Below are 267,423 nucleotides of genomic sequence, written 5' to 3'. Positions count from 1 at the left end.
ACCTGCTGTGCCCAGCCAGCAGGAGCAGGGTGTCTTGCCCAGGAGCTCCTACCTCGGTAAGCCTGGAGGAACCTCCCTCTGCCCCTCACTGTAATGCTGTTTCCAGACTAACTTGCTTCGAGTAGCACTTGGAGCCTTGAATGCCAGGAATAGTTTTTTTCTGGTCCCACAAGGAGCTATAGTGGGTCATGGAAGCACCACGGAAGGCCAGCCACTAGGTCTAACTGAGTTTGAGCATTTAGATTCACCTTCTTTGGTGGGTTTCTCGCCTGTACAGTAGCTTGGGCTTCCTTGAGGAAAGTTTCTTCCTACATAATCTGCAAAGCTTCCTCATAGCTTCCTCAGATGAGAAAAAATCTTCCTTTCCTGTGAGGTCAAAGGGCCAGCACCCGTGGAGCATCCTTTTGACTCAATTGGCCAAAGTTTAAAGAGACTCCATACACTACAATGTATAAAAAAGGAACGGGTGGTTGTAGCAGGCGGCCTTCAGGGGATTGTGCAGACAAAATGAGTCACCAAGGGAAACTCTGTATTAAAGCGAAAGTAGGTAGGAAGCTCGAGCCTGGAAGCGCAGACTAGCCGCAGCTCCTGTGAAGTTTGTTTGTGCATTCGTTAGCTTGAGCCTTGTGGGACTAGTTAGTTCTTTAGTGAATTTCCATTTCCTAAAGGTCTTTGAAACTTTCTGTAGTTGCGCTCATCCCTGAAAATTCAGGCTAGGCTTAATATTTAAAATGCGTTTATCATTTTTGAAGTGCAGAATATGGGAAGAGGGTGCTGACACCAACAGGGTACAGACAGAAAACAAAGCAAAATGATAATTTTCTAAACATATGCTTTCATTAAGAATGAATTACCAGATGGTTCTGGCAGCTTTAGTTATGGCCAGTGGTGCAATGCACTCATAAACTCAAAGGAGCGCCGCTATCTCCTGTGAGTAGGGGAACAGCTTAGTAGAGGAAATATTCTCAGAATAAATTCCACCAGTACGAAAGAAAAAAAAAGGGCTGTTCATTAGCTCCTAATAACACTAGAAAATAGGTGATTGTTTTAGAGAAAATAGAGTAGCCCTTGAAATTTGGCTGTTCCTAATGGGTATGGCCATACAAATGTTACAGGCTTTGCATATCTGGACACTGAGAAGTTGCCTCTTCAGGAGAGGTTCCCATCAAGTAAGCCAAACTGCTGGGATCTGTGTGGCTTTTGGGAAGGGCGCGGGAAGGCAGAGCGATGGGCGCAGGCAAACCGTGTCTTCTGGCTGCTTTCAGGAGCTTGGGACCCTTCAGCCGTGCCTGCCGGCACTTAGGAACATTATGCAGCTGTCCTCATTTCCCGCTGCCACATCGGCCACCTTCAGACGGTCTGAGTGTTCAGTAAAGGAGCCAACTGTCTACCTGGTATTATGGATATTTGGGGTTTTTAAGGGGTCTAGATGAATCATATTGCTAATCAGAACTATAATCGAGCCCTTTCCCCAGTCATACCTGGGATGGATAGCTTTTCATGGAGACATAGGTAATTTATTAACTAGTGTTCCTTAGGGTCTATAAAATGGTGCATGTAACAGTGATACTGCGATGGCATGTGTGAAAATGGCATTCATAAGCTGCTTCACGCCTATAATGTCACTCACCACTGTGGGAAGCAAGCTGTTACTAGAAAGCCTCAGCAGATGTTATTGCACTCTCCGGGGGAAGTGATGCCATTAGGCATTTCGGCTGGAGGAAAAGGCCATTATGCTTCAGAACTTATGCTTTTCCAGTCCCACAGAGGTTAATAATTCCCAACGATAATTTGGTTGATCTTGATCTAAGGATTTCAAGAAACCGCTAGGCTAAGAAACTCTCTCAAGATCACAGGAGAAATCATTGATAGACCAAGGAACTGCAAAGGAAAGAATCCAGACTCACAGGCTGGTAAAGACGAGTATGTTTTAATCACAGAGTACTTGTGCTTGTCTATAAAAATGAATCTTTATGGAAAAGGTTAGCTGAACAGTCCAGGATTAGATAGTTAGATTCCCTAGAAAAAAGAAAACTCCTCATTAGCTTTGGATAAAATCTTTTTTTGGTATATAAATTTTTCCACAAATAACATTAAATACATTATCAGCGACTGTGGGGGCAGCGTGTGTCTGTAATACCAGCATTTGTTTACAGAGAAATTCTTAGGGAAGGCTCTTCAACCGGTACATATTGAAGTAGCTCCAGTGGCTCCAATTGCATTAGGAGACTTACACCTGCCCAGTAAGTAAGTATATGTCTGTGATCAAGAAATATACTTAAATTGCTACTGAAAGTAACTGAAAAAAATCCTAATACAAATATAATGTTTTACTAATAAGATTAATAATATAAAATTGTCATGATTTTATAAGAAAGAGCACACAGTTATTTCATCGGGCACTTCTTAGTCTCCTGATCCTTGTTTGAAAGAGTCACTGCTAGTGTGGAGCAATTTCCACTGCTGTATTTAGCGATACACGGCAGTCATGTTAGTGCAATTAAACACACATTCACTCATGCATGCCCAGTGTAGGCACTAATAGCCACTTTAACTGAAGTCACTTTTAGCCATAATTTATATGCAGCCCTAGCGTAGCTCATTAGTTCTCTCTCATTGCTATTTATATACCCACGAGCTTTGTCAAAGAGCTGGGGCTTGTTTAGAGCTACCTTTGAAGCAGACGGCAAGCCGCGGGAGTGAGACCCAGAGCAAGGCGGGCAGCCTCCGGGGGGCAGCATCCTCTCACGTACCGCCGCCGCCCGCAGCTCCGGCGGCGTGCGCTCACCGCCCGCCGCAGCCAGCACAGAAGGGGCAGCAGTTACCGGGGCGGGGGAGAAAAGAAAAAAAGGAAAAGAAAATAAAAGGAAAAGAAAAAAAAAGGAAAAGAAGAAAAAGAAAAAGAGGAAAAAAAAGAAGAAAATGAAAAAAGGAAAAGAAAAAAGGAAAAGAAAATAAAAAGAAAAAAGAAAAAAAAGACGAAAAGGAAAAAGGAAAAGAAAAAAGGAAAAGAAAATGAAAAGAAAAAAGGAAGAGAAGAAAAAGAAAAAAGGAAAAAAGAAGAAAAGGAAAAGAAAATAAAAGAAAAAGAAAAAAGGAAAAGAAGAAAAGAAAGGAAAAAAGAAGAAAAGGAAAAAAGGAAAAGAAAAAAGGAAAAGGAAAAGAAAAAGGAAAAGGAAAAAGGAAAAGAAAGAAGGAAAAGAAAAAAGGAAAAGGAAAAAGGAAAAGAAAGAAGGAAAAGAAAAAAGGAAAAGGAAAATAAAAAACAAAGAAGAAGAAAGAAGAGAGAAGAGAGAAAAAATAAAAAAGAGGGAAAAAAGAGAAGAAAAGAAGAAAAATAAGAGGCTTGTTATACTAACAGGTTGGAGTTCTTAAATGTTATTCAGCAGAGCGGGTTAGGTGATGTTTCTCTAGGAAAAGAAAAATATGTATTTAATTTTTGTTTTAAAGCTCTGGAGGCCTTTAAACAATTAAAAAATATTAGACATTTGTTGGCATTTTAATGTAAATTTGACCACACACAATGTAAGGAGGAAAACATTTTGTATGGTTTACATCCTTATGTATGCACTCTGTATTTGAATATACTGATTTATTTTCCCTGTGTGTAATCTCCTTTAGTAAACAGGATTTAACTCAGAACTTACACTGAATAAGACTGCTTTGGTATTTTTTCTCCTGCAAAGGATTAATACACAAGAAAATACACAAGTGCTGGTCACATTTTGGCTCCCAGTTATTTATTTCAGTGCCTAGTATATGATATTTCAAAGAGAAGAAAAGCCTTCACTTGCACAAATGAACTTGTAGTACTGAAATATTGGGTTTGCGAACCCAGCCTGTGGGGTGCGACATGGAATGGGGGTGCTGTGCACTGCACGAGAATCTGAGAAACTGATTTCTGGAAAATGGTTCCCCAAAATAGGTGGTGTTGGTCTCAGGGAGTCCTTTCTTGACATCTGTGTACTGGAAACAAATTTGCAACGTGGAGAAGCTGCCCTGGTGCAGCGTACTCAGGGAGTTTCCATCCATTCCTCCTGCTGATCCTCATACCGAGAATTAAAAAACAAGCACAATTTAACGAAGAGAAAATAAAGACTGAAATCCTGAACATTTCTGTCAACTTCATACTTTTTTCTTAGATTTACCTTCTTCCCTTTCCGACCTTAGCCCACCAAATCCACCCCACCAAGGAGAAAAAGGCATTACCTGATGGGTTTTTTAAAAATACATGGTGTTTTTTTCAGCTGGACCACTCTAAGTTTCATTCAGTACAGCTGAGTAGAAGGGTAAAGGCGAAGCTGCCAGGGAGCAGCTCAACTCATTCCTTGAATTTCATTCCCTTAATGCTGTTAGAAACTCCCGTTCAGAGACAGGCGTGTCCTCTCTTGTCCTGCTGAAGCAAGGTCTGTCTGGATCTCCCAGTGGAAAACCAGAAGTGGTGAAGTTCCAGTTTGCCGTGGCCAGCTGCTCTCAGTCCCTGGCAAGCCCCTTCCTCGACCCTGACGTGCCCATTCTCCCCTCTTCAGCATGGACACCCCAGGGGCAGACAGAAAAGCAGCTGCTTCCACCAGCTGGATCTCAGTGTAGGCTGATTTTACAGAGAGGGAGGGGACCTCCACTATGGAGAAGCACCGAGTTAAAGTAATGGCAGAGGAACTCCTACAGGAACTTTCCGGTAGCAACAGATAAGGAAGCAGAACTATGCAATAACATTTGGGGCTTTTGCTCATTTTTTTGCTTTCAAATGCAAAAACTGAGTCCTGACCATGAGTCCCATGTGTGGATAACGTGCTTTTGTGCCAAGAGTGGCGCTTAGAGGCTGTGTGTTCACTGTGCTTTCAGTTTAACGTATTTTCCTCTGTCTCTGTCTGCAAGGGGCACTATTTTTTCCACAGAAGATCATAATCCAAAATGGAGGTTATCCTTATCCAGCATTCCCATCTTTGCCACAGACTTAAGTAGAAGCAGTGGCCTTAATTAAGAGAAGAAACGGGGTCCCTATGGGGGACCCATATGGGACCACATTTCACTGTGAAAGTAATCTCCGCAAGTTCTGTGTGCTGAAGTAAAGTAACTGGATTCAAAGTGTTTGTATTTTAGAGTCTTCTTCCTCTACTCAGCCACACAACGTGCGTTATCTCTGTTTTCATTAGGACAGACTAGTACTTAATCTGACTCACTGGACTGCAAAGCCATTTGTAAATAAAAGGAATTCAGACAGGATGCAACCATTACGCAGGAGTGATTCAGATGTTTGATTTTGCCTCTAAGGGAAATGATGTCTCATGGGCTATAAAAAAAAAAGAGGAAAGTTAGTGGTGCTCACATGTCCTATGCTCTCTCTCAGAGTCCTCGCAAGGCTTCCCTCCAGCACAACACAAACCAGAGATGATAGATTGAACGTGATTCTGCTTTGAGTATAGAAATAAGAGACCCTTCTGTATTTAACTGGATGGGAAAATATTTGTTGTTACACATTTTGCACCTCCACACTAGGAAGAGAAGATCCATTATTCTGATCATTCGAGTGTAAAGTTTTGAAGATTTGCCTAGGTTTGAGACTGAAGTATTTATTCTTCACTTTGTCATTGGTTTTGCTTTAATTCTGTCTAAGCAAATAACTGTGTACAAGTACTGGAGAGACAATCTAAGCCCAGGACACTGGCTGTTGAACAGGCAGGCTTACCCCTGCCCAGGTTACCTACACTTTTGGAAACATTTTGTGGGCAGAGCTCTTGCTACCATTCCTATACTGAAAAATGGTGTTTTTTCATGATGAAAAAAACAGATTCCAGATTTCCAGAAAAGGAATGGTATCGCTAATTTCATTGTTTACGCTATAACCTTCAGCAGATGCAAGCCTTTTGGTTTGGAGTCACACCTACTTGTACTTTTGACTGCTATGAGTTGAGTTTGAAGTAAGTCGAGTTAGCCTTACCATACCCATTCTTCTCCAGCTGGCAGACACAGTCCAGGATTTTGGTGGTATTTGGGTGAGAAACCCGGCGACAACCCTGAATAGTTGGTTGCCAGCTGACTCGTCTCTTGGCGTTAGTGCGCAGCCTTGTGTGAAGGCTGTGACTGGAAATGCATTTACCGAGCTCTGTCGTTGCAAAGGAATGTAACAGGATAACAGGTTATCGCTATATTTTTCTTTGGTCATCTTTGTCAGGGATTCTAGTATGTTTGCTGTCAGACTATTGCAAAATGGCATATGTTATTAATCTAAGTATATTAATATGAGAACATGTATTAGACACTACATCATTCCAAAGGAAGGCTTCCTACAAAGCTAGAATTTTGTGTGCTTCTGGCTTTTGCATCCCATTTCTGTTCTCTCCATCACCAGAAGCAAGATATACCACCTCTGATAAGATCTATTCTGGACTCTGTGAGCAGTTATAGTGCTTCTTTGACTGCTGAGAGTGAGAAATACTTCAGCTAAAAAGCTGAATACATTATTGGAATTAATACTTAAAAGGTAAATAAAAGAGACTTCAAGATCCCAGATATGCAGCAATGCATGTTCTGGAGAGTTTGCTTCAGTTGCTCAGAGTTTGCTAGATCTCTCTCATTTATTTGTCACAGTGTAAACCCAGGTAAACAGTAGGGTTTTTTGATTTACAGTAAAGCAAGACAGAGCAGCATCTGGCTAAGTGACTATTTTATTAATAGTAGTAGTAGCATAAATGTTAGAATATAATTCAGAAGTTACACAGCTCCTGAGAGAGAAAAAGCATTATTAAAAGCACATTCCTTGCCTACAAATGCAACATTCTGCTTCCATTCCGTAAGAGACTCTGGGTGTGTTTATACTGCTGCTCTTCAGACCCCTGCATAATACAGTAGATTTTCAAAATAACTAGTTCCTTTTCAAAACTTGCATAGACACATAGGTCAAGCCCTCATATCTAGGCGGAGGGATGTAGACTGGAATAAAATTTACCATGTATAAACTTGAGATTCCTGTATTTTGCAAGGTTTATTATTTTTTCTAAGTATGTTGTATTTATATATATACACACACACACATACACACATACGTGCAGATTGTTCTTATTCCTTAGGAGGGATTTTTATTCCTCACAGAGAAGCTGGGAGACCGACAAAACAGTATCTGGAGTCACCTCTTCTGGAATTCATGATTTTTATCTTTTGAGTGCAAGTCTGCTGCATGCTAGGCTGATGTCCAGTTGAGTATGTGCCTCTGAGTATGGATTGCACTTTCTTATAGAGTTAGAAAACCTGGCATACATGGTTTTCTTTGGAAAACACCAGTGTCTTCAGGCCAGATGAGAACAGCAAGAAGCCACATGCCATGCTAGCCTAAGGAGCCTCGTGATTAAAGTAAACTGCATGGTATGAAATATCAAACAGAAATTAAATTGGCTGACCACAGCTCGAACCCTCATGCTCCAAAGACCGTGCAATCTGAAGAGGTTATCTTTTTCCTTAACTGCTGCATCATCTACACCAGACTTCATGCGACATGCGGTCTGAGCCAGATCATCCAAACTAAGAGCATAGGTCCCCATTCAACCAGTGCATCTCAAACCCACTACCTGAAATCACACCTGAAGTGTGATCTAGAAGACCTAAATGACGAGCAGGAAGCTGTCTAAGCTTAACCAGTGGAAAATACAAGGCAGAAAAGCCTAACCCCCCTGCTTGTCTCTTTAGCTAAGGCATATTTCATGTACTCGTATATACTCACATTTCAACACTTCGCATACCACTTGTTCAAGAACTGAGGGAGCAGATTTCAAGTCCTCCTCTGAGTCTGTGTTACATAAATTCATGATTTAATGCACACAGTGTTTCCTTGATGATTTCACCCACTGCTCAAAATAATTTGTGACTGCGTAACATTTTATTTATACAATAATTACTGTGATTCTCATTAAGCTTGATTCATAACTGGATTGTTTCATTGTAGTTATTTTTCCTGAAGTTAGAGTAGTTTGGTTCAGATTTTAATTAACTTTGAATTACTGGCTTCATAATTTTTCAACAAAAAGCTTAAAATCCTGCAGAGTTGTTTTCTTTCAAGGCTGCAACATATGTTCACCAACCATGGATGGTATGAAGTAATGTCAGATGATAAACTTGAAAGTCGCTTTGTTCTCCTTCTGATCTGATAGTCTCTGGTCACTTTGCTCATGTTGCAGTGGGGAAAAAGACATCTACTGTCCTGGATCTCTGAGTATGTCTTCATCGACAGATGAAGAAAGTTGTTTTTTTAAGTGCCCAAGTCAAATTCAGAATGGAACAGTGTCCTAAGTCAGGGAAGATGTTTTGAAGATGTTATTTTCATTTCACTCAGTACTGATAAAATTTAAGCCCATAACTCATGCAGACATGCATACTCCTGCAGTAGAGCTGCATTTCCATCCAGCATGGTGGTCTAGCAGAGCTTCACCTTCTTGACTATCATTTTGGTGGCCTTGTTCTTGAGGTAACTTGCCAGCAGTGCTGCTACTGGAAAGTGCCAGGTTCAGCCAGGTAGGTCTTCTCCATGCAAAGCTTTGAGCTATACCAAAGTCTGGGACATTGTATTAGAATACATGAGTTCAACAAGCTTTCCTTCCCTACTCAAGAACACTGAGTTCAAAGTTTTAAAACACAGGGAACCATTTTTTTTCAAAATATTTTACGAATAATGATTACTATTTAAAGGATTATTATGTTTTTAGTATTATGATGTTTTAATGATTAGAAGTATTAAAGTGTTATGAAGTTTTAATGATTAAATGAAATGTTAAACCACTAACTTTCAAAAACAGAGGATGAGCACCAAATACTTCTGTGAGAAGCAACAAATAGTAAAGTCAGTAATATTAACCCTCTTCGGGTGCCTTGGCAATTACCTTGGCTCCCCATCTTTCTCTAGCAGTGTTGTGGTTTAACCAGCCAAAACCAGGACAAGCAGTCATGAGAGAGAGGTCAGTGAAGCAATTTGTCTCTTTGCTTTTCATGGTCTCCTGCTCCATTGTACAGTGTGGCTTGCTGTCCAGGCCTGAGAGGTCTGGAAATGCAGACAGGCTCACCAGTTGGCTTTTGAAACACAACTGCTGTGGGCTCAGTTTTCTCGTGCAGTTTCTTCTGCCGCTTCTGGATGCTGGGCCAGCCTAGCTCAGCATCTCCGGCCATCTCCCTGGCCAGCTCAGGGAAAGCTCAGCAGCATGCGAGTTTCTGCACAAAGTCCTTGTGGGCAGAAAGGCACCCCTGGAAGAGGACCTGTTCTCCATCAACCTTTAATTAACCTCAAAAGGAAGGAAAAAATCTGTATTTTAGATAAGCTGTTTACAACTGTCCTATGGCAGAAAAGCAGGCAATGGTGCTCCATTATTTTCATTTGCTCACCAAGAGAAGAAACCAGCCCTCCTGTCCCTCTGGAGTCCCCAGGCAAGTCAGGGCCATTCTTCGTTCCCATCATCTGCAGGCACATACTGGTGAATGCCAGGTCAGAATGATGTCAGGCATCTACACATGGAAAATTTCTTTTTTTCAAAGTAAAAAGAATTTTTTATTTCTTTCAACTTAAATATAATTACTAACTTTACCAATATTCATTTTGCTTAATTTTTCTGTTTCCCATTTCAAGCACCATACGTCTGTGCGGGGCCTTATTTCAAAGGGACAATATACATTCCTCATAGAGTAGCTGCTCTTTGAAGTATATTATTGGAAAATATTTTGATCTCAGTTAGTCATTAAAAGAGAAAGTAAACTCTGCTGCATGAAATTTTTTTTTTTTAGAAATGCCTTTTTGCCACTTTCAGAAAGCTCACCAAATCGCTATTTAGATCTACATTTTAATTCTTCTAACAATACAAAGTGGAAACAATAATAAAAGCTCCTTATCTACAAATAAAGTTTAATATAGGGCTATTTCAAATATAGTGTTAAGCAGTTCTGGGCTTACAAACATGCCTATGAAAAGAAGTTACATAATTATTAAAGAAGCTGTTGAATTGCTGATCCCTGGTGTTCCTAAATAACTGTATTTATTCCTTTGCTTTAATTAGGGCTTTCATCAGCACATGCTACTTTATTGTTTCATATTAAAATGTATGTTAGAGTCAAGAAGGCTCAGGCCCCACCTTGGTCCATAATTTAGCATGAGTTATCAATTAACTTCATTAGTCAGACAAAACATTATTTGCACAAATAAGCATTTCAGCGTTAAACTAGAAGTGACAAAACTCATTCACTTTCCAATAAAATTGTTGATCTGCCAGTACTGGAATCTCAGCCACTGAATGAATAAACTCTTTGCTTCTCATATGCAAATATTCTCTTACTGCAATCTGATAGATTAGAGACGTTTTCTTACACGTAGGTTTTTCAAGGTCCAAGATTGATGAGAAGTTCTGATGAATATTATTGGCTAGGTATGACATTTAACACACATCAATGTAATTAATCATTTAGGGCATGTAGGTAAATTGTGGTGTTTATAATACAAGGATGCATTGCAAAGTTATTTCATACATGGGGGACTTTCAAAGTCCCGCATGATGACATTGATATAGTGCTACTACTCTGTTATAATCTTTGTATATTATTTAAGTGTAACAAATACTTCATTCATTGCCTGCCCTAAACTTTGCATTTGGTGACATTCTTGCTGCTGTGTTAATATCGGGTCTATTAAGCTGGACCTCATGGTCCATTACCCTTTCTTTAGGCCTGACCCCATGAAGTTTAAGGGTCTTGAGCACAGTGTGAAAAAGCAAAGGGTTTCACTCTCACCCAAGGAGCTCATTAGGACTTTATAGAAACACAAAAAATACTCACACAGTACCAACATTTGCACTGAGGGATACTCACCAGACAAACAGCCTGGTGTCAGGAGGTGTTCATTGTTCTCTTTTTCCAGGCCTGCACACCAATTTAGCAGGCTAACTAAAGGGATCGCTCATTTGTAATCCCCCATTTCAGCCTTTGTAGCAGAGATTCATTTGCCAGCATCTTTTAACTTTGCTTCCTTGAAATTCCCGTTTCACTTAGGCCAGTGTATTTGAAAAGAACTGAAATAGGCTGGGTAGGATTACACTTGCCAATTGCGATAGTGGGATTTGGAGGTTGCCTTTGTTTGCTGCCTCAAGGCAAGTAAACAGTCATTCACAGTACATTTTTAAAAGACCTTTCTGCAAATCACTTATTGACTGAGGGCCAGGTTCTGCTCTGTTTACCTGCCTTGAATAATGCTCCTTTTCTCCTGGATTGCAGCTGAGTTACTGAAGGAGTAAGGCACTACAAAAGCTGCAGAAGGCTGTCAGAATCTGACCCCAACCAAGATAAGAATAAAGAACTGCACTTCTGCCATTAACAAAACAAGTTTGCTCTTCTTGGGCCATAGTCCATCTGTCTCCCTGTCTCTACAAAGTGTCAGCATCTTTGGCAAATATCCTGTGTGCCATTAGTGGATGATAACACAGTTCTCTATGGCTTTGGGTTCAGTATAAAACATCTCCCTATATAAGACACTGGATCGTTACGGCTTTTGCAGCATTCAGCCTCTGAGCACAATGATGTAGGTAGCGTCTTGACCATATTTCAAACTGGGTTTTTTTTTGTATTTAAGACCCTGACATGAAAACCCGAAGTACTGATTTTTAAACCATTTTGCTTTCTTTGAAAGCTGGTGCTCATTGCCTTGGGCAGCAGCAGCAGCTTGCCGGTCAGCAGCCTTCAGTATCATTTTCAGAATTCCCACACTTCCCATAAAGACAGTAACAACAGATTTGCAAACCAAAGGGACCCACTTTACATCAAACCTTAAAGGCTTTTTATTTTTCAGGGAAACAGGAAAATTGCGTAGATAATTTTGTCTGGCAAAGATTCCTTTTAATATTTCGCAATAAGGTATCTTTCCATCAGGAGAACCTATTTGGATTCCTGGCCATTTCCCACATTCACTGTGCGAGGCTTTGGGCAGCTGACATTGAAATAACTACAGCTTTGGCTTTGGCCAGGTGTGGGAAGCTGAAGTAAGAAAATTGTTGTTTGCACATAAATGGCACCTAGGTGGGGTATTCCTCTTATTCCCTTATATTGATATACATTACACTAGGAAATCAGTGGAGGAACACATGGCAAGTATTTGTTATTCTGTTTTAATGTAACAGCAACACAAAAGTAGAACTGCATGACACCTGCGTATCTTCACTGTGAGCAAAACTAGTTTTGTTAGCCAACGTGGCATTTTTCTACTTTAAAAAGAGCTACCGTGTAAGTCAATTTGGTGCCATCAGTGGATAAAATGTAAAATAAATACAAACAAAACAGTCATATCCCGTCAGACCCACCAGAATGGATCTGGGTCACTGGCACAAGTGCAGGAATGCTGTACATTTGCTGACAAATAAGTTCATAGTCAATTCTTGGTCAATGAACCCTGCCTGGCAAATCAGGTGTGATTTATTCATGTTCACTGCCCAACATAGAAAAGCCTGTGCCCTGCTTGTTTGAGGGCCATTCCAAAGCAAGATCCTGGGATCTCCACAGCCACAGTTTGGTTATTTTTTAGTTACTATGCCATCTCCGTATAATTGCCTTGACTAGTAAGAATACAACTCTCAGAGTTCCTTAGTTCCAGCCCCCAACTGTTTCATCTCAGCTTACCTTTAACTAAGCCAAAATAGTTAAAATAATTTTGAAAGGAATTACAGTGGGGAGGAAGGAGCCAGTGGAAAATTCTGTGCCTCATTCAAAGGCAATTAAAAGAGTGAAGGGAGATGCTGAGAAGGGTGCAATTAGGTGAGGTGGTAGAAAAGGGAAGGAACCCTTGGTCATCTGGGTCACACGCAGTATGAATGGGGAATTTTTGAAGATAGCAGCCACCTACAACTTCACAGTACCTTCGACAAGTGGGAGGGCCAAAGGACAAAACATGGAACCAGTTAACAGCAATTTCAACATAGCATCACACAGCAGCATGTCAAAGTGGCTCGTGTGAGGACTCATACTGTCTTCACTGCAAAGTCACTGAGTTTATCCTAAACAACTTTTCACAGCTGATTAAATTTATCTGGTATTACTGATATTTGGATTCAGGAAGATGCAGAACCACTTCCACAATCTATTTTGGCATCTCTGCTTCGGGGATGCAGAGAAAGGGGGCATGGGGGCACAGCGGCATTTAAACAAGCACTGTCATTTCTGCAGCGAATGTCTGATTGTGGCCTAGGATTTTGGCCTTTGGCCTCCAAATATATTTAATCTGAGACATGGTCAAGACACTGTAAACAGGAAGGCTCCTGAAGCTATCACATCAATAATCTGGGATTTTCACTTTGTTCTCTCAGAAACAGCACAAACAAACTACTGCAGAAACTGCTCTTCCAGCTGCCGTTGTTTTTAATTACAATGCAGAGGAAAAGTTAAGTCAGCAGGTAATTGAACTGAGTCCACTAGAAGTCATTGCTCTTCAACAGCAAATTTATATGGCTTGAAGGCTTGTTAGATAAATTGTAGCATAAAAATCACCAGTAGGTCATTGACGATTTTAATGTTTCCTGTATGGATTTATTGGTATTCTTGAACAGGCAGAGGCTGTGTGTAACATTATTCTTTCAACATTTTTCAGGATAATATTTTTATATTAGATGAAATCGTTACTTGGAATAAGCTGCATCTTTACTCTGGGTTCTGTTGTGTTCACCAGAATTTCACTCCCAGGTGCCTAGGGACAAGTCCTTGGTGAGGTGGGAGAGGCTAAAAATGAGTGTTTGCTGCACACCACAGGTGCAAGAAATAACGTAATAATGTATTAAAATCTTACAAATAGCATGGGATCATCACTGCTGTGTTTCAAGGGTCTATGCTCTATCTGATAGTATTGCTCAACTTCAAAGTTTTCTTCAGACTTACTTGAAATAGAAATTGAGGTTTCTAAGTGGTATCAGTGAACAGTCATAATGTACCTATGGCTAAATAAAACTCATACCGATGTTTATATCTGCATATATAGCTCTTTGCACAATGGACCATGAATAGCTGATCTCTAAACTTTCCAGTTATATTACCACTAATAATGTAAAAATAATATAATATAATATAGTAAGTATAATATAATAACATAACAGTAATTAGGATAACTGATAGGACAACTAGAATAGGTGTAAAATAAATTTACGCTTTCCAGTGTTACCTTTATAAAAAATAACCAGATGTGCAGCACCTATAAAGGATCATAGATGAAATTCAACAGAACTCCATACAATGTATGGTATAAGAGTGGTAGGCCTTCTAAAGTGGTATCAAATGGCAAAAAAATCGCAAAGGCGGGTTTAACCAAGACCAAAGAAAAGAGTGATTGCATGAGATCTGAAAAGAAGGAGAGATTTATTGTATGAGGTGCAAAGGTTGGGCAGGGGTCTAATAAGGGCAGATGATGCTAGGATATTACAAATGCATCTTCAAGTGGTGCTATGAAAGCATACTAAGGTACAGCTACGGGTTTGGTATCTAGGAAAAAAACAAAGGGGTAGCTGGACTTCGAATCAAAGCAGAGTAACATTTTTGTAAGTTAGACACAACAGTAAGAAAAAACCCACATTGTCAGCAGCTGATGAGGTATTGCCTGTAAGTGTCAAAGAGAAGATCCTGTAGTGGTGTCTGGCAATACTATATTTCAAGTAGCCTGAGAATAAAAAACGGCCCTCCCGTTGAGGCTGGCATGAGGACAGTCAGAAAACCACATAGCCATAAACCTTGCAGGTAATCTATTTCATGATCACTTCTGACCTTTTGAAATTGTATTCCCAACTGGAATAATAACTTGGGACATTATAATTTCCTACAAAGGGAAATTTCCGGTAAGTGTTGCCCCTGAAACATGTAGGTGATTTTACTGTTTCATTTTGATGAGAGTGATTACTTGGTATTTTAGCATCAAAACCAAGTGCCGATAATAAGATAGAAGTATTCAGTTTTGTTAATGACCTTCTAGACAAAAATGATTGTGGTATTTTCAAATGAGTGCTTTCCAACCAGAAACATTTTGTCAGCAAGTGTTTGACTAGCTGTAATGACTTTAATAATGAAAAGCGAATGGTTCTTACATGATACCATTGAGATGTTTTTCATTGTTCTGCAGAGTAAAAAAACGAGACATTTAAATTATGTGAGTGCATGGGGAAGAAAGAAGAGAAGTAATTGTATACAAGGGAGTAGGTGCTATGCAAATACCTGGCTAGATTACAATCTACCTTAATTGAGCAATTCATCACATCCTTTTGACTTCTATTTCAATGACCTGAGAACAGGGGTTAAATAGGGGTTACTGGGTGCAGTAATGTGCTTATAGATGGCTAATGCAGAATCAAAATTTATGTACATAGGACAGACAGACTGACAAACAGTGATAGGTTAAATAACACATGGTAAACATGTCAAAGGGCCATTCCCTGGCAATTACATCTCTTTTTGTAACATTAGGGTATCTCCTAAATAATTTCTCCCTGTTGGCCCAGTGTCTCAGCCAACTGATCTCCTGCCAAATACGTGCTGCCTAGGTATGATTTGTTCTATCAAAAAAAAGAAGAAAACCCACAAAAATTGTTGCAGTAATTATTTGGAAAGATAACTGGGAAACATATGAACAGATACGCACTAGTCAGCATGGATATATAAAGGGAAAATTGTGTTTAACTAACGTGATTAACTTCTTCATGGGAAAGACAATAAAAACTGACAGGTGTGAAGTAGGAGACATCCGAAGTTGACTACAAAGAGGCTTTTTGATTTAGCATCACATAAAAGATTGATATGTAACATCATCAAATGTGGTATTGATGGTGACATTTTACACTGGGGAAAAATGGTTCCTTAAATGAAATAAGAGAGCTGTATTAAATGGATATAAATTGAGGGATGTCATAAGAATCGTAATTAGGTATAGCGTTTTTTCCAGTAATATATAAACACTCCATAACAGATGCACATTTGTGCAAAGCAGAAAAAAATTATAAGGCTGAATTTTAGTAAAGAGAAAGAAAATGAATGGTTGAAAGTATTGGAAAAGATAGATATTTTAAAGTAATGAATCTTAGATCACATTTATTGTCAAAATTTATTCTCACATTTCTGTGAAAATAATCAGAAAAAAGTTTTTACAGTAATAACAGAAATTCAAATACATCGCTTGGTACTTGTAAAAATCTGGGAAATGAAATAGCTCCTTTGCTATTTGTTTGTTTGGAGAGCAAAATGTAAATGAACATCTACAGCTTGGTATGCTAATTTGGCAGCAAATTAAAAGCAGACAAGTGAAGAATGCAAAAGACACTGAGTGCAGGTAATAACAGAGCGTATCTCACATCTGAGGAGCTTCTAATCTACAGAAACAACAATTCTTTTCATGCCAACCTGTAAGGTATGAAAAGAAGAAAAAGAGGATTTCTTATATGCAATCCTGTATTTTCAACACAGCACAGTTTTATGCATATAGCCTTGGACCCCATGATACTCCAAATCCCTTCACTGTTAAAATATTTAAGGTATAACCTTAATCGTAAGTGAAAGCTTAACTGTATTAACACATGCTTGAAATAGTGTTCCACGTCAGGAAAAAGCCATCAGTACACCAAGACAATGAACATTATTCTAATTAGAAAAGAAGTATTTCTAAAATAGATAATGATCTTTTCACTAATTTTGACTTGGGAATTTTCTAAGTCAAGTGCCCAAATTGGGTAAGACCAAAACAAAGGTGAGACAGAACTTTCATTTTTATATTTGACTTCATAAACGTTGAGTAACTCTGTGGTTAGGATGAAAAATACTATTGCAGGTTCATACTGCTTATAAAATAGTTAATTTCCAAAGATGTAAGTACCCTCCTACCGACTACAGTCATTCTAGCTACGATTAGCTCCAACAGAAACCCTCGGAAATTTTTATCACATGCTTTCAACAAGATCCTTATCGGACATAACCTTCGAAGTATGATTACAGGCCCCATGTCTATGGCATTGGCCCAATCAGACTTCTCGCTAGCTTTTGGGCAACTACAAAACATGTATTTTCAACAGTTAAATGCCTCGCGGGCTCCAAGTTCTCCCATGGCCCATGGAAGTCAGTCACCCACCAAGGCAGAGGTCGGCACCCCAGTGTCTGTCCCATGCTTAAGCCATCACTGGAGCCCACACATAGGTTTGGTTTTGCCAACATCTCTGGAAGGGCCCATTTTGTTCACCAGAATCCAGGTGTGTATAATGGATGGAAAACCTTAAGATTAAATACAGTAGTTAGGGCCTCTTTCAGCCAAAATACATTCAGTCACAAAGACGATACCCATTTTTTATGCTTTAGCCAGGTGTACAGCTAGGCAGCCTCGGGCCAGCTGATGCAAAACCTAGGAGCAATCCCACAGCAGAACGCGAGGACTCATCCCCAGGTCGCAGAGTGGGGCTTTTCTTAATGCCTTCTCTCCTGCCCCACAGACCTCCTAGTCCTCACTGTGCTCAGCTTAAGTGCCATGGCCTGTGATATACAAAATAAAAAAAATAGTATTTTGGTCTAAAAAAGGGTATCTGCAAAAATAGGAGCTTATATTCTTTACACAGAAAATGCCTAAATACAGAAGGACTTGAGGTTTTGTGAATCCTAGTCTTATCCCAGTATAAGGACCCATAAGTAAGGGCCATAGAGGTTCTCCAGAAAGATCTAGGAATATTCTTTCTTCACCACCTTCTCTCAGCTCAGGCAGCTCTCTCTCGAGGTCCAATATACACTGTAAAGCCTATTACATGGAAAATTTCCCAATACATTATTAAAAGTTGGTTTGATGTCGCAGCGTAGTTTACACGGACCTGCCATCAGGAACTTTGTTCCTGAATGGTAGAATGCTCATAGGATAATTCAGGCTGGAAAGACCTCAGGAGGTCCCTAGTCCAACCTCCTGCTCAAAGTAGGGTCACTTCTAAGCTCAGACCAGGTTGCTCAGGGTTTTATCCAGTTTGGTCTTGAAAACCTCCAGGGATGGAGACTGCACAGCCTCTCTGGGCAGCCTTTTCCACTGCCCGACTTTCCTCATGGGAAAAAAAATTTTCCTTCTATCCAGTCTAAATCCTTCTTGTTTCAATTTATGCCCACTGCCTCTTTTTCTCTCTCCATGCTCCGCTGTGAAGAGCCTATCTTCTTGCTAACCTCCCCATAGGTACTGGGGGGCTGTTAGTCACCCCCTGAAGCTGTGTCTGTTTCAGGCTGAACAAGCCCAGTTCCTTCAGTTTCTCCTCACTGAGTAGTCCCCAGCCAGCTTAGGGCCTTCTGCTGAACTCACTCCAATTTGTCAACCTCTTCCTTGCGTTGGTGGGCTCAAAATTGGACACAGTATCTAGATGTGGTCTAACAAGTGCTGAGAAATGGGGAACGATCCCTTCCCCCAGTCCGAAGGCTGCATCCCTGTTCATACCTGAGGCAGCTGGCTGTCCTTGCTGCCAGGGCACACAGCTGCTTACTGGGGCCCCAGGGTGGGCCATTCCCACAGAGCTGCTCCCCAGCCTGGGCTGCTGCAGGGGTGCTTCCCTCCTGGGGACAGGACTTGGCATTTGTCCTTGCTGAATCTCACAAGGTCCCCGTAGTTCTTGCCGTTCCCCAGCTTGTCCTTCATGGGGAAGGGTGCAACATTTGCCTTTCTCCAGTTGTTAGGGACCTCTAAGTCTCTAGGACCTTTCAAAGATGACAGATAATAGAGAATCACATTTTATACATGAGGACATAGTTACATACAGGAAAAAATTATTTTAACAATGTTAGGGAGACATCGTTTTGTTCAGAGACCTCAAATGCAGTGGGTGAAATCTTGGCTCCCTCTAAGTCTCTGGCAAAGCTCCCATTCCGCCCAGAGGGAAATGTAATGGCATGTATAGTTCAGTTAGGACTTGGGTTTCCTTGCTCTGAAGCGGTATTTGTCAAAGTAATCAAAAGCAACTTTTATTTTTTTAAATGTACCTGTGTTTGCTCTAAGCATGACTCAAAGCCCCCCAACAATGGAATGACTATAATTTTTTAGTGTACATTAGATCAGATATTTAATATGAAAATTTCTGTTATTAATTAACCTTATTAATCAAGGGAAAAATAAAAACCTACAGGGAGCTTCTAGCTGCCGTACAAAGTTAGGAGGGTTAGTACTGCTGTACTGTGCTCTATATATCTCTGCTATTTTGCATTATTTTAATTGCAAGAACAGAGGAAATTTTCCAAAGAGATTAAATTGATGCAATGGGTCATTTTTTCTAATTAATCTTAGGAAACTATGCAGATTTTATTGCTGTGGGAACGCTTGGGCTAAGCTTATTTATTTTACTTTGTCTAAATCTAAAAGTTACTTTATCTGAAATTGTCTTTCTACCTGACAATCAAAGAAATCATGGGTTCCTGTAGGGATTAAGTCAGGAAGCAGTTTTTAACAGCAACAAATTGAAACGATTGCACAAGGAAGTGTTGCTTTTATAAGTGATGGGAAACTTCAAATTTGATTACAAGCAACCTTTGGCTTCCTATCTGTTCAACAATAGGCCATGTTGTTAAGGGCAATTTCCATGCACAGCATGTGGGTCCCATTTTTTCATCCTTAGACATGGTTGTTTACTGTTCAGAACTGTTTACGCATTTTAATCAGGCTTATTCAGCAGCCCTTAATAAATCACCACTAAGTGAATGTACCAAAACAAGAACTATTATATGGGATTTGTTCCCCTTATGCAGTATTTGCTGCCCTCAGGTTCCACTGGATATAAAAATAAAGAGTAAATGGGTAATTGAGTCAAAAGAATAATTATGAGACATATGATTTTAATGCCTTTTGCTAAGCCGTTGCCTCCAGCAACTTCCGCTAGCTACAGGAGCCTGCCTTTAAATTCAGCCTGGGCCAGAATGACTTAACAATTGGAACCTGCCTTCAGCTCATGGCACTGGAAGGCTTTTTGATGGGATGAAGCTGACAGCCCAGTTCCTGCCTGGCAGACGTTCACATGAGACAAGGCTGAAGTCATATAGATAAGCCCTTAAACATTCAGGTGTCTTGGGCTTTGGAAACAGCGGAGGAGAGCACTGTTGGCAAGAAGTTGGTACACAGAAGTAAATGCATCTTTTCTGTTATTCATATGAGGAACCAGCTGAAAAATATTTTTTTTCCATAGTCTGGTGAACAAAAAATTTCCAGAGGAATTTTAATACATGCTAATGGTTTCCTGTGATAGCTCTAGTTTATTAAAAAGAAAGAATTTCCAGAAATGAAGTTATTTAATTTTAAACTATAATGTTTATTTAAACTATAAAGTATCTTTAGTCTTGAAAGATTTTTTCCAATCCTGCTTTTACTGGATTTTACTGGATTATTATCTCTTGTTGTGAAAAACAGGGGAATTTTACAGACCTATAGATCACGTGCAGGAAAGATGTGACACACATGGCGTGGTGCCCTGTGCATGTCAAAGAGTTGTGCCTGGGAAAGACAAAGTAAAACACGACAACAAAAAAGGCACGTACCACATTGGGCAGACATTCCCAGAAACTACTACTGAAATGCAAAATATCATTTTGGAGATTATTTAGCAGGGTCTTTGCCTCAGTCTGTCAGTTTGCCCCACTGAAGCCACTAGGAGAAATTAGGGTGGGAGATTTGAGCTCTATTCCCTTTGCCTGCAGAAATCCTGCTTTCCTTTGGGTCAGTGTGCTCGGTCAGGCTGCCCGGTCCCTATGTTGCTCGTAGCAATAAAAGCTTTGTCCGGCAGTCAGCAGCCATGCAAGATTCCCCACCTGCTCTCCTGCTGGACCATAACCCTACTGCAGCTTCACGGACCTTGTCTTCTCTGCCCCTGCCTCCCAAATTGTTTGTGAAGCATTTATGCTTGTTTCCTAAGAAGCAGGATATTTGGGGGTTTTGCTTCAATCTGTTATTGTTTACCATGATAATGAAAGGTTCCTTTGTGAGCAGAAAAATTGCCACAACATAGCAAAACTCAGATGATAGCTAAATAGTGAGATTTCCTTTGGGAAATTATAAGGCCCGATTCTCCAAAAGCCTAACTAACATGAATGGTCATCTCGACTTTAGTGGTGCTCAGCTACCATGATCAGCACGGCATGTAGCCTTTCAGCTAGCTGGATCAGGTAGGCTCGAACCTTTCAAGAATACCACACTGAAATACTACTATTTTCTTCAGTAACATCTTGGCTAGACCTACACAAAAGATGGTCCCTGAATTGTGCAGGCAAAGTGCTCAATTACTAATACCAAACTGGCAATTGCACCATTCTTCCTTTGAAAATAGATTACAGTCATTCCACTTGCAGAAAGAGAAAAGATGGTGTCCTTGGATAAAGGAATGATTATATTCAACAACAATGCTGTTTTATTTAATTGTTTGTTATTAAGCAAAATGTGGCCAAACCTCTATTTCTTGTGCACTATTTGCAAAGCATGTCCAGCTCAGTCCACATTGTCCTCTCTGCTCTGAATTTAGATTTCTTTTTTGTTATTCTGGTAACAGCCTTGCTTCTCTCAGTGAAAAAAAATAAAATCTCCATGATGTTATGATGGTGTGCAGTGAAGAGAGACTGCCTCAGGAAACCAGTCCAGTACTTTCTACGCAGTGTTACCTGAGCGGGACTTTTGCTTGACTAATGGACCACGTAATTGTATTGTAAATGTTGGGTTGAGACCTAGCTGTCAAGATTTCACTTCTTTCACAACTGCAGAAGTTATTTGTGTTTTTCTTTGCCTTGAAATTTCATTATACTACCTAACACTTCAGTTAGGACGTGCCAGAGTCATCCAAGTCAGCCATTTGGGATCTAACCAAATCGTGAACCTTCACCTCTGAGGGTAAAATGCTTCTTAATGCAGTAACCCACCTCACGTGCTCCCCTGCGTTACGTTACAAAGTTTAAAAGAAATTAATTATGTCAATAAGTGGGCAAATATTCTCTTTTTCATACACTCCCTCCTCCTTGATTCTCTGCTGTTTTTTTGGGAAACAATTATTTCTAATGTTTAAGGAACAATGTTTAAAAAAATTAACGGATTTGTTCTTTTTGAAGTAAGCATGAGGAGGGTATACACCCTCTGGTAATAGGACGGTGACTGATTTCTCTTTTAATAGCATTATCTGCATGCGTAGGGCCCTTCTAGGTACAATAAAGAAACTAGTACATAGGGAATAGCAAAAGACTGTCCATCTGTCCCAGTTATTTTGAGACAGAGTCGCCTGTGCTGGAGCTGTGCAGCAGCATGCTGTACCCTCTAATCTGAAGATGTTAAAGCTTTGGAAACTGTGGCAGCAGCTGTAAAATAGGAAATAGAGGGAAGATGGACTATGGGACAGAATGGGCTGAGGAAGCCTCCTGGAAAGGAAGGGGAAATAAAGAAAACTGTGATCCTTTTACCTTCTTTAAACTACTTAAATCTATAAATTGTTAGAAGGACATTTAATAATTTGGTCTTTTGCTAAAAATACAGCCTGAAACTATCATCTGGGAGGATCACAGAGCTCTGACCACAGAAATAGCTGGTACTTTTGAGCACTACATGGATTTCAGCTGGTTAATCCAATATTGAAAAACATTCCTTAAAACAATTACACAAGTCTCTAACACCATCACCTTCCCAAGAGGACAAAGGTACACAACAGAAGTTGTGTGAAATACCCAAGACATTCAGAAAACACCTTGCTCTGTTTTTTATATCACCAGATGCCTGAAGTATCAACACTGCTGTAAATCACACCAAGGTATAGAAGAAGATGCTGGACAGACTATTGGATATGCTCTGTATTTCACATCAGCAGAGTTGTAAAAATGATTTATTCTTAGGAATATAAGTAATCTTCTCAGAAATCACTGTATGTTTTATATACTGCCTTCTGAATCCTTTGTATCAGAGTAGGAGCAGCAAGATCCTGCTACTGTCTAATTAAATGTGAATTACAAGTTCCATTACACAAGCTCTCTTTCACATGCTCCGCTTTATTCCTGATATGTCACAGAGGTGAAAAAAAAATCCAAACTATGAAAATGAAATTTCCAAGTAAAATCCTGTAGGAATGAAGTTTTCCATGTGTGGTTTCTGCAGGGAGAATCATAGTTTTAAAAGTTTGAGTCACATCCATATAGCTAGCTTTCAACATGTGTTAAAATCGTGCACGAAAGTCAGGGTGCATGCTGCAGGAAGAATCTGTGCACATCTGCAACATAACTTGACAGGGAATCAATTTCTTTTCACACTTCAACATTTCACTTCTGTGTATTTTTTTGCAACTTGCTGAGATCTAATGCCAAGCCAGATTTGGCGGAAATGACTTCAGTCATTTGAAACTGAGCTCTTGAAGCTTTTTATGGAAGTGGATTGGAAGAATGCTAATTCCATCTGTGTTTGTTCAGAATGATGGTGATTCCTAAGCACAGCAGAGTTTCCTGGTGAATGGTTAAGTTCAGCCGGGAGCGCTGTGAAATGCTTTAGCTCAATCTAGACTTCTCAAAAGCCTGACTAACCTGGCAAAGTTTATATTGCTTTCAGGATGTCAGGACTGTAAAAAAAAACCAGCAGGAGGTAGGAAGAGAAGTAAGTGTCAAGGCAAACTGCCTCCTCAGAAATTAAAATGGCAACAACAGGGTGCCCCAAATCTAATGTTGTGGGCTGGATGCCAGTTTTGCTCCTCCCTCCTAAGGCAGCTGGCAAGGTTTGGGAGGCTTGCAAGTGGCTTGTGTGGGCAGCTGCAGCTGAAGCCCACATCCAACACAAGCCCACCCAGGCTCTCCTTGAGGCTGCCCCTTGCTGCTGCATGCAAACTCTGGCCAGAGTGCACAAACCTAATTTTCCTCTCCTTCCACACCCTGCCCTTTCCTGCAAAGGCTTCCCCAGGCTCCCTGGGGGAGACCCAATCGTAAAATGGTGCAAGTAACACTTGTTCAGCGAAAGTCTGCACAGTGCAAGTCACTGCAACATTTTTTGGTGCAAGCTACGCTTAAGAAGTCAGCTTACAACAGGTTCATGCCTCATATCATGCAGGTGCCATACTTTTTATTTGAACTGTGCCCTAAGCTTCATGGTTGTCCTGGTTTTGGCTGGGATAGAGTTAATTTTCTTCACAGTAGCTAGTATGGGGCTGTGTTTTGGATTTGTGCTGAAAACAGCATTGATAATACAGAGATGTTTTTCTTATCGCTGAGCAGTGCTTACACAAAGTCAAGGCCTTTTCTGCTTCTCACACCACCCCACCAGCGAGTGGGCTGGGGGTGCAGAAGTTGGGAGGGGACACAGCTGGGACAGCTGACCCCAACTGACCCAAGGGCTATTCCATACCATATGACATCATGCTCAGCATATAAAGCTGGGGGAAGAAGAAAGAAGGGGAGGACATTCGGATTGATGGCATGTGTCTTCTCAAGTAACTGTTACGCGTGATGGAACCCTGCTTTCCTGGAGATGGCTGAACACCTGCCTGCTCATGGGAAGTAGTGAATGAATTCCTTCATTTGCTTTGCTTGAGTGCGCAGCTTTTGCTTTACCTATTAAACTGTCTTTATCTCAACCCACGGGTTTTCTCACTTTTACCCTTCTGATTCTCTCCTCCATCCCATCGGGGGGGAGTGAGTGAGCGGCTGGGTGGGGCTTAGTTGCCAGCTGGGGTTAAACCACAACGATGGTATGCAAAGCAGCAGGTGTAAGCCAGAATAGTTTGGGATGTTACAAGAATATAGAAATAAACTTATGGTCAAAACTTAAATCCCTCCTGCAGAGCAGGAGCTTTGCTCCCAGTTTGCTGAGTACCTGTGCTACTTCTGTCACTACTGTTCTGCGGTGTCTCCGGGTTGGAGCTAACCAGAGTGGTTTGTACCCAGGTTAGCATAACCTGACAGCGAGTTGCTTTCTCAGGCCAGGACACTCAGCCTCTACGTATATGATTATCACCAAAATGTCAAGGGAGTGAATTTTCAGTGGGGAGGGGAAATTTAGAGCAAAATCTTCCTAAGTCTACAGCAACTCTGTGGTGATGACATCACCTAGCCTGAGCTTGCCAAGCTTAGTATTATTTTGAAGAATGTACTTTTGCAGACTGCTGTCTACCATGCTCAGGTTAGATGAAACAGTGTGAGACACCTATCTCCGAGAGTGTGGAAAATGCATCTAACTTAGAAAATGGCAGATAGTTGTGTTATTAGAAGTGCATTTTGATGCTTAAGTCAAGGGCATTTTTTGCCAGAGAACTTTGGGATCAATCTCAGGAAGTGCATGTACACTCTGGTAGGATCCGTGTATTATTCCTTTGGCTAGAATATGTCACTCCAAAGCTTGCAAGCAGAAAAGTAGAGAGTGTACGGCATTATTTTGCCTGGAAAAGCAAAGTTGGAAGTAATTAATAACTGAGTTCAAATAGATGTCTCTAAAGTCTCATACACAGAATCCAGTAAAATTATGACTGGGTAGAGCTGCCTTTAGCACACCTAAGCAAAGAGAGCATTAGAAAAGACCTGTATTCAATTACCTCATCTCTGTCTCCTGCAAGCATGAGTCTGTTTCTGTATCAAGATCCCTCTTCTTGGCTATATGGAATAAAATGGCAGTAATACAGGCTGAGCATCTGAGGCTGCCAAAGAGCAACATTGTTCGGAAGCATGGAGGCAGACGGCTCACACCATGTGAGGTCTTCACACCCAGAAACGGCAGGTGTGCTGAAGTTTTTGTGCACCTGACTTTAATAGAATGTAGAGAGCGTTTAAATGACTAATTTATCTTCTTAAATCAATTTTAGGCATTTTATCCATGCTGATTGGAGATGCCTTTGGGAAAACTCTTAGGAACAGCGCAGTGTGAATTTGCCCTGGGCTAGGTAGGACTTTTCCCCTGTTTACATGCTTCTTTTGAATTACAAGGCTTTTCAGCTGCTGCTGTCACAAGGTCCTGGAAAATATACCTTCTCCTGAGATACCTATGCTATTGGTTTCTAACATAGTCTATGAAGTAAAATAAAGTAGCCTCCCCATTATCCTCTGGGTACCTTGGAGTAATTTACTGGAGTTCAGACCTAAACCTCAGCTGCTTAAACCTTCAGCAGCTGTCTTAGCCAGGGAGGTTCTCCTTGTCAAAAAGGGCTCACAGGAAAACTAAATGTATGTAAATCTGGCAAATAATGTAGATGCTGATTGAATCTGGTAGAGTGTAAAAGAAAGAAATGAATAAAGAATTGTTTCTATTATTTGGATTTTGTGGTTCACTGCTGCAGCTTATGACTAGCCATATATTTGGCAGCTTTCAAAGTAAGTAGGTAAAACGTCAACAAGTTAGTGAGAAATTACTGGAAAGAAAGTTAAGAGGAACATCTGACAGCTAATATGCATGCTTCCCATTAAGCAATGGGAAGGTTTGTAAGAAAAGTTTGAACTGAAGGCAGGATTCAGCTTGATGTGAATTGCTACAGGGAAAAAGCTGCAAGGGAGGGATCCCCCAGCTCAAGGATGGAAATGCCATCTGAGAAAGGGCTGAGTTGGTGTAGAAGAGCAATCATTAGGGAGACTTTGATTCAGTTGCAGAGATCTCGTGTTTGGTATGTTAAATAAATTGTCTGCCTTGGCAATAAGACTGTACCCAGGACTCCCAGTGGGGAAGGCATAACAGAGAGCGCCGAGCATTTCATGTGTGTTCAATGTACCCCATTTTTTAAGCTGAGCAACCCAAGAAATGTATCTTCATGTTTTCCAATCACCCCATGCAAGCCAAGATAACCAGTTAAGGCAAACTTTCTTCTCCTTTAGTCTGGTTAAGGTAACAGTAACTTAATAAATTGGCAAGATCCAAACGCAGAGCAAGTACCTTCCAAGTTTGCAGAACCAAAGGAAAAGAAATGAGAGCTACTCACCATGTGAATACCATCTCTACTTACTGTATGCATCCAGGTAATACACAGGCAATGACTTTCCACGTCCTTGGTGAAGGATCTTTGTCACGCATTTCCAGGCTGCATTCACCGGTAAGGATCTGGGTTTAGGGATGCCGCTTGTTTTTACACTCAAATCAGTTCATAATCCAGATCTAACAAGGAACCTACACTTTCTTGTACTGTGCTTTTGACAGGTAACATCTCTTGGGCCTGACTGTACCCAATTATCACATGCCTAGAGGATAAACAGAATTTGCTGGCTACTGCTCAGCAGGGCTACGGACATGTGTTCCAGAGACAAAGTGCTCAGAGGCTGCCCTGGTTTAATGAGTTCATTCAACTATTCTGCTCTACCACTCTTTCTTAAGCTCACACAACCAGTTTTAGGTCTGCACTGGGAATCTCTTGAAAAATAGTATTTTCTGACTGTCTTATTTAAAACCTGGATGAGTTCTCTGATCTGGTTCACAATGCTTTGTTGGTACAGCTATGAGAGCGGAGCCAGAATACGAGTGAGAGGCTACTGATAGATGAAAACAGGAAAGAGGAAGGGAACTGCTTAAACACACATTGCAATGAATGGGTTGAACACTGGAACTACAGATGAAACCTGACATGAACTGTTAACCCATCATGTGGCAACCGATTGCTCTCTTCCATGGAGCAGAGCAAATTGTCAAATGCTACATGTGCTGGGCTTATATTTCACAGAAACGTGCAACTTGGTAATCATACTCCACTGAACTACACAGCTGAAATTAACACAATAGTAGCCACTTTGGCATGAGAAATGGCTTTGGAGGAAACCAAACCCCAAGCCTGTCTTTGAAGGCTACTGTCTTTGACAACCATCTTTTCCTTGGTGAATACCTTTTATTCATGCAGCACAGCTGGATGGACTAACTGCACATTCCCAAGTGTTGAATTATGGTTTTCAGTGTCTCAGCCCCTTGGGAACTGTGAGAACTTGGTCAGTGAAAGGAAAGACAGAATAAACCCTTAAGTGTGAATAAATTTACGAGGGGTAATTGGAAAGGCAGCTACTTGCAATGCTCAAAAGCAGGTGCCCTCCTGGGAAGACTTGCTTCTTTTCCTTAGAAACATGATAAATATATATTTCTGCCTCTTAATATTACAATGATGTATATTACCTTCAGATGTACTCTGGGATCCACCAGGCTAGATTCTGTCCTTTTCTATGGAAAGAGGAAACTCCAGTCTCAAAATGCTCACAGCTAAAATACTTGCATTAATACCCTGAGTTTACAAAGATGAAGGCCTTCAGATCTGTAAATGTAAGTGCTTCAGCTGTGGAAATCCTTTAAGCTGAGAACAGTTTAAGAATGGGAGTATATCAGTGCAAAACTATCAGATACGCTCGCCTTGGTCTTATTCTTCCTCGTACTCGCAGCCACTGTCGAAGACAGAAGATCAGACTACGTGGGCCCCTGGCGTGAAGCATCCTTATCAACTCTCAGGTTCCCCTTCACCACAGGTAATAACATCTTGGTGCCAATGGAGTAAGTGCCCAAACTCTGGCAGGGCCAATCTACCCAAGGACTTGAAGAAAAGCTTGGGACATCCAAGCGCTTAATTCACATCTCCCAATGTATTACTTAGCGCTGCAGCAGTTAAACCATCCTTCCCGTCTGCTGTCTGAGGACACGGATGATTCCACTTCTTCAGCTGGTTTTAGCTATGAACTACCCTGATGTCCAAGGGGTTATGTCCCTACTGCTATACAAAAATAAGGGGCACACCTACTCCAGAGGATTTTGCAAGGAATATCCCTGAGACGAGACTGGCGAACAGCTGCTTTGAAATGCAAGGATTTCTCTGCAAAACAGGGAGATGCTTTCAGGTCTTTGGAACAGCATCCAATTCTAACTTTCTGCATGTGTGTCTGAACTGGAAAATGAGACATCTTTGCCACATTACATGGTTTGTAAGAAAATAAATAAGAATACATGCAAGGAAGTAGAAATGGACAGAGCCACCCCTGCCAAAGGATGTTTACGCCAACAGAAAGCATCGTCGTACATCTCCAGAAAAACATGATTAACAACGCCGCGCTGATCTTAACCAGATTTATTGAGACAAATGTTGAAAATCCAGCATGCGTGTGTGTCGGGGGGTAACTACAGGAGAAAAAAAAAAAAAAAAAAAAGGCCAGATAAAAATGCCCAGAGGGAGTGAGCTAATGACTATCTTCCCATTACCTCATGGGATCATGAGGTCGACATGATCTCGCCGCGGCCAGCACCGGAGTCACCTCCCCGCCGGGAGGGAGGCCTTTCCCTTCCCCTCCACACAGGTGCAGCCCCACAGCGGGAGGCGCGGGCCCGCCGCCATGTCGGGAGGCCGGGGGCGCGGGCGCCCCCGGCCTCCCGACATGGCGGCGGGCCCGGGGGGGGGGGGCGAGCGGGTAACGCGGGGCAGCCACCCCCGCGGCAGGACGCGGCCGGGGCCGCTGAGCTCCCCGCCCTACCCCCCTTCCCCCGGGGGGCTGCCGGGCGAGGCGGCATTGTTGGCCGCGTCCATCACTCCCCGTCCCCCGGCTGACATAATGAATGCGTTTGGACACACCTTCCAGCCCGGCGAAGAGGCGCGCCGCGTCTCCACGGAGAGCCCCGCCGAGTTCTCCGCTCCGGTTCCCCTCAGCCCTCGGGGAGGCGCCCCGCAAGCCCGCCCGGCCCCATAGCCCGGCGCCCCGTCCCAGCCCAGTGAGGGGCCGCGGCGGCCGGGCTGGGCTGGGCCGGGCCGGGCAGGACGAAGGGGGTTAAGAGCCCTCGCTATGCTACCCAGCGCCCTGTACTGGGACCTGGTGGGCTCCTCGGCTCTCTTCAACCTGCCGGCGGCGCCGGGCTTCGGCAACCTGGGCAAAAGTTTCCTCATCGAGAACTTGCTGCGGGCCGGGGCGCCGCCGAGCCCTGCCCAGCTCCGTCCCCTCCCCGCCAGCCCCGTCCCTCTCAAGCTGTGCCCCGCGGCGGAACAAATCAGCCCCTCAGGGGGTCCCTACCCGACAAGATGGGCTTTTCAAGTGCTTAACCCCTCCGCGGCGGACAGCGGCCGCCCGCCAGCGCGGGCTCCGGCGGCGGAGAGAGGCGGCGTCTTCCCGCCGGCGGCCACAGGTGAGCGCCGGCCCCTTCCCGCGTCCCGCCGCCGGGGAGACGCGACAGAAGGGGCTTTGCGAGAGCTCGGCCCCGCGCCTCCGCACGGCGGGGAAGGCGGCGGGGGGAGCCGCGGCCCGTCCCCTCCGCCCCGAGGAGCCCGGAGGCGGCGGCGGGACGCCGTGCCCCGCTGGGTGCCGTACCGCCGGGGCGCCCTCCCCGCGGCGGGGTGCTGCCGGCCGGGGGCTCTGGCCCTGCCGCTGGCGACGGGACCCCGAAGCGCGGGCGAGGGACCGGTCGTGAGGGCAGCCGGGCGGCGGCTTTCAGCTGCGCGGGCCGGCGCACCTGTGGTAGCGAGTGCGGCAGAGCCCTGTGCCGGCAGTGACGGGTGCTTTTAACGGCCCTTAATCGCAGTTCTTTCAGGTCTAGTAGCTCTTCGTAGCCTGAAGGGGTGGTAAAAGCGCGTTTCCGCGGCCAGGCGCTCCGGGAAGGTCTGAAATTCCGAGTTTTGGGAGAAAGACGCGCGGTGCCGACCCCCCCTCGGTAGCGACGGCTCGGGAGGCGGGAGGCAGCAGCCGCCTCCCCAGGTGCCCCGTCCCTGGGGGACACCAAGGGGTGAGGGACCGGGTTCTTCCTACCAAGAGGAAAATTAATTCAAGCAAAGCAGGCAATTTGCGGGAAGTTTTGACAAAACCAGGGGCAAAACAAACCCCAAAAAACCAACAACGACAAAACGAAGGTGTGTAATTAGCCGCTCGGTGCGGTGTTGCAGTAAAAGCCGGCGCTTTCCGAGGCGGTGAGAGACGTGGCGCTGGTGCCGGCCTGACCGGTTCCCCGGCCTCCGCGGGGGAGGCTGCGGCTTCTGTGGAGCGGGCCCGCAGTAAGCTGCGTCCCTGCGCTGGAGACACACGGTTATACAAAACAGGTTTTGTGTCCTGAATGTGCCGGTTTTCATATAAATATATTCTGTCTGGACATGAATAGCGTTTTAAAGCATTTTTAGGAACGCGGACTTTGTCAGTCATGGAACTGTTTGAAGTTGAATTCGAAGTTAATTCATAAAATCCGGTATTAGACTCACCGTGTATATTGTGTTTTGCCTTTCCGTTATAATATATCAATGTATTTCAGCCTTGTGTGCTGTCTTCAGATTTTTTGTATATGATCATGCAGTTTTAAATGTACTTAAAATGAAATAAGACAAACAGAATCCTATTTTCTGAAGTAAGGCTTTAAGGTATGATGCCAAAAGGCTCGTTTTAGAACCAGACCAATATTTCAAGCATAATTTTACTTCAGTTAAATCCTACAAACTGTTCTGCAAAATCCAAGAGTTTTTGATCCTTTAGCATGATGTATTTTAAAGGTAGGCAGGAGAGAGTCAAAGAAGTGTACGTTAACGTTTCTGAATATTCCAGACCTCAGCTGCCCTAAGTGTTATCTTAAGCATATCAGTTATTTAAACATGTTTATTTTAACTAACTATAGGCCAGGCCAGGAAGAAGGACAAGTGTCGTATTTCTGGAATTAGGTGCATGTTCTTCCCCCACCCAAAAAAAGCTCTAGAGGAAATGCTACGTTTATGTGTACAGAGCACGCGTAGAAGGAGATAGCAGATGCCCCAGCACTCATCTCTATAGGTAAACTCTTTCTAAGTATTACAGAAGTTCCTAAGTGCCGAGTTTTTCAAATGTTTGCTTCCAGGATTAGTTCTTTCTTTGATTGGCCTACAGTGGTACTTGTGAACTTAGCAAAGTGTTGCAGGTCTGCCTAGTGATTGGGAGTCCGATCCTACGTTTCTTCTGATCCCACAGCTCCCAGGGATTTCAGAGGGAACTTTGGGCAAAAGCACCAGGCTCTTCCATTTGAGCAGTGAGAAATACTAGGTTTCCTCATGTTATGCACTCGGGGAAAAAAGTCTCCTGCAAATGTAGATGATGTACAACAAAGATGTATATATTCTAACAGGGATCTGTTGATTCTGATCTGACTTATGTGTCTTAAAGTGATAAGGGCGCTTAGGTGTCTGAACTTTCATAAATGTAAATTAGATTGGAACTGTCCTGCTGAGCCAGGTTTTGTGGTTTCTGAGGAGTCTCTGCTCTCTAGTGTAAGTGTACGCTGGGGGAACTGTTCGGACTGGACACTTGCATTTGTGAGTTAAGGCTGGGGTAGTCAGGCTGTGTGTTATGTTTCTTGTTTACGCAGTGATAGGGCAAAAGAGTGTTTTGTCAGAATAAGAATTTTAGCCTTCAGGAACTAATGAAGGTATTTTAGCTAAGGAATCCGTACTAGTTAGGGTTTTTTAATTTACTGATTTTTGTGAGTATTGACTGATTATTGTGAGTTTTTGGAGGAATGAACTCTTTCCTATTTGGACCCCTCAAATCACATGGCATTTTGGAAAATTTTGGTCTAAGTCTTTAATAAGGCTATTGATCATGATAAAGCAACATGTTTTTTTAATCTTTCTGAACTAGCAAGTAGTTTATAGATCATGTGGGGACTAAAAGTGCTCTAGCAAACTAGCTTGGCATAATCCAGGATTTTTAAAATTAAAAAAAAAAAAAAAAGCTATAGAAGAGAGAATTGAAAAATATCAGATTTTTTTTGAATCAGTAATCTGTAGTGCTCGTGTAGTCCCAAATCCTGGTGAGGTCACCAAAAGTTCTCAGAAAGGAAGGAATATAAAATCACACCGGGGACTGAACTGAACAAGCTGAACCTTTTTACAGTTCCAAAACCAACATGTGTCCACAGCACCTATCAAGGAAAGACATGAAGAAAGCACTCCATTTTAGGGTACCTTTTAACACTCCATAAAAGTGCGAAAGAATGAAAATCCTGTATTCTTTCTGTAAACTGAAAAACTCTTACCCATGGCTGCAAAAGAGAGCGAGTGAGATGGCACTCCTGATCTGTGACATCTGGTCATGGTAGCTTTTCCCTTTGTAACTTCTCGGCAGCAGTTTTATCAGCAAGTTTCCATTCCCATAATTTAAAAGTTTCAAATGATTTAGTTTGACCATTTAAAGTGCTTGTCTGCATACGTATTTTGAGTTCTCCTCCAAAATTATCATAAATGAAAAACTTAAAAATGTACTCTCAAAGTATCACACCGTAAGATATATCATCTAATGAGTGGGTTTGAAAGAAATGTATTTGTTGTCTGTAAAAGATTAACTTACACAGATTTTAAAAAATGAGATGTAATCAAATCATAGGTTTTTAAAATTGATTTCATTTATTTTGACTTAAGAGTACAACAGCATGAACAAGCAGCGTTATTGCATAAAACTTCAGAAGGAAAAGCAGAAGGAGCATTATTGCTAGACGATAAACTCACTTGCCTTCTGCAGTGGTACGCCGGTTTATACCAGCTTGGGATTCCCGCAGGCTTTCTGGCATCTTGGTCTGAAGCCCCAGTGCTGGTGATGAAACACTGAACTGGGCTCACCGGCTTCAGCAGGCATGGTGACCACTGTTTTTCTGTCTAGCTGAACTGAATTTCTCCTAACTCGTGTGCTATGGGCCTGATTCTTCTCTTTTAATACCTTTTGTCTTGATAAAATAAATGCGTAATGCTGTCTTCTGCTTTGTGAGAACTTTGCATACAATGTGTATTTGTAGCCCTGACTAGGTAAAGCATTGCAGAATCTGGTTCTGCTTTTTAAACACTGGATGCCCAGACTGTGTTCTTCCTGGCTAAAAACTTTAAAAAAATGTGCTGTTGTTGTAAAGCAGTGTTTTCCAGTGAAACATCTTACAGCTATGCAGCTTATACTTGCACTGCCTCTTAAAGGATGAGGGAAGCTCCAGATAAAAGTTCTGAGCAAACTGATAGACTCTTAAGTGTGGAGGAAGGCCTCAATTTCTGCTTGCTAATCTGGGATTTGGTCCCTCTCCTTGTGTTCCAGTTCTGTCATTATCTTCTGGATAAATGAGAACACTTGTCAGTTTTCCTCAGTGTTTTCTGACATAGGAAAATTATCCAGAGGATGCTGAGATGGAATCTGTTGTAGCACAGGTGCTTTAAAGAGGTCCACTCCACATCTTTCCTCATGACTTGGTTTCCAGACGTATTGGCTGACACCAGGTCAGTGTGACCTCCTTGAAAAATGCGAAGTTACTCTGCTACCTGAAATTATTTTCTGAAAATCTCTGCTCTTCTCAAGTAGTTTGCCCTGGAGGAGGATGACAGTAAGTGCTTTACAGTCTGGATGTGGTCATTAGTGGTATGACCATGAATACAGTCATACGTGGCAAGAATCTGGCTTTCTGCTTTCATCTTGGCATTTTGACAGATTAACAGAGAAAGGAAACTGAAGAGTGCAATGAAACAAATAAATGTAACAGTGAGATACTTCCATTGCAAAACTTGCTGAAAAATTGAGCTTATGGGATTTTTGCCTAAAGCATCAGAATACAATAGAGCAGAATAAAGTACAGTACATGCAACACAAAAGAAAGCAATTAGAACAACAAGTGTATCATAAACATAAATTTGACTTAGAATAATAAACATCCATCTGTGATATCAATGTAGGTTTTCTTTCTGTAACATTTGAGTACTTTACATTTTAATGCATTTATCATCACAATGTGCCAGTGAGATAGGAGAGATTTCTACTGCGTAGAGGAGGAGCTGGAACAAAAAGAAGTGAGGTGACTTGCCTAAGGTAATACAGAAAACCAGTAGCATTGCAGGGAAATAAAACTAAGCCTTCCTCTGCAGGCTAACTCTTCGGACCAGTGTCAGTTTTTACCCCCTCAGGTGATGGCAGCGATTCTATCCTGTAACACTCTTATTTTAACCAATATACCTTATTGCCCATTTTTAGTAAAATCTCTTGTGTTTCTTTATGACAACCAGGAGATGCTTGAATTACTGAAATTAAGTGATCTTTTCCCTTCATTTTGGACCCCCTCTTAGTGAATAAATGCCTATCAGTTACTGATTTCAAACCAACTAGCAGCCAGAGTGTGTCCTCAAGCGACATGTAACACTAACTTTCAGTAAAATAAAAGACAGGAAAGAGCCGAGTGTTTCCTCTCAGCTCCCTCTAGGCTTGCACTAACCTCTGGAAAGTGCTACCTTTGCTCAGGCAACAAGTTGACTAACAAGTCTCAGGATTGTCCCGTTTTGTTGGTGTTTTCTGGGGATAGAAAGTTTCTTTAGGGTAGGGAGATCTATTTGTCATCTTTCTTATGCCCTGATTGCCAGGAGCACTGAGACACCTTCATTGTTTTAAAAGTTTGTCTTTGGAGCAGAGAAGTTTCTGTAAGTATCAGAAATCACAGACTGTGTGCAGCATCTTTTCCTGCTTCCAGTTAACTTTGTGAGCCATTTAATAGAATCATTTTGGGGTGCCTAGCATACCTTAAAAGAGTGGCTGCAAAATGGCTTTTAAAGGACAAATCTCTGTTCTCATTGTAAGGTTGCCAGAGCCAGACAAGTGCCAGCTACACTCCAACCCTGCCACCAGTCTGGCAGTCTGGGCTCAGCAGGGCATAGGAGCATTGGCTGGGCAGTACTCTTCCCTCTGGCAACTCTTGCTGTGCCGTCTCTGAGAAAGGAAGACGATGCTGAGTTTGGTCCTTAGTAAGGTTTAAGCACTGCCAGAAGATCTCAAAGCTGCACTAGGAAGACCAGCGGTGGGGGTTTGTAGAAAAGCAGTTCACCAAGGGGAAACTGTGGAATCAGTCATGCCTTCAGTTAGTGAATTAACTTACGTAAAATGTATTTTGTATTGCAGAATGAGCTGGTCTTCTGAAATCTTGTAGTATATTCTTCATGTTTTTAGAAGACACATGAATGTGATAAGGATTAATCTCATCAGGCAGGTTCTCTACTTGAGCGCAGATTTCAGGTTTCATTGTACTGTGATTTTTTTGCATTAACAAATGCCTCTGAGTTTTGGAAGGCAAATTCTCTGCCTCCATTGCCCACCGAAGGTGTTAACGCATCCTTGTATAATGCAGCAGTAATAGCTTTTACTCTAATTTTTCTAAATGGTACTTTTGTGGTCAGTCATGACCCATAGCAGAATTGGGTAGGTAATTTTTTCAAAATGAAAACAAGTGCGGTATATAAAGCAGTAGGAGGCTGTTTCAAATGTCAGATACGTAGACCCTGATCCTTATAAAGTTAGGCATCTAAATATTTTCGGTAACTTGGGCTGTGTTTCTTTGAGGTGAGTCATCATGTTGGAGGATAAGCGGCCTTTGCTTTGTGCTGAAAAGCTCATGAAAGTTTCCTTTGAGAGGCTGCCTTTTTCTGAAGTTATGCCACATAATTCCATTGAGGTGTTTGGTATGTATGTTGAGGATTTTACCTCTTCTGCATGAATCTTGGACAATTTGGTGTTGTTGAAGTCCCCACCCCTGGAATCTTGTGACTTCCCTTGTACAAATGTAAAAAGACTAAAAACCTCATTTGTTTTTTTTTTTTTAAAAAAAAGGAGAAGAATTTACTGTTTGTTATTTTTTCATTCTAACAATGCTAAGCTGATCTTAAGACTTTTGTCTGGCTGGAGCTGGCAATACTGCAACAAGTAAAGATTGATCCAGGCAGGAAATTTTAGCTAATCAGTGCATACCACTGCAATAATTGGTGCATTTTGGCCTATGGTAAGATTTCTAATTAGGGCTGCAACAATGAAAAAACAATGAATTGTCCTCTTCCAGCATATGACCCTAATTTTGCCTTGCTTGAGGAAATTATTTCTACACAAATTGTAATATGTTTAAAATCAAAGAAAATAACTTTAGTGCCTTTATGGCTGAATTTTATAATTTTTTACAGAGTCTTTATGGCTGTACAGAGGATTGTTTTCTTTTGTTGTTACCTATGAAGGATAAGAAGAATGTCACAGTAATTCAGCTGTTTAATAAAAAATAGGTGTCTTGTCTAATCTAGTTGTCTAAATACTTTGTCTAATCCATAGTCAAGACAGACGCCTCCAGAGGATGACACAACTTATCTTCTTAGATGTCTATTTTAAGGTGATGAATCATTATATAGAGCTACTTATCTCTTCTCATTGACTGTACAGGAGTCCCATACAAGGAGCTTAGACAACACACTGAGCTTTTAAACAGAGAAGTGACAGTAATGCCCCTTTTGACAAGAACTGGTAAGCAGAAAGTGGTGGGGCACGCTAGCGTGCGGGCCTCTCCTTCAGGAGAAGGACAAAGCTGGAGACGAAGCTGGTAAATCCACAGCTTTCCAGAACCCCATCTTTCTTCTCAATAGCAAGGCTGTGTACAACGCATGGAGAGGGTGGAATCCACCTTTCCTGCTGACACCAGGAGACCCATGGAGTCTTTGGCAAATAGTGTGGGGTTTGGTTGTTGCTTTGCGTTGTCACAGAGGTGAAATCTGACGATGCATTGTCACCAGTCTGAGGCACCCATGTTTCCCCAGACGGAGAAAAACCAGTCATACATGTACAGCAAATTAAGAAGGCATGTGAGAGATGCCTCTGAAAATTGACAGTGATTCGCGTGATCTCAGCTAATCCGCAGCGTGACTCTGTCAACCACTGCATTGCTATAGATGTAAGGAAATGATGATCATGCTGTTAGCACATTTCAAGCCCTTTTTGGTGTGACTGCTTTTCTGATTTTTGAAAGCCCCACTGAGACCCAACATAAAAATGCAAGCCCACTTCTCACATCCGCCTCTTGTGTAGGATTTAAAAATATATATTTAGAATTTCAAAACCCTTTCTATGAAGGTTTGCCAGTATTTTAAAACTGATCTGTGTATGCTGCTCTGGTCTGCCCTTTTGGCTTGACTTCCTTTGAGTGTTCATGCGGTTGTGTTTTACAGAAATGAATGGGAAGCGAATAGACAGTGACTTTGGGAGTGCAGGAGAGCCAGCTCTGAGGGATGCTGTACCAAAGGCTCTTGCAGTAAGTTTTGCCAGGTCCATGTGGTGGTGACTGCCTTTGGTGGCATATGGCAGCAGCTGTTGCTTCCTTCTCATGGCCAGGGGCTCCCCTTCAGCTGGCTGAAATGCTTTGGGGGTGCACAACTGCTGCTAGAACATTGCACTCAAACACAGTAGCTGCTGGGGACAGAGCCATCGTTCACTGTGAGGCCCAGGGCTTGTGGTTCAGGAGCAGAAATGGTGCCATGTGGCTCAGCTGGAACACTAACCTGGCAGAGCCACTGCTGGACTGTTTGCAGGGAGCAATTCATGACATGAAACTTTCCTGCAGCTTTGCAAAAGCCTGCTTTAATCATTGCCAAGAACGGATGTAGGTAGGAAATTGCAGTTTACTTGTGCCCACTTCATGGGCACAAACCGCCCAAGGTTCTCAGATGAAATGAGATCATTTTACTGATAACATTTTTAATTTGCCTGCCAGGGCTGGGGCCTGGGCATCACTGTGGAAAGCAGTTCATGTGGGCTTAGCAATACGTGGAGATTAAAGTGTTCATGCAGCTTGAGGTCTGTCTGTTCCTGTGCTTACTGTTTCTTGTTAGCTGGCTCTAGGCAGCTTTCTGAATCATTCTTTGGAGGTGTTTCAGCTCTCTTGACAGGTTTATACCACATTTTTATCAGTTAGCTTTAAAAAAACCCAACAAACTAACAGCATGTGGAGGCTTGTATGGGTAATACCAGAAGTTGACCGTCGGTTCACTTCTCCTCAATAGCCATTTTTCCTTCACCCCTTCCCTCTTTCCTGATGGCTAACGGCCTACGCTATTTCCTGAGTCATTTCACAACACTAGGATTAGGAAAAGTAAACAGTATCTTTAATAATAAGCCATTTTAAAATTACATATCCATTTGAATGGAATTGTACTTAGTTACCTTACTCTCAAAATGGTGGATAGTTGGAAGGAAAACTTCTGGTCCCACAGTCAGCATGACTTTTTAGTATGGGAGGGCGTTTGAATTTAGAATCTCTTCAGAGCTGGCAGTATATTTTAAAATGTAGGTATCTGAACTAATCTCTTGAGTTTTAGCGCTAGATGAACTTGAGGTCCATTTGCATGTTTAGTATCATTTTATTGTCTGTAAAATGCTTTTTATTCACAAAGCTGAATGTAAATGAGCATTATTACTAAAATTTTCCATGCAGCAACAGTGTCAAAAGAATTTATGTTTTGTGAAAAAAAAATAAAAATAAATTATTTATTTAATTTTAGCTATTTCATCCTTTTATATTTATGACCTGATAAATTGTTTTTAAAGCATATAGTACAATTTTTGGAGTGCCACAAGGCATGTAGACCGTACTCTGATATTTTATTTTCATGCATCTGTAAAGCTAAACCTGTAAAGTCTGACTCTTGTGAAATGCTTCATTCCACACAGTCTCCATGTTTATGAAATGGGAATGCAAAGCAGAAAAAGAATTATGTATCTTGAATACAAATTATTAGGATTTGGCCCCTGGTTAATGTGTACTCCACATGGCTGAAAGCAACAGCTGCCTTTTGGTTAGTCTGTACTTCACTCTAGCCAATGAATACAGAACTAATATTCTGCCATTTCAGCAATTTTTAGCCTTATGTGAACAGCAAACGATGTTTGCTTCCGATCGCTTGACCAACACATATTGGTGGAGTGGCCATGATATATATGAACAGAAAATAAAAACATAGGCAATTCTTTCTGTATATTGTCTTCAGCACTGATAGGTATTGTGTCATTCCTACAGGTACAATCACGGTATAATTCTGAAATACATAGACGTTAAATATATCATTTTTCTCTGAGCCATTTTCATTCTGTTAATGCAGTTTCATGCAGACAGTGGAAGCCATTTAACACGATGAATATTTTCTGTTGTTTCTATCAAAGATAAAAAATATACTTGGATATGTTAGGTTGAAGCATTAAAGTTTTTCTCTACATAGAGCTCCCAAGGTAGAGTTGAGTATCCCTGTATTATGCCAGATTTTTTTACTGATGTAACTCTGTGTAACTGCTACACATTGGTTTGAGTGCAACGGCTTCAGTAGGCGTGACCTGGGGATGTGGTTTGGTACACTTAACATAGAATTCACTTGTGCATCAGTGTAGTTGGATCACATTAAAGAAGTTTATAAACTAGACATATGTGTTGGCTATGGGCTTAAGGAGACATAATGCCATTTGTTATTCCACAGGATTCAGAATAAATCAGTCTTGAGAAATGGTCTCAGGAACCACTTGGTTTGGAGTTGTATGAGGATATCACCTGCATCTTATTTCTTAAGCAAATGTTCTGCCTTAAAGGGGTATACACCATGCAGGCGTAGAAGACAGCAGTTGGTTGAGGGAATTAAGTAAAATGCCCAAGAAAGCCAGAAGCATGACTTCCAGTGACTTGAACAGAATTAGTGCCAAGATCTCTACTGCTTGCATCATGGTGCTGTGCTAGTGCATTAAATCATTGCCAGCAACATCTATGGAAATATGTGGCTTGTTTGGAGTTTTCTTAAGCAAAATGACTCATGTTTTGACCCTGATCCATTTCATGGCCTTTATGCGTGCGGCTCGCTTGTTGAGAGATTTAGTGAATGGAGAAAATCTATCCTTTCATATTCCTCTATCTTTATTTGCAGGAGCATGCTATCTATCTGAAGCAATAGCTTACTCAATTCTGATTTATCCAGATATCTCCTGGCTGTTTCACATATCATTATGAGCACCACATTATCAAAAAAGAGCAAGGAACTGGAGAGAGTTAAGAAACTATAATAGGGAATATCAAGGACAGGCCAACACGGCTGACAAAAATTCTATGGCATAAATAAGGTGCTGGGGCAATGATTAAAGGGAATAGGGCATTATGGCAGCCAAGGAATATTTGAGATGTGTAAAGGAAGCAAAAGAATTGAGTGCGGCACCTTCTGTATACTAAGTTGTATTTTTAGAAGTGGAAAGTTTTACCTGACTGTATGGGAAACTGGCTAATGGCATGAGGAGTGTGGCTCCCAAGGATGGGAGGAAAAGCTCATCACCTGGGAGTTTGGGAACTGCAGCGGATAAAACATGAACAGCAGATAAAATATATTGTTAAGAACAAGTTCTCATGTCAAGGAGGATGGCTGAGATTATCTGGCAGGTCTTTACCTTCTCCATCTCCTGTGCTTCTTCAGTTAGTCAAATCCTTTCCAACTTAGACACCCCACCAGTTGCATTGAAGCCCCTTTAAGCTCCTTAGGGCCCAGTTCCACAGTTGATGGTCTCGTGTGGAAGAGAAGCTTTAGAATACTAATGCCTGATGTAAATCATTCCTTTTTGTAAATGGTTAGCAAGCATACACCTCAAATATAGGCAATTAGTTCCTCTTGGAGTATATTTATATTTCATTAGAAACAGCAAAGTGTTGATGAAAAGCTGTAGTAATAAAACGCTTATCAGTTTGTAATTGCAGTTGAAGAAATTTTCACCTAACCTTGTATGAATTCAGAAAAAAATAGAGGTAAATATTTTTAAAATGTTTAGAGTTAGGCTTCTGCAGCCTAGTTTGTTGCTTTGGAAGATCAGCAGATTTGATGTTCAGAAAGCTTATTATGATGCCCTAAGATGTACTTGGGAACCTAATTTTGAATGATCTTTGTTTTTAATTCCAGTGGAAAAACCTTTAATAACATGGCTTAGATACATTTATCTATTTATCTATCTTACTGATTATTGATTTCTTAATTTTTTAAATCTAAGTGTGCAGTTACTTTTTTTTTTTTAATTAATCAGGTTATTTCTACAGATTTGGACAAACTACAGTACAGGCTATAGAGCTGTTTATTTTCTACCTAAACCAAAACAGGAAAGTGACATAAATGTTTTGATGCTGATGACATTTTACAAGTGTACAGTTCAAGCAAGCATATATCTATTTTCAAAAGAAAAAAATATTCCAAGGTTAATAGTTGACCAGTATGAGCAGAAATTAAAAGGTAATTAAGATTAATGGAAAAGCCCATGGGCTTTATGGAAAAAAATTAAGGGATTATTAGATAACGAAGACCTTTCTAAGATTTGGAAACACTTTTTAGACATAACAGAAACTTGTGATTCATTGGTTCAAAAATTCTACAGAAATTTTACCAAGTATTACCTAATTCTGTGGGATGATCTTGCAATTTTTTATTGTATTAAGCAGAACCTTCTTCACCAAGTGCCTTAGTTAAGTTCAGAGCACTTTCCCAGCAAGAACGAGTTTACCGTCAGGATAGTAGAATCAGGCCCTGTAGTATGTGCCTGTAGAGCTCAGCTGGATCGTCTTACTGCATTTTATAGAATTTATTTATAAAGGTTTCTTATTTTTTGAAGTCCTTATTGGTTTGATAATAACTAATAACAGCATTGGAGTACAATCAGAAGAAACAGGATTCACTTTTAGATTCTGTTTTTCTAGGATATCACGCTTACTAGAGTTATTTTAAATAACTTTTTCAGATGCATTATACTAATTATTTTGACAATATATTATTTAAACAATGTGCTCAATCCCAATATTGAGGAAAAAAACCCATAAGTATAGCAATTAGGGAAGTAAATTTCAAATCTGCGAAGTTTCATTCTTATGATAAATATATTGAGAGTTTTGCATATTATATTGAAGCTACACATGTAAAATAACCTTGCTAAATTAAAGAGCAATTACTTGGTTTATCATTGTTTGCCTTAAAAATATCACCATCTTGAAAAAAGGAAAAAGAACTTGTGGGGCAGGACTTTACACACTGACTTTTTGGAGGACTGTTGTTATGAATATCACCGAAGCTCAATGGATAATCAATTAGATCTATGCTTTCTTTGCAGCTCTTTCCAAACACTTTTTTCTCCGAGCCCCGCCATTCTACTCAGCATGCTGCGGTGGGTCCTGTCAGCACCCTGCATCCCCCACTGCTTTTCCAAGTAAGTTTTTATGCTTCATCAGTAATGCTTGAGTTATTCTGTAAACCAAAGCAGCAGGATTTAATGTGTTCTGGAAAACTAATTGGTGATGCAATGGCAGCAGCTAATTCCTTAGTAAAATCACAGCAATCCTATTCAGAGGGTTTCCAAAGATTTATCAAACTTAAGTACACTGAACAATTGTGAGAGGTTTCTAATGGCATTGAGACCCCCAGACAGAGCTAACCTAGGAAAGCTCCTTGTTTTCAGTTTTCTAGAAAAGACTCTTTAAAATCAGTAACTCTTCTAAAAATCTGTCTCAATAAACATTTACAAATAGGAAAAGAAAAGAGCTGAAAGATCTTAAAATGGATGCTGCATTTTAATGTCTGTTAGGGATAAATTATGATTCATGAAGCCCTAGCATTATTTAAATAAAACAGTCATTCATTTTCTAGCAGTCAAATGCATGCACATGTTTAATTTGTTTTTCTTTTTTATTTATAATATAAAAAACTGAAGAAGTAAGTTGAAGAGAATTTTGGCCAGAATACACCCTACTTTCAGGATTAAGACCTGGCACATGCCTCCATTTAATCCAAATCTAAATTTAACCTTGATTGTGAAGTTTGCGTGCTATAGTGTAAGAGTGGATATTCACAATTTTATGCATTTATGGCTCAGGAGTGCAAACAGAAGAGGCATCTCCTAGCCCTTCAAAATGGAGAAAAAGCACAAATCGCCTTGCAAATCCAAATGAAAATTGGAGCTTCTGTGTGCTCTAGCATATACTTTTTTATCACAGTTGCATTCAGTCCCTTCCTGACTACATGCATGCGTTTTATGAATGTTTCAGAAGGGCAGTTGCTAAGTTGAATGATTCTTGACAAGTGAGGCAGCAAATGCTGGCAGTTTAATGAGCTGCAAGTTTCTGAGCACCTCTTTAGGGGGCTGACACTTTCCCACAGAGCGTTTTACATGGCCCCGGCTCTCCTACAATGGCTGACAGCACCATGACCAATCACCACTTTCACTTTACTCATCCACACGCGACCTCACCACAATTTTTCACTGTGCAGATGAACTTTAGGAACCATTTCACATTGAAAGGGCCTGGGCAAGGGTCAGTTGCCCTTTTGTATGGCCATAAAGCAATACTCTATGTGCCAGTCTTTTCTCCTGTCTCACATTCCAAGAGATTTTCTGGACACCATTTAAAGCACTTGACTGAAAAATAAAGCAGTGAATGAAACTGACTTTTATAGACTCATTCTAGCTCATCTTCCCATATAACCCTGTCTACCTGAAAAGGGATTTAGTGGATGAGCTGAGTGTATACAGGGACTTGCTGAATACATAGGCCCATTATCAACTGTGGGGATTGTTTATTAACCAGGACTGATACACTACTATTTTGGAAGTGACCTATTAATTGTCCATTTAACTAGAATGTATTGAATTCAAATGAAAAAATGGAAACCATGACTAAAGCTTTTACTTGCTCCTTCAAGGTGGTCTCTGCCATGAAGGCAAACGAAGATTGTTCCACAGATTAAGAGGACATTTATCACTATATATTAGGATACAAAGGAAAGACTTAAAAAAAAAACAAAACCAAAACCAAAGCAAAACAAAAATCAAACCAGCAACATAGGAAATAGTTGGTAACAGATTCACATTTATGTCAGCAGAACACTAAACGTTTTCATGCACATTCAGAGCGACAGGCTGCAAACTGACTTATTTCATTTTGGTAGAATTGTTGTAATGTATGAACGAGTGCCTATCCTGAAGTACTGAAAATTCTTTTCATCCACAAACCGAAATTTAGGTTTTGTGTGAACAGTTGGAATGCACTTTGCAATATGGGGTATTCTTAAAAAAAATCTCTAGGCTAGTCAATTGGGGGTGAGTATTCATTATCCCAAACAAGAGTTTCAAATTTTTTGACCCAGTGGCTGTTTGCTAATGCTTGTGAGCCTTCTGCTCATCATTAAATTTTGTTTAGTTAATCTTTTAAAATCAGTCACATGTTGTGCCTTAGAGTATGTAGATTCTTCACTATTAAGTTAGTCTAATACAGGTGTTGTACTCTACATACTGCCTGTACGGGAATTAACTGGCGCCTGGGGGCTCCGGCAGGAGGTTGTTTCTTTGCTGATTGACTGTTAACAACCAGTCAGGCAAGACAAATTTTAAGGGGTCACGTAATCTGGCGTCCTCTGTCCTTGGCTGACAACTCCATTGTGGAATGGAGGCCAGGAGGCAAAGACCAGCCCTGTTACGCCTCTTCCCTCGCTGGTGTCTCTCGTCCCACGGTGGGGATGAGAGAAGATACCAGCTCTTCTGCTGTCAGACTATACCTTCCAGTAAACTTGAGAATAGCTGATCATTCATCAGAAACTGCTAGGAGGCTACCTAGAAAAAGGTACCTAAATTCACCAAATTCGAGCAAGAAGGAGAGAAAACATGCTTGAGAAAGAAGGGCCAGTGTTTGCCCCCAGCTTCATAGGCAGGATGGGAGCTCGGGGTGGGGGTCGTGAGGGGGCTATGCACTCCTCAGAGAAATATGAACCTGGCTTGCCCTTTGCAGAAACCTCCATTGTGGCATTTTGACTTTTGTTCTGCAGATAGTTTATTTTGGTTTGGATGGAGTCTGACTGTGTCTCACTGTGTCATAAATATCAGGATAGTAACCAGTAGGCTATGATTTTTCTATCTGGTCTCAGATATAATTTTGAAAATTGAAATACATCTGTATAAATTTAGACTTATTTATACTGTAACATTTTAAATCATAATAATTACTTTTTGCCAGAGGCTGTTATGGGGGACAAATATAAAGATGGGTTCTTGAAGTGTAGAAAAATTCAAGAAAGGCACGTCTAGCAGAATGCAACGGTCCCTAAATCAGTAATGTTTGACAGCAGCAGTGTATTTTAGGGAAGGATCATTGTACACTTGCTCAGCTTCTGATATTCTTCCTCTACTGGTCAGAGCTGGAGGCAGTATACAGGGGTAATGTATGTAATATCAAACCAGTCATACACGCACCACGAAAGTATTTAGTCAACTTTGCAAGACATACACATAGACACTTTAGTTTCTCATTATATACACACACTTCTACACTATCCTCTGTATATGTATGTTTGTTTCTCTGTGGGTGTTTGAAGATACACATACCCATGTGTATATATGTAAAATACACAGAAGTTGAAATGTGGTATAACCCCAAGAAACAGTTTGTGAAAGCTGCATCTGGATTTGATTAGTATTTTCAAGACCATTATATCTATTGAACAAATGTATTTACACACACACACCCCCCCCCCCAGCTACAGCTGACTAGAATAGATAGACTTTTTCATGAAAGAATATGCAATCTTTTAGAAAATCTGCTTTACATGGGAATTTTGCCATTGGCTTCGATATGAAAATGATCCTTGACAGAAATCAAACAGCAGCACACCTTTGCAGCTGTTGTAACTATAAACTGGGACGGCAGTCTTGGCCCATGTAGATGGAAAGGTGGACAACAGGAGGACAGCTCGCACCTGTAGAGTCTAACTTGCACATGGTACACACTAACGCTATCTTCGTGGCTGCCCTCTCACAGAAAGATGGTAGGTGTCAGTGGCTATATAGCCATGGCACAGGTTTCTGAATCAAAGGGCAGCTCTTCCCTGGCCTGCTTGCAACTGCCCTGTGCAAGCAGCATATCCAGTGCTTGGTGACAGGCCCTATTCAACTGGCCTCTGGTACTGCTCCCTGGGCAAGGAGCTGGGGAAGCCGGGAGTGCTGGAGGCGTACCGAGCCTCACCAGGGACTGCTCCCCATACACCACATCCTTCTAGGGGAGAGGGAGCATGGGAAAGCACTATGGCTTTAGGCTTTATTGGGTGTGAGGAAGGCGACAGATTTATCTGGATTTGGGTTTTCTGTGCTCTTTGTGAGGCCCATGAAGGGACAATGCGAACACTTCTACTTCTGCACTGCAGAATTTCCCCCCAAATTTGAGGCTGTAAGGTTCCCTCTAGGCAAGGATCAAGGGGATGTGATTGGATTAATTGAAAACTGCCCTCCCAGGACTTGGTATGAGATGTCAAAGGCTTAGAAACCAGGCTGAAAAGAGTAAGTTCAAGTACTCCCCAAATCCTGTAATAAAGAAATTGCTGCGGTTTCCAAATGAATAAGTGAATGGCCAGGGATCTTCTGAGAAGTAGTTCACTCTGAAAGCCTTTCGTTAGTAAACAAAACTAAGGAAAGCCTATTTAGTTTCTTTGAATCAGACCACTTTTATCTGGTTCTACATTTCACACAAGGAGAAAATAAACTCCCCGGAAAACTTACTGCAGTTTACTCAGCGATGATAACGTGCAAAGGAAAGTGGAAAAGTTTCTTCCTGACTATATTTGAATTTTACAGTAGCATGGGCCCTGTGTTAATGTTCCTCTATGAACTCATCTGATTTACTTTTTACCATGTCAAGGCGAGACTTTTGACCACTGACAACACCTCTAGATCCAAGTAAGGATTTAGTCCTTAATGAACATGACTGAAGCATTACGACACACTTGTAACACCAACAAATCAAAAGTGGGACAGTAGTCTGCTAGCATTATAATTAACAGCACTTAATATTTCTCTGATATGTGTTAGATATTATGTGAAACTCTCATCCATTTCCACTAGGAGAGGAAAGTGTCCTCCCTCTTCTGACCCAGGAGTCTAACTCCAAAGCCCGGAGAGGAATATTAAGAAGAGCTGTCTTTTCCGAAGACCAGAGGAAAGCTTTGGAGAAAATGTTTCAGAAGCAGAAGTATATCAGTAAAACAGACAGGAAGAAACTGGCCATTAACCTGGGTCTAAAGGAGTCTCAGGTAAGGAATGACAGAACATCTGTGACTTCGTGTCTTTTTGAGGAAAAATCTTTAAAATGGCTTTGAAGGAGGAAAATTGAGCAGCACAAGGGCAGCCCTGAGCTGCTTCACTGAGCAAAGACCTCAGTAAATCAATGGCAGTTTTAACCAAGGAATGCTTGAACGGGTACCTGGTTTATTTCCTGAAGGTGTACATTCAAAAGTTGATCGCTCCATTTTCACACAAACTGGGAGAAACATGACCTCTGCATTTCATTTCCAACTCCCATTTTGCTGTCTGACAGAGTCCCCTGAGGAGCTTTGGCGTAGGGAACTATGCTCCATCCCACTGCCTGATAGGCAGTGATCCAGGCAGAAAACAGCAGACTATAGAGCCCTCCTGCATTCCTCTGAGCACCCTTTGCACTTGCAGGTGACAGCTAGTGACAATGCAATCAACAGCACTTTGAAACCATTCTGCCCCAAGAGACAGGCAACCATCCCTACAGAAACAAAGTTATCTGGACAAGGAGGGAGATCCTCAGAGCTGAGAGAAACTCTAGAAGGAAAAACTTTGCAGCTTGACCTTCTAAAATACTCCCACTTTACTTGCCAATTCACATTTCATAGGATTTTTCACACGAGCGTGAGTTGGCCTGCTGCAGAACTTTAGAGTTTAGCTGAGGGTCTAATAACCTCCAGTGAGCTGTTCTAACTGAACAAGTATGTTAATGGTGGTGGCGAATGGCAGTAGCCCAATCTGGAATCTCAGGCCCTGACCTAGCTGCAGATAAAAACAAAGGAAAAGTGCCTGGCTTGAAGAGCACAAAACCTGAAAGAAACTGGAAAAAATGTTTGTGAGGGCATGTAACAGCAGAAAATGAACGTGGTGGCTGCTGGCAGGTGGGATTCTTAAGGTGCTGGAGTAGAGGCAGATCTCTAGAGTACAGCTGAAAGAGAGTAAGAGAGTGACAGTACAATTTTATTTTCTTGCATCAGCAGGAGTGAAAGTGCTTAAGATACGTATGGCGGAAGCTGTCGGGGGCAGAAAAGCCTGGGAATGGCAATGGGAGCTCTCATCATCTTTATCTTGGAGATTTTCAGAACTTGACAAGACCCTGAACAATTTGATCCAACTTCACAGTTGGCCCCGCTTTGCATGGGAGGTTAGATCTTGTGGTCTGTAGTGTTTCCTTGCAACCTGAATGATTCTGACTCTGTCGCAAGCACTGCAACGATAAACAAAAAAAGCAGCACAGTGTGGTGCGTCTCAGTGTGATGAACAGAGCTGTAATCTCTGCAGGATAAACTACTTCAATGAAAATGTGAATTGCACTCACCAGTGCGCTGCCTAAAAATTTCCCAATATATAGTCAAATTCCTTACATTACAGCTATTTCCTTGAGTTTTTCTTCTGTGCTCTTGATATTCAAGAGAGCCCGGGGGAGTAAAAAATAATGGAACAATACATAGATAACAACTGCCACTGCAGGAAAATAATTTCATGATAATGATAGACCAGATGATACCTGTGTCTTTTTTTTTTTTTTTTTTTTTTTTTTTTTTCCTTCATGAAAGGAAGAGGTGTTGCTGTGAAGGTTACTTCTTCAATTTTATGACGAGTTGTGCTGGAGGAACGGAACCTGCCATCTAAGGCAATGATTCTCAAACCTATCATAGAATCGTTTAAGGTGGAAAAGACCTTTAAGACCATCAAGTCCAATTGTTAACCTAGCACTGCCAAGTCCACCACTAAACCATGTCCCTAAGCACCACTTCTACCCATCTTCTAAATACCTCCAGGAATGGAGACTCAACCGCTTCCCTGGGCAGCCTGTTCCAGTCCCTGACTACCCTTTCAGTAAAAAAGTTTTTCCTAATATCCAATCTAAACCTCCCCTGGCGCAGCTTGAGGCTGTTTCCTCTTGTCCTATTGCTTGGTATTTGGGAGAATAGACTGACCCCCACCTCGCTACAACCTCCTTTCAGGTAGTTGTACAGAGCAATAAGGTCTCCCCTCAGCCTCCTTTTCTCCAGACTAAACAACCCCAGTTCCCTCAGCCACCCCTCATAAGACTCATGCTCTAGGCCTTTCGTCAGGTTTGTTGCCCTTCTTTGGACACACTCCATCACCTCGATGTCCTTTGAAAGCATAGCCCCTTTGTCTTCCTATCAAGTACCTGAATACTAGAACTAAATGCAAATATTTAAGGGAAAATAGAACACAATCTGAATAATTTGATTGATCCCCCCCATTTCTTCTCTTTATGTAAAACCAGTTCCTAGATGTATATTTCCCCAAGCTTTTTCCAGCATTTCATAAATGCCTTTGAATGCTCGTGATCAAGCTTTGCAACTCGAAGATTTTGAAAAATTGATTTTATCTCAAAAGCACATGGATTTTAGTAAACTCCTGCAAAACAGTAGTCAGGCAGACAAAATGTCTTCAAATCCTCACTACTGTGTCATATGTCACAACACACATTTTGAAGCTATATGGCTAAGCTGTTTTTAGCTATGCTTGTGAATGGGACAGTCACAGTTCTGAGAGCCTCTTTTAAACAGAAGGCTTCACATCGCCAGTAATATCACTTAGTTTTGTTAATGACGATGCTAATTTACTTTGAGAATCCTTTTCTGTCTAGAAGGATGTTACTATAGGAAATTGCTTTATCCCTAGCCACTGGGCTGTCCTTTTTCCAATCTAAGCCAAATAATCACTTGTTTGAGGTGGTGAAAGTCAAGGAGAGTATTTGGCCCAGCTGTAGTAAATAGTGATGGGAAAATCCTCAGGTAATGTCAATCAGTCAGCTTCACTGGATCTACTATAACAATGAATAAGGAAGGAACATGAAACTAAGGGGATGGAAATTTAAAAAAACCCTTCTTAGAGCAAAGTTGTTTAAAGAAAAGAATGATAATAAACTCTCATTAACTTGCAAACAGGTGAAAATTTGGTTTCAGAATCGAAGGATGAAATGGCGAAACTCCAAAGAAAAAGAAGTGCTTTCAAACAGGTGCCTCCAAGAAGAAGGTCTTCAGGAGAACTACCTCTCACGATCCACCATGAATTTTACCTCCCCGTGCCCATCTGCGTGGGAAGTGTCTCAGGAGCAGGCAAGTCCAAGGTGGAGGGAGAATTCTCCAGGAAATTCTGACAGACTGACTAGTACACAACCACCTCCAAGAGCAAATTCATCACAGAGCCCACTGTATTTGTATCCTGATCAAGACACTGCAAATAAGGCAGTTACATCATCAGCCTAAGGAAACAGGGGCAGTTTGTAAATTGAGTGGAGAGCACAGGCTTCGAATGAGCAGTCTTCTAAGACTAACAATATTTGGACATTGTAAAGCTAACTAGTTTATGCCTCATAAATTTGCTAAAGTCTAACACCATTAAAATGACAAACAACTAATGATTTAAGAAGTATTCTTCAATACTCAGTCTTTTCTTGTGTCTTTTCCAGTCTTGTACTGACCTTAAAAGTGAAGTAGGAACTGATGGTAAGTAAAATGAAGTGAAGAGCATGAAGCTGAAGTTGTGCTCTGATTTATACATCTGCGTTGTATACGATATTCATTAAAAACACACTGATAGAGAATCACTTTTATCTCTCATTGCAGTCAGACATCAATTTCTTTTCTGCACAAGATAAGAATAACCCTGTTTCCCTCAAGATAGTAAGTTGCTTTGGGTTCTTTCTGAAATTCATTAAATGACACAATAGGTTCATATTAGACAAACACAAGCATTTTTAGTATGTTTTCTCCATCTGTCCTCACCTACATCAGTATTCAGTTAGTTTTAAATAGCATGGTCACAGGTCAGTTCATAAGCCTAGTAAAGTATGCAATAGTAAAAGACAGCCAACCAACCCTATAAAATATTCCGTGTTTAAATCACTTTGATTTGAATGCGTACTGGGAAATGCAATTCACTAACTCCTGTCTTTTCTCCTGTGGATGAACCTTCCAGCATTCTTAACTCTGAATTTCAGTGGCTTTTGTCAGACTGTTAGTGCAATCTCTTGTAATCTCTTCTGTATTTCAAAACTGTAATGGCGATATGCAGAATTGTAGCCCAAATGTGTTAAGCAACAGAACTATAATTGGAAAAACTGCCATTACAGCCATTTCAGAGAAGTACTTGCGGAGATGGCATACCGTAGTAGCCTTATTCCTGACTTATTCCTATTTATACTGGTGCCAATAAGTACACATGAGCATATGTCTGTATCAAAGACAGGACAGTATTCTGTGTATTATTAAAACTGCTTAAAATGATTTGCTTGCTTCATCCACTTTAAGGAATTTAAGTATCATTTTTTGGTTATTTGCAAGGCTTTATAGCTCAAAACGTGAGCAGAACTTTTTCTTCTTTATCATACATTTAAGAATGCATTTGTTGAAAAGAAAGACTAAAGGTATTTTATGTTACAGGCAAAACCTTTTGGAGAACATGATGGTTTTATAGGGACTATTTAATTTCTGGCAGATTCCTACATTTTACAGTCAAAAGAGATGATTATGATAATCTACTCTGGCTTTCCACATCACACATGCCATGAATGTTTCTAATTATTCTTGCCTTGAGCTCCAAAGCTTTTTGAACTGTATTGTACATCTTTCAAAAAGCCATACAATTGTTACTTAACATTTTACCTTTTGGTAGATGATCTACTATTCCCCTTGTTGCGTTGTATTATCTGGGAGGTGAAGTTTAGATACATTTGCAGCTAAAAAACTTGAGATTGCAGTGATGAAGCTTGTATCATACATTTTATGCATGATCAGGCAAGTTTTGTGTCCCGCCTTGTGTATGTCCTGCCTTCTAAGTGGTCAACTGTGGAGTCCTAGTCTTGCACTATATGTCATTCTGTGCATGTGATTTCCTATGCTTGTTTTAAAGAAAAAAGAAATTACAGAAAAATTAAGAAGTCATCTCTTCCTGTGGTTACAAACCCTCATTAGCGTAAGCTGCCTAGATACCTACCCTCAGAAGGCACTTTTAGGCGTACATTTAGTATGCCATGTGTTACATACTATTCAGTGACGTGAGAAGTTTATTCCTATCCTGCAATTGAAGTCTCATATTCTGCCTAAAACCTTTAGGGATGGATGGACAGATTGTGTTCACATGGGGATGAATTTACTTTCTAATTGTCCTATTGAAGTCATAGTCCTGCTCTGTTTGACTAACTTCTACCTGAAGGACCAACAAGTGTTTGTGGCTCAGGTACTTCTGAAATGGCATTTGCTACTGTGCCTACAATGAAAGGCATGCAGGTATTTCCAAATTACCATCAAATGATCAAGTGGAGGTACATGTGTGGGGGGGTATTCATCAGTGCTTCCCATTTTGGAGGAAATCAGCGTATGGCGGGGGTGACTGGGGTTTTCCCATCTCACCTTTCAGGGAAAGGGGGTCTTCACAGCTGCTCATATTTTTTACTGCAAGTCAGTCGAGTGTCAGTGTTAGAAGCAACACTTCTGGAGAGGGGAGACGGGATTCAGAGCGCTCCCTGGGATATTCTTTCAGTTGGTGGTGTTGCAAGCACCGAATGTGAACTGTTGTCAAAACTCTGAGCTGATGTGCCAAACAGAATACATCTGAAGGATGTCTCACTGAGGCAAAGATCAAGCAAGGGTCATGCAGAATTCCGTTTTACAGCTATAATGTTATATGTGTTTTAAATTGAGCAAGTTCTGGTTTCACTGTAGCCTATTAAGACTTAGAGCATTTCACGGCCCTCCAAATCTCTTAACACCTCCTACCAGTATTCTTATTCCACAGCTAGAATAGAGTTTCAATATGCCAGATAAAACATTCTTTACTTGAAAATGCTGATTAAGCTTTCTTAAAAACCCTAAAAGTATACGTGTGAATTTTGAATTATACCTAAAATAGTCTGATTCAATTAGTCAGAATGTATTTAGGCCCATGACACACAGAACCTTGATTCCTCTCATTTTAAGCTATTGAAAGGAGATGTTTCCCTTCAGTCCATACTGTGAAAACTTGGTAAATGAGAAACAGCACCCAGTATGAATACAAAAATGTTATATACTTACAGTGCCAGTCTTTTGTGTGTGAAGGATCAAGTAGTAAGTATTCGTTTTCTTCAAATAATGTATTCACACTAATTACAAAAGAACAAAGCACAAATTATACGCAAAATCCTCAGCAGGTGTTTGAAGTGCTTCGTGACAGGCATAGTGCAGAGGTGTAAGGCATAGAATGCATCTGGTATTATGGAGTGACGTGATGGATACCCATGGCATCTCACAGTTAAAACCAGCAACATACCGCTTTGACTCCAAATATATGATCTGGTGGATGACCTTGCAGCATGGTTGTAGGGTATCTGTCTGAGGCATTTCCTACGTGTGGCATTTTCAGACTATAGTTCCAGGCTGTAGAATGTTATGAAGGACATCTGTTGGGATCCTGGGGCTGGGCAGAGTTCAGGTACCTCGAATTCCAAGCTACCATTAAAAAAACAAGTCTTCAGAGGCCATTAACAATGCAGATACTCATACGTGCTGGGCACCTCTCTGTTTAGTCTGGCAACTTATCAATGCTAATGTAATACAGAATACAAGAGGGAAAGGGAGAAAGGGCCAAGACTCAGTACTGGCTTTGTTACTTGAGCTGCAGACTCCCGTGCCCTCAGGCTGTGCTGCTGACCTAGGGATCTCGCTGTGCAATGAGCAGCCTCAGGAACCCGAGAGGCTTCTCTCGCCCCACCTATTGGAGATCCTCCAGACGGGTCTGAATGTGGGTCTTGAACATCTGTTCTTAAGGTCAGGCACTCCAAGGAGCTTCTCTGATACCTAACAAGAAGGTGCCAATTTCCATTTCTAGGTCTGGCTCTTGGTCTTTTAAAAGGTACCACAAGTGATGCAGATCATGCCAGCCTACATCAGGCACAGCCACAGTCACGTATGGAAGTCATGCCAGTCTACATCAGGCACAGTCACAGTCACGTTTTATTGTGTGTAAACAACCGTGAGACTGCGCCCATGAGAGGCCAGCTAGCTCCTCCACAGACCTCGTATAACATTGCTAAAAGCTGGATTCGCTGACCACACCTGTGTCAGCACTTACACTTCGGTTGTACAGATTTATAGTATAAAATAATTGTCTAAAAGTTCTCTTGTTTTTATTGATTCTTTGCCAAACAGGAATTAATTGTTACGATCTGCTTAGCAGAACAGGACTGCTTTAAGGCACAAAACTGCATTACTAACTTCAGTGTCAGAACAATAGTACAACGGTCAAATGTCACTCCTGAGTCGCAGTAATACATCAGATTTGTTTTATCCTCTGTGATTTACTGGTACTGGGTTTTAAATACCAGTTGCCATCACTGTAGCCACACAGCTCCTCTGACGAATATATGTTCCCCAGTCAAAAGACCGACATAAATTAAGCACATTCACATGCTTCAGCACCCTCCTCTTACCAAGAAGACTGTTACTGATTTTCACTAAACCAGAAGGGAAGATAAACCAATTTCAAGCAAGTTAGCTGTAAATTCAGTACTCTAAAAAAGGCCTGGAGAGAAATTAGGGCCAAATTAACTTGAGATTTATTTTTGGGCCGTGGGGAGACCAAAAGGCCCCTGCAGAGAAAGGTTCACAGTGGACAGGATTGCCATGGACTAGAAGTCGTTCGTGACCGTGCTTCTAAGTTGTGTGCCCGACGGCTGCTGCTGTGTAAGGTAAACCATGGTACGTAAGCCTGGATATGAGATGCTCCCCATGTGGGCTTGCACCTAAATTAGCTGCCAGAAAACAGCAGCTCCCACTCCTTGGTTTCCTATGGGTACTGGTTGTATTTCTAAGCAATGAAGCTGGGCATGGTGGACGGAGGTGTCACAAGACATCTCAAGAATGATCCTCCAGTACTCACCCAAACACACAGACATCTCGCCTTCTATAAACATCCAGCCCTCGAGGAATTCTTAAGTTTTTCCAAGTCTTTTTTTTCTTTGCATGTCAACATTTGAATGTGATATGAGGTAGCTGAAAGTTAATGCATATCGTTCAAAGAAGTCTTTCCATTTGTTTCTGCTTCGCTATCATATGGTTTTAGAGAAGAGTTAAACTACGAGTCTCTCTCGTGACATCTGTCACTTCATCTATCATGCAAACATCAGCACGTATCAGATTCAGTCTAAATGGAAGATACACTATCAAAGTAATTTAGCACATTATGGAAGAAAATGAATTTTCAGTCACGGAGAGTCTTTGTCATATCCTTCATCGTCCTGAAAAAAATGGAAAGGTTACGACAAGGAAATCTCTAACGTACAAAAGCAGCTTCTAATAACTGAAAAAATGAATTGGACTGTACAAAAATGTCAATATTTTGGGGCTGTCCTGCAACATTTCATGTAATAAGGTCTGAAGAACAATGGAGATATTTTTAATTCTTAAATTTGTTTGACTGACAAGGGAAGTTAATGGAAGCATGTTGTTCCACAAACTGAAATTATACCGTGACTTACCTATAACGTTCATGGTTAGAGATTGTTGCACGTGAGCCCAGCCCTTCACTGGAAGCCAATCCTGATTTTCTGATTTTCCATTCATTTGCAAAGTTGTTTCTCTGAATATTCTCAGATGCAAACGATGCATTCTTAAACTCCAAAGCATTTTATTGTAGCGCACAATTTTACATTTTCAAATACTCCTAACTAGTTTCGCTGCTGTCTTGGAGAGAAATCCTGCAGGAGATGAAGTATTCCCCTGTGTAAAAAGCAACCATCGCTGGTATTTCGGTTTGAGGCATCGGTGGCCGCAGAGAAAACCGTGCCCTTTTTGGCCAGCCGCTCCGCTGTTTTCTCAATCAAAAGAGGAAGCAAGGCGATGTCGACAATATAGGAAGGCTTCTGTTTTACCAACACGCCTCGCTTCAGCCAAAGGCAAATCTTGAAACGTAACACTAACGCGTACGAGTGACTACGGGTGATACGTGGGTGCGCTGTTACTCCTCCTGCGGCACCTGCTTCCGCGTTTTCCCTACTTTTGCCTTTCTCTACAGCAAAACGTTCCCAGGGTTTTTGCTCGTTGAAGACGAGAATTACTGTCACGATCCGCTCCATTTGCAACACGTATTGCACCTGACCCTCAACCGCAACCCCTGGGGTGTCTTCCCAGCTGGGGAAGTTCCTGGTAGCCATTCCGGTCGGTTCCCGAGTCACCTTGCAACCGGCCCTGAGAGCCGCCCCCGCCACGGGCCCGGCCACCGCCCGCCCGCGGGCGCCGCGGCGCCCCCTTGTGGCAGCGCGGGGCGCAGCGCGGCAGCCCCGGCGGAGCCGGGGCGGGCGGGGCCGGTCCCCGAGGCAGCGGCCCTCGCCAGCCCGGTTTGGCCCGGTAACATCCTCCCCCCCACCACCCCGTGTCTGTCGCCGTTCCTCTCCGGTGTAGGGTGGCTGGTGCGGGCCTGCTGTGCGCAACGCCGGCTTTGCCGGGATCTAGAGGGATTACACCCTAACACCGGTTTTCTCCTTAATTAATGCATGCTCGCCCAGTTTCAGCGTTGCAGAGACAGGAATAATCCCTTGCTGGCACAGGAGACACACATCAGCGTGCTGCAGAGCTCTGGGGCTATCTACACTAGGTGACGGGATAAATACTAAAACCATTAATAGCTACTGCATCTCCTGTGACTGCGGATGGACGAAGGCAGAGTGGGCAACCCTCTCTGCTTCTCTCCAACCATTTGCCCAGCGGAGCCTTCCTTTACTCTCACGGGAGCTCCGTTTTGTTTCCAGAACGTCTTCAGAATTTGTGCACGAATGCTGCTCTTTCCTTAGGTGTTTGTAGGATCTTACTGCTTAAGGAACCGCAGCTCGTCACTTCTTCAGGGCAGGCGCTCTGTAACCCCTTGCACTTCTACCACACCTGGCACAACAGGGACCAGATGTGCGTTGTGAACACTCCTAGCTTCTAGCTGAGAAAGTCCATCAGCTGCCTGCTAGACAGTAGATATCTGAGGATGGTGGCAGTTACGGCGGTTACGGAGATGTAACTGAAAAGGTTGTTCCTCTGTTCTGCATAAATGTTTCTTTGAAACATTTTCCTGCTGAGTTTCTCAAGCCCAAATCCAGTATCATTATTAAATAATCATCAGCATTTCACTCTCCGTTCTTGGCAGCCTGAGCTCCCGCTACTGTCAACAACCATCAAGATCAGGGGAGGCCAGAAAAGAGCATTCAGGGATGAAACAGTCAAGAATATTAAAGATAAATCCATGTTGATTATAAATGCTCATTCAAATGGCTCATTTAGGATCTGAATGCAAAGCTGTTTTGCTCTATGGCCACCGCCCCACTGCTAGGAAAATGTGATTGCTATAAAATATCTAACAGCTTTCAGATTTTTATTTGACATGGAGTTTGTCATCAGTACTGTAAAACCCAAGCCCTGGCTCAGCATGTGTTACGGGAAAGAGACTTACTGCTACCTCAGCCATACTCAGCCTGAAATACCCTCAGACTGAAAAGATATTTGGACCAGAATTCTGACTTACCTTTCATATAGAAACTTTTTCTTTAGGTGTTTCCACTGAAATCAGTGAAGCCATTACAGGTATAAAAGAGCATTCAAAATGAGTAAAAGTACTAGAAACTAGAACTTATGGGGCACATGTGAAAGCCCATAGAAATTCGTAAGAAATATGATGTGAACATAAAAGTCTCCACAGACCCTGCAATCCCATAAACTGATCAACAGCAATACTACTCCGCAGTGTTTAGCAATATTCTGCAGGTATGCATGTATGTAGAAATGGGAGGAAACTTTTTTTTTTTACATAAAAATATACTTCCTTTATAGTACGTAGATGTATTTGTACCAAGGGTAAACAAACGGAATTTCACTTTCAATCATGTATATAGCTAAACTGTGTGAATCAGCCATAATATGATCTGTCACAGTCTAACGTGCAAGGACATTTATTTATCTGCTACTAGAGTACTCCTTTTTATCTGGTGCGTTAACCCACATACACACATGATGCTTTATTTAGTATTTCAGCTGCATAGGTCAACCATGTCACATAAGTGCCAAAGAATTTCAAAACCACTTTCCTATTAAAATGACTGTAATTGTCATAATTTATAAATTATATTTCTCCATCTTTATAAACAACATGCTGAAGACTACTTGTCAAGAGATTACAACTCAACAACTATTTTCTGGCATAATCCTACATTTAAGAATTTTTAAGTAGCTTTGTACTTTATTGGAGTCTCTCCTGAAACAGTGAATAAAGTCAGAGTCACTCATCATGTTTGCTTCATTACTAATTGATAAACCAGTGGCTTCAGAAGATGCCATTCCATTTAATGAATTGCTGATGATCCCCATTGACTGCATCTGTATTGAAAACAGGAAAAGAAGTACACCTCGTAACTGCGCATACAACAAATCTTTAAAATACTAGTGCAGATGGCAACCGAGGCATCACTATGTTGGGCTGTTCAACTCCACCCCTTTCACGCACTTACTGACGGTATCTGTAATGCTCCCTTACAGAGAATAACATTACCTTTTTATCTTAACGGTGTCCATACAACCTAAAGACTAGCCTGAAATGATCTGATATACTAGTAATGCAACAATACTGGAGTATAACTCCATCTGAGTTTAAGCAGAGGAACCCCTGTTTGGTAATTGTTATTTCCTCTTGAACTAATATCGCAAACCAGTCTTGAGATTTGTAGCCATGTATTTTAATAAATTTTGTCAAGGAAAGCTTCTAACGTGAGCACTCGCAGTGCTGTTTAACCTGGTGAACTCTGACGGCTGTTACCGCCTCTCAGAGGTAGGAGCTTCACAACAGAACCAAGCTTAAAATTATGTCTTACAGAAAAAAACAGCTGCAAAATAATGGGATGCATTTGCATTGTTTGCTTCTTTTTAAAAATTATATGCCTACTGTGTGGTATGTCCATAGTACAGAGAGGTCAAAACTTCAAAGCTTTCCTTCTTAGTAATTCCTTCAAAGGTGTTTTAAAAAAATAAAATCAGGTAAATATACCAGAAGTATGTAGCTAGTTTAGAGTTGGATGGCTTGCTTCAGTTACAGAACGAAGCAAAGGTCAAGCTTTGAGGTTGAATACCTCTGAACTTTAAGGCCATTTTAACCCAGAATCATGCCTGCACTTGGAAGAGGGACTTCCCATTTGTAACTCTGAGTCACCCTCATCAGGGCTGCATTTGAGAGCAGGGTGCAATTCCTCCTATTCTAGTGATGAGCTGCTTATCATTTCAAAACTTGTATTCCCCACATGTGTTCCTAAAGCTGAAAGGTGGTCTACTAGTGTAAGATATTAGTTTATTATTCACTTTTCAGTGAAACAGACACCTTGGCAGTGTAGGCATTTCAGAGAATGGACACACAGCCCTCATTTGCTTAGCCAAAACTACAAATAAGTTTAGATATGAATGCACAAGAAATACAAAGATCAGGACTTCTAGCTAGTAATGAGAAGACAGAAATGGAAATAACAAAAAATTACGTCCAATAATTTATATATGATCTGCCAGAATTTGGAATGGAGTTTTGAAATTGTTTTGTGACTGGCATCTAACTTAAGCAATGCCACTGTTGTCTCGAAGAACTTATCCCAGCATAAAATTGTTGCCTTAGGAAGGAGTTCTTTGCTGCAGACAGCAGTCATACTTGAACTAGTTAGAATGTAAATCCAAATAAAACTGAAAACAATAATTAAGTATTTGTCACGGTCTACCCACATCTCCTCTACTGCCCTAGAAAAGTCAAGTCATTACTGGCTCATCTATGAAGCTGTAAATGGCTCTAGGCTTTGTACTTGTGTCTTTCTTCCATATATTTCATATTAATAAAATATTGCTCTACACATATGGGCATATATAATGCCATCTACGTATCTGCCAGTCCGTAAACTAAGTCACATCCTTTGGCTGAAAAATTGCTGGATCTGTAACAAAGTCCACTGTTGCTGGATCAGAGCCTCTGTTGGCACTAAGGTTACAGCCCAAGCGAGAGCAGACGTTGCCCCCCCCAAAGTCACTCATGCCACATGGCTGGTATAAATAAAAGCTACATTGAAAACCTTGCCTTTTCTGTTACTTTTTCAACTCCAGTCTTCAGCTCATGTACCATATAGCTGATTTGCTTAGCTTTGCTAAGGCTGTCATCAGGCAGCTCTTGATGGTGCTCAATATGCTGGTTAAAGTGGGAAAGCGGTTCTTTCCAGGCTTGCAAAAGTTTCAGTATCAGGTGAGTTAGTTCTTCTCTCTTATAAGTTAAAACAGTAAATAATTTCTCCGTTAGTTTGCAGCAGGTCATATGAACACTGTTAGACAGTCTCACTGTGAAATCTCAGTGGGATTAAGATTCACATCTGCAATTCAGTAGTTTTCAAATATTCAGAACTTAAGGGCCACTCTGTCTTTGGTTATTTGCTTCGATGTAAGCAACACCCAAAAGTTGTATTTGCCTTGTTTTCAGCTTTCTTAGACTCCTAAGCTCTGTAATACCTGAAAGCATGGAGTACAGCATTAGCAACATGGTGGCATTCCTGGCAAGCTTACTCTGTACTGAAAAAGTTTTCGGGAACTCCTAGATGTCTCAAGAGCCCAAGGAGCCTCACCTGGACATCTCTGTTTGCTGGTATGGAAGTGCAGGTGTTTCCTCCCACCTGCCGTGGTTAGAGCTGTGTCGGTTAGGGGTTCGCTGCAGACACACTTCCAAGAAGGTGCCCGGTGGTCACGGCGGTTGCTTCTCTAACAGAAACTCAATGGCCGTAAGACCTCTCTTGCCATATAAGTTAAGAAATACCGCTGACTGGTTAAAGCCTTCTAAAGCAGGCAGGGCCTCATTCCCTATTGCCCTTCAAGGGAGGAAAGTGGTTTTCTAAACGTCTTGGGGGAAGCTCCTCACTCCATCACAACCAAAGAGCAAAACGCTCACATTTGTCTCTGTCTGCCTCCTCCTAGAGGCAAGTTTCTTCCGCTGCTGTATCCTCGACTTCACAATCTGCTTTTTCTCTGTCTAAAGAAACTCTTCCTGCTCTTCTCTAAACTAATAACGATTTTTTTCTCTTGCCATTACATATGTCTAAAACAATTTGCTGTTCTTTTCTCCTTACCTAACTACCGATTCAGAGATAATGACTGTTATTTCTTTCTCCTGATTGCTTTTTGTACTTTGCAGTGACGCTGATTAATTTATCTGTCACATGCACAGTTTTCTAAGTTTCTGTTCCACAGAGCGTGCCACAACAAAATCAAAAGGATGTCTGTCTGTCAGTCATTTGGACGAAGTACTACTGCAATACCTCTACTATAACTATGATTTAAGCATATGGAACCATATACAGGTTTTTTAACAGAACAAACTAATGATTCATACGCAATACCTCTGTGATGTGCACCTGTTTGGGGTCAGAACTTACCAGCCTCTTCAATCCAACTGTTGATGAAGCACCGGGGGCATAAAATCCTCTCTGCCTGCCTCCAGCCTGACTGGGGTGGGGGACAACCGCAGCGCGATGGGTGAGACATTTGGGGGCTCTGACGGGACAGGGGGTATCTTCTCCTTTCTTCAGGCGGGGGAGAGGAGGCGGTGTGACCCGCGGAGCCCCCTCCCAGCCCCCCGACCCGGCGGGGGCCCGCGATGCCCCCCGCCCGCCCCGTCTCCGCCCGCCGCCCAGCCTTACCGGGATTTTTTGGGCGTATTCTTTGCCGTTGGGGGTCAGCATCCCCGACGTGTGGCACTTCCGAGCGAGCTTCCCCAGCTCGTTGTCACGGGGAGGAAAGTGTTTTTCCTATGGGGCAAGAAAACCTAAAGAGACATCGAGAGCACCCCCCGCCCCGCCGGCAGCCGCTCCCACGGCGGCGGGCGCCCGGTCCGCGGCGGCGGGGCCGGACCGGCACTCACCATTTCGGCGTAGAGCGCCGTGGAGAGGCTGTGGATCCTGCCCGAGTGCCGGATCACCCGGTCGAAGAGATCGGCCACGGTCAGGAGGCGGCTGCCGGCGTCCCCCGGGGCGCAAATCAGCAGCCAGAGCAGCGCCAGCGCCGCGGCGGCACCTGCGGGGACACCGGCGGCGTCGGGGGGCGAGGGGCGTCGGGGGGCGGCCCGCCCCGGCCCTCTCCCTTCTCTTCCCCTCTCCTCTCTCTTCCCCTCTCCCTCTCCTCCTTCTCCTCTCCCCTCCTCTCCCTCCGCCCCGCTCCGGCGGCCGCCCTCACCTGCTGGCCCCGCCGCCCGGGCGGGGGCCATGGCGCCGCGGAGCCCGCTAGCCGGAGCGGAGCGGCTGGGATCGGCCGGCGCCGGCGCTGCCCCCGCGTCCCCTATATATGCCGGGTGGGGATGTGCGTGGCGTGGGGGGGATCTCCCGGTCATGGCGGGTCCCTCCCCGACGTGCCCAGCCGGAGGCCACCGTGAGCAAGCCGCCCGGAGCGGGGCTGCCGGCTCGGCGGGCGGGCGGGAGCGGCCCTCGCACCGACGGGACCAGTCCCCGCCCTCGGCAACCGGCAGGACCCAGCAGAAATAGGGTCCCGGGCTCCGGGGGGGGGCTGCTGCTGACCCCCGCAGCGCCCGCCCGCCGTGGGACCAGGGCTGCCCTGGTGTCGGTGTCACAGCCCCCACCCGTGGCGCGGCCAGGTCTACACCAGCGTGTCCGCTGCCCTCGGGGGGGGGGGGGGGGTGAGGGTGTGGGAAATGAGACCAGGCGAGTTGGCTAATCCTGTCGGTGATAATGGGGGGGTTATACAAGGGCAACAAGAGGGGTAGGAGAGAAGCCTGGCCTGATGACATGCATCTCTTAGCCATCTCTTTTAATCACACGGTTAAGATCAGATCTGCTTTCCCTGCTCCCTAGCAGCTGGTCAGAGGTAAGACCACTGAAGGTGTGATAGCTGGTGACTGCATGCTTGGTGGTACAAGCGTGCCTGAAAACGGTTGCTGATGCCCCATATGGCTAAAAGCTTAAGGGAGTGACACAGCAAAGCACTCAGATCAGGATCCCCAAGGGGGTGCAAGTCCTATGGGCTCAGTGGCTGTCCTCAATTTATGGGTGTGAGATCCTCAGCAACCCTGCAAGACATATGAGGAAAGTCGAGATGTTTGTCATGAGGCTTACAAAGGCGTGTCAAACCAGAAGCTGCTTCAAGCTGACCAACGGGAACCTGAGCACAGGGTCTTTCTGCTGTATTTTCTGGCTTTTGGCAACCTACCTCTTGTAATTCAATGGGAACAGTTCAGGGTCTGGTAGAGCTGGAATCAGGCACCTGCTCTGCCTGTGGGTATTCAAATCTGAGGTTGGCCAGGGGACTGCCATAACTGGTGGCTCTTACAACATGGGGAATGAGTCAGCTCTGCCCTTCTTGTTGAAGTTTTTTCACTGCCAAGGGAGCAGTCTGCTTAGAAATGAGGAAACATCTCCCATGAAGTTGTCGTCTTTCCTCTGCGACTACCCCAGCCACTATGCTGGTCATGTATCTGTTTTCTAGCCCCCCAATCCCCGTTTCCTTTATGGAAAATGTGATGACCATACCTCCACCAGAATGTTGAAGAATGTCCCTCTCCCCCACCTTTTAAGGACAGCTGGGTGACTAGGACCCCTTCTGGAGGTGGAAGACGTGAGTTTGACTAGCTCTTGGCCAAGGAGGAAATGACTTTGGTCACCTGTAGTCTGTGGGGATGCCAAAAAATTGGTAGAAAACAAGTAGAGGCAGCTACTTCGCTAGCCAAATCTTAAAAGTAATTGTCATCTGCCACTGCATTCTGCATGAAGTCAAGGGGCATTGCCCAAGGATTCACATTTTGAAAATAAGAGCTTCTCCAAGGAGTTAGGTGTCAGTTTCTAGACTCTCAGTAGGTGTCTGCATGGCTATTCGCTGAACTCCAAGGCCTGTCAAAGCTGACAGATTCTGCAACGTGCACAGATTCAAAACACTGGGAGGTGAAGACCTTGAGTGCTGAAAATGCCAGCAGGAGTCACTGCTAAGTAGGGGCCCTCGTTTGCCTGCTTGCGGTCTCTGCCTGGGCTCTGTTTTCCTTGTTTGCATCTGTTTAAGGATTTGGCTTTTTGTTAAAGAGACAGATTTTTAAGGAGGAAAAAAAGAGATTTACATGTCCTTTCGCCAAAAGGAAGATTGAAAAGATAGCACATGAGAAGGAATATTCAAATGTCTCTCTCACACAATCTACATCGCCTTCGTTCATACAGACATCTCAAAGGAAAGTTATTCCTCTCTGAGAGCTACCCACAAATCTTGTGTCCTTCCAGGGAACTTGTCTTGCCATGATGTGCGCTGAGCTAGCTGGATTTGATTTAGTTAAGTGAGTGCAATCTCAAAAAAGAATTTACTTTTTTTCTTGACAGAGTTGGATCAATATAAGCAAATACCAGAAATCTCACTACTGAGCTAGTCCACGTGCTCCTCAGCCTCTACCAGCAATACAGCTTAGCCAGCCCTTCAAACCAGTACATCTCTGAACCCAACAGTCAAAACTCACTGCTCTAAAATTCCTCAAAGTCACTTCTAAAGTTTGATAGCACCATGGGTCCGTAAGATATTTTTTAGCCCTCATTTTTTGGAATTTCTAAAATTAGTTTTAAAAGCAGTTCATTAAGATGTGCTTAATGGTCTACACTATTCAGCAGAGATTGTTCTCATTCTCTTACCTCTGCTTTATCTCTAATGAATAAGACAATGCAGTTAATTTCAGGGGTTAGAGCTGCTGAGCCAGTTCTTAATGGGGATCATACAGGAAGCCTTGGCAATAGCTCTGAGCTCTTTGGTAGCTGATAAAATACTTCTGGCCTGTGGTCCAACTGAAGGCTTGAAATATTAGTATTATTTCTGATAACTATCAGAAAACGAGCAATCATGCATATGACAGGATCTGAAAAACACTGGTAGCATGCATATGGGCAGCACATAAATCAGTGACTTATTTTTATTGGCCAATAGCCATTTTCTTTTGGTTTTCACATGTCTAGGAGAAATTCTGACATATGCAAAGCTTATCCTAGAAGAGGTGCCTTAAAATGTTAAGGCAATTTTTGAGTTATGAAGGAGCTGTGAACTTGTGCTGTGTAAAATGTAAATGACTTGCACAGCAAAAAATGCAGTGCAACTTAGAGGAAAGAATCCACAGTAAATTATGAACTTTTATTTAAGGTTCCGGTTTCTAAAATGAATAATGTTTTCTTAACCAGTGGTATATCAATGTTCAAAGAATTGTTTTTTTCCTGGCTCTTCACTGATATTTTAAGTTTGTAGATGACACCAAACGGGAAGAAGTCACTTCCATTTTAGAATTTAATGTGATGTTGAAAATTAAAGAAATGGCCTGAAGAAGTAGGGTTCAGTTCAGTAAAGAAAAATGCAAAGTACTACACTTAGACAGAAACGTAGACTGCCCAAATACAGAACCAAGCAGCTGTTGCACAGAAGGGGATCACAGCTTGTAAGAAATAGCAAGCTGAACTTAAGTCAGTAGTATCTTACTGTTGCTTTGCATTGTTTATTTATTAATTTGTTTTGCAATCTGGGGTATGTACTTCGAAGAAGAGTTCTTCTGCCTTACGTTGTGTTTGTAAGGTGTCCGGTAGAATACTGTGTTCAGTATTGGACATCCCATTTCAAGAGAGATATAAGCCAGATGGAAAGACCCCAGAGGAGAAAACCAAGAATAATCAAAGTTTAACCCCCCCACCGTGGCCTACAAGGGAAGACTGAACGAAGTGAGGCTGTTTACTCTCTAGCAGGGATAGACAAGGCAGAGATACAGTTTTCAGATGTGCAGAAGGTAGCAGCAAAGAGGAAGGGAATCAATTATTCACCACATTCATTATGGATACAAGATATAATGGGATTAAACTGCAATAACGGAGATTGAAAGTAGACATTAGAAAGAACTTCTTAATGGTTAAGAGAGTTAAGGACTGGAACAGATTGCTCAGGGACACCGTGAAATCTCCATCATTATCTAACCTTTCTTATAAACTTTCCAACAGTTTTCAGACAGTCAGCAGTGATGTTCATCCTGCCGTGGGCAGGGGGCTGAGTGGGCAACATCAGACCTCTCCCCCTTCCAGCCTGCCAAAATTTTATAGTGCAAGACCAACTGGAGTTCATTATGCATTCAAAATCACTCCTAAATTTGCATCATGAAGCAGTAAAAGCTGAAATGAAAATGTTTGTTTCAACCAAATACTGTCCACTGTTGATTTGCTCTTTTTCTAGAACATCGCGGCAGGCACATTTTATGGGACAAGAAGGGGCAAGTCACATCTTTTGCTCTAAAAGTGAATAAAGCAATATGGAAATTACATAAACTGGATCTTAGAAGTGAAATGAAAAAAGAGCTGAGTACCCACTTCAAGGAGTCAGCCATTTTCTGAAGGCTGGATCACAGAACTATGGTTTTTCCTAATTCTGTAAAGAAAATGGCATACTTCTGCTTTTACCACTTCACATACAAGCATTTGGCTTTTCTCTTCTCACTTCTAGTTTCTCTGCTCTTCTTTCCCACACTGCAGTGGTATACTAATCACTAAACTTACTGGGTTTGTCTTGATTTGCATTACTCTTGATTGTTGCAGCCTTGAAAATCCAGAGATACAGATAATACGATGTAAGTAGGAGCAGATATGTTTAATTGGATCAATGATATAGCTGGAAAAAACGGAAACCAGCTTTTGGGCAAACATGACCTTTTTCAGAGTGAATCTGAAAAATTGTCCATTTGTCCAACTGTCCATTTTTTAAAAATGAACTGTTAGCAAACCTTGTCTTGCTTTTGGTTGCATATTTCTTGCCTTTATATCTTTCTTCTCCTCCTTCCTCTCCCTCTTTCTTCACAATATAAACATTCTTTCATCCCCTCATCTTAAGACAACAATCCTTGATTCCATTCATCTCTCTGGGCAAAATCCTTCTCCACCCTCCATCTCTTTGAATAACTCTTCACTCACTGAAAAGTTGTTTACATTCATCAAATAGATTTCTCTCCCTTTTATGCTTTTTTCAGTTGTGTTCCTCTATTTTGATCTCCACTGAATCTGTTTTTGTTTATATCTGTAATGACTTTTTATAATCAGAGCTCTCAGTTGTCATCTCCTATAAAGCCTCCTGCTTTCCTTGTCTTCTCTTGGCTTCTACAACTATACCCTTTACTGTTTCTCCTTCTGCTTCTGTAATTTCTTACACAGAGAACCCCCCCCATCTCTTCTGCAGTTTTATGTGAAGGCTTTACAGGATTCTCTCTCACCTTTTACAATCTCATCAGCAAAAGCAAAAATTCAGCTACTGCTTCTTACTGCCACTTGGAGGCCTGCCTTCCTGCTCCATATTGGTCTCCTTAGGTCTGAACAGAAATCTCAGCTTGCCTATTCAACATGTGCTTTTGGGTGCTTGGCTTTAAGCTCAAATGTAAAAGAGCTAAAGGAAACCACATCTCCTCTTTTCTTCTCTATAAAGCATTTTATTTTGATTCTCTGTGCACCTCAGAGAGCTTGAACCAGAGATGTGCATGTGTTTGGCACGTATGCTGATGCCTCAGATCCATGGCATTCCAGAAAAGGAGTTTGGTTGAAGATGGGCCTAGGCTATTGGAGTTGCTTTATGCATTTGCCATGTTAATTTGAGGAAGATGGTTCAACAGAATCAAGTGTAGCGCTGTCAGCTCTCCATCCACAGTCCCGCCTTGTTCTCTCCTGCATTCTCTTGCTTATGCCCTTACTCTGACCCAAGGAATAACATCCATAAAAGATCTGATCCTCCTTTCAGCACTCTGGAAAACCAGGTATTGAAATAAGGATTTTTCCTGGGGAGGGCCAGGCCTTTATGGGACAAACTTCTAGAGGGAAGGATCTTGTCATCCTTCATTTGGAAAATACTGAAGAGAAATGTGTTGTCAGAGCACGCAATGCAATTCTCTTCCAGTCATTCAGGAGAGGATTTCTCTCCTCCAATTTTAGGCATCTAGAGTTTAGAAATGGGCATTTTCTGAGGTTCTGAGATAGGTGCCCATCAGTAATCTCTAGTGGTGCCTGGTTTTGTGTGTTGATTGCCAGAAGAGCTTAGGGTGATGAGTATAGACTAAGTTAGGGCAGAGGAATCTCATTTTCTGTTTGCAAATGTAGACTAGAGCTGGTGGAGCATGTGCTTGACACATCAAGTGCAGGAGGAGTGCTGCTTCTCCTGCTACCCCTCTCCTGGACAACCTGTTACAGATGTTGCATGTTTACCTCCTCCAGGGCTACAAAGATTATCCTTAGCATCCAGGAAAACATCCTTCCTACTGTTTATGACAGTGACAGTAGCACTCAAGTAGAGAGAAACACGTTTTTTGAAATATCTGCGGTATTCCAACTCTCCGGAGAAGATTAGTTCCTTAGCTGATCTTCTGACTACTCATCAGAATGAACTGCTGTGTTATTTTAGGGAAGAACTGTATGCACATAAAGATTAAGTAAAACTGAAGCTAAAAACCCAGTTAAAAATTCAGGTACTTTAAGTTTTGGAGCCCTTCATTATACATCCTGCTAAGGAGGTAGAATCAATTGTGTAAGGATGGATTGGGGTCTATGTGGAGTGTCTGAGCTAAAAATTGCCATGTTAAAGAGATTTTACTGTAAAACAATGATTTCCACCATACTAACCATCACACAAGTCAAGTGGGAAAATCAATGTCTCAATGTTTTATTTATGAAGTGGTGTTTCTTTTGGATATTTTTTCAATTTATTTTTTAAGAGGAGAACATTTCTATTCTCATTGGTGTTGACTTCAGTGGGATTGCTTGTGATGTGTGAATTTAGTTCTACCTGATAGTAGATTTACTTAATATTAATGATTTGGAGGGACTAATCCAATCATAGGGAAATGTAGGTTCTATGAAAAGTCTTATCTTCACTGAAACTTGAAAGGGTAATATGCCCTATGAGTTCTTGACGTTGAATTTGAATTTCTGATCCTATCCTACATTTTTTTGGGGGTGAAATGTAATTAATTCAGTTTTAAGTTATATATTTTGCATTATATATTGTATATTTTAATTTTACAACGCTTGAATGTGGCCTGGAGAAACAAACTAGTGAATTTGAACACAAAAGGTAGAACCTATAATTAAAATATTTAATATTATTTAGACAATGAAATATTAGGAGTAAATAAGCTCTGCACTCGGGGATGTACAATTCCATTGAAGGATGCACTTACTTATAAAAGTAAAATATTTCTAAAATATAAAATGGAAAGAATATAAAAATAGCTTTAAAAAAGAGAAAGGCATGATTGAATCCTACCCTTCAAATATCTGCAAATGATCTTGTGGCCTGAAAAAGACAGAGAGAGATGAGATGTCATATTTTACCCGCTACAGATTTTGCAAAATGTTTCAATGGTACTTCAGTTTCCTCTAAACTGCTATAAAAGAAGCCAGCCTTCTCAAAACAAGCTGCACCCTAACTATAAAGGTGCATCACCCTCCTTTCTACTCCTTACAGTGCTCATATAGTACCTCTGATGTGCCGTAACAATATTAAATATTTCAAGCTTAGTCATGTGTCTCCTGATATGAAAAGTGTCACTGCTGTGTCAGTAGGATCACTGGTAGCATAATAAAGAGGTGTGTTAAATTTTAAAGCAGATGGACTTGTATTTGGGGTAACCTTTTTTGAACATAAAGATAAAATTATACATTTAATGTTTGTAAGTGCATCAAGCAAAAATGCATTCTTTAGCTCATGATCAGAAATTATTTGGAGATAAATTTCAGGCAAGGCCATTACCCCAGATCTGAGGTTTTTAAGGGTATAAAGATGATGGAGACATCATACACTGGAGGCAATCTCAACGCGATACCCCAGTGCCCACTGAAATCTCTAGTAGGCTTTGGCTGACTGTAATAAATGCTGGGTTAGACCATCACGCTGGTATAGCTCCACTAACTTTGATAAATTTACTTTGGGTTCACACTGGTGTTACAGAGATGGGGTTCAGGTCCTGAGTCTGTATTATTGATAATCATGCACAGCTGAAAATTAACTGTAACCCCTGGGGTTAGTTCTATAATACTCATCTGGAGAAAATACATGCCATGTCCTCTGTTTAGGAAATCAAATTATTTAGAGCATTTAGTTAAGTAGGAAAGAAGACACTAGCATTACCCTATGCACATTTTGTTTTTTTCAGGACTGTCCACAGTTTTGAAATGATGCTTCATTTAAATTGTGACTTCCCATCTGCCACCATCTTGAAATCATCATTGTAGAAGAGAAGCTGTCAGAGGTACCAAAGGTCCAAATTTTTTATGAGTGTAGTATGGACATAAGTTAACTGCAGTCCATTTAACATCTGGCTAATGTCAGGTGTTGCCAAGCTGTGTCTTCCCCACTGGCATAATAATATTTAACAGCATAGAGTAGTTGGCAAGATTTCAAGCTTTGCTTTTTTATAGCAGGACTCATGGGAAAAATGACATAAATATACGAGTCCTCCATTTTGTCAAATACTTTGTAATTTCTGCTACGTTATTTTCATGTTCTCAAATATTATAAAGAAATTTGTTATTCTAAAATGCTCCTATTATAAAATGCATTCTGAATGCATAATCATTTTCCTCCTGGATTCTCTCTATTGCTGTTGAATATCTGGCTGTTCACAAGCATGCATTTATTATCACAGCATATTCCTGACATGAGGGGATGCTATCATACCCATTTTACAGATAAGTGAAGAGGCACAGTGAAATTGCATACTCATTTGGATAGTCACTTTGCGATGCAAAGGACATGATCAGTACTTGAGAAATAGCCTCACATCAGATTATGAAAAACTTCATGTAGAAGTACTACCTTTACTGAATTCAGATATAAAAATCTTTTGTTTAGGTCCTAGCTCTGCTGTTCTCAAGATTCTTTCTTTCCCCCCACTACCACAGGGAAAAAAATATGTAGCTTCACCCAGCTCTGCTTGGAACCCTGAGGTCTGTTTTCAGACTTTTTTCTTTTAAGGTGAGAAATTGATAGCAGTGGAAACTTGCCATCCATTTGTGGTGAAAGGGTAAAGATATTTGCTGATGTTAAGAGCTTAGTGACACCTGAGAACATTTTGTTCCATCTCAAGTTGTAAAGGGGCTGTGCTGTAGTTGGATACAACTGATCTCCGTTTCAGTCTTGTCTCTTCGGCACTGAGACACAGACACAATATGACCAACTATGCCTAGCAGCTGGATATTTTCCCCAGTTCTCCCCTGCCTTCTTGTTTTGAGATACCTGTTCAACCTGTTGCATCCTTTCTTCCTACCTCTTCTAGCAGTCATCTCCTCAAACTTAGCTTCTAGTTATCCTGTCTGCCCCATAACCTGTCTTCATTAACCCCTAATTTTCATTCCCTTCCTTGCACCAGACTGTTGGCCCCATTCTATTTGCCTTCTCCCTAGTCAGGCCTGAAGCTTGGTAAGACATACCTGAAGCTTGGTAGGACAAATTCAGGTCCTGCTTTCCCCGACCTGTGCTTCGCAAACCGCTCTACATGAGACCAGTCCATATCCTCTCTGTATTTGAATCAGGCAAATTCCTCTTCAGGGTTTCACAGCACAGCATGGAAGCAGAGGCAATGCAGATGAGATGTTGCATATTCTGAATTCAAGTGCCATGGCCAAGGTCTTTAATCCTGTAGTAGCTTAGAGCTGCATCATCTCTGTGACGGAGGATGCTGAATGGAGGTGGGATTGCTTGGAAAGTTTGCAGGTAACACCAAGAAGGTTATATTGCATGTATAAAAAGTGTTTTCCTTTTCCAAAGGGTTTACATTTTGGCCATGTGAGGGTGGATTTGCACAAGAATAAAAAATACCTATCCCAGATATGAAATTAACTCCTGATACCATGTGTCCAGTCTCAGCTTTGAAAGAGAAGTGTGGAAGGAGGGTACTGGAATTTCATAAAGCAAATGTTGCCCAATCTCATTGGAACATAAACCAACCTTTTCCCCCCATCTCTTTAGCTGGAAACAGGCCCAACAATTCAGGCTGAAGTCCTTCAGAAAATCAATAAACCTTCACTAGAATTTTGATCATTTCACCTGAATTTTGATCATTTCCATCTAAAAAAGCAAGGCTTGGGAAATTATAAGGAATCAGGAAACAGGAAAGTACGTAGCCTCCTTTGTGATAGGCACTGTTATCTGCCTAGATTACAATTAAAAAATAACAGAAAAAGATGAGAAGTAATTTTTAATATGCAGTTTCCTAAGCATCTTTGAAGGCTGTTGATCCCAGATGCTCTTCAGTTATGACACCTTGCCCACTTTTCCTTTGTTTAAGAGATGGTGGTTGAGGATTTTCTGAGCTGCTTCCATGAGTGGTATTTCCTTATTTAGCCCCACTAAGATGTCAGTATGTGCCCAGTGAGCATGGGTGTAGTGAAAACAAGGTGCAGAAGCAATTTCCTCTTTCATGTTCTCCAATTCTTTCATTCCAAGGAGCAATGCAAGCGAGGTAGCAGGCAGCTGGCCCTTTTATACCTGCAGAACGAAAACCAAGGTGAAAACTGACTTTTTTTTTTTTTTTTTTAATTTTCCCCAACATGGGTGGACTAGCCAGGAGTTCATACCTGCATATGTGACAGGAACAGTCTTTCTTATTTTCCTCGAGAAATGTTTTTCCTGGATTTGCATTAATGCTAAGGTTCCCTGTCCTGAAGCTTACAGGCCACTTGCTCAGGACAGCTTATAGCTTATAGCTGTGCTGTACGTGATTTCTGCTGAACAAATTCTGTTCCCTTAGCTCAAAGGCTTTTCTAGTCCTTGCTCACCCCACTAGCAGTACTCAGGGATTGAGGGAGGCAGAGAACCAGATCTCTTTCTCTTAGGAAGTACTAACAGTATGCACTATCCCACTTGGGGGCTAGGAGGTGGGTTTTGGTTATTTACAGATGAAAGAAACACTGAGCCACACAAGTGGCTTATCCAAGGTGGTGCAAATTTTCCTGGCTAGGAATAAAATCCCTGCTTTTCAATTCCTGTGCTCTAACCTCAGGAATCCTTCCCTGAAGAGACTGGGTGCTCCTTGCTGAGGCAGGACTGGTGCATGTGCTTCTGACATTTCTGTTCTGTGCTCTGTAGGAAGTTCCAAATTATACTCTTGTAGCTTTTTAATAAATATTGTATAAAGTGACAAATTATTCAGTATCAAAAAAGAAAAATTGCTCCCTCTTGTTCTCTTAATGTTGTTTTTCTAGAAGTTTTTTTGTGTGTTTCCAAATCACTGACTTGTACTTCCATTTATACTCACATGCTTATGGGCTTTATTCTTCTGTCATTCCCTGACCGCAGCCATGTGACAGCATAACGATAGTGAGAAAGCCTGCAGGTTTTCTTACCAAACTGCTGCAAGCCATTTAATAGATTGGAATAAGTGGCTAACCTTCCACTTTCTTATGTAAGACGATGAACATAGATTATTTATAGAGGCTGCTGTCTCTAAATTTGTTTACTGTCACATGGAATATGTGTCTGTCTTTCACGTGTCTCTGTCAAAACTCCTTGGAAAAATTCAACCTACCACCAAATGTTAAGAACCCACTGGTCCTGCTGTGTGTTGTAGTTGACAAGGATGAAAAATGACATACTTATAATAAAACAAATTGGAATGAGTAATTGTGTGTGTATATATATAATTATCATGCTCATATGTTTACATCTAACTCATGCCAAAGGAAATCATTAAATATCAAATTACTGTAATGTAACTTAAGGCTTCATTGCAGTGTTTCCTAATAATCCTTTATGTTCCCAGGACAGGAATTATTTAAAATGGGTGGTGAGAATATCCTTCCAAAAAGGAGAAGCAGTCATGCGAGATAGAATTTGCTTTCCCCTGTGTATCTGCTGTAACTGACCTTTGTGTGAAAGTGCAGAGAAGTAAAAATCCTCCTACCCTGAACTGGGCAGGAGTACAAGATTCTTCCAGTCTGCTCTCCTCATCTTCTTGTGTTTCTGAGAGAAGGAGTAATCATCTTTACTACACTCCATACTGGAACCATAGGATCTGTGCCACTGCAGGGTTCTTCTGGATGGTGCTGCGGGGACCAGTGTGCCACTTGCCAAGATCTCCACAGCTCTTGGAAGCAGCCCTTCTTGCTCCAGCCAAGCCCAGGATGCAACAGGAGTAGAAGGCCAAGCACTGCTCTTTCTTGTGCACTGGTCCTCACCTGGTGCTCCTCATGCTCCATCGGTGCTACGGCCCTGTGCATATCAGTGTGCCTGGTCCTGTCAGGAGCCAGTGCTCTTTGAATGACAGAGTTTAAATCACAAGTGGTGGGAAGAGTTCTTACCCAGAAAACGTTTCTGAAAATGCCTGCCGACATCCCTGATTTATATACCAGACACCCTATCACCTCTTAGTCCATATCTGCTGCCAGGGTTGAGTTGTTCCAGCTGCAAGTAAGCAGGGTAGAGACTGTCAGAAGAAAAGGGAATTGCAGCTTCAAGCAGTCCACAGCCAAGTGCAACATTGGCATGGAGAAGACTTTTCCTCCTCCTGACTCCTCTCTTGGCCTCCCTGACCACAAGACGGAACAGAAGGAAGAATGATGTGAGCAGAGACAAAGTGACCAAGGAAAGGCCTGCTATGGAGTGTAATGGTTTGTGTTTCTGGTTAACTCCATGATATTACAAGGCTCCAAGCCTAACTGGTCTTGTGGTGTTGTGTGGCATGCGGTCTGACCACCCCATTCAGCCACATCCCTTTCTGATGGGTTTATAAGTCTATCTAAGGTGTAGGTGACTGGCTGTTCAGTAGCCTTAAGGCATATCTGGGTAACACCCAACTCTTTTCTTATTGGGTGTCCAACATAGTAAAGTATATGGTGTTCAAAGAAGGAAAAAACTGGAAAAAATGGTCTGGAAAAAATTGTCTTGGGCTAAGAGAAAATCTGAGAAGGAAAAAGTAAACAGTGTTACAAAAAACGTAAGCCCAGCTGGAAGGAACTAATGGACGTTCCTGCAAAAATGGCTCTAATTGCTTTTCCCTGCAATGACAAAGAAAAATGTGAAGCCTGGAAGGAATGAGAGAAATTGGAAGGGAAGCAATTCTGAGAGTTAGCTACCTTGGTGAAAGGAGGAAGATCCCGGGGGGGGGCAAAATGTTCAGCATTTCAAGCTCACTGCACAGACTGGTCTGTCACTCAGCAAGGTGAGAAGTGAGCAAAGTTTTCCTCAGCTCTTAGACAGACCAGAGAAAGCTTTGTGTTCCCATCCCTTCTGATTTACATTTCCCGTTTCCTTGACAAGTAGATTGCTAATAGTGTTGGGTTCCTTTTTTTCAAATCTCAGCTGAGAAGAATTTTATAGGAAGAAAAAAGAGAAGAAACCCCAAGACTATGCTTTTCTCAGCATTGTCCAATGAATGTGTCGTGGGAGTTTTCCATTGTTCTCAGGTATGCAGGTATTTTAGTTCATGTTTGTACAAAAATGAATGAACCATCACATGATCACGTAGAAAACTGCATGTGGCATTAAGAAATAAGTTATAATTGTGTGTAACCAGCTATCAAGGGTCTTTAAGAACTAACAATTCCTATCAGTGAAAAATTGTCCTAGAGTTTGTAGTGGAACATGTGAACCCTGAAGGAACCATTACAGGCAGACTCATTAGCAAATGCTCATTTCTTTAAACTACAGACAGAATATGTTGACAGTGAAACTTAATTGCCAAGAATGTATTTGGTTTAGAATTACTGAACCAAGTACTAGGAGGCTTTTCCAGGGAAGTACGTTGTCACACAATCTTTCTTATTTAAATGGGGCCATTAATCATCATACTACAAATTTAAAGCTTAGCAAGAACAGTTGTTTTTTTTAAAATGTGTATAGATTTTGAACTATAGCTATTTCATCATTCTTCTTTCCTAATGTGGCATCAATATTTTCCTCTCTATCTGCCACTGTCAGGTCTATCATGTAAGTGCATGTAAGTGTACAAGGCACTAAGTGTGCGATTAAGTAGCCATACTGAGTTATAATAACTATTTTCTTGAATAGCAGTATAGGTAAGCTTGAAATAATGTAATTAAAATGGTGCGGTTGTCTGTTTCTTTGTCAGTGGCAGGGTATGTCTTTAGAAGGGAAAAACTGTCAAAGAAAATGACTATAAAGATATCAGCTCTGCAGAATATGAAAATATATGTGTGACTATGAATGTATACTAGTTGGACTGATCAGTCTGACAGCTGCAGGATTACTCAAAGTTACACCTGAATACCCTTTGGAATTGAAGCTTGAAATCCTAAGGGGTAGATCCAGATATGACCTTTTGCAGCTGTGGAGAATCCAGCCCCAATACGGCGGTGTGAAGGACCGACAGCAACAAAGAAGTTCTGTGGAACCACCTCTGATATTTTAGGAAATGGCCGCTGAAATGACAGCTGAGATTTTCCTTTTACTTGGGATTCTCATTCATATCCAGAGCTAATATAAAACTAACTCCAGGTGAGATTTTAAAGGAGTTCTTAATTTGAAGTAATGACTATTTATAATACCAGTGATGTGACAAATAATATTAACTAGAATGAGGATTATTAAAGTCTATAAGTGCCAGTGAATAGGTTGATTTGCTATGTTCTCTGTAGTGTGCATTGCATATCCTTTAACGGGAGAGATCTGTGTTTTGGATTCACATTGTTGCCTAAGCAGTCTGACATTTATCAGATGATTTTTCAAAGTGACAGAAAAACAGAACAGCAAAGAGATGGGAAAGTCAGTGGGAGTTGGAGTCAGGGTCTTTGAAAATGTTCTGTTTAATTGTTTTTTAGGTAATGTGTAAATATTGTCTGTGAAGTTCAGTCTATTGTTTAACAAGTTAATATTTTGTCTTTGCCCATTAGCAAATATTTGACTCATACAATTCAAATCATTAAAAGTGTGCTTCAAGCATGAACACGTGTGGAACTAATTTTTGACTGGTGTCCTTATCATGTGGTAGATTTTCAGTGATTAGGAGGCATTGAATGAGTCACTTCATAATGCAAGGTTAACTAAGGATGACCTTTACTAGGGTTTATTCTGTCTTGAAGGGAAGGAGGTAACATAACGGATTTTCTTCCATTGCTCCGTAAATTCACTTTAATTTTGACTTACAGCAGTAGCCTCTAGTTAGGCAACAGGGAATTTTAGTTTCATACATAATTAATTTTTAGTCGTCCTTTGACGTTGGATGCTGGCCTTATGCTTTTGTCGTAATTTGTGGTATTTGTCAGTTACATGACAAAGTGAAGTTGATTTGAATTAAAGGCTACCAAAGGCCACCAAACTCAAGTCAATTATAAGCAATAAATCCAAAGGCAGTATAGTATTAGTGGTTTTTCTTGTTATAACTAGATTTTTTTTTTGAAAAGCAAACATGCTTCATATCTATTGCACATGGTATGTGTTGCCTTTACTGTTAGTTTGGTTTTTTTATCATAGTTATTTGACACAGTATCACTGACCTCTGTGGGGCTGTGTTTGCTTATAGCAGCAGATCTTCCAACTCTAACGGGAAAGTTTGATACTTTTGCCTTGCAGATTAGAGTTTCTTTCTCTCTTCTGCAGATAAATATTCCATAGCACTTCTGAAAAGAGAAAATCAAGGAGGAGATTAGTGAGCTGAGCAGAGGTGGGTGTTGGACAGCAGAAGCAGTACTTCCACAGAGCTATGGCTAGGTATTAGATAGCAGCTAAATCCCGGCCTCCTGTTATCCACACCCCAGTAAGCCCTTGCATCTGGGGGAAAAAAGTACCATTTTACACTCAATTTGAAGAACTTAAGGAGGATCAAGGACCAGGATGGCAAGGCTGAAGGTGATGACAAAGTGTCGCTGATGAACCTGGTGTTAGTACTGAGCAACTTGACAGATACAGTGACACTGAAGCTGATGAAAGGCAGCATCAGGAAGATCAATAACCAAGAGATGCAGAAAATTATAGTGGGAATGGGGAAGGGAGGATGACAAAGTATGACCAGCCCTGGGGAACAGGTCAGTATGATTTCTAAACATCCAAAGATTCATCTGGCAAAAGCAAAGAGCCATTCAAACAATGGGCCCTCAACTGAATGTAAGCATGCCAAGCCTCCATGATATTTGGAGAAGATGTTTTAGTTTAATGTGCATATATATTCTTTTTTTTTTCTATAGAAATGTAAAAGGTATGGAAGTGAAGAATTACTTCAAAATAAACACTCTTATTGTTAGAAGAGTTTAGCATTTATTCAATTAAGAAAAATATTTAAAATTATACTTACAGTCATAAGGCAGTTACTGAAAAAAATATTTTGCAGCTTCCTAAAAACTTCACAAAACTCCACACTTTCTTCCCTTATCAATTCTATAATCTGTCATTCACTGGAAAATGTCAGGTTTTGGAGGGACAGCTTTTCCAGCAGTGTGTGTAATAGGGGAAATAACCTGAAATACTTTAAAACAGTTGCAGACAGTATTATTACAAGCTGTAAATTGTATGAAATGTTTCTAGAGGAAAAAATTCTTAAACAGTTCAGTGCTCATGTTTCAGTTCAGCTGAATGGCAAAAGAAACAGCGTTTTGTTATCTAACTCTGCATTGTGGTCACAGGCAACACTTGCGTTTGCAATCAAGGAGCTAAATGTCAGCACTCTGCTTTTTATTCAGATATGAATGCAGAGGTCCTGGTGAGGGCTCTTTGGAGATGTGACCTACATGTCTAGCATGTTACTGATAATACATTTTTAAAGACAGAAAGGTAAAGGAGAAATTGAGATTCAAACCTATCTATAGCAGTTAAAGCAAGATGGCTGTTGGGAAAAGGGTCATGGCTTCAGGAGCTGCTTCACTGCAAATTTATGCCTCCTGTCTATAAAGACATATGTAGATAGTTAACAGAGGATTGGCAAAAGCACAATATATCCCAGAGTAAAGACAAAAAACCCAACCTCCCAAACAAGCAAAACCTTCTTTCTTTAATATTGAGGCTTTTTTCTTTGCTGAGGTGAACACTGAAGAGTATTGCATTTCAATCCTCTTTTCTCTCCTTCTTCCTCTAAAAAGAAATTGAAAAGAAAAGGACACAGGTTAATTTTTCATTCGGAAAAAAACTCCAGAAAATTTAGAGCAGAACTTTTTTCCCCCTAAAAGCTGTATTTCTATTAAGACGTTCAGTTTTATTTACTTTGGTCTGATAGTTGAATTATGCAAAGTGTTAGGAATATACGTAAATATTTGAAGGGCTGGAGATTTACTCATTGTCTTTGATTTCTGTTGGACCAGCTGGATATCAGAGCATGAGTCTTTAGACCACTGTTGGTTATGAGAAAATTTGTACTGAAAGAAAGCTTTCCAGGAGAGCCTCTCAACTTTGTTATTACCTTGGTTATCCACCTGTTCTTTCCCCAAATTTCAGTTTTACTCTGTTTTTTTTCTAGACATGTTTTGTCATTAACAGGCTTTCTGCATTACTGATCTTTTAATTCTGACCTGCTCAAGGCTTTCATTAATCCAAACGTACTTCTATTCCATGACCAGATGATATACCCTACATCTCCCAAGTCAATGGTTATCACTGTTGTAAAGTATCAGCAATTTTATCCTCTTGCCCAATCCGCGTTAGTCTAGTCCTGCGATGTTACACTTAGTTTTCACATTTTCCACATTTCCTACCTCTGTTTTGTTTCTTTTCTTTTTTTTCTTTTTTCCTTTTCATTATTAGGTATTGCAAATATCTCTGTCTCCAGCACATGTTTAGCCAGCATCATCACATATGCTGCCCTCTTTCATGAAGTACCTGTAAGAGGAACTAAGACTGATCTAAACAACTAACATATTGTATAATGCTTTTTATCTGGTTGTGAGCATGCTAGAATTAGATCTGAAGCAATTAAAAATGTTCTCAGATTGTCACACATGTAAGTTGAACCTAATCTGCTCTGCATACTTTGTCACTGCCTTTGAAAATTGATTGTTACTGACTGTAGTGGGCTGGGCAGCTCTCGCTGGTTGGAACACTCAAAAAAAGCACGGTGTCTCCAGCTACCTGAGTAATAGCCACTGAATATGTAAAGAAAATTTATGATCCTTTAAAACAAAGGATTCAACAACTTGCTTTAATGATTTTTCCACTTTATGCATCAGAACTAATAGTCTGTGCAAACTAATAAGTGACTTTTGTTTCCTTTCTCTCTTTGGGACTGACTCTTGTTGAGAATATCTACAGAACGGTGACTACTTTATTGAAACACTGATATGACATATATACGGATATGTGAGATTTTCTAGCCTGTTATGATTAGGTATGGGAACACATACTAGGGGAGGTCAGCAGGGATTTCCAGAGCCTGAATCTATTAATGAGAGAGATGGGAGGGACTCTAAACTAAAGATTTACAAGGAAAGGTTTCCAGATTTCTTCCTGGTGCCAGGGTGGGTTCAAGTGGTAGCTGCTGTAGCAGTATTTCTGAAATAGATAGAATGCTTATTCAGCAAAAAGAAACATTCTTACTAGAAGGAAATGCAACTACAATATAATAGTCAATTTTTCGTGGTTCTTTGCGTAACACTGTGCAAGCAACTCTATGAGATGTACATTATGGAAATATCATGAAACTTTAGCATATCATCAACGTAACCCACCTAAACCAATGCATATATCTGCATCTGTGTGAGGGAAGAGACGTGGAAATGCTGGGACTAAGGCATGAAGACAGGCTGGTGTCAGGATCACCACACAGAAAAAGATGCCGAGGAGTTTCTGGGCTGGTGTCAGGGACAGATATCAGGTGCTGGGTGCATATGGGGTTGCTTATGGGGCTCTGAAAGCAGCCAGGTTTTCTGAGGGTGCCATGAATGCCAAAAGCACCCTGAAATTGTGAAGTTGGGACTGTTGGTTTAGGGGATGGTACCTCAAGCTACTGATATTGTCAAGAAGTTTGAGTGCTTCCACTCCTTAAAGTATTGAAGATCTTTTATTGGTGGGTTTGACATTGCAACTCAATGGAAGAAGCTCTTGCCAGGAAGAGATCACCTTTAAGCACTTGGGAAACCCTTAGTGGAAATGTGGTGAAGAATGGAGAGAATTACTACCTTCTACCAATTTTTAGAAAACCTCTAACATAGGACAGTTATTCCTTAAATCAGCTCCTCTGTTTAATTTCTAAGGCTTTTTATTTCATTTCCCTCTTAGCCACAAACAGAAGCCTATTAGCAATTTTAGATGGATTTTTCTGCCACACGATGGCACTGCAATCCTTTAGATAACAACGAGGGATGGTGGCAAACCTTATTTTCGCTTTCTAGACACAAACTTTCAGACCATCCGCACAAAACAACGCTTTGAAGAGACTGTTTCCAACAGCTTTTAGAGTTTAAGGAAAAAGGGCATGATAGTAGTTTTAACTGTTATTATTCAAAATTATGGCCAAAATAATTCCCCCTATGCCTGAACGCACACAACTGCTGTTTAATTATTGGGCACATAAAACCAGTGCCATTAAATAGATTTGTACAGCAAATGGGGGATTTTTGTGGTGATACACTTTATATGCATCCCAGATGGCTGCAATATATGGATGGCTTATTATAGTACATTTCTTTTGCGTGTACCTAAATGCAATCTCCTGCTGCCTGGAAGAAAGTTGGATCTCAGAATGTGCCTAAGTGCTTTGCGGAAACAAGATCTGAGACCACTTTGTAGCTGGATGTCTGGCACTTCTTTAGCTTCCCCAACCTCCCTGCTGCAGTGTAAAATTAACTGCAAGGGCACTGTTGGGGTTTATTTTTCTTTTGTCCATGGCCCAGAAGTTTCCATCTAGGGATGAATTCTGTGAAGAAATGAAGAATCCCAGCTCAGAGAATGAATCAAAGATGGCAAGGTAAGAAAATAAGATGAGCCAAGGACCACAGTTCACTCCTCCAAATGCTTCCTTCATAGAGCTGTGGTAAGCTGTATGATTTGGAAATTTCCTTGAAGGAATTTTCCATTCTTTTGACGTACAGCCAAAGGGGCTTAAAGATAGTTTGAAAAGGTTAACTTAAAAACCTGCTTTGTTGTTAAGGATTTAAAAGACAATGCCTGCCATCAGTATATAATCAGCATATAATAAAGGCAATTAAGGAGACACAAATTTGTCTAATTAAGTAAAATAAGATATGCGAAAATGTCTCATTTTTGTTGTTGCATTGACTTGCAAAAGCTGCTTTAGGTAGGACATGGTTAAAGTCTGGGCTTGGCACTCAAAAGCAGCTGAGTGCAATTCTGCTCACTGCCGTGCTTCTGCGTGACCTTGGAGTCAAGGAGATGCAGAGAACAGGGAGAGCAGTTTTTCTCTCAGTGTCTTAGTCCTCATCCTTGAAAGCAGAATTACAGTTCATCCTTGCTTTCTCATCTGGATATCCCACCTATTTTGAACATAAGCGCTTTAAATGCTTCTGTTTCTCTACATTTGCAAAATTTACTCAACTAAATTGTATCTTCCAGCTACTACTGTGATACAGCTAACACTGTAATTAAATGCACTATCACTGTAAGAATTAAACTTGGGTGTAACTTGGCAATCTTGTGAATAAGACATTTTCTCATGGATTTATTATACCAGTTCAGTGTTATACACTGTCCTTATTTAGGTGCTTGCTAATACGGAGATTTTTTTTCCCCTCAGAATACTTCAACTCACCATTTTTCTCTAACAACAACACATTTCTCTGGCAGTATAAAGTGTTACAAACAGGCTTTTTATTTAGCTGAATTACTATCAACAGTCAGGACAGGTGTAAGTGAGGTTAACAGGAGCTGTGGTGACATGCGCATGGAGGACTGCAGTGTACTACATGCTCTATACTTGATAAAACAGTTCAGCTTTTGGGGAATTGCTTTCATAAAGTTTATCTTCGTTCATAAAAATAATGCACAGTTGATGCATGAGAGCCACAATTTTTTCTAGTTTAAACCTTTCCAGGCAAGCAGGCCACAAAGCTGCCTTTAGTGGCTGGCAAGGGACAGATGCCGCAGTCCCTGCCACGTGGTCTGCCTCCACCTCCTTGACATATATATACCCTATAGCTGCCTGGTGCAAAGTTCACTGCTTCTGGATCCACTGTGGGTATGTGCAGGTAAACCCCAGCTGCTGCCACAAGACCAGCCCTGGCAAAGGAGGCAGACAGCAGTGACCTGTTAGTGGCAGAATAATCATAGGGTTCCCTCCCAGCTTTACCCAGTCCACTGGTTTGGGCAGGTTGGAGGCCATGGGCTGGATGAGTTGGTTCAGCTGTGCCTTCCTGGGGACCCCACGCCACAACAGGAGATGGACAGGACACAGGGAAGACAAGACTCAGGAGAGGCAGCGACCTCTGTGCTGCCTCCAGAACAAGGTGTTTGCTCTGGGAGAGCTGCTGGGGAGCACCCAAGGAAGGTCTGGAGGGAGGCGGGATGTGGTTGCTGGAAACACTGGGTTGGCTGGTTGCAGGCTGACCATCTCCACCTTAAGGAAATTGCCAAGTTGGGAATGGTGTGTTTGTTAATAGAAACTAAAAATTCTCAGGCTTACAGGTAATAAATGATGCCCCTTTTTTCTTAACAGTCACCTCGTCTCCCTGTTTTGCACTGTATGAGGAAGAGCATGAATGCATGAGACCTAGTTGGAAAGAGCTGAGTTAGTGTCAAGAACACCTACATTTGTTAATGAAGCATGAAATAAAACTGTGTGTTGTAGCAAAAGAAAATTAATATTGACCATGAAACTTTCTGTTTTATAAATTGGAATGCGTGTATCCGGTGCAATATATCACTTTTAATAGATTACATTGCTTCAGTAATTTTAGAGAACTGACTCTTCAGTATATCTGGGGCCTGTAGCACTACGTACCACTAAGCCTGCTTGATTATAAAAGACCATTTTAACCAATTTTTATGATCAAGCTGAAGTCTGTTTTGTTTGAAATTCTCCATATTGAGATGATAGCCTCTCAGCAGAATTCTTTTAACAGTTTCAGCTAAAGCAGCCCAGCCATTCATTGAGAAAGAGATTGTTTTGCCCAGCAGCCTAGGGAAGGAGGCCAGAGACTGGGGAGGAAGCGGGAAGTCACTGGGCAAGGACATGATGAAAAGTCTGGATGACTCTAATGTGAAGATTGAGACTGGGTATTACTTGGCAGGAGGAGACAGACTGGAGAGAAATTGAAGGACTGGACTCTTCTAGAAAGAGAATTAGCACTGAGATAAGAAACTTGAGATGTGGAAATACAGATTTTCTATAAAAGAAAACACAATTGTACTGAATGCAGAGGAAAGAGACTGATAAAGAATCTTGAGAGCAAATTAGAAAGAGCTACAGAAATAGAAAAAGCATTTGCACTTGTTGAAGTGAAGAGCTGGAAGAGAAATAGTCTGAGGATAAGGATAGGAAAGCAACCGCTCAGAAGCAAGCTTGGAGGAAATAGTCAATGAAGGTCACATATCCCTCTCTGCTAGAAAGGGAATCTTAAGATTAACAGCAAACATCTTTAGACTACATGTATATGTTACCTGAAACCTGTTACTAATTTTCTAATGCACAGGTGCTTGTTGCACAATATTAATTTCCCTCTTTTTTTTAAAACAAGAACATAAATACCATACTCCAAAGGAGAGGTTTCTGAGGTTAGGGAAAGAATTCTTAATCAGGGAGGAAGAAATATATACATGCAGATGAGGTCTAATGCCTGATTTCTTGCACACTCTGAACCCGTCTTGGACAACAATTAGCCATGTCCATCTTGGCTTTTATTATCACATCAGAATGTCCCATACATGGAAAGTGATCTTCACAGAAGTCCTGTGAGATGTGTGTGGGGGAGGTAATCAGGATCCTTTTCCTCAGATGAAGACTGGTACAAAAAGTACCCTCTGGTTCCGAGATGTTTAGGAACTGGTTTTCAGAGCACAAGAGCTTTTCTGTCTGGCAGAGTTTCCACTCAAGAATTTGCCTTATGTTTTGGCTGGGGCATCAAGAAATTCCCCACAGCCCTGATATTTATGCAGCTCATTTCGCAAAACACAGTCCTACCCCTATCAAAACTGTAAACCTTGTTCTTTGGTAAGCCCACACGTCCTCATGCCTGACAGAAGAGGGAAAATTTGGATCCAAGCTTCAGGAGTCTGACCCAAATGTATGAGGTTGCTCATGGCATTTCCTCCCCTCATCTTCATAGCTTTCTCTGTGGTTTCCTCACTCTCCAGGTACTCTGACTTTTCTGTTCCTGAAGTATTAGTTGCTACAAATAACTTCAAGATAGTGTTACCTATGTTTTCTGAGACTTGTCCCTCCTTTCTGACATTTCCTTCTACGTGATTTGTAGGATGCACAGAGCAGTGCGTGTTGCGTATGAACTGCCCATAGATGCTTGGCAGCACCTCACGCCCTTCAACCAACCCGAAGTTCCTTGTCAGGCACTTGAATCAATATCCAGGCATCCCAAATACACCTCTCCTCAGATTGCTCTGTGATTTTCTCAAAAATCCCCTGTGTATATACATTATATGCAGATGATTGAGTCTAAGCAGATGTAAAGAACTGTCATATTCATAAACTTATTGAGCTTTGAAAATATCTGTTTACTGTGCAGGAAAACACACGCAGAGAAGAGCATTTGATTTAAATAATGTGCATTTGTTTTCTCTAATGACTTTTCTTCCCTTATGCTTCTACTAAATGTTTATCAAGCAATAACCGTAAGTTCACCAGGGCCCAGACCACCCCCATGCATGTGATATGATGATCCTTACTAGTTACTGGCCTTTTGTCTTCTCCTCCTTTACCGGCCAGCCCGGGCTGTAAGCTGTGATGCCACCCATCAAACCTTGTACTCTTTCAACACAGCTCTGTGTCACTGGAGCCACACAGATTAAGAAGTGCCTGAAAAGCTCTTGTTCCATTTTGTTTCTTGTCAATATCTGCTTAAAGTTCCTGTAGCCCTAAACTTACTTACATTAAACAAGGTTATTATGACTGGAGGCTGAAAATTCACACTTGGTGACCTGAGTCAGGTTGTTATTGCTTCTCTCACCTGTGAGCGTCTTCTGTGCTAGCAGAAGCTAACTTTTTACCAGGAGCTTCTGGTACCATGATATAAACATGCAGAGACAGTGAGTAAACATTTCTAAAATTACAAGAGTGTTTTATTGTGCGTCCAGTCATAAAATGGCTTCAGCAATTAATGAACGTGTTTGCATCACTTGGACAGATTTTGCAGGAAATGGATAATTCTTGCTTTAATTTTTCTTTGCATTGTTTCTGCTTCAGTCCAGGAATGTCATTAATTCAGCTTAGCCAATTAAATTCCGAGGAATTGCATCTTTCCTCCCTGAACAAGAGTAATTATACTGCTGCAGCATCGGCTGTGGTCACCCCTGCTAATAAAAGCCTGGAAAAGGCAGTCACAAAATCCTTGTTGATTATACAATACTTGGGAATCCAGCAATTAATACATACAGCTTTTTTAAATAGGAGGGAGTTGTAAAGAAGAGCGTATTCACCAGCATAATGGAGAAACATATACTTACTTCTGCTTTGCTTTTGCTGAAGCTAGTTTAAAAAAAACAAAACACAAAATCCATATCTGCAATCCCTCCCCTTGCATCAGGGCAGCAGAACAAAACTAGGCTCATGGTTAACCATCAGAATGATTTAAAGCAAAAGCCAAAAGCTGGAGAAAACACATCTGACCACTTCACTTTTCCTTTTCTGCACCACTTCACTGTTTCTTTTCTTCAACTACTCTCTTCCCCCATCTCCTTTTGGGATACATTGGGAAATGCATAAAAACCAAAAGGACTGAAATGAGCACAAGTATAGAAAGAAAAGGCAGCTGCAAGCGTACAAATCAGTCAAAGTAAATACACCAGAAGGCAAAGAATTCAAAGAGCATATTAGAAATTATGACATGAATTCAGCTGACAATGTGATTTATCATTTGGGGCCTTTCACCATCGCAGCTGAGAGTCCTTCACTGAATGAATTATAAGTGTTTGGGTACAGTATCTGTTACCATTTCTATGGGAAAGGAGATCTTCTGAAAATGGGCCTAGTTAGTTCACAGACGATATTTTCAGTGGAATAAAAATAGCTGGTGTGGGGGAAGGGATCATGGAGAGTGGTAAAAAGCAGGGACTCGTGGGTGTAAGCCTGAAGGACTGGTGGAAAAGCTGCTCTCTCTGCTGCAGCAACCTCCTTCCAAGGTGAACATATGCTGTACGGCCCCCAGAAAAACAAACAGTTTGTGGGAGATGGTTTTTAAGTCAGATTAAAAGAAGCTTTAGCAAACCTTCCCTGCCAGCAGTATGGTGCACAACCTCCCCATTGGTCTATGACCCAAAAGGCTCCTCAGTGAATCACCACCCAAGGGTAAGAGAAGCTGCAGGCTCTGGCTGAGGCTTTAGCAAGTTGGGTTAGAAGAAGCTGAGGTCTCCAGATGACCTGTCTTTAAAGTGCAGTGTGTATGTATGTGCTCAAGTTTACTTGGGATTTGACTTTCTCACCTTCTTTGCTGAGCCTTGCTTGTACCAGTGCTCTGTGTAGCCAGGTTAATGTTGCCTTTGGTTCAACTAAATGCCCTGCCATTTCATCTCTGACACACTACGGACATACCCTTTGCGAGCTATGATTTCTTACTTATTTCTAAAGGGACTTCTTTGGGAAAGTAGAGCTTTTGGAGATTCATCAGTGACTAGTGAGAGAAATCTAGTTTCACTTTATCTTCTCTAGGGCTGCAGGGACTTTAATTCTTTAGTTTGCCTGGAAAACTTTGGAGATTTCATGTTAAGAAAAACAGAGAGAATGGTTTCACAAAGGTAACTGGGCTGCAGAAGTGACCGTCCAGATCATGGGCCAAAACTGAACAGAATAAGCTCTCATACAGGATCTTTTTGAACTATCACTTGTTACCCAAACTCCAGAGAGATAACAGAAGTTGATACTTGGAAATGAAACTTAGTACTATACTGCTCGTTGACCTCAGTTTAAGGAAATACTATTTCTTAAGACAATTCAGTGTGCTTGATAAAGGTTCCATTTAAGCACTTTAAAATGACTAAGTCTTTCAGAACAGGCCCATACATCTCTGGCAAGTACAGATGTCTCATTGCATAAGGCAAAGATGGTGGTAGAACTTGGATCAATTTTCTAACTTGCTTTATGCTGTGAAAAACTTGCTCAGCCTGATGATGAATTGGTATGCATCTAGGTCTCAGCTGGTCATCTAGACTTCCTTTATAGAGAGAAATGGGGTCTTCTATGATATTATTAATCTGACCCTGAAGCTGACACCTAAAATGGGTCAGATGAATCAACACCTAGAAGTGTCTCCTTCAGATTAAGGGAATTTAGCATGGTAAGCTCAGAGACAAGCATTTGCATTGCAAATGTCTCAAGTGAGGTGAAATGAATCTACCTATCCTATCCACCTTTCTTTCCTGGACTGTCCTGTAGAAGACTGAGAAGCTTTCTCAAGAAGAATTCAATCCCTACCTTACTTCTAATTTTTTTTACTTCTATTGGGCAATGTTTCCTGGACTGTCTGTCCAGGTTGTCAAAGCAATAAGATCTTAATTCTCTAGAGTGTTCAAATCTCAGATATCTTAAATTATTTTCTGCAAGAAACATGATACAGTTTATCCTGAAAAATACCTTGTTGAATTGTAAATCGTCGTCCATATTAATAAAAATCTAGTCACATTAGCAGCTCTTCTGTGACAAGAGAACTGAAGAAAATTAGATGCTTTCCTCCATAGAAAGATAAAGCCACAATCCAATCAAGTGCAGGCAGGGAGGCTGTGTTATGTCACAGTATCTTATGCCCTGGGATGAGGGACATATGTGCTATAGTAGGTCATACTGATGGTGAAGTAGGGTGGTTACAGGCCCTCTGAACTTTTCCTTCTCTCCACCCAATAAATCCATACCTGCCTTACTCTCATCAATGGGAATTCAATCTGAATGAGAGCTGATATCAAAATACAGTGTGCTATTCATCAGTTGCAATGGGGGAAATATTCCTGTCTTCCGGGAAGGAATAATGTCTGTCACCAACTTGTCTTTGTACATAACCTATTCACCCCATACTCATACAAACGAAGTGCCAGTCTACCTGTTTCAACTTCCAAGGAGTGCCCCTGTGGCACTCTGGTATGCATCACCCTATTGCATGCAGTGATTATAATCTGATATGAAACATTATAATCTTAGAATACTAACTTTCCCCCCAGGTTTTTAATCAGTTCTATGTCATTTTCCAAGGCACATACTCTTTTCTCACATGCAGCATTTGTATGACTCAGAAGTCTAAGCAAGTAGAAAGCTGGCACAAACAATGGATAATTGTATAGACACTTAGCTGTCAGACAGAAGATCTAAGATGCAAAACTCTGGACATTCAGGAGATACTGTGATGTGGTTCTCTGAATATTTTTAGAAACAAGTGTACAGCGTGTAGAATATATACAAGAAGATGAAACAAAGCTCTGCCTTCCTGAAGAAAATAGAAGTCGTGGAATGTTAACTAAATTGTTCTTGCTTTCTTTTTTTTCTCTTCTGCAAAGGAAAAAAGAGCTTTTTTTTCTGCTCTCCTAAAAATAAAAGATTGATGAAAACGATGCATGACATGCACATCAGGAAAATGCACCCTGACATTTTTGCACAGAATATGCGTTGCATGTTGACAGATTTTTGCTATAAAACTGACAGTTTTGGTGCAAGCTGTTCCTGCCATGACTATGGGGAATAGATAGCAAAAGGGAAAAGTATAATTTACACTATGCACACTTGAAATGAACCTGACAGGCTACAAGGTGGCTTAGTTGTTCCATGTGAAGGTACCATAAGGTATCTAAAACTAGTTCCCTTGCCCTTTATAGAACAACATCCCTAAACATTGTACTTGTAATGTGGTGAACTGACTACGGGAAAATCACACGTCTCTTTACAGATTTTCGCACATAATTTGGAAGTATTGGTGTGGTGTGGACCAGTGAATTGAAGTCTTTGTGAGATGCCATCTCTTCCCCCAAACGTTTATAGTGCAAGACCAAATTTCCTTTAAAAATTTGCATGAAACAAGACTGCTTATTTATGAAAAGATTAACAAAGGTGACCATGCTGTGTCTGCGTATTTCTAAAGACTTTACAAGAAATAAAATGGTAGCAGTCCTTGTAGCAAATTAAACATTTGGCTGCACAGAATGTATATCTATTAATTTTAAATGAGAGTACAACTAAAAAAATCTTTCTTGTTGTATAAAGGTTATCATCAAAGCTATAATATATTCAAATTCAATACAAAATGTCATTTTACTAATAAAATCTTATGCTTTGAAATTTCAAAGAAGTGGAAGGATCTTTAAAAAGCAATGATTAAATATGCAAATGCAATCCTTGAAGCCTTTTTTTAAGAGAAATGTACCTTTTAGAAACCTATCTGCAGAGAAATCTTACTTTTTTCTCATCTTATTTTTCTTCTCCGCCTCTTCTATTTTTAATGATGGATTGTTGTACAGTAGGCTGAACACCATATAGCTTCAGTCTTCCCTATTTAGATTAATCTAGGGAGAACATTAGATTTCTAATCTTGGGTAGTCTCACTTCCAGTCTCCCATTGCTTGAGGGCTTACCTCCTGTCACCTCAAGCTAAATCCTTCTCATTTATTCACATGAACCATCAACTTTCATGAGACTGCCAAAATAAATAAGACCAGCAGGATGTGGCCCCATATTTATTTCAGTAACAGCTTTCTTCAGTGTAACTGCTACACAGAATGACACTAGGGCTTTGCTCTTCACACCCACTAGTTTCTAGGAGAACGGCTTGATTTTTGTTTTCTTACAGTGTGAACTATTTAGTAAAGTTGTAAGAAATGGGTAAATTAGGCTTATCCTCCAAACCCAGCTCAGTTTTGAGGTATTTTTGTTTTCCTTGGCATTATGGTCTGCTGCTTTTCTGGACGATACCTCTCAAGGCTCTCTTTTTTTGACTTTTATATGCCTGTTCTAGGTTTGGCTCCTTTCTAGAACTATTTCAACAAGCTATGTTTGGAAAGACACATGATTGATAGAGCTAGTCTGATGAAGTACTGGGGGATCAAGGCTGAAATTTTAAAGCTCACCCAGGTGAATGAATAGGATCCTTCAAATGAAGAAGAACAACAAGAACAAGAACAAGAACAAGAACAAGAACAAGAACAAGAACAAGAACAAGAACAAGAACAAGAACAAGAACAAGAACAAGAACAAGAACAAGAACAAGAAGTATCCTTCATGTTCAGAGAAGCTGCTGCACACTGGCTAGTGTCAGAGACCCATAAAAGAGCTGCAGCTCAGCTGCATCCTTTGGTGCTCATCCCACCTGAGTGCAGGAAATGAGTCCTGGAGTTACATAGGAGAAAGCTGGGATTAGAGCCATAAAATAATTTAAATGCCTCTGTAACAGCTTGTGATCCTCAAGACATCACCTTTAGAGGTCTTTTTATTGGAAATTAACATTTCTCTGGACCCTAAACTGTATGTGTACTCTACTAATCCAGAGATCCTCCTGCACCTAGGTGGCCCAGCAGGCTACTGTGGTCAAGACATGCGACTGTGACCAGCAGCATTGAAGGAAGTGATGTGGCTGGCATATCTGGCCACCTTTCACTTTCCACCTTTATAGACCCTAAATCTAAATAGTAAAGGCAGCTACTGCCCAGGGCATGAGGGAAGGCTGAAATGGGGCAGAAAGATATTCTGGGTCAAGCAATAGCAGAGACTCCTGGCATCCCATCTGGTTGCTTTGTTTAATCCCAGAGCAGTGGTTCTCAGTTTCTTTAAACAGCCCATATGGGGTCTGCCTTCCCCTTGCTGAAAGGGACACAGGGCATAATCAGTCTCCCCACGCTTTCTCTCCTCCCCTTCACACTTTACTGGAGCTGCTGTGCTAAGTCTCCCAGCATTGATGCTGCCTCTCTCTACCTCCCTTGCAATCAGCAGCAGAGCAACTGGACCCGGGCTGCAAGGCAGGGACACAGCAGAAGAGGGAGGAGGTGGGGGAGATGGTGCAGCTGGTCCAGAGTGTGCGAGGAGAGACTTACGCTGAGAAAAATGCATCCTTGACTTTTGCCTTTTCCTTATGTGTCTGGTCACTGCGTAGTGCTGAATCTTGTTAAAAAGGCAGAAGTAGGGCTAGAAAAGCTGGTGCTGCTGCCTATCCCCATTTCTACATTCAGTGTCAGGGTGTCTCACTGCTAGGGGAGACCCCCTGCCAAGGAAGCTGCTGCTAGCTTCGTAAAAGCAACAGCAGTGGGAATGCAAATTCTCTCCCAGTCTATCCCTCTCCCACAGGAGATGATACAATTTGGGGGCAGCTGAAACTTTAGATCTGCCATCTGCTTCCACAGAGCTGTAAGAAAGAGACTACTGCTGGTCAAAAACACAGATGACAGATCAGTACAAGACAGAAATGTGCTGAGCAATCCAAAAGAAGACAAGTTTCTCTCCTAAAACCAGAATACAATAATGATTCTGGAGAAAGCAATGCTGTGTAGTAAGCTGTTAAAAAATGATGTTCTGAATGATATTGAACTATGGGATAATTCTGAGTTGGAGAGCTAGAAGTTCATTCCCCACTTTTCTGAGCTCAGCCATTACAGTAGTTTCATCTTGGATACCTTCTCCAAGAGGACTAGAGATCCTCCATGGTTGCCTGCCTCCCCCACAGCATGTCACCTGGAGAGCGGAGTTATCATGTCTCATAGGCTAGTATCCAAAAGCATCTTCAATGTGCTACTGATTTGTTGCAGAGCAATCTATCATGGATGCAAGCCAGGAGGAGGTAGGAAGAAGTAGGAGTGGAGGGGAGAGGAAGGAGTGATGCTTATTGTCATGGAAACATTTCCCTACTGCATTGTTGGCCAGCACTTACAGATGTGGCTTACCAAACAGCAGGGCAGACCTACAGAATCCATCAGCAGAGGTACATGTGACCTGGTGTGTGGTGGACAGTTTTGCTATCACTGCATAGCTACTTGTACATTGCAATCAATAAACTACTTGAGCCCAGTACTCCAAGACACTTGCAGTAACCTGGATACTATGCTACTGATGAAGACAAATGTAGGATATCTGCAGACAGCAAAATCTGCTGTGGGGCTTTTCTGCATTCTAATGGTTGATTCTAAGTAATGTATTTTCTGACCTTGAGCTCTGCATTTATTTTTGAAGAAGCTTGAGAATCAGTTTCAAATTATTGGAAGGATCGTTGTAATCTCCATTTTCTTCCAAGTGCATTGCTTTCAATTCCCATCTGTCCTTTCAGACACCTCCTCTATTAAATGGTCACAGAAGATGAATAACAGTGGTGTGAATTCTTCAAAATTGCATTACATGTTACTCTGCTCCTTATTAATGTTCTATGTTGTTTTATTTACGATAACCTTGTGAACGGTGTCATGGTTTAACCACAGCCAGCAACTGAGCACCACACAGCCGCTTGCTCACTCCTCCTGAGTGGGATGAGGAGAGAATCAGAAGGGTAAAAGTGAAGAAAACTCGTGGGTTGAGATAAAGACAGTTTAATAGATAAAGCAAAAGCCATGTGTGCAAGCAAAGCAAAACAAGGAATTCACTCACTACTTCCCATCGGCAGGCAGGTGTTCAGCCATCTCCAGGAAAGCAGGGCGCCATCATGTGTAATGGTTACTTGAGAAGACAAATTCCATCAGTCCAAATGTCCCCTCCTTCCTTCTTCTTCCCCCAGCTTTTTTTCCTGAGCATGACGTCATATGGTATGGAATAGCCCTTTGGTCAGTTGGGGTCAGCTGTGCTGGCTGTGTCCTTACCCAGCTTCTTGTGCACCCCCAGCCTACTTGCTGGTGGGTGGTGTGAGAAGCAGAAAAGGCCTTGATTCTGTGTAAGTACTGCTCAGCAATAACAAAAACATCTCTGTATTATCAACACTGTTTTTAGCAGAAATCCAAAACACAGCTACATACTAGCTACTATGAAGAAAACTAACTCTATCCCAGCCAAAACCAGCACATTCTCCACCCCTTATTCCATACCATAAGGCTTGTAAGACTTGTCCTCCGTTGGTTCAGGTCGTTCCTCCTATAATATGCAACCCAAATCATGGGTTACAACAATTTAAAGGTATACCCATTACAATCTCCACCCCAGTCCCTTTGGACCAGGTTATAGGGTTTAACATTGCAATGAACTCCTCCCCTTCCTCCTTGCCTGGCTAGCAACAAGGGGTTCCTGCTATAGTAATTCCCATAACACGCAACTCAAGTCCTGGGTTACAACAATTTAAAGGTATTTTGATTACAGTCTCCACCCCTGGTCCTTTTGGACCAGGCCATAGGGTTTAACATTGCAATTAACTCCTCCTCTTGCCCCTGCTCCAGCTTGGACTTATTCACAGACTGCAGTCCCTTAGGGGTTTACCTGCTCCAAGTGGAGGCTTATCTATGAGCCACAGTCTCTCCAGGGGTATACCTGCTGCGGCATAGACTTATCCACAGCCACGGTCACTTTGAGGTGCACCTGTTCCAGCACGGCCTTCTCCATGGGCCACAATGCCTTCACAGATACACCTGCTTCAGCGTGGCCTTACCCATGGCTGCAGTCCCTCCAGGGCTGTATACCTGCTCTGTTGTGGGCTTATCCATGGCCACATGCTTTGAGGTGCTCCAGCACGACCTCATGCACAGCCACTGATGCTTCAAGGTGTGCCTGCTGCAACATGGACTTATCCACAGCCACAGATGCTTCGAGGTGTACCTTCTCCAGCGTGGAGTTATCATTGGGCCACAGTCCCTTCAGAGGTACACCTGCTGTGGCACAGACACAACAGTAAGATGAGATGGCAACCACATGGCCTTTACATCCAGCTGAAAAATGACACAAGTGTATTATTCACATCCAAGGATGGGAAAAACAATAAAAAGCAGGAACAAAGGAGAGAAATTAAAGGAAGACTGTTACTGCTATGTGTTTGGATGAGCTCTTTCTTAGTTGCCAAGGTTTTAAAGATCTATTTGTGTAATTCATTTAATTGTCAGAAGTTCACATGCTTCTCTTGTAACACCTACTGTATGCTAATGTGTCTTTTTCTAACAGATTTTATTCAGGGTTATTTAATACACACAAAAATGAACACTGCAGATTTTGTATTGCCTTTACTGGCTCCAAATACAGTGTATCACAGAGAACTTTGAGATCAAGGGAAGAAAGGTTTTCCTTCTACTATATATGTGCTTCATAGATTGCACTGTTCCAGCATTTTCACTATTAGGATGACATGGTCCATGTTGCTTATTCGAATATCTTAACAGTATGGTAAACATTCCCTAGATAAGGAGTATATAGTAGTTGTTTAAACCATTTTCTACATCATTGCATCTGTAATAAAATATTTTAAAGTCCATTACATGTGAAACTATGTTCTGTGCCACTTTCCTGGCTGCTTGAGAACAATTTCAGTTTATGAAATCTGCTTCACCTCATGTTTCCTGGTGGCAATGATAGAAGGATATGTTCAATTTTAATACAAGAATTGTGAGTCTGCAGGTCCATTCGGTGAGCAGGTTCCCCTTTCTTTCCCACAGTGCACACAGGCATTGAGCCGGCTCCAGTTCTCTCTCCCTCCATTTAGCATGGTATTGCCACCAAGCTCAATGCTCAAAAACCATGGCTCAGACTCCAAAATTCTTGACACTGCTTACATTGGGATTTTCTGAAAATTCATTTCAGGTATCTCCTCATTTCCTTTCTTAGCTTCAAAGTATTTAGGTGCATCTGAGTCATAATTTCAAGCTTTTATCTACGAACATGAGTGACGAATGCTTTTCCTCTTTAATGAAAGCCGATAGTCTCATGCAATTGCTTGCTGCTAGCTGTGGCCTTCAGAAAAACAGCAAGCATCTCAAGAGTCAAAGTAAAATATGAGTGTTGCGGAGATAGCCATCAAAACTTCTCTGCTTTCTAGGCTTTTTATGGGGAAGCTGCATAATCATGAAGGGCAAGAAAAGGTGTTAGTAAGTTGTGCAGGGCTTTATGGTGGGAATAAGAGGTACAGGAACAGAAGCTTTCCGATGAACAGAAGGCACAGAGTAGAAAATATGTTTCTGTCAGAGCCATCTGTTGTGGATCTCCCTAGGCTCAGCTGTGGATACGGGTGGAGATGTCTGTAAGATGATGGAAGAATTATCTGTTGGTAGGAGTTCTTAATGTGTATATATAGATTGGAAAGTTACGCTAGCAGTTATTGTAAAATCCTGGCATTCTTAGATGAGAAGGTCTGCATGTTCTGCTATAGGGTCATGATATCAACCAGAGATGATCGTGCTTTAAACTCAGATCCTTACAGAGTTACAAAGGAACTGGCTGTCAAAAATCATCTTTGATCAGGTGATTATAAATCAGTTAAAACAGGTCTGAAACTAAGGTTTTGGATTCAGAACGGCAATTTTTTGTGTGCATGAAATAAGGCTCAGTGGAGTAAGGAGCTCAAGAATTTTAATGTGAAGGAGGGTTGGAGTTAATTTAAGTCAGAAGTGTGTATTATTTAAGAGTTTTCTTGTGTATCACAAGCACAAGGGGAAAATGGTAGGAAAGAAAACTTGACTCGCCTGGCAAAAATAAGCACCCACAGAAAATGTTTAAGAGTGAGAAGAAACCTGCTTCTAATGGAAAAGGAACTGACAGTTAGGAGAGCTAGGTCTCAAAGGTCAGAAAATCAAAAATGTTCAAAAGCCTTGCTGAGGTGCACCTTATGAAGAAAATTAAAATAAATAGCAGGAGACACTATATCCTCTGAAATAAAAAGAGAACAAGAAGGCAAGAACGGTAGGAACTGCTGACTGACAGATAGCAAGGAAAGGTTAATCCAGGTATGGCCAAACAGTGAATGAATCCCATTCCCAGGATCTGGGAAGGAGATAGTTCTGGGATGTGAATGAGGATGGCAGGGTGATGGAAGTCATCCTTTCCCAAGGCGAAAGCAAAACGGAGGGCACATTTGCACAGCATGTTGCAGTCAGGCGTGAAGCAGCTCTGCCGCTGCTGTGACCTGGCCAGGTGGGAGCCAGCTCTGGAGCAGGCACTGCCGAGCTGCATCAGTGCAGCGCTGGCAGCGAGCTAACGTGCCCCGCTGCCAAGGTGTATGACTGTGGAAAAGCAAACATAGCTCACATGCAGCCCTTCCACCCAGCACTGATTGGCAGCTTGAAAGGCCTCATCCAGTTTTGAGCCATCTTTAGTAAAAAACTGAAGTAAGGCTGGCTTCATCGCCCACTCGGAAATGTGGGAAATTCAGTTCCAGCCTGGGCAACCAGCGAGTGACACTTCCCTGCTCCCAAACTGCAAGTTAGGCAGATGGCCTTAAGCAAACAGAAATTTTATTGTAGGGTTTAAACATATTGAGAGGGAAAACCTGAGCAATCTGCCACGAGCAGGGCAATCACTTCAAATAATTTACTGACAATAATCCTGACCACATCTTCTCCTCCACTGTCGAGTGTTGGGTGAAGTGAGAAGTGCTCGCTGGCTGCCAGGCTGATACATAAAATGGGATAGTGAGGGGCCTGGAGAGCTGATGCTTCCCTGCTCTATAGAAACTAAGGCAGCTGCATATATATTAAAAACTTCACAAGTCCTGAGCTGTCAGAGCCCTGCATGTGTATCTGAAAGGCAACCCAGTTGACTCCCTCGTCCAGCTGAGAAGTCAACGGATGTGGAAGCTGGTCCCTTTGAGCTGCTCCTGCTCATTTTTTGGTGGGTGAGCATATCTGTTGTCATTGCTCAGCAGTCCTGCCCTCTGTGCTCTCTAAGTCCATCCTCAGGCTGCAGTTTTACCCCACTCCTGGCATGACCTGGCTTTCAGCCCTGCCTTTTCCAAGAACCCTCCCCTCCATGCCCCAGCATTCATTTTGGAAAAGTTGCAAGGACAGGCAGGATCTACATAGAGTCCTTGCCAGTAGAGGGAGATTTTTCTGAATGTTCTTTTGCTTCATTAAGAGTCTCTCAGGCTCTTTGACAGAGATGCCCCCAATACTATTGAACCTGCATGTTTGTTAAACCTATTAAAGATTTAGTGAAAAAAAAAATCCAAACCAAAAGTAGGACTGGGTGTTGTGCCAAACATGACTTCTCTCTATCCTGACACTTCACCTGCTCCCCAGGAGATGCTGGCAGAATGCTTGCCTTCTGCTGGCACCTCTCCTCCTGCCACCTCCAGGGAGAAACATGCTGCTTCATGGCATGAGCAAAAGAAAAAAAAAGGAGTGGAGGAGGGAGATATAGATAATCACAGCTCAGTTGGATTTTGTCCTATATGGACCCCAGAAAAGATTTTAGGGAATAAATAACAATGCAAAAGCATAAAAAGTGGACTGAATCTATCTAGATTTAAGGAAAATGTTGAGACAGAGTGTGCTTCACAGTAACTAATATTTGAGTAAGAGATGACAGAGGATTAATTCTGACATTGTAGAATAGAGGAGGTTGCTGGATTACAGGAGTAGAGAGCAATAGTTACGTTCCTTGTGAGAGCAGCCTTGGGCCCAGTCTGGTTTGATGTTTTCCTTCGTGACCTTGGTGCAAGAGCTAGACATTTGTTTACAAAATCTGCAGATGACACAAAGCTGGTACGTACAGTTAGTAGAGACCAGAGGAAGACTTGATTATTATGCAGGAAAAATTAGATGACCTTGTGGAACAGCAGAATAGAAACAGCATGAAATTTAATAATCCAAAGTGCAAAATCATGCCCTTGAAGACTAACCACCAGAACTTTTGCTGGAAAGGGATTCATGAACCAGAGGAAGGAGAGACGAACAAACTGATTGACCATAGGATGGCCATGAGCCCCTCTGTGCTATATGGTTGTGAAAATAGCTAATGTTGCTCCAAAATGTACCTGGCAAGAATTTGCAGCAGACTTGGGAAGGAATAAGTAGCAAGGTAAAAGGTATAGGGCTCAGAAGATCATATGTATTTCTGCTCACCTGTGTTCAAAAGATACTTTAAACTGTAATAAATGCAGAGAAAGGCAGGTATGTACAAGTGGGAAAGGTCAGACAGCGTAGCAGTGATTACCATTTCTGTGTGCCCTTTATTCTCCTTCCTCCCCCCAAGCTTTCATACAAGATTTGCTGCTCTGTGTTTATGTTGTCCTTATTGAGTTATTCCCATCCCCTAAGGGATATTCCAGTCACCTGAACAGGTGAAGAAGTGAATTCCCCTTTCCACTGATGTATAACTTCATTATGGGGAAGGGGAAATGTTTACCTTCCTTTCATTCATTAGAGGTTGGCTACAGTAGGATATCAAGGCAAGCATGTAGAGTCTTCTCGTAGTCCTGGGAAATCAGCCTGTGCCTGTCAGCTGTACCCTCTTCACTTGCTCAGGGCTGAACTGACCCACAGGGCTGAGCAGGAGTGATGGACATGCCAGCAGCATCCACATTGTGGGGCTGGGTGCCGCCAATGATGGCTTGGTACCCTAGTGCTGGGCCATCCCCATGCTGCTCTCTCTCGCAGCCCTGTTGCTGAGTCATCTCTTTGCTGGGCTTTGCTGAGCTACTCCACATTTATATCAGTGCAAGGAAAAAAAGAGGCTCGAGCTCAGCGTAAGGTTTTCAGTGCACCTCTGGCATTTTCCTCCTCTTCCTTCTGCCTTTCATGTTTCCTGGACCCATTTGGGGTGAGAAGGAGGAAAGGAAATGCTTCAGTGGAGTGGCCAATGGGAGCTTTCAGCAAACCCCCTTCCATCAGCACTGTAATCTGTGAAAAATATCTTGCAGTAAGGACAGGCTGTTCATTTTCCTCTGTGCACAGCCTGGCTCGCCCCGTGTAAGCAGAGGCTATCTTTAGCATGTCGTCGGTCTTTTTTATGAAGAGATATAAAAGCTCCCGCAGCAGGAGTCCTCTGGCTCTGAGACTGGGTGAAGGAATGAGGCTATGACAGGCTGTTTAGCTGGCCCCACTGTTCAGAGCCATCTGCTTGCCAAGATTTCTCAGCTATGAAGAGAGAGGCAGACACTGCCCTTCTCAGTGGTGGTATGTCACTGTATGTATTGAGCACTACTCAGAGATTAGGAAGGGTTCAGATAAAATGAAACCCAAACAATTGAAACAGACAAACAGAAGATACTTTGTACTATCCATTATTTTAAAATAATCCCTCTGGTTGTAAATAAGCAACAAAATGTTCTCCTCTCCCAAATGCAAATCAGCAAGGCTCTCCTATAATTCGTTCAGACCCCATTAATGAGTATAAGCAGTTTAAGCAGTTTGTTTTATGGCCATATCTCTGCAGTTGCTTATGCTGAACATCATTTCCTTTCCTGTTGCTAGCTTTGCAACAAGTCCCGAGAGTTATTTACAGACACCTTAGTTTTATCTAATTTAACAGCTTTGTGTTGTCAGCAGTTTTGCCATCTCATTGTATTCCCTCTCTTCCTGGTCATTAATAAATAGGTGGGTCTGGAGAAAGAGTGGAAATAATCCTAGCAGTGATCCTCTGGTACAGTCCCTGCGGCATCACACTCTTACCACCTTTTCATCCCAGTCATCTGCCATTCATCCCCATCCTTTTCTCTCTCTTTAACCCGTAGCAAAGACCTTATCTCCTGCCCCAGAGTTACTGAGTTTCCTTAAAAGCCTCATGTGAATGATATTATCAAATATCTCTGTAAATGCATATCCCGTGATTCTCTTTTAGTCAATATTTTGCTAACTCTTTATAACATTTGAACAGGTTAGGAAAGCACAATTTGTCCTCACTGATAAGTATATCCATTTATCTCTGCTGATCTGTGCTGACTTGCAATTTATTCATCCTGATTTTTTCTCTCTCTCCTACATATCACCTGTAGGTGTTTTATAACTATTTTAAACGATTTTCTCAACTATTTTCCCTGTTAATGAATTAAGATTCTCTAGATTTCAGTTCTGAGGTCAGTCTTAAGAGCTATTTTAAAGATTGCTACAGTGTTGGCCATTTTCCAGTTATCCAGCAGAGTGGTTGTTTTAATGATGAATTACATATCTTTAATGATAAATTATGGTAGGCTGGAATTGTGTTTAATTTTTAGGATTTCCTCAGAATCTCCAATGAATTCCATTTGGTACCATGAATTATTGGGACATATATTTCTGGAGTTGTTACAGCACTGATATTTTTAATATCTTTTATCCAACAGGGCTTTCAAGTCATTACATGTAACTTCAGAGGAAAGATTCACCCCCAGCCCTTCTTTTCTGACACCCAAATAAATCATTTACCTTCACTGCAATCTTTTCTCACCCTGTGCTTTCTTCCTTTAGATTTAGCAATCTAGTAAGCCTACGTATAATAGTCAGCTTTCCATATGTGATTTACTTGCATCACTTACTATTTGTCGTCGTGTATTTGACAGTTTGTGTACTTCCTGAGCTTCATCTTACTACATGAGTTGTATCATCTTACCTGCCAAATCTTCTATTTTATTTGCGCTCCTTTAACTGGATATCCATTCCAGAAAGATGCTTTCGAGATCAAAATTAACCCTTGAATTTTACCATTTAATTATCCTGTGCCTTCCCTTGTTTCTTTGTTCTGAACTGTGGAGATCTGCTAAAGCACAGGTTATAAATAGCTTCCATTCTAAAGTTAAGAATCACATTTTTAAAATAATTATTTCTCTGGAAGAAAAAGTCCTGTTTTAAATAGGGATATTTTATTTTAAAAATGCTGATATTTTGCATATAGATTCAATTATTTAGCCTGAATGGTATTCTATTCACCCATACTTGTAATTCTATCAGCTTCAAGGGAAATATTCACATAAATAGGGATATCATAATTATTCTCATCTTAATTATTGTACTTGGGACCATACCCTCTGAACCAAACCCTGTTGTTACTAAGCTAATGAACTCCATTACACATAGTATTTCTTCATGCTTACTCATTTTGATCCACAGGTATGTGGTGTGTTTACAGCCCCGGATTTGTTTTTCTAGGATCTAGAATTTGTGTGCTAACAGTCAGATTCTCCTACACACTCTGAGTGCCCCTCAATTGTTTAGGTGACGCACCTTAACTTCTACCTTTATCCCCCTCTAAAAAAACTGATCATCATTGAACATCTTTTTATATTCCCTTCTAATAAAAGTTGTTACTTATTCACAGTTGCTTCATTTCTTCTCAACTTGGTACTGGTTTCTCAACCACCAGTAACCCTCTCCTCCTGTATCTCTGTACCTTTCTGTTACTGACACACCTGTGATATAGCATGCCTGGCTCCTTGTCCTGGTTTCGGCTGGGACAGAGTTCATTTTCTTCCTAGTAGCTGGTATGGTGCTGTGGTTTCGATTTAGGATGAGAATAATGATGTTGGTAGCACACTGATGTTTTAGTTGTTGCTAAGTAGTGTTTATATCAATCAGTCAAGGACTTTCCAGCTTCCCGTGCTCTGCCCGGTGCACAAGAAGCTGGGAGGGGGCACAGCCAGGACAGCTGACCCAGACTGGCCACAGGGCTATTCCATACCGTATGGCGTCATGCTCGGTATATAAACTGGGGGGAGTTGGCCGGGGGGCAGCGATTGCTGTTCGGGGCGGGGCTGGGCATCGGTTAGCGGGTGGTGAGCAATTGCATTATGCATCATTTGTTTTGTATATTCTATTATTATTATTATTATTATTATTATTATTATTATTATTATTATTATTATTATTATTATTTTATTCCTCTGCTGTCCTATTAAACTGTCTTTATCTCAACCCACAGGTTTTACATTTTTTTTTTTATTCTCTCCCCCATCCCACTGCAGGGGTGGAGGGGAGGGCGAGTGAGCAGCTGTGTGGCGCTTAGTTGCTGATGGGTTAAACCACAACACTCCTGAATCCTCCTCCCCATCCAAGAAGAAACCACTGATGTTATTTTAGATGTTTAATTTATTTCTCAGGGTTACACTGTTGTTACATTTCAAAGCCAAGAATGTAAGGAATTCCCAGCTTCTAAAATTGTTTTTCCATCACTGGTTAAGTACTGAAGCTATTGACCGCCACCTGTCCCCATTAACACTCTAACTCCCATAGCCAAGCAGGTATGTTAAAATACAGGATCTCTAGCTTTACATGTGTTTGAAGAAGTAAGGAGTAAAACTGCAAGTGATGTTCATAAGAAATGTCTAGTGCTCAGACGTTTGAAAAACAGACCACTTAGATAGGACTAATCAAGCATTTTATGGTGAAATAATTTTCTGCTAGAAATAACTCAAGAGTTGGGTGCTCACTAGCAATAGAGATAAACCAGGATGAAGCATATGTTGTAATCAGACGAAGCAGGTACTTGAACCTGGTCCTCCTGGGCCTATGTGCATTTTTGCTATTAGGGGGACAAGGAGTGGGATCTAAAATATGTGTTATAATTTGTCTATAGATGCTAATTTTTAAGAAAACATGGGCCCAAATCTTTCTCTTCCTTTTGTTTGTTCAAAAAAAGGGAATAATGAAATTTATTTAGTATCATGTTTACGAATGAGTTATCTATATTAATTAATGCAGAATTTTAATTTTGTGGCTTAAAAAGCAATGCTAAAATGACACAAATTTTAAAATGCGTGATGTACGTGCACACTCTGGAATTGCTGATCAAATTTATTATCAGACTATTGGTTCTGGCTCTGTGGAATTGGGGTTTCTTTTATTACATCTGTAGGACCCAATGAAGTGTGGTCCAAGGCGCAGCGTGCATTTCTTCTTCCTGATGATGCCAGTCAGGAGGTCTCCCGTCAGCTGCGGGAAGATTTGGTGAGACTGGCACTGGGCATGCTTAGTCTGTGCAGCGAAGCAGGGTTCAGAAATCCCCAGACGTTGCCATGCCAGAGCGCAGCACTGTTCAGACTTGCCTCCTCGGGTCCAGAAGCCACCCAGCATGTCCCAGCACCACAGCATCTAAGCTAACAAGTCTTTACGGATCTTCCAGCAGAAGAGGCTGATACGGCTTAGGTGTCTGCACCAAAGTGTAGACAGGCCCCTCACCACCCAGGCTGTTGCCTTTCTTCTACATTTTTCTCTCTAAGCAGTAGAAATCCATGGTCCTTTAAGAATTGGAGTTTGATGATGTGTTAAGGCTACTACACAATGCTACACTACTTAAAGGCCTTCCTAATTATCTGATAGACTGATAGAACCATTGAAGCTATTCCAGTTTGCCCAATAAATACGCCTTTGGGTATGAAAACTGTACAGATCAAGTTTGAAAAGCCTATTATTTGTCAGGCAGTGGAAGAGATCCTGTGATACTTTCCCTCCAGATATTGAAGAAGTAATTAGACTATACTAGGAACTGTTAAATTTGTACCTTTGAGGTCACAAGCACATTTTAAACTATTTTTTCCTCTCTCTACAATGCAAGAGCCAAAATCTAGCTTTGCTCAACTGAAAACTAAATGGATGTATGACAGGTATTAATATTCTGTTCCACTGCAGTCCCACTCATGACACACCAAGCAGACTGGATTTCTTTGAAATTATCTGTGCTGGATATGGGGAATTTGTTGGTATGGCAGCTTGTGCACACGAGAAGGAAAGCAGAGCCCAGTACCACAAATGTCTGCCGTGCTTTCCGGGTGAGCGGGGCCTGGATCTGCTCCCTGATCCAAAGGTGCCTGGAATCTCTCCACTGACTCCGACCACCACAGCAAGCTGTAGATGTCATCCCCTAACATCTGTGTCAAACCTGTAAGAACAGCATGTTCTCTAAAATGGCATCTGCTTTTAATGAAAATAAAGCCTGGAGAATTCATTGAGCCCCTTGCTGTCATTAACAAATTCTGCTGTCAAGTATGGATTTGTTCTGATTTGATTCTCAGCTACTGGGTTTTGTTTCCCCTTTGTTTTCTGCAGTAGAGAGTTTTCTACTGTCAGAAGTCCTCTCTCCACTTTTTGTTACTTGCAGATGGAATTACCATCTTATATTAGGTGGTGGAAGAAGAAAAATTTGCACCCACCCTCTTTCAGGGACTCATACTCCAGCCAGTGTCTGGCTCCAGTGTGGGCTGCGTAGATTTTTTTCTTTATTACAAGAGTAAAACATACCAGATTAAAGTCCTTCCATGCCAGCTTTGTTATCACAAATATTTGTGATGGATATGTTGATCCATTTTTTAATAGGGGATAATACTTCAGATGGCAAAATGATCAAAACACAGAGCACGCTAAGGTCAAGGTAATTTAACTCTAATCTTGCCTAATTGTTATTGCGGTCTGGACTGACAGAACTGAGATAATTAAATCCTGATCATGAACTATCCTCTTCTTACTTCATATGGTTCCAAGTGCCAAATACAACGCCAGCACTCCTAGCTGACATTTTCTGTGAAAAGACATTTTTAGGCATCATAATGTGTGAAGGCTGCCAGCAGGGCAGTCTATCACTTCCACCTTACATCAAAGGGATGTGCACCCTCTTGGAGGAAGAGAATACAGCTAGTATAAAAAACAAGACTCTAGCAAGGATGGTTAATGTGGGCACCTTGCAACTTCAAAGATTCAAGGTTCAAATTTGGGAAAAAGAGAGTGCAGCCTGCACTTCCAGCCTTTCTTCCTCACCCTTGAATCAAACAAGAATCTTTGGGAAAACTTCTGAAAAAGACCTTCATCTCTACCTCTCATTAATGTAATTGCCTCCATTTCTCTTTCTGCCCCCAGAAGAATGTGGTTGTAACAACCACCTTGTAATTTCCACCACTCCTGGTGCTGCTTCTCCACTGCTGACTGCACCAGTCCACTTGCCAAAGCTGCAACTTGAGGTGCAAGATGTGAAGTATCCTCAAGTGAAGACGGTATAAAAAACCAGGAAGACATGAAACTTAGAGAGACGTAAAGTGTGTTCCTTAAATAGCTATAGCCTTTGTTTCACAGCTCTGTTTTCTGATGGTAAGTAATTTTTGCAATTACAAGTAGGGCAATATCAAATCTGCATGAAACATTCATAACTGTAACTAAAATGGGTGATGTCTCTTCAGCTGATGCGTGCTTGAGAGGAACGCCTTTGATGCCACGGCATTTTAACTGGGCTGGTACTGTCATGGTCGGGTGTGTAGCTTAGTCATTTTCACAGTCTCTGCTGGGTCTTAGCCAAGTGCTGTATTTAAATCCCAAGTTCTTTGAGGCTTTCCTGGTCAGAAAGGGAGAGTGCATTTCTGAGACGGGAAACCTGCAGCGTGCAGGACGCTAACACAGATACCAGCTCTCACCTAGGGGAGGCTGCAAGACTGACAAATTGCAAAGAGATGATGAGCAAAGGAGTGTGTGTGCATGCATGTCTGTGTGTGAGAAAGGGGGAAAGAGAGAGAGCACCTGCGTGAGGGAAAGCTGCTAAAGGGCAGAAAGCATTTGGGGAATCAGGAAGAGAAGACTATGCCAGGGGGGAGCTGTGAGGAGGCTAACGAAGCAGCAAAAGCAAATCGCCTGCTTTATAGAAACAAATAGACGCGTGTACGTGTTGGAGGGAGAGGGTGCCACAGGAGAAGTTCCCAGATCTGGGCAGGAAGCTGGCAAGAAAAAACTACCTAATAAACACCTGAGGTTTATTCAAGAACGGCACCTGAGCTTTGCTTCTCACTGTTGAAGCCATCATTTAGAAAACAAGTGAAAATGAGTTTGGTGGTCTCACCTTAGTCCCACATGGCATTTTACACGTCATACAACAACTGTACGGTCTTTACACACGACTGTTTTCGTAGAAGGAAAATCTGGATCATAATGATATAATGGTGCAGACAGAAGTCCACACTGAAGGGTATTAACAGAAACTGCCGCAGCTTAATTTGTCTGCATTTTCCCTGACTGTAACTAATAAAAGCCCTCATCCCCAGCAGTATCAAATTTACTCAAATTAAAAAGCTGCTTCTCTATGACAACAGACTATTCTCCTTGTTCCACTTCAAAAAGTATTAATTATGGAACATCATGTTTTACAAATATTTTTCTGTATAAATGCTGCATTAAAGCACTGTAATGTTGAGTAAACAACTGTGTGTGTTTTGCAATATAAGGAAGATTGTTTTCTATACTCTCAGAAAAGAAGTTGCATCAGTGTTTTGTAAGTAGGTCAGTGACAATTCCTTACGTATTTCTTAAATTCACATGGACTTTCCAGGTTCCAGCATAGGAATACATGGGTAAGACCACTGTGAATAAAATATTCATGTTTTTCTTTAAAAATAAATAGACCCAGATAAGCTGCAATAAGAGAGGTAATGCTTTCCCAGTGCAGGATTGCCATCTGCATGCTTTAAGAGCTTTACTTGGTTCAGTTTATTAGCATATAATTAATATGAGCGTAATTAATATGAGATTCCCTTTGCAATGAAATCATTCATGAATTTGGGGCTTGTAGCACAGCCCTTAACTCTTCATTTGGCACGAAAATTGTTGTGAGTATTAGTCATTATTCAGAAGACCTACTTATGTTTTAGGATCTAGTTGGGTTTTTGGTGAGGGGGGGTGTGCCAATATCATGATATCTATTTAATCCAAAAATCTCATTGCAATTGAAACACTGATGACCAGAAGACTGTTTATAAGTCAGTTGTATTACAGAGCATCAAACTTGTGTTACAGAGTGTGCTTCTGCTAGTGTGACTAAAGCATGGCGGGCTCACCTGCCTCTCAGGCAGGGACATCACCGCCAAGGCCATTCCCCCTTCCAGGAGATTTGGTGGCTGAGTCCAAGGTCAGCTCCTCAGAAAGCCTCTTCACTTGGACGAACTGTACGTGTGGTACCGTTGACTTATCCATTGCTGTGGAATTACAGGATGTCGTGCCATCCTAGAGGTTTCGTAAAGCTGTTTCACTGTAGATGTGGTAATATCTATGTCTGGGTGGCATTCTGAAGAAAGTCACAGGAGAAGTCCCACAATCGGTGCAAAAGCTAAGCCTTGTCTCCTACAGATATTTCCTTGAGCAATCCCACCTCTGATGTTTGTAGAGATCAGAACTATCTTAGTAGGGATCAGAACTATCTTAGCTCACAAAGAAAAAAAAAAAAAAGATACCTCTGAGACATCTAGACTCTAGAGAGCCTTGAAACTTGCCGAGAGCCTTAAAGGTTAGTATCTAGAATGGGCTGCTTCAGACAGAGACCTTGCTTAATATAGAAAGCACTGGAATATTATGCTTTCGCCAATACATGGTTCTTACACGTTGTACCACTTTCTTAGGTCTGTCACCCCTTGCCATGTGTGGAGTAGATTATGGTGAGCCTCAGTGTGATGTGTATGTAGATCTCCTGGCTAAAAGACATGGTTTCCATCAAAGGGAAGAGCATTCCAGCCAACTGAAGGCATAAACCCCATTTTCTTTTAGATATTTGCATATATGCAGATTTGAGTAAGGACATGCCCAGAAAGACTGTAAAACTGTGTGTTTCTAGAGTGATAAGAAAGTGATTCCACAGGCAGAAATACATCTTAGGTTTAGCCAACTATTTGAAAGATTTAATCATCAATATCGTAGTCCTTGTACTGGTAGAAATTCTCATTTTGCTGTTCACTTACTTCTTGGTTAGCTAAAATACGTCACTATTGACATCTCACAGAGCAGAAACACAGCTCTGTGTAATGTGTATAATGTCTGTCCTGGGCTCCACATGGATAACAGGGAATAGATAAAGCAGGTCGGATGGCGTTTTGAGTGATTTTTCATGTATGTGACATGAAGATGAGTGGCCACTCCCCGGAGATCTGTTGAGAGAGAAATGGATTATCAAAGGGGCGGACTCCACCTGATTTACACGCTTACTCCACTCTGGCAGCCCCAGCGAATGGGAATTGTCAGCGGCTGCTGGCAGATGCAAGGAATTCAAGGCAGATGTTTGCCTCTTTTGGTTTGTTCACTGGCGGAGCCTGACTCAACTGGCGTGGGGCTCATTATGCACCATTATTGCTCTAGATTTTGAACCTATTTCTTCCCAAATTAATTGCTTCTGGTTCAGTTATCTGTAACCAATGTGATTGAAATAGCATGAAAACAACCACCGATGCGTGGCTGCTGTCCATTAACTCCCCCAAGGAAACGCATCGTCCCTTAGACTGCTCTGGCAGCCACCGGGTTTCATGGGTTCAGAAGCACAATTCCATGTCACCGACAGCCTGGAGACAAAGCTTTGGTGCAGAAGAGGTGCTCGGCTGATTAGGATGGGGGTGGGATGTCACTATCTCCTCTGCCTATGCAAGGTATAACACCAGAGATGCTGTGTGACCAGTTACGCAGCTGGTACCACCAGCAGGACTCCTCTTTTGGTTTTCAGACGAGTTGCAATGGGAAGCGGCTGTAGAAGCACCTCTCACGGGGCTGTACTTCCTCCACCACCTGGAGGAGAAGCCTGTAGCTCTTGCGAGGGTGACGCGGGTGGTGGGGCACACTGGAGCTGTGTTCTAACACCCCTGTTGTGGATTTGGGTTGAGGGATGGACTGCATTTCCCCGCTTTCATCTTTAGACACTCCTCTCTCCTTTTTTTCTTATAGGAAAGAAGGTGTTTGCTTTGTACGTTGCTTAGGATCTCAGTTGGTTAATCTAACCTGGAAAGGACATTTACCATTGACTCCCATGGTCGTCTTTGAAAAAAAAAAAGAAAGGGGAAAAAACCCTCTTCCTTTTAGCCTTTGGAATTATTATTGGGAAAGATTTGTAAAGGTTACTTGTAAAGATTTTATTATTTGTAAAGATCATAGAGGATGAATTTGAGGGAGGTCTATAAACAATATTGGAATCATCAGCTGACATCAGGGTCTTACTGACATGCATGAGAAGCTAGAAAAAAAATTTAAAAACCCAGTCCTTTATTCCACAGAATTTGACAAACTGGCAAAGTCTATGAAAGGGAAGGGAAGAATAAGGCTATTATTAGCCCCCTTTATAGGCACACGAAGTAAGGCACAGAAATGTCACTTGCTGGGGGGGAGGAGGGTTTGTTCAGGAACCGAGGACAGGACGGCTGTGGTACTGTAAAATCGTCCTTCACGACAGGGCGAACGGGAACCTGCGGCTGACAGAGCCCTGTGCTTGCGGCTGTGTCTCCGCACGCTCCCATCTTAGTCAACTCCTGGAAACGTCCTGGTTTCTTTTTCACCCCCGAATTATTTTTATTCCCGCTCAAGGACCAGGCTGAGGTTTCGCCAGAGCCTGGACGGCATTACCTCGGGATGGGAATTCAAGCGGTGACTTCAGCACGGGCGGACGAAAACGAAGCGCGGAGGCCCCACCGCCGGGAGGCCGGGGAGCGCCCCGAGGGCTCGTTGCCAGCGCCGCCCGGCCGCGGCCTCCCGCGGGGCAGCCCGGCCCTCCCCGCCGCCCCGGCCCTCCCCGCCGCCGCCCCCGGCCCTCCCGCGGCGAAGCTCCCCGGCGGCTCCCCTCAAACTTCCCAGCCCGGAGCCCCCCGACGGCGGGTCCCTCTCCCCTCCGCGCCCGGCCATCCCCCGGCGGACCGGGCGGCGGGGCGGTGCCTCCCCCGGCCCGGCCCTGCCCGGCCCTGCCCGGCCCGGCGGAGGCGGTGGGCGGCTCCTGCGGCCGCTGCATAAACCGGCGGCCCCTCCCGCCAGCCCCGCTGGACGGCGGGGAGGAGACCGGTGCTCCCGCGGGAGCCGGGCGGAGGCTGCGGCGGCTCCTCTCCAGCCGCGGGGCTGTGCCGGGTGGCAGCGGCGGGGCGGGGAGCTGCGGGGCACGGGCGCGCCGCCTCCGCCTCCCGGCTGCCGCGGCCTCGCTCGCACGGTAGCGGCGGCGGCGGCGGCAGCGGCGGGCTCCGGCGGGCTCCCCCCATTGTCTGCCCGCGGGCGGAGGGCTGCGCTGCCCGCCCGCCCCCCGCCCTCGCCTTTGTGTGCTCCGGCCGGCGGCGGGGCGGCGCGGCGCCCGCCGTGATGCGCGCTGCGGGGCGGCGGGGAGTCCGCTCCTCCCGGTGAGAGGCGGGGAGGGATCCAGCCTCTGCCCCGGAGGATTTTCACCCGCAGCAGCCGGAGGAGGGGGACTATGGACTGAGCGCATCGGGGTACCATGGAGTCGGGCATCCGATTGAGCACGCTCTGCCTTCTCTTCTGCCTGGGGCCAGGTAGGCGGATGCCGGACCCGCGGGGCGGGCACCCGGGAGCGGGGCCGGGGGAGCTTCGCGGCGGCGATGCCCCGGTCCCCGGGCGGCCGCAGGTGCGGGGCGCGGCGGCGGCGAGGAGGGGGATGCTCGGAAAGTTGCAGTGCCGGCGGGTGGGGTAACGGCACTTTCTGGGTCAGTTACAGGCTTTGGCGTGGACCCCTCGCTGCAGATCGACGTGCTGTCCGAGCTACAGCTGGGAGGCTCCGCGGAGGGCGTGCGCCAGGTGCCGGGGCTGCACAACGGGAGCAAAGCCTTCCTCTTCCCAGGTACGGCCGCCCCCGGCCCGCCCGGCCCCGCTCAACTTCGGCCGCCGCGGTCGGGCCCCTGCGCCGCGCACCGGGGGCTCCCCCGCCGCCCCCCCAGCCCGGGGTTTGCCCGCTCCTGAAGCACCCGGGGTCCTTTCCCTTCCCTTCCTGCCCGCTTTTCTTCCACTCGTCTTCTCCCCCCACACCCCCGCTTTTTTTTTTTTTCTTTTCTCCTCTCACCCCTTTTTTTTTCTCTGACTGGTAGACGCTTAATTAAAGTACAGCAGGAACGGGGATGGCAGGTGGCTTATTTTGTGAGTCGTGGGGTGCAGTGATGAATAATAGCACCACCCACTCTTCTGCTTCACTGGGGAAACGCTAAACATACCCCAGTTCCAGCTAAGGAAATGCTCACTGAAAGTTTCATGTGAATCGAGCAAAATGCTGAAATGAAGTGCCCCGGAGGAGTGAGGCAGATGGCTGAAAATAAGACGACTGTTTTTTTACCAAGGGAAAACGGCCCTTGTGAGCTTCTCTGTCATACCCCTCGTGAGAAACAAAGAATGAGTTTTAGTCTCTTTTGGTACTTGTGATTGTTTTTTCTGTTCAGATTGGGAATAGAAATAAAATAGTAGTCTTGTTCCATCTTTCAAAAAATACATTTAGGAGGTTTATTAAAAATAATTAAACTTCCTTATATTGTAATTTGTAAAGGACTGTAAAATAACTCTCCATGGCCAGTGGAATTTATTGGCATAGGTTACATTGCCTACACTTGCTCATTATCGGTGTGTTTTTGAATTACACCTTAATAATGTACTGATACCTTAAATGAAACTGGAGTCAAGAATGCTTTCAGGAAAAAACTATCTTAATTTAAAAAAAGCCTTAAAAGTGGCCTTGAAAAGCAAGTCTCTTCTCTGAAAGGTGATTAAGGGCTCCTTAGAAACATGACTAAACAAGAGCAAGGAATATGGCTCAACATCTGGTGGAGGAAAAGCAAATCTCCGCATCAGCCTGTAGTTTTAAAATAAGGAGACTTGATTGCTGGCTTCTTGTGTCATGCCAGGAGTTTCAGCTCGGATCTGAAAGCATTGCTAGTGCAACAGGCAAGAGGCTGTGTTTCCCATACAGAAGAGTTATAATTCAAGGGAGATAAGGTCTGGAAAGGGAATTTCTTTTTCATGTTTGCATTAACGAGATAATTTATCAGAAGCTAATAGTTGCCAAAGGCTTTTTTTTTTTTAAGGTGATCTCTCTAGCGGTGTTCTTCCCCGGTACAGCCAGCGTGTGTCACTGTGGACATTAATGTGGAGACGTGTGGGCATATGCATTCAGAAACACTGACACATGCTGGTTTTAAACACCCGTGGTGGGCTTGTGGCTGCAGAACAGGGTCCTCCGTTAAGGGGGCGACTGCTTAGAATGGTGACAAAATTGTGTGGCTCTGGGGTTCGTGTCCTAAAATAGCTGTGATTTTTAAGGTACAGTTCTGAGTTGAGGCCCCATTGTGCTACAATGGGTTGGGGTGAGGGGGAAGTAAAAACTCCCTTTGACTTCAGTGGTAACAGGATTAGAGGTTTGTAAGAAAAAGTCTTTTTATTGTATGTTTTCCCAGTGTTGGGACAAAAAAATTACTGGGTTACTAAAGAATTTTTTCAGGTTGTTCCCTCTTTCTTTGTAATTATGAGAGTACATGGTTCCCCAATGGGTTACCAGTTTAGTTGTGACAAAAGGAGATAAGAGTTGAAATTTTCACACCCACATTTTCATTTTGTTGAGAGGGAGTGGGGGAATAACAAGGATGAAAACACTTGGGTCTAAACGGTGGTTGAAGTCGCTCAGTATCCCTGGGGAAGTCTTCAGCACCCTGCAGGACTGGAGACTTTTTTCCTGCTACGGCATAAAATGACTGCTGATTTTCTTATAGTAAATGGGGTCCTTACTGAGCAGACAGATTTTCATTTTCGAACTTGCATTTAGAATTAGAGAAATTTCCTTCCTTGATCAGACCACTGGGTTCACTTAGTCATTTTTGTTCTGCTCGTAGAGCTCACACTGTAGGAACATTGCTGCAATGTATGCCTCTTAACGTATGTATTTGCAGTGTGTGAATTTTCATATATATGTACGTGCTGACTTTAAATTTGGTTTTTGCCTATGTCTTTTTTCCTTATTCCAGCTAAAGCCTTAGTCCTAGGCACAAATGATTTTGTGAAAAGGACACAAATGACTTTAAATGATCTGTGACCTTACTCTGGAAGTTTTAACTTGTGATCCTTAGCCTTTTGGTTTCTTAAGATATTGAATCTTTTCCTGTACCATATACATATTTATGACACTTTAGTATATTCCCTTTTTTGATAGACCACATTCTCAACTGGTGTAAAGCCTTACTTTACATTATGCTTAAGACATACGGAAAGCCTAAATGCTGTTCTTTATTTTAGAAAGAAATTATGAAAGCGGCAAGTTGAACTGCCAACAGGTAACAGACAATTAAAGATATATGATGGGAAAATTGTACATACAGCTAAAGCAGAATATTCTCTTTCCTTCTGTTCCTAGATGAAAAGTCAGTTTTGACTGCGTAATTAGTTGTAGCATCAATTTTCAATACAAGGGTTTTAGCATCTAATTGGCTGTTCTGACATTCTTCTTTGCGTAATTGATTTTCAAAGGTACTTATATTTCTAGGCCATAGAACACAGTAAGCGGTTACTCTGTGAAGGTAGTTTTAGTCTGTTATAGTCTATTCAAGAGCATTTACATTGCTCCTTTTATGGTTCCTGATTTAGAAATAACTCTAGCCATTTGAAATTTGCAGTCACTTGGACTTTCTTTTTGTGTACCAACCTGCTCTGTCACTGTACAAATCTTATAGAAAGTATCAGACTTGGGAAACAGAACTCTTCCCACTGACTTGGGCTGAGGCCAACTGTACAAGGTTCAACAAGGCCAAGTGCTGGGTCCTGCATGTGGGTCACAACAACCCGGTGCAATGCTACAGGCTTGGGGAGGAGTGCCTGGAAAGCTGCCTGGCAGAAAAGGACCTGGGGGTGTTGGTCAACAGCTGGCTGAATATGAGCCGACAGTGTGCCCAGGTGGCCAGGAAGGCCAGTAGCATCCTGGCTTCTATCAGAAACGGTGTGGCCAGCAGGACTAGGGAAGCAATTGTCCCCCTGTACTCAGCACTGGTGAGGCTGCACCAGGGAAGGTTTAGATTGGATATCAGAAAAAATTTCTTCACCAAAAGGGCTGTCAGGCACTGGAACAGGCTGCCCGGGGAAGTGGTTGAGTCCCTATCCCTGGAGGTATTTAAAAGATGGGTAGATGTGGTTCTTGGGGACATGGTTTAGTGGTGGACTTGGCAGTGCTAGGTTAACGGTTGGACTTGATGGTCTTAAAGGTCTCTTCCAACCTAAACAATTCTATGATTCTATGACTTCAGCAGGATTAGATGCTGTGGTCTTGAATTTTAAAGCTTTTTAGGTGCCTGATGCTCCTTGGTTGTAGTGGATGGTAGCACCTGAATGCCACTGTAATCTGGCTCGAGTTAGCTGCAGGGACTTCTCTTTCTGGAAAAGTGTGATTTGCAAAGTAATTGTAAAATGTTCCAGTGTAGCTTGTGGGAAGATACAATTATGAACAGAAAACAGGAGGAAGTCTTCCAAAATGTTAGTGTTGCTCTATGTGAACATCTGCCAGCACTTCCTAGCCAACAGCAGATATTATTATGTCAAAATATGTGGAGAGGAAAATTATTCCTCTTCTGGTCAGAGCAGCAGAACAGAAGTCAGAATATCTACACCACAAACTTCTCTGTGTTGGTGACTGTTTACATAAGTCAGCAAAATTTTCAATACCTTAATTTTCCTTTTGCAAAACAGGAATGACACTAAAGGTGAAGCCCAAATTAGGTGGGTGGATTGAAGTGTAATTAATGTGTTTGAAGAAGGCTTTTGGAGAAATACCAGTTGTCATTCTTATAATTGTTTCTTTGTAAATATACTGCATTAATACAATTTGAGGAAGTCGGTAGAGATGAAAGTCAATGTGGCCATTTTCCTATGCAAACATAAACATCATACTGCTGCAAGAGCCCTTGTTGCATATGTAACTGCATGGAAATTTAAAAAAGCAGACAAGACCACCAACAACAGAGGCTGGAGGGTGTTGAGGGTTTTCAATGGGTCAGACATATCTGACTTAAGTCTGTGCTCAGGAGACTTAATGTTAAGCACATCCAAGGTCCCACTGAAGCCAGGTATTTCACCTTGCAATAGGAAAGGGTGTTCTGAGGTGTGATAATCTAAATAAAGGCTGAATGTATATAAATATATATATACTTACAAATATGTCCATTAAAAGGTGTATATATGCCTCAAAGAGGAGGCTAACTGGTGGGCAGAAGAGTGCAGTCAGATGGTTACAAGCACAGGAATATGTATTTAAGGAAAAGATGAAAAAGGGCATGGCAGTCACGAAAATGTGGGAGCTTGTGTATCTGAATGCAGAACTTGGAATGTATTCAGAGGATAAGCTTTTTCTCTGCCAGTTAGGATATGTAACTCTTAATATGATTATAAACAATATTTGGATAATTCTGATGAGGAGGGACAGTTCTAGAGGCAAGATAAGGTATATTCTGGTGGGGAACAAAATGTGCTGTAAAACACCAAAGAAAGGATTTAATCTGTCAGTGTGATGCGTGAAAGGACTCAGCACTACTGTTCTTTGAATTGGAGCTTGCTGGCACAAACTGCTGGCAGAAAAAAACCCTAAAATAGGCCTCGTGGTGTAAATGATTTGTTACATATTGCTGCATGACTGGATCATTAGCCTACTATTTTAAAATGCTGGCAAGACTATATATATACATACACACAATATATGATATATATCTTGTATCCCTTTGGAAAGATCTCTGGTTTTGGCCCATGACATAATCTCTGGACATTACTAAATTAAGGAGCTAAAAATAAAGCTGTAAAACTAGATGCAAGTAAACTTTCTTTCATTATAGGAATAGGATTTACGTTGCCTATGCACTTCACGCACTTTTTTCCTTGCCACCTGTCAGTGAAACTATGGACAGATGCTTTCTCCAGGTTCCAGCTGAGCTTGCTGAAAATATTACTGTTCCCAGCTGCTTGTCACTGCCTGGGAGCTAGAGGTTACTGTCCCCACAACTTTTCCAAAGCAAGAGATCATATGAGCATTCCCATCTCTGCTGATGGCGAAGTCAGCCAGCTTCAGAAGTGAACCTGGCTGACTGCAGTGACATGGATTACAGAGTCCCATAAAATCAGCTTGCTCCAGCTGTACTTGAGACCCGAATTGTCTCCCAGAGGAGCAGTAACAGACAGCTGGGGGAGGGGATGCTAATGTTGCCAACTGGCATGCCTGACTACAGAGTGAATACCTATCTGAAGCAAGCTGGTTTCTCTCTCAGAATCACTGAGTCCTCAAAATGTGGAACCTCCAGCATAGAGATCATCTGTAGATAATAAAAATTCCCACATTTTTTTTTTTGTGAGACAAAGAAAAGCCCTCACACCTTAGTTTTGGGGAAGGCTAAAATAATAGAGTTTAATTTCAGTAAGTACTGGAGTGTTTTTCAGTGTTAGAAATGCCTAGTATAAGCAATTACTCTGTGACAATGCGGTAGCCAGAGATCCAGATTTTTGGCATGCCTGGAACAACACGTATGGCTTTCCCCCCACTGCCCCCATCCCTTCCCACCTCTGGCATGTTCCAAAGTCACCTCTGCACCTGTGCAAGCACAAACCCTTGTAGTACGGCACTGCCAGGGTGGTGATGGGTGCTGCTGGGGAGCTGGGCTGGATGTTGGAGAGCCCCGAAGAGCTGGGCTGCTTTTGCTGGGGCCTGCAGAGCAGGGACTGCTGCTGTGAGGCATCCCCTCGCTCCAAACGAGCTGAATATTCAGCATCCCCTGCCTCCTGTCAGCAGCGTTAGCAAGAGGAGGTATTTGGAAAGTGTCTGCTGCTTCAAGAGCCTGCCCCAAAAAAGTAGGAGGTAGTATGTGAGAATCCTGCATCCAGTTCTCATCCTGAACCATGCTGAGTTACCATGCATGGAGAACTAAGATGTGCTTACCCACTGCATAACCATACACTGCTGAATAATCATGAATGTACCTATTACTGGAGACTGCGTTGCTTGCTAACTACTGCCATGCTGGCTTATCTGTAAAATGGAAGGGGAAAAAGTTGTGGGAAGAAAAAAAACCTGAAATATTATGGACTTGAGATTGATGCTTGTAATGGCACAGCAGAGGGTGGAACTAGGAAATGGAAAGTGAATGGGGACCTAATATACTGGAGATACCAAGGAAACTCAGGTTTCTAGAGAAGAAAAGCTTGTAGTCCCTGTGTGTAGTCATTAGTCCGTAGCTGATACAAACTAATGTTAAGGAATGACAGAAAACTTGTCCTGTGGCATTTGGGGATTGTAACTGTCTTAATGCTGAAAGTTTCAAATAATGCTGCTGAGAGTGTGTATTAGGCATATAAAGCATCAAAAAGGCATAAGTGCAGAGCAATAAAGTTGTTTTAATTATGGCTCTCAAAATGATATCATTGTTCATTGCAAGAAAAGGTATTTTTCATAAAATTTTATTTTTTTGTCTTGTATCTTTTTTGTTTTTCTACAGTGGGCTTTTTGGGGGGATGGAAAAGAAATAAGCAGAGATTAAACATTCACTCCATAGACTTTTTTTTTTGTACTTGCATCTCTTGCCATGTGTCTTGATATGGGCTCTAGTCACCTTTCAGTCTCTTAAATTTTTAAGAGCATGGATTCTGGAAGAAGCTACAGCGTGGGGAGATAAATGATACCTGCTTACCAGTGTAGGCACCGTACCTTACCTGCCCAGACCCCCTTGGGAGACGGTGCCAAGCAGCATGGCTTCTGTGGCTTTGCCTGGGTTTGGTGGGACAGCTAACACCTCTAGCCTCTGCTACTTCAACCTTTACAGTGAATTAATGCCTGCATTTATTAGTCAGTGAGGGTTTGACTCCATTTAGAGTAATGTCGTATTTTATTGTGTTCTCATGGCCTTGACCTGGTGCTTTTCACAGCCAGGTTGTATCTACTATCTGCAATAAATTGAAGTCCCTGGGGATCTGTTTTCTGTTGGGGCAATGCTGAGTATCTAAGGCTTTTTTTTAATGAGTTTGGTTGTTCAGGTTAATTCAAGTAACCATGCTCTATTTCTACGTTCAGTATTGCCCAAAACAATTTATACTGATTAATAACAGACAGAATTGCATTTGCTTGTTCCTACCTTTACAATCAGGCCTCTTCTAAAATACTGCAAGTACAAAGCCCTTGTTGATGCTAGTATTATCTCAGGGCTCAGCCTGGCATTTGTTGGAAAGCTGAACACGAGTATGATGTGCAGCTCTGCGGCATGTATGGAAGGAGAATACATGAAGACAGTGTCAGTATGGTGATGTGGGGCAGAGCCCTAGTTAGTGCCATGAGAAGGGTGAGGATGGTTAGAGGCATGGAGGCCACAGAGGCCTTTCTCCGTATCAATGTCCCCATCAGGAGCAGCCAAGTGCAGGTGGCTTCTCACCAGACAGCCTCTCCTGGCAGCCTAGCAAGGTGCAGTGGTCTTGGTTGAAGTCAAAGATGTGATGGTGACAGCAGGACAGCATCTGTCCTGCATGCCGGAATGAACCTAGCACCTGCAGCGTGTGTGCCCTGAGAAGGGGGGGACAGTGACTCTTCTGGCTAGCTGTCAAGCACATCTTTCCATATTGCTGGGGGAGGATTGCATTAGCAAGGGGTAGTGACGTGGGAAAATCAGGTGTTGCTACCCTTATGTAATTGCTTTTGCTGTGGCATCGTTCTGTAGTCATGAAGTGTGGCTGAGACTAGCTAGGTTAATGGGTTTTTTTGTGGTTTTTTTCCCCCCACTGCAGCACGGTTCATTCTCCAGTGAGGTTTCAGAGAGGACAGCAGCATTTCCTACACATCCCTTCATCTAGATGAGTCTTAATGTCAGTTTTCCCTCCCGTTTTCTCCCTACTGTTGGCTTATATGATCTGGGTTGTGACTGATGTTTCCTACTCTCGCCCCCTCACTTCCGTTCTCCCAGTCTGTATCCTCCAGGGCATATAGGTGCTGGCTTGGAACAATAACTCCAAGAATGGTTAACTTCACTGCTTCCACAGAGTCTTAAGGGAGGTACAGAACTGAGCTTCTAAGTTATTTAAAACCAGTGGATAAGAGCTGGAGATTATATATAGCTGTCACGGGAAACTGTACTTCCATGTAGTTGCTCTTCAGTTCCCTATATTTTGTCCCGTTTGGTCATGTGCCAAGGTGCAGATCCACAGAGCAGCTCTATTCTCCTGCCTGCACTGCTAAGGTAGAGCTGAATAAGGGGTGAAAAATTATTTTTTGCTGATCTTTTTCTGTCTCTCTCTTTTGGCTAAATTCCTCTAATTTTGCCTCAATATTTAAGGAATACTAATTTTTCCATCTCAGTGTTGTCCAAAAGGTTTCTTCTAAGGAAAATCTAAGAAGAAATATGGTAAGAAAGGGTACTTCAGTTTTTCTTTTTTTTGCCTGGTCATGTTTTCTATGATAAATACTCATTATGAATGTTCACTCAGATATTTCAGGTAGCTGTTACTGAACTTTAAAAGCTTAAAACAAACTTGTAGCAAATATGTTATTTAAGTTATGGTCCCGTTTAGGGAGTAAATTTCTTTTTTTTTAATCTTTTTTTCTTTTTTCTTTATTCTTTTTTTCTTTTTTCCTTTTCTTTAAGCCATGTTTGGATGGAAAACAATGCTGTAGCCATTTTCAACACGGAAGAATTTGACAGCAAAAATTTCTCATTATTTGTTACGTTAAACAACATTTTGTTTGCTTTTCTTTTTTTAGTGCATACTTTTTGGGGGATGTGTGATCCTGATGACTTCAGAGAGAAATAAATGCTTAGAAAACTGACTTTTGTGTTGAGCTGTCTTGGGAGATGCTACTCACCTCTGTGCTGTTGCAAGGTGCTAAAGCAATGGGGATGGTATAAAAGAACGAGCAGACTGAGAGACTTCTGAAGACAGTGTTCAAAAGAATTTTAGCAGATTAACATATTTGCAGCAGCAACAACATTGCTACGATAGACTGTAATGTTTCCAAAGGAGCCATTACAATCAATACTGCTAGCGATCCATAACTGAGAACTCTTTTAGTGGAATTTGAGTGGCAATTTCCCTCTCTAAAAACATAGAGGGAGTATAATAAGAAAAAGACCTCCAGTTGTAGAGTTGTTTTCTCTGTTAGACAGGGCAATGTTTATAAGGTTTCCCCAGCATAAATGCTTATTTAAGTATAATTAGATGGTGGTAACGTCCATATTGTTTATGCTATCAAGAGAAGACGACACGTGCCAGCCTTGACTCCATGGCTGGAAGTCTATCAGTCTCTAAATACAGCTGTATAATGTTCCAGAAGGGTTCCAAAGGAACTTTTGTGGTTTTGAGGTTGATAATCTGGGTTTTAATAACTCCCTAAATATGCATTTGCGTATTGGGCCACAGCTGTTCCAAAGGCACTCTTAAGATTTCCTCTAACACTGGCTAATGTCCCTTGAACTTGAAATGGGCCCAGCTTTGCTCAGCACCCATTCAAGGAGTGGGGTAGACTTGAGGAAAACACTGTGTACCCTGGTCAGTGATGCTCTTTTTAATAATCCCTGCATACACTGTTAGCACTTGAAGCATAAGCAAAGTATACTGTAGGAGGAGATGTGGGAGCTTGAATTTTTTTTAAACTGAGATTGTATCTGGGTTATTGCATTCACTCTGGGTTTCTCCATTTCAGAAAAATATCAATGAATTGCAGGGAGTGAAGAGAACAACAGCAAACCTGATTATACAGTAAAAAGGACTGGCTTACTAAGAAAGCTTTTAAAGAACTTGAGTATGTACAGCTTGTCCAGGCAATGACAAAAGTGTTGTATGGTAAGTGTCTAGTATTAGAAGATTCTAAGAGGTTTAAGATGAAGGAATTATTTCGTATTCAAAGAGCTAGAGGTAAGAGTAATGTAATGATATTATAAGTGGAGAGGATTTAAGATAAAAGGAGACTTTCACAGTGAACTATTTTAGATTGTGGAATAGCTACCAAAAAGTAGTGGTGGAAATCTCCAGACTTTTGATATTGTAGAAGATAGCATGAAATAAAAAAATCTAGGAAACATTAGCTGTGTTGTAGTCATTGTGTGACATTCAGTTAATATGCTAAGGATGGGGTGGATGACCCTATAAGTCTTTCTATACTCTGCAAATCTGGAGTGTTGGTGGAATTGTTCCAGTATAGGGAAAGATTTTCAAAGACACAAAGGGGCATTGAATACCTAATACTCATTAAAATCAAACTGGTGCCTTTGCATTCTCCCTAAAACTGTTCTTTGGTGCATTTAAGTATATTTTAATAGTACTCAGTTAAAAGAAGCCTGCAAGAGCCAGGAAATAAGGGTTTGGAAGCATTTCTAATTTTAACTCATCCAAGCTTGTAAATTGGGCATGTGTTTAAAACCTGTAGCTGATTCACTGGGGCTAACAGACATGTTCATAGAAGCATGGACTCCATTAATACCTGATTTAAAAGAAATTTTCTTGCAGGAGAATCTGAAGTCTGGTCCTCCTCAGCTTCCTTGGGACCTCTGGTAACAGTAGCTTGAGTCCCCCGCGTACTTTCTGTCTGTCCGCCCCGCTTATAGCTGAGCTGTGTGTATGGTATTGCTTGGTATACCTTCTCTTTGATGTTCCCAATTCAAAATCCTTCTAACGTTTTCTTTTCCTGGCATTAAAACATATCAAGTGAGTGGAGATTTTTCTGAGAATGCCAGTACGGCTGGTGGCTTGGGTGTCCCTCCTTTCCCCTCTGGTGTGGTCCCTCTGGCACGCCCACCTCATTTCTGCTGGTACCTGAATTCTCTTCATGGTTCAGTCTCCTGCCTTCTCCTCCCATCTGCTGCTGTTTGCTCAGCTGTTTTCTCACTGCTGGAGAACTGTGGCTAGCAGCAGAGTTGTTGGATGTGTCTGGCATGCTTCAGATGTAATTTTTTTCCAGTGGTGGCCTTCTTCCCACTGCCTTGCTGTGCTGCTTTTGCTGTTGGGATGAAGGTTTGGGTTTTCTGGAGCTCTCTAAGTTGGTGACTGTTGACCATTCTTTAGTGTCAGAAGTTAATCTTCCATGCAGACCACATCATTATGGTCATCTCGGAAATTAAGATGGATCTCATATTAATGATTTCTTAAGCTCACCATTGTGTTGTATAAAAATAAATCAGCCTTAACACTTAGAAGTTTGGTGAAGTGAAGGCAATTAACCCTAATGTGGGTACAAAAGCAATTACACCCCAGAAAGCCAGAGGTGAAGGAAAAGCTAGGATGAGAGGTGGAAACCATTGCAAAGAGGGAGAAACAGATTCTTAATGGGGGAAAAAAGCTAAACCCTCCAGGGCATCCACAAATGATTGGGGTTGGGCTAGATGATCTCAAGAGGTCCCTTCCAGCCTAAAGGATTCTGTGAAACAGAGGCTGCAGGTGGTAGGTCCTCAGGAGCAGCATATGGGTCACAGGGAAAGGAGCTTTTGAGAGAAAATGACCAAGCAGAGATCATGAGTGGGTCTTACTGACACTTGCACAGTGAGAACCAAGTGAGGGAGAGATGTGGTCTATTGCTCAGAAGATATGGGAGTATCTACACCCAGCATGATCCTAATCCGGCAGTGCCATGGTGGGTGCCAGTCTTCTACGGTCTGTCATCATATGACCCAGTTCACTGCTGGAATATGATATATTTGAGAAGTCTGAATTGTGTCATATCTTCTGGGAGAAGGGTAGTTCATGTAATCCGGCTTGATCTACACCTAGCATAATCTGCTTGCGTGGTTTATTATTGCCATTAAGTTTGTACTTACTGTTTTTAATTGATTGGACTTTGTTTACTTTTGGTAGCCTGCTTTTTCATTTGGAAAAAGCTGACAAGACTGCTTCCTCCTCTTGTCCTCCCTCTCAGCGTGACTTGCATAACTTTTAAAATCCTGACCATGCTGTACAACTAGGGACTGGAAATAAATTCAGTCTTTTAGCAGTTCTCATGTGTGTCATGCCCTTATTACAGTACCAGTAGGGCTGGAAGGCGACACATTATTTTTCTTGTGCTCTTCAGTCTGTGTCCCAGTGTTAACAGCATTTCTTGGTGTGATATTTTTCTCTGTTAGGTCAGTTTGACACAAAGTGCTCATATGACAGTATGCAGCCAAGCATAACTAGGTGCATATGCCACAGATGGCAGTAGCAAGGAAAACAAGACAGGCTTGATTTTCTCCACAGATTTCAAGGTGTTCTCAAAGCAGCTTCTAGAAAACTACTTTGTGCCTAAAGGAGTGTGAGTGTGTGCATGTATATATACACATATATATTTATAAAGCTACAGTAGCTGGAACCTTTTAAATGTGGCTGGAACCTGTCATGAAATGAAGAAGCAGACAGAAATCCCACTCTATGCTACCTCTGCGTCCTTGTTCAAACATAACAGGTTTTATAGTGGCATTGACCATGGAGAAACCTAAACAACATCATTGTAAGTAGCAGCACTTGGTACTACCTATGAGGGAGCAAACACAGAGTCTTCAGAATTTAAAGAGGAATTGAGAATAGTGGTGCAATATAGACTAGGGAAAACTAGTAATCAAAAAAGCTATTGCATCGTATAATTGATAACCTGGAACCTATCAATCACCAGAAAGAATTACAATAATAAATACCTGGGGCAGAGCATGCCATACAGCACACATTTTAATTTCCTAGGAGTGGAATTTCTATAACAAGAACAGAGGTTGTCTTTTATGTTCGTCATTTTGTTTTTGTGTAATAGGTCCCCACTGAGTAGCACCCTCTCTCCTGGTGATAGCATCTTGCATGATGACATAGTTACAGTGAAAGGGGTAGTATTTCTTGTGGGCAAGGAACAGTAGTTTTCTGTATCATGTATGCATTTAAAAACTCCTGATAGTACTTTTGTGTGGTGCTCCCCCCCACGCTGATGCACACATTCCTTATATTCCTTTCAAATGTTCAGGAGCGCATGTTCACATTTTCTTTGGCAGTTTGGTGGGAGTTGTTTCAGTAACAATCTAGTGTGGTAAGATCTGTGTTGTTTATTAAGCAAATCAGCTGTTTCAGCCTCCTGTGCTAAGAATACTGACTTATAGTCTGGAGCCCTACACATTTAAAGTTCAGGTTTTCCTACAATCAGGTTTCTTATCCTTTCATTTGCAAAAGATTTGAAAAATTGTCAGAAATATGCTATTGTAGATACAGTCACTAGAACCTTTACTGCATTTATTTACCTCTTATTTACTTCTTGCCTACTGAGTCCAAAAGTCATGAAACCCTCAGTCATGGACCCTACATATTTTTGGAAGAGTGCACCTGGCTTGTTGCGGTGCAGCCGGGCTGCTTTACCTTACGGTAAATGGCTCCCACTGGTAATCCTGGTGTAAATTCCTTCTTTGCCAAAGGGACCACAGCGAAAGGGAGGATAAGAGATGTCCAAGTGTCAGCATTGTGGTCTGGCAAATTAAGCTTGAGATTGAGACAGCTGTGACACCTAGTCCTGATGCTTAAATGGATGTTTGTAGTGGTGTAAACCCACTGCTTGTTCTCTCTGCATCTATTTCCCTGTGTCGTATGGATCTACTAACTGAGCAAAGGTGCTGTCTGTGGCTGTTTGTATTGTGCTACTGATGCACACCACCACTGAAAGGACCTTTCCCTGATCTGTAATCCAGGTGGGGAATCATGCCGAGCAGCTGTACCGTTCATTTGACAGCTTCACCGAAACAGTTGGATTCTGCTTGTGTAGTAGGTGGCTGGGCTAGAAGGAGAGATCCACCTTCCCCATTCCACACAATGTGATCTAGTTAAGTTAGGTGTGTGTCACAAAGAATTGTTTCACAGCTGAAATCCCAAATTATCTCAGGGGTTTGGCCATGTTTTGAAAGAGCGTGATTGTATTTTAGTGGCTAGCACCCGAACAATTGCTTTGTAGACTCACAGGGACGCAAAGGAGGCTGTTTCAGCAGGTGAAGTCAGTAGTTGGGCTGTGGGAAGGTAAGCTTAGAATTACAGAAAGATTCAGCTTGATATGACTTTCCTTGGTTTCTAGAAGCAGCCAGTACATGAGTTGAGAGGCTTAACCCAGAGCTAGTTTACTCACTCTCAGACTAGCGTTGTATCATCTCTTTTGCAGAATGCTCCTAGACAGAAACAGATTTTTTTGGTGGTATAATTGTCAATTTACAGTGAATGCACAATATATTACAGCTGTAGTTTGCCCCAGAGAGTCCTGGGTTTGCAAACTCTTTCCTAAAGAGTCATCCAAGTCAGTGCCAGGAGCTGGCAGAAATGGTTGAGGGCTTGCTGCCACTCAATTATCCCATTCTGCCATGTCGAGTGGAGGGTTTTCCCCCTATTAAATATGTTCTATTTTAATTTGCATAGTTGACAATTTCTAATATTCCTTTAGTTTAAAATAAAAGTTAAAAAAGGAAACAAGCTTAGCAGACCAAGCAAAAATTCCCCTGGGACTTTGACCATGGAGAACAAACCATTACAAACAAAGCACTTTGCAATCATAATTACTTACACAAATGCACAAACTACACAGGCAAGTCAGGTCCTTAATAATGGTTTAGTTATTTCAGATCAGAAACATTGCAGCTATATTCAAGCATATGTGTCCAGGCTCTCAGTACCTTTTCCCCCTCTTCTCCCACTGTGGATTTGTGTTCTCAGCTATGCCAAAATGACTTTAAACACACAAGTATGTGGCTTGTAGATGAGCCAGAGTTTTGGCCAGAAGTGATATGATTAACATTTTTTTTAGGATATGAGTATGAACAGCCAATATAATTGGGGAACAAATGTGTCTGTTCAGAGACAGGTCCTTCTTCTAGTCTGCTGTGTCAGTCCATTGTGATTCCTGGGACTTTGCATATGGTTTAAGCTGGAGGAAGGCCCTTGCTGGATGACACACCAAAGCTGTAGGTGACATTCAGAATAGAGAAAGCTACAAAGCAAAGGCAATTGGAACCTCCCCAAATGCTGCAAGAACAAACTGTGACATTTTTCCCCTTGTTTTTATTTGATTTAATGATTTGGCTTCAAGTCAGTTTTTGTTTCGATTGTTTAGTTTCGGCTGAAGTGCATTTTGCCCTCCTCCTTTTCTCCTTCCCATCCGTTGCAGTTCTTTCTGCATACATCCTTGTTGAGCCATTTCTTTAATGGAAATAAGAAGGGAAACACACAGAATTGGTGGTCGGTGTGGTGGTGTCTAAACTACAAGGGCAGTTTGTGGGGTATCCCCCCTAAACCATCTGTAGGGTATCCCAAGGTCCTGATCATTCAACTTGGGAGATTTACTAGAGTCCTTGCTCCCAGCTTTCGTGAGTTTTTGTTCTGGTGAGACCAGGTTGTACCCAGTTTATAAGGAGCACTTGGGTGCATAAGGGTCCAGATGTACCTGGTTGGATCCTGACGTACAATTAGATTGTAGTCCCAGTGGTCACCTAGACTCGGGAACTGGGCAGTGCTCCTGGGCCTTGCAGGTCACGCACACCCTTTGGGAATGGCTCCAGTGAGAGTCTGACGGGGTCAGTGTTTACCCCATATCTTGTAGTTTTGTAAACTTGAGGTGGAACTGCAACACATTCCCCCAGACTCCCACAGAACTCGTTCCTACAGCCTTGGAGAAACCAAGTCAGGTTCATGTGGGTTTGGAAAATTGTAGCTGATCCTGTTTTGCTATTCTCTTTGAAACCATTGGGAATCTATGAGAAGGGAATGAACAAATGTATAGGAAACATAGCTCAAAATGTTTTATCAACCAGTATCTTATGTATCAGTTCAAATGAAGTGTCAGGTGTGTTTAAAAAAAAAAAGTCAAACCAATCAACCTTCCCACTGAAGCATCTAAAGCATAACATGTCTGGCAGGGTTTTGGTCTAATAAAGGTTGTTTTACGTCTTTCTATCTTCAGTTTTCATTGAGGAATGCAACTCCTGAATTTGAATGCATCGTGCTCCACTTAAAATCCTGCTGTACCCTTTCAACCTTGTAAAGATTCTGCTTTTGGATTGGCTTTGCATGCTGCCCCGTTTGCTGGGAGAAGCTTAGTCCACGGTGGTTACTTAAATAAAAGAACAATATAAAGTAAACAGTCTCAGGTATTGTTGCCCTTTGTAGGCTGTGTGAAACACCTAGTTAAGAAAAAGATTAGCCAAAAAATGTTAATATGGGGAAGTGACACAATGTGAATATATGGTTGTGACACTGATCCCAACTAGTGTAGGAAGATGAAACAAAATTGAGTTAGCCTTATTATATTTTTCAGACTCGTTTTAGCCTGCAGTACTTCTTTTTCTCACAAACCACTAGAATTTAATTTGGGTAGTTCAGCAAACCTGCAGTCAGATGCAGAATTGATTTATAGATGCTGCTATTAAAAGCTGATTATGTGCACACGAAACAAACTGTGGAGCTCAATTAATTAGAATGCCTCCTTCAAAGACTCTTCTGCAGGAGTTTGTTTTATAATTCAGTTCATACTGTATGTTTAGCTTTAGATGCACTTCAGAAACTCAAGAGCACACCCTTTGCTAAGACAAGTTATCCATTCCACTTAATAACCCTTTGTTTTTATTGTGAACTGGAAAACATCTGTAATGAATGGCTTGTCCTAAACTGTACTTGCAGGTAGTCTTTTCACTGTGCAATTTAGTATGCTGCTGGTGCTGTGTATGGAAGTTTTCCTGCTTACCTCCAGTAACTTGTTCATGGCTGCTTCCAAGACTTTTTTTTTTTTTTGGGGGGGGGGGAGCTCAGCTAGTAATAGCTGAATCAGTTGCCTGATACGGTTCCTCGTATGTTTGCATGAATGCAGTTGTCACCATAGGGATGAGGAGAAGGAATTAAAGGCTGGTGGCAGAGCAAAGGGTAGAACCACCTCTTTCTGCAGCACCAGTTTAGACTGGTGGAAGTGCCTTTGGGCCTGTGGAGTGAGTACTGTTGAAAGTTAGACTTATTGTCTTGGTTATAGTGTAGTAATTATCTTCTCATGAGCATGACTGAAATAACAATGTCTACACTTGACACCTCCAGGAGACACTTGTGGCTTTGGCGTTTGCTGCAAAGCTCTGACTGCAGATTGTCTCTGAGAGGGAAAACGTGTCCCAGTTCTGATGGCTGTTGCAAGTACAGGGTAGAGGCAGCCACTAAGTTTGTCCTCTGAAGGGCTGAGTTCCTGCAGGTCTTACAGTCAGTGGTTTTCTTCACTAGGTTTTCAAATTGCTTTGCAACGTTAGATCTTAAAAGACTCGGTTTTCTGTGCCTGTGGCCAGCTGATCACCTCATAACTAGATGTTGCAGCTGAAGGTTGACCACCACCTACTGTTTGTCTGTGTCCTTATAAATCGTTATCATTGTCAACCACAGTATGAGTTAATTCTCCCTTCCTCCAGCCTCCTTCCCCCAGTCTGCTGTGTTGTTTTCAGTACTTTTGCTAACTTGCGTGTCTCAAACCAGCCATGTGTGTTACCACATGAGCGTTATTATTCCTTCTAAAGGCATTTCCATGCTATAACCTTTGACTTGAACAAGGAGTGCGACATGCTTTGAGTTTGGATTTTTATTTCTTTCATTGTCACTTTGCATGTCATTCTTCTATAAATTAAAGATGCAGTGTTGACACTATGGGTTTGTGAGTTGTCATGGCGTGGTCAAACCAAGCACATGCAATATTCTAGGAAAGTAAACCCAATCAATAGGTATCATGGCTAGAGAGAAATTTCTTATTCAAACTAATAGTTCTCTCCTTATTTTTGCACTCTAATATCGCAAGATTTATGCCTTTGGTTTTGTGTATTAGAAATGTTCACGGTATGAGATTTCATGTAACTGTTGAGAAACCACAAATTATTATTAAATAATTAAATTATTATTATCTGAGATATACCAGTTTGATTTTCCAAGCTATTATGGAATAAGTCCAGTTCCAGTAAAGTATTTTCCTCAGGTCTTAAAATGATTACTAGAAGCCAAATGTCAAGAACAAGCCTGAATCAGTATTTATTGAGCACAGCTGGTGATCGATCAAGTACCTACCACTAGTGTTCAAAGCCAACTGGAACGAGGGATTTGCACTGTTGTGTTAGTGTAAAAAGAATGGATCTAATGGATCACAGACCTTTCAGTGGTCTTTTTTTAAGAAGTCCATCTGATTCTTGCCCTGAGCAAAGGGTGCTGTGCTTCATCAGAGTAGTAATAATTCAAAAGGCTGTGTAGCTCTTTGGTACAGCAAGTATGAACTGACCTATTTGCAATGCCAAAAGTGGGTGGCCATGTGTTTTGGCAATTTAATACTCTAGCAGTTAATGTGATGATAATATTAATATCCAGGCCTCCAGCATGATCTAATCAGGTCTTGATACTTTCGTCTGTATGCGAGAAGGTAGTGTAAGGGCATGGTGAATGATCATAGGGTACCCAGATAAGATTTTATAGATAAAAGGATGGAAAACTCTTGTCCAACCTAGTGATCGGGTAATGATTCACAGGGGTGACATGAGTAGACTTCAAAAAAGATTCCTCTGTTGCGGGTGTAGAGGCAGCTCTGTCTTTCCCCCTCCTGTCTCAGTGCAGCAATGAGGACTGGGAGGGCTCTGGAGAGTTCCACTTGACTGAGAGGTTTTGTTTCCTTGCTAAAGCACAGGCCATCTGTAGCACAGTGTTCGCATCCCAATAGCTCCAATTAGAATAAAAGTGCATGCAGGAGGGGGAGATAATTATTTATGTGTGATTGCAACTGGTCTTGTAAAATGGTAGGGGTGTTATGCATATACTTTCTTTCATCAATTGCTAATGAGAATATCATAGGAATTTGGTAGAAATTGATATTTCTTTCTAATTAGAAAAGCTGTGGATTTTATTTTTGTTAAGTAAGCATAGTCTCCATGGACTATTTTCCACTTCAAGCATAGAGCATTTATGATTTCCACTGGTAGGGTGTGATAGTAGTTAAAACTAGAAATGATACAGAGGAATAAACCAGACGGTAACTGGGACGGAGAGGCACCCTAGCATCTTCCAGGGTTCAGAGCTGTGCAGGGAAAATCTGGATTCTTGGAAAAAGGTAGTCGTTCTGCATTTCTCATCTTCTTTCTTACTGCCATTTCATTGTCTTGAGGGAAACCTGAAAGAAGTCCATTGGAGACAATGGGAACAGAACAAGAACAGCCAGGGAATTTTCTGCAATTCTACTATTTCCCACAATTCTGACATGACTTTCTCTTTTCTTTGTCTTGCTTGACTTTTTTCCCCTCCAACCCTCTTCCTATCTCCTGTCTTCCCATCGAATTCACATTTGATATGTATACCTCCTATCTTTTTCCTGCTGCCATATTAAACCATAAATACTCTGTGTCTAACTCCAATATACAGCCGTGGAAATTGATAGTATCTATTCAGTACCTTAATGCCTCTATAGATTCCTGTGTGCTCACTCTCTAAATCAGAGTGAGACTGAAGTGACCAGACACAGAAGCTGTTGGATGAAGGACCTATGCAGCTTCTTCACTATCGCATTCACATGGATGTGTGCCCTGTATAGGTGGCAGGGAGGTGGGAGATGATGATGTGGCAATCATCTTCATAGCCCTTTGTTTCCACCCTTCCTTTTTCTCCTAGCAGCTCCTGCAGTATTTCAGGTGAGGGGGAGTCAGCCTGAATTTATGTGGCTGAAAAAGCCTGGAGTGTTCATGGTGTATACTCTATAGGCTTGGTTTCTATAATCTCATAGTCTACTGAAGTCGAAGTGAAATATCACTACCAAGAAAGTTTAAAAGAAGTATAAAAGGTTGTTGGAGGGACAAGGGTGTTGTTACAAAGTAGTAACAATTATTAATATGTAAGCAAGATGATTTCCCACATTCCAGTGGTCTCAGCTTGCTCTGGGTTTTGTTCTCCTACTTTTATTTAGTTTAAATTGCACTGCTGATCGTGACTGAGGCTTCTGAGACTGCAAGCCCTTCAGGCAGGGGAGCTCTGCCCCTCAGGGCAGGCACTCTTTTGACTATGCACACAAGCGTGCAAATATGGTTTGATTATACTTCATCAGCTCATCTGTCATTAATCAAAATGAGATTGTTCTCATTTCAGTGTAAACATGTAATATATTTGTGGGCCCCAAAGCAGACTCTGTAGATGCTCTAATGATAATGAACTTGCAATAGAAGAGGATGTTGGCTGGGCTTTCTAAGCTGAGAAACCCAGCTCCCCCTCTGTGGCAAACAGGGTTGGAGGATGTGCTTTGCATCTAGGAATCCAACTCTATAGGCTTTTAATTGAGTTCTGCATCTGTATTTTCCCGTATTCTTCTGTATCTTGGTAGGAAAGCTGCTACTGAGAGCTGCAGTGCATGAGGATCCTGTGATCATGATTAGAGAATATGTTCCTTGTGTGTCCTTCCTCTGCTCTGTCTCTTGGGAGTAGATTGTTTATATTGCTAGAAATTGTTGATGCAGTTAAACTATCTTCCAGCATGCAAACCTATGTCATTCCACTCTGTTCATGTCCCTTGGCTAAAAATGAATGCTTTGATGTAATTGTATTTGAGTTGCCTTATGATTTATTAACAATTCCATTAAAATACCATGGATGTCTGCTACAGTGAGGGAGTTACGCAATCCACAGTAGAAAAGACCTGAAGTTTCACAAAAAAAAGCTTTAAATGATCTTTTCTTTCTTTTTTTTTTCCTTATTTTTGTCTTTTGGATTCGCCTTTGTAAAAAATGAATCAAATTCAGCTTGGTGTGACACTGCGCAGGAGCTTGGTTAGGACTTCAGGGTTGTACAGGTTGTTGCATTTCTTAAACACATATTAAAAAATAGTCCCGGTCCATAAACCACAATAAACTGTTTGCTGTTAATACAGAGTAGCATCTTCATAGGTACAGCTTAAAGAATAAACCTGTTTTTAAGAACAGCAGTGTAAGCTTACTGGAGAGTTCAGCTCCAGCGCTGCCAAAAGAAATCACAGTTTCTATTGCAGTTAGCTCTCTGCTGCTGTTGCTGTCCTTGAATTAGTGTCCCTGAGTTAGAGCAGGGTGGTCAAATTGCATTGACAAGAAGCTTGTGAATTGATTTAGTTCTTACACAGTTGATTACACACGCTAATGAATTGATTTTGTGCATTAAAAATATATATTTTTTTCTAGTATAATGTATTATGGAAAACCTTGGGAATTGTTTTTTCTAGCATTTGACATCTTATTTTGTAAACTATCTCTCTAGAGGACTTAAGGTTGGGCCTTTTTATTTTCTATGCATGTTCCATTCAAATTCAGCAGAAACATTGCTTCAGTCTTGGTTGCGTGTGGGTTTTTAAAAGCAAAATCTTTATTGTGTGTGTGCAGTTACTCTAACAAATGTTCATGACATCCTGCGCAAGAAGCAGCAGCAACATACTACACAACTGGAGTATGTAGTGATTAATTAGCAACAATATATTTTGAAAGGTGATGAGTTTTTTAGTTAATTTATAACTATTGCTTAAAGCTGAGTAAATTGTCCCTAAAGAGATGCTGCCCTTTTTTTAAATTAATTGTGCATAGCTATTAAGCATAACATTTTTGTAGAAGTCATTAAGAAGTTACTCAGGTCGCGCTTCACAACTCTAGGCTCATATCCAGTGTTGTCACTCTGTGCTTCACTGCTAGTGAATCCATATTTTGGATGAGACATTAAAGGTACCCTCTGGCCGTCCATGGTGAAAGTTATGACCCTGTCTTAAAAACAAAACCACCCCCCCCCCCCCCCCAGAATAGAATGTGTGTCCTAGAAAATGTGTTCTCTTCCATTGAAGTAGCTCTCATTGCATGTAGAAACTGGGGTTTAAAATACTTTGGTCCCTGCTTTTGCCTGTCTGTTCAGTTGTGCTCCCCAGAAGTACCTTGTCATTTTGTAAACTCTTTGAGTTGAGGTTGTAAAGCAAAACAAGATTTTATACTGAGTGTTTTTCTGGTTTTTTTTTAGATACTTCAAGAAGTGTAAAGGCATCTCCAGAAACAGCTGAAATTTTTTTTCAGAAATTAAGAAATAAATATGAATTCACAATCCTGGTGACCTTAAAACAAGCCCATTTGAATTCAGGGGTTATTCTCTCTATTCATCATTTAGATCACAGGTAAGTGCTGCTACCTGTATGCTAGTTAATAAAAGTATATGTATTTATACAGTCAAAATTTGAACATAAATTAGGGTAAAATTGTTGTATAGCAGGTAATTTGCAAATATTTATAGTATTTGGGTAGGCAAATTGTGCAGATTCATAAAAAAAATCACAAGTCCGAATCGGCCAAGGGGAAGTGGAGCAGCTGTTACTCTTTAAATGTCTCTTGCCTTGAAGGGCATGAAAAGCCAGTTCTCTCTTGTCGTGCATAACCATAAGGACCAGATGCTCAGCTGGTGTAAAACTGTCATGTCAATATAGCTACACTGATTGACAAAGCCTGGCCCTGTATGTCCACCTCTTCACCAGTTGGTTTTTAACACTGCAAGCAGTTTAAAAAAAGGCAAAAAAATCCTCCAGTCATGGGCTTACACCTCCCATGAATGGCAGAGCATTTTACTCAAAATGTTGTCAACCTTAAAAAAATTAGTGTATGACACGGAGCATTTAAGGATTATTCCTTTGATAGGATAACGACTGCTAGAGAAATAAGATATTCTTTATATATCTGGCTGAGTAATGGCTATTAAAGATAACGGCCCTATGATTCTGTGACAGAATAAAAAGGAGTTTTAAAATGTGCACTTTCTAGGCAGTTATTAGCAGAGATCATCTGTTGCTTATGCTTTAGCTTCATAGTCCTTTTTATTTTCCTGTATGCAATCCCATAATTCTTTCTTGATAGTCTCACTACAAAATAAGGAGAAAAAAAAGAGGTAAAGAGAGATGTTCAGGCAAAGCAAAATATCTGTTTCTTTTTCATGAGTGTACAAGTTTTCATTAGCAGGCATGGCGTCAATTTTGTGCTGGAAGATGGTCCAATTCTACTTTTAGTCTATTTCCCAGAGGCCCCATGTTCTGCAATTCATCTATTTAAAAAACAAATAAACAAACAAACAAAACAAACAACCCCAAGAAGAAGAAGCAAGAAAGGGAAAACATTCCCAAGGATCATTATCCCAAGTTTATAAAAGCATCTTTAAACATTGCAAGGGGGTGTTTGAATGCCTCCTAGATGATGCTTACTGATGTTATATCATAGACAAGCCAAGGGGCTTCTCTGTTAACTGTTACCTACTTCTCATCTGCAGGAGTGAACACTGTGCGAGGGGCAGAACTGGGCAGCTGTGATTGTTGAGTTTCGAACTCAGACTGTACCACCATATCTGCAAATCATCCCAGATGGAAAAGTTTATTCTGTCTCAAATGAGAGAGTAGGTCTGCAGAGCCAGCTGTGCCCTGACAAAGCTTATTTCTAAATTTACAGGAAGAACTTGGATTGGATGGGCTGGTGATAGGGCTTATTCAACTATATTTGAAATTTCAAAATGAGAGGTGAAACCTTCGTGTGCCAAAATAGTTGCAGAGGTGGGCAAAGAGGTCACCGATGTGAAACTCTCACTCTGGAAAAGAGAATAACCATAGCCTTTCTCAAAGGAGGCAGTGTTTGCTAGAAGACCTTTCCTGGCCTCAGGAATGGCATGAAGAAAGAGACATGCCATAGAAGATCAAAAAAATGGGTAGTGTATAACAGCAAAACTCAACAAACATTAACTTGAAGAGTGGCCAACTGGGAGAAAACACCAAAACACTGCCACTTAGTGAACATAGGGTGATAAATAAAAGTACAAAAACTAATGTGTAATGAACTTTCATTGAAGGGTTCCAGAAGAATTTGAGATATTCTTTGGGAAAAGAATTAATTCTTGAAGTGAGTAAGGCTGGGCAAGTAGACCTGCTGTTGGTCTTATGGGAACAAGAATGCATTAAATTGATTCTACCCAGCCATAGCAAGGAAAAGGAAAGGTTAGAGCAGTTCTAGTGTCCAGGTCGCATGGCCGTACAAACATAATGCTGCTTATCTCATTTGAATCTGGTTCATCCATATCATCTGCCTATGCCCATATAAAATATGGTTGTAAAAGGGTGACAAACAGGACTCTGAAAATCCTATTATTTTATATTGGTATATTTTTAGGGATGGGTGATTAGCTTTTTAACAATATATTGATAGCATTTATACTTTTTCAAGAAATTTCTCTCATACTGTAAATATTTCCAGGTTTTATTGTTACATTTTCACCACCTTCTGTTTATCTGCATATCGGAATCTGAACTAACTGCAATGGAAAGCATTTGTTAAGGTTTCTAGCTGAAATCAGGTCTGCATTATGTGTGTAGGTAGTTTAACTATGGATGCCTAGCTTAGTGGCATTGCTGAGCGTTTTTGAGGCCCTTTTTCTCTTAACTGTGGAAACCTTTAGTACTCTTACTCTAATGTTATAATATTAGAGGTATGAAAAATGAAGATAATACCCAGTTCACGCCTTGCTGAAAAAAGCTCCTACCACCATTTTAGCCAGTGTGACCTCTTTTTCTTACTATGTCCTCTTTAGTGATGTCTAGTGTTTACAATTTTTCTATAGGGATGTATGCTTTATGTTTGTTTTTGGGGTCTCCTTGTAAGCCTCTGGATAATCAAAGAGGAAGAAAAAAAGCCTTCTAGGTTATTTAAGCAAATAGTCACTCATCAGGTCAGCTTTGGATGAAGCAGCTGAAGAACAATGTACTCATGAATATTTCATCACTTTCTTTGGAAGAATGTTGGGTAATCTATTTAAAAAGAAACTTGAAGGATTTGTTTAAAAAATGTTAGGCCTAATCTGATCCCCTTATAGTCAGAGAAAATCTTTATCTTCAGCAGATGTAAAATCAGTCTCAACAAAAGTATGGCCAGAAAGAACTTGTGGCTATTAAATTAGATGTGCCCACAAGCTTTTAGTAAACACATTCTGGTCTATCCTGTGCTAGGATGTACAGAAAGATGTCTGTGTGCCATAGTAGTATTTGTTCAATTTAATTGTGCTAAAATGAGGGCTGACTTTGTGCTAAAATGAGGGTGACTTAGGTGTGGATAATACTGGAATTAGGCTAGCATCTCCGAGTCTCTTATAATATCTCTTATTGTTTTCATTTTCTTTTACGATGAATGACAAGAAAGACAAGAGAATGTAGAAGTTAAAAGGAAGCATTTGGATGGGTTACATTAAATAACTGCTTCTTCAGTGCTGGATTTCCATCTCTCTGACCTTGCCCACGTCTGACCAGGGACTTTTCTGTAACAATCCTTTAGTTCTTAAACAACTTCTTGTGAGCTCTCTGTCACAGCAGTCATCATAGCTGGTAGGAGAAGTAGCAACGCCAGACCTGACTCCACTCCTTTGCACCAGCTTTAGCCTTGTATAGCTCCTCTGATGTCAAAAAAGTCATGCTAGTATTGAACTGCTGCCGTGTGGGATAGAATCACACCTGGCTATATTCTTAATTTACAGAAGTCAGTACGAGCTCTTACTTTTCTGCAGTGAGGAGTGGAATGGTGGTGAGGAAGGCTGGAGGTGGCAGTAACTGAACGATATAATGAGTCATCACACAAGTAACTTTTCGTATGTTTTATTTTACAGAGGTTTCATAACAACTAGTAGTTCTAGGGTAAAAGAATTTCTAGGGTACAAGAAAATCAAAATGTTTATTTAAAACATGGAAAAAGGTATGCTCATTTATTCAGTGGCTTGGGAAATATTTTATGCATTTTTGAAAATAAATAAGAGTAAAAACTCATCCTCTTTGTGTAGGTCTAGGGACTTTGGTGCAAATGTGCTAATGTACAACAATTGAGGATGTTTCCTAAATGGCAGTTACTTTTTTAATTTTATAATTTTCTTTAAAACTATATACTTAAAATAGCTTACATAATTTAGAGTTTACAGATTCAGTTTGTGTTGTCTAGTTTTATGGGTTTTTTGTTTGTTGTTGTTTTTCTTTTTTGCTGGTTCCCTTATGAGGAACATCAAAAATGAATACTTCCACTGAGATACGGTCATGCAACTACTTAAGGCTTTGAGTCTTAAGAAGTTGACAGGACTGCTCTCCAAAAGTTTCCTCTCTAACGTCATGTGGTGAATGCTGTCCCTGGGCTATCAGATAGATGCAAAAGTTCTCCATGTAAACCTGAGGCTTGGGCATTTGCTGAGCTTGGGCTGTTGCTGTCACCACAAAAAGTAGCTCCTGAATGGCTTTTCTGCAGATAGTCACCTTTCTCTATTAAATGCTTTTATTTTTTTTTTCCTAGTTGGGTATCAAAGCTGTCTTCCCCTTTTATAATGATGATGCTTTTCTCTAGTATTTAATATATTCAAATCTTTTAAAACTGATCTTAAAGTGAAAGAATCTGAAACGATACCCGTAACTATCCCTTTCTAATTTGCTTATATTCTTCCACAGAGATTGCTTTTTTTCCCCACTGACTCGAGCAGCCGAGGAGTTCAGGCAGTAGTAGTTCTGGGTACAGCTTGGAAGTGATACTTTCAGGAGAACTCTTCTGGTGTCAGGGAAATTGCACATCAGTAATCGTTCAGATGAGTTTCAGGCAGCTGAATACAGATTTATGTATGGCATATATCTGAAAGGTAGAAGTCACAAATGTTTTCTTAACTTAAGAGGATCGCCTTGACCACATAGAGTACCCTGCCTAAAAAGCATTGTACTTTACAATACAAGGTAAATATTTTGAATGATGTTAATGAAGTGATGCCTTAAGTCCGAGTGGAAGCACTGTTAAACACTGATTGCTATGTGCTTGCACTCAGCCTTCAGTTTAAGCTGTATTATCCTCCTCATTTCATTTCTGAATTTGTCTCAGCTTCTACTTGATGGAAGAATCAGCAGAGAGATGATTTTAATCTGCGATGGGGTTCTAATATATGTTAGGTCTCACTATTCCATCATATATTTTCATTTAATTGGTGACAGTGGAGTGATGTAATAAAGCTTTTTTCTTCCTTCATGGTTAGATGGCTTTATGCAACTAATGTTATATTCCTATCTCTTGAGATACTGTGTATTAGGGCCCTTAAGGGATGAAATCACTGGATTATAGTTTAACTATTCTTTCCTTTGGTTAATGCTTCTTATATCCTGAAACGGAGCACTGAAATCAATAGAATATTGTGGACAGGCATTCCCTACACTTAATTGTGTATCTCCACTAATTTATTCAATTTCTGCCTTATTTAGCATTTGTTTTCACAGCTGCTGGTGTCTTGTGATTATCTGCTGTCAAATGGGCTGTACTGTACAGCAGTTTCAGACCTCTTTTAGTGTCTAGGAGGAAACTATCTGCAGCAATTTCTCTTACAGATTTAGCTGGACAAGGAGAGAAGTTGCCAGAGGTGAACTCCTGATGCATGAATTTTGTTCTATCATTTGACCATTGTGTTAAAATAGAGGTGGAACTGTACGTTCCCTGCTTTTGATGTATGAGTATGTGTATTTCTGGACTGCAGTGTGAAGTCTCCTCTTCTCTCCAACACCACAAAATCTGCTGCAAACACATTACACTGAGAAAAACTTCCAGTATTTACCACTGAAGCCAATACTGTAGAGTTATGTTAGTTTTGTTTGAGGGGTGCTCTCCCCCTCCCCATCAATAACTTGCAGAGTAGATGTTAGGTAAGAATAACATGGGATTAATTTTCAAGCATTAAAGCTGGATGTGGCTGTTCCCTGTGCCAAAAGTAGTAGTAGCTTATTTCTGCTTTTTAAACCACTTTATGCTATTCTTTGCTGGAAGAGTGGAGGGTTGTAATGTTCTGGGTTTTGTTTTTTTTTTGATAGTAAATCTTAGTTGCTGTTTCTTACTACTCTGACAATCATTATGAACCCTCTTAAATTTGTTCATAACAATCAATTGCTTTTGAATTGACTTCCTGTAGTGATTTAAATCTACTCTGGTGTCAGCTGCCTTTTGATGCAGTTTGCATGTTTCATCAAAGGTATCAAAAAAAAAAAGGTATTTTCTTACATTCATTCACTGCTTTTCTAGTTCATGAGAAGATTCTGTGAGACAAAGGATTGTCTGTGTAGCCACTGACCATTTGGCTGGGCTCTTGCCTCTGCCCCAAAAGCAAAAGATTCCTTGCTTTTGTAAAGCAGCAATTTTGTGTTATACTCAGTTTAATGTCTTCATAACATTGGGAATGACCTGTTTCTTTAAGTGTTGGTTATAAGGGATGTTATTAAATTGATTGATGCCTTGTCACTATTGCCTGGATTTTTTTGCTTCAGTTTAGTTTATACTTCGTGACTAGAAAAAAAGAAAACAAAAATTGCCAATAGGGTGTAAATTCTTGTAATACACCCACCTTAAAACCACCTTCCTGTAACTTCTGTTAAATCAAGTCAGGTTATCCTGTCTGCTGATATAAATCATTGCAGTGCCAACTAATCCAGGGTGATTTGGTTGAGAACTTATTACAACATGCTCATATGAGCCCAGAGTTTGAGTTGAGACTAGTGGCAGATCTGCTTGAATAAGAGACAAAAGATTTGTCCCTGCCTATGACACTGAAAATCACCACTGAAATAGTTGAAATGTGAGTTTTGACAGATATTGTTGTTATTCTATCGTTCGAAAGGGTTTCTATTAACAAATAAATAACCAAGAAATCTGTATTCTGTCAGGGTAGAAAACGGGAAGAGTTAAGTTGAAACTGGCTTTTGCTTTTACTAATATATATATTGGGAAGTTGTTTATTGTATTTGCAGTCCTCTTGCTCTCTGTGGAGAACTTTTGTCAAGAAAGGGAGTGAGAGGGATGGTTTATGCCATTTGTTTTTACTGTGTTTCATCTGGGGAAGTTTCTTCCCTCCTTGAGTTTTAGCAGAAAAGGAAGCTTCAGGTAGGCAAGATTGATATTAGGAGGGCTGTGTGATAGTGAGAACAAAATGTGAATAAATATATTGCTAAATGGGGTTAGTGAGAGAGATGGGAGGCATGAGAGCAACTGCTCAAAGGCAAGAATTGTGTTTCAAAAAGTATTTCCTGTTTTGGGAATTTGATTTCATATTCATAGCTCAAACGGGGATGGCACGGACAATGTGCCAAACACCAGGTTTGATTTTTTGCAAGGCCAAGCCAGCACCTTTTGGGAGAATAGCTCTTCTCAGAGTGCTTCAGGGAGCTTGGTGGGGCCTCAGCTCTTGCTTCTAGCTCCTGCTGAGCTCCTGCAAGCACTGTGGGAGGGCTGGCTGGGAGCCTCGCCTTGTCATCAGCAGTATCATTAGAGGGTCTGGGATATCTTGCTCCTGTGATGATCAGGGGTTCTTGGATCATAGCACTAAGCTCAGCAGAAGCTATGCAGACTCTGCAGGTGGGGAAGGCAAGATTTTGCTACCCTGATTTAGGGACATAGCTGAGCTGAAAGTCTGGGAGGTGAGCAGAGAGATCTGTTAGGTGAGAGGCAAGTTTTTGCCTTCAAAGCCAGCAAAGTCTTCCAGATCACAGCAGCCCCACTGAAGTCAGATGAGAAGCTGCAAGATGTTGATAGAAACAAGATCTTATTGACATATATTTTTCTCCCACATGCCTTATTAGTTTGAGTTGGGTACAGACATGGTGTCTCTCTGCCCCTCCAGTCATCTGTTGCCTGGCTGTTCTCTCCCATGAACATCCTGATGTGGAGGGCATTCCTTGCTGCATGTCCCAGCATGGGGCTCTGTCTCTGGTGCACATCAGGAATGCACCTTCCTCCTTGCCAGCTGTCCTCCATAGCTGTCCAGTGCGATGACCAGTTGTCATGCTGGAACAATGCTGAAATGGTTGACCTTTTTTGTGGTAGAAGAAAATAAACAGCAGAAGAGATGTAAATGCCAGAATGATCAGTAGCTCACTGGCTGGGGTACTTCAGAGGCATTTTCCTCACACCATTAATCTGCCTGATTTGGAGCAGGGACTTGAACTTGGTTCTTTTCCATCTGAGACAAGTGTCCTGAGGAGTGTCATTCTCTCCCCACCCCCTGCGCCTTGATGCAGTAAAAAGCTTTGTTGGCAGTGCCTGGCCAGGGCTGTGCTAGTAAACCAAACAGCGCCCAGGCCTGAGCACTGGCTTGCTGTTGTCCGTTCTGCATAATTGTTAGCATCTTCCTTGGCATGCTTTTGTCTCCTGCAATTAGCACCGTTGCAGATGATGCCAGGGCAGGGTTTGTGGATTAGCATTGGCCAGGGACTGTTCCCAACAGGCAGTGTGGAAAAAAACCACCCATTTCAGGGAAAAAGTGGGAGAGAGCATCCATATGGGTGTGAATTGTAGTGGAGCACCACTGTTAATCTTTGTCTTCAGGGCCAGGGAATGGGCCTTGCTGGCCTTTATTTATTAGTATAGTCATAGGACTTGAGATCAACTTACTGAATTTAGGTTGTTCTTGTACCTGATTTAGTCTTTTTGATTGATGCATTCTATGTAATGGAAGAGCCTCATCAGGTCGATGTGAGAGACTGGTTTTACTGTCTCGTTGTTTGTGCAATCTGTTTTGATATGGGAAACACCCTCTTCTGATTTCGACCTCTCTTCACTTGGGATCTCTGCTTTCAAATAGGTAATAAGTGTGGTATTAAAGAGTATTTCAGAAGATCTTTTGGAGAATCTTAGATTCCTCTCTCTGTCTCTCATTTTAACAAGCTTTTCATCCTGGACCCCACAAGCCTTGCTGTAAGAATGTTTGTTTCTATCAAAAGATTTGGTTTTAATGAACAGACTAGCAATTCTTAAACAAAAATTGTTCTGTCAGAAAATTCTTATCTGGCTCTAAAACTGTATTCAGCAAACAAAAGGGACAGAAACGGAATTGGTGGCTTTCCTGCCCACTGTGCACTTGCACTAAATGCTACCAACTTCTCTAAAAAAGTAAAGACCATTTCTTTATTTACCACCCCCTGGCAAAACTGCCTGTTACCTCTTGCCTAGGTAGAGCTCTAGATAGTCAGGGAAGAGGGCAAAGCCAGTAAGGCCAAGCAGTAGTGTGAGAGGTGGGGACTAGTTTTTTACAGGTATAGTGCAGTTGCCACTTGGCATTTAGAATCCATCTGAGGATATTTTAATGCCGTATTGTTCTAGGGGATGCACCAAGCAGTAAAACCTCCCAGTTAATGTTTCAGAACATTTTAAGTGTTACTTCCAAATAGAAGAATAAGGCTCACATTCCTGACTGCCCAGTCATCATACCATGGAAAACAGCAAATAACGCATTGCTGAATGTGGTGGCTGTGTGGCGTGAATTGCTTTTACATCTTCATAATCTACACCCAGCAGAATTGCTTAATGCTATTGTAGCCATAGTTTGCAATGACTATGGTCTACTGAGTAGGATCTCTTTTTTTATGTATTATGTAATTATACCTAACAAAAAAGCCAGAACTTTTTATCTGAAGATTTTTGATGCAAGATTTTTATAAGTAATGGAGATAAGGATTTTGATTTTTTTTTTTCTAAGTACATACTCCTCTTTAACCTTGTTGGTTTTCCTTTTCTTCTTAGTGTAGATCAAAGAGCCATGAAGAACTCTTTTTAACACTATACCTATGAATGTGAGTAGTAAAAGTTTGAAAAATACCCCACCCTGTAATAAATTTGTAAGCAGCAGACATGATATCTTGCCTTTAGCTTCCAAGATATTTGTCTACATGCTGTAAATTGAAGTCAATTTTTATTAGTTGCCTGGAGGAAGAGTGGGCAGCTACAGTGTGTTTGCTGTGTGAGCAGGGATGCCAAATGAGCGAGTGAGCCATCAGAGACTTGGCGTTACCAACGCTGGCCCTTAGCTGGAAGGACCATACTTCCCTCTTCTCAAAGACTGCTACCGCATACACCAGGACCACCTGGCGTTTCACCCCCTAAATCTCCAGCTTTTTGCTGTACATCCTGACTTCTCGTTCCACAGTCTCCCCCCCGCTGGTTTGTCGCAGCCTGAAGAGCAGGTCCTGCGCAGGCTCGTGCAGACCACGTGCCCTTCGCCAGGATGGGCAGTAGCAGCTCCGCAGCCGAGCAGATCTGCTGACTCTCAACTCTTATCCAGCAGTTACAATGGATCAGTGCTGGATAGCAGAGAAAATAATGCTGCTTTCTGTCTCAAATTCCTCTGGGGCGTTTCAGACAAATTTCTTCCTCTTACAAAAATAAGCTCAGCCTTAGTCAGTACATAAGGGATCACTGTCTGGCTGGTTTCCAAGCAGAGCAACTGATCTTATGGTGGCCTTGGCTGTTGCCTTTGCAATGATTGTGCATGCACAAAGTGATCTGCGGAGATGTAACAACCTTTTTTCAGGTTGGTATTTTCTTCTCTGTATGGCAAACATAGTAAACCTAAGCACGTATCATCTCCCTACTAAGTTAAATCAATCCGTTTGACCCAAAGTGTGTAGGCTGGTATTGCAGAGATCATGGACATTAGTAAAGGCAGAGACAGCTTCTCCTGTTGTACTGTGTTTCTCATTGTGGTTTATTTTTTACTTAGAGCCATTTGCCTTTCACAGCATATACAAGTGCCTTGGAGCTGTTGGGAGAAGCAGTAGTGATGTTAGTAATGGGAATTCTTTGTCTGATGCTCTCTCTCCGATGGATGGGCTGGGCTGGGCTGGGATGGTGTGGACAAGAAACCAGTGATTCAGCTGATGAGGTTCCCCTGAAACTTTTCAGTAATGAGTTTCTTGGTTAGGAGAGGACTGCAGTACGATGCAGATATTGTTTCCTAAAGGACTTACTCCCAAAGGAAACGAGATCATCCTCTTTTCTCTCTCAAAAGATGAGTAATCCTGAGCATACAGAGAAGTTTAGAGTGTTTTTGTCACTAGAAATGAGTTTTTAAAATCTAGGTGTATTTGTTAATGCTTAGCTTACTTTCTCAAAGATGTGTACCCAAACGTGTGCTTTATTACAGCCTCACAGACAGCACAAGAAGCCTCACTGCAGGCAGATTTTGCATTTCCACCCATACCTGTTTGTCAGTTCTGAGACTTGTCCCATCTTCTGAAGCTCATGAGACTAAGCCAGAGCTGTTTAAGTCCAGGCAGTTAAGCAAATAGAGAAAAGTGGAATAGCAAGCACAGTATTTTGTAAAAAAAAGAAGTGAAAGTGATTAACTTCCATGTGTTTGTGTAGTGGCGTTAGTTCAAGCTGAAGGGAATATTGTTCCAGCTGTCATTCTACTTGCTTTTCTAATTGCGTTTTCCTGCTGTAGTTAGTAAACCATAAATTATTCTCCAATAATTCTCCTAATGGGTATTATTTTCTTTTTCATTTTGATGCACGTTTTCTCTAGCAATCATCAAGCCTTTAGAAGGTAGATGTACTTGTTAGTTTACCAAATGGAAGAACAAAAGAGATGGCTTGTGGATCTCAAAACAGTTAATCACAGTTAAAACGAAACCCTAAGTGTCCACAGTTTTTGCACAGCTTTGCGTAGGAAGATTTCCTTGCTTATTGCAGTGTCATCGAATGTCAGCATCCTCTCTGAGCAGTTGTTAATTCCTGAAATTTTTACTGAGATGTCTGTCTTTTTTATATTGGGAAATCCATGTTTCATTCTCGGAGATTTCATTATCTCGCCTGCAAAAGGGGCAACATGAGTGTTCATTTTATACCTTCTGTACTGACTGTATGTCTGCTGTTGTAGTTTTTTCTGTGCCTGCCTGCATCTCTGCGTGCTGGCATTGGTTCTGCCACTGACTTTGAAGAGAGTAGGAGCTAGTCATTGGTTCTACCAGGACATAATGGTTCAACGTATCCATCCCTTTCTTTTTTCCAGATTGTATCTGTAACTGAGTGGAGACACTTGAAAGTTGCTGGAGGAGTCCAGTTCTGCAATGTTCCCCTTCTCTGTTAGGTTGAGAGTGACCTTATTTTTATCCTTGAAGCTTTAGTTATGAAGGAGGTTATTAAGTTGACTGATGTCCTGCTGCTATTGCCCAATTTTTTTCCAGCCAGGCCTTCAATTAGTTTACACTTCTTGCCAATGCAAAAAGTATTTTTGGGCTATGAGGAGGTAAATTATCTCAGATTATAAAATTTACTGCTGACTCTAACTGCTTTGTTAATACTGGGGAGGAAGAAGAAATTGCCCTTTGCCAGTTTTGCAAAAGGAGAATTGTTTTTGTGCTGTTGCTAGGCATGTTCCTCCGTGAAACACCCTGAAGGAATGAGAGATGTGCAGTGAGCCCAACCTCCTCCTAGGCATAATGATTGTACAAGATGGTTTTGATTTGGTCTCATCTTCACCCTTGAGAACTGCAATCACTGTCTTGTCTGTTCTTTAATATAGATAGCCTGTTAAAATAAACGACATCACCCAAAACACATGTGCACTCAGATTACAAACCACTGTCATGCCTGATTGCAGATGTAGCAGCAAAAATAGACAAAAATGGATTGTCCGTTCTCCCAGTTGTTGTGCATCTCACCACACACTATGTTATTTTCCTTGCTCTTTAGCTGTAGGTTGCATGTGGTTATTAGAGAATCTCCATTTCTGTTTTTCTTTCCTGTTTTAAAAGCATTTTTTGGGGGGGGGGACTTTAAAATGAGAAACTTAGTACTTAGAAGACAAATGGTTTGTCAAGCTTGTTCCCAGAAGAGGTCCAATATGCAAGAAATAGGCCTGTCTGACTAAGTACCAAGTTTGGTTATGGGCTGCTTTTTAAATTGATCTGCTGGAATTTCACCAGCAAAGCTTGTGTTTGCAATCTGCAAATCTGGTGTATGGTGCACTTATCTTGGTACAGCTGCAACGCTGTTTTTTTTACCATGTATATACATATATGTGCATACATATACATACATGTGTATATATATACACACACACCACAAATACACATAATTTAACAAAGCAAATATGTACACACATATAAAGTGTTCGGAAGAGTTAGCATTTCTTGATTTTGTATTTCTTTGGAGAAATTTCATTATGAAAAATGGAAGGAGATGTCAACAGTACATCCGAAAGCAAACAAAGCAGTGTCCAGTCTCAGTTCTTGCTTACTTCGCTGGTTGGTAATGGCTAATGATGTCCCTATCACAAAACTTGGTGTTGTCTTTTGTGAATTCATGCCTTCAGAGTATCCTTACTGTGCTTTTAGGATATGAGGCAATTATTCATAATAGGGTAATTATATTTCCAATCAGATCATGTTATGGAAAATAGTGTTGCTAGAGGAAAAAAAATATTTGGCTTGGGATCTTGTGTACTTACATGAAAGTTGGAATCTGCTATTCTGTGTTCTTGAGAAGAAGGATGCAGTGCAAATCTGGAAAGTGTCTACTTTCATCTTTGTATCTCCTTGCTTGTCTTTCCCCTTCTTTTAAACAGTTGCTGCGTGATAATGAGAAGTTGTGTTATGTAAAATGTTGCTGTGCTGATAAGAATGGTTCGTGACATGATGGTGCATTTATGTATGGTACAGGTACCTGGAGCTGGAAAGCAGCGGTCATCGAAATGAAATCAGGTTGCATTATCGTTCAGGCAGTCATCGCTCCCACACAGAAGTATTCCCATACATTTTGGCAGATGATAAATGGCACAGGCTTTCCTTAGCGATCAGTGCCTCTCACTTGATTTTACATGTGGACTGCAATAAGTAAGTAAAAAGTGTTGTTTTGTAAGAAGTTTTCACATTTGAAACATTCCAGTTCTGAGTAAATGAAATGATAACAACTTGGGACTTTTATTTTTCCCTCCCTTTTCAGAATTTATGAAAGAGTTGTGGAGAAGCCCTTCATGGACTTACCTTTAGGTACAACCTTTTGGCTGGGACAGAGGAATAATGCACATGGTTATTTTAAGGTATGCATTCCCTGAAAGGAAAAGAGTGAACTTAAATAAAAACGATGAAGGGATTGGAGCATCTTTCATATGAGGAGACACTGAGAGAGCTGGGATTGTTCAGCCTAGAGAAGAGAAGTCTCAGGGGGGATGTCATCAATGTGTATAAATACCTGATTGTGTGGGGGGAATGAAGATGAGGGATCCAGACTCTTCTCAGTAGTGCCCACTGACTGGCCAAGAAGCAGTGGGCAAAAACTGAAACACCTGAAATTCCATCTGAACGTAAGAAAACAGTTCTACTGTGAGGTTGGTCAGAGTAAGACTACTATGGAGATATTCAAAAGCCATTTGGACACAGTCCTGGGCAACCTGCTGTGGCTGATCCTGCTTGAACAGGGGAGGTGAACTAGATGATCTCAAGAGGTGCCTCCCAACCTCAACCAGTCTGTGCTTCTGCAATCGTAACAGTTCTTAGGGCCATGGTGTGTTGTGTATCAGCATACCTGATGCAGTGAGCTGTGTTTCCGTCAAACTGGACTTCACTAAATAAAGTTGCAGAGCCGGATGCGGAGGGCTCAGTGTCACCAAAAAACACAGGTAACAGCAGCCTAATAGAGGGAAAGGTAAATGGCCAAGTGCAACAGAATTCCAGGAAATAAATGATCAGGTTATTGTCTGTTTCATAGCTAGATGCATTTTTGGTGTATCACAGAACACTACAGTCTAGGGAACTCCAATTTCATTGCCTCTGTAGGATTTAGATTTCATCGCAGTATCTTCTCAGCTCAGAAATGAGCGAGATGACTAGCATCAATGAAAAGAATGCTTTTACCCCCAGAGGAAGAATATTGTACATGCTTTTTGCTTACTGCTTCTGCTTTAACATGTATATATAGCAAGCGCCTGGTGGTATAGCAAGATTGAAAAAGTGAACATGTTAAACTGGAGTGTAAATTTTGATTCCTTTGAGTCCATTAGGTAGTACTCATTGGTCACAGCCACTGTCTGTGGTTTGGCCTCGGTCTTCTCTGGAGCTGCTTTAACAAATGATGGTATCCCTGTGAAGGCCTTCCACACTGAAGTCCCATTTTCTTCCCAGTGGGCATCTTTTTACTTGAGCTGCAAAACAGAATTGATGAAGTTGATCACAGACCCAATCACTTTTTAAAATATGGCCTGCTAAATCTTTTTTTTCAGTGTAAAACACTTTGACTGTGGTTTTCACAGCAAGTTCTGTGCTTTTGTGCTAAAATCAGTTTTTGGGTGTTGAAATACTGTTTGCTATACTTAAATGCTAATTTATATCCTTGTTGTATGAAGTATGGAGGTCCAGTGGGGCACTCAGATTTGAAAACTGAAGCATGACTTTGTTTTTATTTTTCAATTCAATGTGTGTTTCCTTTTCCTCCAGAAGACTAAGAGGATGTCTGCTAAACAAGCTGCAAAATTATATTTCTGGCTTAAACAGTTGACTCCAAGAATAAAATCAGAAAATATTAATGCATTGCTTAAACTGATCTCAGATACACTTCATTTATTCTATGTGCTTATAATTAATACTTTTAAAAATATTCCTGTTCTTTTTTATGCCTTCTCAGTTTTTGACTTGATTCTATTCTTCTTTTTGCCAAATCATAGTCACTGTCAAGAAGCTCATTAGGTGTAGAAAAATAAATACTCCAGTAGTGGACTGTATTTTTTTGTTTCTTTCTTTTCAAGGGAGATAAAATTAAACAAAATACGTGGAGAATTTTGCCTCAGTTACAAATATAAACCAGCTTAACAGAAATACAGAAATGGATAGCTGTTGAAAGAGCATCGATATAGCCAATATATACTGTGCTAAGTGATTTCTCCAGCAGAATATACTACCAATGGTGAAACTGCATGTGAAAATGAAAATAACACTGTTGTACAGGAGATTTATCAGTTTAGAACATAAGGATTTTCAATGCTGCTTAGTGTTTTGGAGAACCTACATTTTTAGACACTCACTGTGGGACAACTCCTACTGATCTGATTTTGAGAGGTCCAGGTGCTTAGCTATTTCTGAAAATCAGGCTGCTTTGAGTGGATTAAATGGATTTTCCAGAGGGGTCAAGGTACTCAAAATCATTAATCACTCTGAAAAAGATTGTATTTGGCTAGATTTGATTTTGAACCTAATATTGCTGCACTAAACCAATGTGGCAGTAGGCATATTCACACTGAGATATATTTGTACCTGTTTCACTTTAAAGTCTGAAGTCTGAGAGAGTAATTCTGGCTATCTGATTTATGGTACTGTTGTGGTTTAACCCCAGCCAGCAACTAAGCACCACATAGCTGCTTGCTCACTCCCCCGCCCCCGGTGGGATGGGGGAGAGAATCAGAAAAGTGAGAAAACTCATGGGTTGAGATAAGAACAGTTTAATAATTGGAATAAAATAAAGTAAAAGAGTAGTTGTGATGATAATAATAATAATACACAAAGCAAGGGATGCATGATGCAACTGCTCACCATCCGCTGACTGATGCCCATCCTATCCCTGAGCAGTGGTCCCCCCCACCCGGACAACTCCCCCCAGCTTATATGCTGAGCATGACGCCATATGGTATGGCGTAGCCCTTTGGCCAGTCTGGGTCAGCTGTCCTGGCTGTGCCTCCTCCCAGCTTCTTGTGCACGTGGCAGAGCAAGGGAAGCTGGAAAGTCCTTGACTAATGTAAGCACTACTGAGCAGCAACTAAAACATCAGTGTGTTATCAACACTATTTTCATCCTAAATCCAAACCACAGCACCATACTAGCTACTAGGATGAAAATTAACTCTATCCCAGCTGAAACCAGGACAGGTAGCATGTAACTTCTCTCGGTACCTAGCATCCAACAGTGTGTTAATTTGAGCTACTAGGTTCTTTAGGAGCCCATGCAAAGCCTCTTGTGTACTGGCAGGAGGTCCTGATTTGGGAGCCCAGGTGGGCTAGATGTCACAGCTCCCTGTTGTTATTTTGGGAGAACGAGAAGGAACCTGAATTCCTGGCAAGTGGCAGAGTCAGCTCGTATCACAGCTGATATATGATGTATAAAGCTCCTCAAATAGCTGGAGGAGCTTTACTATTGCTTAATAGCAAAATGATTTGAATACTGTGTGTTCAGTGAAGAGTGTTTTAAACTTGAATGGGTTGGAACCTGCCGTTCCTCCTTTTCATGAAAATGCCGTAACTTGGGTTGGCATGAGTTTGAAGTTGACACTGAGGAAGGAAAGGAGGAGAAATTAGTACAGCAAGCTTTTTGGTGTGCTCTTCAAAGAGGTCTTTGCTCCTGACTTCTAGAACACGTCCTGTGGGAGGTCCTGATGTGGAGCCCTGTCTCAGGCACACCTCTTTTTTCACTGTTAGCTAATCACTGCAGATCCTCATGCAGCATGGGGGAGCATCCAGTTGTCCTAGATTGTAGCTTTGTTGTTAAGGGAGAAAGGTAGGCATGGTGCTTGAGTACGCTCTTAGTTGCCCTCCAGTGACATCTGCTCTTCTCTGTAGGTTACTTAGGTTGCTAAATCACCCTGTGTCATTCCCTTGAGGTCAAAATTCTGGTTCTTTAACTTCGCAGCGTCTGTATTGAATGCCCTGTGTATGTGGATGAAATGTGGACTTTTGCATTTAGTTTGCATTGTGTTCTTGGTGTCGTGAAACATTCTTTTCATAAACACACTGAAGCAGGTTGTAATTATTTTGCTTTTCCTCCTAAGAAGGAGTTTTGGAGATGCAGGAAGGGAGTCATGGATGAAAGGGACATCTGGAACAAATATGATAGGATGGCTCACTTTGAAATTGTTATTTGGCCTTTGCTTTTGGAAAGCAGCAGAGTGGCTGCTAATTATATCTTAATGACTAAGGATGCAGGTAAATTCTGCCTGCAAGCATGGGATCTATTCTTCTGGGTGAAACTGGCCCTTTCCAGATGGCATAGTTGAATTTCACGCTAAGCTTCCCCTTCCCCTAACTTCTTGCCAACATGCGACTGCGTAGCAGACGTGTAGTTTCTCGACATTCTGCATGCTTTATAAAAAGATCTCCATTGAAATCATAAAGGGTTTGCATAAATGTGTTTTTCCTGACTCAAATTTCTTTAATCTTCTCCTCTATTTGACAGTTATAGCTTAGTGAAAAATTTGCATTTTATTTAAAAGAGTGTTTCAAAGTAACTGAAACTGCAACTGTTTTTCAAATTACTTTTAAAGGTCATTTTCAAGCTTTTCTGCAATGGCTAACTAAAAATAATGATGAACTCAAAACAACCAAACTCTTGCCACATAATTACATCTTGACATTTAATCTTATGTCTTTAAAAATGATTCAGTATGCTTGTATTTGTACATCTATCTATTTTACTTTCTCTTTATTCTTCTATCACTACATTGGGTCCAGACAAGAAGCTGTGTATTCAGAAATATTGTTTTTATCAGGCAGTTTTTCTATGTGGGCTTTAATGTTTTACATGGTGAATGGAAAACATAATTTTGACAGGTAAAAATAATGTATCCTTTTTTTTTCCTCTCCACTCACACGTAGGGCATAATGCAAGATGTGCAATTACTTGTCATGCCTCAAGGATTTATTTCTCAATGCCCAGATCTTAATCGCAGTAAGTCTATTAATTCTTATACCATAAAATGAAAGGTGTGCTTTATACCTACTTTCTGTCCTACAAGCTTTCTTAATACCTTGAGTTTCAGTGTATTGGTTGTCAACTTTGACGTGATTGAACCTATTGTGAATACATGGGATTTTTAAAATTAATATACATATTTTGTTATTCTAGCATGCCCAACTTGTAATGACTTCCATGGACTTGTGCAGAAAATTATGGAACTGCAAGACATTTTAGCCAAAACATCAGCTAAGGTAATGTTTGCTAGGAGCCATGACATGGGAGAAATGAGGACTCTATGGCTTTAATTGCTGTCTTTTTAGATTATTTGTGAATATGTGGGAATGTGCATGTGGGTGAGCACATTGTGCACAATGTGCATGAGCTTTCTTGTATTTTAATATTTTTATAGAATCATGTCTTTTAATAGTAAACAGAATGCAAATCCCTGAGCAAGAAAAGGGCTTATGGATATTCAAGCTCTATCTATTAGGCTAAAAAGTAAATCAACCTAGAATGAAATAGGTTACTGTGCTTATAGTGCTTATTGCAGCAAGACTTACTGGTCTAAGAGTTTTCTAGACCCAAGCTGGCAAAGGCGTGTTCAGACAAAATATATGCAAGACAAGGAATTAAGAATCCAAAGCAGCATTTTCTTTTTTTTTTCCCTAGAATATCACACCAAAAGCATTCATGTCTGCCAGTGAGCATAGACTAGTCTTCTGGTTTTAAATGTCGGTTCTTTAGATTTCTGCAGGAATGCTGTTACCTGGCTGATTTGATGTTAAAAATGCCTTGATTGAAGTGGAGAAACAATTGCTAACATGTTGGTTTTGAGCTTTACTTCCAATTTTGCCTCTGTACTCAGATGCAGGTCTTTTTTGCATAACATAATATCTACAAGTAGTTTATATAGAGCAAGATTCTCAGTCAGTTCCCACATACAAAGATGAGAAATCAGGGGCTTATACCCATCTTGACCTACTCACTTTGTTTCATAATGTCCCTGATGTCAGAGAAAGCTGAAATGCATTGTCTTGCTTCTTAATTTCCATGTCTAAATGACTGATGGTTTAATCATATTGTATTTGACAATAATTGTTTTATTATCTCTGACTGCATTTTCCTACATGTATTCTCTCATCTGCATGCTTGATGGTAAGGGGGACAGTTTCAATCGTGTTTATACTAATGTGCAAACTGCTTACAAATTCAAAACGTTTTTGTGAACTGTAAATACAGTTGTCCCAAGCTGAGCAGAGGATGAACAAGTTGGATCAGTGCTACTGTGAAAGGACCTGCACAGTGAAAGGCATGACTTACAGAGAGTTTGAATCCTGGACAGATGGCTGTAAGAACTGCACTTGCATGGTATGGCTACAGTTTGAGTGGAGACTCAGCAACTCTAGTGCTTCCTTTGGTTACAGTTTTATTGAGGCAAATAATGAGAAAACTTCCAGGTGTATGCTAGGTAGTGTTTCTACAACAAGTGCTAGAAAACCTGTTCTAAATCTAAGGAATAGTATTAATACATACATTTTCCTATTGTTTCAGCAGTGCCAGCATGTGTAGCTCTCCTATATTTCATGTCACCAAAGGCAGATGCTATGCAATATACTTAGCTGTCATGTTATTCCCATGCACTGAGTTGCAAACGGTTTCTCTGGATAATTAATTCCCTGCTTTTTATCTCTATAAACGCAGACTTTTTTTTAGCAAATGATTTAATAGATCCCTTGTGCCTGATTCCCTTTAGTTGCCTTTGGTTACATCTCAGTAAGTAATAAAGAGCAAAATGTCAGGGTCATATGCATGCTCTGTTATATCACAAATGAAAAAGATTTGTTAGGTGGATGGAAGATTCCCAAAGGTATCACAACTCCAGAAGCAATTGCAAGTATCCTTTCAGGTACCAAACCATGGCATCTTTGTTATTGTCTGTTCATTTAAAACTCATTAATGTCATTTGAACTCTTTCAATGCCTAATCCAAAGGCCAGTAGAAATTGGTGAAAAAGCCTGCTGTTGTCTGTACTGCACCTTTGATTTGCTGCTATCTATAATTTGCTAAATGGTTCTCCTTAAGCTTAGTGTGATTTTGATCTTTATATTTCTGGAGGAATGTTAGTTTTGCTTTTAGAGTTTTGTGGTTGATAAGAAGAAGACTTAGTCCATGGTATTAAATTTGTCTGATAGCTATTTAAAATGATTTGAATTTAGCGTTAAATGCATTATGTGTTTTTGTCTTAAGTTTTTCTTGCAGCTATATTGTTACCTTTTAGAAATGTAGTGTCTCTTATGTAAAAATCAGAAGGTAGAGTATTGTTCTGTGAGGTTGTTATTTCACACTAATCTGTCAGTTTGCTGCTGATTGGCAGAATGTTTTACCTCCAAATAGATTTGCCTCTAAAAAAATCTTAGACCATTATCATCTCAAAGAACACATCGTACATGTCTGAAAGATTGCATGGGTGATGTTCTAAAGGTATAGTTTCTGTTCTTGTAGTTATTAAAAGAATGATGTTAAAATGTCTTTTTGGGTATTGTTAGAGAGTTCATTGCATTTAAAAATAGATTTTGAGTTCCTGTGTGTGAGAACATCTCTGCTCTTGCTAAATATAACTGCTAGTTAAGCACCTTTTATTCTTCTAGAACGGTACTGTGCAGTGCGAGGCTTTGATTTGCCCCCTCCCTGACTGCCCGCTTAACTCTGCCCTGGCGTATGTGGATGGCAAGTGCTGCAAAGAATGTCAATGTAAGTTTTCCTGCAGTGCTTCCTTCTAATGAATATTTTGAAATCTGTGAAGAAAATGAACCTTTCTGTAAACGTGTCAGTGAAAGAACTGGTCAGGGAATGAAATATTTGGGTTAAGGAATGAGGGAATTTAGACTTTCCTGAAATATTTTGGGAAATCAGGAACCAGAAAGTTTTCTTTTTTCAGTTGTGGGTGTTTTTTTTTTTTTTTAATTTTAGTTGTGGGTTTTTTTAAACATAGTATTTCTTATCAATGTTTAAAAAGAAAAAGTTACGTAGAAAACTTTCTGCAGACTTCCATAGTCTATCTTTTAGACCAAACTGCTAGAAATTCAAGAACGATTGCCTGGTGTTTGTTTTGACCAGTGTTTCTAACACGTCTGTTGCAAGAAGAATGTACTTTCAACCTTATGTTGTAGTGCTAGAAATGGAGGTTCAGATTTATGATTCTTCTTCTGTAATTAAGGGAAGAGAAAACTCATAGTAGACCCAAGAGACCAGCAAAAACCAGACACCTAGAAATGTTCTTTCACAAAAGGTCAGGCAGAATTATACAGGAAACTGGATAGAGGTAATTTAATATTGTCATTTAAGACAGGTGATTACCTTTTGGTTTTATAGTATTCTGGTTTTGTTGCAAATAGGGCCAGAGAAGGGGAATTTTAGGTTAATCACTGTCTAGATGGACTATATATAATATTTCAGGTTGATTCTGGACATGTATCACATATGTGATGGTTATTTATTTTAGGATATGGTGGAATCTATTCTTGAAATTGAGCATGAGATGCACACACTTCTTTATTCTGTAAATGTTGAGATTTTTCTGTGTGGTTTCATCACTCTTCTACTGCTGCATAAAATTTCTTACAGCATATAGAGAAATATATAACTGGTTAAAATGACATGTTGTAAGATAAAATTCAGGAAGATGTTTTGTACTTCATTGATCTTGCTCCCACAGGAGTTTATTAATATTTAATTGTGTTAGAAGTTACACAAACCATCCCATTTTGTGAAACCTTATTAACTTACTCAAGTAGATTAATTCTAATTGAGAGGAAATGAGAATTCAAATACTTCTTTTTTATGCATTTCCGTGCATATTAGATGGCTCAGGGAATTGGTAAGTCAGGGATGTGAGATGTGTGGAGTTCAAGCCTCTATTTGGATCTTTGACCATGTTGGCAGAGTTTTAAAATCTGATCCTCTGAAGTATTTTTGTAATGTACTGCCTGTGAATTGAGTTGGGAGTTCTCCACCCAGATGTTAATGGGCAAGCGCTCACATCATAAGACTTCTTAAGAAGTTGTTTTTCTTGGGAGTCTTGACAAAGGTCAAGAAATGTGAATGAGCATATGGACACTGACCTTGTCATACAGCATTACTACTTCTCCTTCCAATTAAGATACAGTTCTGGTACAGCATACTGTGCAGTTTACTCTGATATTGCCTTTTTGATATTCTTAATATTATCAAAAGCCTTTTTAGCTTCCAGCGTTGCTAATTTGATGCCAGTACATAATTCAACTTGTAACTAACATGCACATATATAACTCTATTGACAAGCTACCAGAAAAATGATTAGATCAAAAAATAAAAATTTCTTTTGAAAAATTATTCCTAATTTCATCTAGGTTATTTAAAGTGCCATTTAAAAAAAATGAAACAACTTTTTAAGCGGCCAACTCCCTGGAACCAAAGGACAGAGTGCGTAAATTGGAGTACCATTACCAAGGAAGTTACATACCAATGAAGGAGCGTAAAAAGTAGAAGTTAGAGGCAATGGAGACTGCAGGACCCTCACTTATTCTCCAGGCCAGTTTGGGGGAAATGTTGAGTTGTCACTGAGTTCATATATACGTGCCAGCTGTACCGTGTCATCTTGGTGTCTTCAGCTCAACATCTGAGTTGATTGAGGTCAGTATGCTCATTGACCACGGTTCTTGCTCAAGGGGTAAAAGCTGAGTTCCTCCATTTGGATAGGTTCTGAGAATAACTTTTTTGTTCTCAATTCTTAGAGTAATATCAGGGGATGTGGCATCTGACTAGATTATGTAGAGCAAACACAGATGGTTTATAATTGGGAAAGCAGCTAATTAGGGTGTGTTGCTCAAGGAGCCACTATCGTTAGTATTGAACAATCATAAATGCTGAGAAAAAGTGATGCCTAATACGCTGTTCTTTAGCTAAGTTCGCTATTTGTTTCAAGACAGAACATCGAATCATAGAAGCATAGAATGGTTTGGATTGGAAGGGACCTCTAAAGGTCATCTAGTCCGACCCTCCTGCAATGTGCAGGGACATCTTCAACTAGATCAGGTTGCTCAGAGCTCTGTCCATCCTGACCTTGAATGTTTCCAGGGATGGGGCATCTACAACCTCCCTGGGCAACCTGTTCCAGTTTTTCACCACCCTCATTGTAAAAAATTTCTTTCTTATGTCTTGGAAATGAACTTCAGCCCAGCGCAGCATTTAAATATTGGATTGTGCAGCTTTGTTGTGTCTCGTTTGATGACATTTTGAACACTTGAGGAATTTCAGCACAACTGACTCTTCCTGTTTTTTCTTAAATATTTAGCTCAGGGAAGAACACTTAGTAAGGAATGCTGTGTTTTGTTTTGTTTTTTACCAATATTGCTTTGACTTTGGTTCTTCTTGTGAGCCAAAAAGAAAACAATAGTAACAAACCCTGACCTTCTTCCCTAACTCTGTACCTTTGTTTGAGGACATTCAGACAACTTGTTCTGTTTTGTCTTGTGTGAAGGTTGATGCTGCTAGCATAAGGAATGGCAATACCTGCAAATTATCATTGTGTTTTCTATTAGCCGTAATGGGCTAAAAGAAGCAGCGATCTTCCAAGGTGCATAAATTGGCCAATGTGTTGGATATATGTGTCAGCTACAGGCAAGCTATTCAACATGAAATTCAGTCAAGCTAACAGAGGATACATCTTAGATCAATGCGAGCTTCCTGTGGAGAATTGTTTGGAGCTGGAAAGCAGAGACCACTTTCTTTCCTATTCCCAATGCAATTTTAAACCTATCCGAGAAGCTATGTGCAAGAGGTCATTAAATTCTTTTCTCCTCTGCAGAGACAAATGCATTGTGTGGTGATAGGCACTGATACAAACTGGGGAGAGATTAAGCTCCCCTACTGACCCTGTAAAGTATTGCTTTAGACCACGGACTTGGCTTAAGAAGTACAAGGATGAGTTCATTTATTTTAAGTGAATTGTGGAAGGACTGCCAATGTCTTAGTAGCTGAGACAATTCCTACTTGGTCAGCAAATCTTTTTATGGTAACTTTTTTATTAGTCGGTGTATTAACACTAAGGCATCATTTCCAATAGCTATGTGATACATGTACTTTTTTAAATGGAGCCAGTGTATTTTAAACTAAAACTAGCTGATTTTCATTTTTTTAAGGCCCAAAGTGATATTTGTACCAGTATCTGGCGCAGTAATAATTCCCATCATCAAAGACTGATCTCCAGGAAGAAATTGCTCTCTTCTCATCACTGTCCTCCTCCCAGTGACATTGCAGATACTTCTAGACCTAATCCTAAACTATATACATTTATCCCAACAGATTTCAGTGGAGGTTAAAGTCTGAGTTATTATGTTCAAATCTACAGGCTGTGATTTTTCCATGCACTTGTTTTTTTCTGAAACAGGACATTGTTGGTTTTCTGGTGCATTGTAGCCAAATCCACACTCTAACACAAGTATTTTAAGCAACTGTGAGAAGCATAGGGCTGTATTGGATCAGCTCACACTTCTGTTGCTAGCAGGCGTGGAGAGAGAGCATATAGAGGGGTTATATAACTCACGAAGGATTTTTGAACAAAATAATTAAAACGCAAATATGGACGTGGTAGCTCTTATGCAGAGGTTTCTGATGCAATGATCTGTCTTGCTAGCTTACAGAAACTTTTAATTTTTTAATGAAAATTAAGAAGATTCTCCCTTTTGCTCTTCATGATGCATTGATTTTTCCCCAAAGCTACACACTCTTCTGCAAGCTCCAGCACTTGTAGCCCTACTGACAGAGAGAGAAGGAGCTGTGAAAGCCCATCTGCTCCGCATTTGCACAGCAATTGGCCATCAGCAAGAGTGCAAAATTTTTATCTAGAAACTTAAGGAATATTGATTAAGCTTCCTCTGAAACTCATCATTTATCCAGGTGGATTGAAGCATTATGGACTTAAGCCTGTGCTGCTCACTAAGTTTCATCCACCTTTATTCCGGGCTGAAGGAGTGGCACCGTTTTGCCGTAGCTGATGTGCATCGGTGGCAGTGTGGCACGGCAGCCCCCGCCTTGTTCGCCCAAGTGCCAGAGGAGCTTCTCCTGCATTCAGTGTGGCACAGAGAAGAGGCTGCAGCTCAAAGAAATGATCGAATGACAGAATTAGTGAGCGCTGACTGAACAGACCATCTTATCCTTGTAGTAAATCAGAAGAAGGGGCAGTCTAGAAACCGAAGAGCAGCTCCAGCAGGCTGGCTGGGACACAGCATGGGTCTGAGGGCTGCGGGGCAGCCAGAAGACTCAGGGCGACAGAGCAGGCATTGGTACTGGAGGAAGAAGAGGCAGTTTTTAGCAGTGAAGTAATGGTTAGTCATTTATTATAGCTTTTCTTTTAAAATGCACACTTTAGAATATAAAGGAGAAGCAACATTCTAGCTAATGAAAAAGATTAGTTGCTTTTTGATTATAAATATTTATATGTGGCTTTTTAAAGATGCAAGTGAAAATAGAGCATAAATTCTGTTATTTTGAGATTTTTTTTAATATGAAAAATCAGATAAATTAGCCTACTTTAGAATAGTACTGAAAGATACCTGGAATATAGCTGGCACTGGATTATTTTCCTAGAGCCATGTTATTTATTAGAACCTCCTGTAGTCAGCATGCAGAACTCCTGAATTTTATTTAGCGTTTAGCAGAATAGTGTCCGTTCAGCCTCCGCTTTCTGAATTTTCTATGGTGAAATGATTCACATCAACCTTATTTCTCAGGCTTTTGAATCACATACAATGATAGTATCACATTATAATGACAGTTAAAAAGCATTATATACACACTTGTAATACAGAGATGAATTGCACTGTACTTTACTGCCTGTTTACACCATTTTATTACTTTGGCAACTCTGTGTCTTCAAAAGAAAGGCAGTAGTTTTACTCATTTAGAAATACGATACAAATAATTTTTCTAAAGAAATATTTTTGAAGGGATAAAAATGTGTCCTTGAACTCATGTGTGTCAATAAAATCAGTGGAGCTATTTTAGATTTACAAAGCTGTAGTGGAAAAGCATAATTGATGCATGTATCATTTGTGAATCCAGCATAGCTCCTGCAATCTCAGAGTCTCACAGAATGGTTGAGGCTGGAAGGGACCTCTGGAGGTCATCTGCTCCAACCCCCAAGCTCAAGCAGGGCCATCTAGAGCAGGTTGCCCAGGACCATGTCCAGATGACTTTTGAATATTTACACAGATGGAGACTCCACAACCTCTCTGGGCAACCTGTGCCAGTGCTTGGTCACCCTCACGGTAAAAAAAGTGTTTTCTTGTGTCCAAATAGAATTTCCTGTGTTTTAATTCAAGACCATTGCCTCTTGTTCTGTCACTGGGCACTACTGAGGACAGTCTGGCTCCCTCTTCTTCATTCCCTTCCATCAGGTGTTTGCACACTTTGTGAAGATCTCCTCAGAGCCTTCTCTTCTCTGGGAAGCGTAACATCTCAGGAGGCTGAGCATTGAGACATTCTAAGAATGTTTAGGGGTCTTTCCTGTGCTGAACTCAAAGGCAACTGAAGACAGTGGAAAGACTCCCCTCGGCTTTGGTAGGCAGGGCCAGTCTCACACTTGACCCTAGCTGCTCAGTCTCTGCTATATTTTCCATGGTAAAGCTATAGGAATTTTCAAACTACTTTTATACCATAGCAATATATTTGGTTTATGTCTGTTATATATCCAATGGCAGAATTGTCAGGGGCTTTTTGGTGCAGAGGTTGTAGTCTCCAATGTCCTTTGTTCTTTGTAAGCTGGGCAGTATGCCTCCAGCAGAAGGGAAACGTTGAGTCTTTTCACTTGCAGTTCCCTTCTGAGCAGGAAACTCACTCCTCATATGGCGGCTGTTCTCTGTAAATTAAAATACAGCTTACAGTAATTGGATTTCTCAGAATATTTTGCTTCTACGTTTCCTTTCCTCCTTCCCCACGTCCTTTGAATTTCATTGTTCCACGTTAGCAGAGGAGGACTGGGGGAGACGGTTCACTGTGCCTCACTCGGACTTTTCATGCATCAAAGTGCGGCTCCTTGCTAGGTGAGTGGCTTTTTAGCTATTCTGGACCCCATGCATTATGGAACTCCACTGGAAGACTCTAGATCTGGAGGCAATGTATCAGTAGATGAGGAGAATTCCAGTTAATGGTAAAGTCATCTAGTTTTAGTCTTACTTTGTGCCTGAGGAATGAATTATAAAATAAAGTATGCTTAAGAAAATCCTTATTCATTAAAATATATTACACTGAATGCATAGCAATCTGCACTAAAGAAGAAATTGGAAACATAATATTGGTAATTTTATTGGTAGAGAATTAAAAATATTTTTTTTACATGGGAAATTTTGCTGTAGGCCATGCTCTGTTCTCCCCTGCTCTTCTTATAACCTATTTTGTTGAGGCTGTCTGGGAAAAGAACCTATTCTTTTCCATTCCTTTTACATTATGTTCTTACCAGGGAGTTCACAAAATATCAAATACCTGCAGCATATTATTATTTTAGTTTATTTCTGATGCAAATAAAACATTAACATATGTTAGATATGAATATTTTTATTTTCAGACAGCTGGGAGTGGACAGATTGGTAGTGTTCCAGTCTCTAATAAGTTACTACCCTGATTTTAGTAATGCTGATTTCACCAGAATTTGCTTAGCCAGGTGGCTATGAAATAATAATTAAAAAAATTCAGGTTCTATTTATAATTACAAAAATCACGTAGGATATGCGGGTGTTCACATGGCTATGCGTTGATTTCAATATGTTTGTTCTCACCAGTGATGTGCTAATGTCACTCTGCAGCTGCATCATTGGAGTGTGGGGGGTGTTGTGTTGTGGGTTTTTTTTTGTTTGTTTGGGGGTTTGTTTTGGGGTTTTTTTTTTTTTTGGCCCCATAACCAGGAGCACATTGCCAAATCAGCAGCTTGTAGCTGATGTTCTAGTTTCTGCCTGGAGCTTTTCCTCTGTAGATCTTTCAAATTTCTGTAGTACCAGTAACAATGATCTTTAATGGGCACGTGTTCTGAAAAGAGCAGAACTTGTCTTTAGCTAAAAACCCCAAAACTGCAGTTTTTGGACAAAGTCACAGGATAATAACAAGTTGGAGGCAGAGAGCACTTCATGGAGCTGGATAGAGCAAAATGCCAAAACCCAAGCCAACCAAATGAGATTCATGGCTTGTTGAGACCTGTGCAGTTTTCACAGACCAGTTTGCACCTGACATAGTCTTTATTCATAACAGGATTGCCACATTGATGAGGGTCATCTGGGTGGAAAGCTGGCCTAGGGGAGACACTGGTAGGAACCATGAGAGTGTAAAAGAAGGCACACATACAGTTTCTGACAGTGCCTATGTCATGTGAAAAAATGGTAAGGCCATGAAGGCTGAAACTCAATAAATAAAATACTGAAAAACCACACCATGAAACTGTCAATAATGTGATCTTATTTCCCTGGCAGTCTAAGGAAGGGGTGGTAAAATATGCGTGAAGTTGATTCAGTGAGATTAATATAAAATGATGTATCCTGCTATACTTTATTTGTCTTTTTGTAAAAATAATGGTTTAAACCAGTGGCTTTCAGTCTTTTGGACTGCAGAAGTTTGAAATTTTTTCAGTAGAAACGTGTAGTGAATAATGCCTTCTACTGTTTGGTTAATTCTCTTAGCCGTTACTTGCAGATATCTGAAGTGTGATGTATAGACCTCCAGGCTGTTATTGATCACTGTTTCTACATCTGTCAGCTCATAAAATATATTCAGCTTCAAATAATGGCCACTTTGTCCCATGTGAGAGACAACTTTAAAATTGAAATCTCAGCAGATATCGTGTAACAGTCCTTTCTCATACTTTCCTCATCTGTTCTTTTCAAAACAATCATTGCATTCTTCTTTATTTGAAGAGTTCCTGCTACTTGCTTTCTTCACTGTACCGGGCACAGCACTGTATCTACAGTGATTCTCATGTTTTTGTATCACTGTTCTGCATCTTTGCCAATACAGAGAGTGTTTTTACTAATTTTTGCCTTGTCAGATTTTGTTTGTTTGTTTGGGGTTTTTTGCTATCCTGAAAGCAAAGCAAGAAAATATGCTTAACTCATCTGGGAAATAGGCACATACCTGTTATTTCTAGTGAGGGAATACTTCAATACTCTGAAAGTAGGGAAGATGAACTGGCATGATTCTCCCTATTTCATTATTACTTTGACAAAGAGACGTAAGTTCAGGTATTATTTCCTTAAGATGTTTCGTCAGGTTATATTCATATTCACCAAAGTGCAGCATCATCTCTAGGCACATTTTCCAGGCTTCTGAAGAGGTAGTTTGTTTTGTAGATATTTCCATCATGCCATATGATGTCTCGAGGGCCTTAAATGAGAAATCAAATCTGAGTATAGCATAGGAGAGATAACAATCTTGCATATGGTTGTTGTGAAGTTCTCAGACAGGCTTCTTAATAGTAGTCGAATATGATTTCAGAATGCTTAAATCTTGTCCATGGTCTTCTGCAGCTCTGTATGTATAGAGTTGGTGGTAAGGTTTAAGCACCTAACCACAAATTTTTCATTTCACTAATTTTGCAGTATTTGATTGCAGAGTTGCTATGAAGAAATGTGGGAATAAGTGAATACATTTTAAAAAATAGAAAGTGAAAATAGAGATATAGATAAATAAAGGAATCATATCCTTGTTTTCATGGATCAGTTCAACCACCTTGATTCACACATTTGGACCTTAGCTCCTGTTTCCAGTGTGACATCTTGAGTCTCGTGAAAACTCAGTGGAAGTAGCAGGTTAATTCGTACAGTGTGGGCAAACAGATTAAAAATCCTCACCTTGGCTTCTGCTGTAATCTGAAAGTGGTCTGTGTGTACGTTGGATCTTTCATCATCTGGGAAGCTATTTACCAGTACTGTTTAAGGCACGTCCTTTCTTGCTGACAATTGATCATGGACAGCAAAAGCCCTCTCCTTCATTCTTTCCAATAAAACTCCATGTTTTGAAGTCTAACCTCTTTTAAACGTATGTGGACAAATATCAAGATCTGTTAAATAAAATCCTAAGGTGGTTGTTGAAATGAAACATTTTGTTTTCAACTCTCTCCCTTGGAGAATGACAGCCCTTTGCATTTGCTGCCCCTTCCCACCCCCCCCACCCCCCCCACCCCGAAAAGCTTGAAGGTCATATTGCAAAACAAACTGTATGCTGGCATTTAGAGTGCAGTTCTTAGCAGACCATGGTTGACTTGGAAGTAGGTAGATGCAGTGAGCAAATTTATTTAAGTAGCTGTACTTGTTATCACTATTAATTATTTGTATTAAGGTACCTTTAAAACTGTGCTATTATGAAGAGCCATCAGTCTAGTTACTGTACACACAAAAGACTCTGTTCTACAGGATTTGACAATTTAAGTGTAAGAGAAGAGATAAGACACTGGATATAGAGCCAAAGATGTGGGGAGAGTAAGGGAAAACTAAAATAAATGAGTCCTTGTCCTGTCAGGCTTCTCTCTTGGGTGTGTCTCTGCTTCTGGCTAGATGTTAGTGAGCTCTGACCTGGAGCTGTTGGCACTGTGGGCTATGCCTTGTTTTCATAGTCAGGATTGTGTCCTACAGGAAAAGTACATACTGAGTTACTGACATTTATTCAAGATTTGAGGGCAAATTTTTTCTTTTTGCTTTCTCTCAAGATATTTGCTCCCACTGTTTTAGCTCTTAGAACAACAGAATTTAGATGGAGGGGGAAAGAGAAACTAGTCTGACTTTTCAATATAATTTGGTATTGTAATAAAGTTATCTTATGTCTTCAAAGCATATTTCTAGCATTATGGTTATTTGCTCCTCTCATTTCTTGTGAAAATACTGAAGTATTTCCCATGTATTGAGGTGATGTGATCACAGGCAATGTGATCACAGCTGGATTCATTTTCTCAATCCCAGTAATGTTCCCTCTAATAAAACTAGGTTGTTCCACAGGAAAGACAATACTTGTTCTTGCCAGGGCAACACCCCTTATCTGTCAAGTTTGATCATCATAAGTCCATTGTTCCTTTATAATTCTACTAAATATCCATACTAGATCTCCGCAGCTAACAAAAACAAGGTCTTTGCTAACAATATGTTGCAAACAAATTCAAGAATTTGTCAATGCAAACTGCTATTTTTCTCTCAGGTTTTCAAGAGCTTGAAAAAAACGAAAAACACCAAGAACAGGTTTCCTAAGATTCATTGAGCATTTTGTCTTAATGCTATTTAACCCATTCCAGTAATTTCTGAGATTCTTGGTAGTAAAATGAATTACATTCCATGCCATTGAAATTTAAGAATTGTACTTTGCCTTATGCAGGTTTGATGCCAATGGGTGATAATTAAAAATGAAATCTTTTTTAAACTGTACTTTCTGATTCTTAGTTTCCATACAAAGGTAGTGGTAGACAAAGGAAGAGGAAAAAAAGTGGGTTGGCTGACATATCAGTAAGATGAAGGTATTGCAGCTCTCCTAGAGACTGGTATACACTGCAGCCCCATATAGACAAAGACACTTGGTTGCACAAGCACGCAAAATCTGAGTCCAATGTCTGGAAAGGTCCCCCTGAAGACAATAGGAGTGTTAACATAGATATAATATATAATTTTTTTTTTTTTTTATTATCAGTGACTCTAAGGCTTTCCCTCATTGATGTAGTTCCCAAACAAAAATGGAATAGTCCCATTAACAGTTGCTATGAACTCCAGCTTACTGTTTTTCTGTGACTGGGTTGTAGCATCAACAGATGCACTCTGGAGAAATTAGCTACGACAAATCTGTGAACATCTGCTCCAGCTACTTTTACATTTTTAATTATTTCAAATCCTGAACTGACTTTAGACATGAAGTGCTGTATTGTTTGGGAGTGCACAATGGATAATAGTAAATTCTGGCAGCCTTGAGAAACAGAGACGTGATGTTAGGTGTATATAGGTTTCTATTTAAAGTTGTCTTTTGAAAATTTCCAACTCTATTGGTAGCACCTGATTTTTTTTAGATTAGTTTTTGATTAAATGCTATTTGATAATGAATGTTGAGAGTGAGTATATAACAAATTTGGAAAGCCGATTTGCATAACTGACTTTAATCAAGATTTCCAAAAATGTGTTTACCTTGCTGTCTGTATTAAAAACCTTTTGCTGAACTAATGCTAAGGACTTCGCTTAAGAACATTAAGTAGAGTTCTCTGGAGTGTTTGTGATTATGCCAACTAATCCTGTCATTCCGGCTGAAGTGAGGGAGGAAGATGATGGATCTCTGAAGAGGGATGGGAGGATGGGCAGATTCCTTATGTGGGAACAAAAATGGGAGGAGGAAAAGCTGGGAGCGTGAAACCCTGCTCAGTTCCTGTACAGACCTAGATGCAGATGCTTTGAAAGAACTGAGTGAGATCTAATGACAGCTATAGATGTGGTGCTCCATCTGTGCACTAATCCACTCCTGGAAATGTCTAACCACATTAGACTGGCCTGTGTCATTATGCAAATAAGGCATATGTGATTATTACTGTAATATCCAAGTTAACAAGGGGCTGCCATTTGTAGGGGAAGTGAAAGCAGTTGGATTTGGGAGGAAAGTACATACAGTGAAATGGAGCTACATGATGCCAGGTCACAAGAAGTCATGCTGTCACCAAGGAGGTGCATGCAGCAAAGTCACAGTGCAGAATTTCTAGCTAAAGTGTTTGTAGAAATTGTTCTGGGCCAAGGAAAGTCTGGTTGAGAATGGGAGCATCAGCAGGGGTCCCTGATAGTCACTCAGATATGGGTGTAGTCTGTGGGTGCTTAAATAATGTGGCAAATTTTTGGAGCAGAAGCTGTTTGGAACATCTATGGCTTGGGAGCATGGAAACGTCACTTCCAAGTTATTTTCACCCAAATAAATGCTAGATTTACTATTTTGCGGTGAACTGAGTAGCTTTGCTGTTTGCATAGGATGTTTTTTAATGCTGTCAAATGAAACACTGTCAGAATCTCTGAAGGTGCTGCCATTTGGAGGTACTTGCCTTTTACTGAGTGTGCTCACATGATCTGTGTCCACAAGGCTGCAGAAAGCAACCATCTCACTAGTCAGGTGCAAAAATGCATCTTTGAAAGTTATGCATAACTGGTGCACACTATTTTTTCATGGCAAATCTGGGCAAAAATGGGGGCGGTATACCAAAATGCTTTATTTCTCTCCCCCTCCCTGTTTACAGTCTCTGTGGAGCAGAGTAACAGTTACCTGTATAAGGGCTGTTGCAGGAATAGGTATCCTCCTTTGTCGTGTCCATGGGTGGTCTTAACTTACGACATGGCAGTGGAGAATGCAACCTGCTTTTTATATAGTAAATTAATGCTGATGGGTGATAACTGTTTACTGCTCATAGATTTAAAATAGTGACTCAGAAGCGTGGTCTTTAGCAGTTCTTCGTTACTTTCAGAAATTCCTAACACTCAGTCCTAATCAATGAATCAGATTTAATCCTGCATATGGATCCCTGTGACTTGAGGCTTTCTTATGGGTGTATGTGCAACTTTAACCATGCCATGAAGTATAAAGTGTTTTAGGGAGGTATCTATTTATTTTGTTACGCTGCACCATTTTTCTCTTAACAAAGTTTTCAGAAAAGCTCCTTTTACAGTTAGCCCAGCAGTCCAGCTGAGAGAAGGTAGAACTGAAGCAGAAATTTTCCTGTCCTTAGTAGCTGCTGGCATTTGATATAATATCTGTTTGCACCTTTACTAAGATACAACTATGTCACTACTATTGCGAATAGCTTACATAAGGAGTCCATCAGAGAATGTCTAATCCCACTTTTATGGGGACTGAGTGAGCGTGCAGTGTTTGAATTGGAGTTGTTCTGGTCTTGCAGACTGTTGTGCTATTTATAAACCTTTAATATAATTGTAATACAGTGGACATATAATTAATATTAACCTTAATTGCCTTTCTTCTCTTGACACCCTCTAAGGCTTTTGTCTTGGTATTTGATTTTATTGTTTGAGATTTTGCTGCAAAAGTTGTTTGAGTATCGGATGGCCAACATGGTTAATTCAAAATAAAATGGATGAGCATTTTGATCACATTAGTAATGCCCGAGTTTTCAAAATCCTATGTTTAGAGTCCAAAATCTTCCAGTTCTGTTTGACAAGCAGAATATGGCCCATTGCTCTAAAGACGAAGTTGTGCATGTCTGTCAGTAGAAATGTTTTGGCTACCATATTTAACCAAGCTAAAGTTGCAGTGTGGATAGCAATAATGCCATTTTTAAGAGAAGCTGACATCAAACACATTGTCCAGATTGGATCTTTGCTTAACTGGAGACAGCCACATGCTGACTTTGTGCTATGTGATGTCCATTGGCTTTGATCAGTTGCGAACTCTTTTGCAGACTCCCTGTCCTGCAGCCTACTTTAGAAGTTTTACTTCATCTGTCAGGTCTATTTGCCTCAGCTGAACTGCTATCAACAGAGTTTTTAGTCACATTTTGATGTTCTTTTTCAGTGCTCAGATTGCTTTTTTAGACTTTAAGGATGCCTCAAGGAGCCCTCATTCTAGGGCTCAGATGAATTCTGCAGAATACTTCCCAGCAAGAACACATGGGATACATGAATTATGTCATTTCCCCATAGTAGTTGATGGAAATACAGGAAACATGAGAAGTAGGTGAAAGAATTTATAATTTTAGATTGACTCCTTGCCAATGTGACTAAACAGCCCGTTAGTGTTGTTGGAGGTGGCTCACACCACAGATGCTCTTAAATGATTATAAAAGTACTGTAGAACAACGACTTTGTGTTTTCAGTGTAATAGAGACATTTAGCTTTTCTGGCTAACAAGAAATAGGATACAAATAGTAATTGATTCCTTATCATGAGGAAATTTCAAATTGGATTTTCTTTTTTCAGCTGAGGAAGCTGAAGCATATACATGCAGCTTTTCAACAGTGATTGGCTGGAAACATTAGCAATATATTTTCCAGCTTGAAACCTGGAATCGTTTTGAATTGTTGAGGGAGACAGCATGAAATGAAGCAAGTCTCCAGTCTCACTGACTGCACTAACAGAGGAACTTGTGCTCTCCACAAAATGAGCAAAGAAGAAATAACGCCCAAAGATAAATGAGAAAGGGATGAGAGCAGTGCCTAGTAATGGTGTGGCAGTCAAGAGAGAGAAATTCATGAAAGGTGACCATTATGTCTGTGTGTTTTTCTAAGGATAAAGTGACTTAGAGGTTTTGCACTATGTAAGCTTGCAAAGTAGGATTAATGGGACTTACACAATGCCTAAGCCTTGATCTCTGAACAGTGGAAAATGTAATCAAGGAGATTCCAAGGAGGAGTTTGGAAAATTTAATGAAGAAAACGGGGCTTTTTTGTATGCTAATTTTGGGTGTTTCCCCCCCACCCCTCAAACCAGCATATGTGAACAAAGAATGCAGCAACATAGAATTAATTACCAGATTTAAAGTTACATTCATAATTACTGAAAAATTTCACAAAACTTTGAGTCACATCTGCCATTCATTGGGCAATTATGAATACAAGAAACTAAAGCCATTTGAGGAGTTCACCAATGTCCTAAACTTTCTGCTTTCACTTGGTGATAAGTCTGAATCCAAATCAGCTTAGATACCACGGGGAAGTGTACGTGTATTCCTCAGAGGAAGGCATACGCAATCTAGATAGTGAAGGTGGTAAATAAAGAAGTGAGAAAATGTACTAAATGACATCTTGTGAACTGAGTGAACGGAAGGCAGGAGTTAGCTGGGTCATGGATTTTGTGTGGACATTTTAAGAAATGCAAAAGGAAAGTGTCATCTGGAGGCCAGTGGGAAGAAAAAAGAGTTGTGAAAGAGAAGTGATGGTTTGACAAACTGTTGATAATTCACTGAGTGAACACAACAGCCAGCAGGCTCCTGAAAGATTCCTTTAGCTGGATGAATATGGAGAAGATGCCATGCTATCACAATGTGCTAAATGGTACTACAGGGAATAGTTGTATTATCACTACACCTGCGTAAATTAGTGGTGGGGATACAAGCGGACCTTGCTAATAATTTTTTAGACCCTCTATTGATGCCTATCAATGTAATATTTGATCACCTTCTGTATAAAAACATATCAAGAGTAGTCAAACTTCCTGGTAGGTTTTGTAGACTGCCTGTTTCATCTTCTTAGAAAACCGTGCTTTGAATAATATACATTGGTTTAGGTACTGGGGGGCATACGGAGGTTTGATGGCAAGAGGAAATGGTTGATGTAATTCAGCTGTAGATGAAATCCTACACAGGCAATAACTATCAAGTTCTGGAACAACTAATCATCAGGTAATTTCTTGACTGTGACTCAGTCTGTCGAATGAAAGGACTTAGGGAGATGAAAGATGATATGTTTCCCCAGAGAGATACCAATCACAAACTAATCACCCAGTATCCTGGGAAGCATCTAGCCAAGCAGAAATTAAATCTTCACTGGACTTTCCAATTACACAGTTCTAGTCCAGATGTTCATGTTGTTGAAATATCTTTATTTCTGAAGGAAAACAAAGACATGAAACACCACCATCATGGGATGTGTACTGGCTGTGACAGTTGCTGGCAGGAGGCAGGAGAAACTGTGTTCCATTCCCCACTGCCTGGAATGTGGGTCCTGCTGTCTTAGGAGGAAAGTGGGGCGGAAGAAAGTTAGCTTTGTCTTACTAGAAATCTTTCCAAGTGTGCTCAATGCTCACCTAACCAGACAACCTTAGAGTAAAGTTTTTAGAAGCCTTCAGGTGGCTTGATCAAAATCTGCCCTTTGCTGTCTGGCAGGATGCCTCCTCTGTGGGCAGCAGCAGATACCCATTGGTATCTGTCTTGTTAAATAAACATGGAGCCAGTGGTACAGGTGTAGATGAAGTGCCCATGTGTTTTTTGTAAGCTCATTTGGCTAGTTTAGCATAGGTGAGAAGAGAAAACCTAAGTGATAGTGCTCTGAATTAGAACTTCAGAGTGTACCTTAGTTCTTGCTGCTTTTTAATGGAAGGAACTGTCCAGGTATGGTGGAATCCTTCAGGTTTTGGAGATCACTAGTAGGATAGAAATAATCCAGATGAGGTTGATTTTGATGATTTCAAGAAGAAATGTCCCTTTTGAACATAGTCAGTAAGAGCAGCAGTCTATAAGAAGACGTGCTTGGGCTTGTGTTCAGATTATTCAGGTTAACAGGTTTTCAATTTAGTTTCAATTTAGTTTTTCAGTTGGGCATTTATTGTTTTTTGGTTTTTCTCTTTTCTTAAACATAGTTTGGTCAGTCTGTATAGGCAGGTTTCTGATACCCGAGGGCTTTAGAACCTTGCTGACAAAGCCACAGCAAAATCCAATAGTTGGAAATGTTTATTTAGGGGAATTCAATGAATGAGATATAATTTTGTTAGCTGCATGATGGACAGGTGTTGTGTTGATATGTGAGGACATGGAGGTGGGGAAGTCAGCACTGCTTGGAATTTCTGGGACCCACACAAGCAAGTGTCTTGAAACATGCACTCTGCTGCCACTTTCTAGCCTTTGAGAAACAATCTTCGAGTGTATGAGGGGGCAAGGGCTGTCTGGGCAGAGTGATCTCTCACAGCCCCAGAATTTTAAAGTTTTTCTTTTTTTCAAGGCTTTACAGAGAAGAGTTGATTTTTCTTGCAGAAAACAAGTGTTTGCGATACTGCATCACAATAATTTCGTATGCCAAGACTTCAGAGGGCTGTTGGTGGAATCAAGAAATAATGTCCTGATTTCACACTAGGCTGGATGTGTTCTTTTGATGGTTTTGCTATGTATATTATTTTATAAGTTTCTCTGAAGAATCAGAGGTTTGTTATCGTTGACAAGGAGACTGGATTCAGTGGACTATGATCCATGATAGTATCCATACTATGAAAGTATGGATACTTCTTTTTAAGATGCCCGGGTGGTCTTATTCATATGTTAAGAGTATTTTGGCTTCAGGAGAGGGTTTTCTTCCAAGACAGAATGACAGTGATCTTGATGCCTTTCCTGTGAACAGGCATAGTCTGCCTGTTGGAAACATGAGGATGTGTTAAGTTATCAGTCCATTGCCATTGTGTGGTCCTCAGGCACTGCTATACTTCATCTTTTCCTGTCACATGTAGTTCTTCGAAGCTTGAAATGTGTGGGGCAAGGGAAAGGGCTTAATATATGAGTATTTCAGTTTAGTGTCATGGCCTGTAATATATAGGAGGTGATATATATGACTGGGTGATTGCCTTGTCCTATCTGGATTCAAGATCTGCTAGTGCCCAGTAAAGATTTATATAGATTTTTTTTTTTTTTCACATACTTCCTTCTAGAAGATCTTGTTTTCTGGGAGAGGAGAGAGGCATGTATTGAGTTTTTTTGACTCTTTGTGACCTTTCTTTGTGGATGTTGCACAAACTCGCTCCTTCTGTTAGCCCCAGGACTCTCCCCTGCACTCTCTCCTGTGGCTCTTTTCTGTACTTCTTTTATTAAGTCTGACTGCAAACTCTGCCATTCATGGGATTTGGGGTGCTGCAACGTGCTGTAATATTACTTCCTGAAAGTGCTGTGCAGGTGTATCTCACGCAAGATACTTTATAAGATGTTACAACTCATATTTTGAATGTGAAAAAAACCTTTTTTGTCACTATGCCCATCACTTCTTTTTCAACATCAGTTCCAAGAGTTGCCTTTTTACATGCTGACAAACTAATAAGTTTGTAAAATCAAGGAGCTGCAAGTTAAAAAAAAAAGTGAAGGAGAAGTGAAAATAACAGTGGTAATGGTAATTAATATAGGTCATGCAATAAAAACTCTTGTACTTTTAGGTATTTTAAAATCGTCTACAAACTGTAGTCTATTTAAACAGAATAGATAAATCTCTCTGTGACGGAATTGTAGTATAATTGATTTACAGCTCCAAATCAATGATTAGCAATTTAGGCCTCTAACATGTAATCTGGAACTTGAAAGTGGTAACCTACTCCTGTTATTTCATGATTATGCTTACTTGCTGAGCCCTGACTGTGTCCTAAGCAACAGAGACAGACATCCAATTTTCTACACCTGGCAGTTACATTACTTAGCCTTTATACTTTGCATAATGTAATTGCAGTAATGGACCCATTTAAAAAAAAGGAAGACAGTTCGCTGAGAAGATATTTTATGTAACCCTTAAATACCGAGTAAGAACTTTAGTGAGCAATCCAGCATGAGCTGTGTCAGCACGCTGCTGTAAAACCTGGTACTGCCAGGGCGCAGGAGTGGCACCAGGCCAGGTTGTGGTATAACAAACACCAAGCCTGGGGGCATCGTTCTGTCATTTGATCATCAGAGACTTGATCCTACTTCTGTTGGGGAAAAAAAAGAAAAAAAAAAAGTCATGGAAGGTCAGTTCCTGTACAATAAAATTCATATGCTCTAATATACTTCAGCAGTAACACTAAATAACCGGATAATCAAGATAGAAATACATAAATATCTGTGTGGGATGATGAAACATCAAAGGGCTGTGATAACAACTAAGTATGTGGCTTCAGTGATCACCCTCCGTCATACAACATTCCTCTTCAAGAAACTGATTATCTATTAATGCCGCTCGCACTGCTCTCACAGCTCCGTTTTCCTTTTCGCCCCTGAGCTGTGTTGCAGGCAGTCACAGCTTCCTTGGCGTGACCTGAGACACGTCTCAGTAGCCATCAGTACTCCATATTGCTTCAACATCCTTCACCTTCTACTTACGTGTGCTTTTCTGGTTCTTTCGTGTTTTTTTTTCTCCTGATTTTTTTTTTTTTCTTGTGATATCCAGACTCCTACAGGTGGGTTTAGAATATTCTTGCAGCTGATTCAATCTTTTCATTTTGAAATGCAGTTATCTTTAAGAAAATTTATCTGTTCTGTAAGCAGAGTACTAACACATTTTTACAAAATCATTGTGTTTTGTTTTTGTTTTTGTTTCTTTTTTCTCCTGAAGCGGTGTGCGTATTTGAAGGCAGAACCTACTTTGAAGGACAAAGAGAAACTGTGTACTCAAGCTCAGGGGACTGTGTTCTGTTTGAGTGCAAGGTAAGAATACTGTTGATGGAAAAAATAATTATTGCATGTTAGAAATATCAAAGTCCCACTGAAAGAAACTGTTGAAATACAGACAGGTCTACCTTAGGAAATGGCAACAGAAAAGGCATCTAAGGGGTCCTGTGTTTATTTTGTCTTTCTGAGTTCCGCATCAAATTTTGCAAATAAATTTACTTTGCATAGCTGCAAGCTTTGATTATGCAGCTTGGCAATCAAGCTGCATTCTTCCCTCCTTAGTTATCTTCTCCATCATCAGTAATAAAAATGAGCAGACTACCATATGTTTCCATTGACACATGTGCAATGTTATTGTTCAAAATTATGTGCTCAGGTACGAGAGATGCACAAACGTGATGGGGGCATAATTTGGAATTCAAGATAATTCTTAGAGGAAAAGCGAGATGAAAAAAGCAAAAGAGCTGGCATACCAGGTGTCTGTTTTTTATAGTGATGGAAATGGGGTAGAGTCGCTGTTTTATTTGTAACCAGAACATGCCCGATGCTGAGTCAGTCTTGTCCGGCTGCATGAACAGAGTTGCTCTTCAGGGCACAAATGCACTTTAAGGGCAAAATATACCCCAGGGACGGCTGCGGGTTGAGAACTACACAAACTGCTGCAGTGAGTCCCACATTGCCTCTGCCGGGGAGGGATGGGGAGGAATTCCCTCCAGTTAGCACGCTGCATGCTGTGGTGTGGAGTTGAAAACCTGAGCGCCCATTTGTAGGGCAGAGAAAGAGAGAGGAGAAACTCCTCTGGTCACGCTGCAGCTATCTATTGGACCAGTTTCTGGAAATCTCAAAACTTTTTCATACAGTTGTGAAAAAGTGTGTTTTACAAAGTAGAAATGGGGACCGTTGTCTTACTGCTGTTGATTTTAATCTTTGTGAGCTTAAGTCCTGGAGTAGGTGCTTTGAAACCCTTTTGAGGAAGGAAAGGAGAAGCTGACCAGAAATAATTTTGGATTAGTCATATGCTTTTCAGGACTGTGAGCTTGTGTTTTCAACATGACACCTGGGACGTGAATTCCGTGATTAGTCAATGGATATAATTAACGACCATCAAAAGTTATGTGATGTTGCCTCGTGTTTCTTGCAGCTGGCAAGTGCGATAGTGTACGAACAGGATGCCTCTGTTGGCTGTGCTAGTCTGTATTTTGTCAATTATACTTGTTTGCTGGTGGGCTGCCTGGCTGTCCTGGTAGAAATATTAAGCAGCAACTTTGGCAGATTCAAATGCTACTTTTTCAAGGACCGAAGTATATACAGTTTCTGCTGAACAGCCTTGTGAATGATAATTCAGAGCAGAAAATCCACATACTGTAAACCGTGTTGGTCAGTTAGGAAGTCATAGGTAGGCACTATTTTATTACTACCAGAGTTCTCATAAAAGGATATAATTAATGACCCCAGCTCAAGAGAGGCTTAATAAGAACGGCACAAGTACTGATTTCATGCTTGAAGGCTTATAATGATGTTATCAAGGCAATGTAGGGAATTGCTTCTTTTTGTCTGCATGTAATTCTAAACATCATTTTTGCATTTTGTTTGGCTGCTGCAGTTGTGCCTGCTATAGGCACGCACTTTTCTGTTTGAATATTATAAAACAGGTGAATGAAAAATTCTCTTCCAAATTAGAATTTGTAAAGGAATTAAAAGCAATCCAGACTACTCTGATATTATTTCTATCAAATGGGTTTTTTTCTTTATTTTGTGGGATTGCTGGGTTTTGCTTGTCCTGGCATACAACACATCTGTGGCGGGTTTGCTTTACTGTATTACCAGGTTAGGGTTGGTTTCTCTGTCAAGATTGTTTAAGGTAAAGTTTGAGCAGTAATTTTGATATTGGCCATTGTGTTCATCTTTCAGCTTTATATTTCATGCTTAAAGAGGATTTAAAATTAAATGCTAGACCCATAATAATAAATGCAATGGCATATACATGATTTTAGGCACTTTTCTTGCACACAGAAATACAGGGTTCTGAGTTCAGTGAGCTCGCATTTTAACCAGATTGCTGATTTTAAGGCAGATGCCTCTGAGGAACATCTTGTTTTCCTTGTTTTCTGTCTTTGCCATATCATGACTAGAGCGCTGCAAGACACATTAATTAGCACCCAAGGGAGACTACAGGTGGTACATTTGCGGTAGCCGCCTTGCTGAGGCTGGCATTTCATGTGGTCATACTGCAATGGTTGCGTGTGACCTGCGCTAAGTGCCTGAAGATATTCCGATACTGTCTTGGCACTGGGCATTTCCAGATGCCTGATCCAAACTTAGCTGAGAAACCCACTCTTTCCTAATAGGGAATCAGTGCCAGTTTCCTTCAGTGTTACTACCACAACATTGAGATCAGAGATGTTCAAGTTTGATTTTTACTTGCTGTATAAATAACAAGCTGCTTTAGAGTATTCATTTATGAGGACCCTTGATTCTGGAATCTGCTGCCTCAGTTACAGAGTAATTGTTACTCTTTCAGGCATAATTTTAAGAGAAACTTCTGAGTCAAGTTGCTTGACAGCTAAGACAAGAGAAGAATGAGAGCTATTGCCACACTTTTGCTTGCTTGAAAAGTTTTGAGTATAGAGAAGTTCCTGATGTTTTTATTGTGCTACATTGTCCTTTCAGATGGTTCTCAAAGGTACCTGAAGTTTGGCATAGGCAGTTTTTTGTTTATACATTATAATGCTAAAACTCCACTGAAGTTATAATTTATCTTTATTTCTTCTCTCACAATATTAATCAATTACCTCAATTTAACAGGACCATAAAATGCAGCGTATTCCAAAAGACACTTGTACAGCTTTGAACTGCCCACAATCTCAACAGATCCCCTTATCTCACAGTTGCTGCAAAATCTGTAAAGGTAAGGTAAAAGCTGGATATATATATAAGCTCAGTGTAATGTTCCATTCTTATAGGTTATATAGACTTTTTTCTTCTAATTTTGAGTAGGACACTCCTACACATGTTAATCACTATACATCTTGGGAGGCTGAATAGATAACATCTGCATCGTGACATCTGAAAATTATTTGTAAAATGTCTAATAGTGTAAATTCTGTGAAATGTTTACTGGCACTTGTGTTTTTCATTCTAGCCAAGAGTGGGTGAAAAGTCAAAGAAATCATAATTAGTGATTTTCTACCCTTCACCCACTCCTGTGTCCAAACACAATGAGATTGGAGAAATGTCTGTGTTTCCCAGCATCTTTCTGAGATGCTTTGAGATGTCTTTTTTAGAGAATTTTTCATGCTATGCAGTTGTTCAAAGACTGGAGTAACTTTTTTACATGTTTGTGGTTGTAGTCTGAATCTAGAAGCGGAATCTTCAGGAAATGTTTTTGTATGCTGTGTACCTTTGTGTGTTACACCCAGGCTGATCCTTACCAAAGAGGAGAGGTGCGTGAAGTGCTCTGTGTCTTGAGCCCACTCTTTTGATCTGGACTAATACTGGTATCTTCAAAGCTATGAGCAATTGCATCTTCAAGTGGCTACGTCTGTTTCTTCTATAGCTAAATAATGATAAATTGATACCAGGCATGAAAGAAGGTGTTAGAGTCTTGGGCTGATTTTAGGTATACTTCAGTGAAAAGAACAGTGCAGCTATACATGTTTCTGTGCTACTCGGTGCAAACACGAAGGATATGATTAATGACATCAAGCAGAGAGATAAGAAAGTAGAAGAAAAGAACTTAAGAAAAGTTGATAGGTCTTGAAGTCTATCCCAGTCAAATAGCATTTTTTTAATGATAATTTTCTATAAAATCTTCAGTGGCTTAGAGAAAAGAATTCTGTTTCTTGTGCCTGGTAGAGCTAGAAAATTTTAATATATGTCAGATGAGTGCTTTCTGAACGTATTCAATCCTACCTGAACCATGATAGCTTGGCCTCTCATGAGCTATGGAGCTTAATCTTTAAGAAGCTGCTGTATGCTATTATTCAGCAGCATGTATTTTGTTTAGTAATACAGTTGATATAGGTAAGTGTTAAGAATCTTAAGAAAAACAAAAAATAGGTATAAAAGCCATCACCCTTTCTGGATAACGTGTATTTTTAGTTATTTAATGCCAAAGTCTGATACAGCTAATCCAGGCCAGGAAATCCAAAAATAAGACTATTGCGTTGTCATTAACAGAATGAGGAGGACAACAAAAAGTCAAAGAGTAGATGTTGCCATGGCCAGAGGCTGCTCTTGACACACACACTTCTGCTGTCATCAATGAGTATTGAAGACCTGCTAACGCTAGTAAAAGTGTAGAACTTTTTGCTTCTTAATGTCCTATGTTAGATAACAGCACTGTGGTAGCTACGGTGAATTATAATATTTAAGTAACATTACCTAAACATATCGCTAGGTTACAGGGAGACAACCCACAACAGGAAAGAAAGTGAGAAAGAATAACATCTGCCTCTTATACCATAGTGACTGTGATGTTTGCACCATGACCATGTCACTGGGTCTCAGTACTAAAACATTCTGCCTTTACAGGCTCTTCTGTTTCTCTTGTCTTGTTTTACTTGGTTTGTGTTGCTTCACACTGTTCATGAGCTGCCCAGGTGCAAAAGACCTCTCTAACCTGACCTCCAAGCAGACGCTGCCATTGTCCTGCTTGAAGTGCTCATTTAACTTAGCTTCTGTGAAGTTTGGGGTAGAAGCTCTTTCATAGCAAAATATGAAGCAGAAGCCAGGTGGAGTGATAAAATTAATAATCTTTACTGCCAACAAATACTTGGTTGTTCTTTTGTAAGAGGCCTGTGTTGCAGCCTGATTCCAGCTTGCATTCTGGAGCTGTTGCTGTTACACCAGTCCTGGTCACCTGAGCCTGACCCACATTCCCCAGTTCTCCTGTGGGAGATTTCGAGACAAGAAAATAGTTATTGGAAAACAACAGTGAAGTACTGCTGCTTGATCAATTCTAATGCTTCAGTTAAAGAAAACTTTAAACAAATGAAATAATTGTTGAGAAGGCAATGAAGGAGACAAGCTCCACACCTTTATAGACAGATGTGGAAATTGTGGAAGCTTCAAGTCAGTTACTACAACCAGCTTGAATTCAGCATAATAAAGGATGATTTAATGGTGTTCAGCACCACAGCAGCATTAGATTTCATGAGAGCAAACAGAAGGAATTTAAAAAAAAAACGACTGAGTTGAAAGGTTCAATCTAAATTTTCCAGGCTGGAAAAGAACTTCAGAATCTGACAAAATTGTAATTAAGGTTCAATGGAAAACAGTCACACTCAGGAAAAATGGAAGGGAAAAAATAGGAAAATAGGAAATAGGGATGGCTAAAAGGTGAGATTTAAAAAATAAATTTCTCTGAAATGGAAAGGATGATGCAATCAGGGAAGAGTATTAAGTCAGTGGAGCTTGAGAGGAAGAGAATAAGGGGAAGAGAAAAGCAAAACAAGTCAATGTTAATCAAAGACTTTTGGTTAAATGTGGAAGGATTTTATAAATACACCTGGGAACAAAAAGTGCCAGGAAAAAAAGTAATACCACTAGTAAATGAGCTACTGTTTGTCTAAGCTATTGAACTCTCTTATAAATGTCCAAACAAAAAAAAAAGAAAATGAAGAAAAATCTATAATTAAGAAATGTCCTGTAAAAGTACTTAACAACAACAAGGAGACAGTAAGGGGATTTAAACAAACCTCTTATCCAGCTGCCTTAGATCAATGCCATAACCTGAAATTGAATCAAAGACTTAGAGATAGTCTGTTCTTGTGGCCTTTACTACTCCTTTCATCCGTTTCATGCTTGGTACAATTCATTTTTCTCTATCTCATGGACAATAGAAAGGTATTCTTTGACCTAACTGGAAAAAAGATAGGACTGTCTTTGACAAGGGTGTTTTATAATCCCTGAATTCTTTTTAACCCTCAATCATATTTGTTTCTGTACAGGCCATGACTTTTGCACTGAAGGACATAACTGTATGGAGCATTCTGTCTGCCGAAACCTAGATGACAGAGCTGTCTGTAGCTGCCGAGATGGCTTCCGAGCCCTTCGGGAGGACAATGCCTACTGTGAAGGTAATATCTTGTAAAGATGCATAGCTTCGCTGTATAAATTACTGTGGGAAGAATGTATTGATTCATGAGTTGTCAAAGGGATAGGCCTATTAAATGCAAAGAATTAGATATGCAGCATATTAATCAACTAGAATAATTATCTCTCCAATTAAGTTCTTTAAAAAACAAAAAATTCTGGTCAGTGTTGAAGTTCCAAGTTAGTACGGCTGAGGTCTTGAATTTAGAAACATGATTCCATAGGAAAGTTTTCCTTTTTTTTCATGGTATTCAGATATTCAGGCAACCTAAAAGTCAACCATTTGAATAGCATATTAGTATAACATTTAGTTTCTCTTTTCACTGCTGCCTGTTCCCATTCTGTCTCCCCAGGAAGTAAGTAAATGCTATAGACTAGATACTAGTATTAATCATACTGAGTAATGATTTATTATTTGAGCTGCTCTTTTGTTATCAGGGAGCAACAAGTTACTTAATCAGAGAAGCTTCTATAATTTGTGTCTTTACAGTTTAGCATAAACCTGTGAAAAAAACCCAAAACATCCCCGCTCCAGCAGCAAGAGCCAAAGTCCTCTGCACAATCTCTCAGCTTTTGTGCTGACTGTTGCTTTTCCTCATGAAAACCCTGATTCTGCAAACACATACTACTAGTGTACTATCAGGCCATTCGTACGGTAAAGCTTACGTGTTGGCAGCAGGATGGCCTTGGACTAATAAGCATTTTGGTTCAGATTTAGCCTGCTAAATTGGAAGTTAAGCATCTGTGAGTAGAGCCTAAGGTACTCTGCAGTCCCACCTAATACCTGGATTGTTCTCTGACGATGCACAATTACATGGGATGAATCAAGACCTTTTAAGACTACTCCTTTGGCTGAACTCTGCAAAAGTTAATGCGTGCAGCTTACTTGAGTTAGTAGCTGCATTAACGTCAGTGGGAATGCTCATCTGTAGATTTAGATTTGAGATTTCATGACTGTTCTCCAGAAAGGAGCATATAATTAATTAAGCTTCGCATACCCCTCTGCTTAATGTTTATGGTAAGCCTTCTCATGGAAGCCTGTTTTGAGAAGTAGAACTAAAAATCATGCAGAAACAAATCCCTTGCCCCTCATCATGTCCCAGCAGGCACCTGACATCAGAACCTGCTGTATAGCTTGTTCTGTGTTGCAGCATCAGCCACTTTCTATCCCATAGTCCCTGGAGACTATGCCAAGACTTAGGCTGCGGATCTGTATTTCTGGGAACTCATCAGTCGTTTCCTTTTCAAGGGGGCCACTGGAGCAAAGGAGTTATAGTGAAATCAGGTGCTTTAAGAAGGTTTTTTTCTGCGACTCTGTTGTTACTCTGCTGAATGAAAATAGAAAAAGAAGTTATGCTCTCTTAGTGATCTCCGCATCGCTCAAATTAGAGTCTGTTGCTATGTGTGGAACTTGCCAGGCATGTCATAAGTTAAAAAAAAAAAAAAAAAAAAAAAGAAAAAAAAAAAGAAGCTTTTGGATCAGCATTAGCGGTGAAATGTTTAGATGAGGACACAGTAGATTATCATATATGAGACTGATGCATTCGTATTATAAGTGGATTTACCAGTTTGTGCAGTACCTGAATTCAGTATGATGATTTTTTGAGAAGATTTCTTGGCCCGATTACTTCTGTGTGGGCAAATGACATTGGTTCTGGGTGGGGTTTATCAATCTGCTTAAGTGCTTTCAAAAAACTTGCATAAGTGAATAAAGAGTTGGGACACATTATTTACATAAAAATAATAATTGTATTACTATGTTTGGATGCATTAAATTGTCTCTTAAAAATGTATATGATCTAAGGTCTGATCCAGGAACACTTGCTCACGTTGAAGATAGTGCGAGTAAGTCCCATTAGGAAGATGTGCCCACGTGAGCAAAGCTCGTGAGATTGGGTCCCTACCAGTTGAGGTTCTCCCAGCCAAGGACGAAGCTACCTCAGCAGGCAAAACAGTCTAGCTTTGCTGCTGGTTATGTACTGCAGCTGCAGTGTAGGCACCATACTTGAACTAAGCACACTTGGTACATGAGTCCAGAACTGGCCTTGGCTGGCCATTCCTGACTGAGTGTGTGGGTCATATGCTGGAGGGAGGGGACATAAGGTTACAGACTGAAACTTTAGGATTGGTTTTGTGGAAGGGGAGGGGCAGGGGACTGAAATACCCGTGTTTCTTCAGAGTTATGCTTTTAGTATTGTATCCCTTTTTCCAGCCCAAATGTCTCTTTGAGCACTGAGGTTTTTATTTCTGGAAAGAGACTCTTACCTTAATATTAAACAATGTAATAGCAAAGGGCACAATAGCAATAGTGTAACACCAAGTCTTTTCAGAGTCCTGTCCCTCATCTTGAAAGGCTAAAATGGTCCCAACCTGTCTTTCTCAGCACATACCCTTTCTTCACTGTGCCATTATTGTGGCTTTAATTACAAGCAATGCCAAGTGTAGAAATGTCGAGTTAACACAAAGCCTTTCAGAGAAGGCTTTTTGTAATGGCTGGAGCCCATGAGTATGATAGCTGTTTCTATGTTCGCGCTTCACAAACTTCAGATATACTGCAAAATTGGATGTCATTGATTCTGTGTTAGAGCCAAACTTCACTAAATACAATCCTGATTTGTGCCTCAGCACTGTCAAAATTCAAAGAATAAACGGAAGTAATGATGCTCCCATTGGTAGAGCTTCTCCTTAAGGCAGAAGAATAAAAATAAAAATATTCAAAGCTGGTTTCAGTGTGGGTCTGGAAAAGCTGCATAAATGTCATCTCACTGATGGAAGAGTTTGGCTTCTGTCCTAGAAAGAACTAGTGCTTTTCCAAAGCTGTGTGATGTCTCTAGATACTGTTATAGTGGATACCTTTCTGTTTTATAATAATAATATTTGTTAATATTTATGCCACATTTAGCTTTCCCTTGGAGGACTGTTTAAAGCAATAGTTAAAGAGTTGGGATTTCTTCATTTACGTGCTGTAAGCCTTATTCCAAGTACTCTGAAATCTATTTTCTGCCTCAGGTTATTATGCAGTTTGAGATGCCTTGTGGGCAGGTTGGGTATGAATTATGCTGTGCTGCCCAGGTGTAAATGCTTTTGAATATAACATCCTTGGTGTATAGCCTACCTAGCATCAACGTTTGAGAAACACAGATGTTCTGATGAAGTGTAATTAGTTTTTCCCAAAGCAACACCTGCAGTGCTCTCAAACTGATGATCGTCCTCCGGTATATGTTTCAAATAGTGTTCAATGCCCACTACATTTGTGGTGGTGGGGTTAGGCTGAAAAAGTTTTTAAAGATAAAGTTTGTGACTCTTGGCTGTCAAGATATTCTGATGCATCTAGAGGAGTGAAATATACCGATATTTCAAATTAGATGGGTTTGCAAATACTCTGCTGGTGGCAGCTTTAGGTGTTCTTCTCAGATCCTTGAACCTAAGCTTTTTGATGCCCCGTGTCATGCACTTGTGGTGGTCCTCAAAAGATGTGTTTGGGGAGGAGGTGTTACTTGTACTCTTTGGAGACTGCACTTGGAAGGATTGCTTGAAGTCCGATTTTCTGATTTAATCATAGCACTCAACTATCTCTGTGCAAAATCTGATTTCACTTCAGAAGTGTTGCCAGGGATTGCTGATTAAATAGAGAGGAGAGTAGGCTCGAGAAAGACGACAGGAGCATGCAGTAATCTTTTGTAAGCACTAGGACTGAACATGATCTGAGAAAAACAGGTTATTTGCTTCTTTATCGAGAGGATTTTGCTGATGCAGAGGCTGTTTTACATCATATACTGATTTTGGCCAGGATGGAGTTAATTTTTTTTCACAGCAGCCTGTGTGGTGCTGTAGTTTATAGATTTGTGACTGGAACAGTGTTGGTAACACAGAGATGTTTTAGCTATTGCTGAACAGTGCTTGCACAGTGTCAAGGCTATCTCTGTTTCTCACTTCCCCTGCAGCCAGTAGGCTGGGGATGGGCAAGATATTGGGAGGGGACACAGCCAGGACAGCTGAACCCAACGGACCAAAGGGATATCCCAGACCATATGATATTGTACTCAGCAGTAAAAATGGGGGTACTCTTTCAAAGGTGGCTGTTGCTTGAAGACTGGCTGAGTATCAGTCTGATGGTGGGAGCTGGAGAGTGATTGCCTTTGAATCACTTTTTTTCCCTCTTTTTCCCCTTCACTTATTAAATGGTCTTTATCTCAACCCATGAGTTTTTTCTCACTTCCGCTCTTTTGATTCTCTCCCCCATCCCACTGGAGGGGAGAGTGAGTGAGCAGCTGGTGGGTGCTGAATTGCTGACCAAGGTCAACCCTCCACACATCACAAATTTACCTTATGGGTGTGTGGACCATAGTGTTTATTTTCTGACATTTGGGAATTTAGTTGTACTAGTTGCACAGTACCCCACCTAGCTAACTTATCTTAAGAATTTGGGATCATTTAATACTATTAAATAAATTTTTGTGTAACCGTTTTCCATTTCTATTCTAATTTATCCTTTTTCCTCAGTAACTCTCCTAGTTTCTCTGCTGTTGCTATGTTTGTCCTAGTTTCAAGTGCAGCAGCTGAAATGAGACCAAAGACTGAGTGACTTTGTCTACATTTGAGAATTACATCAGCAGCTTTGCTGATGATTGTCCCTCGAGGGAAGAAGGTCTTCAGTTTAGAAATCTGCTTTTGAATAAGCTGGGTTGATTTGAGTCATCGTCAGTGGAGGGAAGTAAGCAGTCTTAGAGGATGAATTGTCTCTTTCCAGAGTAGATGTCTGAAGCATGGTGGAAGCACCACTTGGTTGGACCTCAGCAGGTTTCCCTTAGCTCAGAGTTGTATGTTCCCGTTCTGCTTAGAAAGATTTATTAATTTATTCCTGTGTTTGGGTAAAAATACTAACGCATTATTCAACCCTCTTCCCCAACAAGAAAAACATTACAGTTCTTCACTTAATTAGTACAATCTGTTGTTAATCTTACTGTTAATCTTGTTTTTAACTACTGGATTACAAAAATAAAGTACATTTCAGAATGAGGCTGATTTCTACAGATTGCAGTGAAGAGAAGAAATCTTACAAAAGATAAAAAGTAATAATCAAATTGAAGTAGGATACGTGTTGCATCATATTGGCCAAGTGCAGTAATCAACAACACATTTTTTCTTTTGGTAAGTGTAATGTTGAGAAAAGCATAAGTAAGATAGAGACCTCTGTAATGGAAATAAATCCCAGCATATTAAAATATATTCTGTTAAGTCCTGTGCTCTTTCGTAACCAATATTGGGCTATTTGCTAGCTTTGCTGTCTTCACAGTATGCGCCATATTTGTTGGATGAGAGTCTTAGGAGCTCTGCAGTACTGTCTGTTTTGTGGAACTGGGAAGCTTACCCAAGCTTCTCTCTTCCTACATAATTTTTTTTCTTAAGTGAGATGTGGCAATAGTATCCCATATAGCTAAGAAACAGAGATTTCAATCTCCATCAACTGGCAGTGTTGAGTCATTACCTTGTCATTTTGGGTTGGGTTAGAAAACTAATCAAGCAGAAAGAAAAACTTTCACTCCTAAAGGGCAGAATGTTATTTCCAAATCTCTATTAAAAAGTAATTAAACATTATTAATATTAAAATTAAACATTAATATTAAACAGTATTAATATATTATCAATTATTAATACTTTTTTCCTAAGCAAAAGCAGTGTCATCTTATTTTCATCATTATGTTACTGAGAAATCTGAATATGAAGAATTATCAGGCCAGTTCTAATGTGTCAGTGTGTCAGGGTGGGCCAAATCCTTCTTGTCTGCCATAGCTCTTACTCAGGAAGATAATAAAGCAAATTCCTAACTTAAAGTGTACAAGTAGTATCCCTGACAACCAGTTCATAAAGTGTGGTGCATACTGGGGTACAGATAGTCCCGCTGCCTGTAGCAGTGGAATGGTTTGTACATGTACAAATTGCAGGATGTGATTCAGTGTTATTTGATTTTAACTACTTCTACAAGAAGGATGTTCAGACTGATTCTATCATCCACCCATAGCCAGGACTGACAGTGATGTTATTACACTTAAAAAAAAACCCTGAAACTAGTCATATAAGGGGAGCCTCTTGGAAACTCTTTAAAAGTCTTCTGTGTTAGCATTGTCTGGTAAGGAGATGCTTTATTTTACTGAGAGCAGCCCTTTTCTACCAGCAATAAAAGCATATATTGCATTTTGGTTTTGAATGAGAAATTAAGGTGTAAGTTTTCATACAAATTGCTGAAATCTGCAACCTCAAAGCAAAAGAGAAAAGAAACTAAAGCCTTCATTTTGTTCTTGTTTTCCTTTATCTCCAGTTTTCACTAGTAGCTGGGAGGTGATTGCTGAAAGAATTAGATGCTGTCACTGTGCTGAAAAGTACCCACAGCCAGTTGGTTGGTTTCCTTATGTAACTTTTAAAACCTCAGTCTAAAAGTGCAACACCTCTTAATGATACGTAGAGGTTGGATCCCCCAGAGCTGTAACAAAGACGCAGAAATGCCTCACATTAAACCAAACCGAATTAAAAATAAATATTCTTTTATGAAGAGTGCAGAGCAATAGCAGCCACAGTGATTGTATCTGTTATGGTACTCTGACTAGTGTGGCATCGTTTGAGAGACAGCTGAGTTGCAATATTGCCACTTGTTTCTGTAGAATGGGCAATAATCTACTGGATAGCTTGCAGAAATGTACTGTGTGCTTTAGACCCTACCGAAACCCCAAATAGAATCATAGAATAGTTTGGATTGGAAGGGACCTTTCAAGGTCATCTTGTTCAACCCCTCTGCAATGAGCAGGGATGTCTCTAGCTAGATCAGGTTGCTCAGAGCTCTGTCCAACCTGACCTTGAGTGTTTCCAGGGATGGGGCATCTACCACCTCTCTGGGCAACCTGTTCCAGGTTTTCACCACCCTCATCATAAAAAATTTCTTCCTTATATCTAGTCTGAATCTACCCTTTTTTAATTTAAAACCATTACCCTTTGTCCTATTGCAATAGGGTCTGCTAAAAAGTTTGTCCCTGTCTTTCGTATAAGCCCCCTTTAAGTACTGGAAGGCCGCAATGAGGTCTCCCTGGAGCCTTCTCTTCTCCAGGGTGAACAACCCCAGCTCTTTCAGCCTTTCCTCATGGGAGAGGTGTTCCAGCCCTCCAATCATTTTTGTGGCCCTCCTCTGGACCCGCTCCAACAGGTCCATGTCCTTTCTGTGCTGAGGACCCCAGAGCTGGAGGTGGGGTCTCACCAGCGCAGAGTAGAGGGGCAGAATCACCTCTCTTGACCTGCTGGGCACGCTTCTTTTGATGCAGCCCAGGATACGGTTGGCTTTCTGGGCTGTGAGCGCACATTGTTGGCTCATGTCCAGCTTTTCATCTATCAGTACACCCAAGTCCTTCTCTGCAGGGCTGCTCTCAATCTCTTCATCCCTCAGCCTGTACTGATACTGGGGATTGCCCTGACCCAGGAGCAGGACCTTGCGCTTGGCCTTGTTGAACCTTACGAGGTTCACATGGGCCCACTTCTCGAGCTTGTCCTGGTCCCTCTGGATGGCATCCCATCCCTCAGGCATGTCAACCGCACCACTCAGCTTGGTGTGGTCAGCAAACTTGCTGAGGTTGCACTTGATCCCACTGTATGTCATTGATGAAGATATTAAAGAGTACTGGTCCCAATACGGACCCCTGAGGGATACCACTTGTTACTGATCTCCACCTGGACATTGAGCCGTTGACCACTACCCTCTGGATGAGACCATCCAACCAATTCCTCATCCACCGAACAGTCCACCCATCAAATCTATGTCTCTCCAATTAAAAAAGAAGGATGTTGTAGGGGACTGTGTCAAAGGCCTTGCAGAAGTCCAGATAGATGACATCTGTAACTCTTCCCTTGTCCACTGATGTAGTCACTCCATCATAGAAGGCCACTAGGTTGTTCAGGCAGGACTTGCCCTTGGTGAAGCCATGCTGGCTGTCTCGAATCACCTCCCTGTCCTCCATGTGCCTTAGCACAGCTTCTAGGACGATCTGTTCCATGATCTTCCCAGGCACAGAAGTGAGGCTGACAGGTCAGTATTTCCCAGGGTCCTCCTTTCCATCCTTTTTAGAAATGGGTGCAATGTTTTCCTTTTTCCAGTCCCCGGGGACTTTACCTGACTGCCATGACTTTTCAAATATCGTAGTGAGTGGCTTGGGAACTACATCAGCCAGTTCCCTCAGGAATCTGGGATGCATCTCGCCAGGTCCCATAGACTTACGTGTGTTTACGTTCCTCAGGTGGTCATGAACCTGATCTTCTCTTACAGTGTGAGGTACTTTGCTCCCCCAGTCCCTGTCTTGTGGTCCATCCACTTCAGAGGTGTAAGAAGAGAGGTTGCCGGTGAAGACTGAGGCAAAAAAATTGTTAAATACCTCAGCCTTCTCCTCATCTATTGTTACCAGTTTGGCAGTCTTGTTCGTCAGGGGGATATGCTTTCTTTGACCTTCCTTTTCTGGCTGACGTACCTGTAGAAGCCCTTCTTATTATTCCTTGCATCCCTTGCCAAGTTCAGCTCCAGCTATGCCTTGGCCTTCCTGGCCCCATCCCTACACAACCAGGCAGCGTCCCTGTACTCTTCTCAGGATACCTGTCCCTGCTTCCACTGCCTGTGCATTTCCTTCTTGCCCTTTAGTTTGACCAGCAGGTCTCAACTCAGCCATGCCGGTCTCTTGCCTTCCTTTCCTGATTTCTTACACCTGGGTATCAAGAGCTCTTGCACTCTATGGAAAGCATCCTTAAAGATTTGCCAGCTCTGTTCTGCTCCCTTGTGCCTGAGGGCAGTTTCCCAGGGGGTTCTGTTGACTAACTCCTTGAACAGCTGAAAGTTTGCTTTCCTAAAATTCAGGGTCCTGACTTTACTCTTCACCTGACCCATATCCCTCAGGACCGTGGACTCCACCAGTGCACGATCACTGCCACCAGTGCACCAGGCTGCCTCCAATCTTGACGTCACCAATTAGCTCACTTGCGTTGATGACCAACAGGTCCAGTATCACATCCCCTATGGTGCGGCTGTCTATTACGTGGCTTAAGAAGTTATCCTCAATGCATTCCAGGAGTCTCCTGGCTTGCCTACAGCTCGCCGTGCTACTTTTCCAGCAGATTTCGGGGTGGTTGAAGTCCCCCAGCAGGACGAGAGCCTGTGAGCTTGATGCCTCCTGTAGCTGGAGAAGGAAGGCTTCATCAATAGGCTCCCCTTGATTGGGCAGTCTGTAGTAGACACCAACCACAAGGTTCCCTTTGTTGCCTTGGTCTCTAATTCTTACCCATAAGGTTTCAACCTGCTCGTGGCTATTCTTCAGAGACAGCTCTTCACAATCTATCCATTTCTTAATGTAGAGGGCAACCCCTCCACCCCTCCTTCCATACGTGTCCCTTCTGAACAGCCTGTAGCCTTTGATAGCAGCACTCCAGTCACGGGATTTGTCCCACCAAGTTCCACTAACGGCAACCAGGTCGTAGCTTTCTAGCAGCATGGTGGCTTCCAGCTCCTCCTGTTTATTGCCCATGCTGTGAGCGTTGGTGTAGAGGCACTTCAGCTGGGCTGTTGGCTGTCTCCTTCTTAGAGGAACGCCTCTTAATTCTTTTGAGGTATTTCACTGGTGTTTCCCTATTGGCTTCTATTACCTCAGGAGCCCCTGGCTCATCTCCATAAGACTTTGTGTGCTGCAGTGTACCCAGCACGTCTCAGAGCAAGAGGTTGGGGGCCCTCGCTAGCACCCCATCCCTCTAACCTTGGCATGTCATCCCACAGCTTGTTATTATCCCCCTTGCCCTTTAAGCCTAGTTTAAAGCTCTGTCAATGAGTCCCACTAGTTTGTGAGCAAAGACCTTCTTCCCCCTTTGAGAAAGGTGAATCCCATCTGATGCCAGCAGGCCTGGTGCTGTGTAGACTATCCCATTGTTGAAAAACCCAAAATTGTGGTGATGATACGAGCCACGGAGCCATATGTTAATAGACTGGATCCGTCTGCTTCTTCCAATGTTGCTGCCTGCAACTGGAAGGAGAGAGGAAAAAATAACCCGATTCCCTTACCAAAGGCCCTGAAGTCTCTTTTGATCACCCTTGGACTACGTGTTGCAGCTTCATTGCCACCCACATGGAAGAGCAGTAATGGGTAATAGTCTGAGGGCCGTACCAGGCTAGGAGGTTTCCCAGTGATGTCCTTAACCCGGGCTGAAGGGAGGCAGCAGACTTCCTTAAGAGGAGGGTCTGTCTGGCATATTGGACCCTCTGTTCCCCTTAGAAGGGAGTCACTTACAACTATAACCCGTCTTTTTTCCTTTTCTTCCCCTTGTCATGATACACGGTGTAGGCCTTTCTGACCTTGGCGACACCTCTGGTGTGGATGGACTGTCATCCGCATCATCCATTGACTGGCCTTCCACCTCCAGAGCCTCATACCTGTTGTACAGAGGCACCTGGGAAGGCGAGGTGGGGAAGGAGGGTGTTTACCTGCTGCCCTGAGCATGGACTTGCTTGCATTCGCTCCTTTCCTTTAAGCTGCTGCCTTAAGCCTGGCAGGGGGAGGATACAGGATCCCCTTAATCTTGCTTTTTTTCTGGTGGCTGTTCATGTTTCTGTCTCAGAGAGGACAGAGCATAGTTCCACTAGTCTATCCTCTTCCTGAGACTCTCAAATACCGTCTAACCCACCCACAGGGGCCTTACTGCAGCCCACAGGTACTATCCTGTTATACGTGCACCTGTCTTCCGACAAGGAGTTTTAAAGTACACACGTGCAGTACAATCTGTGCTGTCTCTTCCTGAGAAGAATCTGATATATACTTGTAGTTTCTGTATAAAGATAACACTCCTTACTCCCATTTTAAAATAGGGGAAAACAAAAACACTAACAGTGGCAAGTATTTCTAAGTTCTTGACATTCACAGTTCAAAATGATGGAGAAGCTGTCATACTTTAAAAAAAAAAGATTATTTTGCAATTCAAATTCAAAAACTTATTTCTAACTGAGTGCAGTGCTGAAGGGGGATGGATCATGAACTGGAGTCTCAGTAAGTTGTTCTGATATTTAGAATTCACTAATTAATCATATACAACAGCCTTTTTATTCTCAGTATGCAGCTACATCAGACTAGTTATTTGGTGCCTAAGGAAAGGCCCCCTGGGATGCTTTCATGTCTGACAGATAACTATATATAATTACTTGTTTTATCGTGTATACACTACCATATGAATTAATTATAAGATATTAAATAGTAAGAAGATGCAGTTTGCCAAGTAAAACATTACATGATGGCAGACAATATTTGTTTTCAAAAATTTCCTATGATATATATTTTTTAAACTACATAATGTATGTGGAGTCCAGTGATGTTTTCATGAGACTGAGATGAAGGTTTCATTTTCTTCCATGAGTCTCACTTGCATGGGTAGCTGCTGAACAATATCTCCTACTGCATGTTTAACAAGGATGGTTTTATCTCAACGGTCTGTCTTCCTTTCCAAAAACTGGGGCAAGTTGAAATAAAAACAACTCTTTGTACTGTTAAAAGTGATATTTCTGAAATGCTGTAATGTTGTATTGTGTCATTTCAAAGCTGTGTAGAGCTTCTGTCAAGGAATGTAGACCTTGAGTGACTTTGCCTTTATTTTAAGCGTATTTTCTGTCCCAATAACCCCCTCTCAGGCTGCAGGAGATGGACAGAGGAATCATGAACTTAAGCAAAGATCAGAGATTTAAAATAACGGGAAGGGAAGAGCACCGAGGTGTATACAGTGTGTGTATATGTTATCGATGTAGTTTAATTATGGGCAAGGAAAGAACACACCTTGTGTGAGGATCCAATAATTAGAATTTATTTTTAGTCTAATTGATGCTTTAGCAGGCTAGTCAAGATATAACAACCTCTTATGAGTTCAGTTACAACAGTGCTAACACTTATAATCCAACTCACCCAGTTTCTCTTAAGGTCCATTAATAATTCAATAAAAATCAATAAACACAAATAGCTGCCCATTTCCTCTTACCCTCCCTATGCATTGCTACAGTGAGTTGTCAGTGGCCTAGGTTCTTTGCTCGGAGCAGCATGCTGGGGATGGTGGAAAGGTTATTTTATTTTCTATGTTTGGTCTTTGTGTATGCTTGAAGTTATTTTTGTATGTTTTAACTCAATACGTAGGGTGTGTTCTTGTAGTTGGTTCATGAGGTTAGTTATATTGTGATTCCTTAGGTTTTAGTGCTTTTCTCTTTTGGGGGAGGAGAGACACATAACTGCAGAAGGGTAAGCAAAAATAAAAATAATAAAAAACCCCAACAGCAAAAAAAGACAGTTTCAGAGGTCAATCATATATGCGTGACCATTTGGTAATTTTGCTGTTGGAGCTAGGCCTTTTACTGCCCGTTGGTAACAGCAAAGGCACAGGGGAAGAAAAAGTCAAAGATTATCTACAGAAGCTAAGAGTGATGACAGCTATGGTGGTGCAGTCAGCTGGGATAAATAACATGGGAGATTGTGAGAAAATACACAGTTTTGATTGAAGTTGATGTTAACGTCCTTTGTGGAATACGTCAGTTGGAAAAACTGCTGCACTGGGTTTGGTAGAGCAAAGCAAAACAAAAGTGCAGTGATCGGTTTGTGACTGACTGGAGTAACAGTAGTAGTTAAACCATTGGCTCACCTGGTGATGAAGAGCCTAGAAAGAGTAGTGGGAGGAGAAGGAGCAAGGGCTGTGCCAGAGCCCTGAGATATTTTGTCCTCTTAGTGGGTGAGAAAGGGTATATGCAAGAAGAGACGCATAGGAGCATAGTGTTGTGAAAACGAAAGTATGCGAGATACTGAAGCTAGGTTGTAGCTGAAAGCAAAGGGAGGTGGAGAGAATAGGAGCTTGAAATATGGTTGGGGGAACTGGGAGAGACCCTACTAAGGGCATTTTTATTGGAGCAATGGACTGGGAAGTTTTAATGTACTAAACAGTTGAGCAAGTTGGAAGGAAGAGTTTGAGGATGAGTTAGTCTGTTTGGTGGTGAAAGGAAAAAACCCAATACTTTCACAGATCGGTAAGCTGGTGGGAGCTTGCTTCAAAGTTAAGGAAGTTGTGGTCTGTCCTTTTTCTTTTAAGGAGGAGGAGCTGGTGAGGGGATGGGTTGAAGACAGCAGGAGAGACAAGGTAAGCAAGATCTGGAGACAGGACCGAACTTTTTCAGGTAGAAAGAGGGCGAGGGAGGAAAGCAACAGAGAAGGTTGATGTTGGAGGTAGAAGGTGAGAAAAGAAGTGCTATCGCTGGTGGAGGAAGACAAAGAGAAAGAAAAAGGACAGAGCTTTTTTTCCTTTGTGACCCTGTCCAGGATGCAGGACAGGTTGTGTTGGTTTTAAATCTATGTTTACCTTTTCCAATGGTATGGATTGCTGTGATGGGTCACTCTTCATTCTCCTCTTCTGTAGTCCCTTAATTGGTTAGTAACATCTGCTGATCTTGTGATGCCCTTTTTCTAGGTCAGGGACCAGATGAGGAAGTCTCAACCTTTCCCAGCTTGTCTATTTCTGTATAAGTCAGGTCAGTAGTGATAAAAATAAGGGCCTGAAGGCCCTTTATGGTGACCGTCATTACTGGCATCCATCCTTGGGATTCTCAGCAGAGAGGCACGCGATTTGCAGGAATGGTGGGTAAATGATGCCTCTGTTCTTAGCAGTGAAGCCTTCATGTCAGGATGGAGGTTTGCTGATGAAGTTGTGTGGGAGAGGTGAAAAAGCATTACCGTCTTCAGCATGTAAATGTGGGCCTTCATATTTCTGGGCTGTGAAGACAGAACCTTTCATTAACACAAAACATGTTTTTTTGTTTGTTTTGTTTTTAAATTGTAGGTCTAATCTACTCTGGTCTTGTGTTCAGGGCAATTTTTGATGCACTTATGAAATAAATTTTTATAAATAAAGCTTTTTATGCTCCTGTTTGCTGTCTTCCTAGGTACTTAATACTATTTGTTGCAAAAATCCTTCAAGAGCATCTCCCTGCCCACCATATGTCTCCGTAAGTGTGACCAGGGAGATCACTGATGCTAGATGCCATTGAGTTTTAAAGGGAATGGCTGGAGGCAGGACACTATCCATAAAGGATCCTCAGTTCTGGAAATAGCCTCCTCTCTTTACAGCCCAGATTTACTGACTTAGTACCAGACTCATTTGTTCTGGCAGGCTTTTGTGGTGGATAAAGGCAATGATGGATAGCGAGGCCTAAGGAGAGGCTTTGTTTGTTAGTGTGAGGCTTTGGTCAACAATGATTTATAGATTGCAGGTCAAGTTCTCTTCTTATTAATGGGATTATAAAACATAACTGGGAATTTCACTCTGGGGAAGCAAACTCATTAGGGTACAGGAGGAAGGGATACAGGGAGACTTTTCCTAGGTTATATATTTTGCATAAGTTTCATTTGAGTGCTTGGGGGTGATAAAGAAAGTAATTTTTTTTTGGTCTTGATGTTTTTTCAAATATAAATAAATCACTGAAGTGCAGATTCCAAACATTTTTGCACTAACCAGTTTTCCCAGAGATACCTTTTATCTGTTCCACTGGGAACAGAGCAGGTTGATGATCTCCATGACTACATTGTTGTCAGTACATCACAGCTGGTGGCTCAGTGTCACATCACAGACTTCAAGCACACAAGTCTATATTGTTGAGTGTGTAGAGCCATTGGAGTGGTGCATTCACCCTATTGAACTGACTGACTTCAGCATCTTACTGGCTAAACAGTAAGACGTTAATGTGCATTAATATGCTAACTAGGCTTTTTGGCAGGGGAAAGTTAAGATAAATGTTGTAGGCTTTCTTAGATATTGAAATGCATCAGGTTTTCTGTTGTACTTAATGCATTTGTGTCTAAAGGTGAATAAAAGGCTACATCAGTGTTTCAACCAGTAAGCAGGATGAAAAGGCTTTTATTTTGGTAGCTTTGAAAGAGAACAGATGTTGGGCTCTTTCCCTGCCCCAGTTCAGTCTTCCTTGATCTGTAATACCTTACCCTAACGTATACAAAGCTTGCATATACATTGCTAAAAGTGGAATGGAATTATGTGTTTTTAGTGTGGTCTATCTCTTTGTGACTAGTTGTCATTTGACTGTTACTTTATCCTTTTTGTATTAATTATCTTTTGTGTCCAGTGGTGATGTAATTAAGTGCTGAAGTTGCAAACTGTTTGTAAAAGCAACTTCTTATCAGCTGTGTGTCCATGGTGTAGAGCAATGGAGTTTTGACACTTGATTAGGGTCTTTAGGTGCCAATGTAATATAATAATGTGAATAGTAGCAATAATAACAACAACTTTATTTCCTTTGCATTCTGTATAGGTTCTCTAGTGAGCTGGGTGGGAAGGAGTTGTGTTTTCCAGTCAGTGTTTAAAAAATGTGGACAGTATCTTTGCAAATCAGTTTGAAAAAAAAATTGGATTTGTTCAAATGAAACACTTCAATCCAAAGTTAACCTGAGCACTTGTGGGTGTTTTTTTTTTTTTTTTTTTTTTTTTTGTAACAATTGAACAAGCAAGGTTTTGAAATAAATGCAATTATAAATAAAACATTTTGCAAAACCTCAGTATGTGGTATGTTGGCAAAATGAAAGCTTTTATTTAGAACACTTCTAAATTAGGAGGTTTGAATCAAAGTAGCTCTGGCTTTAAGTTTTTCACTGCAAAATGAAAACCGTTAATGTTTTAGGTCTCCTGTGGCTATTTACCTGCCAAAGCAATCATTAATATAGTTTTCAGAAAGTTCTATTTAATATTTTTGAGGCTTTGGATCTTTAAGTAGAATTTTCCAAGGGTGCCAAAGCCAGCTCCTAGGCAGTCTGTTGATGCCAAGAGCATAAGGCCTCTAATTACTCGAAGACTGATGTTACTTAAATACAAATCAACACCATTAATTTAATATGGAGTTGTGAACTGGAACTATGAAAGACACAAGTTGCATCATTTGTGGTAGTAGCTGAGGCATATGTTGTAACTGCTGGCTGGTTTCGGGAACTACAAATTTATGTTTCTGCAGAACATCTGTATGTCAGGAGATCTGTGCCATTTTCTACTTTCCGTGCAAAACCAGCTGCCTCTGCTGTAGTCTTGTGATAGCTTCACTTTTCTTTTTCTTTCTTAGGTGCCTTTGACAAAATGCATTTTGAGCCTTAGTATGCTCACTGTGCTCTCTGTAAATACACATTTATTTGTGTGTGTGTGTATGTCCATGAAAATTACAAAATTAGCTTTTCCAAACACCCTAACAGAGGTATGATTCTTCCAAGCCTGCAGACCTTACAGGGAAAGGAAGGGAAGAAAACCAGCTGAAGTATATTGGCCGTGAAACTCTTAGGAACTGAATTTGTGCAAAGCAGGCTGGGCTCACCACCCTGAGCATTCGCAGTGAACACCTTCATGGTTTGTAGTCAACTGGCCCCAGCTTCTCCAGCAGAACCTAGCAGAACAGTTGCACTGGGCAGAGAAACTGGGGAAAAGAGAAGTTTTTTTTTTCTAAAACTGAATGAAACTAGGAAATGACTACAGAATCACTAATATTCAGTGTGTCGCATTGTTTTGTTCTGGAAGGCGAATTTTCTTTTGGGAATGCAAAGGGGAAAAAAAAAGCAGGCAATGAGTGCAGTTGGTAAGTAGGTATTGATTTAAAGGCACTGGGAAGAGGAGGAAGAATTGGGAGATAAGCATACAACCTAAACAGGAGTAAAGTACAGTAGTTAACACTGTTGACATTTAGCATCACAGCATTAAGAAGTTAACCCTATATATCCAGTCTATTGTTTTGAACTCTGGAATCAGAGTTCAGATTCTGGAATCAGACTCTGGAACACAACACTGTTTTCCATCCAGAGATTTTATTTTCAACTCTGAAAGCTGTAAATATCATTGAAAACAGGGAGGAAATCAAAACTGATGAGCAGGAAGAATAACAAGCCAACAATCCACCCCTTTGATTTTTAACATACTTTTGTAGCAAGGTTCAGTGGCACATTGCATGACAATATAACTAGACATACAGAGCATCTCAGTAATGCTGTCTTTATCATTAATATTACAGGAACAGCGTGCTACTAATCACTTCCAAATTAATATAGCTTTTCTTCTTTGCAGCATAGTAATAGTGCGCAGAAGTTTTTTTTGTTATTTGCGGTGCTTTGCCTGTCTTACCACTGTAGTATAACTTGCTACAAGAAATAGGGATAATTTTGCAGCCCAAGGGAGTACCAAAACCAATCAGGTTTTGAAGTCCATGCCTATAGTGATTTATGTCTGGAGTTTGCTCTAAGGCTTAATACTGCAGCAGGTATTCCACGCCAACAAGTATTTTATCAAGTTGCAATTTTTTCTGCCAGAGAAGGTCTTTATATAAATCAGATTCTTTCAGATTCCTTTGATATGGTGTGTGTATATGTATCTATATACATATGTAGGTAGGTATGTATAGATATAGATTTATGTGTTTATATACATTAAAATTACCGACTGGCTACTTCATAGTTCTAAGAGGAACTTATAGTAAGTTCTGGTGTCTTTTCAGATCTTACCATGTTCCTTACAGTTCCTTCCCAAACAACAATACTTGTTAGAACAAAGGCATATAGTATGCATATAGTAGTGTATTCATAAACTGATGACTGCAGTGACTATACAGGTACAGTGATTGATGACATTGCAGTGCTGAGGCAGTTGGTCTGCTGAATGGGACCCCAGTTATTCTTTTGCTCTTATTTAAATCATAGGAATAACATCATAGGCACTTCAAAAGGAAAGATGTAAGCCAATGTAATCTTTGTAACTCCACTAACAGCTGTTCACAGAAAGCTCCTGCTACTTCTCTTGTTTGAACACTTCAAGCAGTTGTTTTAAAGGAGAAAGTAAAAAATCTTTCCAAAATGCATTGCTGCTCAAGTAACTTTTTGGTCTAAGCCACTACTGATGGAAGTGAATAGCGGCGTATCGAGAGATTGAAAAGAACACCTCTGAATTTGACTCGTGTTCCTCTTTGCCTTATTCACAGATGTTGATGAGTGTGCTGAAGGACGGCACTACTGTCGTGAGAATACCATGTGTGTAAATACACCAGGATCCTTTATGTGCATCTGCAAAACAGGATATATACGCATCGATGATTATTCATGTACAGGTAAGAGCTGTATATTCATGAAAGGAAATAACAGGATGATGGTATTTAGGAGCACTGATATGATTCTTCTGAAGTTAATCTTTGTTAGAGTCACAAAATGTCTACATGAAATGTTAAACAGAATAAACACCAATATAATTACAAGGATACAGTGCAGAAAAGCTAATGCATTTTACAGATTATATGTATGTTGTATCATTTGCCTGAAATTGTAAGGCAGTCTGGATTGCCTTACAGGTCTGCATGGCTTTGGGTACTGCTAGAAAAGGTGAAGGGAGAAGGCTGAAGGGAAAAATAAGAGAGCAAAAGTAGTGTTATGGGTTAACTTGGTTTCCATGTGGCATACCAGTACAACTTCACTTGGCGTGAATTCTCTTGCATGGGGGAAGTTCCCCAGCTGAATCCTGAGTTCAAAGGGCAGGAGCTCTGCCTGCCTTGAGCCACTGGACAACAGGGTCGGTCTTATCTCTGTCCCTTCCCCCTTGCTCTACTGCCAGTGGATGCTCTAGAGAAGCTGTTGGGTTCATACTGACTTTCTGTCTTCTAGTCATCTTTTACTGCAAGGTATTTTAGGGTTATGGAATGAACACTGAACACTTGAAACAGCCTTCCATATCAGAGCCAGGCTGACTGTAAGTGTTCCTGGGAGGAATGTGTTTGTTCCTACTAGACAGATAAAGCAAATATGATTCAAAGATGTGGCACACTCAGTGAAGAAAAATGTGTGTGAACAAAATAGTACCACTATTTTGTGTGCACAGGGGAACGCATTAGCTCTTTCTATAAGAGGATATATTTGTTCAGTAAAACTCTCTTGGAGTTTATATTCTCTAACAGTAAAGCTGGCTATAATTGGATGAGAGTATTCAGAATGTGGAGAAGTTAATTTGTAAATTTGATTCTGTCCATTATGTCTTGGCATTTTTGAGCATCAATGATATGTCTTGGTACAGAAACAGCTTCTTCATAAACTGTCAAAATTTGCTTGCCCAAACATGCACAGCACTCAGGGACATGGATTTGAAACCACATGCGTGTGATTTTTGTGTGTATTGCCTTACCTGTACTTGACATTCCTCTCACATACACTGGCAAGCACTATTTTACTGCAGTAAGCCAGTTCTTAAAGGACCAAGTTATAGGCTGCTTGCAGCAGGTCCTTTCTGAAGCAACCAGTATGTTTCTGATCACGCTCTCATGTTTCCATGCTCTCAGCTGAGCAAAGCAATTGTTTCACTACCTACCGAGTGTGAATGTTGGGATTATTTTAGGACTGACTTCGTCTAAATCACTGTGATACTTTTTCTGCTTTGCTTCCCTTAACTTGCTGTTCTGATTGAACTCTGCAAATGGTAAACCATCACAAACAACTTCACAGGTGCATTTGGTGCCTATAAATATAATAAAGGTATTTCTCGGTACTCTGCACATTGCATTCCGCATATTTGTGAAATTCAGTGTAGTTCAAGAGCTCTGGAGAGTCAAACTGGTGTAAAACTCACTGGAAATTCATTACAGATCTCACATTCCAAATTGAGTTTGGCTCCACATTTGTAAATAGTAGTTTCCTGTGAAATCAGCCTGATGGGTAACAAAATGAATCATTCCTTTTCCACCTTTCCCTTGATCAAGCTGGGAAAAGTTAATGCAAAAGGAATCTAAGTAGATGAAATAGTTTCGTAAGGTTTCAAATCTTAAGACTCACTAGGCGAGATGAACTGTAAGTCACGCGGTGACTTTCTGTATGTCTGAGCAATGCCACTCGCTGTCATTTGGGACCTGGAGTTTTTCTGGAATTAAATTATAGTGATTTTTGGATACTGAGAGGCAACCATGAGGATGCAGTGCCTGTTGGGTGGTAGAATTTCCACGAATGGCAAGCTAAGATCATTAAGTGTATATGTCACTTTTTTTTTTTGGTTCCACAACGAGTGTGAGCACCTCCAGTGGAGGCACTGGTCAGTTTCTGAAGTATGTAGACTTATGAGACTCTTGCATGACATTTCCATCAAACAACTAGTGAGTGAAAGGTTAATTATATTTTAAAAATTGAAGGAAACACAGGATACATTTAAAGTCGTGTGGTTTGATCAGTAAATGGCATTTTGTGCTTGTTTTAGTCTATATAAGTGACATTGAGAGCATTTACATTATAGCACTGTATTAAAGCAGGTGACAAGTGTATATATTTGTACATGAGACTGCTATAGTTTTTTCACCCCTCAGCATGTTCTTTGCTCTTTGCTGATTTTGCCATCTATTAACACTCCTAATTTCGGAGACTTTCATGTGCACCCGTTTGCCCAGATATAAATCTAAGAGGTAAAGTGAACAGAAGTAGGGAGGATATGTTGCTGTGGCTTTAACATGGAGTCTATGGAAGTTTTAAACTACTAGATTGCTTAGCATTGTCTCTCCTGAAGAAACTCACTGTGTTCTGAGAACCAGCAAAAGCTTGGTGTAGTAGAAACACTGACCGTGTTTACAGGACATTGGTGAAAGATGTGTATGTTAATAAATCAGTGCAAAGTAACAGTGGGAAGAAGTTTATGATGCTAATGACAGTACTTTGCTGTCCTGCAGGCAGACCAACAGCTTTAGTCTAGCCTGTTGTGCTTGGGGTATAGCTGACTTTTCATAAGTATGATTTTCTCTTAAAGCATACTGCGGTATTTTAAAGCAAGTAGTTCACAAGAAAAACTCATTATACTTCCCTTTATTGTCTTTTTTTGGTTTGTTTGTTCATTTGTTTTTAATGTAAGTGGAGCCTTAATGACATTCAGCTAAACAAAAGATATCTAGGACTTGAGAAGGAAAAGTACTTTCCATGTAAGTTTTGTTTAGAGAATCGAGGCAGTAAAGTGTGTTAGGGATCTCAACTTGTCTCAGCCACTCTTGCATTTGCTCTATTTAAGTCCATCAATTTAATCTGCCCTTTATTATTGTAGAAAGCAGCAAGTAGAAATCTTTGCTCTTTGAGAATCCAGATACCAACTTGTCCGTGCCCAGCACACCTCACTGTGCATCACGAGCTCACGGCCCATTCACTGCAGCTGGGAATTATTTTGGTTAAGCTCAATTTTCTTGTCATGACGGTGCTAGTTCTTGAAGTTAAGGGCATAAACCAAGCCTTTTTATCTGGCAGAAAAGCAGAACACTAAGGAGAAAAGCAATCATGATAGACCAGAGAGACAGAGTTCTGCAAATTAAGGAGATATTTTTGAAAGGTTTTGTGAAGAGTACCCTGTTTAATTTGGCGTATCTGTGAAAGTAAGGCTGTGCACTGTCCTTAAGGGAATTTTCTGGGTTTTCCATATTTCTTTTTTGTTCTAATAATGAGATTTATTGTAGAAGCTACACAGAATAGTTCATGGATTCCGTAGTCTGTAAAAAACCTGGTGTTTACATCTGTCAGAAATGAAAAGTGGGAAAGAGGTCTGTGAAAGGAATGGTATTTTAAAACCAATTCAAACACTGGTATGCAAAATACCTTTACATTCATACCAGTGGATAGACTCTGTTTTATGTAATTCATGCAAAAAGTGGGCATTGTACGATACAATTTCTGCACCGCTCCTTTCTTTTTTCCTCGAGATAGCCTGAAGCATCAGCTTTGATAACATCAGTTCTCAGCTACTGCAGAAGGGTATTATAAAGATGCCTGTTTCCAACTACTCATGAAAGCCCTGCTGCAGAAGCCTCACACAGACATCTCTTGTGTGCAAAAGCAATCCCGAGTATCTTAGGGGCACCTTGCTACTGCAAGCATACTACAAAAACTACTAAGGGCCCAGGCTCCAGGACTTACGTTGGTGTGGTTGCATAGTATGCAGTTCTGTTCAAATCTCTCAGTACTTGTGTACAGTGTCCATCGCACTTTGTTTTTTTGCCAGTGTTTGCAACTAAATTTATTCATTCAACCGTCTGTTGTCTTCTGCAGAATTTAAAGTTTTTATTTATTCTATTTATTTAAAGTCTTTATTTGCCTCATTGGGTTTAACTTGCCGGCTGAAATATCAATGAAACTGAGGAGGAGGCAGATTTTTAATCCAGTTCAGAAATAACAAGAATAGGGCAAACAAGTGACAACTGACCCTGTGTGTTACTAAATGTTAAATTTTTAAAATATGTTTCAGGTCACACTGTTGCTTGTAATGCTGTGTAATCGAATCCAGTTGTGGAACCGTAGCTGTGCATAAAATAGCTGACTTACTGTAAGCTGGGCCAGAAGCTCTGGTAGCACATTCTTGGGAATGTTACTAAGCAGTAAGAAAATGTTCTGTAGCTTGGCATTAATATGTCATTGTTTGCACAGGATAGCTGAAGCACAGGAAGGAGATGTTGAAAAATTATACCTGAACCTTGATTAGGCAGGTTATGATGTGAGTGATGTCCACGCAGCTTGCTGGCAGGCTAACGTAAAATGCCTTATTGTTCCATTCTATGCACACATATATAATTTAGCAATCATTGATCAAAACAGAAGAGAGACATAAAATCAGTGACATTGAAGGGTTTTTACTCCTGCATGAGACATTTGAAAAGAAATCTGTGCTATCTATCTCTGTCAGAGTCCTGGGCACAAAAAGACTGATTTAGACAGCATATAGCTGCTTCCAAAACAGCTCCAGTCTCTTTCTTCCTGGCATGTTTATTGCAAGTTTTACAATAGATTCTGAATTACATTTTGATTTTCACAACAAAGGATGTAATGAAGACATCAATTTCAGATTTTTTTTATTTGTATTCATCTCGGAAGCAAGATCTGCAGGGTTAGATTGAGTTAGTCACAACCGTATTTACACAGAAATCTGTTGTTCGTGACTGACTTTATGTTCAGAAATCAATCATAAATATGAGAAGGGGAGATGAGTCCTAAGCTGCACCCATATGCCAAATGGGTGCACAAACTGCAAATTAAAGGCATAAAAAATATGCCCTAGGCTACCATGCTTTCCCTACTTTGGTATCATCTCATTCCCCTTCCACTTTGCTTCACAGAACCTGAAATGTAATGGTGGTGTGCTGGGGGAAGGAAGGCAGAAAATGGCATGAGTCTCTGCTGGGGTAATTTTATATGTGTAGTGGTATGGTTCACCATCGCTGTTAGATAGGATTAAATCTGAACGCCTTAGTATTTTTCTGGAATAGTAACACTTGCATCCTTACTCTGCCTGGGATTACAAAAATGCATGGGCTGTTTTCTTGACTGAAAAAAAGAAAGTTTTCCTTCTAGAAACGAGGATGCAGCCAATGTCACCTCTAGTCTTTCAGGCTGCTGTGTAATCTGCAGCTGGTAGCTGTGCTCTGAACAGCGCAACACATATCCTTTCCTGCACCTTTTTTTATTTTTTTCCAATGGAAAAGGGAGAAGTTAGGAAATGAGAGATGAGAGCTCTCTCTTTTTCACACTTGGCTCTAACAGTGAGGAGTTCTGGCTACACACAGTAGATGGTTAATCACGTTTAGTCTGAACAGATGTCTTTAGTTTCCTGCCTTGGGACCACTCACCTATCTAAGTAACCCATCAAAAATGAAACAGAAGAAAGAACACCCTGTGAGATTTAGTGCATCCTCCCTAGATCGTATTAAGGCAGAGGAAAATGCATGCCGTGGCACGCATTTTCTGAGCCCCAGATGATGTTTAAGGCTCTGTTTCTGTGCAGTCTCATGGGCCACCTTGTCTTATTTTTTTTGCTTTCCAGTCAGCATAAAAGGGGGAAGTGACTCTGATGGAAGTGCTGGTGACACAGAGTGCTCAGCCTCTTCTGTGGGTGGGAGTCCCCGAGGCCATGTGCGGAAGGTAACGCAGTTGATGTTACCCTCCCAGAGAATTCCTGTCATGTTTCACACTTAGTGGTACCGGAGAGGGAGGCGTTGGGGCTCTCCATGAGTACCCTAGAATGGTATCTTCATTTGACTCTCCCTGTACGTGTGGTCTGGGTAAGATGATAAATGACCAAATATAAGGTGGACATATGAAGTATGGACTGTGTTAGTGTATAGACCAGACTCTTTTAACTAATGTTTATACATGCTGTCATCTATGGGGTTTAGTAAATTATCTATTACATGTTTGATGTTTTTTTTTCTTTTTTACTTTTTTTTTTCTTTTTTATGAGAAAGAAGTTGAGTGATCTACAACTTTGCACCCTGACACCAGTGAGATTTTACAATTGCACTGTACTTTGGCAGGAAATACATGTGAATTCTTGACTGATTAATTATGAAAAGCATATCAGGAGTGTTGCAAATCATGGCCTACTTCTTCCAAGCATGGTCCGGCCACATGAGCAGCCATGTCCATCCCTGCAGCAGTGCTGAGCTGCGTGGGACAGCTTCCATGTGCGGAGCTTGGCACTCACATCCATGTTTTAAATGCATGCAGACCTTGTAACTTTTTTTCATGACCATTTTGGTAAATCCGTTCCAGATGATTGTCTTTCCTTTTCATTTTCACTTAAGCCAAGCCATGCTGATTTTTTGCTACTGCTTGCTTTTAGAAAGAAATAGCTTAGAAACCAAAGGAGATGGTGAAATAGGTGGAGATTCTAAGTCTGTGAGGCTGTTATTGTGCATTACAGCCTGGTACCATCATATTTGTGTTCCTGGGTTTGTTTTCTGACTTCTAAAGAAAATTATGAAGGATTTTTATATAACATACCATGACTGTGATGGGAACATTTGCAGGGTTTATTGTTCTTCAGTGAGGCATGGTTGCAGGGTCTAAATAGGTGGAAGGGATGAAGTACTTCTTCAGAAATGAAAGCAATAAATGGAATAGATGGATGGCTTTGGTCTTTGGGCATTCTGACTTGGCCATATGGAAGGCCTACTTAAAGCAATGAAAGATGTGTTAGACTCACTGGGCTTTAACTAGGTGTATCCAGCTGGATCTTGCTAGGCCTCCTCCCCTCCACCCCAGCATATCTAAGCCTTTATGAGTCTTGGAGATTCTTCTAACAACATTTTTCCCAAAATGCTGTCAATGCATTCAGCAGCATTTAGATTTTTTTTTTCAATAGCCTCTCACATTAAACTGAAGTCTAATAATTGTTTCTGCGTAAATTGCCAAGAAGCATGGCAGTAGCAAGTTGAGTGACACCTGAAATGTTAATTTTTTGGAATACTGGAAGCTCTGCATATTTTTCAAATAAAATTGAATCACAAATCTGTTGCAAATTGGAAAGAAATTCCAAGACCAGCATTAAAATAATTAAGGGTCTGGGGAGATTGACTTGACATATGGGAAAGATTTAAGGAGAAAACTACACACTACTTAGCTGCATAATGATGATGAACGTGCAAAAAGTAGGAATTGTGATATCAATAATACTAATTAATAATTACTTGAGGGGTGTCAATAGCAAAGGGGAAAATGTAGGGGAAAGGCCTGCACCACTGCAAATCAGTGGCCAGCAGTTTTTGACATTTATGTTTGACCCATATACTCTGCTCTTTAATGATATCATGGGGTGACTTTGACACAAATGCACCTCGTCATAATGTATAGAAAACAGATTGTCACATTTAGCCCGTCCAGTGCTCATGCATCTGATACTATTTCACCTATGTTTGTGCTTTTTTTCCCATGCAGCCGTTAATGTTTTCTCACTTTGATTTTCCAACAGGCCACACCATTGTGACTTATTTTATATTTGCTCTGCTCATAGTAATCGAAGTTACATTCTTCCTAAGCCTTCCTGTTTCATTCCATTCTTGTAGGTAGCTGTGGCTTATAAACAACCTACACATCTGCTTGGATTTCAGCTAATGTCACCGGCGATGTCCCCACTTAAGAAAGATATTTGTTGGTTTGGTATTTGCTAACCATTGATACATGGTGGGGTTTTTGAGTGCGTGTTTCTGTGTGTATGAAAAAGGATTTTTAAAGAAGCATCTCTGGAATACTTCTGTCACCATGCTGGCGCTGAGTCAGGCGACGATGGGCTAATGATATTCTCTAGAGAGTGGGAGACTGTTTTCTTTCAGAACTGGCGAATTTCCTCCACTGCGTTTGAACATGAAGTGTTAAAGGTATAGTTATAGTCCTCAGTAGAAATTGAAGTTACCTTTAGAGGCTTCTCTTCTCTCCCCATCTTTGGAAGTCTCAGTAGTAGTTTTGTACATCTGATAAAAAAATCTGCTTTATATGTGTCAGTGCCCAGTTTTCACTATCCTATCAGTCAGGAAATAAACACATCTGTTTTTTTTTTTTTTTTGTACAGTGTATAGCCAAAGGTTGGGTCTTGTCTCCTTTTCCTTCATTAATGCTTTGTTTACAATGTAAGTCTCCTGAGGAAGCTTATGAGGACACAGAGGCAGTGTCTTTGCAATGCTAATGGAGCCCATCCTTATCCCCCAAGCGCAGATGCCCCCACTATGGGAACCATCAGTCTGGCATCTGGATGAACTCGAAATATCAGTAACAGGGACCTATGATTTTGTTGAAATAACACAGCTAAATACTGTTTATGATTCAGATCTCCAGATTATCAGGGAATTTGTGGGCTGCCCGGTTGTCACCCTCTGCTTCTTGCAAGATACAGCTATTTTTGAGGGGGGAATAGACTCCCTGTCACATGTTTTTTTTATTACCGTAGTACTCTGACACACTTTGGATGAATGATTCCTCTTGGCATCTAGAAACTCAGGTTCATAAAAGTGCATCTGCCTGTGGGCTTCTGTGCAGATTTCACTGGTTTATTTTTGACTTGTAAATCCAATTATTGTTTGGGACATGAACAGTCTGAGAAATCACCTCTTTTTCCTATACTGTGCAGCAGAAAAGACATTTAATGGCAGGGATACTTGAGAAAAAGTTTCGTTGAATTGCTTGTGAGGATGCTGAAGGTAAAATCCATCTTTAATCCCTAGGGCACAGGCCAGGTAAAATTCCAGCTTTGCAATACATTCCTTCCAGATATTCAGGAAAAGTTCATTGATGGGTTCTAACATTGGGCTGGAAATGAGTTTACACCAATATACATTGGTAGGAGATAGACTCCAGCTAGCTGTGAAGTGTGGGTATTGTGCAATATCATGTATTACTAGTTATTTTTGTTCCAAGTGTACATTTCAGTTCCCACAAATGAGTTCTGAGAACTGAAAGGGAATGCTTCTCCTTATTTGAAATGAAGAATAAAATCTAGCTTACATGCAAGGAATGTGGGCTATGTTTTAGCACCTGCACCAGCCTCTTCTAATAGTATAGTTGCCTGGGTTTCCATGCAGGAAAGCTGCTGTAAGACTGATGTAATCCAGAGTTGAATGAAGTCATCTAGCTTCTGTGTTTAAACCTGCATGCTTGTCCTTAGTTAGTTAACGGTATAAAATTGGCCTGCTTTTTCAGACACACAAGAGCATCCACAAGTCATCCTGAAGATAGTAAGAGCTGATAGTGCTTAGTACATTGGTAAATGAGGCCACATTTTAATAAGTGACTAAATATGGCCACAAAGTGCAACTTTATTCAGCACTGCTGTATACCCTTTGTCCTTCACTGCTGCAAAAAAGTTAAAAAAAAAAAAAAAGTCTGTGACCTCAGATGAGTCATATACTTATAGTATACCAGCTTTGTTACTTGAAAATGCAGTAATGTGAGACAGGATGACAATAAAAGCTAATTTCTTCCTGTTTATTTCCCTTGACTTATTTTGATGAATTCAGCGACATTTCAAGTTTTCCTCAAGTTCTGCAGCTTGTACAACAGCTGAGCTTGTTGCCTATACTTAAATAAAGACAGAATAATTGCGCGGTATGGTGCAAGGGACAGAGCAATAAACAAGCATCCTGACAGGGGCTTGTTGTAACATCACTGGAGTGACATACTGTGGCTTGAGTAACGAAATGTTGTAGTCAGCAAAGCACCAGAGAAAACATGCAGTTCTGGATTTATAATGATGTGGGCAAGATGAACCATCTGTCTTTTCCATCTCTGATTTTGGTGACACCCCCTGCTCCCCTGTTATATTAGAAGTAACGCGCATGCGCATGCATTATCACACAATGTAGTCCAAACTCCACTGAGGCAATGGTGTCCAGCTATACTGTCAGGGTTGCTGTTTGTAATAAACACTCTAGAAGTCAGCTTGTATGCACAGACCATTTTTAACTCAAAACCTGTTTGATTCTGATTTCCATTACTTGGCCCAGTTTTCATTCTGCTTTACAGTATGTCAGCCTACATGAAGCTCTCAATCCTGTTTCAGGATAAATTTTCTCCAATATCCACTTTTGAGCTGTAAGATAATTCACAAAGCTAATAAAGGAATGATCACTCAGACTGAGCTTGTTGCTATGCGACCGCATTACTAAGATAACAACACAAGTAATTTTTATATATCTGCTATATCTTATACAATGGAACTCATTTATGCTTTATTTGAATTGAATTGGGTTATTGTTGACAACTTAGTTCGGAGGCTGTTTTAACTTCAAATGAGACCTTTTTTTTTTCTTCCTAGAGGATACTTTTTAGGTCCCATTCCCTCCTTGGTTACTGACCCAGTTCATAACAACTGTTCATCTGGCTATGCAATTATAGCAGGATTGACTTCTCAGCTGATCAAAATCCAACACATTTTTAAAGGGTCTTTGGTAGAATATGATTTGAGTTGATAAATAGCAAATGTATTCCCTTGACAAAGATACGAATGTATGGTCATCATTATTGGATACTTAATTCTTTTACAGAAATAATTCTTTTAGCAAATATATATATATTTGGTATATTTGGGGGGTGTGTGTGAATATATATAGATAGATAGATATATACACACCAATGTGTTAGAGAACTGGATTCCCTATTGGCTTTAGGAATAGAGGATGGTAAAGGTATGATATCAAAAGCAATTCTCTAACTATTTTGCATTTCTACATTTTCTGTATGTACATATGCTGTTTAAAATCTGTCTGTAGAAACAGACATCAGAATTTATTATTTTGTTTTACAAGGAATATATTTTGCATTCTTAGGGTGATGAGGAAGTTTTCAATGTATAAAAAGATGTATAGGTGTCGGCTTGAGAATATACTCAGTCTGAAACAGTAACTCAGAAAAGAGTGAGATCTTTCATTCATGTAAAAATTCTGAAATTACAATATTTTCAAACATTAACATTGCTTAATATTTCTCTCACAGTATTACAATGGACATCCAGTGTACATCCCATTTCTCAGTGTTCTGAACCCCTCAGCAGCTTCCAAGCGCCCGGCGTCCCTTGACAGGTTCTCCAATGTAGTGATGCGCTGTGTCAGTAAAATATGATTTGAAATTAGAAATGAAGGGGTATAGCAAAATTAACAAAGTGTATTGTAAAAACAGACAATCTAACAAACCATACAGCACTGAATGAATTATTCATTTCCATAGCTAATTACATTGGTTCTTCATGTTAGAATTTTACTGAAGTTGACACAGGAGGTGGAATTCAGTTTGCAATTTAGACACCCCAATGTAGATGTCTTCATTTAAGCTCACACTGTTATCATCAGAGGTCAAGGATTCAGCTGGCCCCAACTCAGTTGTCTACTTCCATGTTCCTGCAGCAGCAGGAAATTTGAAATGATCTAGGCAGTTGTCATCATGGGATTAGGCCATGTAGGTCCTGTGCTCCCTCGAGTAACAGCTGGATGCAAGCAGAGTAAGTTGCCCCTCTCCATGCGTTCGAGCCCCTTATGTGTGGGCAAGTCAGTCCCATGTTAGGTATCTATTTTACATTTGTTGAGTTCTCTAGGTTGCACTGACTGAAATGGGAACTTAGATGTTCATAGCAAGATCTGGTTGCCCAGTCGTAGGTCGAGTGCCTTTTTAGGTGCTGTAGTGTGTCCTACTTGGTCTCCAGCTGCTGTTACAGTCTTCCTGCAGAGCCTTCCATTACACCTAACAACCTTTGCTGATGTCTTGGATACCCAGGAGGAGCCAGGCTAGGTGTCGCTTTTTAGCTAGGTGTGTGTTTATGCAGTGGAATCCTGCCCAGTAACACGCATTTAGGCACCTGAATTTAGGTACCTTAATCTGGAGCTGAATTGCACCCAGAATTACCAGCAGCCACGCAGCTGCAGTGGAGTTTTCTTTAGAAGAGTTTAATACAAGAGACTGAAGAGTACATGGGGTATTGTCTGGTCAAAACTTCTTCATCTGTTCATCCCAGTACCGGATGGTAGTTGTGGACTGTGGGAATTAGGATAATGGTAGCGAGAGGATGGCTGGTATTAACCGCAACATGACATCCTCTCACAGCTGGACCTCCCCTGGCCCATCCTTCTGTGGATGATCACAGACTGTGAAAGATAGACTGCAAAGATCAGGAAACACGGTAGGTAGCCTTGAGGACAGTTTCTTTGAAGTTATAAGGATCTTTCTGGCTCAGGAGATGGGAATCTGCTGCTGTCTTATTGAGCGAGCCAGAAAGCGAAGGAAGTTGGATAGCTCACATCTATCATGTCTGAGCCAGCTGGTGATTGCCTCATGCCAGGAGAGCGTAGCCTGTGCTCAGAGGGACTCCAGCCAAGGTCAGTGAGAGACTGGAGCTACTGTATGAAGCAAGACAGTTTTAAAAAAGGAACAGTGGAGTTATTTAAGGTTATGTGGTCATGCTATATTGAAGTCAGCAGTTTTCTACAGATTCACAGTAAAATCAAGGTGACTGTAATCATGACATAAATTATCCAGGTTCTGAGGGTAGTGGATAGAGCTGGCAGTATATGGTTATAATGTCTGTCAGTCTGTTGGCATTCTACTGTTGAAAAACATTTCCAGTCCTAAGATAACACAGTTGTAAGAAAAGGCAGAGGGTAAGAAAGATAACTGTCTGTCAAGACTCATAAGAGGAGACATAAGATTTTTTTCATTTTGTCCAGGGCTTCAGAAGCCTTTTTTTTTTTTTAATTTCATAGCTGCAAGTGTTTTCTTTGAATTAATACGGAAGTTTCCTGTTTGGACAGATATATATCCCTGAATTATTCCTGTTCAGACAATCTGTGAGCATGGAAACTTTTAATTCTTTATAATTTGATTCCCACTGCGTGCTACATGGCTTGTCCAGTAATGAGTGACTCCTGAAACAACTTATAAGTGTCCTTTGTTTTTCATGTAATGTTTATAAGAGATTAACCTGCTTTATGCTAAATGGCAGAATGTTTCCTTAACTCATGTTTTATACTGTCAGTTATTATAATTTAGTATTTGTCATCTTCTTTGACAAATCCTTCCTAAGTTGTCTCTGCGATAAATCTTTATCAGTATTACTCCCTTTTGTCAGTCTTTTGGACTGATGATTCTTGACTTACAAAAACAGATGTACTTTGCTGCATCAAAATGCTTCTTCAAACCAGAAATTCATTTCTACAGCCAGAAATATTTCAGAAATAGCCTTTTGGGTTACAACCCTGTCTTCCAGCTGTGTGCTTGAGTAGTGGCCTTACTTGTGGCACAAACCCCTCAACCACAGCAGGAGTTGTGTACTTGCTAGTCCTTCATTGCATGCAGAATTATGCTGAAATGTACCCTGAAATGTGTTGGTGCACAAAGTAAACATATTGGGCTTATCCACTTCACTGACTCATCTGGTGTCTGTGTTCCTATGCGTAATCCCAAAGAAAGGTTTATATTTTTAGTTCTGCATGTAACTTCTGATTCACACTGAAATGTGCTGCTGATTCTGCAGGCAGGCTGTGGCTGGTCCTGCATGAACACAGTGTGGAAGCTAAACTGGCACTTTTTCTGCCCTTCTAATTCTGTCTAAAACTAGTTTCAGTTCCAGAATTTGCTCAGTCTGTGTTTACCAGTTCACCTAAATGAACAAAGAAGTGATTGGCAGGACCTCTCTGTGGCAGTCAGAAAGAGTGGGCCAACAAGAAGGAACAAATACCACCTACTGACAAAATATATTGGAACCCATCCTGAGGGTTTTATTCTGCCAGTGCCCCAAGGAAGACTGGCCAAACCATCATCATTAATTTGAAAAGTCACATTGATACAAAGGGAAGCATCGCTGTCTATGCTGTGCTCCGGTACAACGTAATCCTAAGGTTCTTGGGTGAAATTTCACTTTTGCTAGTAAAGTTACATATTGTGAGGCAGTGTTTCTGAAAGTACTGTGTCTATAAAAGATACTTGACATTCTTCCTGAGGACATTCTCAAAATACAGAACTGTTCTCTCTTGTCTTTTTTTTTTTTTTTTTTTTTTTTTTTAATGAAAACACTAGTGGTTTTGAGGCATCTTCAAGACTGACCTAGAAAACTGAAAACAGAAATTATTTTGGAAATGGTAATCAATTTACTTTCTTGAAATCAGTACCCTTTACAATGTATGTAGTCAGATGTGCAAAAATTGAGGCCCTTCCCATCGAATAACAAAAAAGTTTGAAAATCTTGATGTTTCTCTTGCAAACCAAGAACTCTGTCAACAAGCTTAGCAATAAAATAGGAGACTGCTCTACCTAAATGGTTTGTAGGAGTTTCTGTAGGAATATTTTTTCTTTCTGACAAGCTTCCAAATCATCTTAAAAAGACTGTATCTGTTTCCTACTGTCATTATGCTCTGCAATCTTTTCACATTATCTTAAGTATATTCTTAGGAGAAATGGTGCAAGGAATTGTATCTATTTTATATTTTAAAAGTGAAAGATATTCCAGGGAAATGCTTATGGTCAGGTAGCTTGGTTAGCCTGTAACTCACATTGCTTTAAATCAAAAGTCACTGTTGTCTCCTGCAGGTGTTCTTTAAAATTGCCACAAGAGGGTAATGAGAATTAAGTATCTTAATGTTTTATCACTTTTTTTTTTTACCTCATGTTTTGCTCTGGGAATGAGCATTTTCTGAAAATGTTGATGGTACTTATTTATTTGCATTTTATTCCTTCATTTTATTTACCTGTTTCAGTGTGTTTCCCTTCCAATATATTAATAAAAGAAATGAGCATTTTATTTAAATGGGGAACAGAATTTCATTGTGAATACTTATTTTCTAATGCAAAATAATATTAGAGTGGTAGACTGTTTAATCATGCAATAAAAGATGAATTTATACTATCCCAAATATCTGTCTTGGCAGATATTGGAACTAATTTGTAAATACTTCCTAAGTTAATGTCCAAGTCACATGGAAATGGAGATTTGGACTGGACTGACAAAGATAAGCAGCTATGAGTCACACAGACCAATCACCAGGGAAAATATATTGTCAGCAACAGTAATTACAGCAGGTAATTGTAGCATTTACCCTGTTAGAGACCACTAAATGTGATGAGTTTGGAACATACCAGTTGTCACACAGTGTTAACTTTGATGTTCAGGGTTTGGAAGCCTGTAGTAGAATCTTTTAATGATGGTACATTTAAAAAAAAAAGATAAAGGTTTTACACTGTTCCAAGTGAGCATAAATGACCAGTTCTTTTCAAGATAAGAGGACTGATTTCTGGAAAGGTGGGGGTACATCAAGAATAATCTGTTTTAATTATTTTTCTGTATTTTTAATAAGTTTGGAGTGTGCACATGCTTGGCAAGAAGAATTTATTATCTTATTTTTAGCTCTTCAGAAGGTGGAAGTGGATGTAGAATTCAACTTAACTTCTGTCTACATCATTCCAATGTTTGGGAGGCAAATAGAGATTGTGGTTGGTGGTAGCCTGAACAGATATTCCAATCTGCTTTGAATACCCTGTGTTTATTCACTTAGTACACCTTCCATGGAGTGGGCTTCATCTTAGTTTGAAGTCCTCCAAAGTTGTTCACAACATCTCAGCTTAAATCCTAACTTTTCCGAAGAGGAGACATGTGAAGGAAGTAGGATTACAAAGGTGAAGTCATCCTGGGATGACAGTAGTATTAGGAAAATGGATTATCTGGTCAAGTTTTGCTTTTTTCTTAACTCTGTGGTTTGATTCTAAATTCCTATTTTGAGTATTTGAGACCTGGACAATACTGAAGACTTAATGTCATCCATGATTCTGTTTATTAGAGCAATTCATAGTGTTCTTAAATAGGACAGCAGATTTGATGGCAGAATTTTTCAAATATGTAAAGTTTGCTAAGACTTTGCTAAAGTTGTAAAGTTTGCTAAGATGTGCTTATGCAAATATTTATTTATCAATATAAAATGCATATAAGTATCCATATATGTAAGTACAGAAATAATTATTTGTAAGCTTGATTGGCACTAGGAGTTGAACTGTGGCAACAAAAGCATGGTCTGGGCTAGAAAATCTACCCGTGAAACAAGTAAGTTAGCCAGTGTCAAGTTTCATGCCATTGCAGAGGGGGAAAGGAAGATGAAAGCTGGTTTCATTGCATCTCATTTCATTGCATCTCTGTTACTGTGCTGTGCTGTTTTTTGTTAGAAGCAGTGCAGACAGCTCTGCAGGGTATCTCCTGGCATCAAGGGCTATTATGTCTGAACCGTGGAAGCCAGGAGCAAGTCCTGGCTTCCACAGCTGGGTATGTGTGTTAGCTCTTCCCTGACGCTATGCTATGGTGAGAACCGGCTGTACCATTCTCCCCAAGTGTTTTTGTTTCCAGGGAAGGCAGCTTACGTGCAGTGTTTGTGAAGGATACATTTGCTATGCTGTTTTGGTGCGCCTCCATAAACTGTCAGGGAGGATGTGCCCAAGGGAAAATCGGGAGCATCACTAGAGACGGTATCAAGGCTGACCTAAGGGCAAAGCATCAATATTGTTGTGCTTTACCATGAATGAAGCATATCTTTGTCCCTGTTTTCAAGTAGGGAACGCTCTTCAAAATCAGGTGAGCAATACTGGAGGAAGGCCTCCTCTCCCCATAGAGCTCAAGCACTACAGTTGTTTCATCAAAAATAATACTGTCCTACTTGATATCCAGTGAGACATCTGAGTGCCTGTGTCACAGTACCGCCAGGGAAATAAGAGGAATCATCTCATGCATTAAGAAATCTCCCTGCTGCATAAAAGGACAGAAGAACTATTTGTTCCCTAATATTTATGATTAGATAAGTTGCTCCAGATTTCTGCAGACAAGAGCAGGATCAAAGCAAGAGCAGCATTTCATCCACCACTGTGATGCCTCTCATTTTCTTCATGTGGCAAGTACTGTCCTTGGTAATGGTGCTGTGTGTTGTAGCTGTAATTTCCCCAGGAGCCCCCAGAACAATGAGTTCGCAAACTCTGGTCACAGTGCTATCCCAAAAAGAATAGGAGAGGGGCACCAGCTGTCTCCAGAGAGCCTTGAGTACGTCTATAATTTATTAAACCAACTTCAGCCAGTACTTGATTGCTGAGACATCTTTCTCCTGTCCCGTTGTATTTCCATCCTTCTCTTATCTCCGTGGTGAGAAACAACATTGCTCAGAGGTGTTTCTGTGGAGCCCTCTGGTTATATAGATGGCCTGTAAGTCGTTACTAGTGAAATGTGAGAACAGGCAGCAAGTTAGGAGCCTCAGCAGCAGTCAGAGTGCCTCTTTTCTGCTTTCTTTGTATAACAGAAATGTGTAGGATGGAGGCCAAGTATCCAATACGTGTATCTGTTGCTGGTGGCAGACTTGTATAACGTGGAGCCTTTTAGTAAGGAAACAGTAAATTAAAAGGGTTGGCATTAGGAGAAGAAGTAAAATAAACATTTTTCAGTTGGCTGAGGAAATTGGAGTGGAATATTTACAACTCTAGTCTGGCTATTCTACTAGCAATAAAGTAGGGAGCACTACTATAGACGCAGAATTTGCTATCATTGTTGCTTTTGACAACATAATAGAAGATTTTGAAAGCATCAGTTTATCATAAGTGCCTGGGAGGTTTTGTATACAATACAAGTTGAATTTAAAAAGATTTACCTAGGAACAAATAATGCATCTGGCTAGATTAAAAAAAATAAAATAATAAAATGAATTTATGGAGAAAGTCTAAATCATGAAATACCTTTTAAAAGATAGAAACCTTATTTTAAAATGTCAGTGATAAAAGAGACAAGATACCAAGAGATCAGTTTGAATTAAGGCAAGAAAGAAGTGGGTGACAAGGTCACAGACCTTATGTCTAGACTGAAATCTCTTAAGGTGAGATTTTCCAAATCATTTTGCATTTGCATTACAGTCCTGCCATTGAAATCAGTGGGAGTTACAGATTTTCCTTTAGGGGAAACATTTAGGCCTATGCTTTAGAAAATCCCTCCCTTAAACTTTTCTGTTCAAGAAGGAATATAGAAAATGACAGACATGAAAGAAAGTGGAGGTAAATTAAAGCTTATCTAACTTTAGCTGTCATTCTAAATATTCTTCAATAGATTTCCTATGCCTAACTGGTTAAAAAGTGTAAAAATTCAGAGGACGTTACATGAAGTAACAATGATTAATATTACAGTAGACGCCTCCACAAGAGGAGTGTGAGTATTTTGCAAAAATATGTCTTGTTCCATGAAATCGGAAATCCCAATTATAAGACACATTTTGAAGATGATGAAACTTAGGTGGGTTTAAGAAGGTTTAAATGATTTGCTCAAGAGCTGTGGATGAAGATGGAGGGAGTAATGGTAGGCCTGCCTTGAAATATGTATTTTACCCATCAACTTGTCTGTTGTGGCTGAGACCAAGAATATCTCTGTCTTCCCTGAGTTCAAGGAGATCCTGGCATGGACTTCTTAGTGTGCAGATACCACAGGAAGGGTGGACTGGTTGACATTCAACTCATGTTAGGCTTTTCAAGCTGAGTTCTGGGGGAGAATATACCCTGCACAGAGCCATAAAATCCATTATTAGAGCTACAGAATTTGGGATTACTAGTGGACAATTCAAAGGGACTTACAGCTAAGAGTTATGTATTCCTTCAACCTGGGAGGAAAACCGAGAACAGGAATACCAAAAAATAAAGAAAAGAGATTTTGTGCAAAGAAAAAAGTCTTAAAGTCAAAGTAAGGGAGTGAGAAAAAAAGTATATGCCTCTTACAGACTCTGGTGTATGAAAGTTTTCTCTAGATGAAAGTCTGTTGTGAAATAAAACATAAAATTGAAAATCTGCTTAGAATATGTTTTCAAAAACCTAATGTTTACTAGAATTAAAATGTCCCATATTTTTGGAAGTTATATTTGCCTATAAATATGCAGTATTTCTCTAGGGTTATTTGGTCCAAGGATCTTTCTTGTGTTCTCCACATTGGTAAAGAACAGGGCACATGTTAAAAGTTTTGGTTCTCCTAGAAAGAAGAGAACTTCATGATTGGAAGTGGGAGGTGTTTTAGGGATGGATTTTATCATCACATTCAGTGTCAGGATTTCTCTTTTTGTGAAACAAATTATACCAGTTCCGAAAGTCCAGCTCAGTCTCATCAGAACCACAGCCACCTTGGAGCCTTCTCCAAAGCCCTCCTAGCTTCACAGGCAGACGCAAGGAGAATGGGTGTGTGTTCTTAGCAATGCCATCTCTTGGTCAAGTGTTTTTTGGCTGCTTTTAATCCTTCATCAATAATTGTCATTAATATAGGTTCCCTGTTATATCTTCCTAGTAGTATAACTATGATACAGTCCGGAGATTTCTCATAATAGATATGAAAAGGAATACTGGATTTTGGTCGTACCCCCAAGTGGATTTTCTTCCTAAGGTTTCATTATAGTTTTCTTGTTTTTCCTTTTTTATTGTATTAAAACCAAATATAGAGTAAGTAAATCAGCTAATAGATAAAAGAGAGAAATAGACATCTGGATGAGGCAGTGGCAGCTGTTCTCCCTGAAGAACAACAATGGACTAAGTAATTACAGACAGAAACATAATTTCAGAAAGCAGGATGGTCTCTGGACAGACCTTGAAAATAGAATATGCACACGCGAGAGCTATTTTTACTATCAACACAATTAAGAGAAGAAAGTAGGAAAATTCTGGACATAGATCTACAGAAATTGTTGTTAATGGCTGCACTGAAGAAAGAATTAGAAAATGAGGACCAAGAGCAGCATGGATATATAGGAGTACATGAAGGTGAAAATCAATCAAGTGACAGGATTAGCAGTGAATAGACTATTGTAGGAAGACCTGGCTTTTCATATCCCCAGCTTTGAACTGAGGACAGCTGCTGGTGGTCATTAATTAATGATTAATGACTTCAGTGTTAACTAAGGATAAACTGTGTGATGGTAACTCTATGCGTAATTAAAGCATGGGTTCCATTTTGCATTTGAATTAGGGAGTATCTATAGAAAAATGAATTGGGCATACTTGAATTGGAGAATATCAATACAAAAATTTAACATAAATATATGGAAAACATAGCATAATCATCAATAAATTTACAGCATTTGCTCTTTGAAAATAGTCTGCATATACTGAGACTAAGTAACCCTGCCAATTAAACTAGTTAATATGAAGTGTTGAAGAAATTAACCATCTGTCATTTCCCAAATGATCTTAATGGAATAAGTCTTCCAAACTACCCATATAATTACTACAAATTTTTGTCTTCTACATGAACTGTATGAGGGAAAAAAGCTTGTAATTAAGATAAACTGTAAGTGGGCATTTAAGTGTGTCGGCTGTTGATAATTCAAGTAACTCTTATCTGTTGTCACTGCTGTGACTGTTGTCACTGTCATGTCAGATTGCCAGCTGGTCACCAAGGCTCTATAGATCTATACTGAACCAATGGGAAGGAGAGAGGAGGCTGAAAGTAATTCGAGTTCAAGAATTCAGAGGCATTGAAAGGAGAAAATACCTAATATATTCTTTTTATTTAAATTCTTTTAATTTAATCCTGGTCCACAAGTTCCTCACTCAGAAATGAACATGTTGCATGGTGTTACAAGACTACAATTGGAGGGGTGTATTTTATTTATATATTTGGGAACTTCTATGCATTTCTGTGCCTTAAGTGTGATCTCAGCTATTATTTTCCAATGTTGATAATGGATGGTTCAGGAAAACTGCCAGCATAATATTCTTTACCCATAAGTAAGTGATGGAACTTGGTCATCATCCCTTTTTGCTGCTGGATTGGATTCTGTTTGTTGTTTATTTTTTTTTTCTTAGACATTTGCAGAATTTGGATGCGCCAGGCAAATATTGGGAAGGCTTGCAGTATGCAAGTAGGAAATGCTCTACAGATTTTTTGTTTATTTTTAATAACGAAATACACAGTAGGGAGGATAGGGACTGATGTTGCATAGTGCTAGGAAAATAAAAGGAGGAGGAGGTAGGTGACACACCTTGTAGACCGCATGTTAAATTTTACTAAGCTCTGCAAGAATCTCTGCACAGATAATAAACTTGGTAAGACAGATCCCCCAGTTGTCATTGCATTGTCATACATCACAGGATCTAGTGGGTCCCAGTCACTTTATGCCAGCAGTCTCTAGGATGTACTGGGTGAAGTACTAGGATGCAGTACTTCACCCTAGATCATGAAGTAACAACATTTTTGTCAAGCAAACCATATGGAATATTCTAGAGTACTATTTCAAAATGAACCAAAGTAAAATAAAGTACATCACCTTTACGGTATATGTATATATGTATGTATGTATGTGTATACTTATTTGTGTGACGTGTGAATATGTATTTGTGTGTGTGTATATAATCTATTTGCTGCACACTCAAATGCACGTAAGTGGATTAATTGCATTGTCACATAATTTTTTGCATCTCTAAGTCATCTCAGTCATAAAGACTATTTAATGGAACATTCATATGCACTTACTGTTGCTGTTGTTATTACTGTGGAGCAATAGCAAAGTTTAGAGTTGAAATTTTTTTTCTGTCTAGAAGGACCTAATTCCAAAGATATTTTAGTCAATATAAATACTGTATTTAAAACTTTAGTTGATTCTAACTCAGAACAGAGATTTTATGAACTTTAACACTGTTGAGCATAGAGTCCTGAACAGCACAAAATGGAATTTAGATATATTAGATAATAAAGCTTTAGAAGTAGTCATTGAAACCAGTGCATTTGGTCTTTATAGAATATGTTTATGCAAATTCAGGTGTGTTAATCATTAAAATCTCTTTGCAAAAGTAATTTTTATTTCCTTGCCTCTGTAATACTGCTGTACCTGGCCTGTCCCCGTCATCATTATGGTGTGAAGTGAAATAAGTACAGGGCTTTGGTTAAATGTGCCACATGATTTCTAAAGATGCTTGAAATAGCCTCAGTGTTGCTTCTTGCAGCATCAGAAATATGTTTGGGCAGTACTGAAATTTCTAAATAATGCAAATAATGTTTCTATACTAGTTTTTGAACTTAATAACCGTATTAATGGTTCTCTTTAAACAATCCTTTTATAAATTGCTTTTTTAGTTGTTTGTAATGCAGAGTCCTGTCTGCTTCTACAGTTCCTTGTTTGATATTTAAGATTGCTGAACGCGGTCTCTGCAATGTCCTCCTTATTTAAGGTGACTTTCCAACTGTGATTAAAAAAAGAAACCAAAGTGATAAATATGAATTAATGAAGAATTACCAACAGAGCACCACACTTTGTATTACAAATAAGTATTTCTAGCTTTAGTAAAGCTGGGCAGTCTGCCTTGTTATGAATAGAGAATTCTGGAAGAAACTCTTTATGATGGTCCCTTTAATTGGTGTGGATAGTGTGCCATGTGCTGAAAGAGTGAATGTAGTAAGATACTTTATGTACAGGATTTTTTCAGGTGTAGTTTAACCATTTGTGATCAGTCCATAAAAGAGCCAGTCCTGAAGTGTAAGCTGACTGCTCTGTTAGGTGCCACGGTAAGAAGGAATATGAAGAAATACTATGTTTAAATGGTTTTAAGTGTGTTACTGAAGCTAAGCTCAGGTGATACAGAACAACAAATCTAGATGGACTGTAAAACATCCTGAGTCATTTTTTCTGATTTTTTTCCATTCCTATTGTTTTAAAATCTCTGCTCCTTTAATTGAATCACAAAATTGCCTCTTACTCTGAGACATTTTCCTCCTAAAAAAATGACTTGTAAACTTCAATCCAAGAGTCATTTATCAGACCCATGAATTTTTCATGAGTCGCTAATATTTGATTTAAATAAAAATAGACCTGAAGTTTGAGCAGATAACCATAGAAGTAGAAGTGATGGCTGTTTTGGTACAGTTTTGGTTATGTGCTGGACCCTTCTCCTGAAATGTTAGCAAGCATCCTCCATGAACTTTCTTACAGGAGGATATGAAACACTGAAGTTTCTTATGGCAAGAGTAGGAAAGCAGGCATATTATCTTTGAATCCAAGCTCCCTTACTTAGCTGACAGAACGTTAATTTTATTGATACTGTACGCTTTAAGAAAAATCCATCTTGAAAGACTCGGTAGTTTTTCTTAGCCCAGAGAGTAAACGTTAGGAAGACACACTCAAGTGTGACAGTCATCTTTTCATATGAAGGACGTACATCTGTACAAATGGTCTTCAAGGCCCCAGTACGGCAAGATGGTGTTATAAATATGGTTAATACCTTGTTGTTCTGGAATACCAATAGCAAGTTTGCTTGGCATAGAGGCCACAGCTCTTGCCCTGCCTGTGGGTGCCTTGATGGGCTTTCAGAGCTGCTCAAGTCATGCATGTAGAGCCATTCCTCTTAGTGTGACCGTCTGTGATCACCTGCTTTCCTCTAATATAGTCTTATCCGTAGTAAAGAGCTGCTGTATGTGCCAGGGATTCTTCTGCATTCCTAAGGCATGGGGTGGATGGCTACACTTCCTTATTGAGGATGACACTTAATTTGTCAAATTCAGTGATTTGAGCTGAGTTTACCAGTGTGATGTATTGTATGGTCCCTACCTCCTGAGATACCGAGATAATGGCTTTGCAAGATATTTTGGCCTGCTGAGTGCATAATGTTTCACACATTTCCATAGTTATTTTCCTTTTGTAAGTTATACAGAACCTTTTAAAATGATAAAATAATATATATTTAATATTTAAATAGCATACCATATTTAAATAATATCATAATATTAACACAAACTAAGAAAGCCAGGATATTACAGTGCAGATAACACTGCCTAATTTGCATGGTCATTACTTTATTTTTCTTTTATTTTATGGACTGATTTAGCATAAATACTGTTTCAGCCAACATGAGAGATTTCACTGTGTTAGGAGGTTGGAGTCAAATATTGTAACTGGATTTTAAAGGGGCTGGATCATTTGGTGAACAATAACAATTTTAGTTATTCATGCTGAGAGCAAAGTAATTAAATCTCATGCTTCAGGGCAGAGGCCTGCAGCCCGTGCTCTGCTGCATCCAGCAAGGGACTCAGCTCAGTAAGTGCTGGTGCCTCGGTGCTCAGGGTTGAGGAGACCGTTGTTGGTGATACAAGAGACACGTAAGTCCTTGTTTAGAAGAGGGATATTAGGTTAATGTTATTAAAAACCAAACACATAAACAATCAACAACAACAACAAACCCACTCCCCCCCAAAAAAATATCTAAACCTGTGTAGTGTTTAAAATTGATTAGTTACATTGTGGTGAATTTTTTCCCCCTTTTAAACAACAGGCACTTGCCATGACTAGAGGGCAATTTACATCTACTGATGGATTAGAGATGTGCCATTCTGCCAGTTTTATACTCCTACAGTTTATGGCCAGTATTGAAATAGCAAGTTGAACATTTCCATAGTGATTTCCAAATGTTAACAAATTAATTTTCCTGACAACTCTGTGGGGTATGAGCAGACTTCAGCTCTTTATTTATGAAGGGGAAGATTCGGAGCACTGTGACATACTCAAAATTGGGGAAGAGCGAGCATCCGATTCAAGATTTAAGACTTGTATCAGATAGCCAGAACTGGCATAAGCTGCACTAATAAAATTTGCTAAAACCTGGGCAGAATGATGGCTATGAAAACCTCAGATGCGGACTAGTCCATATGTGCTGATTGAAATTAAGTGCCTTTACGTTCCCCAAACAGTCGGTTTTCCTGAAATTAAAATTTCAGGGGTCTGAAATTATTTATGGATAAGTGAATACTGTTGATTTAAAGAAAATGCAAGGAATATTTCCAGAAGACGGAAACATTTCATTTTGATGCCTACAGACTAAGATATTGCCTTTTGAGAATAGTAGAGCATTTCATGTAGCATTTTGAAATGATGCTTTAGAGCATCTTATTTTGAAATTGCATTTTCCATTTCTTAAAAATCACAAATTAAAACATTAAAACATTCAGTAACCTGAGCATTTATACAATACTTTTTTTGTTTCAGATTAAACAGTGTGTTGCAAGTTAACACAAAATCATATTGTCCAGACTTTTCATTTATTCCCAAAAGGTGTATTTCCCAGTACGTCTAAGTCTAGTCACCAGACTGACGAGTCTTATCCATTGCATTCCAGTGCTAGGACGCACCGTGCTGAAAGTCCCTTGAACAGCAGGCAGACCTTTGTTTTCAGGTTACTTACTTCATCTACATGAAGTGCTGCGTATGCACCGAAGGGAAGGAAAACACAGGCTACGTTTTGAAGTCCTGCCTTCTGCTAACCGTATCTTTTGCAGTTTGGAGCGTGTGTCTCGCACCATGAGTCAGCTTTCTGAAGGAAACCCTATGAATCCCGCATAAGATAAACCTGCATGAATAAATTATACAGTAGAACTAGCATATGGATTTTCAGTATGTTAGCCGGCTCGTTGGCAAATGTTTACGAGAACACTGTAGCCCACATAGAAAGTATAATGATGGTGGCTCCCTGTTAATGAAACTGGAGTTACGCTGCAGCACAGTTACCATGTACTAGTATGTGCTAAAAATATATACCCTGGCTATCCCACAGTTACGTGTTCACATAGCCCTATTGTCAGTAACTACTACCATGTTTATCTCTTTTTAATGTGGAAACCTATACAAAGCTTTTATTTTGTTATTTTAAAAATTCAGGACCATCCCACTCTTGTTTCCCTTTTCAGAGCATGACGAATGTATAACAAACCAGCACAACTGTGATGAAAACGCGCTCTGTTTCAACACGGTGGGTGGGCACAACTGCGTCTGCAAGCCAGGTTACACGGGAAATGGTACTATCTGCAAAGGTAAGCCGCTGAAAACCCGGGAGTACGGCAGTCTTTGAACTGGATGAGATGCTTTGTCATAGTTGATGCAAATCTGTTCACGTACCTCAAAGAAGACAGACAAAATGCTAGGCTAGGCATTTAGGTCCTGCACCTATAAGAAGATCTTCATAGTCAGATATACACTGACTTTACATTTGGCAGAGTTCACAGTAATTTGAGGAAGATGCATACATAAGTTAGTATGCTCTAAAATGTGAAGCAATTATGTTTCGTTTCTGCCTCCAGTTGACAGTTTCTATACATGCTACACCATTCAAGAAAGCCCACAGTTACCAACAAAGTTACAGCTGTGAAAACATTGTCAGGTCTACAGTGTCCATGGTCAATCACCTGCTATTTTGCTTGGATGAACTGAAAGTTGTTTGGTGTCCTGTGTCTTTTTATTGTAAATGAGAAAAGCAATAGACATGCATGCACAAAACCTTTGCTAGGTGGTGCCTTGTCTTCTAACATTCTCGTTCACTGGTAAACATTAGAATATATTACTAGTCTTAGAAAGATGCTTTCCCAGACATAACAATGTTGCTTTTATTTCTGTTGCATTTCACATCAGAGGAGATGATACTTGGTACTAAATCCTTGGAAGTCCTCAGGCTCTGAGCATAGAATTTAGAACTTGAAATAAAAGTAGCGTAGCTGTAGAGGAACTGACGCAGACACGAGAAGTGGTCTAGCTGTGCCAATAGCATACCCAGCATTCCTTGAAATTGTGCCTCAGTCCTCTTGATCTGTTAGGTGTCAGAACCTAAGGGGCTGGAGTTAACATTGGTAATATCCCATAGATACATTCTGCTGCTGTGTATTATCAAGGCTAAGCAACTCAGAATTTCTTTAATTGCTAAGCCTGATTAAGATCTTAGTGCTAGTTATTCCTTCACCTGAGTCACAGTATCATTTTTCTAAATATTCCTAACATAAACGAGCTCTTTGTAAAACATGGCAGCCTAGTCCACTTCCAGTCAAACACAGGCGCAGAGGGAGAGATGTCAGCAAATATGGCCTTTTATGCTGGGTCCCTTCCTCACGTGAATGGGAAAAAAGTCTTAGCCTGAGGAAGTTCAAACCAAGAGCCACTCCTCTCAGAAGAGAGCTCTGTCTGCGCAGCTCACTCCTGTGGTGTGCTTGGGAGTATTCCCCAATCCTTCTGCTGGAGGTGTGTCAGCTTCCAAAAAGATAATTGAGATTTCTTTGAGTCAAACAGAAGGTACATAACCCTAGAGCACTGTGTTTGGCTCTTCTGTTCCCTGAATAAGAGCTCTGACTGCAGGTCTGGCATTTCAGAGGGCACCTGGCCCCACTGTGAAAGAAAAGTGCATCCCTCCCTCCCTTCTCAATATTGAAAAGACCGTATGCAGGAGAAGGCTCCGAGCCTGTGTATCCCAATCTGAGCAACATACTTCTCTGCAGCCCTGGCTTGGATGCCGGCGTCCTTCAGAGAGACCTGGATGCGCCTCTTGTCCCCATGGCTTTGGCAGCTTGTCACGCGCTGTGCTGCCAGCTGTGCTGCTGTGCACCGTGTCATCCTGCACCAGGAAGCTTGGATGTCTCACTCGGTGCCGGGGGTCTCACACCACAAGGCTGGTGCCTGGAAACTGAGAGATGGAAAGTTCAAATCAATAACACTCATGTTCTCTCCCAGATGAGCCTTAAGACCTCATCAGTGGTGTTTACACAGAGCAGCTGGCATCTCTGGTGGCTAGTTACAAGTGCAGGGCTAGACCAGTGCCCCGGAGCAACTCTTTATGTTGGTGATAACCTCCATCTGCCTAGTTTCACCTACAGTTTCTTGTGACAAGAGCATTTCTGATTCCATACTGTGGATACAATCAGAGCAATTAACAGCTGCCATGTTTTCTATCAGAGCTGGTTGCATTTCTGTGTCTGCAGAAGGGACTCTTTAATGCATACATATATTCACAACTGTATTGCAAAATGCTGCACCTCAGTGCCTGAGCACAGCTTCTCAGATTGCAGCGTGCCAAAGAACAAATCCAGGGATCAACTTCAAACTATAAATGTTAAAAGTTTTTAAGTTCTTCAGAATCCCTTGAGGAAAAATTACTATTTTTATTGTTTCAGTCTAATTGCTTAATCAAGGAATAAGGTAGCCAGAGAATTTAGTGTTCAGTTGTGCCCATTATGCCCAGGCCTTTATTTGGGCAGCAGGGAAGACCAGCCCTGCCCTAGGAAGAGTCTGTTCCTGGGGAAGATATTGCTTTTTACTGCTTCCCAGTGCATATGAAGGAGCACATATGTGAGCTGTTGTCTTCAGATGATTTACTTTAATCTCCTTCTGTAGCTTGTCAGCCCATCTGGCCAGTGAGGCAGGGGGGCCATAAACTGTCTCTTTGTGACCTCTATCTTTTGGAGAAGGCAGCCTCTGCACTCCGTGCCGCAGAGACCGCGTTTTGTGCCAGTCTGCCAGCGGCCTGTGGCCACCTGCGTGGTTGCTGAGTGCAGTTATGTTAATTCTTTCTTAACCTTATATTGTGATTTTGTATTTTGTAGCCTTTTGCAAAGACGGGTGTAGGAACGGAGGAGCCTGTATTGCTTCCAATGTGTGTGCCTGCCCACAAGGCTTCACTGGGCCCAGCTGTGAAACTGGTAAGATTATAATTGAATTTACAATTAAGGTAATCCAAGGAGGATGTTTGAGGTAATCCAAGAATAAAGGATTATTTAAGCGTGTGCCCTGAAAGAGGAGGCTGCTACTAAAAAGTTACTCACTTTTCTTATATGCCTCCCAAGCGAATATATTACAGCAGTTCTAATTAGAAGCACATGGACTGCAAAAATGAGAACATGAATTAAGACATCTTGGGTTTTGATGTTTCATAATTAATAAGATTATTATAGACTTGCTTTTTACCTCAAATGGCCTTTGGTATCTCTTATAAATGGCAGATAATCTGACATCTAGAAATAAATTCCAATAATTGATTACTTCTGTGCTGTAAATGCATGACTGGTTCAGTAGCCTGCCTTCCCTTGCAACCTTATTTGAAGACTTCTGATTAACTCAGTTTTCTGACTCAGTGTTAAGGCAGGTTTTGGTGTTCCTACTGCTTTTACCTCTTTTCACAGGCATTCCTTTCTCTTCCTGCTGCCCCTGAGGATGGCAGTACCACAAAGCCTTGGTTTCGAACTTTATTTTTTAAGTCTTGGATCTACTCAAATTACATTGCCCAGCAAAATATGTAGAATGTTTATACTTAGCATCTCAAGTGCCTGTAAATAATTTCTCAAAGTTCAAATGAATGGTTTCAGCACCTGTATTTATTGCTGCAGAATTTTTAAATGCATTCTAACCGTACATGCCTCTAGGAGGTAAAGGGAGAAAGCTCACTTAGATTAATTGGCTTCAGTATGCCTAATAAAAGGGCAGTCTGCCACCTATGATTGACTATTGTTGCTGTTCTATATTGCCTTCAATAAATCTTCCAAACAGAGGAAAGGAGGTAATTTGAGCAAGTATTGCTTTCATCTGAGTTGTAAACATGTCCAGTTTAATGAAAAACACAGACTGATCTGAATTCTGTATTATCTGGTCCATTTGAGAGGTGAGAAATGTGATTGTTTTCATTCTTCTGTATTTGAGCGGATATTACCACAGTGCACAAGAGGGATGCTGTGTGAAAGGCAGTATCCTCATTGTTAATCTGTTTCTAGAAAAATGTCGGAAGAGCAAGTTTTCAAGTATTCCTCATTGTTTCACAGACTGCAGATAATGTGATACAGGATATCAAGGTCTCTTCAGTGTAACAGTGTTGTGGTTTTGCTTGGAACAGTTTGTGTACTAAGATAATGGTCAAGTATTAAAACAGTTTGTTTTAGTAGTATTTGTCTTACATGCTCCTTGCAGCATTCTGCTGTTATCAACTAAAGATAATGTGTATAGTTTCAGGGCCCACGTTCATCTTTTCCAGCTTTATACTCCTATCGGAAGCGTGTAGACTTGAAGCATATTTGCTTTAGTCTCCTTGTATAGTCAATATTAATAGCCAGTATGAAAGAGAGATCTTACTGGCTTTTCAGAATTGCCCCTGGAAGTGCTGTCTCTGCTCCCTTCTTTAGAGGAGAACCCAGGTACACTCTGTTCCCAATTCAGCTTAACTGCATTCAGCCTCAAATGTCCTTCGAAAGCAGCCGGACTGCTGGCCTTAACGCCTGTCCTTCCTGCCCTTCAGGAAACATATAGGAGGGCAGGCAGAGACTTGGACCAGATCTGAATGCCTTTCTGAATATCTGTTCTCAATATTTAACATAAGGTCAGTATGGTAGTTTTCACCTGATATCTCAGAGCTAGTGATACTGTTGTTATGATTCGGAGCCAGTTTGCCAGCCCCAAACCAGTTTCATAGGTCAGCTTTGCAAGAAGAAGCCCCTCAGTCCTGGTGGACCTACACTGGACATCATATTTTTTCTTACTGTTGAAATAAGTAATGCTAGAGATCAGCCACAGCAGTATGGGTCTGGTCACCTCATTTGGATATTATGGTGCAAGAGTAGGATTGTAATCTACCTGCATATGGCTTTGAAACGTACAGTCTGAAATACCGTTGGAGTGGCAAATGGAAAAGCTGTCCTGTCAATAAGGAGAAAAAGCTGGTTCATTCTGAGACTGCATTGTCAGAAAAATGGTGCCATAAAAGAAAACCTGAGCTTCAGACAGTACGTATTCATTCCCAGGGAATGCAACAGTCTCTGGAAGGTACTTCTCATTAGGCTTGAAGTGATTCAGGACATTCATGCTACAAGTAATTTATGCTGGAAGCTTCCCTTTTTGAACAGTCACTTTATCTACAAAGGTGATGTAATCTTTTCTAGGCAGACATCTTTAGTTGCAATCACATACAAGGAAAGAGGAGGATTGATGTAAAGATGCCAAATCTATTTTTAAATCATGTTACTTATTTCTGTTTGTGCTACATATATTTAAAAACTGCTTATTGAAGAATCTTGGCATTTTTAACTTAAAATAAAACATATAGTTATATAGAAATTGTCGGCAGCTGCTGAACCTATGAATTAATTAACAAGAGATTGAATCCACACCCCAGCAATAACCTAGAAAAACACAATCACCAGTTCTTACTGTTTCCTTCTGTAAAAGGTGGTTTAACAGCTCTGTTTAAATAATTTCTCAGAATCATAGAAAGGATGAGGTTGGAAGGAACCCCCGGAGATCATGTTGTTTAATCCCCCTGCTCAGAGCAGGGTCAAATAGAGCTGGTTTCTGAGGACCGCGCCCAGTTCGATTCGGAGTGTTTTCAGGGTTGGAGACTGCACAAGCTCTCTGGGCAACCAATTCCAGTGTTCAATCACCCTCACAGAAAAATAATTTCTTTTCATTATGAAATGCAATTTCCCATCTCGCTAGTCCCTTTCCTGGGCATGACTGAGAAGTGCCTGGCTTCCCCCAACACCATCAGGTATTTATACACATTGATAAGATCCCCCTCAGCCTTTTAATTTCCAGGATGAACATCTCAGCTCTATCAGCCTCTCCTTGTATGACAGATCCTCTGGAGCCTTAATTACCTTCACAGCACTATGCTGGATTTGCTCCACATCTCTCTTGTACTGGGGAGCCCAGCACTGGACCCAGCACCCCAGATGTGCTCTCAACAGCATGAAATAGAGGGGAAGGATCACCTCCCTTGACCTGCTGGCAATGCTCTTCCTAACAGCCCAGGAGGCTGTTGGCCTTCTTTGCTGCAAGGGCACATTGCTGGCTCATGTTCAACTTGTTGTCCACCAAGACCTCCAGATCCTTTTCTGCAAAGCTGCTTTCCCATTGGCCGGTCCCCAACCTGTATTGGTGCCTGGGATTTTTCCTTAATAGCTGTAGTACTCGGCATTTCCTGATGAACTTGATGACATTCCTGTTGGCCCATTTCTCCAGCCTGTTGAGGTCCCTCTGAATGGCAGCACAACTACCTAGTGTAGCAACCCCTCCTCCAAATTTTGTATCATCTGCAAACATGCTGAGGGTGCACTCTGCCTTATTGTCCAGATGTTAAACAGTACTGGCCCGTACCCAGTATTTACCCAGGTGTACACTGCTAAGTCACTAGCCTCCAACTCGACATTGTACAGCTGATCACAGCCCTCTGAGCCCAGCTGTCAGCAAGTTCTCAATACACCTCACTGTCCATTTATTTAGCCTGCACTTTTTAGCTTGTCTAAGGATGTTATGAGAGCATCAAAAGCCTTACTAAAGTCAAGATAAACAACACCCACTGCTCTCCCCCCATTCATCAACCTAGTTATCTTATTTTAGAAGGCCGTCAGGTTGGTCAGGCTTGATTTCCTCTTCTTAAATCAATGCTGACTATCCCAATCACCTTCTTGTCTTTAATATGTTTGGAAATGGTATCCAGGAGGATACCATCAGCTTCCCAGGGATGGAGGTGAGGCTGACTGATCTGTATTTCCCTGGATCCTTGCCCTTCTCAAAGATAGGAGGGGCATTTGCTTTCTTCCAGTTCTCAGGAGCTTCTCTCAGTCGCCATGACCTTTCAAAGATAATTGAGATTGGCTTTGCAATGACATCAGCCAGCTCCCTCAGCACTCCTGGGTGCATCCCATCAGGTTTGATCGAACTGTGTTTTTTCCAATTTATTTAGAATTGATCCTCCTCCACCAAGGGCAAGTTTTTCTTGCTCCAGACTTTCACACTGGTCTTGGCAACCTGGAACTCCTGAAGGCAAGTCTTACCAGTAAAGACCAAGGTGAAGAAGGCATTGAGTACCTCACTGTTTTCCATGTCCTTTCCAAACCTTTCCTGCCACCTCCATCAGCGTATCTATATTCCTCCCAAAGCCTGAGAGGGATGATGCTCTCCATGCTTAGGTCCTGCCTATGGACCCAGGCTCATGTTGTAGAACAGGCCATTGACCAAGAACAAGAATAAACTGGAGCTGAAATAGCTGGGATTGTTGGTGTCCACGGCATCCCCCTAAATTTTTGATGAGGCTGTCTGCTGTGTGGCAAAGACCTGGCCCGTTTCCTTGGTGCCCATGTTGGTTCGGGAGATATCCTGTTCCACATGATGGGACTAACAGCTTCTCCAAGCCTTCCAACAGAGCGGAGAGGAGCAGAGGTAGTGACTGATAGGGCACTGCTGAGTAGGAAGCAGCCAGCCTGCTTCTCATGGGAGAGGTCAGAAGTCTGCTGATAAAATTATCCTGAGATTGAAATGTGGTTTCAAGGCAAACCCATTCACCCATAACTCAAAGTGGCTGGTTCTGTTCTGGTGGATTAGCACCAGAAGCTTGCTTGTGTTTACGGGCACAGCTGTAACTCTTTTCACCTGTCAGCTGCCATGGAAAGGCTATGTCAGATTCCTAAACTCAATGCAGCTTTTGCAAAGAGAAGTGAAGCCCTGTGTAATTAAGCACTGTAATGAGTTTCATAAAATTTTTTGCTTCCAAATGCGTGCTTCTGGGGTGTCAGTAGGAGCCACGTCTCTTTAAGAAACGTAAGAAGGAGAATCAACTAATACTGCTAGTCAGGTATTCCCATGAGAAGAGGTATTGACTGTGGAGCGCCTTGCAGTAAACAGAGCTATTGCAAGGCCTTAGAATGATCTGTTGGAAGCCTTTTAGATTAATCGTGGCCTGTGCCCTGTGGAAATGGATCAGTGGAATGAGGAAGCAGATGTAAGAATCATGTGCAGATATATCAACCTCCAGCATTTCTTTTTAATTGGTAATAGAACATAAAAATGAAACATGGGAGAATTCCCATTTCTCTTCCCAAAGGACGTGGACTGAGGCATTGTTAATGTTGGGGTTGCATTCATTGGTTTAGGGAGGCGGGGTATAGTGTTGAAAGATTTTCAAGTCTTACAAGGCACAGTAGTAGTTAACCCAGTAGAGCAGCCTTCTGCAGTGTAGAGAGCTGAGACTACCAAGGGAATCTAAAAATATTTGTGCCTGTTAAACTCTTTCAAAATATCTGACTTAATACTGTCTTGTTTGATTGCAAAATTATGAATTCTTCAATGGGTATCTTTAAATGCAATCCTAAATTGTGTTTGAAAAGTGTTTAATTTTAGAATCCAGCACACGATGACTTTGTTAGATCTGCTTGATGTTACTGCACCTCCCCTTAAATTGGATGACAGTGCTTTAAGACTGGATTTGTTCTCCTGCTATATATGCATATCTGCTAGTGCATGTATACAAGATTACTGCATTTTTGCTGCTTGTCAGCTTATTTTTTGAGTTCCCACACTCCTTTTGTGCTTTGAGTATTCCCCTGGACTGCTTTTGATTATGCATGACATCAAATAGCAGAGTTTCACTACTAGTAGTGTTTTGATGTAGTTTTTGTTAACAGGTTGGCTGGAAGTATATGGCTTTTTTAATGGATGATTGGCTGTAACTTGCATTTCCTGATAATGAACTTTCCTTGGATATGACGGGCATCATGTCCCCCTGTTATTAAACAGTCCATGGCAAACTGCTGAAAGTAAACTGGCACACAAAGCTGTTACCTTTGAAAGAACTGTTGAGAAAAAGTTTAACTTACAGATTCTACATTAATTCAGCCATACATTATTACTAACGGTTGGCTTAATTAAATGTGTAACTGAATTTATGCAAAAATGGTGAGCATCAGGTATGTGCGATCACCCTCTCTTATCTGATCTCTTATCAGAAATAGCCAAATAGGAAAATATATTATTTGGCTCTTCTCTGTATTTTTTCCCTTTTTGCCCACATATGGAAAGCTCAGACAAAAATAGTGTAAGCATTTTGAGTGCTTCATGGAGAAGGAAAAAAATTTTGGTGTCACTAAACCGAATTTTTGCAAATTTGTGCTTAATATTTGTAGTTCAAGATACTGAAATGCAACTCAAACAAGTGATTTGGGTAAATAATTGTTATAGACCAGATCTCTTTAGAGTTTTGTGCCACTTTCTGTATAAGCTAAATTATTAACATGCGTGACTGTTGCTCTTTTCAGCAAATCCAAGTTAATTTGTTCATGTGCACTGACCATAATAATTGCAGGCTTCAGATTATTGAAGACTATTATTATTCCTGTTCCAAAGGAAGCTTGTGAAAATCTTTTAATTCTGATACCCCAGTTATTATGAAAATAATTTTACTGGTACTGGAATAAAAGGCTTTGTCAAAGTAACCAGAAAGCTTGTTAACTTTGCCGATTTTGCAAAAATGAAGTATTTTAGTACTTTTGGCATCACAAGAGAACTGCTTCCATTTCAGCCCTTGATCCCTGGTGTCCAGCTAAAACAACCACAATCAGCTTGTGGCCAGGTAGGCTCTGAAACTAAAACTGTGACACAAATGGCATTTGAAGCCCATAGACCATTGAACCAAATCTGTAAGAACTGGAATTACTCTTGGCAGAAGTCTTCAAAATTCTTGGCTCGAGTCTAATGAAAACTCTTTGTAACCTATGAAAGTATCACAGTCAGAACTTTCCAAAGAACTCAGGAATCTGCCATTTGCTCAGTTTTACTTTTACAATGAAGATTTAAATTACTGATAGTCAGATTGAGATTTACAACAATAATACTAAAAGGCTCAAATTTGTGGTACAAGTATGCAAGGTCCGGCACAAACCTAGAGTAATAGGAGTGCCCTTCAACAGTTCATAGTCTAACCAAGGGAAGTGGTTGCATGCTGGGATAAATGAGTATAACGTACAAACTCCTTGAGCAAAAAACATATTGGGGTTAATCATTTTATTCTCTGAAATCCTTAAGGAGTTACTGGGCTTTTTAATGAAGGAGGAAACACAAGCAGGGAGCAAGAGGAAAGTGGTGGAGCGAACATGAAGGCAGCACAGGCATGGACTGTCCAGAGCAATAGCTGTAGGATGAAGGGATGCCTCCCATAGTTTATTAGTTTTCATAGCCCACCTGGCTTGCTTGGATCCTAGTGTCATGAGAATTCAGGCTCCTGTTTTTGGGGAGGCTCCCAAGTTTGAGACTTAGAGTATACTTTGGCAGGAGATGTTTTAATTACATTAAAGGGCTGACTTCAATTCACAGAAATAAGAAAATGTTGAGTTAATGTATAGAGCCTGGATACAATTTTATAAACAAATAGCACTTGAGCATGATTTGCAGGGTAAAACATTTTAATAGATCCCAGTGTGCAGTAGGAATTCATATTCTGAAAGTCAGGCCTTTTGGAGTCACTCGAGTCTGGCATTTCAACATCAGTAATTTTCAAACTTCATAGGCTATTAAAAATTTTTCCCTTGGTGCAAGCAAAAAAAAAAAAAAATCACCCAGGACAAAACCCAAAGTAGCTATATTGTGGTTTGCAAGCAGCTGAGATCTGGCTTGCCTGCTGGGCTGCATGCTGCTCTAGCCCTGCAGCTGAGCTGAGGCTGTGGTGTCAGGTCCTATGTAACCCAGAGCCCTGGCCGTGGGAGGAGGTGAGCGAGGAGAGATGCTGGAGCTGGTGTGCCCAGCTCCTCACTGGACTTAGCTGCCTGCACACCCTAGCCCTAGGGTGTCACTGCCATTTCTCCTCTTTGAGTCATTCCAAGTGCTCTCCATTTCCTTGTCAAGTCTCCTGGCTTCCTGCCCTGTGGAAATTTTGGTATGTAGTATGTTGGGTTGGGAAATTTGGCCTTTCCAGCCATAGCTCAAATGTAGATGGAGACACAGAGTTCTCAGTATCCTGTTTAAGCTGGTTTAGCTTAAACTTGTAACAGTAAATATCTAACTGTACTTCCTATTCACAGGAGCTGAATCTCTGAAATGAAAACACTTCTGAATTACTGCATGCACCTGCATTTAATTTATATTTTCCGTGGTTTCCATTTCAGCAGAAAGAGGCAGGACCCAGATGCTAAAAATAATGTAATGATTTTGCTGAGGATGCTGAAACATCTTGCTTTATAACTTGCATCTTTGCTGTTGTCCTGGTTTTGGCTGGGATAGAGTTAATTTTCCTCCTAGTAGCTGGTATAGTGCTGTGTTTTGGATTTAGCATAAGAATAATGTTGATAGCACACTGAGGTTTTAGTTGTTGCTAAGTAGTGCTTACACCAGTCAAGGACTTTACAGCTTCTGCCAGTGAGGAGGTGCACAAGAAGCTGGGAGGGGGCACAGCCAGGACAGCTGACCCAGACTGGCCACAGGGCTATTCCATACCGTATGGTGTCATGCTCAGTATATAAACTGGGGGAGCTGGCTAGGGGGCAGCGATCGCTGCTCGGAGACTGGTTGGGTGTCCATCAGCAGGTGGTGAGCGGTTGCATCACTTGTTTTTCCTGGGTTTTGTTTCTCTCTTTTTGTTGTTTTTCTTTTCATTACAATTTTTTATTATTGTTATTAATTATTATTAATTATTAATAGTAATAATATAGTAAAATGATAGTGGATAGTAGCAGATAGTAAAATGATGGACAAATTATGGGAAGCATCCTATAACATCAACTTCTATGTCGTCTTTAAGCATAACAGCTAATTCTACCTAAAAAGACTAATATGTCACTACGATAATTTTTCAATATCTTGATACAGAACCCTAATAATGAATTTTGAAATACATAATTTGTATTTTGCAGTCCTACCGAACTACAGATATGCAATGTGAAACAAGCGTCTTCACACAGAATTTTTTGGTGACTTGAGAAGTTAGCAGGAAATGACTATATGAGTTATTTCCTTACAAAGCCCTATCAGTATATCAGTCATCCGATTAACAGCATTTCTGCTCTTATGGTTATAAAATTTTTAATGTCAAAATATAAGGTGACTTTTGAGATTTGAACAAGCACTAGTAAGAAGTAAGCTAAAATCAACACAGTAATTTGCATGGTCAACTTAATGTAATTTTCCTGTTGCCCAGGGTGAAAGCTATTAAATTTTACCTCCTGAGCTACTCTAGGCAAATAGTGCCTAAGAGCAATGATTCAAATACTGAACTGTGCCCCAGTGAACCATCTAATCCAGTACCTTAGTGGTGTCCCCAGGTCCTTTCAGTACTTGGAAAGTGTATCCATTTTTTCTTTTTTTTTTTTTCCTTTTACCTTGCCCCAGTTTCAAATAAATAGTATTGAGAACAGTAATTCTAGGAATTTGGACCTCCATGCTGCTTACATGTTTCTGCATTGTTTTGTTTGGTTAATATAGTTTTCTGATGTACTGCTTGGGGCACAATATATTGTATCTACTTCTGACTGGTGATTAATAGGGAGAAATATCCTCATTAATAGAGGGAGACTGTTCCAGGCAGTCAGGCCTAATTTATACTGTGAAATCTGAAATTCATGGAAAGTCTCTGAAAAATCTTATTTGGCTGCTCTAGAGCAGAGAGTGCAAAGTAACTTTTGAATCCTATGTTTTTATTCTTGCACTCCTGTGATATCCTTCACATAAAATCATGAGGTTAGGAGCCATCATCTTCACAGCTTCTGTTCTGGTCAGGAGCTTTGTTCATATGATACGTCTGGTGAAACAGGAGGAAAAGAAAGCAAGCAAATTATGGCCTTGATATTTGTGCATTTTCAGCTCCCACAGACTGTCTGGGGCGGGGGGGGGGGGGATTTTTTCTGTACCTCAGAGCTTGAAGCTATATGGGTATTACTGAAAAGCTGATACTGAAAGTCCTATAGAGTTCTGCTGATTAAACGTTTTATTTTCCTTAGTTGTGGTCTGTAGTCAGCCAAAGGTATTGTATTAAAAGTATAGAGTATTATATTTTCAAACCATCTTCCAGTAATTCAAAATTAGTGACTATTTTGTGTTTATTTTTTGCCATACTCCTCCTCTGATTAATTTCTAGGCAAACCTAATAAAAATAACTGTTTTCCTTACTGATCTCCTTCTCATGCTTTCATCTCACCAAAACCGGGCCTTGTATTCAACTGACATAAATTGATACAGTTCTCTTGGCATACAGGGCTATGTGCTTTTAATGAGCTGCCTCCGCATATGATCCAAGTTCTCTTGTTTATTGCTATTAAGGAACAATAATAACAAGTTGTAATGAGTCATTCTAAAATGTCCATTTGTGTGGATGCAAAAATGACTCTTTGCCATTGATGGTCAAGACCATTTTGGTATCTCTGACCAACCCTAAGGAAAACAAGGACTGTGCGGCATGCCGTTGTAATGCTAACTCTTCAGTAGATTTCTGAAGTCAGGCCTTGGGTGAGCAGGAATCCTGTTAAGTTAGAGTCTAGCTGAAGGAATGCAATGCATTCATAGCTTTATTCATAAGTCATCTGCTTCCCCCACAACTAATTAATATTCTAGGTGAATAGCTGCCCAGTCCAACATGTGTAAAAATAAAACAAGTTGCTAGTAATGCTTGTACCTTTAGAAGTAAATAGGTGTACTGTGGTTTAAAAATGTCAAGATAGGGTTGATTTCAAAAGAGGCTTTACCCCCATAAGAATCTCAAGCGTGATGCTTTTTTCTAAGCTATTTAAATGAGTTCATGAAAAATATGTTGACTCTGCCTAAGTCTAAAGTCACTGCAAAGCATTTGATATATTACATCTTAAGGAATGCTGAGCGCTAAAGAGGCAAATACTGCAATCTCTGCTTTCTTAATTGGGCTTCAGTTGCTCTTATGAACATAGGCAGACAGACAAGAGCAAACACTGGTAGAAACAAAGTAGAGGCAAAGGTTTTAACTCTCTCCTGACTGTACCTGTCTTTTAACTGGCATCTTCTTTAATGACGATGTCCCACGGAGGCAGGGAGAGAGCAGCGTGTGGAATGCATGATGCAGTAGCAGCTTTGCTCCCAGGGACTGTAGGTGGCAAAGGGCATGTCCCTCACTCCCTCTAAACCAAATATTCTCAAAGGAAGAGGTGAAGGTTGAAGGAAGGGGGAGAATTCATCCAGACACAGGACAAAAGCTCATGAATGATTACATTCTGCGGGAGGAACAACCCAGATTTGATGGGGATCTTAATCAGTTGGGAAAGCAGTAAACTACAAACCTTACGTGGAGTCTGAGCAATAATCTGGTAGGAATTAGCTTACAAATGCAGGTTGTCCAGGCTGCCATCACATCTCTGTCCCTTTTGACTTGTCTGAGATTTCTCCATTCATTTGTATAAAGGGTGTAAAGTGGCTAAAGTTCCTTTATCATCCCTCAGCCCAAAAGAATTTGGAAGATCCTTTCAGTGGAAAGAACAAGAAACTCTAGCACAGAGTTTCTGCAGAAACTTTTCTCCAAGAGCCTCTGCATGAGATTTTTTTTCCCTCAGGAATAAAGTTAACTGGTTTGCAGGATTTTAGTCATAAATAAACTTAGGAATCCTGGGCATGTGATGTTTACTGTCTAAGTGTAACTTCAGACTCAGAAAGGACTGTTGCTGAAAAGAGAAATAGTACTGCATATTCCACAATTCTGATAAAAATCTAGCAAAGAATTAGTGTCATTTGAATTGTTATTATAATGAATAATTCCGTCAAATTTCAGCTAACTAGGTGCCAGTAAAAGCCAAGTCTTCATATTTGTTATTACAAGGAAGTTCAAATCAGAAAAAGAAAACATGATTGGCAGTCTCAGAAACTGTAGTTAGAGAGGTGTTCAGCTAACCCGTGGAGAACGAGCCATTCACGCAAGGAATGCTCCATTTTAACAATGCTCCAAGTGCTAATTCAGGCTACAGAAAAATACACATATGCAGCCAGCAGATGGGTTGCAAACATGGCATATATGATATAGATAAGCTGTTTGTAAGTGAGATTCTGAAATTCACTATGCTGGTGTACAAAATAGCTTACTGCTCCTCCCTTTCTCCAAATATTTCCCCTGAACACATATAATAATACGAAGTTAATTACATGTGCTGGTGCTATAATCAACCACTCTTGCAAATATCCGTAACAATTAAAGATCCTTAGAGTGCAGCAGAACTGTACAGGAGACTTGTATTTTTACAAAAAAAACACCACTTGTGGTCTATATTGTGAGATCTGTTTGAAACAAATCATGCAAGATTTAAATTACTATCAGTGAGTGTCCTTGTGACTTCTGTGATGTGTCTGTGCTACCAAATAAAGCAAGCGGGGGAGTAAAGGCAGGGGTGCAGCTTTCATCTCTGCAGCTCAGTGCTCTTCCTCTTGCCTCTCCCCAAAACATGTTGGCCTCTTCTGTAGTTCCTGTTCCTCGGTGTGTTACTGTTCCCCAAACTGTGCGTTGGCATCGTCACATGTGGTACTTACCAAATCTGCACTGTAAAACTTAAAATTCTTCACCCAGAGTTCTTCATGTACAAAAAAAGAGAGCTGGTAGAAGCACTTTCTCCCCATTTTACAGATGTGGAAATCAAGACACACGGGGAAAGTTGAGTAGGTGACAAGGTTTGCATAAGAAGGCAGTGGCAAAAGGCCAGATAAGATAAAGGTCATCTCATTTCTGCTCCCCTTGGTTCTCTGTTCAAATACATCAATATCTGAGAGAAGACATGGTGGGGTTTATATTGTATTTTTCCAAGGGGGAAGCGCAGCCAGTTCATAAAATCTAAGAAAATACTTTTCCTTTGACTTTCAGAAAGGACATATTCTAAAATTACTAGCTCAATAAATTGCAGAAAAAGGTTTAGAAGTTGTTTATGAGAGTAAACAAATGAGATCTGCAGCAAGCCAAGAGAAAGCCAGGGTTCTGTGGATGAGATGCTTTTTGCTTGGCTGCAGTGTCTGGAAGGGAGGTCGCCCTAATCCCTGTTATCACCTGAATTTTTCTTAGGTATGAAAAATTAGCTCAAAAATGAGCAGTGAGACAAAGGCTGGTGACTTCAGAAACTTGGGAAGTTTTACTTTGCTTTACGTTTTTACTTACATTTATTCACAAAGTAAATCTTAGACAGAAATTAAGCAAAAAATGCCTATATTGAGTTTGGTGAGCATTCTGGATTTAGGCATGGACCCTACTTACCTAATCCTTTCTGTTTTGTAGCTTAAGATGCTTTGCTGCTTCATCCTTCTGTGTCTTTTTCTTCCTTCATTTTCCTTGCCTGACACAGTTTCTTGGGTGCATATTATTTCTTTCCTCCCTCAGAGTCCTTGTCAGTTTTAAATAACAAAAGATCTTTTATCTGCTGAAGAGCCAAATACTAGTACTTACCTTTTTCTCTTTATATTTTCTTTAGCTTGTTGCAACACTACAATCCTATATGTAACAGCTTAAAAAAAAAAAAAAAAAAAAAAAAAAAAAAGAGAAACCAGGGAAGGGGAGTGCTACAAAAGAGCTTTGGGGAGATGGGATTTTTTGTTATTTGTTAAGAACATCAAAATGCATCCACTACTTGGCTATTATTTGCTATGGGAAAGAACCTCCTCTACTAAACATGAAAACTAAAATTTCAGTTAGGTTCTTAAAATACAGGGGGCTATAAATAGAATGTGAATAGTGCAGCTGGGCAGCATTATAATAGAATTTCCTTCTGTTCTATAAGGGAGATAGGGATGACCTTCATCACTCACTGTAAGCTCTGTCTTTTATGAATTACGAGCCATTCAGCTATTAGTGGAATTAAAATCTATAACACTGCCAATCATTGCCCTGTATCCCTGTGGAGCCCTTCCTCTTGCTGTCAATGTGAGGGAGTCTGCAGTTTCTGCCGATATATGCCAATGATATGTTTATAGCCCAAACGAAGGAATAGTGCGATTTGTTCCTTTTATGTGCTTCAGCAATTTTGTATGGTCTCTACATGATTTTATGCTTAAGGAGCAGCACCGTGAATTGATGGTCACTGGTATATGGACTGAGAGTCATGGTAACAAGTCACTGGTAAGAAAATGTAGGCAAGAATGTTTTAAACTTAAGCACAGGTATAACATGTGTGGTACCCTGACCAAAGGGTAGAAGACGATAGCAGAAGACTAAGTTCAAATCAGGGTGTAAAATCAATTCCTAGCCAAAACTTTGTCTGAGTTGCTTTGTGGGTTCTTTTGTTTTCCTTAAATATCCTCTGAACTGAATCATTGGAAATTTACTGTAATTCATACCAGAGCTGATCTGAAAGAACTTTCTGCAAAGCTGAACCCAAACTAAGCTGAGAATGTGCTTTTTGCATCCTTGGTACAAATATGTAAAAGTCATAACTCATGGTTATGACTGACTTGACTCCTCACTGGAGGAAACTCAAGATCTTCAGTGAGTACATGGTGCAAGTAAAGCCTTCCTTCCCACTTGTTACAAAAGAGCTGGCCAAACTACTCTTTTCAGACAAATTAATTCTTTTTTTTTAGGACCTGGCTACTGTTACCCAACAACTGACACATTTAGTGATAGCACCAGCGTGTCAGTCCTATTTCTAACACGTGCAAATGGAGCTACGGAACTTTCAAACACTAGCAGGTGTCTCAAATGGGTTTGTCAGTGTATTTCAAGGTATAAAAGTGTTTTTTCTATCTTGAAGAAAACAATTACTTCTCTTTTTCAAGATAGGGCTAACGAGAAAACAGAAGCATGTGTTACAGTTAAGATGAGGTGTTGTACTGAGAGTGATGGACAAAATGAAAGCAAAACCACATCTTTGTCAACGATTAGAAAGAGAAGCCCAATACCTGTCAATTAGTCTTTCCTAATGGGGATTGCACAATCGTTTTCCCAGAATCTTGTTGAAAAATATATTCTTTTTTTTTTTACACTATTCATGGATGCACCTACTTCACCATGGCTAATTAGGTGTTCTGAATTATTGCTTTCAGTTGTTACAAATATCATGTCCTCTGATGATATTGGGTGTGTAATGAGAGACTGTGATAGTTTCAGTTATCGGTGGGGCCTGTGATTGATCAATTTTTGACAACAAAGAGTTGTTAACAGGGCTGCATGGTGAGGCAGTCAGTGGAAAATTCCCTTTCATAACATTTCTATCTAATTTTGGAGCACCGCCACTGCCACACATGAAATAACAACACGATTGAGTTTCTTTTTGCTGGCATTTAGCAGGACCTATGGGGGTGTGCAGAAATCAATGGGGGATCAGGAGTCTGGAAAATTACATACTTGAAGAATTAATGAACTATAATTCCATATTACATCCTCAATCACATTTTGCTTCCTTTTCATTAATGGAACTAAATTAGTTTTCTATGGACAGGGTACTTTAAAAAATGCAATCATGCTCTTGCTAGGATTTAAAAAAAAAAAAAAAAAAAAAAAAAGACCTGTTTTAACAATAGTTATTTTTTCATGCAACATGACAGTTGGAAGTTTTTAGTGAAGAACATATCTGCAGCACTGACTCAACCTGTTGAAGCAATTTTTAACATGACATTTATAGCACCAGTTCTAGTTTCCTGCCTTTTGAGCCAGATTATGGTTTCAAGGTGACTCAGCCAGAATTTCTACTAGATCTGGGAGGTGTAGAGATAGAAGCAGCAACTCCAAAGGCATTCAAAACACATATTTTCCAACACGGGTCTAATTCATTATCTAGGGGAGCAGGGAGAGGAAAGGCCATGGTCTTCACTCTTCTCTGAAGCCTTTATCTGAGATACCTAATGTTTCTCATGCCGTGTAGAGAGTCCTTTTGCTCACAGAGCTATGTTATGCTAGGATAAAATTGTGGTGACTCTTCTCTTTGCTGTGCCCCACAGGCCAGCTGTAATCTGGCCCTTCATGATTTAAACTTGTAACTGAATGAAATGTTGGGATGCAAATGCAGTTAAAATCAAGAATATTCTATGGTTTAATGGAGACTTTGATGTAAGAACCCATACAGTGAAAAGCATGTCCTAGTACTCACGATATGATGTCGTATCTTTAAAGAGTTACTGGAGGCTGAACAAATCAGAGTGAGACTGTAAACCGAATCACGCTCTAGGACTTTTATTGACCAAGGAAGAAAGTTCCTTTGAGAATCAGCAGCAGCGTTAGAAAAAAGGAGCTGATCAGAATTTACAAAACAGATTTAAAAGGAATTCCAAACAACTTTGGTATTCTAGCATAACTGATATCTTCCTGGTTTATTTCAGCAGTCTCGGCTTCTATATTTGCCCTGGTTTCAGCTGAGGTAGAGTTAATTTTCTTCTTAGTAGCTGGTATAGTGCTGTGGTTTGGATTTAGGATGAGAATAATGTTGATAACACACTGATGTTTTAGTTGTTGCTGAGCAGTGTTTATACCAGTCAAGGACTTTCCAGCTTCCCGTGCTCTGCCCGGTGCACAAGAAGCTGGGAGGGGGCACAGCCAGGACAGCTGACCCAGACTGGCCACAGGGCTATTCCATACCATATGGCGTCATGCTCAGTATATAAACTGGGGGAAGAAGGAAGCGGGGGGGAAGTTGGGAGTGATGGCGTTTGTCTTCCCAAGTAACGGTTACACGTGATGGCGCCCTGCTTTCCTGGAGATGGCTGAACACCTGCCTGCCGATGGGAAGTAGTGAATGAATTCCTTGTTTCGCTTTGCTTGCATGCGTGGCTTTTGCTTTACCTATTAGACTGTCTTTATCTCAACCCATGAGTTTTCTCACTTTTACTCTTTCGATTCTCTCCCCCATCCCACTGGGGGGGAGTGAGCAAGTGGTGCTGTGTGGTGCTTGATTGCTGGCTGGGGTTAAACCACAACAGTATTCTTGGGTTTTTTTATTCCTTTGTATGATATTACATGCATGTGGTGTATGGGAATGTAGTGGGATGGAAATCCCAAAAGCTGATATTTTGTTTTAAGAACAAGATAGCTCCAGTATATTGAACTAGTTTCAGGCTTTTATATTTCTCCACTGGGACCCGTTTTTTGCATAAGATCTCAAATCAAAGGTCTGATTGAACAGCAGGGTCTTCTCAAGTATCATCATATTAGAAATCTGCTGTCACAAGAAAACCAACACAAACACTTTTCTCTTCTTAAATGCGAGAGATGGGACTCTAGAACTTGCAGTAGAGATAATGAACCCTTTTCAAAAGTACTCTAGAAAATTGTGTTTTGACAGCAGATACGTTATGCAGTATAGTGAATTTCATTTTGTCCTGCTGAATAAGGCCTTTCCCCCCTTGCATACGTATTTACCAAAAGCAGATAACCACACGTCATCTTAATCCTACTGGGCATTCTGTTATCTGAGCGTAAGTCTGAATAGCTGGGACATGGTCTTTTATATCCAAGCCAGACATAATATCCTTGAAAATGTGTCAACATATGCAAAGACCTATCAGAGTCTGACTGTTCCAAATGTACCCATGAAAAAAAATTGAAGATTTATCTTTTTAAACAGCTTCATAGTCCCCTAAAACACTTGTTCAGTGATCTGTTTCTGAAATTATTTTTCTTTCAGTGTTTGCACTTCATTTATACTGTATATGGGGCTGGGATGTGGGTGGCTCTGGAGGCTAGCATTAGGCTGGAAGGGCTGTTGCCTTTGAAATGAGATCTCAAATTTAGCCTAAGTCAGTAGTGACTGAACATTGTGGAAGTTGCTGGCTGCTCATTAATCTTTATAAATATATCCAATGATAATAACCCAGTTAGCACTGGGACAGATTATTGCAATGGGGAGTCTCTATTAATTGGCAGTCTTAGCTAAGTGCCATGTATTATGCTGTCCTAGAAAAACTTCCAGGATGGAAATAACTAAATTCTAGGTATTCACAGCTGCCAGTCTGTGGTGTTGCTTTCTAGACAGGAGAGAGCTACTGGGGTTTTGGTTTGTATTGACCGGATTAAGCAGTTTATGAAAGAAAGGTTTTTCGGACTAAGTTGTGCTCTGTGTCTCTGTAACTTTGTGCTTGATGGTGGCATACAGGCTTTTCTGAGAGGAGGATTTGATGATTAATATTTCAGTCTTGAAGTGAGTGATATAAAATGGTATAACCCCCCACCCCTTCCCCCACGCCATGGTTCTTTGTTGAGTGCAGCTTAACCACATTAGAGAGCTTGGTCCTATTGCTGGATGAAAGAACACTGCTATCTTTCAAATTGGCAATTTTATACCACTTTCAATCTTCAAAAGCTCTTATTATACAGAAATTCTCTAATAATATTCATCAGACAGCTAGCTTTCCTTTTTTCTTAGTGTACCAGTGAATAATTTGCTAATGATCTTATTTTACTCTTCAGGGAGCAGAATTTTCTCAGTCTCCCCAAGAGCAAGGGGTATAATAGCTGAAACTGTTGCCACAGTTGAGGAAATGAGTGATTCTGAGGTATAAAGAAGGTGATTTGGGAGAGCAAGTTTTTTTCATGTCAAGGGGAGCTAGGGGTATAAAGTACTAACTTTCAAAATGCTTGTGACTGTGTGTCTATTTTATTAGAGTGGAGCTTCAGAAAAAAAAAAGAAAACAACTGAAGTTTTTTCCAGTTGAAAAATGGGTAACAAAATATGGAAATAACCAGGCTGACTGATTTCAGTTTAAGAAAAACGCACAGGAGAAAAGCCGAATATTTGAAAACCAAATAGCGTGCCACACAAGTGTGTAATAATCAGTTACTCTGTTTTGTGGCAATAGGGTATGTACAGTATTGCCATGAGTGTGTCCATGAGTTACATGGGGTAGAGAGAGTCCCCATGTTCCTGGTGTTTTGTGGGCTTATCATCTCACAGGTGTGTATTCTCCAGCCACAGTGTTTCAAGAGCCGAAATCGCAGATCTTCTGCCATGCAGCCATAGGGTGGAAGCACAGCTAGAGCAGGTGGTGGCTAAGTGCTGCGGTACAGCTGTGTAGCTGCTCTCCAGCTTGGGGTGAAGGTTACTTCCAGCGACTGTCTTGGTATTACTTTCTGTTCCAAACACGGCCACTTGTATCAATGGGGTGGCAGATTTGGTATGTGCAGTTGTGCTGTTTATTTGAAAAGGAAAGAGAAAAGTAGAGGAAATGCCACCTCCATGATAGTCAGTGGGGGTTCTGCCATAAATTGGAGCAGGGCCAGGATTAAGCCAGTTGATCTGGTCCATCCCACATACGAAACTCTATTTTACTTCCTGGATGGGGATGCTTTCCTTTTCTTTTTTTTTTTCTTCTTCTCCCCCCACTTTGCTGCAGCTTCTTATAGCCAGTTAAAGAGCATAAAGAGTTGCATACTCAGAATAAGATGTCTGTTTTGTCTATTAATTTAAAAATGTCATCACCTATCATTGAAAAAAAAGACATCCCTCCTTTCCTTGCACTTAAACGTTTTGTTTAATTTTTTTCATAAGTGAAAATATAAAGCCTTTCAGTAACTTCCTTCTACAGAGTAATATTTCATTCTTTGTGCCTTTCTAGTACAGCATCAAACAGGACTTCATTAGTGCTGTTAATGTTCCATACAGCCCACTGATATACCATAGCCACTGGCCAAGCAAAACTTCAATCAGTTTTTCTTCTCTTGTCAGCTCACACCTCTGACTGAGCAGCTGCAAGATGATTCATCGGAGAATGTTTCACCATAGGACAGAGAAAAATTATTTCTGGCTGCTTTTCCCATACTAATAAGATAATTTCAGTTGTAGATACTTCTGCAGCACTTCCTGAGCCATGCTATGCCCATTTGAAAATAGAAATCCTTTTATCCAAATGTCAAGAAAATTTTCCATGAAATCAAGGGCTTTGGCTCGGCAAAACACATTTCTGCTGCATTTTCTTCTTTAACAAAGTTGCAACAGTTACATTTTGTCCATTACAGAGCAAGTCTCTGCTAGAATTAATGATCAGCATTAGCTGAGAGATTTAGAACAAAATTCTGTGCATAAGGAACATCTATAGTCTGAAACCCACTGGCACATGCTGTTGTTTGCCTAAAAAGTTAGTGGTGAGAATTGTTTTGGATTTCTTTTGTTTGCTGCAAAATCATGTAAGGAGTAATGGATTATTCAGCATCGGTGCAGCAATGGTGTTCCAATGCAATGGTTTCAGGCAAACAATCTATCAAGAACAGGACATTTCTTAAAGACCACCAGTGTCTTCTGTCCACGCTTTTTATGATAGGCTTTCTTACATAACTCCACTCAACTTTGCATGCAGCCATAACAAAACCAGAAGAATGTATTTCTTTGTTTATTGGCACCTGTAAAAGCATTTCATCCCAAGTAATATTTCTTGTGATATAGGTTTGTCAGCTAGTTTGCAAATAAATACAGAAAAGCTCCTTTTGTTGTCAGTTTACCAATACTGACGTGACATTCAAGGCTTGTTTTTCTTGAATAATCAGTAAGTGAGTTCATCAGAATGCACTCAGCCTGTGCCTGCAATACTGTGCTTATAATTATAAGGCTTACAGATTCACAAATAAATTGTTCTGAAGAGAGGAACACAGGCTTTCTTTAATTCATATCTGTTACTTTGACCTAAATAACACTCTTTTCTCTAGCTCGTCACCAATAAATACATTCCACTTTCCCAGAGAAGAAATATATGCCATCCAGTGTCTTAATGCATGTTATTAAGTAACAAGTATGAAGATTCAGATCGAGTCTGAACAACAGCTCTTCTCTTTCAGCCTCTCAGTTTACATGCTTCATTGATTCTCTAGGGCTTGTAGCTTTGGCCAAGCCCAACAAGTTATCTTGTACTGACCAGGTGATCCCAAGTGTTTAGCACGGTCACTTAGATTCTGTTCTGCCAGGCAAGCTGTCTCCCAGGCAACATATTCCCCAGTGGCAAGGGAACTTCTAGACTGTCGTCCTTTCTTTTCCTTTCCTTTTTCTTAAGTAATCTGTGGGTATGTGAGTGAACAGCAGTAGATAAGGCACAGACTGCAAACCAACCTTTTCTCACTACGGTAACATAATTTTCATTGATCTTCCTCTGATCTCTCAAACACCTCTGAGGTCTCACTGGCTCCTGGCTGCTCACAAGAAAAAGGCCAGAGTTTACACTGATTTAGAGAGAGACACACTGAACAGCGGAAGGTTGTAAAGGTTTGGCATTTCTCAGTCCTGCAGCAGGACTACTTAGATGATTATTCTGAAATTCATAGTGAAGTTGAAAATTCTGTGTTTTAAACCAATAGAGACTTATGACTTAATTTGTGGTACACAAAGCAGCAAAATATATGCTTGGTGCAATATTCCAGCAGGAGTACTGATTTTAATCATCACAGATACTGATAATGTACACCAGGCACACCTGGTCAGAAAGACTGTTGATAGAAAATCAGACTGAGATGTAATAATGAAAATTTCTAATGAAATTTCCTCAAGAAGCTGTAAAGCTTTTAAAAACCAAGGCACTCATAATATGGTAGTACGGTTATTCCAAAGAGATTCCAAAGAGATGTTACTTGGCATGTAAATAAAATACCCAGAGCACATCCCACCTACCCCCTGGCATGTATAAGAAAAATGCAACTCAAAAACAAATGTGGGTGACTGAGTGATACCTTATAGTTTATGCAGGTGTCCCCCACGTATGTGCACATTAGTATTCTCAGAAAAGAGATTTGTTACCTTATTGAAGCTCACAATTGATTTTCTTAGCCAGTTTACACTTTCTCCTATGAAAATAACAGATGACATAAATGGGAGCTAACAGGGACTGTGGGCAGAATTTTGACATATTTTACATATATCCCAGTGGTCACATCACACCTCTTCTTCATGTCCACGTCGCGGAGGATACTAGATCAAGTGCTGAGGTACTTTTAAGCATTTGAGTCTTAATTTGTTATTTTAGTTTGGCCAGAATGGCTAGTACGTTGAGGATTTATTCACTATTCAAACTCATGGCAGGGGGCAGGGAGGTTAGAGCTTTTTGTTTCTGAAGGCAGTTTGTGCATGTTGTGTCTCCCTCTGCGCCAGTTCCATAGGCACCTCCTGATCAACTTGCTGCTCAAATAGATATGCTACCCCTGGTATAAAACACAGTGATAATGTGATGAATTTGGTAAGGAAGGACACATTTTTATCCTTGTTTGACTCCATGCTCCTGATATTCCCTAACTGTTAATAACACTCACATGCTGGGACCTGTTCCTTAATACGGCTTACTGCGTAACTGACGGCACGGGAAATGAACATGTCGCAAAGTTCTCTGCATCTCTGCTGAGTCCATGAGTTCGGGTGTCTGCAGAATGTGCTTTGGTGGATTTTGGATCGAGCGAGCATGTCCAGAAATCCATTCCATGGTGAGTTGTTACTGTAAAGTTTAGTCAGTGGAAATTGTTCTTTTAAGAAACACACATCCCAAAGGAATTATCAGGAGGAGGAGAATGTGTTGCATTTCATCTTCAGGGTCTAAGTATTTGTTTGGAATCCCAGGTGCTCTTTTTGATGGTGAGAGAGGAGACTGCAGTTAGTTTCACTGAGTCAGAGATACTGGTGTAAGTCAACAGGAACTCCACGAGACAGAGAAGCCCTACTAACCTAAAATAGGTGTCACCAAGAGCATAAGCAAGGACCAGAGTGAATATTTAATATTTTTATATGTCCCTAGAAACAATCTTTGTTTATCAGGCAGCCTGCAATACGCGAAGGGTTAACATCTTATTATTTGAAGTGGGATCCCATTCCTTTCTTTATGCTGTGCGCAACTTACACAGATGTCAGATTACCTATCACGTATTGTGACAAAATGAGTTGCTAATATGTAAACAGTAAATTGGGATTAGCAGAACCTCCACTGTTAGCAGGGCCAACACCGTTAGCAAAAGTCCTTTTATGGAAACGATTCGAAACTTTTTTTCTGGATAAATCTGGAAATTAAAGTGTCAGTAATCAAAATACTTCTGTGAAACCCAGGAATACCAGAGACCTTCTTCTTCCATCAGATGAATATAGGAATTTCCTCTGTGTGAATTTTCTCCTTCTTTTTTGTTGTTTTTACTAAACAGACATTGATGAATGCTCAGATGGCTTTGTTCAGTGTGACAGCCGTGCTAACTGCATTAACCTGCCTGGTTGGTACCACTGCGAATGCAGAGACGGCTACCATGACAATGGGATGTTTTCACCAAGTGGAGAATCCTGTGAAGGTCAGTATCTAAAAAAGGTGGGCTAGTGTTATGACTTGCATTACAGTAATGTCTAGTGTCTCTGACTGTACTCGTCAAGTATTGTCTTGGATGCTGTATCAGTGAAAGTTAAACCTTGACCCAAAGCAACCGTAATAAGCATCACAAACAAAGGCAAAAGAAAATAAAGTATGAATATTCCTAACATATAGGTGGAGCATTGGTGGCCATTTCTATGATTTGCTAAGATAATATGTGAAGTCAGGCATGGTGCTTGAAACACAGTTTCTCTGGCCCTGTATCTGCTTCTGTGCAAGGTCCTTGCATAAGTGATTTCCCATGGGCTGATAGCATGCACTGTAATCTGTCACTGCATGGTAATCTGTGTATATGTCACATTCTTTATATGTAGAAATGGGCCTCAATCCAGACCTTGGTTCCTCCACTTCATTCCTCATACACTGAAATAGTCTGTGATGAAAATACTTCCCATTGCAAAGAATGATTTTGCAGCCCTGACACCCTTACCTACACCTGGGTTAATACTGCAGTGCTTCTGCATAGGCATACTGCTTGTAGAAAGTCGCAATTTGAAGAATCTTACAAACTGGGAAGCTCTGTGGACTTATGGCTGGGGCAAGGTGCAGGGGACAAGGGAGTGACAGGGGGGACAAGGAGATGGGAAGGTTTTATTTGTTTATGAATGATGTTAGAACAGCAGGTTAATAAGAACAGTTATTTTCAGATGCAGATCTCTTAGTGTGGAATGTTATTCAGCCCTTAAGGTACTGCATACTGCTGCTCTTAAATAAGAGAAGAAACCAGTCTGTTTTGCCATTGAGTACTTAGGGCAAAATTAGGAGAAGGGAGAACCCATCTGTCTCTGAGTGCTGAAATATTCAGTGCTCACACAGTGTAAGCTTTCCTACCTTGCTGTTTAAACTCACATTGGTGGGCTGCATCAGTCCCAAAGGGAAGCAATTGAATTAATTTCACTAAGGCAGACACACAGACAGTTCTCCAGGAGTGAGAATGACCTTTTCAGTATCCCCATCATCAATACTTTATTTCAGCACATTTTCACCACAGCTGAAAGCCTGTATTCCCAGGAGGAATCAGCGATTTGAGTAAGCCACTGCTTTCATAAGTCGAGCTTTCTTTGTCAAGAGCTAACGAAATGTCAGTGTTAGCTGGCCAGGTGTTAGGACAAGAAAGTGCAAAGAAGAAGTTGTGATCCCTCTGATTATAACATTGCCCTTCTGTCACTCGCGGCACAGGTAATACTCTAGCCAGGCATTTATGGAAATATTCTCAATACCCCAAGTTTTATCTTCAATGTCAATATAACATTTGTCTCGTGGGTTGAAGATAGTGGTTTGGCATGTGATATCTCAAGAGATATAAGTGATACAAAGTGACTCTGTTAAGATGTGTGCAAACAAGCAACAATTAAGCAGCAATTTCTAAACAAATGAAAAGCCAAGGAAAAAGAAACATGGGGATTGCTACATGTACGCAGAAGTGGCAATTATTAGAATGTTTTGACCTTTTTCTACAAAGCACCATCAGCTCTTTATTAAACGTACACAAAGGATAACAAGTAATTAGAATTAAATCACAGATGCCAGGAAACTATCTTCATTGCTGATAACCCTAGTCACTAACAGTGGAACACTTTCAGTTTGATTGATTGCAGCTCCAAATTTTGGAATACACAGCAACTTGAGATGGGGAGGAAGGTTATATATTTTATTGGTCTTACTACATCACTTTTTATTGGATTGAAGCCTGTGACATTGTGTCTCAGACAGAAGATAAAACCTGAAAAAGGTATGAAGAGACAGCTTAAAATCCATTGCAGTATGGAAAGCTGAACTCCCAGTAGCAGACCGCAGTAGTGCAAAAGCAATTGGTTTCTCTGCTGTCAGATCTTTCCACTGTGAGAGATTCCCCTACTGGGTTTAAAGACATAAGCAAATGGATTTCTTCTGTCACTTCTTCAGTATACCCTCGTTAGAGGTGATTAGATTGAACTGTTGGTGGATGGTCTTTTAGACACTCACTGTAATGGGGGGGCAGCTTCCAGGCTATACTAATCTCAGATTTCAAATCTCAGTTCTCCACTTCCCACTTGCAGCTGTATGAGCTTCTTGCTGCATCCAGGACCAGTGTCCTCTGAACCTTTCTGGCTTCTGCAAGTGCTACAGCTTGCAGAACTGTAGAAGGAACAGTGCTGAATTACACGGAAGAGAAACGGGGCCTGCCTTGATTTCTTTCTTGGGGGAACAAAGAATTTAAACCTCATGGGGATTAGGAAATGTTCTTCGAGGGCTTGTCCATTTTGCTTTCTAAGAGGACTACTTCAAAGTAGTGTTTATATGGAGTGCGTAATAGCCTTGTCTTTGGCTCATCTTTTGTAAGTTTTATTTGCTTTGAAGAAAGTTCCCTCTTTCAGTGGAGAAAACCTTTAAAAGCCAAGGAAGTGTGGGTTCAAATCTTTTCTTTTTTGTTTGTTCTATATGGTCTGCCTCAAATCTCAGTCTGTCTGTGTCCCCTGGACATGTGTTGATAGTACTACAGAAAGCATTTCTGCGGTCAGTGTTAGTCAGAAACTTGTTTCCTTCAGCAAAGGCTCCAGTTTTAAAGATTCAGGTGGAAACACCTCTGTTAAGATCACAGAACCACAGGAGCATTTCCTTAAAAACCTTATTTTAACAGAATACCAAAACTGCACCTATCCCTTTTGCAGGAAATGGTCCCATTAGGACATCGTACTAAAAATTCCTAGCTAGAGGTGGACTCCTTGGTAGCATTAGACTTTGTCAGTGCTTGATAATGAAATAATAGTTGCTGAATTGCCTGTTTTACACATATATTGACCTTGGCTACTGCTGCTGCTTTGGCACGACTGAGAATATTGAGTATTTTGACTAATGTACTTGAACACAGAAATTCATAATCCCATTTTATTGTACCTACAGGCAATGGAAGACCTAGAGATTCCTTTGCTATTAGTTTTGCTTCACATTAAACTCCTGGGTAGACCTGTGGTCTCTATAACAATTACCGAGAGAAATGATGGGAAATGCAGCTGTAGGGCTTCAACCTCTTAGCAGCACTTGCTGTTTTTCCCTTGGAAATAGAATTATGTTATGCATCATCTTATTTCCAGAAAAGTGGTGAAAGATCAGCCGCTTAGTCTTTGAGAACTGCATGGCTTTGGGAAGTCTTAAATTTTATATATATTTAAATATAGCATTCAGCACGGGGTATAGTACCTGATACCTTCCTCTTTGCCCCCCTTCAGCTTTTCTTTATAGTTTCTTTACACAGTCTTATTGGTGCTCTGAAGGTTGTCTCTCATGTGCCATTTCATAAAAGAGAGCTAGGCTAAGATAGTAGATATTGCAGCCTCAAGCTTCATTGCCTTAAAAAACTGGAACCACCGAGGGCAAAATCCTAAAATAAGAACGTTCAGACCCAGTTAATATTTGTTCTGCAGTTCTGTGTAAGATGCTGATTCCTTTGAATTTGTCCCCTGCAATATTTAAAAGCTTCCAAAATCAGTTGAACAGAAAAGCTGTGTTGGTTTGTACCAGAATAGTGCGGGTTAGACCTCATCAGCTGTTGGACATTTTGCATACTTCCACGTCTGAAGAATAGCTCACCTAATTAATGCAGCCCCTTAGGACTTACCAAAAGTATCTGGCAGGTACCAGCTGTTGTTGATACAGAATATGAGATCAACATACTTTCACTCTCAGCAGGTACCACATTCTTTAAATGAGACAGGTGCAAATGAAAGGATTGGAAAGCATCAATCCAGAATGCCCAATTGAAAAAGGATCTTTTTGGTTGCAAGGGTTTATTTGTACCTGTATGGTCTGAGATGTCGTTATGTTCTTCTTCTGCCATCCTGCTTGCAGAAGTAGAATCACTTCCTTCTCTGTGTGATACAGCAGGCTGCCTGACAACACAGAGGGCTGGGGCTCTACTTGAACAATGTTTTCCACAATCCAGGATAATGAGGGATGGAGGCATATTACAAGCCTCGGGATGCTCCCCAGCCTTAATGAATGAACAAAGTCCAAAATGGTTACTTCAGCATTGGTGTGTCTGGATCTGGAAGGCAGAGGAATTGCTGTCTGTCAGGATGTCTGAATTTATCTCACAGTACAATCCGGTATTTTAACTAGTACATGAAATTTCTTGTAGTTGAAAAACTGCTGTCAGTTTGGAGTCCTACACTTAGATCTTTCTACAGTGCTGGTAATGTTTAACAGAACCTTTGTTATTGATAGCACTTAAGAAGACAGGAAATAAAGAATCACTAGTCTACAGGAAATCTTACTAGCACTCACAAAGCTCTATCGAAATCCTTTCGCCTTTATTCATGATCATAAAAGGTCAACAAATAAAACCATATAGTGACTTTTTTTTCTATCCATCCCAAACAGAGCTATAGGCATTAAGGCTTCATTATTGAGTTTGGGAATGCAACTTAATCATCACCGGACAGAAGGCAGATATGGAGACACATTAGTATTTAAATATTCTGGAGTGTGGGCAGAGTACAAAATTGACAGTGTTTCTCTTCTTTTATAAAAGGACTAATAAAACAGAAACTCGACTACTACATTTTATAAGACAGTAATTTGAACACATTTACTGTATCAGGAAACAACATTTCTGTGAAGCTGGTGTTACTGGCACCTGAAGTCTCAGCTCTTCATCTTCCACATCTGCTAAGCACTCTGACAGCTGGCTTGCATGAAATCACAAATAAATTATTCACAATTCACTTGCTCTTTGAAGAATGATTACATCAGTCAATAGATTTACTTAGGACAGAGAAGAACAGAAACCAAACTTTCTGCTCGGAAGAGCTTGGGCTCCCTATCAAATGCACTCCTTCCTGTTTTGCCTTAAGCAAAAAGTATTCAGGTATCCTCATGTTGTCACCTTGCTGAGCTACTGCTACTCCTCAAGGCTAAGGTAACTGAGAAACTTCACTTGCTTCAGAGCAAAGGAACTGTCCACCCTCCCAACTCATCTCTTCCAACAACATATTTCTCAGTGATACACCACAGAGATTTTTTTGCAGCCTTTTAAATTCCTTTAAGGATGTTGAACTTTTGTACATTGTGGTCACTGTTGGTAACAAATACCAAATAGTTGTTCAGTAGAGACATTTTGAATCAGAGCCTGCACACTGCTCAGGGCCAATTCAAATGGTGCTTTGTCCCTTTGGGATTCTTTGACTATCTGTTCCAAGAAACAGTCAGTAAATCTGTTAAATACATCCTTGGGTCACAGCCTAGTTGGACAATTGAAATTCCCGTATTTCTGGAGTTTTCTGCCCTTGCAGTCTGTCAAATATTACAAATGGAGTTTAGTCATTCCAGCTACTGTCACCATTTTGTATAGCTTTAGTCCAGTATTTTTACTGTGTAGGCATGAAATTACTTGTAATACAATTAAGTCTTATCGTTCTTTAACATGTGTCACTACTTCTTCATCCATGGTACTCCTTTGTCATTGCAACATTAAGTGGTACCCAGGGATGATGGTAAGAAAAGGAAAATCCTTAAAAGTGTGCCAGATCAAAGCTGCTGCATTTTTTTGTGTAAATTAGTTAGTAAGAACTGGTCCTCAACTTAGCACTACATAACTAGTTACACTTTGTTTCTGTTTTTTTCTGAGGCAAACCTCCAAGTCTTTTGGGACTTAATGTTCTAATGTCATAACATTCAAGCTGCTTGATTCCTAAGCAGTGTGTTGTAAATAGCCTGAAGTGAATTATTTGTTGTTTGTTGGGTTTTTGTTTTAAAAAAGAAAAACTATATGAGAGAAAGAATAACATGCCTCTGTGGCTGGATATACTGGAAATATGCAACCTGTAATCCTCCCCTCTCCTCTTTTCAGACACAAAAGATGCAGGGGCCAGTGTACCCTGTCCATGTGGTTATGGAAATTGGAGAGCTGGTTATGGCTGTAAACAAAATATCAGTAACATAATTCACCATCCATTATAAATTCAAAGTAAAAAAGCTGAACAAAGTTTTGCTTGGTATGGATGATTTGTGTGCAAGTTCTTTGTAGATAATGCCTGAAGTTTGATGTGGATGCATAATGCAGGTGAGAATTTCAAGCATGCAAAGTTTGTGTTCCTCTTGCTGCGTTATAAACACACTGCTGTTTCTGATTAGGTTAGAATCAAAACCTAAATAGCTCCTGCTTTGACCAGCGATATTTGAATTACCCTATCCAGAATATTTATTTTCATGAATCAAACAACTGAAAAAAACAAGGTTGGGATTTTTCATAAGTTCTCAACATTGGATAAGCTCGGCTCAATACCAGGGTCAATGATGAAACCTCAATTATTTTCAGTAACAGTGCACTAACTGTTACCATGTTGAAAAACAAACCCCAGAAGCCTTTTCCTCATGGGAAAATTGTGAAATACACTTGTACCTAAGTGCCAAATGCAGACTTGGTGTTTATAGGGTTGCCATTTGTTGTTTAAAGGAAGCTGTTCTTATTTACATGACAGCTGAACTTCGTCCAAGTGCCTCATTAAATATGGCTACTTTCAGTTAAGTGGCCAGGTTGTTGAGAAGTGGTATTACTCATTTATGACACTAGCTACATGAAAGCTTTGTACAAAAGAATGTTTTAAACAAATGAACACAAGTCTTGTAAAGTAATTTATTAAAAATTACTTCAGTGATAAAGAGAATACTGCTGTTAATCTTTATCATTATATTTAAAGAGGATTTGTATTTGTTCTCTTTATTGCATAACTTGAAACCAGTTAGACTGAGTATATGGAGATCTTAAATTGCCAGACTGTATTACTTTCAGTATGGATTTAAGAGAAAATAGAGGAAGGAGAGAGCAGCTCTTCCATCCCTCTGCTCTGCCCATACCAGCGTCACTCAAATGATTCCTGTTAGCTACTTGTCTAAAAAACTTCAAGGCTGGAGATTGCACAGCCTCCGCAGGGCCGTCTGTTCCGCGAATTATATATCCTTACTGTTCAGATGGGTTTCTCTGTCTGATGTGCCTGTGACGTTTCAGCTGCTCAGGGCCATGCAAACAGCCATGCTGAATTAGGTTCATGATCCCAGCTGCCTTCTGCCCTATTGCAACAGTGGCCGACTCCAGATGCTTCAGAAGATAGCAAGGTAGAAGATGTGGAGATCTGAGATGATTTGCCTGTTCTGGATTATCTGATACATAAATAAGGGCACCATAGACCGTAATGCATGAAATGTAATCTCCCTTCCAAAATCTGTTAGCATTGCAAATTGAATTTAAGCAGCCTGATCTAGTGGCAGATACCCCTGCCCGTGGCAGCAGGGTTGGAACTAGATGATCTTTAAGGTCCCTTCCAACCCAAAGCATTCTATGACTCTGTGAATATTCTTGCTAGCTTTATAGATTTTTGGCTACACTTTTTCCCCTCTTACCAGTCTGTGGCAGTGAGTGTCATGGTTTGTTTATGCATTATATGAAAAATTATTTCCTTTTATCAGACTTAAATTTCTTGTCTTTCAGTTTCATTCACTGTCCCCTGTCTTGTGTGTTAGGCAATATGGAGAACAAAAGCTCTCAACATGTCTTCTCTGGAGGATTCATTATTTTTTTGATTATATCCCTTCTTGCTGATGTTCTTTTAGAGGTGAAGAATCCATTTCTTTTCAGTTCTTCTCAAATGACATTTTCCTCATCCTCCCCAGAAGCCCTAGTAATTTTGCAATACTTTTTTTTCAAGATGGTGCCACTGTTATTGCACACAGTATTTGAAGGAAACCCACAATGCTGCTTATTTATACAATGGAATTCTAATAATTTCCCTGCTGTTTTTCATCCCAATTCATATTCATGTTAGCAACTTGTTTACTTTTTTTTTGACTGCAGCCACACTTGGAGTTGAAATGATAATTGAGTTATTTTGCATTAAACTGAATGTGCTTGAGGTGAATTGGAGGTTTCATTTCCACTGTTGAACCCAAAGCTGAGTGTTTTATTAACTTTTTATGCTGATGGTGAAAGATACATACATGACCATATTGCTTATTTTGTCTTGTACTGATCTGTTGGACAGTTAAATATCACAATGCTACTTTTTAATGAACTCTAATGGAGAGCTTGGGCCAGACTGTTGTGAAATTGTATGTAGAACTGAACTCTTCTAGTGTTTTCCACGTTTTATCGCATATAGCTGTTTACTTCATGTCCTTTCAAAGCTTTTTTTCCCAGATAACTTTTCTCCATATGGACAGCTGAAAAAGCTAAATAAAGACTATTCAAGTAGAAGGCAGTGTGTTCTGCTAGTTTGCCCTTGCAAAATAATTGTGTGTACCTTGATGAAAGTACTCTTGAATTCTTTGAGATATGATTGTTTTGAAGTCATTTACCTGTATTCACTGGAGACATTAATTTTTTTTCTTTATTTTCTATGCTAGACAGAAGGGCTGTAGATGTCACTGCAGCTTGAATAATTAAAATATTCTAGTTTGCACACCCTAATAAATGATGCAACTTAAAGCACAGTGTGCTTGCTTAAATGAGCTTACAGGTCAGACATCACCTTTCACATTAACTTCTCAGGAAGGGAACTCAAATGTGCTAGACAGAGCCACCAAAAGGATCTGAAGAGACGATTCTGCAGCTTTTCTTGTTTAACTGCACGTCTCATGAACGGTTGCCACAAGCAAATGCTCTTTAGGGAGTTAAGAATTATTTTTGCTTGTATGTTTCCTGTGATTACTTCATTCTAACCACCTTACTTAATAGCATTCACTTAGAAAGATGTATAGGAAAACTCAAATATCATGTTTTAAAAGTTGATGTGACTTGAAAAATATTTTTGTGAACTCGTGAGTTATTTCTCCCCATTCTGGTGAAGTGCAAATTAATTTTCAGCTGAAGGCTTTAATGGCCAAGAATCATTTATATTGACTGCCTCAAGAACATTTTTGTTAATTGAATGTGGTCTAAGAGCATTACATGGCATGTTTTTGCAGACATTGATGAATGTGGAACTGGAAGGCATAGCTGTGCCAATGACACTGTTTGCTTTAACTTGGATGGTGGGTACGACTGTCGATGTCCCCATGGCAAGAACTGCACAGGAGACTGTATCCATGAAGACAAAATCAAGCACAATGGTCAGATTTGGGTGCTGGAGAATGACAGATGCTCTGTCTGCTCATGCCAGGTCAGTAAAAATAGAACTAGCTGCTTCTGCAAGATGGTGGTAGGGCTGAAGGGAAGAGTGTCATGATTCAAGTGAAATTCGTGTTTTAGCTGCCTTCTCAGGTGTGCATGTGGTGCTACAGAGAAATGGAATTAGGTATTACATATGGCTTTGGGGAGAGCTTCTCTCTCCGATCTGCACAAGCAGAACTTCAAGGGGAGGTTTGTTATATAATACTGGGAGAAGGGCGATAGTACTATTTTCTTAGCAGAGATGCCACCTGTGTTTTCTGGGTGGGAGTAACGGCATTTTCATGCAAAGAAACTGTCTGTCTAGACACATATTGGCGTTGGTGACTGACGCCAGTATCTCTAGCAGATGGCTATAAATAGTAGTAGCTTCTGTATCTGCAGAGTAATTCAGCTTAGCTTTCTCAAACGTTTGCTGTGGGAACCTTAATCCCAAGCTAAATGCTGATGGAGAATGAAGGCCCAATACACTGCTGACAAAGTCCTGAGCATTTCAGCAGCTCTAGTTTCATGGGGATGAATTTAATTTCAGACTACCTGTCATCTTCTTTATGCGAATAATTACAGAAGAGAGGGACTGATCTGGAAATTTAAGGCAAGACTCGACTAGCATCTGTATGAGAATGACATAAACTTAGTGCAATCCATTAAAATTTGACCCTTGGGAAAGACACACTCGGGTTTCATCAACTTAGGTGAGAGCTGTCTGAAGGTTGGTTGTATGAAGGATGTATATAAGACAACAGGGGAACTTTCTCATAGTTACTGAGCGTGTATTGTGGTCTCTGCCTCTGTTTGAATTGTATTTTGGCAAAGATATCGTATAGTGGAAAAACTGGTGAGCTGCTAGTGACTTAGAATCATGCCAAAAAATCAAATTTTGCTACAAGTACTGCTGGAGTTGGTCACATTTCTGCCATCGCTCCATGCCTGTCTTCCAACAACAGAGTGGATATGTGATGTGCCGGCGAATGGTCTGTGACTGTGAAAATCCCACTGTTGACCTGTTTTGCTGTCCTGAATGTGACCCAAGGCTCAGCAGTCAATGTTTACATCAGAGCGGGGAGCTGTCCTACAACAGCGGTGACTCCTGGATACAGAACTGTCAACAGTGTCGCTGTTTGGTAAGGCTCCTGATTACAGCAGCAGAGACAGGAGGGGAAAAGGAGATGAGATATTCTGATCTGTGAATAGTTATTTTTCATGCATTAGCATCCATTTAATTTCCTCTGGAGTATGTGTATAATCGAAATCTGGTTTTCATGGATATTTGTCAGTATTGTCAAGTTCCAGTCAAAAATGCGTTTTGCCACAATAGACGTACTAGAAATTATTTAATCATGAAGATCGTTTTAGCAAAGAGTGGAGATCATTTGGATATGGCACCTACACAGCAACACTCGTGTTCACTCAAAGACCAATGTAGCTGTATAAGGGAATTCTAAATATGTATTTATTATCACAGTTGATAATTTCAAATATGCCAATAGGCTAAAATTTGTTTATTCATTCAGACCTTCTGAGTAACAGAAAAATAATAAGACTTGATGCATTTTTTGAAACAGTGAAATGAGTTTTGGAAAAAAAAAAATCTTTTAAAGCTTGTGATCTTTCTCCTAGGCATGTATTTCAGAGTCTGAGCAAAAACTATTCTGCATAATGCCACTCAGGAAGTTTCTGTGACAGAAAAAATCCCAAGATAAAAACAACTAGCTTTTATCACAGGTTATCTCCAAATGTAAAGCCTAGTCCATGTAGCAGCTTTCCCTTGTCAGGGTATCATGAATAACAGCCAGAAACCAATTTCTATAGGCATTGTGCTTTCAGTGTTACTGCTGCAAAAATCCAATGAAATAGATTCCCAGGTGCTTCATTAAATGTCTTAAAAACAAAACAAAACAACCTGCAGTTTGGGATCTCAATAGATGTTTCTTTTTTTTCAAGATTCTACTTCTGTAACTAAAGCCTGCTTTCTTTCAGTTGTCAGGGATTTTTTGGGGGTGACAACATATTGTCTGCTCCTTGTACTGTCCATTACTACAAAAATTAAATTGAAATATCGAAATTAGTGACAGGTTTTGAGATTGCTTTCATTCTTACCATCATGTGATTCAAAAAGAGGAAAATTGAACCAGATGAAAATTTTGTAAAAGAGAAACTTCTTAATACTTTCTGCAACAAGAGGAGTAAATTTGGAGCTATGGAAAATCCCTGGGAATTTTTTTTTCAGTTTTTGCTCTGGAGATATTGAATTCATCATTCTCAAAGCCTTAGATACAGTTTTAGTGAATAAACTCCTTCCCTAGGGCCAAATGCTATTATCTTTGCCCTCCTTAAATCCAGACTACTCAATCTGTGTTTCAAATGAGCTGAGTAAGCTGGAGATCAGAGATGGACCTACTCCAGAAGAAATATGCATTAATGACCTCTGTGAAGTATTTTCTTTGACCTGAAACTTTGGCCCTTGTCCAGAGTTGAAGGGAAGCTGACCCCCACTTCTAGTAACTGAAGTGAATAATTAGACATCTTTAGGTTTGGGTATAGGCATACAGTAACTTCCTCTGAGAATATTTTGGCCCAACACCAGTCTCTCTTTTGAGCTTTTCATACCCTGACTGTACTGAACTCATCATGCAGAAAGCGTGATGAAGTCTGGAAGTTCAGGTATTCTGATCGTAACATCCCAAATGGATGGTAAGTGGGTGGAGGTCCCCTCACTGCAAATGCACTGGCGTTCCCTGCTACATTGGGCTGCTGGTAGCTTGACATCTGTAGTTCAGCCAGTGCATTTGTAACTGTGGCAAAGATAAAGTCTAGCCCATCCAGAGCTGAATTTGAGGACTTTATATGGCAAACCAACAGTCCAAATAGAAGTAAGAACTAGGTGAAACAGGAGATTTCAAAGCACTTTTGCAGTACAGCCCTGCTATGGCTTCTGTCACTTGCAGAAGTAGGACTTCACAAGGACAGATCCATATTCTGTATTGCATGATGCCTATGGAGAATTTTCAGCTGCAACTTGACGCAGAGTGTATTGAAATGAGTTAAAACTAATGCATTTCCTGAATAGCATGCAGAAAAAAGCACCCAACTTGCTGCACCTCCCACAGGCAGTGAATATCAGTGTTCTCTGCACTGATTTCTGAATAGGACCAGAGCAATAAAATTAGCCAGTGAAGAAACATAATGCTGAGTCAGAGGACTGGGTAATGAAACAACGTAAGAGCTAATAATCTTCTCTTGTTCTCGTAATATTTGTAAACAGCAAGGCGAAGTTGACTGCTGGCCCTTGCCATGCCCAGAGGTGGATTGTGAATTCAGCGTTCTCCCCGAGAATGAGTGCTGCCCGCGCTGTGTCGCTGACCCCTGCCAAGCGGACACCATTCGCAATGACATCACTAAAACCTGTCTGGATGAAACCAACGTCGTTCGCTTCACTGGATCTTCTTGGATTAAGCACGGCACAGAGTGCACCCTCTGCCAGTGCAAGGTAAAGAGCATAAAAGTTAATCTGAGGTGCCTCTTTCCCAGCTTGCTGTGGCATATAAATATTAATGCACTGAGTCTGGTCAGTGGATAGTTGGTGCCTACACTTGTTTTAAAGCAGCGGAGATTACAGTAAAAGTGTTCAGCTTTGTTAACTTCACTCTTGCATGTGCTAGAAGGATGGTTTAATGTCCTAGCAGGTCAGAAGCAGGACAACAGCCCGTGCTGAAGTGTGCTGTGGACAAGTTAGTGGGCTTGGCTTTTCCACCAGGATAGCTCAATTCAAGTTTGATTGCAGTTTTTACCATATAGCTCCATGCTATCTTGGAAACATATTATGTAATGAATAGGTATGTAAGACTAGACTTCACACAAGAAATTTGTTCTGTGTGATACTATAGCGTTATCAGAACCAACTGAATTGCTTTTTGAGAATACTAATTGTTTTGAGAATAAAAGAACTAGTTATATGGTTACATAGCTTTCTTGCTTTATATTTGGTAGTAGAATCAACATAATGTTTAGAGCATTTAATAGTTTTTGTAGTCAAAGGAATTAATTGTCTGAGGATAAAAATTAATGGTTAAGGGCTTATGTGAATTCTGGCATCTGTTTTTAAAGATGCAAAGAAAAGGAGGTTAAAATAAGTTTTTCCATTCAAAATAAGCCTATAAGGTGAATTGTATTTTCTACCATCCAATACTGAAGAATGGCAAAGAATGTTTCCACAGTAGTCAAGGAGAGACAGCAGGATTCATCCATAGATCTTTAATTATTACTGAAATTCACAGTTGATTTTGGTCTTTATTCCGTGTCATTTCCAAACAAGATATTTCCCAAGCTCCAGTACATGGTACAACTAACTACTTTGAAAAGGTGCTCATAAAAAACAATCTAACTTCAACACCTCCTTCTGGGAGAGATGGGGAGTAACTGATCATTTTGCCTGATGCAATACTGTGTGCAACGGTAGTTGCTGCTGTCGAGGCATAGTCCTTTTACGAGGGAAGTGGTGTGTGCCAAGTAAGCGTAGGCATTTGTCTTGATGTCAGAACGGGTTGGTGGTTAGAAGAAAATGATGTGATCTGAAAGAGTGTCTAATGGTTAGAAAGCCAGCTGCTGTCCAAAGGATGTTGAAACAGGCTTACGTGCAGAAACCTGTACTTCTGGGGTCTGTAGCTGGTGGCATACACCAACTCCAATGCTAGAAGTTGCTTTTTGCTTGGGCGAGTTGCTGAGGTTTATGTACCTCGGTTTCCTCATCTGTAAAACAAAGAGTTATGTGTCATTCTTCTCTAAAGCTCTTTTGAGATTCAGTGATGGGAAATGTGTTCTCATTGTTGTACTGCTAATCAATGGCAATGCAGAAGTTCTGCTGATGGCCACCTGTGTGCTGCTCCTATCTGCCCTTTTCTCTTAAGCAAAGACTGAACCTTAAGCATCAACTAATTTGTATTCAATGTAAACACATACATAGACTAATAAAATCCATTGCTGCATTGTGAACATACATAAGATTAAAACAGATACTCTGCCAAACCTTGTAGATTTAATACGGCTGAAGTGTGAATTTGCATAACAGTGAAGATCTACCACTTTGTCCCTCAGCAAGCCAAATCTTACTCAATCTTCTTTACAGAGCAGTTTTCTTTTTGAAATACTCTATCTGCTCATATTGGCAGCATTTTAATGTTGTAGTTCTGCATGCAAGCAGCCCGCTCCCTCCAGATCAGGTTAATGCTGTGTCCAATTTGTATAGTTCTCTGTCTCATTCGTCCTGTGTCACCCCACTCTTTTCTTGCAGAGCATCACATGGAAGGTCAAAGCTCCAGTCTAAGCCCCTCTAAGCAAGCTATAGCAAAATAGGTTTACACAAATCCTTTAAGAATTCAGAAACCTGGGCATCAGCTAAAGCTGACTTAGCCACAAAGCCATTTCAAATCACAAGTAAAGAAGGCGGACAGTATGATTGTCTAACCTCCTGTAACAGAAGCAGTGAAACAAAATGTTTGAATGATTCAGACCTCGGTCTTTAATCAGTCCTGGGAGTTTAGTTAACTAAATGTACTTGGAGTAATTTAAAAATAATACACATTTTTTATTTGCATTGTAAAAATCAGACTTAAGAAAAGAAGTAGTAGAGATGCAGAAGACAATTTCTCCAGTACTTTAATGATGTCCATAGGCAATCTGTTCCCTTAATTGCTAATATTCTCAGAAGAATGTGTGGACTATCAGGAAATACTTCATGGATTAATGTTTGCTGGTGTTACAACCAGGATGTATTAACTTGAAGCATTCAGGACTAAATAAAACCCAGAGTCCCTTCTGCCTGATCTAAATAAAACTCCTAAGTGCCCTGTCTTGTTCAACAGCTTTGTGCACTTGATCAGATGCCTGATACCTTTATGTCGGGAGCGTTTCTTCCACTGAGCACAGTTTCTTTCTGTTTGACTGTTGTAGCTCTGGGATATAGGCCACAGCAAACTAAACAATTAGAGGAGTCATAATAGCCCATTCCCTTGGGCAAGGGAAAGACATGATGACAATGTCATTAATCCAATCAAAACCTGTAGATGTCTTGTATTTTACAAATCTGTAATTCAGATTTGATGGGTGTTTGTAAATGGCTGAGCTTGTTAAATTGACTTGGTTTGTACAAAATGCTAATTGCTTCAACTCTTCTTTCTGTGTTTACTTCCTTTAGAATGGCCACGTCTGTTGCTCAGTGGACCCACAGTGCCTTCAGGAACTGTGACACCAACAACCATCTCCCACAAGCAGTTTCTGGTTAAAGAATTTTTCTTCACAAAAAAGACCTTTAGACCAAAAATTGTACAAAATTAAAACTAAAATTAGATTGGTTTTGTTCATCTAAAGTGCAGATATGTGATGAACTCAGTTACCTGAATCAGAGTGAAATTTATGGGACTCAAGGCAAGCTCGGATGTGTAAACCTTTGTATGAGGTTAGGCTCAAATCTTCTGGCTATTTGTCTGACATCATTATGCAGAATATTTAGGTTAGTGTAAAGTGACACATTGTAATGCTGTACATAACGATGTCAAGATCCAAAATCAACTAGGAGCTCTTACAGGGTCTTCCGAAGCTTTGGGAGTCCAACACTTACTAGATGCAGAGATTTTTACCTAATCATATTTGGATCTGCACAAATGTGTTTGCTCACTGCAGAATTTAGCAGATGTTTAAGTAAAATGATGAAGCCTTCAGGAATAAAGAACCTAGCAGCTACGATGTGATATGTACAGTATGTGCGCTGAAAAAAAAAGATAGAAGTTATTGTAAAAACAAATAAAAAAACCCAGAAAAACCCAAAAAAGAAAAACCGTGATGCACAGGCATGGCTTCTTAATGTTTTCTGATGGGAAAAGTCATCAATATTTCCTTGTTTTACTGCACTTACTATTATTTCTTGATTGGATTTGTTCAGTATAAGCTCGTTATTGTGCAAATTTAAATAAATATTTCTCTTACCTTAAGTTTCTGTTTGTGCCATCTTTCCTTTTCAGGGATGTCATTTTCATGTGTGTTGCTACTGTTCCTTCTTTGCCAGCATGCCTAGGCAGCTGGGCAATACAGGTGAGTATCGCCGGCCTAGCTCCTCCATGTATGGGAGTTTCTGCCCAGTGCAACCTTATGCCTATAATTTCTTACCTTTGTTACTCTTCTGGGAATGTATAAATAACTTCATACATCTGAGCCACTACAGTGGATTGAACAGAACAATTCATGTGCC

The 267,423-nt window shown here is 40.7% G+C and overlaps 3 protein-coding genes across 4 annotated transcripts; 2 read left to right on the top strand and 1 right to left on the bottom strand.

Moving 5' to 3' along the window:
* The first annotated feature begins 29,319 nt into the window (after positions 1 to 29,319).
* Positions 29,320 to 52,571, top strand: DBX2 (developing brain homeobox 2). 2 transcript variants are annotated; one of them, XM_087766181.1, is made up of 4 exons: positions 29,320 to 30,028; positions 42,781 to 42,876; positions 47,551 to 47,738; positions 50,682 to 52,571. In XM_087766181.1, exons 1-4 carry the CDS (start codon positions 29,692 to 29,694, stop codon positions 50,982 to 50,984), a joined length of 924 nt encoding a protein of 307 aa, XP_087622307.1. In that variant the 5' UTR covers positions 29,320 to 29,691; the 3' UTR covers positions 50,985 to 52,571. The 2 variants fall into 2 exon arrangements, with proteins under 2 accessions (XP_087622307.1, XP_087622306.1); XM_087766180.1 differs by having other exon boundaries at positions 50,664 to 52,569.
* A 6,342-nt stretch (positions 52,572 to 58,913) lies between these two features.
* Positions 58,914 to 63,060, bottom strand: LOC148054544 (prolactin-like). The gene is made up of 5 exons (XM_087767599.1): positions 62,970 to 63,060; positions 62,659 to 62,810; positions 62,438 to 62,545; positions 60,835 to 61,014; positions 58,914 to 59,108 (listed from the first exon to the last, which is right to left on the bottom strand). The coding sequence occupies exons 1-5, from the start codon at positions 62,998 to 63,000 to the stop codon at positions 58,914 to 58,916; spliced, it is 666 nt and encodes a 221-aa protein (XP_087623725.1). The 5' UTR covers positions 63,001 to 63,060.
* A 48,577-nt stretch (positions 63,061 to 111,637) lies between these two features.
* NELL2 (neural EGFL like 2) lies at positions 111,638 to 267,166 on the top strand. The gene is made up of 20 exons (XM_087766512.1): positions 111,638 to 111,844; positions 112,021 to 112,149; positions 134,271 to 134,421; positions 147,754 to 147,927; positions 148,037 to 148,133; positions 152,667 to 152,739; positions 152,917 to 152,999; positions 153,988 to 154,116; positions 155,397 to 155,499; positions 174,773 to 174,864; positions 177,634 to 177,736; positions 180,780 to 180,908; positions 198,965 to 199,090; positions 224,938 to 225,060; positions 227,611 to 227,706; positions 250,824 to 250,964; positions 259,979 to 260,172; positions 261,128 to 261,304; positions 263,446 to 263,670; positions 266,374 to 267,166. The coding sequence occupies exons 1-20, from the start codon at positions 111,790 to 111,792 to the stop codon at positions 266,422 to 266,424; spliced, it is 2,451 nt and encodes an 816-aa protein (XP_087622638.1). The 5' UTR covers positions 111,638 to 111,789; the 3' UTR covers positions 266,425 to 267,166.
* The last annotated feature ends 257 nt before the right edge of the window (positions 267,167 to 267,423 follow it).

Source organism: Nipponia nippon, unplaced genomic scaffold, assembly GCF_047370975.1.
Source record: "Nipponia nippon isolate SJK-2023a ecotype South Korea unplaced genomic scaffold, ASM4737097v1 scaffold_3, whole genome shotgun sequence".
In the NCBI taxonomy this organism is placed as follows: domain Eukaryota; kingdom Metazoa; phylum Chordata; class Aves; order Pelecaniformes; family Threskiornithidae; genus Nipponia; species Nipponia nippon.
The sequence above is the reverse complement of the archived record's forward strand: the minus strand, read 5'-3'. Positions and strand labels throughout refer to the sequence as shown.

Bases quoted from the DNA above. Each gene is read 5' to 3' on its own strand.
- DBX2 (XM_087766180.1), top strand. From the start codon at position 29,692: ATGCTACCCAGCGCCCTGTACTGGGACCTGGTGGGCTCCTCGGCTCTC. The intron at 30,029-42,780 runs GTGAGCGCCGGC...CTTTCTTTGCAG, and splicing joins CTTCCCGCCGGCGGCCACAG to CTCTTTCCAAACACTTTTTT. The intron at 42,877-47,550 runs GTAAGTTTTTAT...CATTTCCACTAG, and splicing joins ATCCCCCACTGCTTTTCCAA to GAGAGGAAAGTGTCCTCCCT.
- NELL2 (XM_087766512.1), top strand. From the start codon at position 111,790: ATGGAGTCGGGCATCCGATTGAGCACGCTCTGCCTTCTCTTCTGCCTG. The intron at 134,422-147,753 runs GTAAGTGCTGCT...TGTATGGTACAG, and splicing joins ATTCATCATTTAGATCACAG to GTACCTGGAGCTGGAAAGCA. The intron at 199,091-224,937 runs GTAAGAGCTGTA...TTCCCTTTTCAG, and splicing joins CGATGATTATTCATGTACAG to AGCATGACGAATGTATAACA.
- LOC148054544 (XM_087767599.1), bottom strand. From the start codon at position 63,000: ATGGCCCCCGCCCGGGCGGCGGGGCCAGCAG. The intron at 62,811-62,969 runs GTGAGGGCGGCC...GTGTCCCCGCAG, and splicing joins CCGGGCGGCGGGGCCAGCAG to GTGCCGCCGCGGCGCTGGCG. The intron at 59,109-60,834 runs GCAAGGTTTTCA...TTTTCAATACAG, and splicing joins TTGAAAAAGTAACAGAAAAG to ATGCAGTCAATGGGGATCAT.